General features: G+C 44.4%; 1 pseudogene; it reads right to left on the reverse strand.

Moving 5' to 3' along the window:
- Positions 1-102,131: 102,131 nt before the first annotated feature.
- LOC138525946 (tRNA pseudouridine synthase Pus10 pseudogene) lies at positions 102,132-234,954 on the reverse strand (annotated as a pseudogene).
- Positions 234,955-288,358: the final 53,404 nt, after the last annotated feature.

A 288,358-nucleotide genomic window follows, 5' to 3' on the forward strand; every position in this document is an offset into this window, starting at 1 on the left:
CAAGAAATACAGTTAGAATACGCCAACAGGTATCTAACTGCCCCAAGATTCTGTAACAAGCAAACAGATAAATAAATACCACTAAAATCAAACAAGAAATATACAGTTAGAATAAACCAACAGGTATCTAAATGCCCCACAAAATGTGCAACAACCCAACAGATAGATGAATAGCATAAATGTAGAAATAAACAATTAGAATATGCCAACAGGTATCTAACTACCCTAAAAGTTTGCAACAAGCTAACAGATAGAAGATTAGCAAGAAACAAGAAATAAACTGTAAAACAATGAAATAAATATATTGTATCACAACATAGAAGTATATAGATATTTTTTTAATCCAGCATGGATGTTTTTTTCCCACAGACCCAATGATTTACAAAACAAAAACAGAAACTGAGCAAATTGCGCAGTGCACTGATTTGAACTATAGTACTTGTATAGTACTAAATATGAGGGTAAAGAAATTACAAACATGTCTATTATGCAATGCAATAACTCATTATGAACTACCTACACTAACATATGATCTTTTCTTTTATCACAGAGATCAAAAAACAATGTCTGGTCCAATTACACATGTCATGAAAAAACTGCATACATCCACAAAAAACTCAACCAGTAAGTATGGGTATCTTATGCCGTAGTCCTTGTTTCAAACTCTACGGCCTTCGGCCGTGCACCCAAGTCTCTAGGCCCTGGCCATAACCGCCACAACATAACACACCTATGCTACCAAACATTTTGACTGTGGTATGTGGGCTGTTTATAGGGGATATTAATTAGAATCAATGCTCAACTAACAACCCATAACCAACATCATACTAAAGTAAAATAGCTAGTAGTGCATTTATTATGTCTGCGGACAGCCGCGATGACTGCGGACATGGCAAACACATCAGGGGCACCTGCCACCTAAACAAATACAATATTTGACCCATCTCTTACTCCCCAACCCTCCCCAAGCACACCTGCAGACTAATACACTCCCCAAAATTGCATTTTGCCTCTGTTCAATGCCGCGCTGTCCGCAGATGTCCGCGGATCCAAGATGGCAGGCACATCGAAACAATGTGACGCACCTCACGCCTCACTTAAGCCAATCAGGGAACACGTTGCGTGTCCACGGACATGACAAAAGCCAATTAACCAATCAGTGTCCTGTCCGCGGAGTGAACAGGGAAATGTGTCCGCGGAGTGGACATATATTACACATTTTTTTGCCTTATGTTTTGGTCATTTAAAAAAAACTACTGGATGTATTTACACCAAATTAACAAAAGCACGCTTTCGGGACTAAGCCGCCACTCCTGCTGCAAATTTGGTGGAAATCTGTCCAGCGGTTTGAGCTGTAGGCGTGAGCAAAGTTTTTTCCCATTATGTCTATGGGAAAAAATGACATTTTGGGACCCCCCCCGAAACCTTTGCCCACCCCTGGACCAAACCTCACCAAAACTTGCAAAAAATTCAGAGTGGGCCATATACTTTTTTTGCAAAGTTTGGTGAAGATTCGTCCAGGGGGAGCAAAGTTATAAACCCCCCAAAAAGTGCTCTTCCTATGGGATTGACAAACTCACCATAACCACATGGCCGCTACCACTGGCCATGTAATTTCCCTGGTGTAAATAAGATTGCGTTTGCACAGTTTTTCCCATTTCTCACAAGATGTGGTCCCAACAATGCTCCAGAGGATACTAAGGTCCTCATTAGGAGATCGGCGGTAACCCGCAGGTGAGACCACCTGTCTCTGTCACCTAGCTTCCCGGTGCCACTGGGACATTACAAGTCCTGGCGGACCTGGAAGCTATGTTCCGGAAAATGTTAGTCACCATTCCCAGGGAGTCCAATAGGACTCCCCGGGAATGGGTTGACAGAAGCAGTGGCACTGTTACTTACAGTGCCCGTGCTTCAATGATGAGTATGCCTACCGGGGCCGCTGAGCCCGGCAGGGTCATCCCCGTCGGACGCAGCTGTCCTGGCAGGCAGATTCAGAGTGTGGCGGACTGGAAACAAGAGTGCCGGTAAGCTTAACGGCACCCTTTTTTCCAAATCACCACACTTGTAATGAACCCCTAAGACTGTTATGCCATTTATAAAGGGGTTCAACTGTTAAAATAACAAGGGATATGGCAAGAGAACTAAGTAGAACCACCAGCAACAATCTGGCATTTTTGCAAATCCTAGAGAATTCTTTTTACTTTAAAAAGGTGTTCACATTTTCACAAGATACACCCAGAAGAACATGAGGAAAGGTCTGCCATTAAAATAGGGCTTTGAATTGCGAAAGCATCTGAGTGCACGACAAGAGAGATCGAGTTTAACACCAGTGTAGACCCTGTATTTTTCCAGTGCTTAGAAAAGATTTTCTTTCAAGCCATTTTCCCCATTCTTGCAAGATGCACTTGTGAGAACACAATTAATCCTGTGCATTTTCTATGGAACAGGGAGCCACACAAGGGAGCAAAAGAGGACCTACAGCAAAGATATCTTTTTTTCAAAGCCTAGAAAAGATTATTTTCCAAATATGTTATCCATTGCTTTCGAGAAACCTTTGAAGGACCGGATGAAAGTTTTGCCATTTTTAAAGGGATTTGATTCCTGTATACAGGAGGGTACATGCTACGGGAGCAAAGGAGTACCACAAGCAAAGGTCTCGTATTTTTATAGCCTAAAACATATGTTCTTTTCCTAATTGTTTCACTATCATCATGAGGTTCAAACCTTTTTTCTCAATCTGAAAAACATAACAAATGGGCCTTAAAACGAGGTTGGAGGTAGCTTTGCTGGTTTTCCCGACAAGGCTACATCCAAACTCACATCCAGGTCCGGCACCCGCGAATGGGCAATTACCGGGCTATTCCAGCCCAGCCAGACCCAGTAATTTCCCTTTCACTGGTGCCGGGCCCGGTATATCCCTATTCCCATTTGAGCCCCATAGGGCTCAATGGAATGGGGAGGGTGATAGCACTGGCACTGTTAATGACAGTACCGGTACTAACATCATGTTCTGGTCGCGGTTGCCGGTACAGCCACCAGGCCAGACCTGGTGGCTGGAAGGACACCCGTGAGCTGAACTCCTAGTATGGCGGTACGGTAGTAACAGTGCTGGTAGCAATACAGGCGCCATTGTTGCCTTACCGCCATACTTGTAATGAGGCCCAATAAATGTGTCTATACTAAACAATATTCATCCTGATCTAAAAATGAATCATTATTCAATTCAAAAGACAGAAAAACACATGTATGTACATCAGATGTCATCATATTCCCTGGACAGAAGGACTGTCAAAGGAGCAAGAGACACAGTCATTCGCTTCAATGCCAACCATCCAATTCGGGCGACATCTGAATGCAGAGAGCAGTCTAAACGACCCGTGATATTTATAGATGTGTGGGAATCTGAAAACTACGCTTCTATACAGGTTCCTTTTGCACCAACAGGGGGATATTAACCACTCCCTTGTTGTCTTCTCACCCATAAACTCGAAATGGACTCTTAATTGAATGTTGCACTTTCACCATCAGAGGATGTTGCATCATACCAAAGGGGTACAAGAAACGGAAGCATGTCATCTTAATACTTTGTTTATTACATTAGGTAGTTTACGTGTGGTTTTTCCGTCTCCTAATGTTAGGTGAATATTTTCCAAGCACTACATTCACATTCTTCTCTTGCAGTCCATTGTATTCTGCAGTGCCATAATACCAAAATAGGTAAAGTTACACACATCTTTAAAAGTCTAGTCCAGTAAACATGGATACATTACAAGTGAAATGTATAGGTCAAACTTCGGTTTTAAACCAATTCACTTTAAAATCTGAGATTGCACTAAGCATGTCCAAGGACAAAAATAAGATGCACGCCATGCTTTCTAGGTTGGACTTAACGATCATATAGGTCAGACGCATAGAGTCGTACTTTGCATGTGACTCTAGAGGCCAATGATATCCACATGTTTTGAATAGCCAGAGGTTCAATGACGATTTCAAAAAATGAGATTGACAGAGGGCAACCCTTTCTGGTGCCCCTATAGATCACACGGTCATATGAGACCACAACCCTGGGCTTTGGTTGAGAACTCAGGGGCCCAAAAAGAGAAAACGCGTTACAAAGCTAAACCTTCCCAGCACATCAATTAAATAGGATCAAATAAAATAATGATATCCAGTGCCTTCTTGTCATCAATTCCCAAAAGAGCACTTGGCGTGTCCCTCACTTTATGATCATAAATTATGCAGCCAGGTGTCAGACATCATTCGCCAATGGCTACTGGCAAGTTCACTTTTTATACCCAACTGACACTGTTTGTCAGTCACTTAACATCTGTGTTGAGCAGTGGGATCAGCAACAGCGTTCACAATCGGTGTTGTAAGTATCGGCCTTAGGGATGAAAGTAATCTGTGCCACGGATATGGAAGAATTCCAGAACTTGACCAAATACCTTGCCCAGGATTGATATTAACAACCTTTCAAATGTACAGTACAAGTCAACGGGAAGGCCTTCCAATTCAGGATATAGTTTCCCATTCATCCAAATTACAGTAAATTTGGTTCCTCTTGAAAAATCTAACAGCATGACCTGCACATGGGTATCAGCCAAATAATAAAATCCACATAATGTCACGCCAATATCACTGATGCTAAAGAACCACCATTTATCGAACCAAACAAATCATACATTATTTTCAAATATATACATGTTGCTGCTTTGTCCTTTTTTGGTGTTTGGATGATTTTACAGAAATTTCTCACGTTACTTTCAGACACCACTAAGACACATTACAACGGTTACAGAGCACATTGTACAAAGTTGATCAAACCCCTCTCTCTGTTCTCCCTCTGTTCTTGCCACACTTCCTTGTGAGAAAAAATGAGAATTTTCTTTGATTTCTGGCCTTCTTCTATCGTGGAAAAGACCACTCAACATCAGCAAATTATTTTTCTCTACTTATATCTGAACAGATTTTATGTTTTTACATTGTTTTATAATATGTTAGTTTAATGTTTTAATGTATTGATGCATTAATGTTTGTTTGTATGTTCTCTTTTAAGGAGTATCATACCTGAAATAAACGTTATAGAAACCATTCAGTATCACAGCATATTACCTGCAAAGACATGCTATTGTTAGATTTCTAAAATGTTTATTCCAGTAAGATAGATTCATGTTTTCACAGGAATTTCTCCTCTTGCCAGAATTCAAAATCATTAGAAGCATATCACACTGCAGCTTGAGCACCAATTGTGCTGTGCAAAAAAGTGCTCTCACAAACACGTCAATCATGAAAAAAGAAAAATACAAAGCCTGTGATAGTGGCCATGTAGTTATGCTTAAGTTGCTCAACCCATAGAAAGAGCACTTTTTGGGCAACTTATAACTAAAATCCTCACAAAACTTTGCAATCAGAAAATGTTTGCTCATGCCTATGGCACAAACCGCTGGACAAATTTAACCAAATGTGCCCCGATAGCAGTGGCTTGGTCCCAAATACATGCTCTTGTGTAATTTAGTGTAAATCCGTCCAGGTGTTTATTTTTAAAACTTCCCCAAAATAGGTAAAATAAAATTAGTGATATCTAGGTTAGGTCCAAAGACTCACTTCCCTATACCGTCCACCGACGGGCCTCTGATTGGTCCAGTGGGCCGGGTAATGTCCGCAGACATTGGACGTGCTTGCTGATTGGATTCCCAAATATAACGCATGAGGTGCGTAATATTTGGGAAATGCCTATCATGTTGGATTTGCGAACCGCTCCCATAGTCCGCAAATATTGCAGTAAAACATACTAAAAACCACAACATTGCCTTGGTCAAGCTAATGAAACAATTTCAGTGGAGGTCAGGGGTGATGAGGATGGGATGTGATATGGCCATTAAAAGCCAAAAGACAGGTGATTTTTCATCTCCGATGACTGCAAATAGTTCGGGGACAGCCCTGTAATGTTTGCAAACAGCTCCGATGTTCAGGGCATCCATACATATTTTTGCATTACAGGGTTAGTGAAAAGCAGTTGTTGGATGGCGTAAGACTCTACAGAGTCGAATTACGTGTCGGCTGAGTTCTAATAATACATATAACATCAACAATGGCTTTGAAGACTGCTTCATTGCAACAACAGTTACTTATTGAATAACCCAGTGTTGAAGTGAACATGGTCCACTCACTCTCCTATTCCAAACCTAACACTTGAAGAAGGAATGGCACCTTCACAAAAGAACCCCATCACCAGCAGCAGGGTAATTTGTTTAAAGCACTAGATGACATGCAGAGACCTACCCATTCTACCGCCCTCCAATTACTTGATAATTGTGCACTCTGATTTGATTGTTGGGGCATGGAGCATGGCCGAACCATAGGTTTGAATGGGAAGATATATTTTGCTTACAGCTCCAGCCTGAAGTGCTGTACTGAATGACAACAAACCTGCATGAGGAGCATCAGCAAGTACATGAAAGGATGCTTTTTCAAATCTGTCCTGTGTTTTATTTTTTTAAAATATGGAAACACAAGTACAAACATAGTGATATAACTTTTCTGCTGTGGGCAGTGGCACACAAAATAGTGATCTACATTTGGTGCTTGGACAATGGGACTGGCCCCCAGCAAGCACGAATGCCTAGTTTGAATTATTTATTTGGGCATGCAGCATGGTGATCCCGTCCAGTCCGGAGGGCTGGATGGGATTTCAGCAAAGTTGGGGGCTTACAGCAAGGCTGAAGCTGTAGGTTTAAAAGGGGGGAAAAATCTGCTTGCGGCTGCAGCCCGGAGTGCTTGTAGGGATTACAGCAAAGTTATGGGAGGAGCATCAGCAAGGACCTGAAAGGATGCTTTTGGAAATCTGTCCTGTGTTTTACTTTTTTGAAATGTTCAAAAAGTAAGTACAAAAAATAGCAAAGTAACTTGTCTGCTGTCGGCAAAGGGCCTGACCTTCGTCAAGGACAAATGTCTACTATGATTTTCCCATTGGGGTATGGTCTGCTGATAACGACTCACATAAGTATGCATTGCAAAAAATGGGTTTGTTAAAGGAGGTTTATAGTTGTTTTACATATATTAAAAAAGGAATTATTAATAACTTATATACAGTGGTGTTGCATCATGAAACCTTTTCACTTATGAAAAACACATTCAAATGACAGGAAAAACTTTGTTAAAGGGACTTTACGGTTAAGATGTACTCCACCCTTGGGACTCCTCCTCCCGAGAAGTTGGCTGGTGGCCTCTCACTTTGGGATTCTTTGGCACTTCCCTCCTGGGCTCCCATGAGCACCCGACCATCTGTACTGCCACTTTTATTTATGCACTTCTGTCACTGCACAATGCATATTTTCATTTATAGGTGCACTATGTACAATCTTGAGGTATAAGTGTGGGAAATGTAAAGAAAAAAAGATTTGTAGAACATTGTTAAGTGGTAGTTGGTGGGTGGAAGTTTAATATGTTGATAGGCTACATGTAGAGTTTTGTAAGTGATTGGTTGATAGGTGTTTGAGTGGTTTAAAGCAGGCAATGAGGGGGCGTGACACACATAACAGTAAAAGAAGTAGAAGGGCTGTTCCGTGTGATGGTGTGGATGTGCAATTCGGATTTTCTAATAAGACATGGGCTAGACCGGGGAATGCAGAGTCTTTTGATAGTTAGAAATGGAGAAATGGCAAGTATTTGTGACTGAAATTATTTCCTGTGCTTTTTTCTTTTTCTCGAATATACAATTGTCCATTATTTCGATTAGCATTGTAGAACATGATAATGCATATGTTGTAGAATCTTATTGAATCTTACTACTTTACTGAAAAATGTAAAGAAGGTGGAGTCTGTAAGCTTCTTTTAGTTATATTTTTTAACTGTGAAAGGTGGCTCCTATAAGAACCTTTTTTAAGTTGTTTCTTTTTTTTTTTTGCAAGAGTGGCCAGAAAGTACGTTTGGGAGGGACATGAGGGAAGGAGCACCAACAACAACACATATGGAGGGGGAGGTGGCCAGGGGAAGATGTTGTGCGTGTGTTAAATCTAAGATAGAGGTCAGTTTTTCTCATACAGCTTCAAAAGCACTTCTAAATTGTTCCCCCCTGCAGAGTCGTGTGTTGCAGTATATACAGAGTACTGTTGTTTTTGAAAGATATGGATCAACAGCCTCTTTTATTGCTTGCAAGGTAGTTAGTGGGATTTTGTGTCCTAGAGAAGTAGGCTGTTTGGTTACAGTATTGGTTGAGGAAGATGAGGTAGAGGAAGACAGCCTACTACTTCGTAAGAAAGTAACAGTCTTTGTGAGACAATTGCGGTGGTTGGATTTGGCGTGTATGGTGATGGTCCTATAGGAGTACTAGCGAGGTTGTCCGCGACTGAGTACGTTGTATTCAGTGCATTTCACTTTGGTAGCTTTAGCTTTTGGTACATTTCCAACAGTGGTAAAGAACTGCTTCACCCTTGATCCTATCTGGGTGTTAGAGGTAGGCACTTTTTCCACCTCATCTTCCAGGTCGTCTTGATTGTCTTTTGAAGTATACCGCTTCTTCCTCCAGTTTCTGATGGGGGCGGTGTTGGCTCTTGGGTAGGAGGGATGGCAAAGGCTGATGCCATAATTAAGATAAATAGTAGTTTTCCTAATATCCTTCCAGATGTGTGGTGTGTGCTAGATTGTTAATGTATGATGAGTAAGAATAGGTGTAGGAGCTGTGCAAGGGTGCATTTCAAGCTTCAAACTTCCTAGATCAGATGGAAATGCAGTTGTAAACTATTCATGAAGCACGGACCCAACACGTCATCATGCCACGCACGTGGTCACGTGACACTTTCCAAAAAGCCTGCGATAACGTCAGACGTTCGTGAACATCGGAGAACAGAAAAACAGTGGGAAAATTTGCAAAAACTGTTTAGAAGTGTTAAAAATGATGCTAGAAGGTTGGGAATGGCAGAGTCGTAAGGTGCAACTTTTTAAATTGGATAAAAATATTGTTATATTGGGGTATGTATGATATTACTAAGTTGCAGCAAATAAGGGTGCAATTGTAAAAACGCATAAAATTCTCTGAAAAAACATTGTTAAAGGGACGTTATGGTTGAGGTGCACTAATAGAAACTCACAAAAGTCAATGAAATACTTTGTTAAAGGGACATTATGGTTAATTTGCACTAATAAAAAAGCTCTGACATACCATGAAAAAACTGTGATAAAGGAACATTATGGTTAAAACTGAAAAACAATTCACCATTTATAGTAAGCTAAGCAATCATAACTCGTGTCACCACCATGGACTGCTAAAACGTACACCAAGTACATGAAAGATGACTTCACAAATGTAATTTCTGATATCAATGATAACATCACATATTAAAACCATTTTATGAACAGTCCCTACAAGGGGTAGTGTTCATAATGTTGGTAACAAGACGTCAATGGTGATCGGGAGATGTATCATAAATTACTTAATATATTAAAGAATGTTTACATGTACAGAAAACATTATATTTGAGTGTAGTTGTTAAAGCAGGAGTCTACTCATACATTGACATAGGCAATGGCTGCAACATGTAAAAAAGTACAATATTTTAAATAGTAAAATAATAAAGGTTACCTTATCAAAGTGTTGTGCAATGTTAAACATGGAATAAATAGCAAACAATTTAAAACTTATGACATAATTGTGTAAGTACAAAAAATACATATAAAAATCCAGAATTCATACAAATTAAAACCACATACAGGGAAGCTAAAGTAAAGAAGAAAGAAACAACAGCACCAAAAAATGAAAATAACATTAGCGTTGATTATCATGTGTTCAAATGAATTGTGTGTTTGAGGCCTATTTATTGACCCATGCAAGTGCAATATGAGGTCAAATCAAATTCTATGGAAAATACTTTGAGAATATATAAGAAGGTTCATGTATGTATAACACCTTTTCAATTTTAAAAATTCTCCTAGTTAGTAAAAATGAAAACTACCTTAGCCATGTCAGGGAAGACAAACAAGTGACCCAGATATGTCATGTTATCAGTGATCTCATCAATGACAGTTGTGATGTCATCTTTCATGTACTGGGTGTTTGTCTTAGCAGTGCACAGTGGTGGTGTGAGTTAAGGCTGCTTAGCTTACCATAACTGGTGGATTTATGGGGGTTTTCGGTTTTTCTTGTAACCATAACCTCCCTTTTTTCATTGAATATATAAATGTATAGGCGGGAAAAGGTCGGGCAGGTGCTGTAGTGGTCTGTGGACACCACGGTAGTTTGCGGACAGCGTCATGATGAATGGCTTTGGATACACATTTAGATTTATCTAGTGGGTGAAAGAGGGGTTGGAAAGGGTGGGGGAGTGAAATAAAGATTATATAAAGCTGTTTCTATAGGTGGAAAAAGGGTTTGCATATGCTGCCATGTCTGTGATGAATTTCGATGTCCACTGACATTATTTTGTTTGCAGGGGGTTCTGGGTGAGTTTTATTTGTTGACAGTGTATGGCACATACTTGTTATATGGTACATTGTATTGTGGTTGTTGTGACCAGTGGCCAGATTATTGGGAGCATGGCCACAGGACATGCCCCCAAGAATGTGGCCCTTGCCACAGCCATCACAGTAGCAATATGTGTATAGTAATTTAGGTAATTTAGTAGTAGTATTGCCAGAATCACCACAGTAGTAATATGTGTATAGTAATTATAGGTATTGTGGTGGGAGTATAAAGCGTTGGTAATATGGTAGAATGATATAAATGAACTGTATATGGTACTTATGATTGTAGTACAATTGAGAATAGTGCCAATAAAATATGTATTTGATTATACTTGGTATGGTTACTTAGTTTCATAGCATTATGAAGCTGGAATCTCTGGTTTATTTTCTGTGGATCAGGATAGGTTAAAAGCTTCAATAGTATACACTTTTATAAATACATATTCTTTTTTAGACCCACATAAACATTACATTCTAAGTACTATATTTGGTACAACATTAGTGTTTGACACACTTTTGTTGTATTGAAATTAAATAATCATTGGGTCATTTGGAAAAAGAAATCCATACTAGATTAAATATAATCGATTACAATTATGTGAGTGAAAGTGGGATCGTATGTTTGTTTAAAGTTTGTTGTGATTAAGGGAATGTTTAAAGTAGTTAGATACCTGTTGGCATATGCAAACTGCATTAGATTTTGGAATATTCATTATTGTCTTTTAGATATTGCAAAGCTTGTCTAACTTTATGTAAATCTACTAGTTGTTGCCAAATTCTTTTGTCTTTTGTAGGTACACCATTTACTAAGATAAATAAAGATTGCTCCATTGGACGTTGCACTCGAGTGTGCACTAGAGTGTGCACATTTTCTTTTAGATCTAATGGGTAATACACTACTTTTCCACAAATACCTTTCACTAATTCAGAGGAAGGTAATTTTGCTGTTTTTGGTTGAAGGCGTATTATTGTTTGAAACGGGTGCACTGTTTGAATTATGATGCTCTCATATAAATTGAGTTGTTGTAGGGGTTTTGGTAGTGGAAATAATTCCAAATTATTTGTGATAGCATGTGAAGGAGTGTGGTTATTGTCAAGTTTTGGAGTGCAGTAACTGCAAAGTATTAAGGGGTCAGTTATTTTGTATTTGTTTTCTGCTATAAGGTAGAGAGCTAATTCAAACCATTTAGAATCGTCATTGTCTTCTATTTTATATGTTAGGTCTGCAGTTGTTTTGTAACTTTCATAGAAAGTTCTACGGCAACATACAGACACATGGTTTGGTACTTCAGCAGATGTACTTTTAAATGTCAGTATTTCTTTTTTGTATGTGTGTAGTAGAAGGTTGCCATGCATAGAATTGTTGCTAATTTGCTTTAAAGCTATTTCATTCTGTAAGTGGCTTTCACTTGCAAAATATTTTTTCTGGATATAGTCGATTTCTTCAAGTAGGTCTTTTGCTGTACCATGTAGAAGAATGTTATTTAAATTGGCTAGTGCTAAAGCAGGACTTTTAGCATAGCACAGTTATAGACTACATTTCTTATGGTTGAAAGATGTGTTCATATCATTTTGATATAATGGAAGGTGGTTTTGCAAGTAGGTCCTGAAATGCAGGTCAATGAATGTCCTTGTAGTCCTGTGTACTTGCGCACTGTACAGGTATCCATATTTTGCAGTAGTTAAATTTTCATTCTGTCTTTGCCTTTCACATATTGATTGAGGAATTGGCGTAAAGACTTGAAAGATTCTTTGGGAATGTTACACATTGATGTGCATGGCCATTTGTATACTAGACATTCTGATTCAGTTGAATGGAGAGGTAATTCTAAGTTTTCTGGGGATGTTTTTGTAAGCAGTATTACTTGTTCCATTATGGTATTATTAACTTTCTCATAACGTCGTCCGCTGCTATGTATGGCAATTGTATGGCAATGTTATTTGTTTGCTTTTGTTTGTATGATTCTTCATTAAAGTATGGTTCTGTGCTCATAGTGTGACTCCATTCACCTCCACAGATACTTAAGAAGTTATTTCTGTTGACATTTCATTTATTGAGAAGTCTTTTTTGTAATTTAGTCATTAGTTTTGTTAGTGGTTTCATTTTATTTAACACTAAAATAAATAACTTTCTTTTGAGAAGGATTGCACTGTCTATCAACTCTTCTAAGATTAATTTCCTACGATAGGTTTTAAGGGTTGAGTTTGATTTCTCTCCTGTTTTTATAAGATTTTGTAGGACTCTGTGATGGAAAATTTTCGCTAAAATATTTTTTTTGGTATGCTTAGTTTGCACTATATCAAGATTTATAGGAGCAGTTTTATCTGTAGTGGTAGCTGATTTTTTAAAATTGTTTTGTGGTTTGTAGTGGTTTTTATAGAGGCGGCAATGTTTCTGTACTTGAAGCTTGTTTTAATTCGCTAAATGAAAGTATTAGCTGTTTTGTTTTAACTTTTTTTACAAATTCTGCTAGAGATAGATGCTTGTTTTGGACACTTCTATTTTCATTTGCTCTGTTTCTGCGTTGCTTTCTACAGACTTGATTTTTGGTAAGCATTCTTTAGGGTCTGTTGAAAAAATAAAGATGGTATGGGTTGGGGTGTTCTTAAAGTATGTGTGCTGTTTGCATGAGTGTGTGAGTAAGATAATAAAGATGTATCTAATGGTGTGTGATTGTGCATTGGGCAACTACAACTAGTTGGGATGGCTATTCTTGATTTTATGTGCTACTAAACTGGGGTTCAGATGATAATAGAAAGAAAGCTGGTGGTGTGGAGAAGTGGAAATAGTAAATCTAATGGTGTACAATTAAAACAGTTGTTTTCTCTATAATATAAAAATTCTAGGGGTTGAGTTGGGTTACTTGTCAAAAACTAAGGAAATGGAGATTTGTAGACAGAATGGTGCACAATTTCTATTTTTAGACACAGAAATAGCATGAATTAACCTTACAGTGTGTTTGAATAATAGTACAAATAATATGGTGGTATTCAACTTCCTTTTTTTCTGAAATGAGCAGGTTTCTTCATATTTGTTCTTTGTACTTCAAATTCGGCTGCTTCTTTTCAGGAGAATGGTCTTCACTGCAATTGTAAAGGAAACAAATAAGGAATTTTGTTTGTATATAGCATGGTTTTTAATTTAGACATTCATTTTTTTAATTGACATTGACCCTCAGCGCCTTCCTCAAAATCATGAAAACTATCTTATTCACATAAGATGCGTCGCACAAGTTGAATACATATCATATGTTCTTAATGCATAAACTGTATTGTATTGACTAACTGTACCAACCAAAATATCATTTGTATGCCTTGTGGAATTCATAATGTACCACTCAATACCACTATTTCTGTAACTGAGCACTTGTAAGTAACAGCGCCTCAATGCCATGGGCTGCTTGCGCAGTATATAAATATATGTAAATAAATGTTTATATTTTTGTACAAGTATTGTTGTTTGATTTTTGAACATACTGTGTGCATGCAATTTTGTATGAGTATGTTAACTCTTCATATTGTACTTTAAATATGTTAGTTCAACATGCTTTGAAAATGTATGTGTAAAAAGAAATTAAATAGCAGATAGGTTTGGAAGTGACAGTTGATTTTAGGAGATGGAAAAAATGACAGTAAATTCATTTTATAAATTATAAAAGCTAAAAGTCAGTTCATCTGTTTATATGAATCTATAAAAATTGTACATGTACTATATAGAAAATATTCATACCTGTAGTTTGTATTCATGCATATGGATATGTATGCAGCTGCAAGTAGAAATCTTGGAGAATTGTACAGTATTTCAGGTAGAAGGTGCTTTCCAATGATATGCACTTGTACTCAGAGAGATTAACATTACATTTAAAGTGCTTATCTATGATGATGCAGTTAGATGTAGAGGTCTTGGATGTGATTGGTGGATGTTCATGTGACTTCTTAGCTATATCCAATGAGGGAATGGCTGAGAAAGTGAAAAGGAAATGGTAGAAGGACTGTTCATGTTACGATATGTCTGCGGACATGGCGGTAGTCCGCGGACATCGAGTGTTACATCCGGGGATTTTTGGGTTGGGGAGTCATGCAAATGAGAATGACCAGAGAAAGGGATTGGTCAGGAAAGTTTAGTGGGTGTCTTGTGCCAGGAGAGAGTTTCTCAGATACTCTTTTTGCTGAGAGAAGAACAGATAGCTATGGCTGTGTGTTTCAAAAAACAGATTGTTTGGATTTTGGGAGAATCATGGACACATTAGTTGAAGGTGCATGCAGAAAGCTGTGGAGTAGCTGTAGATCTTGGATTCCCACATGTGGAAGTGCACTGGCATGGAGTACGTGGAATGAAGTGGTTGGACTTGCTACCTCTCTGTGCTACTTTGGAGACAGAGCAACATCCAGACATAATTGTAATTCATTGTGGAGGGAACAGTTTAGGACATTTGTCTGGAATTTCTTTGCAATTTGCAATGAAAGAAGGATTTGGGAAGATCATGGACATCTTTCCAAATTTTCAAGTAATTTTTTCACGATTGCGCAGAGACAAATGTGGCTTCGTTCTTCTTCATTTGGTCCACAAATGGAGAAAGCCAGGCGCAATGTCAATAAGGCTGTTTGTGCCTTACTAAGAGATTTTGGCATGTCCTCTTTTCACAATGAAAATATTATGTTTCATAGTACATACATTTTTCACAGAGATGGAGTCCATCTTACTTATGCTGGCAATCAGATTTTTTTGAGAAATGTACAAAATGCATTGCAAACTTTTTTGGAATTACAGCATCCATTTTATAGTAGGTGTTGAGCATTTTAAATTTTCCAAACAGAAATAAACACCACCAAAAGACTCTTTTCAGAGCCACCACTTCCTCCCAGATAAAACTGCAATGGTTATGATAGGGTAGCACCCCAAAATTTTAGATTTCCGTGGACTGTCCGCGGACTTCTAAAAAATACACAGGGTCCTGCTTCATTTATTTTCACTTCTATTTTTTAACTGTAAAAGGCGGCTCTGAAAAGAGCCTTTTTTTATTTTTATTGTTTTAAATTTATTTTGTTTTTTATACAAGACACAAAAAGAGAGGAGGGGAAAGTAGGGTAAGGTGGGGACACCAACAACGGGGATAAGAAAGGGCGAGATGACAGAGGAAGATGTAGAGTGGGTTTCACTTGGGTAGTAAGCAGACCTTCTCATGCTCTGAAACGATAGCCTCAAAAGCATGGGCGTAATTTTAGGGGGGGGGCAGGGGTGTTTGTCCCCCCAACTTTCATGGCACACCATTTTGTCCCCATTCATTTGGCTGAGGCACCTTTTCTTCAGATGTCATGTCCCCCCCGACTTTTTCAGCAAAGTTACTCAACTGCTCAAAAGCACTACGAAGTCTCTCCCCCCTGCACAGTACTACGTCACAGTGCATAGACACACCTGTGACCCTTGAAAGGTAAGGGTCATCAGCATTGCTTATGGCCTTTGATGCAGCTTGAGGAAACGCTCTCCCACAGGAGTGTTCCTTGTGGTGACAGGATCGGAAACAGAGGATGAAGTAGAGGAAGTTAACCTGCTATGCTCCTCGCAAGGTACAACTTTGCAAACGGCCCCCGAGTGGAATGACTTTAGGTGTCGCTTCATGGTAGTTGTCCCAAAGCTGTATGAACCATGCCTCCCACAACTGAGAACAATTTTGCACTCATTGCAGGTGACTTGGTTCGCACGCGCCTTAGGACCATTACCACAAATGGTAAATAACCGCCACACCCAAGACTCACGCCGAGTGCTGGTAGTAGGGACTTCCACTACCTCATTCTCATCATCCTCTTCTTCCTCCTGTGCATCCTCACTCCTGTTCCCCTCTTCAGGCCCTTGGGGAGGTGGTGGTGGTAGAGGGTGAGGGGGTGGTGCCGAGGCAGATGCAGCACCAGGTGGTGGTAGTGGAGCCACGGATGCCATCAAGTTGGCAGCAAAATTCGCTGTGCTCTGTAGGATAGCCAGAAACACAATAAGAATGAGCTCTAGGGCGTGGTCTTTTATAGGGGTGCTTGTGCACAGTTTGCGGACTTGCGCGCTGTCCGCGGACAGATCAAAGAGAAAAAAGGGTTCAAAAAGTCACAAAAAGTATGTAGAAACTCAGGATTACTATGGGGGACTTGTTCTATGGTGAGTTTATGTTGGAAAATATTGTAGATCACTTGAAAATGTAGTTTTAAATTGTTCGCGGACACGAACAGTGTTCGCAATCAGAACATACGCTGATCGTGGGTGCGGTCACATGATAGCTTTGCGAACATGTCCGCGAAGGGAGCGGGTGTGCGCAGGACACCAAATGCGCTGAAACTATTTTGCGCATACACGTTGGTGTTCTACGGACACTGTTCGGGTCCTGAAGTGATTAAAAGTGTGTCAAAGTGAAACGAACAGGTACGGACAAGCGTTTGTTCTTAGAACATTTTCAACTTGTCTGCGAACAATACGGACAGGCATAGCGTCCTCAGGACACCCCCATTTTGTTTATTTACGAACATCCCAGGACACATAATAAGTTCTAAGAACACTTTCATCTTGTCAGCGAACAATACTGACAGCGTCCTCAGGCCACCCATATTTCGTCCATTGACAAACATTTCAGGACACTGCGTGTGTTCTCAGAACAGTTTCAACTTGCCTGCGAACATTACAGACAGGCATAGCATCTTAAGGACACTCCCATTTTGTTTCTTTACGAACATTTTAGGACACAGCCTGTGTTCTTAGAACAGTTTCAACTTGCCTGCGAACAATACGGAAAGGCGGAGCGTCCTAAGGACACTCCCATTTTGTTTCTTTACGAACATTTTAGGACACAGCCTGTGTTCTTAGAACAGTTTCAACTTGCCTGCGAACAATACGGACAGGCATAGCGTCCTTAGGACACCCTCATTTCGTCCATTGACGAACATTTCAGGACACCGCGTGTGTTCTTAGAACAGTTTCAACTTGCTAGTGAACAGTACGGACAAGTATAGTGTTCTTAGGACACCTCCATTTTCGTTTCTTTACGGACATTCCGGACACCAGCGCTGTCCGTGGACACCTGAATTGCTTTAAAAAAAAGAAAACAAGAAATGAATTAGGACACAATATAATAATGTTACTTTATTTTACTAGTATGTTAAATTTATGACAGAGAAGGTGAGGCAGAAACTGAAACAAAAACAGGAGAATTAGGGGTTTCAATAGGATTTATATGAGGTGAAGAAAGGATGGCAGTCTCATCAAAATGTTTTTGGTTCAAGGAGAGGGTTTGTGGATAATTGGCTGGGATATGGTGAGGGGGACAGGTACATGTGGGACAATGGTATGTAGTTGTTTGTTTGAAGTGATCCTCCACAAAGATTTTTAAATTATTAAAATTTGCCAAGTAGGTCCATTTTTTCTTCTATGTGCTGAAGAGTCTTATCTAATACAGCTTTTTCATTAGTATTTAGAATTTTTGTATGGTCTGTACAAAAAAAATAAAAAAAATATATATATATATATATATAAGGAAAACACACAGGCCCCTGAACGGTTGTAGCACTTCAAAAAACCGCTCTGGTAGGCATATGTAAAAAATAATATTCCAGCACACAAGACTTTAGCTATTCTAAAATGACAATTTATTTAGGCATAAAACAGCACAAATACAAAAACAGGGAGTAAGTAGTACATCCCTGTGACAGACACAAGGTGCTGCAAAGCACTCACCCCATGGGTGGATGTAAAGTCACGCGTTCCGCCTGAATGCTCAGGCTTCCTCAGACCTTCTAAAATCCAAATTCGGCTAACACATCTTAAAATAAAAAACCACTAGGCCATTCCAGAGCAACTCCGTGCGTCAAGCATCACGTGCCATTTGAGTCATATGACTACTAATCGAATAGAAGGGGTAGTCTCTTTGACACAATGACCTCCATGTTGGAATGGTCAAGCGTCTATACGGTCAATGTATAAAGGCATAATTACCATAGCATATCTAAATAGACATACTAGGACCAATGATAGGCTACTGCAGTGCAAGTCGCATAGAGGAGGTGCCCGGAACCGCCACTGGTCAAAACATTGTCAATGTAATCAGATGTGTAAAATCTACGCACAAGTGTGCTATGTATCATTCAGATGACTAACAGTGGCTCAAAAATGGCCACTCCCAGACATCCGCCCCCCCAATGGGGTGAGTGTTCCTCAGCCTAGAGACTGCGAACCAAGCATCAAAAATATCCTAAATATTAGAGTAAATACCCTATTGCGTTATGTATATACATCAAATTGTAGTTATCATCGTGTATCAGGCAAGTGCCTGTAGTCTAAATAAAGACCAGCTACAACTGAATAAGACATATATTCATATCTAACAAAGTGCAAGTGAACAATCGACCTTTCCTATGTCAGTGCCTCAATATAAACAGCAACAATTCTATTTAGACTGCTATGAAGCCGATATTTTGGATGTTCCTGTTTCGAAAAAACTTCTAGCAAAGAATAAAGCATGTAAACATTTGTTACAAATTAGCAAACAACATTAATTGTTTCGGAACCCCTATATAAAACTCTAACTGCGCAATTTAGACACTTCTTACATAGTTCGAAGACATGAATCCTGAATTGATTAAGGAATGGACTGACCATACTAACACTTGCTCTTTTAAAATGATAGAGAGCTTGGTGAAATATGCAAAAATAGACAGAATCTCTCTTCTTAAAGATATCGAAATAATGGAACAACAACTATTTTCTTCAGAAGATGGTGACGAATGTAAGCGGCGAATGTCGCGCTTGGAAGAAAATCTGGAAAGATATGAGGGAGAGATCAGAACAAGGAAACAACACAAATTCAAACGAGACCGTATTGATTATGAACAAGGGAGGATCTATACTTTTGCCAAGAAATTTGATAACCCCATCAAAATCAGGCTGCAACAAATGGAAACCAACAATGTGCCAGTATTAGCTGCATTAAGTGAAGAACCTAGCAGTTCTGAATTGAGTTCATCGGAAACAGAAGGGATATATTCAAAAAAATTAAACTTTTTAGAGGAGTTCAAACTAATGCATTTGGACAGCAAGTCGGAGAAAAGAGGACGTGGCCAATACAAAGGACCAGGAAGAGGGGCAGCAATAAGAGGCGGCAGAGGAAGACGAGGCGGGGGATTCAACACAGACAATCAATCGCCGATGGCAACGAGATCTGGAGTGAAACAGAAGGGGAAAAGCAGAGGCAACAAGACCTCCAACTAAAAATCTTCAATATCTCTAAAAGAAGCCTAACATATCATGAAACCTCAGTTCTCTCCCTTGGTCTCTCTTTCAGTCCCTCGCATGCATTTGACTATACCACCACTAGGGTAGACTTATATAAATTTACCCGCAAGTTGAAGTTAACTAAATTTCATGCAACCAAAATTGAGGCCAATCCAGGTTCTAAAAAGAAAGAGGCAACCAAAGAGGTTTCTATACTATCGGAAAGAGACTTGGCTAGCCTCTTATGTTTAATTGACATGGAAGAATTGGGCGAAACAAATATGGAGGACGATATTAGGTTAGAGAATTCAGTGTTTGAAACCACATTTGGGATCCCTACTGATCTAAACTGTCCGACTAAATTTCGACCTCAGTCCATTTTCTGCCCTAACATCACTTGTGGACCCATAGATATCTTTGAAGAGTTGGTGATTAAAGATCTAAAGAAGTTATCTAGCAATCTCTCCCCTAAAAATAGGAACTTGAACTATATGCAATTTCAGGCTCTTCAGACACTAAAAGAAGATTCTTCCATAGTCATACGACCCTCAGATAAAGGAGGAGGGATAGTTGTGATGGACAGTGCCAACTATGAGCTAGAAGCGAAGAGACAATTGAGTAATAACATGAACTACACACCTATAAGTATGGATACACTATTGGATACCAAATTAGAATATCTTGGCAAACTAAAGGAATGGAGCGATTTAGAGCTCATCAATCGAGATGAATACTTTTTTCTAAAAAATGCTAATCCGGTGACCCCCTTGATATATTTCAATCCTAAGATCCATAAAACATTAATAAACCCTCCAAGTCGTCCCATTGTTTCTTCCATTGGTAGTTTGTTAGAGAATACATCCAAATATTTGGACTTTTTTCTTCAGCCATTTGTTTTGAGCTTGAGCTCCTATATACGAGATACAGCAGATCTGCTTGGCAAGGTAGAAAATATCTATTGGGAGCCCAACTATTTTTTAGTATCCATTGATGTAGTTTCTTTATATACATCGATTCAACATGCAGCAGGCATGAAGGCTTGCCAATCATTTTTGGAAAGGAGATCTATCAGCTATCGACAACATAATCAGATGTTATTAGATATGCTACTTTTTTGTCTGGAACATAACTATTTCCTCTATGAAGACCAGTTGTATCAACAAATAAGGGGAACGGCAATGGGGTCTTGTATGGCTCCAACGTACGCCAACCTTTATATGGGTTGGTGGGAGATGCGCAAGGCGTGGGCAGAGGAATTGGAACATTGGACTAAACATGTCATTGTCTGGTACCGTTTTATAGATGATTTGTTTATCATATGGGATGGGACAGAATCGGAACTTTCTGAATATGTCGAGATACTCAATACTAATATGTTAAACTTAGAATTAACGGTAGTTAGCAGCCAACAGAAATTGGTATTTCTGGACGTAGAATTCCAGGTAGTTAACGACAAGTTGACATCTAAATTATACAGAAAACCCACTAGTTCTAATTCCACTCTCCACGCCAAGAGTCATCACCCGAAAGCTCTAATTGACTCCATCCCTTATGGAGAATTTTTGCGAGCTAAAAGAGCCTGTAGTAATCACCATGATTATATGAGTGAGGCTAGAAATATTGGTCACAGATTTGTTAAACGAGGCTATGACAAGAATGCCGTCTCTAGAAGTTTTACTCAAGCAGCCTCAGTTACGAGAGAATCCCTGTTAAATAGAAAAATCAAAGCTAAAGATAGTAAGATTAGACTTATTACAGGGTTTAATAATCATGCTAAAGAAATAAAAATGATTATGAAGAAACACTGGAAGGTGCTGCTCATGGATCCTCACCTTAGGTTGGTGTTGGACGATTTCCCGCAGGTTACTTATCGAAAGGCTCCTACTCTCAAAACTATGTTATCTCCTAGTATGGTTAAAACCAAGCCAGCACCTATCATACATACAAGTCATGGAAATAGTTTTGGCTTTTTCAAATGTGCCCATTGTAAATTGTGTAAACATGTATCGATGGTCCCTTTTAGGAGTGCCAACGGTGAATGTTGGAAATACAAACATAGAATTTCCTGTATCACCAAATATGTTGTATATGCCATCACTTGTGCCTGTGGTCTTCACTATATAGGCTCTACAATTGGTCCCCTGAAGATGAGGATCTTACAACATTACAGAGCCATAAAAAATGGTGATCTAACATACCCCTTGACAAGCCATTTTCAAGAAAAGCACAATGGAGATGTTCAATTTTTATCTTTCACGGGGTTGGCACATGTACCTCCAAATAAAAGATTTGGTAACCGTGAATTGAAATTGAGACGGTTGGAAGCCACACTCATATGCAAATTTGACACCTTGAAACCTAAAGGATTGAATGTGGATGCTGAACTTTATGTGTTTTTGCAATCTTGAATGGGTTAACAAGAAGTAGATACTTTATATTGTCTCATACTCTCATCTGTTTTACAACATCATTATACTCCTTGTATGAGTTATGAAATTTCTACAGAAGACTTTTTGTGTCTATATCAGGAACAGTAGTGGTTTCACTCATTGCACTGCACTTTATTCTACTGTGATTATATGGAATAATTGTTATTCACTTGTTGATAGGGATATGAATGGGTACATTTATATTCGCCACTTTATAGTTTCTCATCTATTTTGAGCTGCTATCGATTTGCACTGAGGTACTGATATAGGAAATACTGTTGGCTTTTTTGCACTATGTAAGAAGTGTCTAAATTGCGCAGTTAGAGTTTTATATAGGGGTTCCGAAACAATTAATGTTGTTTGCTAATTTGCGCTTTATAACAAATGTTTACATGCTTTATTCTTTGCTAGAAGTTTTTTCGAAACAGGAACATCCAAAATATCGGCTTCATAGCAGTCTAAATAGAATTGTTGCTGTTTATATTGAGGCACTGACATAGGAAAGGTTGATTGTTCACTTGCACTTTGTTAGATATGAATATATGTCTTATTCAGTTGTAGCTGGTCTTTATTTAGACTACAGGCACTTGCCTGATACACGATGATAACTACAATTTGATGTATATACATAACGCAATAGGGTATTTACTCTAATATTTAGGATATTTTTGATGCTTGGTTCGCAGTCTCTAGGCTGAGGAACACTCACCCCATTGGGGGGGCGGATGTCTGGGAGTGGCCATTTTTGAGCCACTGTTAGTCATCTGAATGATACATAGCACACTTGTGCGTAGATTTTACACATCTGATTACATTGACAATGTTTTGACCAGTGGCGGTTCCGGGCACCTCCTCTATGCGACTTGCACTGCAGTAGCCTATCATTGGTCCTAGTATGTCTATTTAGATATGCTATGGTAATTATGCCTTTATACATTGACCGTATAGACGCTTGACCATTCCAACATGGAGGTCATTGTGTCAAAGAGACTACCCCTTCTATTCGATTAGTAGTCATATGACTCAAATGGCACGTGATGCTTGACGCACGGAGTTGCTCTGGAATGGCCTAGTGGTTTTTTATTTTAAGATGTGTTAGCCGAATTTGGATTTTAGAAGGTCTGAGGAAGCCTGAGCATTCAGGCGGAACGCGTGACTTTACATCCACCCATGGGGTGAGTGCTTTGCAGCACCTTGTGTCTGTCACAGGGATGTACTACTTACTCCCTGTTTTTGTATTTGTGCTGTTTTATGCCTAAATAAATTGTCATTTTAGAATAGCTAAAGTCTTGTGTGCTGGAATATTATTTTTTACATATGCCTACCAGAGCGGTTTTTTGAAGTGCTACAACCGTTCAGGGGCCTGTGTGTTTTCCTTACATATACGGATTTGGCTAAATTCGTTTTTCTAGCACCAGCCACCGAATGAGGGAGAGCGCCATCTTTTAGCCAAATTGGTTTCTCAATATATATATATATATATATATATATATATATATATATATATATATATATATATATATATATATATATATATATATGTTAGATGTATATAAAATAATATTAATTAATTGGTTTATATAGTAAAGTGTCTACCATTAGATTCACTATCTTCTGACATTTCCTCACATGGGATATGCTCCTCTAGCCACTCCAAAGTACTATACATTTCTGTGAAAAAAAATAAAAATAATATCATTCTTTTTTGTATCTAATACAGAAAGCTTACAAATATATCAGTAAAATGCAGTACACTTGCTATTTCAGGTAAGGTGTGTTCTGAGTGGTCTGTAGATCTGCTGTTGCTCTTAGTTGTGGAGTTTCTGTGAGGTAATCATGTTGGAAGCCTATCTTTCTTCTTTTGGTATATTCCATTTTAGAAAATTTTGTATTTAAATAAATGGTTAGTGTGTTATATATATAGGTTACACTTCTTATGTATTAGTACATATAATGTGTATGTGCGCTGGTTTGTGAATTTGTAAAATGTTTATATGGTATAATATAACAATTAAACATACCCCCCCAGACTTTTTGGGTAGTGGTGCTGTTGTCCGAACATGTCCGCGGACATTAAAAGATTTTGCGGACATCAAATTCAGAAGAGGGGGTTCAGTATGTTCCATATTACATGTACATAAAGTCAGAGTTATTATTGTTAAGTAGCGCTACTAAAAACCTATGAAAGTCAGTGAAAAAACTTTGTTAAAGGGACGTTATGGTTAAGTTGCGCTACTAAAAACCTATGAAATTCAGTGAAAAAACATTGTTAAAGGGACGTTATGGTTCCAAGTAAAACTGAAAAAACCCTGAAATTCGCCAGTTATGGTAAGCTAAGCAACCATAACTCGCGCCACCACTATGCACTGCTAAGACTAACACCGACGACATCAAAGATAAACAGGGTAATTCATAGATTTTTGCACAAAAGTGGCGCATGTGGCTGGCGCACAGCGTGCCCGTGCGAATAACTGCGCCAGCCGCGTGCGATAAAATCAATTTTCGCGCACAGCGTATTCATGGATTCCCACCTCCAAAAGCAGACGTGGCGCAGAGTGGCGCAGCGACCCTGCAGCAGCGCCAGTTACGCCCCCAAGAACGCCCTTGCGCAAGGAAAAGCCATCAAGATCGCAAAACCATCGCAAAGGGCTGCGCCTGCGAGAAGTATTACACGCGAATGGCCTGGGTGCGTGTATTTCAGGGGTGCGCGAGAAGTCCCACACGGGAATGGCCTGTGCGTGTGTATTTCAGGGGCTCGCGGGTGGTTCCACACGCGATCGGGCCTGGGGGAGCGTGTGCGTGTATTTCAGGGGCTCGCGGGTGGTTTCACACGCGATCGGGCCTGGGGGAGCGTGTGTGTGTATTCCAGGGGTGCGCGAGAAGTTCCACACGCGATTGGCCTGTGCGCGTGTATTTCAGGGGCTCGCGGGTGGTTTGACACGCGATCGGGCCTGGGGGAGCATATGCGTGTATTCCAGGGGTGCGCGAGAAGTTCCACACGCGATTGGCCTGTGCGCGTGTATTTCAGGGGTTCGCGGGTGGTTTCACACGCGATCGGGCCTCGGGGAGCGTGTGCGTGTATTTCAGGGGCTTGCGGGTGGTTTCACACGCGATCGGGCCTGGGGGAGCGTGTGCGTGTATTTCAGGGGCTCGCGGGTGGTTTCACACGCGATCGGGCCTGGGGGAGCGTGTGCGTGTATTCCAGGGGTGCGCGAGAAGTTCCACACGCGATTGGCTTGTGTGCGTGTATTTCAGGGGTTCGCGGGTGGTTTCACACGGGATCGGGCCTGGGGGAGCGTGTGCGTGTATTTCAGGGGTGCGCGAGAAGTTCCACACGCGATTGGCCTGTGCGCGTGTATTTCAGGGGTTCGCGGGTGGTTTCACACGCGATCAGGCCTGGGGGAGCGTGTGCGTGTATTTCAGGGGCTCGCGGGTGGTTTCACATGCGATCGGGCCTGGGGGAGCGTGTGCGTGTATTTCCGGGGCTCGCGGGTGGTTTCACACGCGATCGGGCCTGGGGGAGCATGTGCGTGTATTCCAGGGGTGCGCGAGAAGTTCCACACGCGATTGGCTTGTGCGCGTGTATTTCAGGGGTTCGCGGGTGGTTTCACACGCGATCGGGCCTGGGGGAGCGTGTGCGTGTATTTCAGGGATGCGCAAGAAGTTCCACACGCGATTGGCCTGTGCGCGTGTATTTCAGGGGCTCGCGGGTGGTTCCACACGCGATCCGGCCTGGGGGAGCGTGTGCGTGTATTTCAGGGGCTCGCGGGTGGTTTCACACGCGATCGGGCCTGGGGGAGCGTGTGCGTGTATTCCAGGGGTGCGCGAGAAGTTCCACATGCGATTGGCCTGTGCGCGTGTATTTCAGGGGCTCGCGGGTGGTTTCACACGCGATCGGGCCTGGGGGAGCGTGTGCGTGTATTCCAGAGGTGCGCGAGAAGTTCCACACGCGATTGGCGTGTGCGTGTGTATTTCAGGGGTTCGCGGGTGGTTTCACACGCGATCGGGCCTGGGGGAGCGTGTGCGTGTATTCCAGGGGTGCGCGAGAAGTTCCACACGCGATTGGCCTGTGCGCGTGTATTTCAGGGGTTCGCGGGTGGTTTCACACGCGATCGGGCATGGGGGAGCGTGTGCGTGTATTTCAGGGGCTCGCGGGTGGTTTCACACGCGATCGGGCCTGGGGGAGCGTGTGCGTGTATTTCAGGGGCTCGCGGGTGGTTTCACACGCGATCGGGCCTGGGGGAGCGTGTGCGTGTATTTCAGGGGTGCGCGAGAAGTTCCACACGCGATTGGCCTGTGCGCGTGTATTTCAGGGGCTCGCGGGTGGTTCCACACGCGATCGGGCCTGAGGGAGCGTGTGCGTGTATTTCAGGGGCTCGTGGGTGGTTTCACACGCGATCGGGCCTGGGGGAGCGTGTGCGTGTATTCCAGGGGTGCGCGAGAAGTTCCACCCGCGATTGGCTTGTGCGTGTGTATTTCAGGGGCTCGCGGGTGGTTTCACACGCGATCGGGCCTGGGGGAGTGTGTGCGTGTATTTCAGGGGCTCGCGGGTGGTTTCACACGCGATCGGGCCTGGGGGAGCATGTGCGTGTATTTCAGGGGTGCGCGAGAAGTTCCACACGCGATTGGCCTGTGCGCGTGTATTTCAGGGGCTCGCGGGTGGTGCCACACGCGATCGGGCCTGGGGGAGCGTGTGCGTGTATTTCAGGGGCTCGCAGGTGGTCTGAAATACACCTACCCCGCTCCCCCAGGCCCGATCGCGTGTGGAAACACCCACGAGCCCCTGTAATACACGCGCCCAGGCCAATCGCGTGTGGAACTTCACACGCACCCCTGAAATACACGCACACGCTCCCCCAGGCCCGATCGCGTGTGGGCCTTCTCGCGCGTGTAGGACTTTGGCGCACATTTTTTTCCTGCGCAGGGACGCTACCGCCTGCTTTCGTGTGACGGACATGTATGGGCCTGTGCGCGTCTTTGGCCGTGCGCTGTTTTTCCCTATTCGATTCCATGAATACGTGTTGTAGGCGAGCGTGTGGGCGTTCTGCGCACTTGCCTCCTGTACTTCCCCCGTGACGCCCACATTTTCACAAGTTGTTCCCCATTCTGCGTGTGACGCCCCGTGTTACGTCTACTTTTGTTATGTGCGCCGCGCTATGTGCGAATTCGCTGTGGCCTTATCGCACGGCGTTCGATGACCTGTGCGCCAGCGTGCGCTGCGCACTTTTTCAGCGCACATCCCACATTTCGCACGTGCACAGACTTCCATGAATAGATGTGCGATGTTTTCTGTGCGATAATCGCACTTGCACTGCGATAATCGCACTTGCACTGCGATTTTCGCTATTTCACTGCGAATCGCACGTTTTCGCACGCGTGCGCCGTTTTTCCGGCACACGTTGATTCCATGAATCGGCCTGAAAATCACAAATTGTCATCGGAGGGTGGAGGAGCTTTCAACCGCTCAGGTGAGTCCCATGTTGGCAGCAGAGGACTGTGCTTTGCATTTTATCAGCTTCACATTTACTGGCCATCCGTTAAGGATAGTTTCCTAAGCATTCAGCTACAAGAAACATTTGCATGAAAAATGGAAAACATTTTCCAAGAGAGTGCAAGACCAACACCCAAACATCAGTTATAATACAATGTCTACACAAATGGACAGAGAAAGTGCGCGTAATTAACAAGCAGGTTTGTTATTTTGTGAGAAACAAACTGGAGGTGCTACAAACAAAACTAGTAAAAAAGTGCCAGAAATACAGCCCAACAATGAAGTGAGGCTATTGAGAGAATTAGAAAAATTGCAAAGACGGGAAATAAGTGAATGGTGGGAAGAATATTCCTTGCAAAATAACATCGATGTGGGACGCATCCCAAGAGGTCTGCGCATATTAACCACACCCACCTACGAAGATCAGGATCCTGCAATGCTGGAAGAATGGGGGCAATCAAGTAATACTTGCTCAGTGACTTTTCTTCGAATCCTCATTAAATATGCCAAAGACGATCGAGAAAAACTCCTGACTAAAATACAGGAAACAGAAGAAGCTTTACAGGCCATTAGTCCTAGTGAAGAAGGAAAAGCCATCCGTCTTAGTATGGAAAAAGGATATAAGTCATTTGAGGAAGAAATTAAGCTGAGAAAACAGCGGAAATTCTTGCGGGATAAAGATGACTATGAGAAGGGAAGAGTTTTGACATTTGCCAAAAGGTTTGATACTTTAAGACAGAAACTCCCAATGGTCACACCCAACGCAGAAACTGATATGCTCAGCGAACCATCATCCTCAGATATTGACACCACAGAAAGTGAAAGCGAACGCCACAGAGAAAGTTGAATTTTCTAGAGGAAATTAGACTTTTAGGAATGGATGGCAGAAACAAAAACAATGGCAAAACAACCAGAGGAAGAGGGCAAGGAAAACCAACCAAGATGCGAGGATCAAAAAAACAAGGAGGAGCTACTGCCACAGAAATCGCAGCAGCAGAAAAGACAGACAGAAAAACACGCTCTGGGACAAAAAACTAATGCAAGAACAAAGCAAAATACCAGACATGTCTATCATTAACCTCACATCACGAGAATTTACCCGCAAAGAACAAACTGTACTAAGGTTGGGTCATAATTTTTGCCCTACGTCCCCATACAATTATGCAGAAACTAGAATTGACTTTGACAAGTATATGCGTAAAATTCGGTTAAAAAAGTTCTTTGCCATAAATCCACCCACACCTAAAAAAGATGAGCCTCTGGGTGGCCACACCCCTGTGACAATTGAGGATTCACATATATTACGTGACCTCTTCCATCTCGAAACGGAATGGCAAGACAATGAAGACATCAGCGACCCACATTGGGAACTAATGAATATGCAAACTGATTGGCCTAGTAAAAGCAAACTTAAATTACAATCACACTTCAATCCTATGTTTAACCCAGGAGGGCATGTTGAGGCATTTCAACACCTGGTTATAAGTGATCTGAAAAAATTCAGAAAAAAGAAAATGAATATGAAAGGTAATCTAACTCGTCGTGAGCAGGAGATCTTGTCCAATTTACGCAGAATGGACGACTGTGTTATTAAACCCTCAGATAAGGGGACTAACATAGTAATTATGAATCGGCAAGATTATATCGATGAGGCCAATAGACAACTTAAGGATACTGACTGTTACAAGCTACTGGCCACAGATCCAACAGCAGAGATGAACAATACACTCTTTGACCTGCTCACGAAATGGGAAGAGAAAGGCCTGCTTGATGAGGACATCTGTAAATACTTACATCCGCAATTTCCGGTGATGCCTACTATTTATTTCCTACCCAAGGTGCATAAGAACAAAACTAAACCACCAGGAAGGCCGATAGTTACGCTATGTGGTGCACTACTTGAAAATATATCAAAACTAGTGGACGAAACCCTTATTCAATTCGTCACCACCTTACCGTCATATTTACGCGATACTAAAGACTTCCTCAATAAAATTGATGGGATACCTTGGGAGAAGACATACATACTAGCTACACTGCATGTGGTCTCTTTATATACATCCATCAAGCACACAGATGGCCTCAAATCATGTGATTACTTTCTAAAAACCAGATCCCTCAACTTCTTAGAACATGGCAAGATGATTCTGGAAATGATTAACCTATGTTTGCCAAATAACAGCTTTTTATTTAACAAGAACTTCTATACCCAGTTGCAAGGTACAGCTATGGGAACAACATTTGCTCCTTCGTACGCTAATCTCACTATGGGCTGGTGGGAGAAGTTTGAAGTTTGGACATCTACCAATGCTGCAAATACTGATAAGGTTGTACTTTGGTTACGTTACATAGATGACCTATTCATTATCTGGGATGGGTCTATCACTGAATGGTTGGAGTTTGTTAAATTACTTAACATCAATGCATTTGATTTACAATTCACCGAATCCCATAGCAAGACTGCTATCGTCTACTTAGATATTCTTGTTATTTTGGCAGAAGGTGAACTAGTGACAGAATTGTATCGCAAACCTACCAGTTCAAACGTACCACTGCATGCTATAAGCAACCATCCCACAGCCCTGAAGTGGAGCATACCTTATGGCAAATTCATTCGCATAAGACGTAACTGTTCCAAAATTGAAACCTTTGACAAAGAATGTGGTAGTATGGCCCTTAAGTTCTTACAAAGAGGTTATCCCAAAAAAGTGTTGGAAAGAGCGTATAATAAGGCACGAGAGAAAGATCGCTCTATTTTGTTGATGTCCAAAGTTCCAATGGTAACTAGTTTGGAAACAGGAGATACCAGACTAATTCTAACATATAGCAAAGCTTCCAACAATATACGTCACATAATGCATAAACATTGGCATATATTGAAACAAGATGAACATTTGCGAAGCATTCTGGGTAATAACATCAACATCACCTTTAGACGCTCTGCCTCACTCAGGGATCACCTTGTATCCAGTTATATGTGTCCTAAAATCGTCTCAATAGGCCCAAGTTGGCTTGGAGCAATACCAGACGGTTTCCAGAAATGTACAAAATGTAAAGCGTGCAAATTTGCCAAGAATACAAAAAACTTCCTTCATCCAATACTACACAAAAACATGATTATCAAATCTCATATCACCTGTGAAACTGAGTATGTTGTGTACGTACTCACTTGCACTTGCCCTTGTGACAAGTGGTACCTTGTACAACTGCTATGAGAAACACCAGATTGAACTCAAGAACCAGCCCACCCTCCTCTCCTGTCTCTCGCCAGCCCTTCAGCCATACCTGCCATGATATCATCAACACCTACCCCTGCACAATTCTCAGTAGAAACTTGAGGCTTGGTTCTCGCTTGCGCCTCGTATCACAGTACCCACTCGCTGCAACAATTAATACAGCCACTGGCACCAGCTACCACGATTCGCGCCCCACCACACCTCTAGCCTACAATCCCTCTAACGACAGCATACAGGCTCACCACGCTACCTCAGTTGCTACTACCCAACCTAGCCTACCTTGTGCCTTATCAATCAGGAACCACAAATTAGCATCTAGATGCACACATTGGTCTTACCACACTACCAGCCCTGCATCAGGCAACACTTGCAGTTCCAGCCCTCACAAACCACAACACCTTTTTACTCCTACCTCGAATACTCAACAAGACAACGTTACCATGGTCCCTAAGCTCAAAGGTGCTCTTATAAACGCACGTTCTATCCAAGCTCACGCCCTTGATATTGCTGATCTCATTGTCTCAGACAACCTGGACCTACTTGCAGTCACGGAAACTTGGCTGCACGCAGCCTCTGGACCCTCTCTGACACTCGCTATCCCTGACAACTACACCATAATCAGGTGCGACAGAGATACCAACCAAACTAAGGGCGGCGGCTTAGCCGTCATATTCAAGAATACGCTTAACATCAGAATTGCGGACAGCCTTCAGTTACACTCAGCTGAATCGCTTTCTCTCAAACTATCTATCTCGCCCAATCACACAGCCACTGTTCACCTAATTTACAGGCCTCCTGGACCCACATCTACCTTCGTTGAAGACATCTCCTCTATTCTAGCATCCAGTGCGAAGCCTAGTTCCCAAATCATCATCCTGGGTGACTTCAACCTGGGTTACTTGGACAAGAATGACACCAAAGCCTCAGATCTTGCAAATGTCCTGACTGATTTCGGCTTCACACAACATGTCACAGAGCCCACCCACATCAAAGGTCGTACTCTTGACTGGATTGCCGACATGAACTGTGCCCTTAATGATATTACTGTTTCCCCCTGCGCTTGGTCTGACCACCATCTTATTTCGTTCTCTATTAACACTAGCCCTCCTGAGGACACACAAAACCTCGCACCGCCCTCGCGCACACGGAATAAAAAAGACATCACTGTTGAGAAACTCTTACCACTCATCCTCCCATTATTGCACGCAGCTTCAGAGTCCTGCACTGACCCCACAGCATTAGTAGACACTTATAATCGTGTTATGCTAAAAGCCCTTAATACTATCGCCCCTATCAAACTGCGTAAACAAAAACCACGGACCCACTTGAACTCTTGGTTCACTCCGCAACTACGTGACCTACGCAAAGAAAAAAGAAAAGCAGAGGCCTCATGGAAAAGTATCCCCTCCCTGGCCAACAAAAATAATCTTACGCTAGCCACCCTGGCCTATAAAGAAGCCATCCTTGCTGCCAAAAAGGAAGCTTATAATAAAAGAATCACCCAAGCCCGCTCTAACACTAAGGAACTGTTTAAGATACTTAAGGAACTGGAGTCCCCTATCGCTCCTCTCAATAAGTGTACCCCTGACACTGATTGGTGTACAAACATCCAAAATGCTTTACTAGACAAAATCACCACTCTCCAAACTAAAATCAAAGCAAAAAAAAACTACCTCTCAAGTTCAACGAGCACCACCCTGAATTATAAAATACAAGCACTCAATCACAACTTCAAACCATTCAGCTTCTCTCCCCTCTCCATCAAGGAAGTAGAAATCATCATATCTAAACTAAAACCTTCCAATTGCCAAGGTGATGCATGCCCCGCTGTCATCATTAAGGAAGCCGCACCCAAGCTCGCCCCATTTATTACCTCCTTCATAAATGCCTCCTTTGAATCAAGCACCGTACCTGACAACCTTAAGGATGCCTGGGTCATACCATTAATTAAAAAAGCCAATCTTGACCCCAGCAACCCTTCAAACTACAGGCCCATCACTACTGTGCCTTTCCTGCTTAAAATCCTTGACCGCGCAGCCTATCTCCAAATCCAGGAGTATCTCGAACGCAACAATCTACTAGGGCTGAGACAATCTGGTTTCCGTCCCAGGCATGGCACTGAGACAGCTTTACTGGACCTGAAAACCCAAATCGAGGACCTGAAAGACAAGGGCAAATTGGCACTCCTGCTCCTCCTTGATCTCTCAGCTGCCTTCGACCTGGTTGACCACCAAATTCTCTGTCATCATCTCAAAATCGCCGCCCACTTCTTGGAAGCAGCCACTTCTTGGATCAGTTCATTCCTTGCCAACAGAACCATGAGGGTCTTCTCTCCACTAGCAGCGGCTGACCCCTCCCACGTCCCCTGTGGAGTCCCACAAGGATCCTGTGTATCTCCCACCCTTTACAATGTGTTCACTAAACCACTCTTTGATATCCTTGATTATCTGGGTGTCTCCTACACTAATTATGCGGATGACACCCAGATACTCATCCCTATCACTGGTGATTTTGTAACCGATTCAAAATCTCTTAATACGGTCTACTCCGTCATCCAGGCCTGGATGGCCAATCATGGGCTCTGCCTTAACGACGAAAAAACAGAGTTAATCATCCTGGGCTCCCAAACTAAACTCGCGAAACTTGACGCCAACTACAATTCCTTCACTATTGACGGGATTGACATCAAAGTGGCCAATGTCACCAAAACTCTAGGAATCTACCTTGATTCTACCCTGTCCCTCACACGACAAACCAATGCAGTTGTCTCTGCATCGTCCTACACCTGCAAATTGATTACAGCCTGCAGGCCATTCCTGACTCCAGACAATTGTCTGACCCTCGCGAGAACCCTCATCTTATCCAAAATAGACTATTGCAATGCCCTATACCTTGGGACGAGCCAAAGAAATCTGGACAAACTACAGGTCACACAAAACAACGCCATTAGGGCAGCATTCAACATACCTAGACGGAATCATATAGCCACTATCAGACGCAACATCCAGTGGTCACCTATCTTGCACCGCATATCACTCAAATCACTTGTGCTCACACACAAGGCACAGAACAATGCAGCTCCAGCCTACTTAATATCACGTTTCTCGCATCACACAGCCACCAGACCCTTGAGAGCTGCCCAGGCGCACACTTTGGACATCCCCAGCTTCAAATTACGCTCGGCAGGAGGGTCAAGTTTTCCGGTCCTTGCTGCCAAGCTCTGGAACTCACTCCCCAATGCACTAAGGAACATTCCGCTTTGCCACGTATTCAAAACCAAAGCTAAACTTTGGTTACGGGAACAAGACATCCTGTAAATTTGTAACTGCTCACAGCGCGTACCCTTCTACTGTAACCTTGGGTACTGCTACTTTGTTGTTATTATCTATGTCATTTTCACCCGTTATGTTATACTGTATCATTGTCATTTTCACCGTTCATGTTATACTGTATCACTACCTATGTAACTGTTAACCTCTTCTCCTGGAACCAGTAACTTCTCCTCTGCAACTTGTAACTGCCTACTAAACATGCGCCCGCAAGCCTCCGGGCAAGGTGCGCAATACAAATAAATAAATACAAATACAAATACGTTGGTAGTACCATTGGCAAACTGAAATTGAGAATACTGCAACACATAAGAGCCATCAAGAATATCGATTCTACGTATCCGATGGCTCTTCATTTTCAGGAAAAACATGGAGGCAACCTACAAGGTTTTGCCTACTTTCGGATACATGCTATTCCAAAGGCACCTAGAGGCGGAAACCGTGAATTTCTCCTTAGACAAACTGAGACGAAATATATACTGGATCTAGAAACTAAGAAACCTAAGGGACACAATCTGGATGAGAAACTTTATACTTTTCTTGGGACTTAAATTTACTATCTGTATTTGTCTCATACATCTTGAATTGTATCTGTTCTGAGTTTTTACTTTGAGACCCCCCCTTTGTCAACTCTTTGCATTTTTCTGTAACTCTCTGGGACACGCTTGACATAATTTGCAGTTCCATCAGCTGGACTGACATATATGGGATCATGGTGTTATTTATCATAATTGCACACTGATCTTTATGCTACACGGTTTGTTGACACCACTGTCATTTCTCACTTTAGCCTGTAGGTTTTAGAGTCTATCAATTCAATATTCCAAAGACAGTAATTGAATGAATTTTAGATCTCCTCTTACTTTCAGCTATCTAATTTTAATGTTTTCTTTCTTAGTTTTATATGTAGGGTGAGCAATTTTATTGCTATGTTATCTAGGAACTTCATTTTAAACCCGCAGTTATATTCTATCTTAGTGATTTTTAAAGTGTTCCTCCTTTTATAATGCACATTAGACTAGTTACGATTATTGCTCAGGTATGATTTATTTTCTAATTAGGGTTTTATCCTTTGTCGCAGTCTTGTATTTCAATTGTATTATCATTTGTATAGTTGTGTGTATATAATTTGTTGTTCCTACATCAAGGCTATGAATGCACTAAGCACTTTATATATCCTTTTGTAGGATTTCTATGCTGCTATATTGCTATTTGCACATTACCCGTTGGGGTTAGTTATTGCGATTTTGCACATGCACTTGCACTTTATGCATCTCTATATGCGGTTTATGCAAAAAGCAGCCCGTGATGCATTATGGCACTTGCACTTTCATCACATAGCCTATCAACAATATGATGTATGATAATTTCAAATATATGTCACTAGCTACATTGACACATAGCTTTTCGCAATTCATTTATGAATTGCAGGAATAATATTTTGCAAATTATCCAGGATTGCGACTAGTGATCAGTATGGAATACATTGGTATTTTGTCAGCGTGTTTTTTGACATTAGACAAACGTGTTTTAGACTAATAAATAAACACGACACACGCAGCACTACACACACATATAGACCTGACTTAATACACACTTTAAATCACACATTCGTTTTATAAACAAAATTAATAATACATTTATAAACGTAACATGTGCAATAGGAGGACACTTACTGAAGTTTAAAATGTGTGGAGAAAAGCGATATATCGCCAGCCAATTGGATCTGACAAATTTATTGCATGCAATTCAATGTTTTTTAAGGTAACCCACTGTGGGTTTAAACACTTTCAAACATGGCGGATTTTGTGGGAAAAAATGGCTACCATTGTTCTGGACAATCTATCCATGTATTCCATGGAGAATATACGGGTTTAAATGGACTTCTTTTGTTTCTGCACCCTCATCGTGATCAAGCGGCTAGCTTTGCCGCGAACCGCGTCGTTGTCCGCATTTTTCTCATGTCCATGGCATTTCATTAAAGAACATTTTGGACGTTTGGATGACTGCTGGTCTCTTTGCTACTCTGGGTCCAGTGTGGAATCACCACGTGGGTTCGTTTTCTGGAGTGCACTCAGACAGCCTTATACTGTGGTACAAGGCTATTCTACATATATATACTCAAAGTTTTTTCACTGAATTACATGGCCACGGTAGTGACCATGTAGTTATGGTTAAGTTGGTGTTTCCATAGGAAGAGCACTTTTTGGGCGGCTTATAACTTTGCTCCCCCTGGACGAATCCTCACCAAACTTTGCAAAAAAGTATATGGCCCACTCTGATTTTTTTTGTAAAGTTTGGTGAGGATTCGTCCAGGGGGGGCAAAGTTACAGGGGGGGTCCCAAAACTTCTTTTTTCTCGCACCTACAGCCCAAACCGCTGGACGAATTTTCACCAAATTTTGACCAGGAACAGCGGCTTGGTCCCGAAAGCGTGCTTTTCCAAATTTGGTGAAAATCATCCGTCCAGTAGTTTTTTTTTAAATGACCAAAAAGTAGGTAAAAAAAATGTGTGATATCTGTGTTCGGTCCGCGGACACACTTCCCTGTTCGCTCCGCGGACAGTGTCCTGATTGGCCGAGTGGCTTACGTCATGTCCGCGGACATGCGGCGTGTTCGTTGATTGGATGGTGTGAAGCGTAAAGCGCATCAGATTTTCGGTACCGCCCGCCATCTTGGATTCGCGGACGTCCGCATACAGCGCAGTGAATGTTTGTTCAAAATGTGTATTTAGTAGAGTGTGTTGGTGTGTAGGAGTGTTTGGGGAGGATGGGAGGGTATGAGATAGGTTAAATGTTGTGCTTTTTTATGTGGTAGACGTTCTTTTTGTGTTCGATTTGTCTGCGGACATCACGGGTGTTCTGACTCAATATGTGTCTGTTTTGTTCGGAAGCAATCTGAAACTGTTCTAAGAACACTTGCGGTGTCCTGAAATGTTTGCAAATAAACAAAATGGGGGTCTTCTGAGGACGCTGTCCGTATTTTTCTGTGGCAAGCTGAATGTGTTCGAAGAACACTCGCGGTGTCCTGAAATGTTCGCAAATAAACAAAAGGGGGGTGTTCTGACGACGCTGTCTGTATTGTTCGTTGTCAAGTTGAAAGTGTTCTAAGAACTCTCGCGTTGTCCTGAAATGTTCATAGGGGGTGTCCTGAAGACACTGTCCGTATTGTTCTTTGTCAAGTTGATTGTGTTCTAAGAGCACTCGTGGTGTCCTAAAATGTTCGTAGGGGGTGTCCTGAAGACGCTGTCCGTATTGTTCGTTGTCAAGTTGAAAATGTTCTAAGAACTCTCGCATTGTCATGAAATGTTTGTAGGGAGTGTCCTGAAGACGCTGTTCGTATTGTTCGCTGGCAAGTTAAATATGTTCTCAGAACACTTGCGGTGTCCTGAAATGTTCGCAAACAAACAAGATGGGGGTGTTCTGAGGAGGCTGTCCGTATTGTTCGTTGTCAAGATGAAAGTGTTCTAAGAACACACGCGGTGTCCGTATTGTTCTTTGTCAAGTTGAATGTGTTCTAAGAACACCCGCGGTGTCCTAAAATGTTTGTAAATAAACAAAATGGGGGTGTTCTGAGGACGCTGTCCGTATTGTTCTTTGTCAAGTTGAATGTGTTCTAAGAACACTCATGGTGTCCTGAAATGTTTGCAAATTAACAAAATGGGGGTGTTCTGAGGACGCTGTCCGTATTGTTCGATGGTAAGTTGAATGTGTTCTAAAAACACTGGTGGTGTCCTGAAATGTTCGTAGGGGGTGTCCTGAAGATGCTGTCCGTTTTGTCGTTGACAAGTTGAAAATGTTTTAAGAACTCTCGCGGTGTCCTGCAATGTTCGCAAATGAACAAAATGGGGGTGTGTTCTAAGAACTCACGCGTTGTCCTGAAATGTTCGTAGGGGGTGTCCTGAAGACGCTCTCCGTATTGTTCAATGGCAAGTTAAATGTGTTCTAAGAACACTCGTGGTGTCCTGAAATGTTCGTAGGGAGTGTCCTGAAGATGCTGTCCGTATTGTTCGCTGGCAAATTGAAAGTGTTCTAAGAACACACGCTGTGTCCGTATTGTTCTTTTTCAAGTTGAATGTGTTCTAAGAACAATCGCGGTGTCATAAAATGTTCGTAAAAAAACAAAATGAGGGTGTTCTCAGGACGCCATCCGTATTGTTCTTTGTCAAGTTGAATGTGTTCTAAGAACACTCGTGGTGTCCTGAAATGTTCGCAAATAAACAAAATGGGGGTGTTCTGAGGACGCTGTCCGTATTGTTCGTTGTCAAGTTGAATGTGTCCTAAGAACACTCGTGGTGTCCTGAAATGTTTGTAGGGGGTGTCCTGAGGACGCTGTCCGTATTGTTCGTTGTCAAGTTGAAAGTGTTCTAAGAACTCTGGTAATGTCCGCGGACATTAAAAGCTTCCATAGGCCATAGTTGAAATGTTTGACTCTATGGGTGTAATATGCTGCGGTGGTAGTGACCATGTAGTTATGGTTAAGTTGGTGTTTCCATAGGAAGAGCACTTTTTGGGCGGCTTATAACTTTGCTCCCCCTGGACGAATCCTCACCAAACTTTGCAAAAAAGTATATGGCCCACTCTGATTTTTTTTGTAAAGTTTGGTGAGGATTCGTCCAGGGGGGGCAAAGTTACAGGGGGGGTCCCAAAATTTCTTTTTTCTCGCACCTACAGCCCAAACCGCTGGACGAATTTTCACCAAATTTTGACCAGGAACAGCGGCTTGGTCCCGAAAGCGTGCTTTTCCAAATTTGATGAAAATCATCCGTCCAGTAGTTTTTTTTTAAATGACCAAAAACTAGGTAAAAAAATGTGTGATATCTGTGTTCGGTCCGCGGACACACTTCCCTGTTCGCTCCGCGGACAGTGTCCTGATTGGCCGAGTGGCTTACGTCATGTCCGCGGACATGCGGCGTGTTCGTTGATTGGATGGTGTGAAGTGTGAAGCGTAAAGCGCATCAGATTTTCGGTACCGCCCGCCATCTTGGATTCGCGGACGTCCGCATACAGCGCAGTGAATGTTTGTTCAAAATGTGTATTTAGTAGAGTGTGTTGGTGTGTAGGAGTGTTTGGGGAGGATGGGAGGGTATGAGATAGGTTAAATGTTGTGCTTTTTTATGTGGTAGACGTTCTTTTTGTGTTCGATTTGTCTGCGGACATCACGGGTGTTCTGACTCAATATGTGTCTGTTTTGTTCGGAAGCAATCTGAAACTGTTCTAAGAACACTTGCGGTGTCCTGAAATGTTTGCAAATAAACAAAATGGGGGTCTTCTGAGGACGCTGTCCGTATTTTTCTGTGGCAAGCTGAATGTGTTCGAAGAACACTCGCGGTGTCCTGAAATGTTCGCAAATAAACAAAACGGGGGTGTTCTGACGACGCTGTCCGTATTGTTCGATGTCAAGTTGAACGTGTTCTAAGAACTCTCGCGTTGTCCTGAAATGTTCGTAAGGGGTGTCCTGAAGACACTGTCCGTATTGTTCTTTGTCAAGTTGATTGTGTTCTAAGAGCACTCGTGGTGTCCTAAAATGTTCGTAGGGGGTGTCCTGAAGACGCTGTCCGTATTGTTCGTTGTCAAGTTAAAAATGTTCTAAGAACTCTCGCATTGTCATGAAATGTTTGTAGGGAGTGTCCTGAAGACGCTGTTCGTATTGTTCGCTGGCAAGTTAAATCTGTTCTCAGAACACTTGCGGTGTCCTGAAATGTTCGCAAACAAACAAGATGGGGGTGTTCTGAGGAGGCTGTCCGTATTGTTCGTTGTCAAGATGAAAGTGTTCTAAGAACACACGCGGTGTCCGTATTGTTCTTTGTCAAGTTGAATGTGTTCTAAGAACACCCGCGGTGTCCTAAAATGTTTGTAAATAAACAAAATGGGGGTGTTCTGAGGATGCTGTCCGTATTGTTCTTTGTCAAGTTGAATGTGTTCTAAGAACACTCATGGTGTCCTGAAATGTTTGCAAATTAACAAAATGGGGGTGTTCTGAGGACGCTGTCCGTATTGTTCGATGGTAAGTTGAATGTGTTCTAAAAACACTGGTGGTGTCCTGAAATGTTCGTACGGGGTGTCCTGAAGATGCTGTCCGTTTTGTTCGTTGACAAGTTGAAAATGTTCTAAGAACTCTCGCGGTGTCCTGCAATGTTCGCAAATAAACAAAATGGGGGTGTGTTCTAAGAACTCACGCGTTGTCCTGAAATGTTCATAGGGGGTGTCCTGAAGACGCTCTCCGTATTGTTCAATGGCAAGTTAAATGTGTTCTAAGAACACTCGTGGTGTCCTGAAATGTTCGTAGGGGGTGTCCTGAAGATGCTGTCCGTATTGTTCGCTGGCAAATTGAAAGTGTTCTAAGAACACACGCTGTGTCCGTATTGTTCTTTGTCAAGTTGAATGTGTTCTAAGAACAATCGCGGTGTCATAAAATGTTCGTAAATAAACAAAATGAGGGTGTTCTCAGGACGCTATCCGTATTGTTCTTTGTCAAGTTGAATGTGTTCTAAGAACACTCGTGGTGTCCTGAAATGTTCGCAAATAAACAAAATGGGGGTGTTCTGAGGACGCTGTCCGTATTGTTCGTTGTCAAGTTGAATGTGTCCTAAGAACACTCGTGGTGTCCTGAAATGTTTGTAGGGGGTGTCCTGAGGACGCTGTCCGTATTGTTCGTTGTCAAGTTGAAAGTGTTCTAAGAACTCTGGTAATGTCCGCGGACATTAAAAGCTTCCATAGGCCATAGTTGAAATGTTTGACTCTATGGGTGTAATATGCTGCGGTGGTTGTGGCCAGGGCATAGAGTGTTGGGTGCATATTTGGTCATGCCCCCAACACTCTATGCCCTGGCCACAACCACCGCAGCATATCACACTTATAGTTGCTTATAACTTTGGGTCAAAAACAAATTTATAAGGAACAAAGTTATAAGATATTATGGGTGTGATATGCTGCGATGGTTGTGGCCATGGCATAGAGTGTATAATATACTTACTTTTTGGTTTAGTAACTGGAGTACATGTATTTCTTGTTAATTTCAGTGATAAAAGAAAATAGCATGTTAGTATTAGTATTTTGTAATGACTTATTACATTGTACAATCAACATTTTTTTTTTTTACCCTCATATTTAGTAGATTACAAACCAGTGTACTGTGCAATTTGCTCAGTTTCTGTGTTCGTTGCTAAAATCATTGGGTCTGTGGGAGAAAAAAAAATCCATGTTGGATTAAAAAAAAAACCTTTTTCTGTTATGCTACTGTTTATTTGTTTGTTTGTTTTCAGTGTTCACTTGTTGCTTCTGGCTGATGCTTCATACATTGGGTTGTTGCATTTTTTTGGAGCAGTAACATATTATTTATTTGTTTGGATATTATGAAATTTTGGAGCAGTTAGATACCAGTAGGTGTATTCTAACTGTCTATTTATTGATATAGTTTAGTGGTATTCATTTATCTGTTTGGGTATTGTTACATTTTTGGACCGTTAGATACCAATTGGCGTATTCTAACTGTCTATTTTTTGATATATTTTAGTGGTATTGATTTATCTGTTTCAATATTGTCAAATTTTGGGACAGTTAAATACCAATTGGCGTTTTGTAACTGTCTATTTTTTGCTCTAATTTAGTGGTATTCATTTATCTGATTAGTTGTTGTAGAATCTTTGGGCAGTTAGATAGCTTTTGGAATATTCTAACAGTTTATATTTTTTTACTACAAGTTTGCTTAAGGTTTAAGTACAGTTTAGTTATCAAATTTTGGTTTTAAGAACATTAAATAAGCATTTGTAAGATTTGCTGGTAATCTCTGCTTTAGAGTAATGGTAGTATCATTACATTCAAAGCATCCACATTTCTTTTTTATATATGCAGTGTAGTGCCCTGAATTGGTTGTGGCTCCTGCGTGGTAGAAGCATTAGTTTTACATATTTACTATGTGTTTGTGTTACTAACGTGGAGCGATTAACTGAATTGCAGGTAGAACATAATCTACCATGGTTTGCATTTTGTACAAGTTGCTGAAATGGAATGGATTCACAATTAGGTATTGAAATATATATGAAGCATTCATTGGGGATTTCTTCTTGTGTCACATTGTTGCAGAGAGTGCATGTATGTTTCCACATGTATGAAATCTAGAAGATTTCATTTATAGGTATTTTTTTGTTTTCCAGTGCTTGTAGTAAGCACATTAGAAATTCTTGTGGATCTTCCTGTGAGTTTATAGTGAATTTCACCATTCCAGCACAGTAGTCCAATTGTTGTCTTATTCCATAAATACTATAAGTGTTGTCAGGATTATTTGCTGCATTTCTGTGAAGTACATTTGCATACACAATGGGTCTGTACTGTGTAAGTAAATGTTGTCAACAATTGGTGGTAATTGAAATAAAATATTCATTGCTACATTTGCGTAGCAACTTACACCAACTATATTTGAGAGTTTAAATAGACCAGGTAGTTCTGTATCTGACTGCTTTTTTTGGAGTTTGTCTTCCGTCTTTGAAGAAGTACCTGGTTTACTTTCCCTAATTGATTCTTTTTTGCTTGTGGTACTTGATGAAGTATTACTTTCTTTTACCCTCTTTGAGGAATTTGCAGTGACATCCTGTTGCATTTCTGTTTGATTTATTTTTCTTTTATAACGTTTTACTTTTTGTGGAACAGAATATGTGTTTAGATGGTGGGTGTATAGTGAGCGAAGTCTATTGTATTCTAAAATGCAAGGAATATCAGCGTTTATTTTACTTGCATCAAAGTTGATTAGAAATAAACTGTCAAGTGTACGGAAGCGTGATAGTGCTACGTAGCTCATGCCTTCTTTAAAGACTGTGTTACCAATATCTATCATTGCTTTGTCTAGGGTAAGACCTTGTGATTTATGAATCGTGGCTCCGTATGCAAGAGTTAGAGAAAATTGTTCTCTGCGTACATACATGTCTTTGAAGAGAAGGAATTGAGCTGTTGAGCGTCCTATCCTTTTTACTTCTGAAAGTTTGTCAAAGAGTATATTGACAAACTGAATTTTCTTGTCACGTGGGTATGTTTGAAAGCCAACAACTTTACCCAGTGCTCCATTAACATAGTCCTTGGTCCACGTCAAGGTTACGTTTAAGCATTACTCTGCAATTTAAGGATAATTTTAATATCTTTTCTAAGCCTGCTGTGTTTGAGATTGATTTTTCTAAACTATTTAGTCTTGTTGTGGCTTGGTCACACATGGGTAGTGTCATACCATGTACATCTAGTTTGTCTGTGGCGCTAATTTCCATTATTGGTTGCATTTCTTTACTTAACATTATTTCATTGAATTTGAAACAGCTTGCAAGAGTTGGCATTAAGGCCATACAATTGACATTTTTGTGGGCTAATTGTTCCATAACATCTGTAGCACATGCATTATTGCCATAAAGTGCATTAATTTGCCGGGTTTTCAATATTGCTTCTGCTTCTTTAGAAAGTATACCAACTCTGATACTTTTTAAGATGTTGGCATAAGTGAGATCTGCAGATTGCTGCATGTTTTATGTTAATTTTCTGTATTGGAAATGTTGACAAAGGTTGACATTTCCAATGCTGCCAACAGTTTTACGCAGAGTTTGTGTCCTAATGTTTTAAAAATAGGCTCCCCTTTTACTGGTGTCAATTGAAGAAGATCTCTGAAAACAATAATGTGTTTTCTCCAAAGAGCTCTTCGTAGTTTGTTTTGAGTACTTCTTGTAATCTGAGGTGAATCAAGGCCAACAATAGGTTTGAGAACATGCTCACTTCATCTATTAGAAGCATTTTCATTTGTTTTAATACTCTGCGTAGTTCCATTGCAGCTACTGTAGAAAGTTTGTAATAGTCTAATCTGTTTTGGTGTTCTACTGCAGGAGTAGTAATCGGTGTAAAGTGACACCACCTATATTGTAGGCAGCTAAACATGTGGAGGCAGTGACAACAGCTGACAGTTTGTTGTTTGTCAGTTGTTGAAGGAATTTACTAATGATTTTGATTAAGAATATTTTGCCAGAACTAGCTTCACCACTGACGTAAAGTAGTATAGGTTTGTAATTTTGGCAGGTGCATTCTATGTTTTCATGCTGTACACCATGTGCAATTTCTTTTGTTGCTTCTTCAAAAATGCTACGTTGTTCATTGTTTAGATTTGATTGTAGTATAGTTAGAAAATCCCAGCGCAAGCAGGGGCAAGGCTGCGCGTGTTTCCCGCTGTCCGTGCGCCAAATCCTGCCATGGCGCATGCGGGCACACACGGCGTGCACTACGCGCACAGCAAAAGCGCACATAGCGCGCCGCACACAACCAAAGTGGGCGGAACAGTGGGCGTAACACGCGGAATGGGGAATAACGCGTGAAAAAGAAGGCGTAACTGGGGAAGTACTGCAGGGAACTATACGGAACGCCCACACACACGCGAACAACCCATATTCATGGATTCTAATACAGGAAACCCGTGCACGGCAAAAGACGCACACAGGCGTCAACGCGTCCGCAACACGAAGGCAGGCGGAAGCGTCCCCGCGCACAGTATAAAAGTGCGCGCAAACAACAAACACGTATATACAGCTACGATGAATGCCCCATTTGTCGCAGAACTGATCGTGGGACACCGCAGGAGGAGGAGAATAGCCAGGGCACGCATTTTCGCACCACGGACAAGCCTTTTTGGGATGCCTGACGACCAGGTCTACGGCAGGTATAGGTTTCCACCCCATATCATCCTAGACCTGGTCAGGGAGTGGGAAGATGACCTTACATCCCCCACCCTTTGCTCCCAAGCATTGAGCCCCTTGGAGAAGGTGCTCAATGTCCTGCATTTCTTGGCCACTGGGTCATTTCAGCGGACTACTGCCATAGTGGGGGGGTCTCACAGGCCACGTAGTCATGCTGCCTACACCAGGTACTGGCAATCATGACAGCGCGCCCCTCAGGCACATATACATTCCTAGAACACCCGCAGAAAGGCTGGCCATTGTCCTAGATTTTTATAGGGTGGCACACTTCCCCAAAGTACTCGGTGCCATAGATTGCACCCATGTGGCCCTACGTCCACCTAGGGCCACTGAGCACATCTACCGAAACCGCAAGCACTGGCATTCCATCAATGTACAGGTGGTAAGCGATGCAAAGGGAATCATCACCTCTGTCTAGGCAAACTACCCTGGCTCCACCCATGACAGTTTCATATACAGAATGTCCGCCCTGAGCCGGGACCTGGAAGCTGGGCAGCATGGCAACACCTGGCTCCTAGGTGAGTACAAATGCCCTTGCACATGCATGCATGTCACACACACACACACAAATACACAAACCCCAATAATCACAACCATTTACACCTCCCCAAGGGACAGTGCTTACCATCTCAGCAACCACAGGATGACGCCAATCCAGAACCCCACCACACCACGCCAGGTAAGATACAACGCCGCCCATATTGCAACCAGGGCCATAGTGGAGTGCACATTCGGAGTGCTAAAGTCACGTTTCCGCTCCCTTGACCGCTCTGGCGGGCAGCTACTCTATGCACCCCCAATAGTGTGCAGGATCATTGTGGCAGCATGTGTCCTGCACAATGTTGCAACACGGTAGGGCGTACCGGTGGACATGGTGGTGCCCCCACATCCCCAACCACAGGCACAGGCGCTGCCCATGGGAGGGGACAGGGCACGTGGCGAGGAAGCCCGGACCCAGCTTGTGGCCACATTTTTCACCTAAACTCCCACCCCTGCGTAGTGCACACAGGCCTGGCACATACCAGGTGACAATCGATGATGACAAAGAGACAGTCAACTGTCACAACCCTACCACCCTGAGATAGTTGCCATGGAAGTGCCACATTGTCTGCATCCCTAGCTACTTAAACACAAGCTATCCTGTGTGACCAAAAGGCACACATATGACATATGACATGACATGATATGGCATTTGTAACGTGCCTATACACAAGTGTATCAAGGTGCAGGGGTAGGGGGATGGGAAAAGTGCAAGGGGAAGGGGAGGGGGGAGTGCAGTACAGGGTAAGTAGAATCAAAAACAAATAAATCGGCCAGCTGGTGGCAACAGCAAAGGTAAGTTCAGACAAGTGCTGGGAAGGGGGGGCTCTAGGGATAGAGAGACAGTCCCGCAGTGCAGGGGTTGCCAGGGAGGCAGTGCAAGTGGAGAGTGGATGGGCCAGGGACCGAGGTCAGTGAGAGTGGCCCAGTTGCAGATCCAGTGCAGTTCCAGTGAAGAATTTAGCAAGGGAGAGGGAGAGAGAGAGCAGAAGCAAAGAGGAAGGTCTTGAGGTGCTTCCGGAACCGGAGATGGTTCTCCTCAAGTCCCAGTGAGGCAGGAAGGCTGTTCCAGAGGGAGGCCCCTGCCGCGGAGAGAGATCTACCCCCAGCTAGTTGCTTTGAGAAGCGGATGACCCTGACATGCAAGGTGTGAATCACACACACCTGTAAAACAGGCCATGACCATCACTGTTATGTCACTCAAACCCTCCCAAACCACAACATGACATGGCAAGCAATACCCATACACCAACACAGTACCAATATGGTACACATTGCCATGTCAAAAATGTACAGTGGCATCAGACAATGATGCCTGACATGGAATCAGATGAAATGACTGACCAACAACCTCCCACCCAAAATAAGTCATTCCCAAATGCAATACAAAAGTTGTAGACGTAACACAACAATGAATGCCTGTCTACATGCGCATTGTGCATTGCAAAATCAACACTGCAGCTTCTGTGTGCTGTGTCCAACTCCTGCAACACACTGCTCAGCGCACAGCACAGTGAACAGCTATTGTGTGTGATGCACACCCTGAGCATCACATCTAAGTGACAAACCACATCAAAAAGCAAATTAGGCATGTACAGGATCCATAATTGGTCACAGAACATGTGCTGCAGGGCCACAGTGGGCACGAGAAGGCAAATAGAGTGTACACATGGATATCCAAGGGTGGTTGTCCATGTAGTGCATCATAGTGCAAGTGTGTGGGTCAGTAAGGACATGCACTCAACATATGCATGTGCAATCAAGTGACCATCAGTGTCCTCTACACATCACATGTGAACATTCACCATGTGTACACCCCAGCATGTCAAACCACAACTATCCCCTCACACCTGAAAGGTAAACACAACACATGAACAGACATTGATCAGCAGAACACAACATGTACATAGGATACCACAATTACAATGTCAGGGTTCCCATCACACTGCAGGGCAAGGCAACTATCAACAACAAAACACCCCCCCTCCCTCACAAATGACCATGACCCACTGAACAACTGACCTGGGTCATGGAGCCTTCAACCCTCAATTTCAACTGGCCACAGGATCACCCTTCCCCTTCGTCACCATCTCCCACCTTGTGTGTAAAAAGGTGCCTGCACCCTCAGAGTCCACCCTCATTTGCAAAATCACAAAATCCAAGCCAGAAAAATGAACCAGAACACCCTCCAGTAGATGACTTGACGTAGCAGTACCTCACAAAGGCCAAGTACTACCACAATGATGTAACAACCAAGGTAGCACAGTAAAACAATGTCACAACAGGATGTGAACCATGTGTGGTACATAACATAGAATGATGCACCATGAACGGATGTGTATTGTCACAGGTCCCGTGTACAGGCGCAGGAGTGGCACCAAACAACCACCCCCACCGTGGCCCGGGTGCCTGCAAGGTCAAACTCACACAGGCCTCTGAGACCCTGGTGGGGAAGGAGGGTCAGGGATATGCAGTCGGGACAGGTGTTGGCACACTGGATAACTGGAATGAGTGGCAGGAGAGGGGAGGAGGAATGACACATGAAAGTAGGGAATGCACGAAAATGTACTACCTGCATGAACACATACACAATCCGAACAAACTTGGAAATCATTGTCATGGCCTTCTGTAGTACAGGCTTAGGAGTGGCACAAACCAACCACCCCCTCTAGGGTTTTGGTGCCTGCAAGTTCGGGGCTTACACAGGCATCCGCAACCCCAGCGGGGAAAGAGGGTTAGGGAACGTTGCTTGGATAGGTACGGGAAGCAGGAACACTGGGTAGAGGGTACAGGGTTTAAAATTGGATAGGACTCCGGGTGATTATGGGAAAACAAACATACCAAATTGAATTACACATTCATCCATGCATTAGTGCACCCCCCAGCAAGCCTATGCAGAGCAGTTTGAAAGAAAAACAACAAGACACTTAGCTCTGGTTTTGAGTGCTGGCCTCCTGCCTGCACACTCTCAGGTCAGGTTACAGGAGCACTTCAATGCTGCAAAGAGAGCCACAGTTAATAATCTGTCCGTGCCCATAACACAAAAACACACCACCAAATATGCCCCATAGCAACAAACTACTCTACAAATAGACAATCTGGTGTAGATGCTTCGTACCCATATGTAACATTACCCCTGTGATGGGTCATACACAGTCAATGCAGTAAGTCAGCCGCCGGTGGGTGCGTGGCAAATGGAACACCAATGTGTCACAATTCACACAACATGCAATGTTCCCTGGGTAAGCAGACAGACCCATATAGCAAGGCATGACTTCAGAACAAGACGTGTTCCACCATGACCAAAACAAAGTAGGCAGTGCATGTTTCAAAATGTACATGGAAATGAAATGCACTGCACCCAAGTATGTCCCTTGCCGTATGTCCCTGTGAGCTGCCCCTTTCCATGTCTCGGAAGGCTACATGGTTGATAAAAGTGCCTCAATGGACCTTGGTGTACCGGAGGGTATGTGCCACTGCCCCTGCAGGTGCCCCAGACAACCTTACAATCAACAGCCATCAGTCCACCAACACATCTGAACTGTATTGTGTGCTTCAACACCAATATTCGTCCAAGCTCACCCTCAGTGCTGTTACTAAGCCTGCATGTGCAACTCGCCTGGTGCAAGCTTTTATGTGTTGTGGCCCCCCTGTGCTGCTCACCTTGCCTGGAGTTCCTTGGAACACGTCAGCAGTTCTAGGATGTAGGTCTGCAATCCCTGTGCCTCTGCTTGTGCACACATGTGCATGTGGGCACCAACAAACGTGTCCAGAATTCAGACGTCCAATGGGCCATGTCTGCTGGCAAAGGTGGCCTGGAGGCTCATCCCCCTGCAGAAAGGGCATGAAAGACATGATTAATGCTTTAAAGTCATCTGTGTGTGTCTCTTCAGGCATCTCATTATTGGACCATGTCAGAGACTTACATCAGAAATCACACCATCAGTCCGTCTTTCACATCCAAAGTGTGGAACACACTATCTACGGCATGAATTGCAACAAGCATGTGTACAGTAAAGATAAGAAACATACTACACAATGCATAGCAATGAATGTACACATTAATCATGAAACACCCCATCTAGCAAAAGCTGAACAGTGGACAATAACACCGCAATCATCCCCATTAGGGGTGTCAACACAAGTTACACAGCACCAGACATGCCACAGATATGACAGTCCAAAGCCCTTGTGTAATAGGCTGTCACACCGAACCATCCTTGCGAGCCCATGGATAAGGGAGGCAGGAGTGGCATATGTGAGTAAAGGACCCCAAGCAGCAAACACATACACAAGACAAGCCTGAAGGGCCCAGCTGGAACAGACAGTGGATGCCTTCAAAAGCCACAAAGCACTGCACCGTCACATGAAAGCACAATAGACAAGCAATTTTAAACTATATTAACTAATTACACTAACTATGACAAAACTAACTATCAAACAGAAACTTAACTAACTAAACTAAAAGAAAAATCAAAAATGGCTACATATGACCCGGGGGGAGGGGAGGAACCCAGGAGGGGGGAGGTACAGGGTGCTGCTCAACACCCAAATGCGATGATGCTGAGCCAAGAAAAACCCCTCCATGGGCTCAACGCCTGCACAGCCCGACCTATGTGGGAGATAGATGGTCGTCCGACTCTGGCTCATCCTGGAAAGGAGGACGTGGCACAGTAGCCTGGCCACGCCTAGCTGCAGCTTGCCCCTCGTCGGCAGCAAGTCTGCCGGACGGGTGATCCTGGTTCTGTGTGGCGATGTGATGTAGGTCTGCATGCAGAACCTCACGTGACACACGTGCTTCCTCTTGCAAGGTAGCATGTGTAACACGGAGTTCCTCCTGCAAGGCCTGGCTGGACAACCGCTGCACCTCCCGGCAAGCCTGTAGCTCAGCCGAGATGGTACGCTCAAGCTGTGCAAACCTCTCCTCTGCCCGCTGCCTCTGGGGCATCATAAGGACACCCAGAGTGGATTTGAGGGAAGCATACTCCTCCCTCAGGGCATCCATGTGCATCTCTGCGTGAGCAGCAATTGCTTTACGCAGAGACGACATTTCAGCCTGGCGTGCCCTGTCTGAGGCCACCATGCCCAGCCTGAGCGAGCGGGCCGTGGACCGTGCCGCCTGCTGCTGGAGAAGCTCCTGCCTAGCAGGGGGGAGCACAGATCGGGCCACACGCTCCATGCTCTCAGCGATGTTCTCCATTGCTGCCCCCTGCCGTTCTGAATTGGCAGTCATGTCTTGCTTCTACTCAGTATACTGTGGTTGCGCGCGGCGACCGCGTTGCTGGGCTTGACCCCTGCGGGATCCAAGGACCGGGTGTCCTCGCTGTGTCCTCGCTGTGTTGGCACCGCCCGCGGCTGCACGACTACATGCCCCCGTCAACGTGATGTCCCAGGCACATCAGTGACTGGTGTGGAGGGTGACCCTGCGTCCCGATCCACCACGGGCAGAGGAACCAAGACTGTCTGATCCCTCAGTGCAGGTGTCGCGGACAGAGGAGTGTCCACATCAGAATCACTCACCCCTGACACATGGACTTGATGCTCATCCAACTCGACATGGACGTCAGAGTCGTCATCAAGGCTGGACTCATAGGCAGCCAGAGACAAGATGGACTGTAGCACTTGGGGGTTTTCGTGGCCTACTACCCCACGACCCCCACTTGTGCCCGGTTGATGTAGTGGTAACAAACCTGTGTCTGGCATGAAACACCATCCTCTGCCTCCATTGCGTCATCACCTGAAAAGTAGAGAGAAAAAAGGTCACTACACATGTCAGAAGCACACCACACACACACCGACAACAAACACATCAGGCAGACATGTGACACACAACATATAACCTGGCATGCATGCTGGGTCAACATTGAATTGCTTCTGTGATCAGACCTGTTGAAAGGTGGCAGTTTCTATGGAAGTGGGTCTATGCAGTGCAGAAAATGTGTACGCCACTCACTACCTACATGTACAAGGACTCCATGGTGTGTGTCAGGAAATGTGAAGGCAGTACAAGGTCAAATTCAGGCATCACGTGCATTGTGCATTCAATGTGTAGCATATCTAGAAGCCAAGCACCCATCCACCCAAGTACAAAAGCAGGGATGCCTAGCATGGTATCAAAGGGCTGACCATAGACCTGTGTATTGACAGGCAGTGTTGACTGGCATCAACAGCTTAATGTGATTCAAGTGACAACACTGCAAATGATGATGGGACAGTAAGCAGGACACATGATGAAAACTCTGGAGGCCGCCCACGTGTGAAGAAGACACTACAAAAGTTGGACAGAGTCATTGGCCATTAAACATGCTGAGGCCTGTGAGCCACACAGATTGTCAGACCCTAAACATGTGTAGTACTGACCCACAGTTGACATGGGAAGGCTGATGAGATGCCATGCAATGTATGTCACCCAGGACTTGTATAACAGTGATCATCCAGTCAAGGACACATAGGGGCATGCGTGCAATGCACATGGAGCATGAATGGGCACTCATGTCCCTGCGGGACATCTGACCTATGCACAGTACAAGTAAGATACCATGCATCAAGTACTAAGGCTGTACCACACGGCATATGTCTGGCAGAGTGTACGCTGGAAGTTAGCATCTACACAGAACGCATGAACAGGAAAGTACACATTGGCAAGATTGAAGCAGACCAGTGCAAAGGTGGAACTGGGGTGCAGAGTGGCGGAGGAGGGGCAAGGGAGCATGCCTACATGGAGTCCCCGCTTGCAGGCAGAGGAGACATGCATGTCAGTCATGCAATGACATTGTGCCTGGGCTGAGAGGAAGGTCACCCCATGCCACATGCAGAAGGGCCAGTGAGCTGGAACATGGACCGGAGGGGCATGCTTGTAACCAGCATGTCACTAGGGTGCAATAGTGGTGATGCGGACAGTCCCCGTCTGCTCCACATGTCCACCATCCAGCAGAGCAGACAGTGCATCACGGAAGCATTGCATTACTTACACATCAGAACCATGTACATGTCACATGTAGTGGCAATCATGCACAACACATCCCACAAGTGAAACACACACGTCCTCAACAAACACGCATCAACACTCACTGGACTGGGCATCAAAGTCCAGCATCTCTCCCACTCCTTCGACCAATTCAGGTGGTATGAAATCCGCAACGAGTGCCTCATGCGGAGTGAGCTCTTCCTCCTCTGGTGCAGGCCCACCGCCCGCCAGTCACCAGAGTCAAGTTGTAATTAGAGGCACGCTTAGCCTTAGTGCTGCGTTTGAGGTCATTCCAACGCTTTTTGCACTCTTGCGCCGTGCGCACCTCATGGCCGAATGAACTGACATGTTCCGCAACATCCTTCCAGTGGGTGTCACGGTGGGCAGCCGTAGTCTGACTATTGGCACCCACTAGCATGTCACGGCTGTGGCCCCGCACGTAGTCCATGAGGAAGTCCAGTTCCTGCTTGCAGAAAGGCTTCTTCCTCGATGTGCAGGAGGTCGTGGCTGTGTGTGGGGTCCCAGCCTGTGCTGCAGGTGCAACCTTCCTCCTCTTGGACTGTGGCGCAGACCCTGGCTGGCTAATGCTGCCCTGACCAGTATGGCCAGTGGGTTCGGTGGATTGAGCCAAGGGAGTGGCAGGTGGAGGGACGACCAAAGGCCTGACTTGTGTCAGTGGCATCTGGGTGCCCTCTAATGGACCCTGCGCAGCAACATCCTCTGTGGCAGGGTCATTGACCGAAACGGTCCTGGTTGGCAGACTCACAACCGGGGTGTTGTTGGGTGCATCTGCCCCTGCACTTGCCAACACCCAGCTGTTCGGGGCAGCAGATGACATAACTGCCCCAGGGACACGTGTCTTGGTCTGAGCAGCCCTGCCTGCCCCTATGGTTTCCCTGCTGGCCTGTTGAAAATCTACCAAGGGCTCCTCAAGTGCCAACGCAGCCTGCGCTGGCAGACCCTGAGCCTGGGTGGCGGTGTCCACAGCTGCACCTGCAGCTACCACTACCCTTGGGACCGTGGCAGTCGATGGAACGGACTGCTGGGTCACACGGGCGCCAGTGCCAGATGCAGAAGCTGCATCCCCCGGAACCACAGGGGGTGGTGGCATGACTGCAGTGACACATGGCACAACATTGTGCTCAAGTGGCGCACCGCTGCCTCTTCCCCCTCTGTGGCTGCCCTGGACACCCTGGAGTCCCCCTACTCCCTGGTCACCACGGCCACGTCCCCGACCACACCCGCCATGAGGAGTACGCCCAGCTGAGGCGCTCCTCACCTTTGGTGTCCTCCCAACCATGGCACAGATGTAGTAGTGCCGGCACAGATGGAGTAGTGCCAATGGGAGGTGTACACCACAATTGGCCTGGGCAATTGGGGTGAAGGGGGTGGGAAGCAAGATGTTAACAGCCCCCCTGCACCTGCAAGGCTGTATGTGACCCCGGTGATGTAGTGACGGGTCACGCAACGCTCAGGCACCCAAAACTGCAGTAAAACCGTGCACGCAATCCTGCAGCCTACGTGCGTGATATCAACCTCCCGCAGTACGCGGTGGCACCCAGTAACACGAATAAGGCGTACGCGTGGGACACGCAGGCTACTATGACCTCGAAAATGGGTGCGATACACAGGGGCACCCGCAGTGGGAAAAATAGCATGTGCGACTCACCGTCTGACTAGCGCGATGCAGAAAAACATGCATAGCCAATACCCCCGCCAAAAGAAGAGATACGTCCTTGATAGCTGTGAAGTTGTGATGGCGCGTGAAACAACAGGAAGCAGAAACACACGTCGGTCTCCACGAAAGGCACGTACAGTGAACTGCTGCCCCTGCTCACCTTTAACCCGTGCTGAGGGAAACGCCCGCGCGCGTCACGTCACTTACGCGCACAGGCCCTTTCCTCGGATTACACGCATTCCCATGCGGACGTGCAGTTTTTCACGTGCGCTAAAACGCCCATGCACGCCTGCGCATGTCACGTCATAGAGGCGCTTGCGCTTGAAGGGCCTTCTGTCGAATGAAATCGCATATGCGTGCAGACACGCTTACGCGCTAAGGGCCTTTCCTCGAATTACACGCTGACGTGCAGAATTTTCACGTGGCAAATCACTCTGTATCAAGCTGGCCACGCGTAAGCACATGGAAGACCACGCTCCTGCCCAAAAGGCCGAATTACTGCCCCCCAGAGCCCCGAGCAGCCTCCCACGAGCCATCTGCTGCTGCCTGCCTGCCTGCCTGCTGCCACCGTGTCCTGCCATTTGGTGCCTGCACATCAGCCATCTGCAGGGGTCCAGTTGCTGTGTCCACCCCTGCTGGAACAGAAGACTCCCGACTGGGATACCATCGCTCCACAGCCCAGCCCCAGGACCCAGTTGCCCACCCACGCCTGCCTCGGGGGTCGCCGTGTCAGGGCAAACACCATCCGAGACCACTGGCGACCCCCAGCCAGAGGGGCAGAGGGCCACCAGCTTCAGTCAGAAGGAAGTTGGTGTCCTGCTGGAGCATGTCCTGGGGCATTATGATGCCCTCTTCGGATCATCACGCGCCGACAAGGATGGACGGGACAGGATCTGGACAGACATCGTGACTGCCATCAACGTGGAGGGGGTGGCAGTCCGACTATTACATCATGTCAAGAAGTGCTGGGAGGACTTCAGGTCCAGGACCCTCAACAAGGCCCGGCACCTCTTGAAGGCAGCGGATGCTAAGGGGGGCCGGGGCCACTTGTCGGAAGATCAGATGAGGGTCCTGGAACGCATATCCCCTGCGCTCCACGTCCAGGTCCTTGAGAGGCAGACCCGTCTGGAGTCGAGCGGTAAGTGGTCAGGCATTGCTGTGTGAGACAGGGCATGTTGCAGTGTGCTGGTTGTCTGATACTTGCCTGTATGTGTGACATAGGCCATGTACGCGTGTGTGTGTGCAGGGACATCATGGTCATGCATGTGAGACCAGTAATGTGTGAAGCACACGGTTGGTGTATGTGTTTAAATGCTACATGGGGAGCCCTATGCGGAATGGACACATGAGAGCATGCCAGTCTCTGTTCCTGGACATGGGTGGGGGTGAGGGATGCGTGATGATGCCATGTACATGTATGGTTTCCTAGTCTGTGTGTCTGACCTGCGTGTCTGTGACTTGTGAATGCCATGGATGCATGCCACATGTCTGTGTCAATGTTCAGATCCACTGATGCAGCCTAGCTATCCTTGCATCCACTGTGTCTGGGGTGTACGAGTCCAGATGGATGAAAGTACGGTGAAGTGTGTGAATGTGATAGGCATGACCCACGATGCATGTGAGTTCAAAAACAACATTGTATGTTTCAAGAGTCCCTTGGACATGCTTGCTTATGTCCATAGCATGTGCCATGCCTGTTACTGCATGTGTTTTGCCTGCACTGACCCATGTGTTGTGGAGGGACATGATGGAAGTGATCTTTGACAGTGCCACTCATCTGCTATTGCTTCCTGTCTAGGGGACCATTGTACAGTACCCTGATGCTTGTGTTCTATGTCTCCCTCTACACAGCGCAAAGTGAAGAAGAGGGCGGAGACGGCGCTGTGGAGCAAAGCGGCAGGGATGCCCCCACGGCTGCAGCGGAAGGGGTGGGTGAGCCCCCACAGGGGCTTGCAATGGCGGAAGATGGTGTGGAGCCATCCAGGTTGGTGGTTTCCACAGAGGAGGAGGAGGCCGCTACTGAGCCGCACATGAGGCCTGGTGGGGGCATCCCTGCTGGTGCAAGTGGTGCAGTCCAGGGGCAGGGGCAGGAGGCAGCACAGGTCGCCGTGGAGGTGCCTGTGCATGTCACTGTCCCTGACACTGTGACTGCACCACCATGCACCAGCAGGGATGCCCCATCCCAGGCCCGTCCGCAGGTAGGGGGGATGTCCATGTCATCTGACTCCCCTCCACCTGCGGACGAGGGGACCCCTGGCCGTATGGAGAAGGTCCTGATTGGTGTCGCGTTGCGCACGGGTGTCATTCGTGATGAGGTGCGTGCTTCCCGGGGGGAGCACGCACGTCATCACGAAGAGCACCGTGCCAACGTGGCCCAGTTGGGAGCGGTCGTGGTCGAGGGTCTCGTACATGTGTCAGGCACTTTGGCGACCCTCTCCTCCTCTGTGGAGGCTATGCGCCAGTCGTTCTCCATGCCGTCTTCCAGCCCAGATGCCACCAGGGCCCCCTGTGGACCTGCCCCGACCAATGCAGCCAACTCGGTGGGGATCCCATCCCTGCCACAGTCGGGAGTCCGAGGTCCAGCAGGGGTGGACACACCAGCAACTGGACCCCAGCAGATGGAGGATGTGACGGCATCATCGGGCAAGGCACGTGCACGATGGCGTCGGTGGATTCCATCAGCCTGGATGACGTCGTGCTGGCACAGGCAGTTGTGTCGGAGGCAGCGGCAGGCTCAACGTGGGAGGCATCATGGCTCGGGGCCATCAACATCAGGGGTGCAGGCATCGGCCGGAGGGCAGGAGAACCCTGGAATGGGAGTGGCTTCCGTTTGGGAGCGGTTGGGCCAGCAGATAGGTGCGGAGCGGCAGCTGGCAGAGGAGGAACGGCTCACAATGGTCAGGACGGAGAACTCCATGCGGAGGGCGCTGAGGCGGGCTGAGTGCCTCGAGGTTCTTCGCAGGGAGTTGGAGCTGGACACTGCTTTATTCCTGCGAGACCTCGGGGCCAGGGAACATGCCCGCCTCCAAGCCATTGAACAGGAGTTCTATGATGCCCTGGCCCATGACAACATCGAGTGAGCCGTTGGACTAGCCCGCTGCCCTTGTAAATAGTTATGTAGTTACTGTTAGGTTTCCTTTGCCTTTTTCTTGATTATGGACCTTTTGGACAATGGCCAACATTTTTGTATATAGTTTTTTTATTACGTAGTATTTTTAGATAGGTTTCATTTCTTCAGTTGGGATCATGGACCCTGGATTGTTTATCTGTATATAGTTGACTTTTGGATTATGTTTTTTTTTTGATTTACCCATGGAGCAATGGTTTTTGGTTTGTTTTTCCCTTGGATGTACTTTTTTGAACTGTGACTTTGGACACCTTTCCTTTGGATTATGATTTGTGGTTTTTCATTATTTTACGGACATGCTGCTTTTTGTTTTTAATTCCCATTGTCGTTTGTTTATTTTTAATCCCATTTATGTTGCTTTTAATACATTTTTTTCATCAAACTTCAATGTGTAGTATCATATCATTGGTTTCATGCATGTCATGATATGGGTTTTGACATTCACTTACACCCATTGTGTGTATGTGAGGGACATGTGTTCATTTACATAATTGCCATTGGGGTTGTATCATGTAATTGGCAATTCTGAGTGGGTGGATGCAATACTTGGGTGGGTGTTTGGCATGTGGAGGCTGCCCATAAGGGCCAGGGATCTAGATTGTGATGACGTGTTGGCTGGGGGACATGTGTCAGGGCCTGCTGGCAGGTGCCTCGCAATGCTGGGGGTGGGGGTGCAGGGGGACATGAGTGGGACATGAGTGGGGGCCTGCTGGCAGGTGCCTCGCAATGCTGGGGGGTGCGGGTGCAGGGGGACATGAGTGGGACATGAGTGGGGGCCTGCTGGCAGGTGCCTCGCAATGCTGGGGGTGGGGGTGCAGGGGGACATGAGTGGGACATGAGTGGGGGCCTGCTGTCACGTGCCTCGCAATGCTGGGGGGTGGGAGTGCAGGGGGACATGATTGGGACATGAGTGGGGGCCTGCTGGCAGGTGCCTCGCAATGCTGGGGGGTGGGAGTGCAAGGGGACATGAGTTGGTGTTCAGTAGTGCAAGGAGACATGTGCCTTTGCTGGGGGGCATGGCCATGTTGGGTTGGCTGCCTGCGGGACATGACCAGGGATGCAGGGTAGTCCCCTGTGGTGTGGGCTGCCTGCAGGGGGCGTGGAGGGTGTACAGGGAACACCTGGGAGGACCCACACTGCCAAATCACATGTGGGACTCCCCGGCACCCCAGTAACACACGTACCCAGCTGAAATCGCATGTGAAACCTCCCGCGCACCCCAGTAACACACGTACCCAGCTGAAATTGTGTGTGAAACTTCCCACGCACCCCAGTAATACACGTACCCCGCTCGCACAGGGCCAATCACGTGTGGAACTTCCCGCGCACCCCAGTAATACACGTACCCGGCTCGCCAGTAATACACATACCCAGCTGAAATCGCGTGTGAAACTTCCTGCGCACACCAGTAATACACATACCCAGCTGAAATTGCGCGTGAAACTTCCCGCGCACCCCAGTAATACATGTACCCCACTCGCACAGGGCCAATTGCGTGTGGAACTTCCCGCGCACCCCAGTAATACACGTACCCCGCTCGCACAGGGCCAATCGTGTGTGAAACTTCCCGCGCACCCCAGTAATACACGTACCCAGCTGAAATTGCGTGTGAAACTTCCCGCGCACCCCAGTAATACACGTACCCAGCTGAAATCGCGTGTGAAACTTCCTGCGTACCCAGTAATACAAGTACCCAGCTGAAATCGCGTGTGAAACTTACCGCGCACCCCAGTAATACATGTACCCCGCTCGCACAGGGCCAATCGTGTGTGAAACTTCCCGCGCACCCCAGTAATACACGTACCCCGCTTGCACAGGGCCAATCGCGTGTGAAACTTCCCGCGCACCCCAGTAATACACGTACCCAGCTGAAATTGCATGTGAAACTTCCCGCGCACCCCAGTGATACACGGAACCCCCGCTCGCACAGGGCCAATCGCGTGTGGAACTTCCCGCTCACCCCAGTAATACACGTACCCCGCTTGCACAGGGCCAATCGCGTGTGAAACTTCCCGCGCACCCCAGTAATACACATACCCAGCTGAAATTGCGTGTGAAACTTCCCGCGCACCCTAGTAATACACGTACCCCACTCGCACAGGGCCAATCGCGTGTGAAACTTCAAGTGCACCCCAGTAATACACGTACCCAGCTGAAATTGCGTGTGAAACTTCCTGCGCACCCCAGTAATACACATACCCAGCTGAAATTGCGTGTGAAACTTCCCGCGCACCCCAGTAATACATGTACCCCGCTCGCACAGGGCCAATTGCGTGTGGAACTTCCCGCGCACCCCAGTAATACACGTACCCCGCTCGCACAGGGCCAATCGCCTGTGAAACTTCCCGCGCACCCCAGTAATACACGTACCCAGCTGAAATCGCGTGTGAAACTTCCTGCGTACCCAGTAATACACGTACCCAGCTGAAATCGCGTGTGAAACTTACCGCGCACCCCAGTAATACATGTACCCCGCTCGCACAGGGCCAATCGTGTGTGAAACTTCCCGCGCACCCCAGTAATACACGTACCCCGCTCGCACAGGGCCAATCGCGTGTGAAACTTTCCGCACACCCCAGTAATACACGTACCCAGCTGAAATCGCGTGTGAAACTTCCCGCGCACCCCAGTGATACACGGAACCCCCTCTCGCACAGGGCCAATCGCGTGTGGAACTTCCCGCTCACCCCAGTAATACACGTACCCCGCTTGCACAGGGACAATCGCGTGTGAAACTTCCCGCGCACCCCAGTAATACACATACCCAGCTGAAATCGCGTGTGAAACTTCCCGCGCACCCCAGTAATACACGTACCCCGCTCGCGCAGGGCCAATTGCGTGTGAAACTTCCCGTGCACCCCAGTAATACACGTACCCAGCTGAAATCGCGTGTGAAACTTCCTGCGCACCCCAGTAATACACGTACCCCACTCGCACAGGGCCAATAGCGTGTGAAACTTCCCATGCACCCCAATAATACACGTACACAGCTGAAATCACGTGAGAAACTTCCTTGCCACCCCAGTGATACACGTACCCCGCTTGCCGTGCTGGTACAGGGCTAGCGCAGCCCTTTGCGCTGGATTGGGGATTTTGATGGCTTTTCCCTGCGCAAGGGCGTTCTTGGGGGCGTAACTGGCGCTGCTGCAGGGTCGCTGCGCCACTGTGCGCCACGGCTGGTTTTGGTGGCTGGAATCCATGAATATGCTGTGCGCGGAAATGTATTTTAGCGCACGTGGCTGGCGCAGGGATTCGCACGATCACACTGTGCGCCAGCCGCGTGCGCCACTTGTGCGCTGAATTCTATGAATTACCCCCATGGTGTTTTCTACTTCTGTCATAGCTAATTCTGCCTCATTTGGTATTATTGGCTCTCCCAGTGGTTCTTGGCTTCCTGTTACAGAAGGTTGACTACTGTCAGGAGTGTCCTTATCTAGTTGGGTCTGCAGTTCTTCTTCGTGTTGCTGTCCATTGTGCAACATTGTTTTTTACTGTGTAAAGTTTACATCAGTTATAGTGCTTTCATTTGCTTTGAAAGTGCCTTCATCGGAGTCATAGTTATCTAGTATTTCTTCTTCTTTTCTCCATGGTTTAAAGAGTTGTGGCAGGGACATGTAATATAGTTCTTTATGTTGAGGAGTCTTTAATGACAATTTGATATGATTAATTAAATTTGGTTTGGTGAGTTTTACTAAGCTGCCTTCACAATTTGTCACTCTGTATCTACCTTTTTTTTCATCAGGTTTTGTATTATTTTTGTATGTGAGTTTTGGGGTATGTGGTATAGACACATTGTTTCCAAAGTGGTACTTCTGTTTGGGTAGTATGTGTCCAGCAAATTGTTTTTTAAAAGGTTTGGCTGTTGGGATCATGTTTGGCTATTGTTTCTATATCTTCATATTATTTTAGAACTCTTTTTCTAGATTTAGCAGGACCAAGACTTAGCCATACTATATTTTCAGATTTTCCATACAAAGCAGTACCAATTAAACAATCTGCTGCTTCATAGGAGCTACATTCTCTATGGGAGAGCATTTTTTTGCTGAAGCTGTATAATTTTTGAGACAGTGTTTTGTCTGATGACAGGTCATTCCAGAGGTCTTAAAGCTCTGTTTTTTCTGTTTTGGTTAAGTATGTTGTAACATATCGTGCAACTGCAGTGGAATTGTCTGCAATGTACTGCACATCTATGTTTGCATTCCATTAGTGGGCAATGATTGCATTGTAATCATTGATATATTTTTCTTCTTCTGTTCTTTTTATGTAATATGTATTTTTAGGTTATTTGCCTTTAACACTATGTCTAACTGAAGACATGAAGCTGTTCACTTGACCTTTTTTTGTAACCGGTCTAGGGAAACCAAAGCGACATTTGGTGTAGTATTTCCCTTTGGTTTTGTATTTGTGACGACAATATTTACCACATTTGTGTCTTTGAAATTGTAAAATTTGTGCTTGGAGATCACTATTTGTTGCTTCTGATGGAATTTGACAAGTGACATATTTTTCAATATACTGTAAAACAGTGGCGTCCCTGTCTTGACCAAATTTAGGAGCATCTTTAATCCATAAAAGCATGTGGATATGTGGTGCTCCTCTGGCTTGGTATTCTTTTCTCCAAAAGAAGTGTTGCACTTCTCCAAGGGGAGGAGCAGTTTTATTACAAATAAAGTGAACATAGCAATGAAGCGATGGTGAAAATATTAACAGGATCTAGAGAACAAAGTTCTCCAGGTGTTTTTATATCTATGTTTGTTTTGTTTTTGTTTCATATGCGTAGGAAATCATGTAAATCTTCCCATGCATATTCTGCACAACTTAATGTAACAAACCAAGTGGGTGGGCCAGGGTTTCTTATCATACAACGTACATCTCTGTGACGTCGAAACCAGTATTCTTTATTACCACACATATTTGCTAATAGATTTGTAATATTTGATTGTAAAACCTCATCCTTTTGTTGCTTTTTTTGTAATAATTGTGTAGCTGACATATTTTGAAAGTGGGATCCTGATTTTAATGTGTGTGCAACTCTGTAACATAAAGTTGCTAGTTCACTTTCAAAGAGTAGGTGGAATGTATTCCACATTTTGTCTAAATCTGGGATCTTCAGAATACATCCGTAATGAGTGATATTCTGATGCTGTTATTTGAATAGGTCTATCATCGTACCTTCCTCCTTTGCCAGTAGGGAAAAGTAGAGGAAAGCACGTGCTTCTATACTTTTTTCCCATAAACTGATTGGTGATCCTTTTATTTGACACATTCAGTACATTTCTAGTGCCTCTTCTACGGTGTCATTAGAATTAAATGGGTGAATTGTATAATGGTCTAAAGTATTGGATATTGTAGCAGGATCTAGGAGCTCAAATTGACCAGCTTCTTGTGTCTCTTGAATTATTTCAGTGGTATCCTTCAAGTTTTCTTCAATATTAATTTCTTTGTAGTATTTATTATTGTCTTTTAGATATTGCAAAGCTTGTCTAACCTTATGTAAATCTACCAGTGTTGCCACATTTTTTGTCTTTTGTAGGTACACCATTTACTAAGATAATTAAAGTTTGCTCCATTGGACATTGAACTCCTAGAGTGTGCACATTTTTTTTTAGATCTAATGGTAAATACACTACTTTTCCAAGAATACCTTTCACTAATTCAGAGGGAGGAAATTTTGCTGTTTTTGGTTGAAGGCGTATTATTGCTTGAAAGGGGTGCACTGTTTGAATTATGATGCTCTCATATAAATTGAGTTGTTGTAGGGGTTTTGGTAGTCGAAATAATTCCAAATTGTTTGTGATAGCACGTGAAGGAGTTTGGTTGTTGTCAAGTTTTGTAGTGCAGTAACTGCTAAGTATTAAGGGGTCAGTTATTTCGTATTTGTTTTCTGCTATAAGGTAGAGAGCTAATTCAAACCATTTAGAATCTTCATTGTTATATGTTAGGTCTACAGTTTTTGTGTTACTTTTATAGAAAGTTCTACGTCAACATACACACACATGGTTTGGTATTTCAGCAGATGTACTTTCAAATTTCAGTATTTCTTTTTTGTATGTGTGTAGTAGAAGGTTGCCATGCATAGAATTGTTGCTAATTTGATTTAAAGCTATTTCATTCTGTAAGTGGCTTTCACGTGCAAAATAGTTTTTCTGGATATAATCGATTTCTTCAAGTAGGTCTTTTGCTGTACCATGTAGAAGAATGTTATTTAATTTGGCTAGTGCTAAAGCAGGACTTTTAGCATAGTACAGTTTATAGACTAGATATCTTACAGTCAAATGATGTGTTGATATCATTTTGATTAATGGAAGGTGGTTTTGCAAGTAGGTCCTGAAATGCAGGCCAATGAATGTCCTTGTAGTCCTGTGTACTTGCGCACTGGACAGGTATCCATATTTTGCAGTAGTTTAATTTTCATTTTGTCTTTGCCTTTCACATTTTGATTGAGGAATTGGAGTAAAGCTTCTTTGGGAATGTTACACATTGATGTGCATGGCCATTTGTATACTAGATGTTCTGATTCAGTTGAATAGAGAGGTAATTCTAGGTTTTCTGGGGATATTTTTGTAAGTAGTATTTCTTGTTCCATTATGGTATTATTAACTTTTTCATAACCTCGTCCACTGCTATGTATGGCAATTGTATTTGTTTGCTTTTGTTTGTATGTTTCTTCATTAAAGTGTGGTTCTGTGCTCGTAGTGTGACTCCATTCACCTCCACAGATACTTAAGAAGATATTTCTGTTGACATTTCGTTTATTGAGAAGTCTTTTTTGTAATTTAGTCATTAGTTTTGTTAGTGGTTTCATTTTGTTTAACTCTAAAATAAATAATTTTCTTTTGAGAAGGATTGCACTGTCTATCAAGGCTTCTAAGATTAATTTCCTATGATAGGTTTTAAGGGTTGAGTTTGATTTGTCTCCTGTTTTTATCAGATTTTGCAGGACTCTGTGACAGAACATTTTTGCTAAAATACTTTTTTGGTATGCTTAGTTTGCACTATATCAAGATTTATAGGAGCAGTTTCATCTGTAGTGGTAGCTGATTTTTTGTTAATTGCTGCGTGGTTTGTTTTACATTTTGATAGAGGAGGCAAAGTTTCTGTACTTGAAGCTTGTTTTGTTTCGCTCAATTACTGTATTAGCTGTTTTGTTTTAACTCTTTTTTACAAATTCTGCTAGGGATGGATGCTTGTTTTGGCCACTTCTATTTTCAGTTGCTCTGTTTCTGCGTTGCTTTCTACGGACTTAATTTTTGTTAGGCATTCTTTAGGGTCTGTTGAAAAAAATAAAGAAGGTATGGGTTGGGGTGTTCTGATGTATGTGTGCTGTTTGCATGAGTGTGTGAGTGAAATAATTAAGATGTATGTAATGGTGTGTGATTGTGCATTGGGCAACTACAACTAGTTGGGATGGCTATTCTTGAAATTATGTGCTACTAAACTGGGGTTCATATGATAGTAGAAAGTAAGCTGGTGGTGTGGAGAAGTAGAAATAGTAAATCTAATGGTATACAATTAAAACAGTTGTTTGTTCTATAATATGAAAATTCTAGGGGTTGAGTTGGGTTATTTGTGTGTCGAAAACTAAGAAATTGTGTGTCATTCTTCCTGTAAATCTCTGTTTAAGAAATGGGGATTTGTAGACAGAATGGTGCACAATCTCTATTTTTAGACACAGAAATAGCATGAATGAACCTTAATGTGTTTGAATAATAGTACAAATAATATGGTGGTATTCAACTTACTTTTTTTTAATGAGCAGGTTTCTTCTTAGTTGTTCTTTGCACTTCAAATTTGGCTGCTTCTTTTCAGGAGAATGGTCTTCACTGCAATTGTAAAGGAATCAAATAAGGAATTTGGTTTGTATATAGCATTGTTTTTAATTTAGACATTGATGTTTTAATTGACATTGACCCTCAGCGCCTTCCTCAAAATCATGAAAACTATCTTATTCACTTAAGATGCGTCGCACCGGTTGAATACATATCATATATTCTTAATGCATAAACTGTATTGTAATGACTAACTTACCAACCAAAATATCATTTGTATGGCTTGTGGAATTCATAATGTACCACTGAATACCACTATTTCTGTAACTAAGCTCTTGAAAGTAACAGCGCCTCAATGCCATGGGCTGCTTGCGCAGTATGTAAATATAAGTAAATAAATGTTTACATTTTTGTACAAGTATTGTTGTTTGTTTTTTGAACATACAGTGTGCATGAAATTTTGTTTGAGTATGTTAACTCTTCATATTGTACTTTAAATATGTTAGTTCAACATGCTTTGAAAATATGTGTGTAAAAAGAAATTAAATAGCAGATAGGTTTGGAAGTGACAGTTGATTTTAGGAGACAGTAAATTCATTTTATAGATTACACAAACTAAAAGTCAGTTAATCTGTTTATATGAATCTATAAAAATTGTACATGTACAATATAGAAAATATGCATACCTGTAGTTTGTGCTCATGCATATGGATATGCATGCAGCTGCAAGTAGAAATCTTGGAGACTTGTATAGTATTTCTGGTAGAAGGTGCTTTCCAATGATATGACACTTGTACTCAGAGAGATTAACAGTACATTTAAAGTGCTGATCTATGATGATGCAGTTAGATGTAGAGGTCTTGGATGTGATTGGTGGACGTTCATGTAACTTCTTAGCTATATCCAATTAGGGAATGGCACAGAAAGTGAAAAGGAAATGGTAGAAGGACTGTCCATGTTACGATATGTCAGCAGACATGGCGGAAGTCCGCTAACATCGGATGTTACATCCGGGGATTTTTGGGTTGGGGAGCCATGCAAATGAGAATGAGCCGAGAAAGGGATTGGTCAGGAAAGTTTAGTGGGTGTGTTGTGCCAGGAGAGAGTTTCTCAGATACTCTTTTTGCCGATAGAAGAACAGATAGCTATGGCTGTGTGTTTCAAAAAACATACTGTTTGGATTTTAGGAGACTCGTGGATACATTGGTTGAAGGTACATGCAGAAAGCTGTGGAGTAGCTTTAGATCTTGGATTCCCACATGTGGAAGTGCACTGGCATGGTGTCCGTGGAATGAAGTGGTTGGACTTGCTACCTCTCTGTGCTACTTTGGAGACAGAGCATCATCCAGACATAATTGTAATTCATTGTGGAGGGAACAGTTTAGGACATGTGTCTGGAATTTCTTTGCAATTTGCAATGAAAGAAGGACTTGGAAAGGTCATGGACATGTTTCCAAATTCTCAAGTAATGTTTTCACGGATTGCGCAGAGACAAATGTGGCTTTGTTCTTCTTCATTTGGTCCACAAATGGAGAAAGCAAGGCGCAGTATCGATAAGGCTGTTTGTGCCTTTCTAAGAGAAGAACAGATAGCTATTGCTGTGTGTTTAAAAAAACAGATTGTTTGGATTTTGGGAGACTCGTGGATACATTGGTTGAAGGTGCATGCAGAAAGCTGTGGAGTAGCTGTAGATCTTGGATTCCCACATGTGGAAGTGCACTGGCATGGCGTATGTGGAATGAAGTGGTTGGACTTGCTACTTCTCTGTGCTACTTTGGAGACAGAGCATCATCCAGACATAATTGTAATTCCTTGTGGAGGGAACAGTTTAGGACATGTGTCTGGAATTTCTTTGCAATTTGCAATGAAAGAAGGACTTGGAAAGGTCATGGACATGTTTCCAAATTTTCAAGTAATTTTTTCACGGATTGCGTGAAAATGTGGCTTTGTTCTTCTTCATTTGGTCCACAAATGGAGAAAGCAAGGCGCAATATCAATAAGGCTGTTTGTGCCTTTCTCAGAGATTTTGGCATGTCCTCTTTTCACAATGAAAATATTATGTTTCGTAGTACATACATTTTTCAAAGAGATGGAGTCCATCTTACTTATGCTGGCAATCAGATTTTTTTGTGAAATGTACAAAATGCATTGCGGCCTTTTTTCAAATTACAGCATCCATTTTGTAGTAAGTGTTGAGCATTTCAAATGTTTCAAACACAAATAAACACCACCAAAAGGCTCTTTTCAGAGCAACCACTTCCTCCCAGATAAAACTGCAATGGTTATGATAGGGTAGCACCCCAAAATTTTAGATGTCCGCTGACTTCTAAAAAATACACAGAGTCCTGCTTCATTTATTTTCACTTCTATTTTTTAACTGTAAAAGGCGGCTCTGAAAAGAGCCTTATTTTTTTTTATTTTTGTTGTTTTACATTTTTTATGTTTTTTTATACAAGACACACTAGTAGAGGAGGGGAATGGAGGGTAAGGGGGTATATTCCATTATATTGGATGTCCTGGGTGTTAGTCTTATCATTACTCGGTGGTGGCACGAGTTATGGTTGCTTAGTTTACCATAACTGGCAAATTTCTGGGGTTTTTCGGTTTTACTTCAAACCATACATCCCTTTAACAAAGTTTTTCAACTTAATTTCATAGGTTTTTAGTAGCGCAACTTAACCATAACATCCCTTTAACTAAGTTTTTTTCACTGAATATAAATATAGATAATGGAAATGTGATAAATGTTTACTAAAACTCCCTTACCTTACATTTATATAACATAGAATATACTAAACCCTCTGTCCTGCTAGTGATTTTGATGTCCTCGGATCGTGCGCATGTCCGCGGGCGCACGCGGTCACCATCAGCACTTTCCAAAAACTCAGGGGTTATCTTACATTATTGTATCATACAATAAAAACACCAAACATATTCAAAAAGCACCACATAAATACATTACATTTAATAATGAATAAGAAGTGCAAACTTTATATGTAAGACATCAACCATGATATGATATGATATGGTATTTGTAACGCGCCTATACACGAGTGTTTCAACCATCCTTGAAGTAGCCTTTCCAATATAATGGAATATACCAAAACAAAACAATTATGCCTCCAACTGAATTACCTCACAGAAACTGTACAGCAAGAAGCAAGAGCATACTTACACAGCAGTAACAGCAAAAGTGTATAAAAAAGTAGTAAGTACACTACATTTATTTCATATACTTATACATTCTCTGTATTATGTACACTAAAACTAACCTTTATTTTTTTAACACAGAAATGTCCAGTACTTTGGAATGGCTGGAAGAAAATTCACCACGAGAGGATTTGAATGAAGAAAGTGATAATAATGGTAGACACAACATGTCTCTATATAAGCCAATTAATAACCATTACTTTATGTGTACTTAACACATTTATTTTTAACATACCAGACAACCAATACAAATAATGTACCAAAAGAGATATTAAAAGATCCTCTGAAATGAATGGAACTAAAAATGGATTTGTTAATGCAACACTTCAATCAACTAAAAGAGTGTGTTGTGGACCACATTACAGAAAACATTGAATACCACTGTGCCACATGTACTTATTCCCCCTCTACATGTCCCAGCCAACTATACCCAAACCCTCCCACTGTGTGGGAGTGAGGGGCCAGTAGGCCCCCCCGTCCCTCCTTTCCTTAGTACAAACTTGGACCATGTGCCTCTAGTGGTGGGGGTGCCCCTGTTGCCCTTATGCAATGTCAGCATTGGTTGGCACTTGCGTAGATGGGACCATTGCGCAGGATACAGGGCATCTATATGTGTGCCCCCTTGATGTGATCTTGGCAACTAGACCTCACTGCGATAATACGAAAAGGCTTCTCTCCCCTTTGCAGCGCCGCGCACACAGCACACATGGCCCCCACATTTTCTCTCACCTTGTCTGCAAAACTCTGCAGCCCCATTCTCACGCTAAAGCCATAGGTACTTGCAACAAAGAACAAATGTAACAACTCACTCTTCATCTGAGATCACTGCCCTGCGTGTGAACCAGCTTGAGCCAAGTATCCATCTCCACAAATCTGTCCATGCCCCCTCACCCTCGCCATTGGAAAATTACTGCCAGTGTATCCCTGTGTCCCTGCAAGATATTCTCTTGATGTACCAAATATGTGACTCCACCATGATGCCCGCCAAGCAGACCCCCGACTACATTAGACCCCGGTCACAGTATATCATCTCCCACTACTAACAAATTGCAACATGCCTCAGATTCCTTTCGATTCCAGACCCTAGCTTCAATCAATGCTATCATGATGGTCAAAGCCCTTTAACCTGATGATGTATATAAGCCACTGTTATTGACAATGTAAATACATGTAAGACGTTTTGGGGTTTACAATGATTTTTTCAAACGGATTGCAAAGTAATTATTTAGTGCATTCTTCACAAAGATGTATTATGTTAGCTTAGTTAGTGATCACCCCACCTCACAGCAACCTGACCTTCAGCCCTCCTGGACACTGACAACGGGATCATGTGAAGTCCACCCTCCCGGCAAAGGAGCGACCAATCCAGATGGAACCGTGACGTCATCGCCATATGGCCCTATACTGACTAACCAATCCTGCACCACCTCGACACCCTATACTAATTGCCTCATCTATGACAAGTTGTGCCTTTATAATGTGATGTAATTGTGATATTTGTCAGAGTGCTCTCGGGCAGCAGAGTTATTTGGATGGCAATTAAATAAACTATTTTTTGAACTCTTTTAACCTGTCCTCTTAGCCTCTTTCCCTGTCTGGGGAGTGTCACATTCATTCTTTTGCAAGTCTAAAGATGGGGAGGGCACCTACATTTTTGGTGACCCCCGCGACATGATTTGGGATAGGTGCCTAGAGGGCCGTGCAGTGCGGCGAGATCCAGGATGCCCCCCAGTAAAATCATCGCCTCTGTGGCCGACCAGCCTGTGCGCACAACGAGAAGGGGTCAAGGGTTCCTGGTTAACGAATACCCAACTGTAAAAGCTGCTCGCCGAGGCGGGCCACGGCTTGGTTGGGGTGCCGACCAGACTGTGGATAGATCATGAACGGTGACTCTCGGACCACCAGACTGAACACGTGAGTACCGGTTGCGAAGGTTCCCAAGAGGTATGGGAAGGGTTAAGGACAAAGGGGAACAGGTAACAATAGACTAAAAGAAAGTTAGAGTATGTGTGAATGATACTGAGGCTTTTTTTGATCTATCCTTTATATGGCCATTAGGTTTTGTGGCGATAAAGACGTAAGATAAGAGTGAGGAAACCTATCCCGAACGGGGTAGAAGGCGGCACCGCCGCGTAGCATTGTCTCGTCCAGTGCAGATAAATAAGTGAAGATGAAGAGAAAATAGTAGGAGTCTCATATATTTAGTAGACTCAGAGTAGTAATTTAGAATATTCTTTTTCCATGTGAACAGGATTCTTGGTAAGGTAGTAAGAGGGAGTAAGAAGTGGGGAGTGCGTGAGAAAGCTAGAACAGGGGGTAACAAACTAGAATAATCAAAAAAGGGGAGTAAAAAGCGCGCAGGTAGTACATGTTATATGTTATATGTCTTCATGTTGTTTGTTCCCGAGTATGTCAAGGTGTTCCATGTTGATTTGTTAGTAACTGTATATGTGCATACAAGGTGAAAAAGATCATTACGGTTTATCAAGAGAATTGAAAATGCAATGCATGTGAAAATGTTTTTAAGTAATGGTGAATAACAGATAGTGATAGCAAAATACTTTATGGTATCAGTAAGCAGTGAAGGTGGAATGGTTGTTAAAAAGGTATTAATAAAACAAGGTAGGAAGTAGGCTGTGTAAGAAATAGAGGTGAACATAAAAGGGGTTGACCAAGTGTCTGTGCGTCTACACGCAGGAAATTGTATAACTATGGGGGGGAGTAACACCATTAGCGCACATCTGCCGACATCTCCCTTTGTATAGTGAAAGGATACAGAAATACCATGACCAGTGGGTGACAGAGATAAAAGGAGACAGCGTAACCCCCATATGGCCAGAGGGAGGATCCTTTGATAAGAGGGTATTGGATCGAGTATCGACGCATTTGTAGGCAAGATATAAGGGAAAGCAGTTGCAGAACAGAAGAAAAGTGTTAGATTTGTGGCAGATGTTTGAGGAAATAACACCTGCAGGTGAGGTAGGTATAGACAAAGAGGCCGACAAGGAGAAAGCGACAGAAGAGGTAAGTGGGTCAGTGAGAGGAGAGTGTATGACAAGCACACGACAAGCACAACTGAGAGTGATACCACCAAAATATACCCGTTGTTGACAAGGCCCGCGGTAGGATACAGCGAGCCCCGATATGTGCCACATGCCCTGCCCCGACTACCTCAGCGGAGGCAGCAGCCACCACACCACCCCCATATGACAGAGGGGGGCTGTATGGCCCAACTAGTGCCCCACCAGTAAACTTAGCACGGATAACTGGGGATTTCGATAGACAGCTCGCACACGCACAGATAGAAATAACACGATTAAGAGCGTTATGCGATAGGGGCCAGATGTTGCTGGGGGGAGGAGAGGTGCCACCATTAGCAACAGCCGATCTCACGCACCCACCAAGCATCGCAGGAAAACCAGTGCAAGCAACGCCAGCACCATCACAATCAGCGCCATCACAGTCGGTACGCATACCAAGAGGGCAAGAGCAAGATTGGCAATCAGGAGAGTTCCTGTTCCATCTAAATGGCAGGCCAGTAAGAATAATATGCCCAACAACCCCAGATAGACAGAGTGGGGAAGGACAAGAAGAAGACAGGGAGCAAGAAGAAGAAGTAGAATAGGTATGGAGCGATCTCGATGAATATGAAGAAGGGGTAGCGGCGGTGGGATTCCCACTGCCATTCCATTTCGATGACTTGGAAGAAAGATCGCTGCCAAGATGGCAGAGCTGGTTAAGACAACGAGTAGGGAACATGCTGGTGAGCAAGACAAAGAAGGGGACGGTAAGTAAGACAGGAAGAAAGCACAAACTATGATGCCACTGATCCACAAAGGGGTAGGAAGGCCACACTACATTCCGTGGGCTCAAATGGACAAAAACAATTTGCTGAAACCTCTCCCCCCACTTTCGGGCGGGGAAATGGATACGTGCGCTCGAAAAGAACACGGCAGGAGTCCTATTAGCAATAGGGGACGTGAAAAGTTTGTTGTTGTCCGCTGTTGGTGATCAAGCAGACGCTGTATGGGTGAAGGCGGGGTTCCCGGGAGTAACAATGAGTTATGACCGCCATGATGGATCGCCATTCAACAACGTTAGAGCACAAGTATGGGATGCATTGCGGCGCACATTTCCAGATATTCCAGATTTACACTTAGTGATGCAGTGCACAATGGGAGAGGAGGAGGAGCCTACGCAATTCATCCTCCAGGTGCAAGACCTGTGGAGAAGCAAAACGGGTATGGCGTGGGATCAATCCACCGCCCTGTTCTATTTCATGATCAAAAAGGGGCTTTCAAAGGAGGTACAGAAGGCCTTGGATAAAATAGCTGGGATAGAAGCCAAGGGCTGGCCTGAGATCCAAAGCATAATTGTACACCACTGCAGGAGGATCAAAGAAAGAGAAAAAGAGATAGCGCAGAAAAGGTTGGCAGATGAAGCAAAATGAGTACAGAATAAGCTAGTGAAGGTCGCAGCGCTGAACGCAACCACATCAACTGATAGAAGTAGCGAAGGAGATGATGGAGCAGGAAGTGCACCAGTCAGGATGGCTGCAGCATGGGCTACAGGAGGGCAAGAACAATGGGACGGAGAAGAGCAGTACGGAGGGTCCCAGTGGCAAGGAAGACCAGCAAGAGGATGAGGTGGGTAGAGGGGGCCACTAGGGGGATTTGGAGGAATGGGAAACAGAGGTTTTAGAGGGCCTGGGATGAGAGGAGGACCACGAGGATCATGTTGGAATTGTGGAAGATGGGGGCACTATTCAAGAGATTGAACAATGCGACCTATGGGGTATTTCCAAGGGCAGCCCCTAATGGGAAATGAACAGCAATACAGACATCTACATCCAGGCAGCACCTATGGATACCTATGGGGGAGACGGGCAAGGTGATCAATATTATAGTGAGCCCCAAATGCAGCAAAGACAGCAACCCCCACAACAACAGCCACAGCAGATGGGAGCACAACAGCCCATGGCCAGCCAAGATACAGTAGGAAATGCAAACAACAACATTTTTGCAACATCCGCTAACGGTGCGCCTGCACCCTTTCGCGGCACAACAGTGGTAGGAGATAATGTTTTCTCAGTGCCAGGAACTGAGATGTATGCAGACTAGGACAGCCCACAGAGAGCGCTTGTGTGTCCAGTTCTATCCACTACCCTACGTGCAGAAAGGATCCGCTAGTGGGAGCAGAGATAGGAAACAAACAGTTTATCTTTATGGTAGACTCAGGAGCAGAAAAATCATGTCTCATGGATGGGTGGTTTCCGCTCTCGGGAAGAAATTTGGAAATGCAGGGGTTTTCTGGGGCTATTTTAAAAGTTCCTTAAACAAAAGATATTTATATAACAGTGCTGGGAAAACTGTGTGCGCACCCTTAATGTATCATGAAGACGCGCCAATCAATTTACTGGGAAGAGATTTGTTGAGTAAGTTAAATATGACCATCTCCTTTACTGAGCTGGGAATAGTGTGTTCAACTCCAGGAGTGTGCCCCGTACGAGCAATGCTAATGATCAGTACGATGACAAATGAAGTTGTAGTAAGAGGGGTGCCCATTGACATGGACATGTTCATTTACAGCATCAGAGTGTTGGCCCGGGTAATGCCAGAAATAACGAGAACGGAGAGGAGGGTGCCCACAGATTTTATTTTCCGCCCAATTGTGAATAAAGTTGTTGTACCAGGAACAATCTTGTCCATTGATTTAGAGGGGGTTCAGGTCTTAAACAAACGTATTGCGGTGATAGGACTGGATACACATGGCTGCGAATGGAGAACAGTACTATGCATAGACCCAAACATAATGTTGCGCAATTTAACTGATGAAGAACTGTTTACTGATAACGAGAGTGATGGGGAAATAATAATGGGAATAAGTATACCATGTGACATCATGATTCAATACAGGGAAATACACAACCCACTCATGGCCAGCGTTAACATACCGCCTACAATTTCTGAAGAAGAAATGGAAAGGGTACTGCCAGCGGTCTGGACCACAGGTCCCCATGATGTAGGGTTATTGCATGATGTAACAATTAAGATAAAATTGAAGCCAGGTAATATACCCCCAAGAGTTAAGCAGTACCCACTATCGAAAGAAGCGGAGGAAGGAATAAAATAAACAATAAGCGTTCTGTTGAAACAAGGGATAATAGTACCATCCAACTCCCCATGTAATGCAGCAATTTCTCCAATCAAGAAAGCAAAAGGAGGGGCATGGAGAATGATACAAGATCTCCACCCACTCAATGACGTCATTCAGAAAGAGTTCCCATTGGTCCCCAACCCGGCATGAATACAGTGGAGTATTCCTGAGGAAGCTACATGCTTCACCGTTGTGGATTTGAAAAATGCTTTATTTTCTATACCACTCGATCCAAGCTCCCGTTACCTCACGGTGTTCACGCTAGGGGGAAAAAGGTACGAACACTGCAGACTACCACAGGGATATTGTGAAAGCCCGAGCATTTTCAATAGGATCTTATACGAAGATCTTGGAAATGTTGATGCAGAGAGCGTGATAATACAATACGTGGATGATCTACTCATCTGCAGTAAAACTGAAGACAAGTGCAGAGAAGACTTTGTAACATTATTGAATCTACTAGCTATGAAAGGATATAAGGTAGATAAAGGAAAATTGCAATACTGCCTAGCTGAGGTCCTATACCTAGGACAACTAATGTCCAAAGATGGCCAAAGAATACTTCCCGACAGCGCAGCGGCCATACACCACAAGATAATACCACAAAATGTAAAAGATATGCAGAAATTTCTTGGTATCTGCAATTATTGCCGTGTCTGGATACCTGATTATGCAGCCTATACACGCCCATTGCTCCAGGCACTGAAAGAGTCCCAAAAGAATAATTGTCCCGATAAAATGGACAAATGAAATGATGACACAGTACTTCAAGCTACAAGACCTGATTGCACACGCACCAGTTCTCGCGAACAAAGATTATGACAGGGAGTTTTACCTATTCTCAGACTGCAATGGCACACTGATGACTGCAGTACTAACACAGAAAACGTCCTTAGGGCACAAGCTATTGGCCGACTATAGTGGAACGCTGGACGCGGTTATGCAAGGTCAATTCACGTGCGAACAAGCTCTCGCTGTAGTGGCCTTCGCCATTGAAAAGAGCGCACCAATTGTAATGGGCTGCTCAGTAACGTTGTACGCGGAGCATTCACTCTTTGCAATCTTAGAGCGATCCAAATCGACGCTGACAACACAAAGAGCAACAGCTTATGAGATAATAATCTCCAGCCCGAATGTGCACGTAGTGAGATCTAAAACAGTAAATCCTGCCGAATTCATTACAGAGCCATGTACTGTAGAAGACATGCAGGAGCACAACTGTGCAACATACTAGGGAGAGGAAGATGATATCCCAAAAGCAAGTGAGAACGCATTGCAGGAAGGAGAAATATACTTCATAGATGGGTCAGCATCCATAGATACTGAAACGGGGGAAAACATGTAGGGATGGCTGTGGTGAGAATGAAAGAAGACAATTATGAAACGATTGGTCAAAAACGCCTCCCTTCTCATTTTTCTGCACAAGCAGCTGAACTGGTGGCATTAATTGAAGCACTGCATGCAGCAAAAGGATGTACAGTACCATATATTCAGATTCAACCTATGCTACAACAACAGTACATTCAGGATTATCAAGATGGCGACAGAGAGGGTTCCGATGGTCAGATGGTCGCCAGTTCAACATGCTACATTATTAAATGACAATGGAACACTTTCCCATGCCATATCAGCGGTACACAGCCTGGGAGAAAGAATGTCGAAAGAAGGATTCATCTGGATACCGTCCTGGTTCAAAACCATGATGGAATTCTTTGTTCCTATCATCGTCTTTATAATGCTATTTTTCTGTGTGTGCCAATTAGGTATCCGATGCTGTGCACAATCTATGCCTAATTCAACCATAATGATGGTAATGATGGGCCAACAGGCAACGTTAACAACCATGATAGATGTCCAAATGCAAACTGGGGAACTTAACCCACCAAAATATCTCATGACAGCAGTATACCACCAGAATGGGGACAGCGTTCACAATCTATATCATACCACCATAAAAGAACCCAGAGAGCTGCAGTGGTACAATGAAGTATGGAATGGACCTGGATGGGGATGGAGGGACATATATGACATCTACCCCTGATGAATATGCAAGGAAAGGGCACAGCCTGAAAAGCGTATGTAGAGCATGGATGCCTATAAAAGGTACAACAGCAGGGATGAAGCAATAGCTGAAGCTGAGTATTATCGGAGGGAGAATAAAAAGAACTAATAGTATGTTGCTTTAGATGTAACGAAAGGGGGGAATGTGTGGGAGTGAGGGGCCAGTAGTCTCCCCGTCCCTCCTTTCCTTAGTACAAACTTGGACCATGTGCCTCCAATGGCGGGGGTGCCCCCGTTGCCCTTATGCAATGTCAGCATTGGTTGACATTTGCATAGATGGGACCGTCGCGCAGGACAAAAGTCATCCATGTTTGTGCCCTCTTGATACCATCCTGATAACTAGGCCTAACTTCAATAATACGAAAAGGCTTCTCTCCACCCCCACCTTTTCTCTCACTGTGTCTGGAAAACTCTACAGCCTCATTCTCATGCTGAAGCCGGAGGTAATTGCAACAAAGAACAAATGTAACAACTCATTCTTCCTCTGAGATCACTGCCCTGCATGTGAACCGACTTGAACTAAGCATCCATCTCCACAAATCTTTCCATGCCCCCTCACCCTTGCCATTGAAAAATTACTGCCAGTGTAACCCTGTGTCCCTGCAAGATATTCTCTTGATGTACCAAATATGTGACCCCACCATGATGCCCGCCAAGCAGACCCCCAACTACATTAGACCCCGGTCACAGTATATCATCTCCCACTACTAACAAATGGCAACGTGCCTTAGATTCCTTACGAGTCCAGACCCTAGCTTCAATCAATGCTATCATGATGGTCAAAGCCCTTTAACCTGATGCACTATATAAGCCACTGTTATTGACAATGTAAATACATTTAAGACGTTTTTGGGTTTACAATGATTTGTTCAAACAAATTGCAAAGTAATTATTTAGTGCATGCTTCACAAAGATGTATTATGTTAGCTTAGTTAGTGATCACCCCACCTCACAGCAACCTGACCTTCACCCCTCCTGGACACTCACAACGGGACCACGTGAAGTCCACCCTTCCGCAAAGGAGCGACCAATCCAGATGGAACCGTGACGTTGTCGCCATATTGCCCTATACTGACTGACCAATCCTGCACCACCTCGACGCCCTATACTAATTGCGTCATCTATGACAAGTTGTGCCTTTATAATGTGATGTAATTGTGATATTTATCAGAGCACTCTCGGGCAGCAGAGTTCTTTGGATGGCAATTATATAAACAATTTTTTGAACTCTCGCAACCTGTCCTCTTAGGCTTATTCCTCATATGGGGAGTGTCACATTTATTCTTTTGCACGTCTAAAGACGGGGAGGGCGCCTACACCACCAAGAAAAACAGTACGATGAGACTTCCATCCCTTCCTCCCCTCCCATACATCATATCCAACCCCGTAATCCCCCTGTATTTGTTTTAATTTCTGCTTCCCCCTCTCTTTCCTAATTGTTCTACTTTTAACAATAATAACATTTTAAGTGTGTTCTTAGTATATGCCTGTGTCGTCTTTTTGTTTTTTAAAAAGGCAGTCAGGGTGTCCGCGGACAGCGCGGCTGTCTAGGGTGCCCTCAATTAACCAACACGGGGGTGTCCCAAGGATACTATACCTGTTCGTACTGTGCATAATTAAAATGGAGTTGTCCTAAAAACACACAAGATGTCCGCCTGTCTGTAAATAACCAAAATGGGGGTGACCTAAGGACAATATACCTGTTCATACTGTCCATAATTAAAATGGAGGTGTCCTTAGAACACACAAGATGTCCACCTCTCCGCAATCACCCAAAATGGGGGTGTCCTAATAACACCCCTGCTGTTCGTAATGTCCGCAACCAGAATGAATATATCCATAGAACACATATCCCGGCCGCCTGTCTGCAAAGTTTTGACACACATTTATTTTATTCGGGGACTTCAACATTGTTCGTAGAACACCCACGTACATGCGCATCACACACTTGGGTCCTATTGTAAAAGCAAGAGTAAATATCGAGGCTGAGTACCACAAAAGGAAATACACCAAACACGGGCATATAAAGATTCACAGATCTTTATTCGACTGCACAGTTTGCAGAGTAACACATCTGGCCCTCAGTACATCACAGTGAATACAAGCCCTTCAGTGTGAGAAGTGAGAGGTACTGGAAATCTGGACATTCACGCATTTATACAATTTTAGTAACAATGTCCAGCCCCTCTGCAAGTTAATAATCCATGGTCTAGAGTTTGTGGCGAGTTCACTCTGGCTTATACAACAATATGCACACGGTATATCTTCAGTTTACATACAAACAAGTTACAATGGCAACAGTGTATTCCCAGGTTTAGCAGTAAACCTTAGCACATGTCCCTTCACAATGCAGTGCAGCCAGTGTCCACGTTCGATATTTTCTTTACATTGTTTCAGTGTATGTTCGCAGATGAGGGTTATTGGTGCAGACAATCCTAAAACCACAAGTCAGGCATGGGACAATGTCTCTGTACCCAGTCTAAACATTCGGCCTGCGGACAGCCTAAAGATTAACTTAAGGTGCAAGGGTCAGGAAGGCTCGGTTACAAGTTGAAAACACAATCCACCATTTTAGAACACCGAGTTACATTTGAACAGAAATCAAAATGGCGGATGATCCCAAAATGGCAGCAAAGTCAATCTAAAATCGGAACATTTTAAACGTGGTTTTCTTCGCAGAGCGACAGGGCTTAGGCCAATATATATTCAAAAGGAGGTACAATATGATTTCCCGTTTAACACTATGAACATTGCATCTCTCTGCAACTGTCCGCCGCACGTGTGTTGTACTTTTAATTCGTTTGGGGACCCGAACACTGTACGTAGAACACCCTTGCGAATGTGCAGAACGTCACTGCGCATTTGGTGTCCTACGGACAGCCGTCCTATTTGAGAATGTGTCAACGACGTCATCATGTGACCGCACCCACGCTGAGCTTGTGTCCTTATTTGTGGACACTGTCCGGGCCCCCAAACATTAAAAAGTGTTTTTTGAGCAATCCAAGGTATTTTACAGTAAAACGTCACCAATGTCCCTGCCGTTCTACACCCTTTTTCGAACTTTTTGAGCCCGTTCTTGGTGTTCGAAGTGTTCGGGGACGGCGCAGATGTCCGCAAAGCACGCGGCAGCACCCCTATAAAAGACCACACCCCAGAGCTGATCCTCATTCTGCTTTTGGATTTCCAAGATTTACAACAGGACAATTGTGCAGATTGCTGTTCGTGGTTCCTGGTTCCTAGTTCCTGGTTATTAACCTTCCAGATGGCATCCCAAATTGCTTCTGCTGCTACTGCCTCTGCATCAGCACCCCCACCAACTCCACCACCACCACGTCCCCAAGGGCCTGCAGAGGGGAACATGTGTGAGGATGCAGAGGAGGTGGATGAAGAGGATGAAGAAGATGAGGTAGTGAAAGTCCCTACTACTAGCAGTCATCATGAGTCTTGGGTGTGGTGGTTATTTACCACCATTGATGGAAAGTCAAAAGCTCAAGCGAACAAGGTGATCTGCACTCAGTGCCACATGATGCTGAGTCATGGCAAGGCTGGTTCGTATAGCTTTGGTACTACATCAATGAAGCGACACCTAAAGACATTCCACGGTGGAGATATTCGTAAGGTTGTACCTTGCGATTAACATAGTAGGTTGAGTTCCTCTGCAGCATCCTCTGTTTCCACTCCTGTCACCACAAAATAAACTCCTGTGGGACAGTGCATCCTTCCAGCTGCCTCACAGGCATTCATGATGCTGTTGACCCTTACCTTTCAAGGGTCACAATATTGTGCATGTACCGCGACGCAGTACTCTGCAGGTGGGAGAACCTTCGGACTGCTTTCGAGACTGCGGTCAAGGAGCATCAGAAGGTCTGCGACCTACCTGAATAAGGCCCCCCAACATCTTCCTCTCTCCACCTGCCTTTTCTTATCCCTGTGGTTGGTAGCCCTTCCTTACCATCCTTTCCCCTCCTTTCCATGTGTGTCGTGTTTAAAAAACAAAAAAATATATTAAACAACAAAAAGAAAAAGAAAAACAAAGGCTCTTTCCAGAGCCACCTTTTATAGTTTAAAAACAGAAGTGACAAATAAATAGTGCAGAGCCCTGTGCTTTTTTAGAAGTCCGAGGACAGTCCGCAGACATATAAAATCTGTGCAGTGCAGCCCTGTCACAACTATTGCACTTTTCTCTGGGAGGAAGTGGTGGCTCTGAAAAGAGCCTTTTTGTGGGTTTTTTTGTAACTTCAAATGGTCAGCACATACTGCAAAATGGATTGCTGTAATTCCAAAAAAGGTTGCAATGCATTTTGTATATTTTGTGGAAAAATCTGGTTGCCAGCATAATTGAGATGTACTCCATCTCTGCGAAAAATGTATGTGCTACAAAACATAATATTTTCATTCTGAAAAGAGGACATACCAACATCTCTCAAAAAGGCACAAACAGCCTTGTTAACATTGCGCCATGATTTCTCCATTTGTGGACCATTTGTGGACCAAATGAAAAAGAACACAGCCACATTTTTCTCTTTTCAATACGGGAAAAAATTACTCTGGAGTTTGGATACATGTCCATGACTTTCCCAAGTCCTTCTTTCATTGCAAATTGCAAAGAGATTCCAGACATATGTCCTAAACTGTTCCCTCCACAATGAATAATAATAATGTCTGGATGATGCGGTGTCACCAAATAAGCACAGAGAGGTACCAAATACACCCACTTCATTCTACACACTCCATGCCAGTGCACTTCCACATGAGAGAATCCAAGATGTGCAGCCACTCCACAGCGATCTGCATGCACCTCCATCCAATTTATCCATGAATCTCCCAAAATCCAATCTGCGTTCTGAAACACACAGCCATAGCTATCTGCTCTTCTCTCAAAAGATACCTACTGACAAACTCTCTCCATACACAACTGTTAGGAAAGATTTCGTAATTGTAGGGAATTTTCCCTCCATGTGGCAACCCCTAAACTTTTTGCTATTGTTTTTAACCTTGTTGTTGACTTTGCCAGAGAAGTACAGCCTTCTGCCGCACTTCTCTGGGCTTTCGCTCCTTTCTTACGGGGAAACTGACATGCCCTTAAGACAGTCAGTACCGGGGAACGTGGTTTCCCGTAGTTTCTTTTATCGTGTCGCAGCTTTAGTGCAACACGACACAAGAGGACACTGTAAGCTAAGTTACAGCTCTCTTGGGTCTCTAGCCTTCTACAGGCCCTAGATACTCTTATAGGATGGTATTTGATCGGTGCAAGTCATTCAGGGACTGGACTGGTGGCAGCGATCGTTTTGTTTATTTTGAGCTCCTTTTGGCGTTCTGAGCACGTTTTTGCACTGAACCCAAAATGGTGGCCTGGCTCCCAATATGGCCAGGCCGCGAGGCTCCTTTGTCCTGTCCACTGTCCGTCTTGCTCCCTTCACCTTCCCCAGGTCCGGCGACCCGGGGCCTTCCTTATTTGGGCATGTACTTTCCCGCGAAACGTGGTTGCTTTCGCGGGCTTCTACATGTCGTTTGTGTGCCTCCAGGGTGTGGGCTGGGATGTCTGGTCCCAATACACATCCTGGGTGCCAGAGAGTCTAGGGTGGTGTGAATGCCTGGGACCACCGTGGTCCGTGATTGGTCCACGTATGGTATGTGTTTTGATGAGCAGATCTCCCATTGGCTCCCCTCCGTTTTGGCGCGAAGGGAACCGTGGATAAGAGGGGGCTGGAAACACCACTACCATGTCGATCTCCTGAGTTCTCACGAACGAAGGAATACAGGAGCCAAGTATCCTGCAACTACGAGGCTGGACCGAGGAATCGCTGGTGACCCGCTGAAGGAATCCTCCTTTGCACTGCTGTCGTCCGGAGAGCCCCTGTCCTCCTTTGATCGAACCAGAAGGCCTGTACTGGTGCTTCGACCTTTGGAATAGCAGGAACAGCTATTCCCGGCATCTTCAACCATCTCCTGCCAAGTAAGCCTTCGGAAGCGTCTCTGGGCCATCCAGTTGACTGACCAGCTTACCAAGGAGTTTGGCTCTGCAACCGCCGCCAGGTTGTGTTGTATTGCGAGTCCTTGTCCCTCTCCCACGCTTCGTACGCTTGGCGTCCCCAGGTCTGAAGGGAGGAGGGTTCATTTGGCTCGAATACACACGGCCGCTCCGTTGTCCTGTGCGGCAACAAAACTGTGCCGGTTTCGTCGATTGGGACGTCTTTTTGCTCTACACGACTACAAAGCGTTCCCTGCTCTTCTGAACCTGCCAGCTGCTGAAACTATCGTGGAGAAGCCTGGGTCTGCTTGCTTCGGGGACCGGTGAGTAGTATATCTAGGATCTGGTCGCCCTCCTGCAGTATCCCATTGCTTTTCCCTGCTGTGTAAAAACAGCACCCTTTTGCCGCGCTCGCGCTCTGCTTCTGCCCGCTGTGGAGGCTGCGCTTGAGTTGCGGAACCTGTTCTTCTTCTGCTGTGCACTAACGTGAACTGCCTGACTTCCTCCGAAGAGCTTCCCCTTGTGCCCGTCGGCACCGGCGTGGCAGGTACTTTGAGCACAAGGCTCCACTCTTCGCAGGGCTCGGACTTCCATCTAGTTAGGTGCCTATGAAGGCGAACTGAGTCGAAAGCATTATCGCACTGCCTGTTTTCCTTCCCTGGCAGGTGGACTACATATTTCTTGCTTTAAACGCTTGCGACTGTGTATTTGTATATATATTGTGTTGATATGGTATGTGTTGGTTTAATATTGTGATATTGTGATTTTCTCGCTACGGTCATTATTTTAAAGGCCTTAAAATAAATGTGTATCTATTTTTGATATAACAACTGTTTGGAGTAGTTTGTCAGCGCTCTTGCTTTGTGTGCTCACTGCGGGCTTTCAGTCACCCTCACCCCTCTTGAGACCTAGTCTTGACCGCCGCGATCGCTACCTTGATTGGTCTGGCTTGTCCAGAGGTTACCCTGTTCCAAGTAATTAGGTTGGCCTTCTGAACTTCTGCGCCACCAGGACAGAGTTCAGAAATCCGTCTTAACAAATTGGTGTACAGCGGTGGGATACGACTGAAGGTATCCAGTGTTGCGCTCGAACTAAGGCATTTCAGGTTATTCCAAACAGTACACGTAGTGAATTGTTATAGTATAACTTTAAAAAGGCCATAGTCCTATCAAACAGTATGGAAACAAGTACGTTGTTAACTTTAAATGCTTCCAAGTCAAAAACATTGAAAAAGATGTGTGCGGAGAGAGGTGTTTCCTCTCAAGGCACTAAATTGGAAATGATCCAGAGAATCGTGGCGTGGCAGGAAGCGCAGCTTGACGCTATAACTTCCGAGGACAGTGCAGAAGGTGGTGGGGCTGCTCTCACTGGCAGAACTGACGGTTCTGCCGCTGCACTGATCCATCGCGACCACGAGGACAGGGAGGATGTAATGTCTAATGTTTCCTCTGCCAGTGCTGATGGGGAGGCTATGCTTGAATTCAAGAAGCAAGAGCTGCGGTTTAGGCAGCAGGAGCTTGAATTCAGCATAGCCAAACTAAAAATCGAACAGGCAGAAAAACAAAAAGACAGGGATCACCAGTTGGAACTGGCCAAGCTTCAAGTTGCAAATGGATCCAAGGGTCCTGGACATGGGTCTGGGGCCTCCTCTCATCCACGGTTTCCAAAAGATCTGCTCAGTGTGTATGAAGAGAGGAATGACATTATGGACTGGCTGAATGCGTTTGAGTATGCATGCGAGGTCCAGGAAGTTGACAATGCTGATAAGATTGCGTGGTTGCTCAGTAGACTGCCCCATTCTGGCTGTAGTGCCATTATGGAAATGTCGAAGGCTGAGCGGGCTGATTTCGCAATGTTAAAGCAGACTCTCATTTTAAAGTTTGGGAAGACTCCGGCCCAATATTTAAAGCGTTTTCGAGAGTATAAGAAAAAGGAAGGTGGTACTTGGGTATCTTATGTCGCCGAATCTTTGAAAAACTTAACTGGCTGGGTCGAAGGCTATAAGGTTTCTACCTTCGACGGCATGATAAATCTTGTCATGCTGGAACACATTTTTGCTTCTTCTTCCCCGGAGCTTAAGCAGCATTTGGCCGATTCGAAGGAGATAGATCCTAAGAAGCTGGACATTGCAGCAGACTTATGGGTGTCACATCGAGTGTCCCATAAGGACAAAACTCATCCTGGTAAGCAGGAGGAGGGGAAAAAGTCCAAAGATATGGAGGGTGGGGAATCTGCTAAATCTTCTTCCCAAAAGGGCCACAAAAAGAAAAACAAGGGTAAGACACAAGAGAACTCACAGGGTAGTGGAGGTGCGCCTCCGAAACAGAACTCTGGTTACAATAAGCCTCCCTACGTAAACAGACCCACTGGGGCTTGTTTTTCTTGTGGAGCAACTGACCATGTGAAGGGGGATCCCCGTTGTAAGGTTAGACCTTTGGGGGTCCACTCCGCTAATCTGGCCTTCTCCTCCTACGAGGAAGAAGAGATTACAGGAGCATCCTTCTCCTCGGACTCATTTCCCAGCGGAATAGAGGCCGAGGTAGTTTTAGTGTCCCTGGGTTCCTGGGAGCCTAAAGTCGCAGAGGCGTATGCTAGGATTCCGGATAATACCAAGCACTACTTTAAAGACAGTGTGCTGATCAATGGAGTGGATACTCCAGCTCTTAGGGATAGTGGGTGCAGTCGAACTGTAGTGGATTCTACCTTGGTAGACTCAGAGGAAGTTGCCAGAGCTACTCTGATGCCCACTAAGTTGGCTGACGGCCCCCTCCGTATGTTTCCCGTGATCCCTGTTAATCTAACTTTAAATGGTACAGCTGTCAGGATTCCAGTGAGCATTCAGAGAAACGTCCCGGGAAAGGTCTTATTAGGTAATGATCTCAGAGCTTTAGGGCTCGTAGGAGACACTGCCGAACGACCCTACACACGGTCTCAAGCACGGGCGGCATTGGCCAAGTCCAATACGCCGCCCCAGCCGAAGGGGCAACCCAAGGCGAAAGGAGTCTACAAGTCAAGACGGGGGAAAGAGAATATTCCCCCGAGCTCGCCTACCACTGCGGTGGAGGAAGTTGGTCAATCGCCCGAGCCTGACGAGGAGGTGGCGATGCCTGAAGTATTCGACCCCAACGATCATCCTGAACTAAAAGACTTGTTAGTTGAAGGAGGTCCTGATAGGGACGAATTCAGTAAAGGCCAACGTGAGTGCCCATCTCTGGAAGGCCTAAGGAGACAGGCCTGCTCCCAGCTTGAGGGTGAACCTCCTGGGAAGCATAGGATTTATTGGGAAGGTGGATTCCTGTATAGTGAGCCCACAGAGTCTACAGAAGGAGACCATAGGAGGTTGGTGGTTCCCCTTGCTGTTAGACCCTTCCTCCTGCAGTTGGCGCATGAAGTTCCCCTTGCTGGTCACCTTGGTATGAAGAGGACCAAGCAAAGGTTATCCATGCACTTCTACTGGCCCAAGATGGGGGTGCAAGTAGAAAGTCACTGCAGGAGTTGTGCCTCCTGCCAGTTGTCTGGTAAGGTTGGCGCGACAATCCAAGCTCCGTTGGTACCACTCCCAGTTGTGGGGGTACCATTTGAAAGGGTAGGGTTCGACATCGTTGGTCCCCTTGACCCGCAAACATCCTCGGGCAATAGGTTTATCCTGGTGCTGGTCGACCATGCAACCAGGTATCCTGAGGCCATCCCATTGAAAACTGTAACTGCCAAGTCAGTTGCAAAAGCTTTACTCGGCATATTTACTAGGGTTGGCTTCCCTAAAGAAGTTGTGTCCGATCGTGGCAGCAACTTTATGTCGAAGTATATGCAGGCTATGTGGAAAGAATGTGGGGTCACCTACAAGTTCTCTTCTGCATACCACCCCCAGACCAATGGTCTGGTGGAACGTTTCAACAGAACGTTAAAGAGCATGATTGGGGCTCTGGAGGAGCCCCAGAGAAGAAAATGGGATCTTCTTTTACCATGCTTGCTGTTTGCCTACCGAGAGGTACCACAGGAGGGTGTTGGCTTCAGCCCCTTCGAACTTCTGTTCGGTCATCCCGTACGGGGACCCTTAGCCATTGTCAAGGAGGGATGGGAGATGCCCACTCCCCCTGTTACTACCAATGTAGTTGACTATGTGCTAGGGCTCAGAAAACGGATGGTACTTCTGATGGGCTTGGCTAGTGATAAATTGAAGGCAGGGCAAGCGCTGGTGAAACATTGGTACGACCAGAAAGCTTCCCTCATCAACTTTACACCTGGTCAGCAAGTCCTGATCATGAATCCAATAAGGCCTCGCGCTTTACAGGACAAATGGTCAGGCCCTTACACAGTGGTGGAGCCCCTGGGTGAGGTGAACTATTTAGTGGACCTTGGAAGGCCTGGACAGGCTCCAAAAGTGTTCCACGTGAATAGGCTGAAGGCTTTCGTCCCAAGAGTCGAAATCGCAGCACTGCTACTGGCGTCAGACGTTGAGGAAGAGGAGTCTGAACCTCTCCCCGACCTGTTCCAGAGCGGTCCTTCAGATAGCTCCGTTGAGGGTGTCCGAGTGGCCCCTCACCTGACTTCTGATCAGCAGGCGGAGGTGAAAAGTTTGCTTAGGCAGTTTTCCCCCCTGTTTTCACAGTCCCCTGGTTTGACACCTTGGTGCAAACATAACATTGACACAGGAGACAGTGTACCTACCAAAAGTAGGGGATACAGGATGTCAGATAAAGTACGGTCTTATATTAAGACCGAGGTCAACAAAATGTTAGACCTTGGGGTGATTGAACCCTCTAGTAGTCCTTGGTCCAGTCCTGTGGTTCTGGTTCCAAAGGCAGGCACTTCTGAATTGAGGTTCTGCGTGGATTACAGGGCTCTGAATGCTGTCACCAAGACAGATGCCCACCCCTGGCCTCGAACAGATGAGCTGGTGGATACTTTGGGTGCCTCCAAGTACCTCAGCACGTTTGACCTCACTGCTGGCTATTGGCAAATAGCGTTAGCAGAACATGCCAGGGAGAAGACAGCATTTTCTACTCCAGACGGCCTTTACCAATTCCGGGTAATGCCGTTCGGGTTGAAGAATGCACCTGCCACTTTCCAGAGGCTTGTGAATCATGTGTTGAATGGGTTGGACGAATTCTGTCTTGCATATCTGGACGATATAGCAGTTTTCAGTGCCACCTGGGAAGACCATGTGAAACACCTCGGGATTGTGCTCCAGGCTCTTCAGAAAGCCCACTTGACCATAAAGGCGAGTAAATGCCAGATTGGACAAGGCTCAGTGGTTTACCTTGGACATGAAGTAGGTGGAGGGAGGATACAGCCTCTACCCAGTAAAGTACAAGCAGTACAAGACTGGCCTACCCCCACTACGCAAACCCAAGTGAGAGCCTTTTTAGGACTCACGGGGTATTATCGCAATTTTGTGGCAGACTATGGCACCATAGCTGCTCCTCTGACTGCCCTCACAACTCCGAAGAAACCCAAGAAGGTAACTTGGACCGACGAGTGTGAGACGGCCTTCAATGGCTTAAAAGACTCCTTGTGCCAGGCCCCTGTCCTAAGGGCCCCTGATTATCAAAGACCTTTTATCGTGCAGACGGATGCCTCTGACACTGGGATAGGAGCTGTACTATCACAAGTAGATGAGAAGGGTAAGGAACACCCTATCGGTTTTATTAGTCGCCAGCTTAAGGACAGAGAGCTCAGGTGGTCCACGGTAGAGAAAGAATGTTTCTCTGTTGTGTGGGCCCTAAGGAAGCTGAGGCCCTACCTCTATGGGACCCACTTCACTGTGCAGACTGACCATAAGCCGTTAAAGTGGCTAATGAACATGAAGGGGGAGAATCCAAAGTTGCTTAGGTGGTCCATAAGTCTTCAAGGCTTCGACTTCACTATTGAGCATAGACCAGGTGTCCAACATAGCAATGCTGATGGGTTGTCCAGAATGTTTAACCGACCTGAACAAGAGACTCATCCAGGGGTGGATTAGTTCCCCCTGTCCATAGTCTGGGAGGGGCGAGTGTTAGGAAAGATTTCGTAATTGTAGGGAATTTTCCCTCCATGTGGCAACCCCTAAACTTTTTGCTATTGTTTTTAACCTTGTTGTTGACTTTGCCAGAGAAGTACAGCCTTCTGCCGCACTTCTCTGGGCTTTCGCTCCTTTCTTACGGGGAAACTGACATGCCCTTAAGACAGTCAGTACCGGGGAACGTGGTTTCCCGTAGTTTCTTTTATCGTGTCGCAGCTTTAGTGCAACACGACACAAGAGGGCACTGTAAGCTAAGTTACAGCTCTCTTGGGTCTCTAGCCTTCTACAGGCCCTAGATACTCTTATAGGATGGTATTTGATCGGTGCAAGTCATTCAGGGACTGGACTGGTGGCAGCGATCGTTTTGTTTATTTTGAGCTCCTTTTGGCGTTCTGAGCACGTTTTTGCACTGAACCCAAAATGGTGGCCTGGCTCCCAACATGGCCAGGCCGCGAGGCTCCTTTGTCCTGTCCACTGTCCGTCTTGCTCCCTTCACCTTCCCCAGGTCCGGCGACCCGGGGCCTTCCTTATTTGGGCATGTACTTTCCCGCGAAACGTGGTTGCTTTCGCGGGCTTCTACATGTCGTTTGTGTGCCTCCAGGGTGTGGGCTGGGATGTCTGGTCCCAACACACATCCTGGGTGCCAGAGAGTCTAGGGTGGTGTGAATGCCTGGGACCACCGTGGTCCGTGATTGGTCCACGTATGGTATGTGTTTTGATGAGCGGATCTCCCATTGGCTCCCCTCCGTTTTGGCGCGAAGGGAACCGTGAATAAGAGGGGGCTGGAAACACCACTACCATGTCGATCTCCTGAGTTCTCACGAACGAAGGAATACAGGAGCCAAGTATCCTGCAACTACGAGGCTGGACCGAGGAATCGCTGGTGACCCGCTGAAGGAATCCTCCTTTGCACTGCTGTCGTCCGGAGAGCCCCTGTCCTCCTTTGATCGAACCAGAAGGCCTGTACTGGTGCTTCGACCTTTGGAATAGCAGGAACAGCTATTCCCGGCATCTTCAACCATCTCCTGCCAAGTAAGCCTTCGGAAGCGTCTCTGGGCCATCCAGTTGACTGACCAGCTTACCAAGGAGTTTGGCTCTGCAACCGCCGCCAGGTTGTGTTGTATTGCGAGTCCTTGTCCCTCTCCCACGCTTCGTACGCTTGGCGTCCCCAGGTCTGAAGGGAGGAGGGTTCATTTGGCTCGAATACACACGGCCGCTCCGTTGTCCTGTGCGGCAACAAAACTGTGCCGGTTTCGTCGATTGGGACGTCTTTTTGCTCTACACGACTACAAAGCGTTCCCTGCTCTTCTGAACCTGCCAGCTGCTGAAACTATCGTGGAGAAGCCTGGGTCTGCTTGCTTCGGGGACCGGTGAGTAGTATATCTAGGATCTGGTCGCCCTCCTGCAGTATCCCATTGCTTTTCCCTGCTGTGTAAAAACAGCACCCTTTTGCCGCGCTCGCGCTCTGCTTCTGCCCGCTGTGGAGGCTGCGCTTGAGTTGCGGAACCTGTTCTTCTTCTGCTGTGCACTAACGTGAACTGCCTGACTTCCTCCGAAGAGCTTCCCCTTGTGCCCGTCGGCACCGGCGTGGCAGGTACTTTGAGCACAAGGCTCCACTCTTCGCAGGGCTCGGACTTCCATCTAGTTAGGTGCCTATGAAGGCGAACTGAGTCGAAAGCATTATCGCACTGCCTGTTTTCCTTCCCTGGCAGGTGGACTACATATTTCGTGCTTTAAACGCTTGCGACTGTGTATTTGTATATATATTGTGTTGATATGGTATGTGTTGGTTTAATATTGTGATATTGTGATTTTCTCGCTACGGTCATTATTTTAAAGGCCTTAAAATAAATGTGTATCTATTTTTGATATAACAACTGTTTGGAGTAGTTTGTCAGCGCTCTTGCTTTGTGTGCTCACTGCGGGCTTTCAGTCACCCTCACCCCTCTTGAGACCTAGTCTTGACCGCCGCGATCGCTACCTTGATTGGTCTGGCTTGTCCAGAGGTTACCCTGTTCCAAGTAATTAGGTTGGCCTTCTGAACTTCTGCGCCACCAGGACAGAGTTCAGAAATCCGTCTTAACAACAACACACCCAGTAAATCTTATTGACCAATCCCGTCTCTGCTCAGTCTCATTTGGATGCCTCTCAACCCCAACATCCCTGTATGTAATATGCCTTGTCCGCAAACAACCGCGCTGTCCGTGGACAAATCGAAAAATCTGATCATGGCATGAAATTTAATAGTGTGCCCATTTCCCCATTGAGGTTGGCTCTGAGAAGAGCCTTTTTTGGGGTTTTTTTCAGATGCTTCAGAAACACCTTTTATTTTGTATTTTGTTTTCTTATTTTCCTCCAAAAAACTTCACATTAGCTTCTCCAAAGCAACCCTTAGGTTCCAAACCAGCATGGCATTTCTCATAAAAGATAAAGACATGCCATCTTCTTTAAAATAAACAACATTATCAGAATCAATGGTCTCATTATTACAAAAGAACATACCAGCTCTAAGCATGAAAGCAAACATGCCTCGGTTGATTGCACACCTAGCAATATTTTGCTGAGGACAAAAAACACAACTACTGTCCCATACTGCTCTAGTAACAAAGCAGAAAAAATAACCTTGGCATTTGGAAGGACGTTCATGATTGCCTGAACCAAGTTTTGCAGATCTTGCAATAAAGTAGGGGCACTGACATAGCCCAAAAGCACAGCACCACAGTGTACGACAACTACATGTGGACTATGAAACCTAGCCATATCCTGAAAAACTACTAGAATTGCCTGCAAATTCAAATCAAGCACAGTGCTCCACACCACATTCACTCCTTTTGTGTCAAAATGGTTAGCCACATTCCTAGATTTAGCATACTGCTCCAAACCACCAACACCCTGACTTTTTGCACCTCCGCCATCTTCACTACACACAGCCCCTCTGAATACGAAGCCGAACCTCAACAACTGATTGCATAATCCTCAAAATACACTCCCACTTCATGCTTGGTCCGCGGAGAGCTTAAGTAACACTAGGGCCGCCCTTCTACCCTTTCCACTGTACTCTCTGCAGCACTTCCTCATTTGCTACTGTTAAGCAGTCACACAATTATCCACCTATCACATCCAAAAACTCTACATCTAACTCTGTCATCACAGATCAGCACTTTAGATGTCCTATTGATCACTCTCAGTACAATTCGGCTGTGACTGCAAAGGACCGACAGCAACAACTACGAAAAAATTCCCCAAGATTTATACTTGAAGATTCATGAACATCTACATGCATGAACACAGACTACAGGTATGAATATTTTCTACACAGTACATGTACACCTCTTCTAGTAATACAATACATCCGGGAGCATAGCTCAGCAGCAACGTGTACGCTTTGAAAGCAAAACGACACAAAGCAACACATATTCGATCCCCGGGTCCGCGCTTAGAAACCTCTGAGTGTTTAAGCGCGTTATAAATACGCAACTAAGACAAAATAATTATGCAACTAAAATACAAACAATTCCTGTATCAGTGCCTCAATGCCCTGGGCTGTGTAAGTGCTGTAAAATGAAATTACTGTCATTTCTCCTATCTTCTATGATGAAGTGTCAATTGCAAACCTTTCAGCTCTCCAAATTTTTGTTTACACACACACACCTATCTAAAAAAATATTGTTTCATGTTATAAAATGGGAAAAATAGCAGTATAATTATGAAAAAGACCGTCCAGTATATTATAAAAGTACACGCAGCCAGGATGAGTACATGCATCTTCATTCAAGCACACACACAGAACATTTCATTAGAAAGGCTCCCAGATCAAACAACACCGCTGCCTCTATATGAAATCCTTCTGCTTTATTTCCCACACCTTCACAAAGCCATACATTGAATGCTTTATGTACAATTTCTGATATTTACCCTGTAAAAATAGCAAAAAATGCCTATGATTATTTGTTCTCTCTCTTAACATCCTTTGACATAAGATTAACAAAAATAAGTGTGCACTATACGTTTACTATTATACTCATTTGAAAAATGTATTCAACTAACAGATTCTAAATAAAATATACAGGATGCACATAGGCAAAGAATAGTGCAAAACAATGTTTACATTAACAAAATTGCTATAAACACATATATTCACTACTTTCTTTTACAATTTCAGTGAAGACCACTCTCCTGCAAAGCAACAGCGTCTGAAGTACGAACAAGAAAAGTACTCTTTCCATACAAAAAAGTAAGTACAAAACTAACATAATGTTCTAACTGTTATTCAAACACAAAAGCATTTTAGTGTTGTAGAAGAAACAAATATATTAACCCTTTACCATTTACCATTCAATGTGGTATTAGTGCTTTCCCTTACCAGTTGCATACTTTATATTGTCAACTGAAGCCCAATATAGTAACACACATATACAAGAATAGCAATCCAAATTGATGTAGATGCACATTGCACAATCACACACCTCCACAATCATACATTCCATCATACTCAGACACTCATGCACAAAGCACACATACACTGCACAACAGCCCAACCCACACTTTCTTTTATTTCTCCAACAGACCCCAAAGAATGCCTACCAAAAAGCAACTCCACAGAAAGCAACGCAGAAGTAGAGCAAATCAAAATAAAAATGTACAAAATAAGCATCCATCTCTAGCAGATTTTGTATAAAAAGCTCAAACAAAACAGCTAATATAGTCATTAAGCGAAACAAAACAAGCCTTCAGTACAGAAACTTTCCCTCCTCTATCAAAATGTTAAATCAAACATAAAGTGATTAACAAGACTTCAGATACCACTACTGCTAACGCTGCACCTATAAATCTTGATGTAGTGGCAAGTAAGCATACCAAAAATGTTCCTCCACAGAGTCCTTCAGAACCTTTTAAAAACAGGAGACAAATCATGCACAATCCTAGAAGCTCTCTCAGACAGTGCAATCCTTCTCAAAATGAAGTTATTTATTTTAGTTTTAAACAGGATGAAACCACTAACAAAACTAACTACCAAACTACAAAAAAGACTTCTCAATAAATGGAATATCAACAATAATAGCTTCTTAAACATCTGTGGAGGTGAATGGAGTCACACCATGACCACATAACCATATTTTAATGAAGAAGCATATAAGCAAAAGCAAACAAACCCACTAGCCATACATAGCAGTGGATGAGGGTATGAAACACTTAATAACACCATTATGGAACAAGAAACTCTGCTCACAAAACTATCCCCAGAAAACTCAATATCACCTCCCCACTCTTCCCAACCAAAACATCCAGTTTACAAATGGCCATGCACATCAATGTGAAACATTGCCCAAACATCTTTCAAATCTTTACGACTGTTCCTCATCAGTATGTAAAAAGCAAAGGCAAAATGGAAATGAAACTACTACAAAATATGGATGCCTGTCCAGTGCGCATATACACAGGACTACAAGGACATTCATTAGCCTGCATTTAGGACCTATTTGCAAAAGACCCTTCCATCATATCAAAATGATATCAACACATCATTCAACTATAAGAAATCAAGTCCAAAAACTCTAGTATGCTAAAAGTCCAGCCAATTTAAATAACAATCTTCTACATGGTACAGCTAAGCAACTACTCGAAGAAATAGAGCATATACAGAGAAAATATTTTGGAATTGAAAGCCACTTACAAAATGAGTATAGATGTGCAACAAACTAGCAACTACTGTACAAATAGCAACCTTCTATTAAGCACATACAAAAAAGAAATAGTAAAGTTTAAAAGTACCTCCGCTCAAGTACCAAACCATGTGTGTGTGGGTTGCTGCAGGACTTCTTATAAAAGTACCACAAAAACTATAGGCATAACGTACAAAATAGAAGACAATGAAGATTCAAAATGGTTCCAATAAGCTCTCTACCTTATAACAGAAAACAAATACAACATTACTGACCCCTTAATATTTTGCAAATACTGCACTGCAAAACTTTATAACAACCAAACACCTTCATGTGCTAATACAAATAACTTGGAATTATTCCCACTACCAAAACCCCTGCAACAAATACATTTATTTGAGAGCATCTTATTCAAACAGTGCACCCATTTCAAGCAATAATAGGCCTCCAACCAAAAACAGCAAAATTACCTCCCTCTGAATTAGTCAAAGGCATTTGTGGCAAAGTAGTTTATTTACCATTAGATCTCAAAGAAAATGTATACACTCTAGGAGTGCAATGGCCAATAGATCAATCTTTAGTTGTCTTAGCAAATGGCATACCAACAAGAGGCAAAAGAAATTGGCAACAACTCGTGGACTTACATGAAGTTAAACAAGCCCTTCGATATCTAAAAAACAACAATGAATACTACAAAGAAGTAAATATTGAAGAAAACCTGAGAGAAACCATTGAAATAATTCAAGAGTCACCAGAAACTGGTCAATTTGAACTTCCAAATCCTGCTACAGAATCCAATATTTTAGACCATTATACAATTCATGCTTTACACTCTAAAGACACTATAGATGATGCACTGGAAACGTACCAAATGCAACAAGCCAAATGAGGTCCAATCAGCATATGGGAAATAAGTATAGAAGCACAGGCCTTTCCTCTACTCTTTCCTACTGGAAAAGGAGGAAGGTACGATGATAGACCCACACAGATAACAGGATCAGAATATCGCTCTCTACGAATGTATTCTGATGACCCTAGATTCAGACAAAACGTGGAATACATATTCCACCTTCTCTTTGAAAGTGAACTAGCAACTCTATGATATGGAGTTGCACACACATTAAAATCAGGATCCCATTTTCAAAATATGTCAGTTACACAATTATTACTAAAAGTGCAAGAAAAAGACGAGGTTTTACAGTCAAATATTACAAATCTTTTAGCAAACATGCGTGGTACAAAAGAATACTGGTTCTGACATCACTGAGATGTACGCTGTATGATAAGAAACCTTGGCCCACCCACTTGGTTTGTTATATTAAGTTGTGCAGAATATGCATGGGAGGAGTTACACGATTTCCTACGCATAGCAAAAAAAAAAAGAAAACAAACATAGATATAAAAACACCATGAGAACTCTGCTCTCTAGATCCTGCAAATGTATCAAGCTATTTCCATCATCACTTCATTGCAATGGTACACTTTATTTGTAATAAGAATGTTCCTCCCCTCGGAGAAGTTCAACACTTCTTTTGGAGAAAAGAATACCAAGCCAGAGGAGCACCAGACATCCACATGCTATTATGGATTAAAGATTCTTCCAAATTTGGTCAGGACAATGATGCCACTGTTTTACAGTTCATCCAAAAATATGTCACTTGTGAAATCCCTTCACAAACAACACATAGTGACCTTCATTCACAAATTTTAGAATTTCAAAGACACAAATGTGGGAAATATTGTCGTTGCAAATATAAAAAAAAGGAAATACTACACCAAATGCTGCTTTGCTTTCCCTAGACCAGTTTTAGCAACAGGTCAAGTAAATAACTTCATGTCATCAGTCAGACATAGGGGTTCATTACTACCGGGTACCATATCCGGGTTCCTTGAATGAGGAATTACTGGGCCATTCCGACCTTGGAGGACCCAGTAATTCCTCATTAAAGGAACCCATTCCCATTCTAGCCTCTATAGGGCTCAATGGGAATGGGGAGGGTGCTAACAACGGGCCGTTAATAACGGGCCCGTTGTTAGCACCCTGGTCTGTTTGCAGGACCCGCTAAGGGTGCCTGGTAAAACCAGGCGTCCTTTGCGGGTTACTGCAAGCAGACTCGTAATGAGGCGGTAAGGGGTTGACGGCTCCGGCACCTTTACCAGCACCGTTAATCCCTTACCGCCTCACTCGTAATGACCCCCATAGTGTCAAAGGTAAATCACATAAGAACACATATTACATAAAAAGAACAGAAGAATCAAAATACATCAATGATTACAATGCAATCATTGCCCTCCTATAGAATGCAAACATTGCAAACAATTCCACTGCAGTTGCACGATATGTCACAGCCTACTTAACCAAAGCAGAGAAAACAGAGCTTCAGGACCTCTGGGATGACATTTCATCTGACAAAACACTATCACAGAAATTGTACAGCTTAGGCATAAAAATGTTCTCTCATAGAGGATGTGGCTGCTCTGAAGCTGCAGACTGTTTAACCGGTACTGCCTTGTATGTAAAATCTGACAATAGAGTATGGCTCAGTCTTGGTCCTGCTAAATCAAGAAACAGAGTTCACAAATAATATGAGGACACAATAGCCTAAAATGATCCCAACAGCCACAACATTTTGAAAAACAATTTACCAGACACATACTACCAGACACATACTACCCAAACAGGAGCACCACTTTGGAAACCATGTGTCTCTACCACACAGCCCAAAACTTCACATACAAAAATAATGTTAAACCAGATTTAAAGAAAGGTAGATACAGAGTGGTAAATTGTGAAGGTAGCTTAGTGAAACTTACCAAATGCAGCTTAATTAATCACATCAAATTATCATTAAAAACTCCTCAACATAAAGAACCGTATTACATCTCCCTGCTACAACTTTTTAAACCATAGAGAAAAGAAGAAGAGTTACTGGATACATATGACTCCTATGAAGACGCTTTCAAAGCAAATGAAAGAACTATAACAGACTGAAACTTTAAACAGTACCAAACAATGTTGCACAATGAACAGCAACACAAAGAAGAACTCCAGGCCCAACTAGATAAGGACACTCTCGACAGTAGTCAATCTTCTGTAACAGGAAGCAAAGAACCACTTGGACAGCCACTAATAGCAAATGAGGCAGAATTAGCCATGATAGTAGTAGAAAACACCATGGGGGTCATTACAACCCAGGCGCTAATTGCGCCAACTTTACCACCATGGTGTAAACTACGTTTACACCATGGTGGATGGCGGATTTACCGCCCCATTCCAAGGTGAGTGGGGCGGTAAATCCCCATTTCCCATTTTCCCTTCCCCATTCCCATTTTTTCCCCATAGGGCATAATGGGAGTGGGGAAGGCGCTAATTACGCCACCGTAAATTACGGTGGCGTAATTAGCATCATGGCAGGTTAGCGCCATGGATTTTAACCGCTGCTAAAAGCAGCTGTTAAAATCAGAATAGGCGTTAAGGGTTAACAACGGCGTTAACCCTTAACGCCTGGGTCGTAATGAGGCCCCATGTGTCAGTATGAACATGCTACAGAAGACTTTGCTGTACTAAAATCACAACTGAACAATGAGCAGCATAGCATTTTCCAAGAAATAACAAAACAAATTGAACATGGTGTGGAACATGAAAATAAAAACTGTACCTGCCAAGACTACAAACCTATACTGCTATATGTGAGTGGTGAAGCTGGTTCAGGCAAAACATTCTTAATCAAAATCATCAGCAAGTTCCTTCAACGCATGACAAACAACAAACTGTCAGCTGTTGTAAATGCCCCCACAGGTTTAGCTGCCTAAAACATAGGCAGTGTCACTTTACACTGATTACTACTCCTTCCAGTAGAACTCCAAAACAAATGAGACTATTACAAACTTTCCACAGAAGCTGCAATGGAACTATGAAGAGTTTTCAAACAAATGAAAATGCTGCTAATAGATGAGGTGAGCATGATCTCCAACCTAATGTTGGCTTTGATTCACCTCAGATTACAAGAGGTCCTCAAAACAGACTGTGAACAGCTCTTTGGAGGAAAACACATTATTGTTTCTGGAGATCTTCTTCAATTGACACCAGTGAAAGCTGAACCTATTTTTAAAACCTTAGGGCACAAACTGTGCCATAAATCTCTGAACAGCATAGAAAATGTCAACCTTTGGCAACATTTCCAATGCAGAGAATTAACATAAAACATGTGCCAGTCTGCAGACCTCACATTTTAAAAAGTATTAGAGTTGGTGTAGTATCTCAAGAAGCACAAGCAATATTGAAAACCAGGCAAATCAATGCACTCTATGGCTATAACTCATGTGCTACTGATGTCATGGAACAATTAGCACACAAAAATGTCAATTTTATGTCCTTGATGCCAACTCTTGCAAGCTGTTCAAAATTCAATGAAACAATGTTGAAAAAAGAAATGCAACCAACAATAAAAATGTGCTCAACAGATAAACTGACGTACATGGTTTGATACTTCCCACGTGTCAACAAGCCACAATGAGACTAAATACCCTAGAAAACTCTATCTCCAACACAGCTGGTTTGGAGAAAATATCAAAATTATCTTTAAACTCTAGAGTAATGCTTAAACGTAACCTTGAGTGGAACAAGGACTAGTTAATGGAGAACTTGGTACAGATGTTGGCTTTCAAACATACCCACGTGACAACAACATTGTCAGAAGTTCAAAGGATAGGATGCTTTACAGCCCGCTTCATTCTTTTCAATGACATGTATGTACGCAGAGAACAATTTTCACTAACTCTAGCATACGCAGTTACCATTCACAAATCACAAGGTCTTACCCTAGATAAAGCATTAATAGAAATTGGTAGCACAGTATTTTAAGAAGGCATGAGCTATGTAGCACTATAAAGCTTATGTACAAATGACGGGCTATTTATAATCGACTTTGATGCAAGTAAAGTAAATGCAGATATTTCTTGCATTCTAGAATGCAATAGGCTGCGTTCACGCCACACCCCCATCTAAAAACCTATCCTGTTCCACAAAAAGCAAAACGTTGTAAAAGAAAACTATTTCAAACTGAAATGATACAGGATATCACTACAATTCCTCCAAAGAAAAAATGAAACTAATACTTCATCAAGTACCACAACCAAAGAAGAATCTGCTGGTCAAAGTAACTCAACTACTTCTTCAAAGAAGCAATACACACTTGGAACAAATGACAGAACTGTCAGGTCCATTCACATTTTCAAATATAACTGCTGTAAATTGCTACGCAAATGTAGCAATAAATATTCTATTCCAATTCCCACCAATTATTGCGAACATTTACTTACACAGTACAGACCAATTGTTTTTGCAAATGTTAGTCCTTCATAGAAATGCAACCAACAATCCTTTCAACACTTACAGTGTTCATGGAACAAGACAAGAATTGGACTACTGTGCTGGAATTGCCAAATTCACTATAACTCACAAGAAGATCTACAGGAATTTCTAATGTACTTACTAAAAGTACTGGAAAACAAAAACATACCTATAAATGAAATATTTCAGATTTCATAAATGTGGAAACATGCATGCACTCTCTGCAGCCATGTGGCAAAGGAACAAGTCCCTAATGAACGCTTTGTGTATGTATCCATACCTAACTGTGAATCCATTCCATTTCAGCAACTTGTACAAAATGCAAACCATGGCAGATTATGCACTACCTGCAATTCAGATAATCGCTCACATGGTCAAGTATCACTGGGTAAGAAAACCTTCATAACAATAGGTATAATCTACCACGCAGGAGCCACAACCAATGCAGGTCACTACACTGCATATATAAAAAAGAATTGTGGATGGTTCGAATGTAATGATAGTACCATTACTCTAAAGCAGAGATTGCCAGCACATCTTGTAAACGCTTACTTCAAAACTGTGCATAGTTAAAGTACGCCAACATGTATCTAACTGCCCTAAAATTCTGCAAAAAGCAAACGGATAAATAAATACTACTAAAATGTAACAAGAAATACACAGTTAGAATATGCCAATAGGTATCTAACTGCCCCAAGATTCTGCAACAAGCAAACACATAAATAAATACCACTAACTCAAACAAGGAATATACAGTTAGAATACACCAACAGGTATCTAACTGTCTCAAAAAATCTACAACAAGCAAACAGATAAACAAATACTACTAAAATCAAACGAGAAATATACAGTTAGAATACACCAACAGGTACCTAACTGCCCCAAAAAATCTGCAACAACCCAACAGATATATGAATAGCATAAAAGTAGAAATAAACAATTAGAATACATCAACAGGTATCTAATTGCCGCAAAAATCTGCAACAAGCCAAAGATAGAAGATTAGCAAGAAACAAGAAATAAACAATGAAAGAAATATAGAGTACCACAACATAGAAGTTTTTTTTAATCCAGCACAGATTTTTTTTTCCCACAGACCCTATGATTTAGAAAACAAACACAGAAATTGAGCACATTACACAGTACACTGGTTTGAACTATAGTACGGGTAAAGTACTCAATATGAGGGTCAAACAAATACAGAAATGTCTATTATGCAATGCAATAACTCATTATAAACTACCTGCTCTAAGACATGATCTTTTCTTTTATCACAGAGATCGAAAAAGTATGTCTGGTCCAGTTACCCATGTCATGAAAAAAACTGCATACAACCACAAAAAAACTCAACCAGTATGTACACAATAAATACACTCAGAAACACTGCACTCCTTGTTACAAACTCCACAATCTTAACTGTATAACCTAGCCAAATCTTCACATACAAACTCTACAAACGAAACAGTACACATACTTTTGGGTTCTGGATATTTGATGGGTGTTTGATTCGATGGGTGTGTTTTACTGCAGTGGTTGTGGCCAGGGCCTCCGGCATGCATCGAAGAATCTAGGCCCTGGCCACAACCACCGCTGCATAACACACCTATAATCCCAAACATTTTGACTGTGGTATGTGAGCTGCTTATAGGGGATATTAATTACAATCAATCCTCTACTAACAACCCAAAACCAACATCAGACTAAAGTAAAACAGCTAGTAGTGCATTTATTATGTCCGCGGAGAGCCGCGAAGACCGCAGACATTGCGAACACATCAGGGGTAGCTGACACCTAAACAAATAAAGTATTTGACCTATCTCCTACTCCCCAACCCTCCCCAAGCACTTCTGCACACCAACACACTCCCCAAAATTGCATTTTGCCTCTGTTTGCCGCTGCGCTGTCGGTGGATCCAAGATGGTGGGCGCAACAAAACAATGTGAAGCACCTCACGCCTCATCCCAGCCAATCACAGAACACATTGTGTGTCTGTGGCATGACGTAAACCGATTAGCCAATCGGTGTCCTGTCCGCAGAGAAAACAGGGAAATGTGTCCGCGGAGCGGATATAGCTATCACTAATTGTTTTGCATTACGTGTTGGCCAATTTAAAAAAAACAACTACTGGACAGATTTATACCAAATTAACAAAAGCAAGCTTTCGGGACTAAGGCACCACTCCTGCTGCAAATTTGGTGGAAATCCATCCAGCGGTTTGAGTTGTAGGCCTGCACAAAGTTTTTTTCTCATTATGTCTATGGGAAAAAATACATTTTGGGACCATACCTATAACTTTGCTCCCCCTGGACCAAACCTCACCTTGTTTTGCAAAGTTTGGTGAGGATTCATCCAGGGGGAGCGAAGATACAAGCCGCCCAAAAAGTGCTCTTCCTATGGGATTAGCAATTTAGCCATAACTACACAGCCAATACCTTGGGCTTTGTAATAGGAAAATGTATCACTCCAGAGTCTTTACAAATCTTTGGAGAAGTGTGAAACCAAAAACAATACTTTTTTTTTGTTTTTCCTATAATACTCAACATCCTTGGGGTTGGTATTTCATTTAGGATATTTGACATATGATTTGTGTCAATAAAATTTTAGGGAAACATACGCTTGTACAAATCAACATGATCAAAAAATTAATCTTGCAAGGGGTAGGCAAGATACATTACTGAATACATTTCATCTGCATTCCAAGTTCTCCTGTTATCTATCCTCATGTAACACTCTTAATCATCCAGCTGTGGAGGCCAGTCAACATCAAAAAACTCCATATCTAGCAGTAGACTGGCAGCAGTGTTCTTCATTAAAGATCCCATATTTGTCTCTGTCCTTCCAAAGTCTCCATGCACAAATTCCTTATTGTATGTCCCTGCTTGAGTTTTTATTTACATATTCTGTACTCATTGTATGTATAATCCATGCACGGACAGCTAGTGGTCTTCTGTGACTTCAATTCCTTCATAGCATCTAGAGATGCAATATATTCTCTCTGGATGAATTTCTTTGTCCATATTAAGACACTGGAACATTTCCCCTTTTCTTCCTCCACCTCTATCATATGGCCCAATGCATCCCTTTTTACAACCCGTAAATCTCGAACCTTTATTTTTTCTGATGAGTGGTTTATCTTCTGCTGAATTTCATTAATCTCTTGGGTTGTAAATGTTACCTTGTGAGGATTCACAAGCTCAATGGAAAATGGCATTCCTTTTCCTAATGTTCTGGCATTGACATCGTCCTCTTCCAGACGATGAAAACTTAAAGCGGTCTGCTTTAAAAACTTCCATTAGTGGCTCTAAAATGAACTCCTCCACAGAATATTCCATTTTTTGCTCCCCATCTATAATCCATGGGGTTCATGGCAAGTTCCTGCAGTACTTGTTGTATCTTCGGGCAACAAATATTGCAGCATGACTTCATTGAATTTCCAGACCATCACATCTGGTTTCTTGTGGTCTTGGAAGGCATGGAAGCTGTTTAAGGAAATCTTCCTCTTTTATTTTCTCCAGTGCTTTGACAACCGCCTTCCTGGTGAAAACAGGCAGTTTATTCTTCTGATGTCTTTTTGACTCTTAAGGAAATAAACATTTCATGTGTTGCTTTGATGTGCACACTTGCAGCAAAGTGTAACAAGTTTAACTCCACAATGCTACTGCCAGAGAAGCAAAATATTGTAAACATACAATTGTGTGATGTTTCAGATGGTCATGTTTGTCCTTTAGATTTGGATAAGAGAGCACAAGCTCGCTTAGGTCAACTAGAGAATTCCATTTCTAAAAGAGAAGGGCTGGAAGGAGTTGTGAAACTGTGCATCAATGGAAGAGTAATGTTAACCTCTTAAGTGCCAAGGATGACCCATCTCATCCTTGACATTACATTCGTGTTGCCAAGGACGAGATAGCTCATCCTTTTTGACACTTTCTTTTGTGTGATCCCTGCAAAGTGGATCGGGGGGACACCTCATGTAGCCCTCCCTGTGGGCAGATTTCTGCCCTATCTACCCCCATGGAGGGCTACATGAGATGCCCCCCATCCATTTGGGGTGGGGGAGAGGGCCACCAGAAATCTTGGTGCAGCGCCCCCAAGCATGGAGCAGTACGTTTTGCCTACCCTGGGGGCAGATGGGCACAATTATGTGCCCATCTGCCTAAAGGGAAGGGGCAAAACAAAAACAAAACAATTGAAAATACAATGGGTTTTTGATGGGGTGGGGGGCACTCTAGACCACCAGTGAGTTATGTATTGAAAAGGGGAGTGGCCCTCTGGCCCTCGTCCAAAATGGAGGGGGGTATCTCATGCATGCGCAGTACATTTTGCCCACCCTAAGGGGCAGATGGGCACAGTTATGTGCCCATCTGCCTCAAGGGAAGTGGACAACAAAATGAAAATAAAACGGGGTTTTGATGGGGGTTCGGGGGCACCCTAGACCACCAATGTGTTATGTAATGAAAAAGGGGGTGGCCTTCTCCCCCTCGCCCAAAATAGAGGGGGCATCTCATGCAGTTCTCGCTGTGGGCAGATTACTGTCTCTACCTGCCCCAAGGGAGGGCTACATGAGATGCCACCATCCAGAAATGTTGGTGCAGCCCCCTCCAAGGATGGGGCAGTACATTTTGACCACCATGGGGGCAGATGGACACAGTAATGTGCCCATCTGCCTCAAGGGAAGGGGCAAAACAAAACAAAAATAATTGAAAATAAAATGAGATTTTGATGAGGGATGGGGGACCCCTAGAACACCAGTCATTTATGAATTGAAAAGGGGGGTGCCCCCGCACCAAAATAGAGGGTGGGCATCTCATGCATCCCTCCCTGGGGGCATATTCTGGCCCTATGTGGCACCAGGGAGGGCTACATGAGATGCCCCCCAACCATTTGGGGTGGGGGGAGAGGGCCAGTAGAAAACTTGACACAGGGCCCCCAAAGCAAAAAAATAAAATTTAGAAATACAGGGAGGTATTGGGGGGTTTGCGGGCCACCCTACACTGCCAGTCATTTATGTAATGAAAAGGGGGGTATCCCTCTCCCCCCACCCAAAATGCATGGGATGCTCTCATGCAGCCCTCCCTATGGACAGATAGGGGCAGAGATCTGCCCCCAGGGAGGGGAAAATGTGTTTTTATTCAGGGGTGAGGGTCAGTATACTACCAGGGATGGCTTGAAAGGGGGGCTGTGATCCAAGAGTAGCAATTATGATTTGTTTTTGCTGCAGTGACCATAGTTAACACGTGTTTTTGTTTTGTTTACAGCTTTTTCTACGCGAGCAGCTGCAACGTTATGTGAGTACTGTTTTTTAATCTTCTATGGTTCGGGCCCATTGTCAGTGGGGTGAGTGGGACTGGGTCTGGATTGTTGGTAGTATGGGTGGGAGTGGGCTGTCTGGGGAGGTAATTTGATGGGCTAGGACACAATTGCAGGATCAGGCCACAAAATTCCCCCCATACCATCATAACATTGGTGTTTCCCTGGGAGCGGCTGTCTCCCATGTGGGATGACCGTCCGCAAGGCCAGCCTGTACCTCTGGCTGTGCTTCATTACAGATGTCACCTCCCTGCAGGAATCGGGATCTTGCCAGGGCTCCCCGGAACTGCCGCTGGACTTGTGGATGGTCAACCCTTATGGGAAACATCCGCCCAAGGCCAGGGACATCACCCCCCAACTCTCCTGAAGCGCTGGCTGGGCTGCGTTACTGATTTTCCATTGTGAGAGGGAAGGGGACCCTGCCAGTGCTCCCCGCAACTACCACCGAATGTGGGGATGGTCGACCCACATGGGAGACAAGGCACCCAAGGCCAGAGGCATCACCTCCAACCTTCCTGGATTTCTCGCTAGCCTGCGATACAGCTTTTCCCTCTGGGAAAGGAAGGGACCCTGCCGGGCCTCCCTGGAACTGTCGCTGAGCCTGGGGATGGTCAACCCACATGGGAGACATTTTGCCCATGGCCGGAGGCATCACCTCTGAGCATCCTGGAGTTCTGGCTGGCCTGCGTTACAGCTTTTCCCTCTGGGAAAGGACAGGGACCCTGCCGGGGCTCCCTGGAACTTTCTCTGGGCTTGTGGATGGTCAACCCACATGGGAGACAGCCGTCTAAATCTGGGGACATAACCCCCCAACTATCCTAGAGATCTGGTGGGCCTGCTGTGCAGCTTCTCCCACCAGGAAAAGAAGGGGACCCTTCTGGGGCTCCCTGGAACTATCGCTGTGATTGGGAACGGTACACAAGCTTAATGCCAGCTCCAGGGACCACCGGCAAGATCCCCTTCCCTCACCCAAGGGAAATTCTGTAATGCAGCCCAACCAGCAGTCCAGAATGGTCAGGGTTATGCCTCGGCCTTGGGTGGCTGTCTCTCATGTGGTTTTATCATATCATCCCCAAGCCCAGCAGCAGTTCCAGGGAGCCACGCAGGGTTCCGGGACTTTCCCAGAGGGAAATTCTGCAACACAGCCGAGCCAGAGTTCTAGGATTTGTCGGGGGTAATGTGTCTGGCCTTGGGCCGCCATCTCCCATGTGGGTCTACCATCCCAATCACAGTGCTAGTTGCAGGGAGCCCCGGCTTATTGCCCATCTTTTCTTGGAGGGAGAAGCTGTACTGCAGGCCCGCCAGATCTCCAGGATAGTTGGGGGGGTTATGTCTCTGGCCTTTGGCACCCGTCTCCCATGTGGGTCTTTACTGGGGATTGTGGGTAATACATTATGGGGCGAATCACGCAAGTCAGACCTCCGTGGATTACAACAGGTATCTTCTTTTTGGAAATGCATGGGGTTCCCTGTTTACCTTGGTGGCTGCGACACCGCAGGCCCAAATCTGTAGGTTGGCTCCCCAAACACATTGGGGGATAGCATATGGTTTTGGTGGTGTGTTTTGGTGGGTGGGCAGAGGCACAATGTCTGAAATTGTGTTTTTTCACCACATTTCAGAATTTTCCGGGGATTGTGGGTAATACATTCTCGGTCAATTCGCACAAGTCAGACGTCTGTGGATTTCCACGGGTGCCTTCTTTTCGGAAATGCATGGGGTTTCCTGTTTTCCTTGGTGGATGCAACAACCCAGACCCAAATCTGTATTTTTGCTCCCCAAACCCTTTGGGGGATAGCAGTGTTTAGCCTTTTCTCTTTGCACCCAGGTAGGTCCACCCACACATGTGATGTACCTTTTTCATTGGGACACCTGTAGGAATGCGGGAAGTTAGGACATGTGTTGTTGACAGTGTGTTTCGGTGGGTGGGCAGAGTGAAATGTCTGAAAAGTGTGTTTTGTTTGGCAAATTTTGGATTTTGACGGGGATTGTGGGTAATAAATTCTGGGGCAATTTGCGCAAGTCACACCATTGTGGATACCCACAGGTGTCCTCTTTTGGGAAATGCACGGGGTTCCCTGTTTCCCTTTATGACTGCGACACCCCAGGCCCAAATCAGTGGGTTGTCCACAAGATCAAAATTCCTCAAAATCTGCTCTGCCGAAAGACTTGGGGTGATTTGCGCAAGTCACACCTCTTTGGCTAGACATAATTGTCCCTTTTCGGAAATGCATGGGGTTCCCTGTTTTCCTTGGTTGCTGCGACACCCCAAGCCCAAATCGGTAGTTTGTCGACAAGAGCAAAATTCCTCAAAAGCTGCTCTGCAGAAAGACTTGGGGTTACCAGTGGTTTAGCCTTTTCCCTTTACACACAGGTAGGTTCACCCACACATGTGACCCACACATGTGAGGTACCATTTTCATCAGGACATCAGTGGGAACGTGGGAAGGCAGGCCAAGTGGTGGTGGTGGCATGTCTTGGTGGGTGGGCAGAGTTAAATGTCTGAAAATTGAGGGTTTTTTGCCAAACTTTGGACTTTGCAGGGGATTGTGGTAATACATTCTGGGCCGTTTTGCACAAATCAGACCTCTGTTGATTCCCACTGGTGTCTTCATTTCAGAAATGCATGGGGTTCTCTGTTTTCCTTAGTGGCTTTGACACCCTAGGCCCAAATTTGTAGGTTGTCCACATGAGCAAACTCCGACAAAATCTACACTGCCAAAAGACTTGCGGTACCAGTGGTTTAGCCTTTTCCCTTTCTGACCAGGTAGGGGAACCCACACATGTGAGGTACCGTTTTCATCGGGATTGCTTTGGGAATGCTGGAAGGTAGAACATGTGTCGTTGGCAGAGTGTTTTGATGGGTGGGCAGAGTGAAATGTCAGAAAATTGTGTTTTTTTCACAACATTTTGGATTCCCACAGGTGTCCTCTTTTCAGAAATACATGGGGTTCTCTGTTTTCCTTGATAGCTGCCACTCTCCAGGCCCAAATCGGTAGATTGTCTACAAGAGCAAAATTCCTCAAAATCTGCTGTGCCGAAAGACTTGGGGTTACCAGAGGTTTAGCCTTTTCCCTTTGCACCCAGGTAGTTGAACCCACACTTGTGAGGTACTGTTTTCATCGGGACACGTGTGGGAATGTGGGAAGGGAGTACATGCATTTTTGGCAAGGTGTTTCGGTGAGTGGGCAGCGTGAAATGTCAGAAAACTGTCTTTTTAACCAAATGTTGGAGTTCGCTGGGGATTGTGGTTAATACATTCTGGGGCGATTTGTGCAAGCCAGACCACTGTGGTTTCCCACGGGTGTCCTCTTTTCCAAAATGCATGGGGTTCCCTGTTTTCCTTGGTGGCTGCGACACCCCAGGCCCAAATCTGTAGGTTGTCCACAAGAGCAAAATTCCTCAAAATATGCTCTGCCAAAAGTCTTATGGTTACCAGTGGTTTAGCCTTTTCCCTTTGTGACAGGTATGTGCACCCACACATGTGAGGTACCGTTTTTGTTGGCACACCTGTGGGAATGTGGAAAGGTATGACATCTGTTGTGTTTACATTGTTTTCAAAATGTTTCAACCCATTTGCTGCTGCACTTTTTCTCACACCCCTTTCATTTCCTAAATGTGACCTACATTTACTTGCTGCTTTAGGCATTATACACTTTTGTAACCTGCACAAGGCATCTACCATTCAAAAGGTCTGCCTGTGCCCTTTCAATAAATGTATGCTTGCCCTTCCTCACTTCATTTGTCTGTTTAGGCCATAAGCATAACAATCCTGTGTACCATGGCTCCATTTTTGGCTTTTGGTATTGCTTGTTTTGTGAAACATTAAGAAAATGTGTGATTTCCTAACTGGAAGAGTTGGTTAATGTAGCGTGGCATTGTTTTTCTCAAAATTCACAGAAGCCATTCCCTTACCGGGTCAACCATGTTCTCCACAAACCTTTTTTTCTGTCATTTTTCCAATTTTTCCTCGAACTATGGAATTGTTCCTTACATAGTTGTTGCCTGAGCTGTGCAAATCACCCCATCCTAAACTTGGAATTTTGTCTACTTTTCAGAAATGTATAACTTTCTGTCTTCAAATGTAGCTTCCCTAACCTTCTCTTCCATTCCGTCCACGTTCTGGCTCGTTAACATATCAAAATATCTTTTCTTGGTTTGCACTCAACCTGTTCTTGAAATCTTGGAACATGGGGAAATCATCAAAGCAAACCATTTGTTCCTAGCACTTACAAGGAAAAAAACACAGGCTTCTTTGTACATCATTTTATTGTCATTTTCTGAAAAAAAACAAAGCTTCTCACTTTTTTGTTATTTTCTCTCACCCCCTACAGCAAACTCAGATTCCTTGATGGCGTTATGATCGCCTACATGTGGGAAAAAAGGGGCCACATTTGGCCCAGATATCCCATTTAACAAAAAATGTACATAGGATTGAATGGCGACATATCGAAATCACCAAAAAAGACCTTGCCACTGGCAGAGGTACCCATGGCAGTTAAGGGGTTAAAGAGGAACATGAATGTAGAAATTGGTCTAGTCAATGGAGGGATGGGAAGAGTGATCGCATTTGAAACTTTTCCTCACAGTACACATAATGAACATGTTGAAGTTAACTTTGATCATGTAGAAGGAACTCAGTTAATTTATTGGACCTCTACACATTTCATGCTTTTTACTGATACCATTGTGAAAAGAGCACAGTTTCCATTGTGCTCTGCTTATATAATAACTATTAATAAATTACAAGGGTTGACTTTAGAAGCATCACTTATTGACATTGGACATACAGTGTTTAATTCCTTAAGTGTCAGGCTATTATGCACGTCTATGCAAACAGGATGAGCATACTCATCCTTGGCACTTTAAGGTGTCAAAGAAGAATGACATATGTAGGTGTATAACATTTGAAGAATATAGAAGGTTCATTTTTAATAACCTTTGATGAAAGAAAAGTGACTGCTGACATTGCGTTGCACTGAAGCATATAATAGGTTGCATCTACTGTATGCTCCTCACCTGAACCTTGTACCTGTACTTGTGAAGCAAACATCCAGGAAATCAGTGAAAGCACATTCAAATGAAATCAGTCCTTGTAACACTAATAAACAACATCATTTAACAGAGTTGGACAGTCATTCAACCATCACATGCAGATTTAGTAATGACACAGTAGTTGAATGCTATTGTAATGCAGCTTCAAATGAAACCATTGATACAGGTTGCTTCCCACAGCAGAGAAGTACCTTTAATTTCTTAAAATATCTGTAGATGTAGATGAAAATCCACAGTTTACAATCTGCAATATCAATCCGAAATGTAGCAGCTGTTGCAAGTGCAAATCAACAATTTTCTCAAAATACACAGAAAGATAGTCAATAAGTGTTAATGATTGTTTTTGATTTATTAGTGACAGAAACTGTTAATGTAGATAGGTTTTAAGAAATTAGTTATGAGTGGAATCATATATGTCCGAAATGTAAGAAACGTTATTCAACTCCAGATCTCTGAGAAAGATTTGTGTATCTGCATGTGCCTGATCAGAAACATTACACTTTTCTGATCTTGTAATTAATGTATTCCATGATATGCAATGCAGTGACTGTGGTTGTAATTTAGAAATAACACTGCAAAATCTAGTTTTTAATATGTATGTATCGATTATGTTTTAAAAAAGTATTCCAATTAAAATTAATATCTAACTCAAACGGCTTGTTTGTTAAATGTATAACTATATTCTATGGGCAGTGTGAAGTTTTCAGAAAAGTCAGAGGTTTTCAAAAAAGTTGGATAATCTATTCAGTCAATAAACCATGCATGTTTTTTTTTATTTTGTATGGCAGTTTTAAGAAAATTGAGTTCAGCTTCTTAGGTGTGTAGGTGGTGAGAAAAAGGATGCACACCAAATCATGAAAGAAGTTATGAAATGGCAATGTAGGTATCATTTTTATAATTTATAATTAATGTTGATATAGTAAAAAAAGTTATCCACCACTACGTAGTGCTAACAGAAGTTTATACACTATTTTGTAGTTTTACATTTTTTAAATATGATGTGCACGATATGAAATGTCATTATGAACTTCTCTTGTGTGTAGGTGGCCAAAGGGCAAACACAGATTTTTATAAGAAGTATGGAAATTATATGTGTTCTGTTATTAGTGTTTTTTTTGCTAAGTGTTAATATATTTAGACAGAAATGTTTGTATTGTCTAGCTATTATTTGAAATATAGGTATGACTATACTATAAAAAGATTAATACTCAAAATAATGTTGCAGAGTTGGCATACCTTCATTTATTCATTTGTAAAACTGGAGACATAGTTATGTTACATGTCTTGGTTTCATGGAGAAGGTTGCACAAAGTAATCTGTACATTTCTCATCATGTAGTATAAAGTAATGTTTTTATAGTATTGTAACATCTGGGCATGGTAGTGAAAAGTGTTTTTTCGAATTTGATGATGCAAAAACTAGTTTGTAATGACCTAAATGTTAAATATTTAAAATAACAAAAGAGAGCAGTTTTTTTCTCCCACGAGAATTTTTTTCCCATTATAACATTATTAATGAAAACAACCTGTTAATGGTTGTCAACTTGGAATACAATCAGTATTCTTTTAGTATCATCATCAGAAATAAAACATAAATAATGTTGTATTCATTTTGTTATGATGTACACCAGAGGACCACTCTGTTTGTGATAGTGCGTGGGATAAATGGCTTTTAACATTAATGTGAAGTACATTTTATTGTCTTTACTCGTTTTTTATTTGGAAGAAAGAGGCGAATATGTATTATGGTATTTGGTAACACTTTTGAGAAATATATATGTGTAATGCATTCATGTGCATACAAACAGTAGAATATGTTTTATTAATATTATTTCTAGCCATGGCTACAGCATCAGCCAATGAATCGCAGGTTTTTTCTTGAGGACTGACTGGAGTAAGTTTATTCGTGGCTAAACAGTTTCCCCTGTTAACCACAGCTACAGACAACAATTGGGAATTTTGAGTACTGAAACTGCATAAAATAATTTACAACAGATATTGTAATATATTTTTGCAGTCTGTGTTCAACTGTATCTATTCTTGTAAGGATTAAGCATATAACAAAGGGAATTAAAATGAAAAGAAACATATTTTTAAGTTTTTTTTTTTTTAATGGTGGAACAATAACAGCCACTTAAAAAATAAAAATGACGACGGCAGGTAATCTGGTGTCGTGCGATTGACTTCTGCCATTCTTTATATGTGGTATCTTCCTTGACTACCCATTTGCAGCATTTTGTACACATGACTTTCATCATGGTTAGATTGGGTGTTGGTAAGAGTTTGTGTAGTGGATACAACTGCTGATGTAGAGGCCTCATTTCCAGTTGAAGTTGTTGATGCACTGGTGAATGAGGGATGGATGTTCTATGGGGTGTGCAGTTCTGAGGGGGGTGCTGATCGCCTTCTATGCAAGGAATCGGCCTCATGCATTTTCCTTTCTTGATGTTTATGTGCTTTTCAGTATTCGTCATCCACCTCATCCCAATGGTCTCTCATTAGATGATGTTACTGATGTTCCTAGGCTTTGAGATGGAACATCAGAAGGCCCACGGCATTGTCTTATTACAGAAGGAGCAGAGTACCTCCTCTGCCTCTTTTCTGGAGCAGTGTTCCTTCACTTTGAAGAAGTGCCAACTGTCAGCTGTTTTTTTCATTCTTGTGTGCTTCTACCTTGATGATGATGGATTGTGACCCAAATGATGATGTCTTCACTACTCGTACTCTCATATTAGGACATGTTTGAATAACTTAGTAGTAAGGAAAAAGTAACATTTTCAAAAAGACAAGACGATAATGACAATGCTGCAAAAAGAAAATGCTTTAAAACAAAGAAAAAATACTAACACAAAAAATACACAAACTGAACAAATCAGAGTACAAAGGGAAATAGGATTAAGGTAATTTAACAGGTAAAGTGCCAAACGTGCTTGCAGTTACAAGGCAACCCTTTCACTAGCAAGTACTAAAATAATGATAATTGTGAAGTTGTTTTTTGTGGGTGTGGTGATTATTCGTGGTTACAGACGACTGCGCCGTCTGATTGGACAGTCTCATATGTGCAGATGTCATCAAACGGCGTGGGCGTAGCCATGTCAATATATTGCATCGTTTGATTGGCTCATTCTATGATGCGCATACAAGTCATGTCTTGGCTCGGAGCCGCAGTGCATGATTTCATTGGTTGGTGGATCATGTGTGAAGATTGGTAGGCACGTTAAATGAGATTGACATCCTCTTGGCTCATTTTTGCATGTGTGGGTTACGTCATACGGCATTAAAGTCATGGGTAGGTGCGTAGCCGCAGCGCATGATATGATTGCCTGGCATATTAGGCACAAAGATACGTAGCCACGTTGAAGGATGTCAACGTCTATTGGCTCATTTCGAACACACAGGTAACTCCCCAATCATTGCTGCATGTAGCCGCGTATGCATACTTAGTAGGGGTTGCTATAAAACCTTTTTTTAAATATATAAATCTACATATGTATGGGCAGTAGTCTTGTACATATTCATTTTAAATTGAGTGTAGTCTTTCTACACAGTTATTGTAACACTTTAATAACATCATGAACAATACATATACATGTAAATCATTAAAAAAGTTAAGTACATTTGCAAATACATTTTTTGTAACAACAGTTTTTTTTTTGGGGAGAATGTAGTTGCACAATTGCTTTGTTAATTATGTATGGAATAATACAGTCTTGACATTCAAGGAAAACACTTTATTTGCACTGACATTAAGGTGAACAATTTATTGTAACAAAAACCCTTGAAATTCTAGAAAAAAACTTTAGTTGCAAGGACGTTAAAGTGAGAAACTAATGCAACAAAACCCTGGAAATTCAGCTAAAGCCACCTTAACTTCGCACCCCCTGTTGTGCAAACTATGACCACAATGATGACATCACAGATCACATCACTGATGACATCACTAATTAAATGGTGCATGAAAACAATGATGACATTACAAATCACATCACTTATGCCATCATTGGTGACAACACTAATGTCATTGTATATAACTGATTACATCAATAATGGCATTAGACAAAACATCATTTATAAGTTAGCTCATGAAAACTTTGGTTACTTAATAACAATTTAGGCCATGGACCAAATGCAATAGCTAGTGGTTGGTTAGTGTTCAGAAACACCAATGTTCATGGTGAAAAGCCATGTCTAGTAGCCCATCACTGTTTTAAAATATACAGTGGGCAACGGCCACGTTCTAGTATTGTGTTGAAGACCATGACTAGTGGTTGGTTGGTGTTAATAGTATAAAGTGGGCACGGTTGAAAGCCATAGCTAGCGACTGGTTAGTGTTGTGTAATACACAGTGGGCACGGCCGAAGATCATCACTTATTGCATTTTTTTTTTATTTTTAAATATACAGTGGACATGGCCAAAATATGCACAAACTGTTCAAGATCTAAGGCCATGACTAGTGGCCTATTTATATGTTACCATATATAGTGGGCACAGCCAAAGATTGTGGCCACTGTCCGTAGCTGAAGGCCATGACTAGTACCCATTCATGTGTGAAAATATATTTGGCCATTCACACTAACCATGGCTGAGGGCCATGTTTAATGCTAGTCACTGTTGTAATGTAATTTGTGATGTCATCATTGTGGTCATAGTCTGCACGACAGGGAGCACAAAGTTAATGTGGCATTGGCTGAATTTCCAGAGTTTTGTTGCATTAAGTTCTCACCTTAAAGTCCTTGCAACTAAAGTTTTCTCATTGAATAGATAGATAGATAGATAGATAGATAGATAGATAGATAGATAGATAGATAGATAGATAGATAGATAGATAGATAGATAACAAGTAGTGCCCCTTTGCCCTATTTCATCAGGAGAATTTAAGGAAGTTGATGATGCCAATGGGACTGATGAGTAAAGATGATAAAACTATCTCGGACTGATATTTTGGTTATAATCAAAGTGAATTACTACCTGTTTCTTTCATCCTAAGGAGAAGCCATCTATTTAGTTGTTTGACTGTTTTTCATCGCACAAGGAAGACATCCTATTAGCTGCCTGTTTCTAGTCCTTTGTTTGTGGTGGTTGTAAATACAGTCCTATAATTCATCATACAAGTCTCAGTTTCTTATTTATCCCCCTGGCTTTATGACACAAATTCATTGTAAAGCACATGTTCCGGATCTGAGCCGAGGAGCAGGAGCTCCACACACGCGGCCCTTCACTGCAGGAGCAGCGGGCCTGCCGAGGTATGCACCATGGCCCAGCTGATGCCCGCGGGTAAGCGCTGCCCTATCGCGCTAGGCCCCGCATTTCGTCGCTGCATCTTCGTTCCTTTCCCATCAGTGATATTTGCCTGATCACACGAGCCCCATCCAGGAATCCGTGTCCCATGCAGCCCTGCACCCGCCTGGCACTGAAAGAGCATGATTTGTGCTCAATAATAGCTTGAAGATACACGCGGTACCCCTTTCCAAGAGAGCCGCCCCTTTGATGCCTTTAGCCATCTGTGCCTTACCAGGCCCCAGTAGCAGTCCCAGCACCAGCTGATTGGCTACAGGAGCTACTACTCCCTCCATTGGGCGCCGGCAGGCGAAGTCGGCCCTCTCTCGTCAAGGCCCTCGAGGACAAGGCTGGTGCCTGTTCTCAGCCTGTTTACTGCCGACTCTGCCGTCTGCCAGACCCCTTGGACCGCTAGCGCTGTATACTAAGGTAACACTCTATGCCACGCTGTTATTGATCGGCTGAGACTATTATGGATCAGCCTCCAGCCTTGATCGTTGCCTGAACTCGGAACCGCTCCGTCCTGTTACTGCCTGCTAGCGCATTATGACGACTCGTGTAATATTTCATGCTTATTGCTGACATCCCGTCTCTCTAAGCATGTTACCAGCGCACGCTGCCCAACTGTGTTAACAAATCACGTTCAAAGCCCATACCAGTGATATATTCGCAAAGCATCCTCCTCTTGTCTGATTATCCTCATAATGGTCCTCTGAGTACCCCTATAACTGTACTTAGACTGTGATCACCTGCTCGCCCTTTGCCCACACTATTAACTATAACAGCAACCTGCCTGCCTAATCTAAATGTATGTTGTTGAATGCCCTGATTGCTAGTCCTGCCAAATCCAGATGCCTTTTCACTGTGTGCATTTTAGTCACTGCTAGGCCTGCCAAAGCTAGATGCCTTTCTTTTTGCTGTGTGCTTTTTAGTCACTGCTAGGCCTGCCAAAGCTAGATGCCTTTCTTTTTGCTGTGTGCACTTTAGTCACTGTCAGGTCTGCCAAAGCTAGATGCCTTTCTTTTTGCTGTGTGCATTTTAGTCACTGCTAGGCCTGCCAAAGCTAGATGCCTTTCTTTTTGCTGTGTGCTTTTTAGTCACTGCTAGGCCTGCCAAAGCTAGATGCCTTTCTTTTTGCTGTGTGTACTTTAGTCACTGTCAGGTCTGCCAAAGCTAGATGCCTTTCTTTTTGCTGTGTGCATTTTAGTCACTACTAGGAATGCCAAAACTAGATATCCCGTGCTGTGTGCACTTTAGTCACTGTCAGGTCTGCCAAAGCTAGATGCTTCTTATCGTGTGCATTTTAGTCACCGCTAGGTCTGCCAAACTTAGATGACTCGTATTGTGTGCATTTTAGGCACTGTTAGGACTGCCAAATATAGATGTCCCTTGCTGTGTGCATTTTAGTCAATGTTAGGATTGCCAAATTCTGATGCCTTTTGATGCGCACACCCTAGGCACTACTGTACTGTGAAACCCAGAGGCCCCTTTGCTCTCTGCCACCGTCCATTATGTGCACCCTTAAGACTTGCCTCATATACTCACTCTGCTCCCTCCTCTGGACCATACTAACTATTACCACAACAATGGCCCAGACCAACACCACTCTATGCAACCTGCAAGAGAGAAATATGCAGCTTAGAGCTAGACTGCCACGTCTCTATGACATTAAAAATAAAATAACTATTCCTCCAGGTTCCAGTCTAATTCTGACTGCTCCCAACTGCAACCTGTCTGCCCTAACTGTAGATAGACGACCCAAAATACAAACAGACCGCCCGCAGGTCCAGAAGAAGCCTAAGCTTCCCTCTCCTAGAATCATACAAGGAAAAACTACATCCTCTACCTTGTCAGGAGCCCTCATCAACGCAAGATCCCTCGTAGCACACAACACGGAAATTGCTGACATACTTGCCTCAGACAATCTAGATCTTTTTGTGATCACTGAGACATGGCTCCATGATGCCGCAGGTCCCGCACTCATGATTGCCATACCTGACAACTACAACATACTGAGAGCCGATCGACCCAACTCTAGAGGAGGTGGACTGGCCATTATTGCCAAAACTAAATTAGCTGCTAGACTTTCCCCACACCCTGAAATTACATCCTGTGAACTTCTCTCGGCTAAAATTCCTATACAGCACTCTAGCAGTCCTCTTGATATACAGACCACCAGGCCCCCTAGGCAGCTTCGAAGAAGACCTATCCAGCCTCCTCAGTAATATCATCAAAGACTCCACCAGCTCCTTCTATTAGGTGACTTTAATCTGGGCTTCAATGATGCCGAGTATAAACAGGCCCACTCCATCCAATCTATCTTAACTGATTATGGCCTTACCCAAAAAGTCTTAGCCCCCACACACATGAAAGGTCGCACATTAGACTGGATAGCTAACAGAAACTGCACTACTACCATCTCTAATATACTACCACAAACTTGGACTGACCACCACCTTATCTGCTTCTCATCTACTATAGAGCCCCCTAAACCAGCCAATTTGGAAACAGCACCACCTATGCCTACTAGAAACAAAAAAGATATCACGGTTGAAAAATTGCTTCCGCTTCTCCTACCAGATCTTATAGCGAGTACTACCAACACGGACCCAAATACATTAGTAGAGACATTTAACAATACTATGTCCAAAGCCTTGGATGCTATTGCCCCTATCAAAGAACGCAAAAGTAAACAAAAAGCCCACCTTAACTCATGGTTTACCCCCCACCTCAAAGAATTACGAACCCAAAAACGCAAACTGCAAGCTATTTGGAGGCACACACCTTCAGTTGAGAATAAAACACTTCTCGACAACCTTGCTAAACAATACAAGAAGGAAATAATCCAAAATAAAAAAGACACATTCAACGAGAGAATCAGCAAAGCGAATTCCAACTCGAAAGAACTCTTCTCCATCCTTCGGGAAATGGAAAATCTGATCGCTCCCATAGACAATGCTCCCAAGGACAAACAATGGTGTACTAGTATCCAAAATGCCTTATATAACAAAATTATAACTCTTCAATCTAAAATTGCTAAGAAAAAAGCTTCCTTGAGCACCACTGCAACCCAGACCACCCAACTGCCTGATACACCTAGAACAGTTACCCAAATCAATTGCGATCCATTCAGATTCACCAACATATCCATATTGGAAACTGAAAAGGTGATATCCTCTCTGAAACCCTCCAATTGTCAACGTGACAGCTGCCCTGCACAAGTCATCAAGGACGCAGCCAGAGACTTAGCACCTTTCATAGCTAAGCTAATTAACGCATCCTTTAGAACTAGCACTGTACCCACCAACCTTAAAGAATCTTGGGTACTGCCCCTCCTTAAAAAACAGACCCTTGACCCAGCCATCCCCACCAATTACAGGCCCATCACCACGGTACCATTTCTCCTCAAAATTATCGACAGAGTAGCCTACCTCCAGATACAAAACTATCTAGAGACGAACCAACTACTAGGATCACGCCAATCTGGATTCAGACCACTACACGGCACTGAAACGGCCCTAATTGACCTTAAGACTAAAATCGACAAGTTGAAGGATAAAGGTAAAACAGCTATGCTCCTCCTCCTTGATTTATTGGCGGCCTTTGACTTGGTGGACCAAAGCAGTGTTATGCAACCACCTAGCGTCTGCCGCCTACTTCTCAAGTGAAGCTATAGCCTGGGTACAATCCTTCCTTGCTAACCGGACAACGAGAGTGTTCTCCCCTTCAGCTTCCGCGGACCCAGTACATATCACCTGTGGCGTCCCAAAAGGTTCTTGTGTCTCCCCCACAATGTACAATATCTTCACTATATCACCCCCCAGAGTCCCCAGAGACAAGTACTGAAATAGACACTGGGCATTTGCACACCGCCCATCCCATGATCACAAGATCAAAGAGTAAACAGACTTCCGTCAGTTGAGCCTCAAACCCCCTGCCCACTACAGCCACCACCCAATTGAAGGACATTGTTTTGCGCACATACACATGTAAACACTTGTATGTTTTCTTTTTTCTTTCTCGCACATGCAGGTACCGTGTGTAATTGTATTGTTAAGAAAATAGGTAACTAACAGCGTACATTGCCCAGGAGTAGATGCTACCCACAGACGATAACTACCCTGAAGCCCTATCACACCAATTTGTATATCACATAAAAAGGCCAAAGTACCTAAAAAGAAGGAGGGTATGTGTTTACTACACTGCATTTATCTTGGCCATAGAACAATCAATGCCCCATCTTCACCAGCACTTACCTGCTCTAAGAGATAGATCGTTTAGATTGGCGTGGGAGCAGCTCTTCGCCTGGGCACTGAACGACTACCTGATAGGGAGGGCTTGATAACGACAACTAACCATAATAACAAGAGTATTGAGAATTTTCAGGCGGGCAACTTTAACGTCGCAAGAATAAGATGCCGGACTGCAGCAAGGTAAGAGCAAATGCCGGTGAGACTAGCTTTTGTAATAAAAATGATAGGGGTTTTGGTCATCACTGGTCTATTGGCTGCCTCTGTATGGCAGAAAAGTTATGCTATCAATATTATGGCTGCACCCAAACCTAACGTACCCCCACCCACGGCTTCAACAGGTGTTACGTCAGGTGGTACTAGCAACCCTCCCCATAAGGGAAGTAGAGTTAAACGCAGCACATACTCAGATAATAAGGGTATTGATAATTACTTAACAGATTCAGCACACGTCTCGAACAACATGTGGTACCAGCACATGACCCAAATAGGTAAGCAGACAACAGAAGACAGCTGTTATGTCTGCTCATTGATCCCATACGCTATGAGCGCTTCTCGAACATTCGTCGCCACAGAAATAGAAGAGAAGACGGCACGATGTATAATATATCTGGCACTATTCCAAACGAGAGGGCGATTTCAAGGAACGGTGGTGAGAGTGGTGTGGAAAACGCGAGACACATATCCATACGAAAACAACTTCCTCAAGTCATATTTGAGTTACCACAAAAGCAGTTTGCATGCTGAAGGGTTCAGATACATGACAAGTGGTCCTGAAAAGGGAGAAAGGAAGAAAGTGACACTACAATACCTACCATGTGACTGGTACCCCACTGAAGTTCCTGGTACACAAGGGTGTTGGGAAATACCACTGGTAACAATAACAGGGAAGGTATAGATGAACAATAAATGGGACATAGGAGTGGTTGGCAGCAACATCGTAACAAGAGAAAATATTACCACCATAGATGAACACAATAACAGATGTTGGACGATATGGGGCAAGTACGTACCCATGCTGACATGGATGGAGAAGGATGAAGACCCAATGAGCATACTGCCGCTGACTGCACCCAAGCTATGCTACCAACACAGAGGAGATGTGGAAGTGGGATACAACACCAACTGTGCAAGCGTGTTAGAGTTACCAGAGGGGGGAGCAGGAACAGCAGTGTTAATGGACCACTACTGGGCCTGCGGAAATAAGGCATATCACACCCTGCCCCCGCTGTGGAATGGTATATGCACAATGGTACACATTAATGTACCATCACTAGTGGTGCCCCAAAAACATGTGAACATGGCGAACTTCCCCAAAATGGATGAAGGTAACAAGAGGAAGAAGAGATCGGTACAATCTCAGAGGGGGTCGGACAACGACAACAACAACAACAATGTCCTGAACAGGAAAAAGAGACAAGGAGAACCTCTGACAGGAAATTACCCGTGGGGAAGGTCGGAAACAGCACTCACTTCAATCCCACCAGAACACAGATTATTCAGCAGAGCCGCAATGTTCTTTTCATCAATAATACACCCTGGACTACAAGCTTATGCAAACGCTAAATGGCTCCAGATAACCCGATGGGAGCTGATGATGACAATTAATTCAACAGTAAACGGATTCAACGGAATAAAAGAGGAACTACGAGCGGTGAGGATGGTGGCACTATAGAACAGATATGTATTGGATCTCCTTACAGCGATGGAGGGAGGAGTTTGCGCAAAGATAGGACAATCATGCTGCACGTTCATTCCTGTTAACGATGCCGACAATGGTACACTCACCGAAGCAGTATCACAACTGGCCCAGATGCACTCAAAATGATGGAAGAAAGTAAAGGAGTGAAGAAGGATGACAGCTGGTTTTCATTGTTATGGTCATGGATGCCATCATGGCTGTCGGACGGGCTGAAGATTATAGTTGGATGTATAATACTGGCTGGAGCTGCACTGATTATAATAAGGTTCTGGAAGCCCCGGAAGGCACGTACTACAGACAAAATGATCGAAATGGTTGGTATGCACCCCTTGATGCCAACTGATGATGACCAGCACACAGACACCATAATAAAGGAAAGAGAGAGACTGCGCAAACAGATCATCACCAACCACCTGGACTCACCATCGGTAAAGCTCCAAAATACAAGAAATCCGAGAAGCTACATCGGGAGATGGGTATACTGCACACCGGGAGGAAGTTGTGTTTATATGTATTGGTCATTTGAGGACCATGTCAACCCCTGTGGACACCTGGGAGGAGTAACCAAAATATGGAGAGTAAGAGGAGATAAAGAAAAGAATATGTTTGTGGTCGACAAGTCGACCAGAGGGGGGACTGAAGTGGGAGAATGGGAGAAAAGACTCCCCCCAATCTCCTCGCGCCCCTGGCCTAGAGGATCACGACCCAGACACCCACCACGAGATGAATTTGCCTATCTACCAGACGACCAAATACCTTGGTATAGAAACATACGGATGTGCCCACCAGCCTGCCCAACAGCCTGCCCTGCTCAAGCCGACACCTGTGGCATGGATGAACTCGACTAAGCCCTTCAACAGTAAGGAAATACATCATTAGAGATGCCATGACGACCTAGCCAACTGTCAAGACCACCCGTGCAACCATGCACACTGGACACCCCCACACCAATCCACACGAAGAACATACTCAGTGCTATGATGTAGGTGATGGACACACCCACTGACGCGCATCTTTATTATTTTTCACATAGGTTTTTCGAAATGCAGAAATGCAAGACGCACAAAGCACTCATCTAAATGCTTGCTGACGCTTCTCCTGACCCTTGCATTGTGATGAAAATACAACAAAGACATGATACCGCCCATGAAGCAATGTGATACCACAACTTAAGTGCTGTGCATTAAACATCCCCACCTATGCATCAGGCCCAAGTAGGCCGCAAGCAAGAGCCTCCACGAACATTGGACGAGCAAGAGTACAATTGCTGACCCTGCAGAACGAGCCCAGCGAGAACTGACAGCCAAGGGAGCGATGTTGCAACTCGCATGCTACCAGCCGACGCCAAGGTCACACCTGCAAGCAAAGCCAGACACGCAGTGGAAAATACAACTTTAAATGTGCAGAATTCTGCCTCAACCATGGTCTCTCCTCACGTGACCAAGCCAAACCTGACAGGGTGCCAGACCCAGGAAGGAGAAGTCGCCTGGGTCCCACGTTTGAGACACAGGCTGCAACAATGAAATGACCCAATGGACACCTACAGCGATGGGAATGGTCTGCTCTCAGGCATATGAGCAAACCCACGCATTGTCTGCACGAACACATAGTTGCATATTGTTGCAAATGACAGGTACACCGCGAGCTGGGAACAACGATGGTCCCAGGCTGGGGGGCTCGCGAGTGGACCAATCAGAACATGGGGCACTCATCACTGATGCCACTAACATTAGCCAATCATTAGGGGTCTTTGTGTAACAATTTTCAAGTATCTAATAGAAGGGACAACCTAAGCATACCACCTGACTGACCCTTAACCACTAACAGCGTTCTCTATACGTATGCTATACTAACCCTACCACTCGAAGAACCAATCCAGAGTGGCGATAGGTTTTTTACTAACTTTCCCAGGTGGCGCAAGTAGCGCGTCATACTAAGGCAAAAAGGGGCCTGCGAGCCCCACGAATTTCGAGAGTCTGGACGGACGCGTACGATCCTAGACCCATCCCTGCCGTTGTTCAATAAACAGCAGAACCACCTTGCTTCTTGTGTGTGTCTCATACTCATTTTTGGGATACGCGGGAGGAGTTGGGGCCTCCCAGCCCGGAGGTCCGCGGAAGGCCCAGCCGACCACAGGAGAAACCCCCCGACACACTCTTCGACAAACTTGACAGACTGGGGATAACATACACTAACTATGCGGACGATACGCAGATCCTCATACCACTTTCTGGCAACTTTGTCGAAGACACAGCTCTAGTAAATAAGATTTATCTCCTCATTCAGGCATGAATGGCTTCCCACGGCCTCCGCCTGAATGACGACAAAACTGAGATACTGATCCTGGGTTCCGACTCCAACCTTAAAAAACCTAGCCCCAATTACCGTGCCTTCAATATAGATGGCAATATAATCAAAGTGGGAACTGAGGTAAAAACTCTAGGTTTCTACCTTAATGCCACACTATCTCTCAAAAAACAAACTAACGCCCTTGCATCCTTCACGGCTTACACTTGCAAATTAATCAGGGCTTGCAGACCTTACCTCTCCAAAACTAACTGCATCACGCTAGCCAACGCCCAAGTAATGTCTAAATTAGACTACTGTAACGCCCTCTGTTCGGGCGCTAGCAAATCTATCATAAACAAAATACAAACACTACAAAATAATGCCTTTAGAGCAGCTTTGGACATACCCCGCAGAGCACACATTTCCAACACTAGGAAAGATCATCACTGGTTAAAGATCAGCGATAGAGTCCTCCTCAAAACACTATCCCTCACCCATAAAGGACTGAACAACACCGCACCTCCATACATTTCGGCTAGACTAACCAGAAAATCTTTTACATACCACACTAGAGCATCTAACCACCTCTTACTTGAAATTCCCAAATTTAAACTAAAAAAAACGGGTGGAGCCAGTTACCCTGTGAAAGCTGTCTGTGCATGGAACGCCCTTCCCTCTGCATTGAGAGCTAATCTACCATACTCGAGCTTTAGACGCCACGTGAAAAACTGGCTCTGGTCTAATGACAACTAACCACTAATTCGCTTGGCCTGGATGTACCACTGACTAACCACTGTGAATAACTACTATGATATTTATGATCCCTAATCCGACTCTCTCGTTGCATAGGAGCCTCTCTCAGCCTGTACCTTCTTACCTGTTTGTTAAATTGTTAACAACACTTGTACTGTATCTTCTTCATGCATTATTGTATGTAACTAAGCTCAAGTATTCATGTAACTGCTGCGCCCGGCTACCCCTGGGTTTGGAGCGCATTATCAAATAATAAACTAAACATGTGTAGGATGAAGTTGCCACCAATAAATGTCAGTATTGCCCATCTAGCACTCATCTTCATGCTTTCTCGGCCCAATATATATCACAGTATTGTGAAATCTAATCATGTCCATGTTGGTGGTGCTCTATATATGACAAAACGTTACTGTAAAATGCATTCATGTTGTTTTTATTTATAGTATCATCTCTGTCTCTGTTCTGGAATTTGGTGCGACAGTCCCCTTTGTGACATGGCCATAGAAAGGAGCTATTTAGTTATTAATGTCACCATTAGTGCCCCCCCCCCCTTGGAGGTGACAAACCAAAAACAAAGAGGTGATGGCTGGAAGGTTTAGAATTAATCGTAACCCCTGGTGTTGCTCTGGGCAACCCTCCAGACCATTGTTCTTCACCTGCCAAGCCATTACAGAAATGAAAATACCATATGCAAATCAGGCTTGGCCACACTGCAAAAGGGGCAGCCCAGCCCTTTGTTGGACACTCATGTGATATGTCGATCTCTTGAGACAGTAGTGCAAAGTATTGTTGTAACTTGAGACCAAGTGCTTGATAAATAAAGTTTTAAAAAAAGTTTTTTTAAAAAAAGAACCTTTACTGGCTCAACCCTGGCTTCGCTCCTTGCCCTGTTAGATGATGCAGCCTACTTTGGCTGGGATCCAAGCTGGGCAAGTCACAGTCATATTGTGCAGCACCCTTAAGGTAAACATAATTGGTTAGCATTGCAGTTTTCAAATACGCGCTGGAAATGGACCTTCTTTTTTGAGGTCAGGAGCCTGCACGTATTCACAAATTGCATTTCAACCTATCGTGTTTTTTTATTTTTTTATTTAGTGCGTCACAGTTATAAATCTTTCACACAAAAGTAAAACAAAACTGACGAAATAATTAAGAACAAAAATGACAATACATATACAGGTCAAAACAGCATATAAATATCAAATATGAATTGCAGTACGAGGAGTACTGCTTCCTTATGCATTCTAAAATTAATTATGTTCCCCTACCAAAAATATCCTATAAGCTCATAGAAAGATCAATAAACCAAATAGTCAGGTCAATCAATGAATAAATGGGTAGGTGAACAGTATTTTCCCCTATCCCACTAATAACTAGATCTACTATATATAAATCTTTATCTAAGAGTGCCTTATTATAGCCTGTATTCACTGCAAGTATGGCCATAATATTGGCACATGAATCCCTCAATGCAGTTGATAATTTCATCAACAAACTTGAGATGAAATATGCCCAGAAGGCATCACCTCCAGTGTTGTCTGTTGAGAGGATGTATTTATTAAAGGTTTACAACATTGCAAGTTATCACTAAGTTGTTGTAGACACGTTGTAGAATCAGCTCTGCTCGAACATGTGGAGGGGGAGGTGTATAGGATGACAGTGGAAGGTCCAGGTGAGGTGACAGTCCACCCTGTCCTTGTAACTCATCTACTCACAAACATGCTTTGTATGGTGGTATGACTTTATTATTATTATTATTATTATTATTATTATTATTATTATTATTGTTTTTATTATTATTATATTAACTTCCAGAGCTTGACAACAGTTCGCAGTTCAAAGGATACAGATGTGGAACATTTTGCTGTTGGAAATACAGGTAAAAAGCTCTGCGACAGAACGTATGAGTTTACTCTTCTGCTCGGTTGGTTGTTTAATGGTACCCAGAGACGGTATTGGAGTATTGTTAAATGTCACAAGTCAATACAATCAATTAATTAATGTTAAAGTGCCGTCAAATTATTAGAAACACACTTTAAATTCCATAGAAAGGGAAAGCATGCTGATAATATAGACCTAAAGCATTCTGTTTGCAGATCAGAAAAAGAAGGCAGCTCTTGCATCATGAGGGTAATGAGAGCTGGAGGGGTCAGCAGAGGACATGGTTCTATGCTTTAAACTTGACAAACCTGAGTTGGATTTGTCATGATAGTATTATGCATAATTTGATCTGCTAGAAACACAATTGGCACTTGAACACCACTGTGAAGAATGGAAAGCATGACACTGTGTAGTACCTTACCAAACCTGTCCTCTCCCTCCATTTGATAATTCCATTGCACTATATGTCAAGTCATAGGATTCCTATAATCATCCTAAAATCATCATTGAGTCTTGCCATAGTGCAGAATTTGATACGTGCTCACACATAGTATGATTCATAGACTTTGAACTAATATCAGCATTTGCAAAACTTACATGAAATACATGTTATCTCACAAATGCAGTATGCCATGGAGCTGTTGGGTTAGTTCAGTGACACACAGGATGTGTTCATCAAGGGAAAAAGAACACATCTATGAAACTTGGTTATAAGTAGATTACCATTTTGAACTAATGTTCCCTGTATGTATTGCCTGTGTTAAATCAATGCATTTCGACGGTTTGCCTGACTTACATTTTCATTTACAACAGCACAATGACATAGTATAATATTACTCGAGCAACAAGCCTGTTTAACACACTACATGCAGTAGCAGAAATAGGAAACACACCACCGTTTCTATCTATGTACTCGTATGTTAGCTGCTGAAATACCATCAGACAACACTAATGGGACTGATATTTTTTCCATGATACACCAAATCGCAGTGAGCTCAGGGAAATTGTCGAAAATGTGCTTCCAAATTGGTGAGCACATTTGGATTGAATCCTAAATCCTGAACAATAAAATATGTGACTTAACTTTATCATGAGCTTTATCTTGGCAACCGTCGGTTACCATGGCAACATACAGGGACTTCTACAGCAAGCAGAAGTAGACTAGCAGAAACAGAAGTGATTGCACACTGTAACCTCTGCCTAATAATCAGATGTTCAGGCAGCCTATGTTTTTTTTTCCTGTCTGTGATATAATTTCAGCAACTTTAAACGCTTTTGGAAAAGAAGTTCTTCTTTAGGGGCTACCAACAATAAAGAAAAGCTTGACAAATTAACACAAAAAATATTGATGAACGACTAGATGACGGAGATCCACATATAAATGTTTGTTGGTTTGTCATGTCTCAACCCATTCTTTTATTGGGTTATTGGTGTACATTGAATAAAAAATGTGAGGAAATAGAAGCAAAACAGTAAAGTTAGTATAAGGAATGATTTATCCAACAATGGACTATAGTAACTTTCATTCAATGTATTTGCAGCTTGTTCAGATGTTTTCCATTTCACATCCAATACAACATAGAGTTTCTGAGTTTCTGTGATGACTATTGTCTGTTATATGCAGTTTTCAAGCATTCATTTCTAAAAAAGGTCGCCAGTCCAGGAACTCATTCCGTGCTCAGAAATACATTGCTATGCATGTCCGGTTTGTTCAAGACTTGCAAAAACTGGCAACTGTACTGTCGCATTACTCCTCCTGCTCTATTCCGTCACTGTCTCAGGGTGCAACCGAAAAGAAAAAAAATAGATTTACATTGCCGAAGTATCCCGATTGAGAAGAATTTCTGCAACACATACTATTACGGTTTTACAAGAATGAAATATATTGCATTAATTATGAAAATTCAGACAATTCCCCAGCTTATAACTGTTTCCATCTATTTTATTTTCACATGTTTCAATCAGTCTTGTCTCCTTTAGGCTGCCCTCTATGCATAAACTGACCTTTGAGATAGGAAGTTACATTGAAGGAGCAAGGTGGTCCAGTTTGTAGAACCAATACAGCTCGAAGGAGGAAATCTGCCAAGTAGAGGTTGTTGGAGTAGGTCACAAGAAGGACACATACTCTGATTATACATTCCACTCATTATGTTATTAAAGAGCATGGTAAAGCTTGTCTTTTCCTATTTTACGAGGCTTCCCTATCTAATAAAATTAGATAAGGTGCTTGTCAGTCATCAGTGACAGTCTATAAATGAAGAACCTTTTACTGGCCAACTCTAACCTATCTGACCCTACCACTAGTTCTAACAACTGTTAAGAGGGATTTCTGAACTCTGACCTGGAGTTACATTGGAACAGGGTAACCTCTGGACAAGCCAGACCAATCAGGGTAGCTATGGCAGGTGGTCAAGACTAAGTCTCAAGAGGGGTGAAGGTGACCGAAAGACCTCAATGAGCACACAAAGCAAGGACACTTACAAATTACTCCAGACAGGTGTTATATTAAAAATATAGACACATTTATTACAAGGCCTTTGTAATATAGACCATAGCAAAGAATCATAATAATACTGAAGTAAACCAACACATCACAATCAACACGATATATATATACAAGACCAGAGGAGTCTAACGGATTAAGAAGCACGAAATATGTAGACCACCTAGATGGGGAGAAAAACAGGCAGTGCAAGTAAACTTTAGACCCAGTTCCACATCAAGCATACACCTAACTAAGAGGCAGTCCAAGCCCTACGAAGAGAGGAGCCCTATGCTCAATCGTACATGCACGCGCTTGTGCCACTGGACAAAACAGGATCTCTTCAAGGGTCACTAGCAGCTCAGGAAGGTGAATGAGGTTGATGAAGAAGAAGTCCCCACTATTCAAGCAGGATCTCCACTTGCGGGCAGAGGCAGGTTGAGAGTGCGGGAGAGAGTTGCTATTTCGCAATGGCAGTTGAGAGGAATGGGGCCCTTGGGGGCCACTTTGTGTGAAAAGAAATGGGCTCCTGCGCTAGGGGCCACCGGTTGGGGTATGGACTATTCACCGGTCCCCGACGCAGGCAGGCCCAGACTTCGCCAGTTCAGTCCACTTCGCTGGCAGGTTTGAATGCGATAATCAGGATGTCCCGACACCGTGTAGTTTCTGTGGTGGCAGGCTTCAGGGTCAAGGGGGTCACAAGTGCAGTGAACTTGCACAGGTCGTTGCCACAGCAGGGCAACACAGTAACCGCGTTTACTCTGGTCTGGGCGCACTCGTCTCACTTCAGCCCTGGGAATGCCAAGTGTACGAAATTCGGTGTGAGGGTGCCGTGGGCACAGAGCAAGCAGTATACCAAGTTTCGAGGGCTTCCTCAAAACCGCGGTGGTGACAGAGAAAACGTCTTGTGTAAGCTGGTCAGCCCACTGGTTGGCCCAGGGACACTTCCGAAGAGGCTTACTTGCAGGGTTTGATGAAGGTGCCGAGAATAGTTGGTCCAATGGGTCGAAGTGCCTTCGCAGACCTTCTAGGACAATCAGATGAAGAGGGGTCTCGCAGGATGACAGAGGGTTCAGGGTGCCAAACCTTCCAGCGGGTCACCAGTGGTTCCTCGACTCGGCTTCTTGTTGCAGGATACTTCGCTCCTTATCCTTTGTTTGTGTGAACTCAGGAGATTGACATGGTAGTGGTGTTTTCGGCCTCCTCTTATCCAAAGTCCCTTTGTGCCAAAATGGAGAGGACCCAATGGGAGATCTGCTCACAAACACTCACTCCATACGTGGACCAATCAAAGACCACAGTGGTCCCAGGCATTCAGGACACTCCAGACTCTATGGCACCCAGGATGTGTATTGGGAACAGACATCCCAGCCCACATCCTGGAGGCACATACACAAGGCATGCAGAAGCCCGCAAAAGCTTTGGGTTTTGCGGGAAAGTGCATGACCAAATAAGGACTGACCCGGGTCGGCTCGACCTGGGGAAGGTGAAGGGGCAAGATGGCCAAAGGACAGGACAAAGAACCTCGTGGCATTGCCATTTTGGAGCCAGGCAACCTATTCGTGCCAAACACGGTAAACGTGGATAACATGGCAAGAAAGGGTTCAAAACATAAGAAAAACGATAGCTGCCACCCGTCCTGTTCGTGACACATCTGCACAGTTCATAAAATGTCCAGCGAGAGTTTCTAGGGCCTTTGGAATGACTAGAGACCCAAGGGTGCGGTAAAGTAAGTTACATTGCACTCTTGTTACATGTTGCACAAAAGCTGCAACATGAGGAAAGGACTAAGGGAAACAAAGTCTCCCAGTACTGACTGTTTTAAGGGCATGTCAGTTTCTCCATAAGAAGTGAGCGAAAGCCCAGAGGAGTGTGGCTGAAGTCTGTGCTTCTCTGGCAAAGGTTAGATCAGGGTGTAGAACAGCAGCAAAACGTTTGGGGGTTGACACATGGAGGGAAAATTACATTCAAATATGAAATCCTTCCTAACACTCGCCCTTCCCAGACTAAGGACAGGGGGGACTAATCCACCCTGGATGAGTTTCTTGTTCAGGTCGGTTAAACATTCTGGACAACCCATCAGCATTGCTATGTTGGAAACCTGGCCAATGCTCAATAGTGAAGTCAAAGCCTTGCAACTTATGGACCACCTAAGCTACTTTGGATTCTCTCCCTTCATGTTCATTAGCCACTTTAAGGGCTTATGGTCAGTTTGCACAGTGAAGTGGGTCCCATAGAGGTAGGGCCTCAGCTTCCGTAGGGCCCACACAACAGAGAAACATTATTTCTCTACTTTGAACCATCTGAGCTCTCTGTCATTAAGCTGGCAACTAATGAAGCCAATATGGTGTTCCTTACCCTTCTCATCTACTTGTGATAGTCCAGCTCCTATCCCAGTGTCAGAGGCATCTGTCTGCACAATAAAAGGTCTTTGGTAATCAGGGGCCCTGAGCACAGGGACCTGGCACAAGGAGTCTTTTAAGCCATTGAAGGCCTTCTCACACTCTTCAGTCCAAGTTATCTTCTTGGGTTTCTTTGGAGTGCTGAGAGCACTCAGAGGGGCAGCTATGGTGCCATAGTCTGCCATGAAATTTCTGTAATACCCAGTGAGTCCTAGGTAGTGGGGTAGGGACAGTCTTGTACTGCTTTTACTTTACCTGCTAGAGGCTGTATCCTCCCTCCACCTACTTCATGTCCAAGGTAAACCCCTGGGCCTTGTCCAATCTGGCATTTACCGGTCTTTATGGTCAAGTGGGCCTTCTGAAGAGCCTGTAACACAATCCCAAGGTGTTTCACATGGTCTTCCCAGGTAGCACTGAAAACTGCTATATCATCCAGATATGCAATACAGAATTCGTCCAACCCATTCAACACATGATTCACAAGCCTCTGGAATGTGGCAGGTGCATTCTTCAACCCAAAAGGCATTACCCTGAACTGGCAAAGGCCCTCTGGAGTTGAGAAAGCTGTCTTCTCCTTGGCATGTTCTGCAAGGGCTATTTGCCAATAGCCTGCAGTGAGGTCAAACCTGCTGAGGTACTTGGAGGCGTCCAAGGTATCCACCAGCTCAGCTGTTTTAGGCAAGGGGTGTGCATCTGTCTTGGTGACAGCATTCAGAGCCCTGTAATCCACAAAGAACCTCAATTCAGAAGTACCTGCTTTTGGAACCAAAACCACAGGGCTGGACCAAGGACTACTAGAGGGTTCAATCACCCCAAGATCCAATATTTTGTTGACCTCTGTCTTAATGTAACACCGTACTTTGTCTGACATTCTGTATCCCCTACTTTTGGTAGGTTCACTGTCTCCTGTGTCTATGTTATGTTTGCACCAAGGTGTCAAACCAGGGGACTGTGAAAACAGGGGGGGGGATTGCCTAAGCAAACTTTGCACCTCAGCCTGCTGATCAGAAGTCAGGTGAGGGACCACTCAGACACCCTCAATTGAGTTATCTGAAGGACTGCTTTGGAATAGGTCAGGAAGAGGTTCAGACTCCTCTTCCTCAACATCTGAAGCCAATAGCAGTGCTGTGATTACAACTCTTGGGATGAAAGCCTTCAGCCTATTTACATGGAACACTTTTGGAGCCTGTCCAGGCCTTCCAAGCTCCACTAAATAGTTGACCTCACCCAGTGACTCCACCACTGTGTAAGGGCCTGACCATTCATCCTGTAAAGACCTAGGCGTTATGGGATTCATGATCAGGACTTTCTGACCAGGTGTAAAGTTAATGAGGGAAGCTATCTGGTCATACCAATATTTCACCAGAGCTTGTCCTGCCTTCAACTTGTCACTAGCCAGACCCATCAGGAGTACCATCCTTTGTCTGAGCCCTAACATATAGTCCACTACGTTGGTAGTAATGGGGGGAGTGGACATCTCCCATCCCTCCTTGACTATGGCTAAGGGTCCCCGCACAGGGTGACCAAACAGAAGTTCAAAGGGGCTGAAGCCAACAACCTCTTGTGGTACCTCTCTGTAGGCAAACAGTAAGCATGGTAAAAGAAGATCCCATTTTCTTCTTTGAGGTTCTTCCAGAGCCCCAATCATACTTTTCAAAGTCCTGTTCAACCGTTCCACCAGACCATTGGTCTGGGTGGTATGTGGAAGAAAACATATAGGTGACCCCGCATTCCTTCCACATAGCCTGCATATACTTTGACATAAAGTTGCTGCCTCTGTCAGACACAACTTCTTTAGGGAAGCCAACCCTCATGAAGATGCCAAGTAATGCTTTTGCAGCTGACTTTGTCAATCCCTACCCTCTCAAATGGTACCCCCACAACTGGGAGTGGTACCAATGGAGCTTGGATTGCTGAACCACTCTTACCAGATAACTGGCAGGAGGCACAACTCTTGCAGTGACTTTCTACTTGGACCCCCATCTTGGGCCGTAGAAGTGCATGGATAACTTTTGCTTGGTCCTCTTAATACCAAGGTGACCAGCAAGGGGCACTTCATGCACCAGCAGCAGGAGGAAGGGTAGTACAGCAACGGGAGCCACCAAACCCCCAATGGTCTCCTTCTGTAGACTCTGTAGGCTCACTATACTGGAGCCCACCTTCCCAATAAATCCGATGCTTCCCAGGAGGTTCAACCTCAAGCTGGGAGCAGGCCTGTCTCCTTAAGCCTTCCAGAGATGGGCACTCACGTTGGCCTTTACTGAATTCTTCCCTGTAAGGACCACCTTCTACTAACAAATTGTTTAGTTCAGGATGGTCATTGGGGTGTCATGATCTCTGCTTCCAAAAGGTCAGGGTTTTCCCAACTCCCTTGGAAGCAGATCCATAACCCAGGTTCCGAGTGCCAACCAGTCCCAATTGGGACCTTTTGGACCCAGTCCTGGCGCCAGTGGCACCAGGCTCATGAATATGCCCAGTCCCAGCGCTGGAAGCGCCGGGCTCATAATGCTTGGGTGGACTTACCTGCAGCAGACCATGCTGCTTACTTGCCTGCCAGTTGAGCCTCTGATCCTCTTCTGTTTGGAACTACTTTTCCTGTCGGGTGGGGCAGGAGCCACTCCCTAGGTTCAGAACACTGGAACTCTTCTGGAAAGCAGGAACTCTTTTCTTACCTAGGCGTGGCTGTGGAAGGAGACACCTAAGCACTACAGGAGGCTATTTAAACCACACCCGATGGATGAATCTTGCTTTGCGTTATTCTGCATCCTCTGCAGCAGAACGCTCATCGTGTCTTCTGCATCTGATGCTGGGCCTAAGGAAAAAGGCTTACCATCCTGAATCCAGTCTTCAGCAACACCTATAAAGACAAGAAAGAACAGGTTAGCATTACGGTCTTCAGTGACAGCGCTTCACTTACCTGGTCCATCGGCTGTCACCAACGCCTCGCGCTGCATTCCGGCATCTGAAAGACAAAGGCTTACCTACTCTTCGTGCGCTCCGGAGGTCTTCGCACTGCATTCCGGCATCTGAAAGACAAAAGCTTACCAGCTCTTCGCACGCTCCGGAGGCCTTCGGCGCTGCATCCCGCATCTGAAAGGCAAAACAAAGGTGCGTTTAAAGACATTGGAGAACTTTAATACTCACGTGCCATTACTCCTTTCCACATTTAACCCAGTGGGTATTCCGGCACCCTGCAGCCGCTCCGAACTTGTACCTGCAAAATAAAAAGACAGTTAGAGCGCATCGTGAAGCAGGCAACAAGCGCTTACTTACGTGCTTCCAGGCGCTTCCATTCATCACACGGGCTCCATCTTCAACTCCCTTCAGCCCGTCATCCGCCATCGCCGGAACCCTGCAAAAACAAGAGACATCATTACTAAAGACTTTTAAAGACATTAGAATTACTCGAAACTTACCGTTCGTGCAGTAAACGACGGAAGGCAGTCCTCTGAAGTCAAGAGGCCTGCTCCCCTTATCCAGTGAAGAAACTGGTTACAGCACCCTGCCCCGAGGCAGATGGAGAGCACGGCGTTCACTTACCTAAGACATCTTACCCTTCGAGTCAGACATACAGTGCACAGAGGTCCAGCCCAAAGAGCCAGCCGTGTGTTACACATCACCTTTGAAGATACGGTATATGCCTAGTCAAGACCGGCGCCTCTACGGGAATCAGGTGAGCGTTACAGAACGCAAAGCCTACCGCAAAACTCCCGTCCAGGTGCTATGGAAGCCTCGGATACCGACCAGCTAGCCCAGTTACTTGGGGAACTAAGGGCAGAAGTGCATGCAGACCGTCAGGAAACGAACGCTCTAAGAAGGGAACTGATTATTTCCAAGGAGCGAACAGATGATCTCGCTAGACAATTGCTACAGTCACAAGCCGGACAGACCCCGTTACCCGCATCTGGGGGAAATCTTCCTTCTACATCCTCTATGAATCCAGTGTAGATCAACCTACCTGGGAATGTACCTCTGGCTCCGCCCGAACGATTTTCTGGTGACCCAAAGAGGTTTGCAGTATTTATCAATCAGTGCCGGTTGCATTTCTTATGCCGGCCAGCAGCCTTACCAACTGATCAAGCTAAAGTAGCTTTCGTGCTTTCGTACCTTAGTGGCAATGCGGCAGACTGGTCGATCCCTCTAGTAAATCAAGATGATCCGGTCCTCCATGATTTTCAAGCTTTTCAGCTCAGTATGGAAAAACTGTTTGCAAGACATTCACAGGGGCAGGCCTTGGACAATGAGCTTCTTTCGTTGCGACAAGGTAATCAAGACCTTTTGGCTTATATTGCGTCTTTCAACAGACTGATAGTGGAAACTCAATGGCCTGAGGACAAAAGGATTACGCTGTTTTATAGAGGTCTACGTGGAGAGCTCAAAGATGTGTTAGCCCAAGTACTGAATCCCCCACAAGATTGTTCGGACTATATAGACTTAGTCATTCAAATAGATCACAGACTGCAGAACAGGAAGGCCGATCGTTCCAAGTTTGATGCTCGAGTATTTTCCAAACCGCCAACTCCGTAGACTCCGGGGAACCCATGCAAATAGGGGGCCTGAAAGGTCCTCTAACACAAAAGGAGCGGGAAAGGAGAAAACAGTTGCAATTATGCCTCTATTGCGGAAACTCAGAGCACTTTCTTCGAGACTGTCCGGTGAAACCTGCCAAGAAGGCAGTAGGAGCTGCAGTTACCAAAGTTACAAACTCTGAGCAGGGAAACGACCTCGCCCGACAAGAATAGAGGTCCTCTTGCCGAGCGTGAAAACCAGTTCCGTGACCTCGCATTTCGTGATACCTATGGTCCTCATTAGCCCTGATAATCCGGATCGATTACATGCAATTGAAGCTTACGTCGACAGCGGTGCCATCGGCAATTATGTGGATCATGAAATGGTTTTGAGGATGAATCTAACTCTTTGTCCCAAGGCTGTAAAGGACGTCATTACTACGGTGGATGCAACGGAGATATCCTCCGGACCAGTAACGCATACCACTCAAGAAGTGACGCTAGTAAGTCAAGATGGACACCATGAGAAGATCGTGTTCGATGTGATCAAGGCTCCTCAGTTTCAGATTATTCTAGGAATACCTTGGTTAGAGAAACACAATCCTCTGATCGATTGGCGCGCAAGAACGGTCCAGTTTCCAGAATGTGTCTCTACTTGTCACCCTCCACCAGGTGTTGCACTGGCAGCAATTTCTTCAGAGACTCCCCAGTTACCTCCCGAATACCTACAATACCAAGATGTTTTCCGGAAGGACCAGGCTAACTCTCTACCTCCTCATAGGTCTTATGACTGCCAGATAGACCTGATACCTGGATCTACTCCTCCTTGTAGTAGAATTTATGCCCTCACCGAGCCTGAGAACCTTCACCTTCGACAATACCTGGATCAATACCTGGCAAATGGGTTTATTCGTCCTTCCAAGTCCCCTGCTTCTTCAGCTTTGTTCTTCGTTCCAAAAAAGGAAGGAGACCTTAGAACTTGTATAGATTATCGCTCCCTGAACCAGATCACCGTCAAGAATAGATATCCGTTACCTTTGATCCCTGAACTCCTGGACCAAGTCAGAAAAGCATGCATATATACAAAGCTGGATCTTAGAGGAGCCTACCACTTGGTACGAGTAAAAGAGGGCGATGAATGGAAGACGGCCTTCCGCACCAAATATGGGCTATTTGAATATCAGGTCATGCCCTTCGGACTTTGCAATGCCCCGGCCGCCTTTCAATATTTTATGAACGATGTCCTCAGAGAGCTCATAGATGTGTGTGTTGTTGTTTACATTGACGACATCCTCGTTTATTCTTCATCGGAATCTGAACATCGGAAACACGTGAAAATGGTCCTCGAAAGATTGCGTCAACACAAACTTTTCGCTAAGTTGGAAAAATGTGTTTTCAACGTGTCTGAAGTTGAATTCTTGGGATTCATATTATCACCTGGAGGAGTGCGTATGGATTCAAAGAAGGTCGACGCAGTTCTCAAATGGCCATCACCATCCTCCGTAAAAGGTGTGCAAAGCATGTTAGGCTTCGCTAACTTTTACCGCAGGTTTATCCCCGAATTTTCTCGAATAGTCCAGCCCATCACTGCCTTGTTAAAGAAAAACAAACGTTTTGAATGGTCTACCGAGGCGGAACAAGCTTTCCAGGATTTGAAGACTAAATTTATCTCTGCACCAATCTTAAAACACCCTCGCCCCTAACTCCCCTACATCGTGGAAACTGATGCTTCAAGCCTTGCCATGGGGGCAGTTCTATCACAAAAGGACCCAGTAACCAATCAGTTGCATCCCGTGGCATTTTGGTCCCGCAAATTCTTGCCTCCTGAAATCAATTACACGATTACTGACAAGGAACTTCTGGCTATCAAGTCAGCCTTTAAGGCTTGGCGGCATTATCTGCTGGGGGCCCGACACACCGTTACTGTGATTACGGATCACCGAAACCTGCAATATTTGAAAACCGCAAAAGCCCAATCCTCTAGACAACTCCGTTGGGCATTATTCTTTGCCGAGTTTGACTTCATAATTACCTATCGACCTGGTACAAAAAACGGTAAAGCTGATGCCCTTTCTCGGATGGGAGTGGAAGAACACTTGATCAACCCTAAACCTGTACCAATCATTCCCGAACAAAGAATTCTGGGTGTAATCGCCACACAATCCATAGAGGAAGTTAAGGATAAAGCCAGGCAACTTGTAACTCCAGCAGACATACAGAATTGGCATCTGCAGGGAAAGGACTTTGCAGTAAAGGACAACTTATTGTATTTCCAAGAACGATTATACCTGCCCAGCACAGATTTACAGAAAAAAGTAATCTCTTGTTATCACGATTCTTTAATGGAAGGACATCCCGGTATGGCCAAGACCTCAGAAAAGATCAAGCGCTACTTCTGGTGGCCGTCTTGGAAAAAAGATATCAGAGACTTTATAATGTCCTGTGGAGTATGCGCCCAAAACAAGAGTCAAAAGGAAAGACCAGGAGGCCTCTTACGCCCTATTGACATCCCACCTCGCCCTTGGCATACGCTTTCTATGGACTTCATCACCGATCTACCTCCATGCTCCGGATATAATACGATTCTAGTAATCGTGGACTTATTCTCCAAGATGGCGCATTTCATTCCGCTCAAAAGCTTGCCAACAGCAGCAACTCTGGCCCGAGAATTTCTCGAAAACATCGTCCGACTGCACGTTTTTCCTTCGGTTCTAATTTCGGATCGAGGTAGTCAATTTATTTCTCATTTTTGGCGAAGTTGCTGTCGGTCGGCTCAAATTGATGTGAGACTATCGACCAGTCACCACCCTCAAACCGACGGACAAACCGAGAGGAGCAATCAAACTCTGGAACAGTATTTACGCTGCATGCTGCAACAAACTGAAAAAACTTGGAAAGACATCCTTTGGATAGTCGAATATGCCTACAATAACTCTGTCCATTCGGGAACTGGGAAAACCCCGTTTTTTCTTTTATACGGCAGTCACCCTCGAACCTCGGAGTTGGATCCCCTCCAAGATCTTGAAACACCAGCAGTAGACTACCTGCATTCTACAATCACCCAAGCCTTTAAGGACGCTGTTTCTCACCTTCAAAGAGCTAAAGAACAATACAAGAAAGGAGCAGATCAACATCGGAAGGAAGCCCCTCAATATCAAGTAGGGGATCAAGTCTGGTTATCCACCAAATATCTACCTCTAAAAGGGCCACGCACATTCAACCCAAGATACCTTGGTCCCTATTCCATCACTACCATAGTAAACCCAGTAGCGGTCAAGTTGGACTTGCCCCCGCACATGAAGATACATCCGGTCTTCCACGTCTCTCTATTAAAACCCGTGCAACCTCAAACCCGACTAACTAAATCTCCAAAACCCATCCTAGTTGATGGAGAACTCGAGTTTGAAGTCAAAAGCATTCTGGACTCCAAGATCTCCAAATCTAAACTATTTTACCTTATTGACTGGAAAGGCTACGGCCCCCAAGAGAGATCCTGGGAACCTGCTGAATATGTCCACGCTCCTCGCCTAATCAAAAGATTTCACCGAACATTTCCTGACAAGCAAAAACCCCCGGAGAAGCCCGGTTTGGGAGGGGCCTTGAGGGGGGGTACTGTCATGATCTCTGCTTCCAAAAGGTCAGGGTTTTCCCAACTCCCTTGGAAGCAGATCCATAACCCAGGTTCCGAGTGCCAACCAGTCCCAATTGGGACCTTTTGGACCCAGTCCTGGCGCCAGTGGCACCAGGCTCATAAATATGCCCAGTCCCAGCGCTGGAAGCGCCGGGCTCATAATGCTTGGGTGGACCTACCTGCAGCAGACCATGCTGCTTACTTGCCTGCCAGTTGAGCCTCTGATCCTCTTCTGTTTGGAACTACTTTTCCTGTTGGGTGGGGCAGGAGCCACTCCCTAGGTTCAGAACACTGGAACTCTTCTGGAAAGCAGGAACTCTTTTCTTACCTAGGCGTGGCTGTGCAAGGAGACACCTAAGCACTACAGGAGGCTATTTAAACCACAACCGATGGATGAATCTTGCTTTGCGTTATTCTGCATCCTCTGCAGCAGAATGCTCATCGTGTCTTCTGCATCTGATGCTGGGCCTAAGGAAAAAGGCTTACCATCCTGAATCCAGTCTTCAGCAACACCTATAAAGACAAGAAAGAACAGGTTAGCATTACGGTCTTCAGTGACAGCGCTTCACTTACCTGGTCCATCGGCTGTCACCAACGCCTCGCGCTGCATTCTGGCATCTGAAAGACAAAAGCTTACCAGCTCTTTGCACGCTCCGGAGGCCTTCGGCGCTGCATCGCGCATCTGAAAGACAAAACAAAGGTGCTTTTAAAGACATTGGATAACTTTAATACTCACGTGCCATTACTCCTTTCCACATCTAACCCAGTGGGTATTCCGGCACCCTGCAGCCGCTCCGAACTTGTACCTGCAAAATAAAAAGACAGTTAGAGCGCATCGTGAAGCAGGCAACAAGCGCTTACTTACGTGCTTCCAGGCGCTTCCATTCATCACACGGGCTCCATCTTCAACTCCCTTCAGCCCGTCATCCGCCATCGCCGGAACCCTGCAAAAACAAGAGACATCATTACTAAAGACATTAGAATTACTCGAAACTTACCGTTCGTGCAGTAAACGACGGACAGCAGTCCTCTGAAGTCAAGAGGCCTGCTCCCCTTATCCAGTGAAGAAACTGGTTACAGCACCCTGCCCCGAGGCAGATGGAGAGCACTGCGTTCACTTACCTAAGACATCTTACCCTTCGAGTCAGACATACAGTGCACAGAGGTCCAGCCCAAAGAGCCAGCCGTGTGTTACACATCACCTTTGAAGATACGGTATACGCCCAGTCAAGACCGGCGCCTCTACGGGAATCAGGTGAGCGTTACATGGGGTCAAATACTTCAGGCATCACCACCTCCTTGTCAGTTCCTGGGGATTGACCAACTACCTCCACCTCAGTGGTAGGTGACTTAGGGGGAATATTTTTGTTCCCTCTTTTTACTTTTTTGACTCCTTTGGCCTTGGGTTTCCCCTTTGGCTGGGGCAGGGAATTTGTCTTGGCCAGTGCTGCCCTCATTTGAGACCTTGTGCAGGGTCTGTCAGCAGTGTCTCCCACAAGCCCTAAAGCTCGGAGATCATTGCCCAAAAAGACCTTTCCTGGGACTCTCCTCTGAATGCTCATTGGAATCCTGACTGCTGAAACCATTGATAGTAAGATTTAGATATTACTGGGAACATGAGAGGTGGGCCGTCAGCCAACTTAGTGGGCATCAGAGTAGCTCTGGCAACTTCCTCTGGGTCTTCCAAGGTAGAATCCACTACAGTCTGACTGCACCCACTATCCCTAAGAGCTGGAGTATCTACTCCATTGATCTGCACACTGTCCTTAAAGTAGTGCTTGGTGTTATCTGGAATCCTAGCATAAGCCTCTGAGACTTTAGGCACCCAGGAACCCAGGGAAACTAAAACTACCTCAGCTTCTATCCCACTGGGGAAGGAGTCTGAGGAGAAGTATGCTCCGGTAATCTCTTGTTCCTTGTAGGAGGAGAAGGCCAGATTAGCAGAGTGGACCCCCAAGGTTTTGACCTTACATCTGGGATCCCCCTTCACGTGGTCAGTTGCTCCACAAGCAAAACAAGATCCATTGGGTCTGTTCACATAGGGAGGCTTACTATGAACAGAGTTCTGTATCGGAGGCTGACCTCCACCACCCTGTGAGTTCTCTTGTGTCTTACCCTTATTGTTCTTTTTGTGGCCCTTTTGGGAAGAAGATTTATCACAGTTTCCCCACCCTGCTTATCTTTGGACTTTTTCCCTTCCTCCTGCTTACCAGGATGAGTCTTGTCTTTATGGGACACTCGATGTGACACCCACAAATCTGCTGCAATGGCTAGCTTCTTAGGATCTATCTCCTTTGAATCTGCCAAATGCTGCTTAAGCTCAGGGGAAGAAGATGCAAAAATATGTTCCAGCATGACACGACTTATCATACCTTCAAAGGTAAAAACCTTGTAACTTTCGACCCAGTCAGTCAAGTTTTTTAAGGATTCAGTTACGTAAGATACCCAAGTACCACCTTCCTTTTTCTTATACTCTCTGAATCTTTTTAAGTATTGGGCAGGAGTCTTTCCAAACTTTAAGATGAGAGTTTGCTTCAAAATTGCAAAATCTGCTCTCTCATCTTTTGACATTTCCATAATGGCACTGCAGCCAGAATGGGGCAGTCTGCTAAGTAACCAGGCAATTTTATCAGCATTGTCAACTTGTTGAACTTTACATGCATACTCAAATGTATTCAGCCAGTCCATAATTTCATGCTTTTCCTCAGATCTTTTGGAAACCTTGGATGAGAAGGGGCCCCAGACCCATGTCCAGGACCCTTGGATTCATTGGCAACTTGAAGCTTAGCCAGTTCCAACTGGTGATCCCTGTCTTTTTGTTTTTCTGCCTGCTATATCTTTAGTTTGGCCATGTTGAACTCAAGCTCCTTCTGCCTAAACAGCAGTTCTTGCTTCTTGAATTCAAGTATGGCCTCCCCATCAGCACTGGCAGAGGAAACATTCAACATTACATCCTAAAAGTCCTCATGTTAGCTGTGGATCAGTGGAGGGGTAGAAACATTAGTTCTACCAGTGAGAGCAGCCCCACCTCCTTCTGCACTGTCCTCGGAAGCTATAGCTCTAAGCTGAGCTTCTTGCCAGTCCATGACTCTCTGCATCATTTCTACTTTTGTGCCTTGAGAGGAAACACCTCTCTCAGCACACATCTTTCTTTTTTTTTTATAACTCTGTTTATTGAGTTTAAAAGCATAACATAATAACAAGAAACATGAATCATCGGCATACAACAAATGAGAGAGGCATAGCAGTATCAAAGGCAATATCAAAAGCAAGAGGGGCTCCGCAGGGTCGAAGGCCCAGGACAGTTGCAGGGCAAGGCAGGCAAATAATGTTATTCAAGATGCTGAACTATATCCATCGGCGGGGTTCAATGCGCGTCAAGCCATTTGCCCCATATTTTTTCGAATTTGCGGGGGCAACCCTGTGCGTTATAGATCCGATGTTCTGAAGCCGCGCAACTGTCCAGGTCATTCCTCCAGCGGTTCAGGCACACTGGGTCTGCAGAACCCCATTTAGCCGCGATAAGTCTCTTGCCGGCACCTAACGCTATTGACAGGAACAATTTGTCATGTTTTGTCAGGTCTACTTCTCCCCAGATGCCTAAGAGTACCATTTTAGGGTCCCCAGGGATTGGTGTTTCCATGGCGGCAGAGATCATATTAATACCGTCCCCCCCGAAGACCTGTAGCACTCGGCAATCCCATATCATATGGTAGAAGGTGGCTGGCTCAGTTTTGCATCTGATGCATGTCCCATCTTCTACCACCCCCCCATCTGGCCATTGCAGTACGTGAGTGATAAGAGCCGTGAAGGATTCTCAGTTGTATTAGTCTGAGTTTGTTTTCTATCCCAATTTCCCTGGGGGACATTAATGCATCAACCCAATCTTCCGGCTCCAGTTGGCCCACATCCCTTTCCCACTTTTCTTTGAGCCCGTCAAGCTGTGTAGCCCCAAAAGAATTGAGGGCCTGATAGAGAGTGGAGGTGACCTTTGAGGGGATGCCTTGCGGGAGGATATTGGTCTCAATGGGAGAGCATGGGGGTATGTTTGTCATGTCTGGGAATTGGATGTGGATGGTGTGGGCCAACTGCGCATGCGAAACCGGTCCATGGGCGCCAGATCAAACTGCACTTGCATGGTCCCGAAGTCTAGGAGGCGACCCCCCTGTATCACATGTGCCAGTGTGTGTATCCCTTTTGCGTGCCAGTGCGCGAAAGAGCCCATTTTCACTACTTCTGGGAGGAGTGCGTTGTGCCATATAGGTTGGGACAGTGTTGGGATTCCTTTCCAGCCGATCAGTTTGTGTGCTTCCCGCCAAGCTCGGCGGACATGATGAGTCGTCTTGGGTAACTTCGGGAGATGGTTGTAGGTGGCATACAGTGTCTGCAAAGGGGTTAACGGGGTCATGGTTTCTAGCTCGATACGGATGTCCGGTAGTGTGGGGTCTGCATGCATCCAATCGTTTACCACTCCGATCTGTGTCGCAAGGTAATACGTACGTATGCAGGGTAAACCGTTACCCCTCTCCCAGATCGATCTCTGGAGTGTATCAAGGGCAATTCTGGATCGCTTCCCTCCCCATAGTAGCGTGCGGAGATTCCTATCAATAAGTGCGAAGGTTTCTCTGGGGATGGTGAATGGGGCATTTTGGAGAACGTAGAGGAGTCTGGGGAGGGTCATCATTTTGAATAGTGCGGCTCTGCCTATTAGCGACAGAGGGAGTGATTGCCAGTGGGAAGTGTCTCTGTTGAACCACTCTATTAATGGTTGTAGGTTCAGCTGGGGGAACCTTTCAAGTGTCGGATCGAGTCGGATGCCTAGATATGTAAATTCCCTGATGGAGATATGGTATGGGCAGGACTCAGGATTGGGAAGTAGATGCTTTTGGTTTCATTATGGTTACTATGTGACATAGAGACTACATGTAGCCATTGACAATATTGAAACAAGTCATTGCAAAGAATTATGTAGTCTATTGTAGAGAAACTTGTATTGTTCGACCAGGTCCAGGCAGGAGGGTGGTCATATGGAATGTTACCATTGACAATGGTTAAATTCCATTCCTGTCACAGATGATCCCACATTTCTCCATGGTGATTGTTGAACTTGGATTTGGAAGCATGCCTGACAGAGGAAGTACAACAGGCATTCAAATCTCCTCCCATGACTAGTAAGTGCTCACGTAATTGAATTTTCAATTCAGTCAAAATAACTGAAAAGAGGAAAGATGGCAGGATGCCAGATTCCAGTACATATTAAATATCAATAGGCCTTGAGTTATTGGGCCCCATGCAACCATGCATCTGAGGACTAAAATGCCATGAATATCATTTCTGAGGCACAAACCTTTGATCCCAACAGAATTGCAGACAGCAATCATGAGGCCGCCTGATGGACGGCCACCATTCGGACAAGTTGTCATTTGAGAGATAATGGTAAATCCATGAAAAAATATCTAATTTTTGACTCAAGTCTGCTGCAAAATCTCTGAGATTATGTCCTGTATGTTTGGGAGAATTCTCCATAATGGCTAATTCCCCTTGCCACTGACTTTACTAGTCTCTTTAAACTTAGAGACCCAGTACAAACTATCCTCCCATAGAGTACTGGAAGGGTTAATAGTTATCCCTTTTTGTCTGTTTCTCATGGAACAAAGTTTGTTCCCCTTTCTCTAAGATTTGGCTGGTGGCAGTGGTATCTACCATTTTTATTCTACGGCGAGCTATGAAAATAGCCTCAGTAACATTAGAGGCTATGGTGGTAGCCTCAAACTCTAATCCGCTGGACCCCTTTTAATTTTATTTGGTTCCAGTCGGGTTTATTCACCATTTCTTTTTGTAAAGGGCTTTCTCATGTTTTACTCTGTGCGCCAAACCAGGTTTAGTTCCTTTGGTTGCCGTCCTTTGGCAGGCTTCTGCACAGAAGCACTCCTTAGGTGCCTGAATGTCTGGGTGGACAGGATGTGAGGGAGGGGTTTGAGGCCCCCTGCACAGGGTCTCCTTGGAGACCCAAGTTGCACTCTAGTTTGATTGGCTAGGTGGCTGTCCTGTCAGGAAAGCCACCCTGCTGTGTGATTGACAGCCAGACTGTGTGAATTGGGGAAAACTGCTTAAAAGCAGGTCTCTGGGACTTGGAAGGCAGAGTCACCACTGGAATGAAAGAACCAACGAGGAGCTGAAGGAAGATGACTGCTGCAACTACTGGACATTCCGGTGAAGCCCTGCTGCAGGTCTGAATCGCCCGAAACTCTGGCGACAGAGAAAATCTGCAAGGAATCCTCTTCCCTTGAGCTTGGTGGGACCAACCAGCTCACCAAACACCAAACGCTGGCCTTCCTCTCCTGGTCGAATTTGCTGTGCCTCACTGCAGTGAACCATATAGCCAGGAGGAACGGATCCTGTTTGGGTTTTATGGAGCACACCTTTTATTCATCACTTTGCTCTGCTGCTGGTTTCTTCCCAGGGCAGTGCAGGACCCTCCAGTCTTCCTCCTTCTTGTCACCACAACAGTCGCTTCAAGAACCGTGAGCCTGCAGGAACTGCCAGGAACAACTGCCTCAGCTACAGCATTCTTCTTCTTTTAAGGTACAGTGCCAATCCGGTCGTTCTTTCCATCTGACCATGGTGAAAGAGTTTGAAATCTTTCTGCTCTCCGAAGGCTTGTCCTTTTCTACTCCTTTGAATAACTTTTCTTCCAACCAGTTTCGTTTTGAACTCTTGCCAAAGACTTAACCACAAACTACTCTGAACTGTTTGATCCTCTGCAAAGACTCTGAACCATTAACATTGGCCCAGGCCTATTGACTTGAATCCTAGTTGTAGTATACCTTTTCTAGATTGCCCTGCCTATCACTTGTGGGTGTTGTTGATTTGGGATAACCATCTTTTCCTCCCTTTTAAAATGTGCTCATACTTCATTTTGAGCTTAACTTGTCCAGAATTGATCGAGGGTTATTGTAGTGTATCAAGATTGTGATTTTATGCTGCTTTATATTAGTGAACTGTTTTATAACTGATGGTGTAAATAAATGTAAATTCTTTACTCAGAAACTCAGTGTTTGTTTGAACCATAGTAATTACTGTCCTTTGTGTAACTTCTGATACTGCTCACTTTACTCTTGAGATAAGTCTGGCTGCTCAGACATCGCTACCACTTTACTGTGAAGTACATGCTTGTACCAAAGGTGAATTTGTACTTACAATTGTAGTCTTAATTGTGTGTGGTGTTCCCAAAGGGTACTGCATATGATTCTGCCTAACACAGTAGTAGAGATAGCAACTTAAACTTGTCATTTTGTTCAATGACCATGGCCTTTACTTAAGAGTTATTTATGCACGTGGCAGAGATCAGAGCACATGATGAGACAATGAGTCTAGTTTCTGTAGCCAACGTTGATGGACCATTGAGATTTCTAGTCTGTGGCAAAGGAGAAAGAGTAAGGGAGACCTCAACACCTACTTTTTCAAGTCCATTGCTGCAGAGACAAGGGCTTATACACCAGCATTAGATTTTAGAATTCATTCTACAATATGTGTTTTGTTCTCATAAGGAAATTACAATCGCTCAATGTCTTTCAAAGAGAGCAAAGTCAGATCTGAAATGTGCTTAGTATAAGAAAGGATGGCTCTATGATTTAGTGCAAGTTGGCCCCTTTTTTGATTGAGTTGTTTCAGCCATAATTTTGGAGCAAATGGCTTATCAAATGACAATGGATCTAGAGATTTTGTCATTTGTGTTGGAGATGATGGTGTAACGTTTATAGATGCCTCAGGCAAAGACGAGATAGATGGCATTGGAATAGAAACTGATGTTAGATCAACTTTTGTGGATGTAACCATACCCTTCAATTGTTTTCATCGACAGAACATGGGAGATAATTTGAGAGGTTTTACAAAAGAAGAGCTTGAGATGATGGTATATCAGTCTGGGAAGCTGTTGTAGTTTTAGATCTAACATTTCTTCTGTCTGACACTTTGGCAAGACTGGAGCTCGGGACTGGGAGCGCGAGACTCAGAACCTCTTCCATTGCCTGCAGACCGGCTTTATTTGTATTCAATTTCAGACCTTGTAGTTTTTTAGCATTTTTTACAGACTCTTGTGAGATATTATCAAGAGCTTTGAAAACATTCTTTTTCAAGCTTTTTTTTTGTTTGCTGTTTTTTTTAACGTACGATGGAATTTTGTATATGATTTGATTCTTCAATTGTAAGTGATACTTGATTAGAATGTGTTTTCTTCTTTTTTTTAAATGTTGGTATTGAGAGAAGGCTGGTCCTCAGCAGAAACTAAGGTAGGTTGAAGTGTGGAAGGAGATTTTACAAATCAGTGCAGGTTTGCCCTATATTTTCTTTTGGCTCAAGAGCAGCATTTAAGCTGTGCAATGACTTGGATGGAAAATCAATTTGAGCCCCATCAGAAAGAGCTTGTTCATCGACTGTCTGAGGCAGACAAATGAATTCCTCCATCACAGATGTAGATAATGGTGTATCATTATCAAAAAAGGCAGCTGTAGAGAAGATGCCGGATCAACTGGAAGGATGGTGTCACAATTATTTTTGGCCAATAATGCAGTTTTAATTTCGGACCATGTGATGTCATTGTTTTGTTTATAGGAATTAAGATAATTTGTCATGTTGTTCATGCATTCTACATGTGCCTTTTCATGTGCAGATACTTGCGATCGTTATTTATTATGAAGAGTAGACATTCGTAAATCACAAGAATGAATAAAGACGTCTATGTGGCATGTTCGAACCAGATTCCAGCAGTAATTTGGGCTAAATGGGACTCACTGTCCATGACATATTTTCTACTTCATTCCAGCTACACAATCTTTGTTTTTTTCCGTACAATTTGGTTGATGTGTCTCTTCATAGAGGAGGTAGAAATAGTGTAATCTAAAGACAAATGTAACATATCCTTCACATGATGGTAAGTTACTTGAGACCTGTGAGGGAATGACTCTGCTACAGAGACAGAAGGCATATTTGTACAGGAATCATGCATATCTATTTGTTTGTGTGCTGTGTCATCCGGAATGAAGGAAAAAGTAACTAGAGGTAAGCCACTACTCATGTGCCTAATCAAACTGTCATCCATTTCGGGAGCCTGCAAATCCTCTTTATGAATGGTGCTCCACAAGTTATACATGCGAGATGGCGATCGCTGAAACGTAGCTCTAGATGTCTTTAATTGGTAATTGTGACTCAAAGTGAGGCTCACAGGCACATAATGCTTTCACAGTCGCCACACAAGATCTCCGATGTGCGCTCCAGCAAAAGAAAATTCAAAAGAGAAATAAACAATGCTGGACTACTAAAAAAAGATCCAACAAAATAATGTTCGTAAATGCCATACCTAGTTTCTCGCAATGAGAACAATCGAGGCTCAAAGGCAGAATGAGCCTGCAGTTGCCTTGTCTGATTTGTTCTGTCACTGCCGTACATTGATCCAGGCTATGAAAAAGGTCAAGGCTTAAAGGCAAAGGCAAAATTATCCCGCAGTTACCTCAACTGTAAGTGTACAGAAGAAGAGCTGTTCTAAAGCAGCTGCGAGGACGGACAGTTCGATCAGCAAACCTTTTCTTTTTTTTAAAGCTCAGAATAAAACAATGTCATTTCATTTTCTGCCTACTTGGAACTCATGTCTTTTTCTGACCTCCTCAGTTGACGGCTCCTCTGGCTCTTACTCTCTGTTTAAAGTATTTTGCTAAACAGAGGACAGGTGGAGGTTCACTTTCCTCAGCTGGCTCCCTCTTATGGAACAGCCATCTCCTACCGCTTTGCCTTGAGCAGGACCTTCTTAAATTTTGGAAGCTCCTTAAGACTCTCCTCTTTACCTCCCCCTTCCCTTCTCTCCCCTGCCAAACCCACAGTTGCTGTGATTGGTGTCCTGAGCACTTATGCATTCTCGGGGCCCTGACCTCCCGCACCCAATTGGCCCAGCTCCTGTCTATCTGCACGTGCACTTACACCCTTCACCCTGCTGGCTCGTACTTACGCCCCTCAAGGCTCCAGGATGTGTATCACTCAACAATGCTAGCACTTCATCCGTGGCTCACCCATGAGCTCAAACTCCACAGCACTGATCCATGCCTTCTTCCTTGCTGCACTAGCACGTTCTGAATACTCACAAGGTATAGTAGGTACGTTCTGTTTTCCTCTTCCCCCCAATGCGTTTATGTATTGTGTTTGAAAGTAATTTAATGAATTTTCGACTCCTGTTCCTTCTCTTGCGCTGTGGGCTCTTTGAAACAGTATTTCTTATTGTATAAGAGCCTAACAAGCAAACAATGAATACATAAATACTGTGTTTGGCCATAGAAGTTTGGGGAGAGGTTTTTAGTGGCATCTGCCCACTACAAATCTCTTGTGGCATCTCACTACATTTTGGCTATGCTGTACTACAGTAAGTCAATGTGCAAACACTGGGTAGTTGGTACCAGCATTTGTTTAAAGCAGGTTTCTGAAACACATGGCTCTTCAGAAATGTCTTACAGATTCCAATGATCTCACAATATTGACCACATTGGCTAGTGCTGATGGGTCTTGAAATCCAAAACAACTGGAGAACCATTGGATGTGGACCCTGATGTAGCGTATCATACAAAATACAAGTTCTGCCTTCCCAAAGTCTCTCTTTCATTATGGGAGAGATTCTGGGTGTGGTGTGGTGCTACAGGGACACCACACGAGGCTAAATGGCCAACAGGAAAATTTAAGGTGGCACATTGCTCACAATGTTCAGTCAATACCAGCTTCTCAGTTGCAGTGACTGATCTGTTTAGTGAAGTGACTGATTACTCTCCAATCCTACACACAGTTCTTGAGGAAGTGGTAGAGGTTGCTATGCCACACAGTATTTGCTAATGCGTTTGCTCAATTTGTTAATATACAATTTTAAACTGCAACATTTATTTTGTAGGGTTTTTGATCAAGATGAGACAAAACAAAACAAAAATTATACTGTTTTTGCTGTTTTGAGTCTTTAGTCTTTAAGTTTTGAAAGTACATTTCCAAAAGCTATGGTAGAATTTTTAGGAATACATGAAAAAGCAAGCACTGGCAATCCAGATAGCAAAATACATTGTAAAATGATGTCATAATCGGCTGTGAACAGACTTGTGTAAGGAAGAAGGGGGTTGGTTTGCACCCCTCCCCATACATTGAACACGAAAAGGGACCACCTGCTCTTGCAATGGTGGGTGACGGCCTCCTTGCCCTTCCCTGGTCCCAGTGGACGAATCCCTGGCACCTACAGAAACCGGGCTACTGCAAGATGCATTTGGACACCTTATTGTGCACCCCAGACTCCATTGTTGGACTATGCCGTATTCTGATATTTGTGAAGTCTCTCCCTCCCTTTTGCAGCGCTGTGCAGGGTGAACACTGACAGCCCCCACCTCCTCCTGCACCTGTGCCACCCAAACCCAGTTCTCACGGATGCTCTGGCGTGAATTGTTGCAAGCAAACAGTGTATTCTTTTCATCCTTCCTCTGAGATCACTGCCCTGTGTGTGACCGCTCTGAGTCATGACTTGTAGCCCATCCATCTCCACAAACCTCCTCCAACTCCTCTCACCCCCACCTTTGTAGAGTTCAAACCTGTGCCCCTCTTTGATGTAGCTTAAGAGTGACCCTTTCTCATTGATCACCCTAGAGTGCCCCCATTATAACTGATCTCATGTTGTCATATATCCTGCCTTAAACCAACAGAAATCAATTGATCCCCTCCCATTCTGAAGTGCCAGAACAGACAACTGTTAAACCCCACACCCTAGTAAGCCACCTGGGGGGCATGACCCCACACCCTTCACCTCTACAAAGGTCTGAGGTGGGATAATATAAATAAGTTTGTACAATGTATAGGCCTCTCTCCATTCCAAGGTATAGTTTATGAGTTATTATGTACTGCATGTCATAAGATAACGTGTAGATTAGTTAGACAGAACCCGTCACCTCTCCTGGACCCGAACTGACCTTCACCTCGCACGGACTGGCCCAGCTGACCCACGTGATGCCTACCAGACCACAAAGCTGCCAGCCAATCTCTTGGAGCCTGCCCCTACACTGCCATACTGTGTCCCAATCCCTCGCCAATCCAAATGTAACTTGTAGACTGTATGGAAAGCATCATCCATGACGCTGTAACACTTTAAAATGTAATGTTTTTGTAGTGTTTGCCAGAGCGCTCTCAAGGCAGCAGAGTTTTCTGGATGCTGAATCTTATATAAAAAACCTTCATCTCTCTCACAACCAATCTCCTGGTCTAGTTCCCTACTGGGATGCGTCCTTTATTCTGAGTTATAATTGTATTGTGGGGAGCGACCACCTTTACTTAGTGACCCCGAGACGCGATTGCGGGTGCACACAGAGACACCCCGTGTCGTGCGGCAAGATCCGGGACACCCCCAGCAAAACCATTGCCACTTGCGGCTGAACAGTAAGCGTATGCATCAGAGAGGTTCCAAGGGTCTCAGCCATTGCAAATACCGGACTGCTCACCGGAGCGGGCCACGGCTTGGTTGTGGGGGAGCCCCGATTGTGGACAGATTGTGAACGGAGGCTCTCGGATCACCCCGGTCACATGAGTATTGGTTGCGAGAACCTTAAAAGGAAGGGGATTTGAAAAAGGGGGTTATGAGTAAACGTGTAACGGTGAGGGAATAGGGTGGGAGTCAGATCTTGGATATAAGGCTTGTATGAATGCTGACTAGTAGGCTTTTTCTCCTATTTCTTTATATTGCCATTAGATTCTGAACATAGAGGTAATGGAAAACGGGAAGAGTACAGGAGCCTTGCTCCGAAATGGGGTGGAAGGCGACGCGGCATAGCATTACCTCGACCAGCACAAGGAAATAAGTGGAGATAAAATAGAAAAACGTAGGAGTCTTGTGTAATCAAAAGACTCGGGAGATATTAGCAAATATTTTTTCTTGTGTGAACATCTCTTTTAGAGGTCGGCCCAAAAGCGGCCCAGGGAAGATGGAATGAGAAGAGTGAGTGTGGGGAGAGAATATAACAGTGTAGACAAGGGAAGGGGGGTGTTAATTGTCATCCAAGTCAAGTGTGTCAGTACGTCTATGAGTATTTAGAAAAGTGTTTTGTATTGAATTTGTTAAGATTATCTTTTTGAAAAATGCGGGAGCCGAAAAGAAGTAAGTGAAGGGTTATTTGAATTGTGATGTTATAACTTGTGATATCAGGTGAAAAGAAGTGTTTCTTGATCACACCGCTGCACATAAACATACAAAAGCGCACAAGAGGGAGGCACAGAACCATGGGGGGATTAGCCCATATTTGCCAGCACCTCCCTCTGTACAGCGAGAAAATTAAAAAGTACCATGACCAATGGTGCACTGAGATCAAGGGGGAGGGAGCGCCCCAAGTATGGCCAGAAGGGGGATCATTTGATAGAAGGATATCAGATCTTGTGACAACATACTTGTTGGCTAAATACCGGGGAAAGCAACTTCAAAACAGATGGGAAATGTTGCATCTTTGGAAGATGTTTGAGGAAACGCCCCCTATAAGCAGCAGAGAAAAAGAAGCACCACCAGAGACACTGCTAACTAGGCCTGCTGAGGGGTACAGTGATCCATCATACGTGCCGCCGCTAAGTTCGCCCTCATCACCCGCAGCGGAGAATTCTTTTTCCACCTCAACAATAGCCCAATAAAAGTAGTACAAGTGGGACAAGAAGGTAGCCAAGCAAATGATGAACAGGGAAGTGTAGCCTCTGACAGGGATATAGAGGAGTGTTGGAGTGATCTAGATGAATATGAGGAAGGAGTGGCTGTGGCAGGCATGCCACTGCGAGAAGAGCCAGAGGATGGGGTAGTGAGAGAAAGTTGGCAGGGGAGGCTCCTAAGCAGGTTGGGAAACATGTCATTAAGTAAAAAGAAAGGAGTAAAGGTAAGTAAGACAGGAAACAGGACAAAGATGCAAATGCCCCTCATACGCAAGAGAACAGGGAGGCCTCATTACGTACCATGGGAACAGATGGATAAAAACAATTTGTTGAATGTGTTGCCCCCACTTTCAGGAGGGGCGAGAAAGTGTATATACGCTTTTCAGAAGCATACCGCAAGGGTCCGGCTGGCTATAGGGGATGTCAAAAGCTTGATAGTTTCTGCCGTAGGAAACCAAGCAGATGGAGTGTGGGTGAAGGCAGGGTTACTGGGAGTGACACTCGATTGTGATCGTCATGATGGGTCATCCGTTAATATTGTAAGGGCTCAAGTATGGGATGCACTGCGACAGACCTTCCCTGACACCCCGGATTTACACTCGGTGATGCAATGCACCATGGGGGACAAGGAAGAGGCTGTGCAGTACATTCTTTTGGTGCAGGACCTGTGGAGGTCAGAGACGGGCACGGTTTGGGACCAATCCACCTCTCTTTTTTACTTCATTATCAAGAGAGGCCTGCCAAAGGAGGTGCAGAAGGCCCTAGATAAAATTTCTGGGATTGAAGCCAAGGGTTGGCCTGAGATACAGAGCATCATAGTGCACCATTGTAGGAGGATCAAAGAAAGAGAAAAATAAATAGTGCAGAGGAGGTTGGCAGACAATGCAAAACTGGTACAGAATAAGCTAGTGAAGGTCACAGTGGTAACAGCTGCCCTACCCCCTAAGAGACAGGGGGATGGAGAGGAGGGGTCAGTGGATCCACAGGGAAGGATGGTAGCAGTATGGCCCGCAAATGGACAGAAACAATGGGTCAGAGAGGAGCAGTAAGAGGGACCCCAGTGGCAAGGAAGGACTGGAAGAGGCTGCCGTGGGTACCGGGGGCAGAGAGGAGGGTATGGAGGCCCAGGACCACAGGGATAGGGGACAAGGACCCATGGGGTACAGTCAGAATGCACAACAATTTGGTAATGAACAACAATTTGGTCACTCTCACCCAGACAACCAGTATGGATTGCCAATTGGGTGTTTTGGACCGCAGGAACAGCTTGGCTACAGTTACAAGCAAGGGCCCAAGCAGTACAGCAAGGGCCACAAGCACCAGAGCAGGGCACGCAAAAGCGATTAACACATCAAAATGCAATGGGAAACACACATACAAATCTGTTTGTCACCACTGCAAATGGTGTCCCAGCACCGTTCCACAAAACAGCCATGATCGGGGAAAATGTTTTCACTTTCCAAGGTACAAACACCCACCCATATTAGGACAGCCCACAGAGAGCACTTGCGTATCCAGTCCTATCGACTACCCTGCCTCCGGACGAGGAACCACTGGTGGGGGCGGAGATAGGAAACAAGCAGTTCATCTTCATGGTGGACTCAGGGGCAGAAAAATAGTGCTCATGGAAGGTCGGTTTCTACTTTCGGGCCAGAAATTGGAAATGCAGGGATTCTCTGGGGCAATTTTAAAGGTTCCCTAAACAAAAGATTTGGACATAACAGTGGGAGGGAAGACGGTATGAGCACCCTTGTTTTACCATGAAGATTCACCCATAAACTTGTTAGGGAGGTATCTCCTCAGTAAGCTCAACATGACCATCTCCTTTACAGAATGAGTGATAGTGTGCTCCACTCCAGGGTTATGCCCACTAAGAGCCATGCTAATGATCAGTACCATGACAAATGAAGTAGCAGTGAGGGGGTGCTCACGAACACTGACATGTTCATTTATGGGATACAGGTACTAGCGAGAGTTGGGCCCAAAATAACACAAAAATAATGACGAGTACCCTCTGATTTAATTTTTTGCCCAGTGGTGACCCCAGAGATTGTGCCAGGCACCATCCTCTCACTGGACCTACAGGGGGTGCAAGTGCCAGCTAAACGTATTGTGGCAATAGGACTGGACACACATGGGTGTGTGGGTGTGAGCGGAGAACAGTGTTGTGCATAGACCCGAACATAACACTATGCGATCTTACTGACAAAGAGCTGATCACTGACAATGACAATGATGGGGAGATAATAATGGACATTTGTTTGTCATGTGACATAATGGTTCAAAAGAGACGATAAATAACCCCCTCATGGCCAGTGTCAGTGCACTGCCCTCAATTTGTGACGAAGATAATGCAACAGGTGCCCTTAAGCTTATGGACTACAGGCCCCCATGATGTAGGGCTACTACAGGAAGTGACGTCAGTAAAGATAAAATTGAAACTAGGGGCAGTATTGCCCAGGGTTAAAAAATAACCCCTGTCTAGAAAAGCAGAAGTAGGCATAAAAGAGACAATACACACACTACTACAACAAGTTATCATTGTAGCATCAATTTCACCTTGTAATATGGCCATTTACCCTATCAAAAAGGCAAGGGGTGGGGCTTGGAGAATGATACAGGACCTACGCCCTCTTAATGACGTCATATAAAAGGAATTCCCTCTGGTCCCAAATCCGGCATCCATTTTATGCAGTGTTCCGTAGGAAGCCACATGCTTCACAGTAGTGGACTTGAAAAATGCTTTTTTCTCAGTACCACTTGACCCCAGTTCCCAATATTTGATGGTATTTACCCTAGGGGGGAAAAGGTATGAGCATTGCAGATTGCCCCATGGATATTGTTTGAGCCCCAGCATTTTCAACAGAACTTTACATGAAGACCTCGGTAACATTGATGTAAAAAGCACAATTATTCAATACGTAGATGATCTTTTAGTTTGTAGTGTAAGCGAAGAGCAGTGTAGAACGGACTCAATAACCCTGTTGAATTTACTAGCCCAAAATGGATACAAAGTAGACAAAGGAAAGTTGCAATACTGCCTAGCAGAAGTATTGTATCTAGGACAGTTAATATCAATGAATGGTAAGCAAATAATACCAGACAGAGCAGCAGCCATATGTGCCACACTGATGCCCAAAACTGTAAGGATATGCAGAAATTCCTCGGCATATGCAATTACTACCATGCATTGAGACTTGATTACGCAGCATACACATGTCCCCTACTTCAGGCCCTGAAAAGAAGGCCAAAAAGAAAGTACAACAATTAAATGGACACAAGAGATGATCACAGGGTTCTATAAATTAAAAGACGTTATCTCAGCAGCACCCAATATGGTGACCACAGACTATGATCGGGACAGAATTCCAACAGATCCATTTCCCGGCACACACAGCCAAACAACATATAGCAGCAGACATCCAAGAAGAGTCGTTTGTTCCAAACCTTTAGCAGCACCTGACAAAACTCACAATAGAGTTTATTACATGCCAAACATATAACTCTGGAATGACCCTCAGAACGTTGCAGGGAACACTTCCTCACCCCATAGGACCTTTTAGAGAGGTACCACATAGATTATACCGACATGGGCAAAAGGTGCAATGAAGCAAGGTGCCTCATAGTTGTGGTGTGCCTCGCTGGGTGGAGGCAGGACCTTGTGCATACCCAGACGCGAAATGCGCAGCAACATTTCTGGTAAGGGAGGTATTTCCAAGGTGGGGAATTTGTGATGTCATACGATCAGATAATGGGACTCATTTTGTAAATTACCTTTTCAAAGAAGTGACATCTCTGTTAGGGTTAAGCATAAACTATGTTCGATCTACCACCTGCAAGCAAACAGGGTGGTCGAGAAGATAAATGGCCTCCTTAAAAGCAGATTCTCCAAACTGTGTCACACCCTAAAAAATAATTGGGTGTATTGCCTGCCCTTGGCACTGTTCCAACTCAGAACACAGCCATGCAAGGACCAGCATTTATCCCTGCATGAAATAGTGATGGGAAGACACATTCAAACTACATTATCTCCATTGAGATGAGCCTCAGATGCTCATAGAGCTGCCACAGTGCTGAGGCAGGAATTTAGGAAATACCTAACCCAATTCACGAGAGCAGTAAGGAGCAATGCCAAACAGATAGCACCCCCATTTACACAGGAAGTAGAAACAGATACAAATACCCCAGCAACAAACAGGCTAATGTCCCAGTTAATGCCCAGAGAGTTTATATATATGCACAGCTTAGTGCAGAGATGGAATTCTCCAAGATTTCACGGCCCCTATGAGGTAGTGTATTGCACCCCTTCTGCGGTGAAGGTTAAGGGCCTGAAATATTGGATACACCTCTCTGATGTGAGAAAAGCACAAAGCAGCACAGCACCCCATGGGGAACAGCCACAAGAGCAGGAAACTGCAGTGCCATGAACAAAGAGTGCAAATAAAATATGAGAAGTGAAAAGTGAATGCAAATTTCACCACAGTCTACAGTATTATGAAGAACATAAGAAATGTGAAATATGATTTAGTAGATGTGCTCTCTCTCGCTCTCTCTCTTTCTCTCTCTCTCCCTTTCCACCTTAAGCCCTATCTTTGTTCCTCATCTTTCTCTTCCTCATTGGACTCTTCGTGACTATATTGCCTGACAGGGAAATAAAATGACATTTTATTTTTATGTGTGTGTGCTTAACCCATTCATACTGCCCCTCCAGGTTCAAACATAGCAGAAAGAAGGCCCCTCACTAGCAACACTACAAATGTAGCAAGCCATTGGGGAAGTGTTAGTGCCACTAGAGCATATAATTATGATTGTGGGTTGTATTTTGTTGCCATAGTTTTCTCAGTCATGTTGGTCTGTTTGGGAATGTATTTGAGTATTTCTTTCATTTTGGGTGACATAAAAGAAGGGGGGACGGGGTAAAATTGATACAAGAAGGAACAAGTCTTATTTGGAGCAGCGTTAAAGTAATCTGGGCCCATAATACCTCCACAAATCTTAACCTTACCACTCTGCATAAGAGCTGCACTGTCAAAGCTCCAACTTTTACATATGCTGCAATGAATTATGATGATGAAGTATCGAATGATTACAATGTTCACAATCCAACTTTTGATGTATCAGTGTCGCCATATGTACATATACACACAACCAGAGAACCTACCTCAGATGGCGAGTCTATGCACTTTACGCCCCTGACTTCAACCCCACAAATGTATTCAACCTCACAGTTTTAGCAGAGTAATATTGAACACAATGATGAAACATGGACAGATATTTTTCCTATACGATATCAAAGGGTGAAAAAGCTATAAAATAATCTAGGGCGGGACAGAATATGGAAAAGGGGGGAGGAATGCAAAAGGTACGATGCATAGCATGGCCTGGGATTAGATGCAGTAAAAGACCCCGATACCCTGATCAGTCTAATAAATGGTATTCAGATATGAGTGTCATGGCTAAACAGGCGACCAATGAAAGTTGGTATGCCTGTTCTTTGATACCCCATGCAACTGGAACTCCCAAAGTGCTCATAACCCAAGAAACGCCTTTGTCAGATGCCCAGTGTCTTGTTCATCTAACACTTTGTAGAATTCGGAGTACCTTTCAGGCACACACCGTAACAGTACAATTGCTGTAAAACGAGAACACCTATAACAGCAAGCCTCAAGAGTAATTTGTGTGAAGGAACCATGTTTTATCATCAAGGGGACAATGTTTTCAGAGAACAAGTAGCAAGAAGAGACAATAACGTGCAAAGCAGAAGCACTGCAAGGAATGTCAGAGGAAACATTTCAATTTGGTCAAAAAAACATGCACTCCAACGTCGTCTCACCACATCGCCAAACTGAACTGGGTAACAGCTCTCGAAAAGACCATCAAAATACAACGAGAACTACATTATGAACTTTGCTGTCACAGAGAAGGAAAGGTCTCTATGGGATCAAACAAACACTGCAACAAAACACTCGTTCTCCCAGACATGAAGAGAGGCACAGCAGCCTTAAAGGACACTTACTGGGTATGCAGCAAGCAAGCGTACCTGCACCTCCCACTGTCATGGAGAGGTACCTGCGCCATGGCCACACAGCATTTGCCCTGATGTTGATCCCGGAAAGCCATGTCCAGGGGGAGAGGGTGCCCAACATAACATGCTCGCCACCCCAGTCGACAACTGAAGAACCCCCCACATATGACATTCTGTCGGAAGATAAATTGCAGGAAAGAGTGTCCCGCAAAAGACGATCATCAAACTATATTTCCAGCAGATACTCAGAACTTCTGGCAGAAATACCTGACCAATATATACTTTTCAAGAGAGCAGAATCATTTATTGCCTCACGCGGGCCAAGCATGCAGGCAAGAGCAAACGCCAAGTGGCTCCAAATAATAAGGTGGGAGCTGATCCGGCTGGCCAATGACACTGAAGAAGGGTTCAACATTATCACTTAGAGACCTGCAGTTAATGACCATGCAAAACCAGTACATCCTGGACCTCCTCACAGCAATGGATGGCAGTATTTGCCGAAAAATCGGGAGTTCATGCTACACATTTGTACCTTCTGCCGGTGATGACAATGGAACCCTATGTAATATCTGCAGTCCACAACCTCGGAGAAAGAATGAAGAAAGAAGGTGGGATCCAATCAAGTAATTGGGTCGACGCCATTTTTGACTGGATCCCTTCCGGGTTCGGAACTATCATGAAAATACGCATCCCAATTATAGTTTTCATGTTACTGATTTTTTGTGTGTGCCAGGTAGGAGTCTGATATTGTGCAACAACAATGCCTAGTTCTGCGATGATGATGGTGACAATGAGCAAAACGAAAAAAGGTGCAAACAATGAAAGATGTGCAAATACAAACTGGGGAAAGTAACAATCCCAAATTTCCTATGGCAGTAGTGTGTTGCAACCTAGGGGACAGGTTGGATAGTTTGTATCACACAACAACCAAAGAACCCCCGGGAACTGGAATGGTATAAGGAGGATTGGGTGGACCTTGGTGGGGATGGGGGAATATGCATGACATGAACCCCTGATGAATATGCTAGACAATGTCCAAGTTTATGAGGTGTTTGTAGAGTTTGGGTGCCCATAAAAGGAACACCTGCTTGGGACGAGGTGGTACTGGAGATGGAGCACTACAAGAATGCTAGTAATATTAAGAATGCAACTTTTAATGTAACGAGAGGGGGAATGTAAGGAAGAAAGGGGTCGGTTTGACCCCCCTGTCGTACATTCAACACAAAAGGGACCATCTGCTCTTGCAATGGTGGGGGGATGCCCTCCTTGCCCTTCCCTGGTCCCAGTGGATGAATCCCTGGCATCTACAGAAAGCGGGGCTACTGCAAGATACATTTGGACTCCATTTAGTGCACCCCAGACTCCATCTTTGGAATAGGCCGCATTGTGGTATTTGTGAAGTCTCTCTCTCCCCTCTGCAGTGCCGTGCACAGTGAACACTGACAGCCACCACCTCCTCCTCCTCCCCCTCCCGCACCTCCCAAACCCAGTTCTCACGGATTCTCTGGTGTGGATGGTTGCAAGCAAACTGTATTCTTTTCATCCCTCCTCTGAGATCACTGCCCTTTGTGTGACCGGGCCGAGTCATGACTTGTAGCCCATCCGTCTCCACAATCCTGCTCCAACTTCTCTCACCCCCACCTTTGGAGAGTTCAACCCTGTGCCAGTCTACCCTTTCTTTGATGTAGCAGAAGAGTGACCCTTTCTCACTGACCGCCCTAGAGTGCCCCCAATATAACTGATGTCATGTTTTCATATATCCTGCCTTAAACCAACAGAAATCAATCAATCCCCTTCCGCTCTGAAGTGCCAGAACAGACAACTGTTAAACCCCACACCCCAGTAAGCCACCTGGAGGGCAAGACCACCACACCCATCACCTCTACAAAGGTCTGAGGCAGGATAATGTAAATAAATGTGTACAATATATAGGCCTCTCTCCATACCAAGGTATAGTTTATGGGTTATAATTTACTGCATGTCATAAGATAGCGTGTCGATTAGTTAGACAGAACCAGTTGCCTCTCCCGGACCTGAACTGACCTTCACCTTGCATGGAACGGATTTGACCCAGGTGATGCCTACCACACAGCCAAGCTGCCAGCCAATCTCATGGAGCCTGCCCCTATACTGCCATACTGTGTCCCAATCTCTCATCAATCCAAATGTAACTTGTAGGCTGTATGGAAAACGTCATCCATGACGCTGTAACACTTTAAAATGTAATGTTTTTGTATTGTTTGCCAGAGCACTCTCGAGGCAGCAGAGTTCTCTCGATGCTGAATCTTATATAAAAACCTTTATCTCTCTCACAACCAATCTCCTGGTCTCATTCCCTACTGGGATGCACCCTTTATTCTGAGTTCTAATTGTACTGTGGGGAGTGACCACCTTGACTTGTTATGACTGTTTCTTTTACTAATGGTGTTGTATTTTTTTAAACAATAATTTGCACACATTACTGAAACTTTTAAAGTTATTACTGGGCAAATGGTGCCTGAGCATTTACTTAATTGATGTCTAGATGTACCCATGTATATATTCAGTAAAAAAACTTTGTTAAAGGGACGTTATGGTTAAGTTGCGCTACGAAAAACCTATGAAATTCAGTGAAAACACTTTGTTAAAGGGACGTTATGGTTCAAAGTAAAACCGAAAACCCCCTGAAATTCGGCAGTTATGGTAACATAAGCAACCATAATTCGCGCCACCGTGCACTGCTAACACTAACACCCAGGACATCAAAGATGACATCACAAATGTTGATGACACCAACTTAACCATAATACATGGACGCTACCGCGTCCATGTAATGAATGTATACATGAATGGGATTTATAAATTGTATAGCTAGCTGGGAATTGTAAATGTAGAATTCAGTTAACAACTGCAAATACCAAAACTATTGGCTTTGACAACGCTTGGTTTTACGTTCCCCACATTCAGAGCATATACCTAGAATTCTGACAACCATTCCCAATGCCACAACATACTTATGCAAATATGCAAATATAGAAATAACAGAACTGATATCATGGTGTGGGGAAACTTTTTTGTTTGTTTATGTGTAAGTGTGTTTTGTACAGTTACCTGGACTTTACCATCCAGCCCACCGTGGAACTGAATGGGATGTGAAAAGGAAGAAAAAGCAAAAGAACATTGGAGTGAACCTACACTGCCCAGAAGTGACAACACTTTTATGAAAGGCCATTTAAGAAGAAAAAAAGAAAGTTAACGGAAGGAGAGACAAGAGAATGGAGTCAGTGTAACCGAGCTCCATCGGGGTGGGTGGTTCAGAGCAGCCTCCCCAGTGCCTAAGCACTTAATTGAACCAGCCGGCACATGGCAGGGTGGCCCAGCGTCTTCCGTGGGCCTGTGCTCTGAAGCCAGAGCAGACCGCGTGTTGGGAAGTGGGCAGCCCTCCTTACTCCCTAGGTGCTTTAGAGTGAGAAGAGATGGATTGGAAGCACCATGATGGGCCAGGAGCAAGGGGGGATGGTGAGAGGACCACCTCCCAATACAAAAGGACTCTACTCCATGTTATTTTTGCATAGATATTAGTATCTACATCTAGAAGTGACGGCATGCATGCTAATTGCGGTATTGAATACACTAGGCCCAAATTGTGAGACAAGAGAAATCCCCAGCCATGCCCAAGCTCCAATGAGGACAGGCACACCCCCAACAGCCACAGCATCAATGCATTGTTCTAACAGTGTTGCAAAGACGATTAAGAGGAATGTGCCCTACAAGGGCGCAATTACAGACTGGCGCCTGGTGTGTATGTTATCTCACACTGGCCAATGCATGACCCGACCCATCTCTGAGCGACCATGAGTTTTAGCCCATATAAATGACTAAAACGTAAGACCTCTGAATTCCATGCCACCAGGTAGTCTTTGACCACCAAGCCTAAAATAACAAGTCCTGAGATGTTCAAAGAGGACAGACAGGGCACATTGTTGAAGTGACAATCACGTGGTTTGCATTGCAAGGTGCTTGGAGGGATACATTACAGTTAAAACCAAGGGTGGAGAACTTGGAGCCAGATGGCACAGAAGTGTGAAAAAACTAGGGGTGTTCTCCCAAGTAGAGCCCAGGAATCCCTTATCCAGGTGGCCAGAACATGGCCAATACTATTGGATCTTGTTCCTGGGGGTGGATGAGCAAGGGAGGATCACCTGGGTCAGGGAGACCGAGGTTCTACTTGGGAGGATATCCAAGCTGAGACACGGTACTGTACAGAGGACGAAGAAGAGTATGAAATCCCTGAGCCCTCTGTAGGTTGCATACATCTGACTCTGCTCCCCCCTTAAATCTCTCCCACCCAGATCCAATACATCCTCTCTACAAAACCCATTCTCTAAGATCTCTAACCCACTTGCATCTCATCAAAACAACCCCAGACATTCCCCTCCACATTAATCTAGTTATTATGTCCCGAACACCCAATCTACTAGGTCGGATCACTACTATTCCGACAATTCCATGGGTTCTGTTCTTAATCCCGGTCATTCTCACCCATTTCACAAACCTTCCCTATCCCATCTCGTCAGATACTTTGACACTCCGATCCCTCCATTTTCCAATACGAAGACTATAATTCCTGATAACACCACCTACCACGCGAACATGTAGAAACTCAACACTTTTCCCTGATGTAGAAAACAACAGACTTGTAATAAGACTGTTTACCTGGCATGTCCCGACATGAGGGTCAGACAATTGACTTAAATCATAATACACACCTGATGGCCCTTCCTTTTCCCCACAGGGAGAAAAGGTGGAGCAAGAGAGCACAATATGAGCAAGGCAGACCGCACAATGAGTCAGCTATCCAGGTCCGTCAGATCAAGAGGAGGAGAGAGTCAGCGAATATCCAGAGGCTGACAAGGAGAGACATGACATGCCCTTTCTGGCACAGACCCACAAAACCTCAACAGAGGGTATCGTAAGACCAAAGACAAAAGCCCAAGTGTGCTGCAACAGATGTCAATGATACACGCAGCGTGTCGATTATTATAAGTGGGAGTGAGGGAAACTCCTGCTACCGTTGTACCAGCCTTGACTCTAGCTACAGAGAAAGCCAAGTAGTTCATCACAGCCAGTGAGTTGAGGGGAGAGCTGATATTAACGGGGCTGTGTTGAATGAGAATCTCAAAGTGGCAAATTTGAAATATGTTCAATGAACTGTGAAAAGTGTTAAAAGGAGAACAGCTACAGAGGGAAATTGGAACTATGTGGGTGCTAACTCAGGAGACTCTGGTCAATCCCCATGTGAATGAAACTACATAAACCAGAAGGCTGTAGGAGAGCCACCTAGATAGGTCAAATTGGTCATAGAGTAGGTCAAGCAAAATCCCTCTGCAGTCAAAAGCCTTTGATCTATGAACTATAAATTGAGCGAGGAAATTGAATACTGCATTGAGAAAGCAAGGGAAGTGAAACAGGCATTGAGAAAGCAAGGTAAGTGAATCCCACCAGCATTGAAAGGATCAAGAAGGAAAGCACCCAGAAGGAGGGGACCCAAAATGGGGGCAAAATTCTAAACATCCCAAGAAATACAAAGTGTTGACAAGAGGAAACCGACCGAGGGATGTCCAAAAGTGGTGTGTAAAAAAGACATTGGCCATCATTACGACCCTGGCGGAATTCGGAAAACGATGGCGGAAATGCAATACCGCCATCGAATAGCGCTCGGTGCGACTATGACCCGTCACCGCAAAGTACGAAGCCATTAGCGACACCGTAGTGAACGCCAACGCTAACTGCACCGAGCACGCGCGCGCGCGCCATGCCAAACCGTAAACACCACCATGGCGCAAGGGTACGCCAATTCCGACCCTAGCGGACATGTACCTAACGCCATCAAGCATGGCGGAATGTACCATTCCGCCATGGTGAGAAGTACGGCATCGCGAATCAACCGTAAACGGCCCCACTGAGTGCCTGTACACCGCTCCCTGCCCACAAAGTACAACTCCCCGTAGGTACAATGAAGTCACAATGCAACCAGTGAAATGTACAAGTCACCCATGCATGCCAACGAACAAAAGAAACACAAGAGGGGCCAATGGGAGCTGCAGGGCACAGATGGCACGAATACAGAAGCCAATCCAATGGACATGACCACAGTCCCCCCCCCCCGAAACGCACGCAAACACAGGCACCTGTGACCAGCAACATACCGAAAATCACATCATTCCACCAGTCCACCTGGCTGACCGGCATCTGTTACACAAAACCCAATCCCCCGCCCCTGAGCATGACAACATTCAAACAGTCATATTGGCAGCCCCCATCCCTGACCTCACTGGGCTTCGTAGGCAAACGCGCCCAGTACAGTACCACGCAACTAAACTCCGAAGCTGGAACCCAATGCAGATCTCCTCACAATACATCGCTCCCCAAATAGGAATATGCCACATCACTTGCAAAGAAGAACGCTACACGGGCCAAATCAGAATAGAAATTTAATGCACAACAAAATCACCAAGCCCATACAGCCATTAGGCCATGAACTCCAAAACACATTTCACCATCGTGGGCTGCATCCGCAAGAAATGACCAGCCACTACTTGTGTGACGCCCTGTTCCATCATGGTACACAGAGCCACATTCACGTACGAAAAGGCAACATGGAAGCGCACAGAACCGCAGGGCCGTCCCAATGGGGAGGCACTAGTCCAGCTGAAAGGCCGAAATGTTGCTCCGAGCCACTAGTACTGCGTAAGGGCATGTGGCCCATTGGCGATCGTCCCATAAGATCGTAATGCTGCTCCACTGATTAACACGAAGCAGCAGGTGTCGGGAGTAAAAGCCATCTGCAGGAGTGGCATACAGATGGCAGTGGCAAAAGGGGAGGAGATACCTGTCAACCAAAAGAAAAGAAAAAGAATAGAATGCCCATCAGAACTACATTCGAACAACTCACTTCAATGATCACACTAAATCCACAGCCATATGCATGCTAGCCCACTCCAAAGGATCATCACCACCCCAAAACCACTTGCGACTCATAACCATCTATATCGAGGTGTAAACACCATCACAAACGAGTGTACCTGTGCATGCGTCTGTCAAAACAGAATCCATCAGATGGGATTGGTAACGTGCATGGACACAAGTGTCTGAGGGCGCGTCGAGACAGGGAGGGCTCAACAAGGCCAGATAGACGATGGTCCGACTATGGCAGCCCTGCATCACATAGCGCAGGGGAGGCGGATAGATTCCAAGAAGCCCTGTACATGGCAAACTCTGTATCAAATCACCTGCCCATGCATCCATTCATCATTCCCTCATCCCGGGATTAAAACGCCTGAATATTTACTCACATAACATTAGAAATATCCATTGAGTCTGTGCGTTATGCAGCCTGCAAAATCCACAGTGCCCCAGCCCGTAATTCCAGTGTAGTGAAGTAGCATGTATTTGGGAACGTCCGGCCTCATCGCCCACGTCGCTATTGCGCATCCCAAACCATTCATATCAATCATTGCATCCTCGCCATGGCCCCTGTCTCAAGGACATTGAACAATAGAACGTTATATTTGCAGTCAGACCTGTGGGCATTTCCTCGCCGCTAGCTGAAAACCGAAAGCGCCGCCCTTCGAATTCCTCATTTGCAACATCACGCCGAAGAGGCATCTGTGGCCGTTTGAAATCACTAATTAATCCATCTAGTGCGGCTGTGTGTGAAAATGGCAACTGCCTTCACCCACAAATGGGACGCCCCGCCCGTCGTTGCAACTCGGTACAGTGATGCATGAGGGCCCACCGTTACTCGAGTACTACGTACCACTGACCCTTCACAAGTCTGTGCGCGACTGCACAGATAGTACGTGAAACAATGGGACCACAGCAGAATGAACATATCAACCAATGTTACACGGCCATCGGGTACAAATACATGATTGCAATAGCAAGATGCCATTCCTCGAATTGCAGCGTTGTGTGTGGGACGTGCTCGGCCAAAGGGGAGAGCAGTTTGCACAGGTGGAATGAATCACCACAGGTGGAGGCCATACAGCCTGAAAACACATAAATTGCACACCCAGTCTCCTCCCACAACCACACCGAAATGCTACCGGCAGGACTCGCGATGTTGGCCCTGGGGGACCTGATAGCACTGCAAGTACTCCAACTCCAAGAAGAAGACGAACACCAACTACAACCGGCCGCACGGAGGAGACGCAGGAGGAGGAGGAGGCCAAGGCAGGGCCAGCAAGGGCCGCCAGCACAGCCACCACCACCACGCAGGCAGCCCGCAATCCCACGCCTCCGAGCACATCCGTTCAACCTCACTGATGAGCAGATCCACACCCTCTACCGTCTGGACCGGGACACCATAGCCGCCATTGTGGACATGACACAGGCTGACCTTGTCAGCATGATAGATAGCCCAACCGCCATCCCACCCCTACTGAAGGTGGTGTCTGTACTACACTTCCTGGCCACAGGCACCTACCAGCACACAGTCGGACAGTTGCATGGCATTTCTCAGCCACTGTTCTCACGGACACTATTGCAAGTGCTCGATGCCCTCCTGCAGCACGCAGACGACTACATCTCTCTACCACGCTCGGAGCAGGATATTACCAACACAAAAGTGGGATTCCATGCACTTGCCGGCATACCGGGTTGCATTGGTGCCATCGACTGCACCCATGTGGAATTGGTCGTCCCACATGCCATGGAGGCCCAGTACCGCAACCGAAAACAATTTCATTCCCTGAATGTACAAATGGTGTGTGACTCCAACAGGATCATTACACATTGTTGTGCCCGATTCCCTGGATCAACCCATGATTCTATGGTCTTGAGGAACTCTACAATACCACGCTACATGGAGCGACACGCAGGGAACAGATCCTGGCTACTCGGTGAGTCTCATTACATGCATGATAATGTGGGGTATGTGATTCGGCAATGACCTGGCAGGAAGGGGGGGGGTGTGCGTACGTAGCAATGGCATTCCACATCATACGTTTCTCGTCCACATACAGGTGATGCTGGATATCCACAGAAGAGATGGCTCCTCACACCAGTCCGGAACCCACGGGACCAGCATGAGGAGGACTACAACCATGCCCACTCACGTACCCGTGTAGTCATTGAACAGGCATTCGGCCTACTGAAGGGTCGTTTCCGCTGCCTCAGCAGGTCTGGCGGGGCACTCCTGTACCGCCATGAGAAGGTTGCAAAGATGGTCATGGCATGTGTCATGCTCCACAACATGTGCGTACGTAGAAATGTGCCCATGCCCCCTGACGCAGAACTGCAAGCACCTGATGATGGTCATGATGAGGGTGGGGATGTGGCAGCACCTCAAGGAGTCTGCGAGGCACCGGAGGGCCGTGACATTCGTCAGCATCTCATTGATGTATGCTTCTATCACTCACGCCTGGTGGCTGATACATGGACACGGGACTCGTGGCACTGTGTGTGTCTGGGACATGCACAATATGGACTGTACGCCTATGATGGCCTAGTACACAAAGATCAATGTCCACACATCTCATTGGTTGATCGTGCACTGTTTATGGCATATGTGATATCATGTTAAACACCCTATCGACCCGCCACCCAAGTGAGCCCAACACACCCCCTCCACCCTCCTACCTCCCCCCCGAACACCAGTGTCCAAAGATGCTCATTGTCAGTGGGCAGTCGCTATTGCAAGCCCCCTCTGCGGGTATCAGGGGCACCCCTGCCTGTGGAGCGCAGGTTCCTCCCAGATCTACGTTGGGGGCTGCCCTGGACGGAACTTGCAACGGATGATGTCTCTGCCTGCTCACGTCCATGCATGTCCCTAAGGGTCTGCGAGAGCTCAGTGAGCACACGGCGCACTGCGGCAAGTTCGGCACATACGTCCTTGGACGTCGCATGCAGTTCCCCCCTCAGGCTCTCGGTGCTACTCTCCATTTGTGCCCTTAGTGTCTCTGTACCTCTCTCCATTTCTGCCCTAAGTGTCTCAGTTGATGTTTCTATGTCTGCCTTAGTGCCCCCACATTCATCGGCATGGTCCTTGAGGAGCGTGGCCAGTTGCTGCTGTTGCACGATTAACTGGTCGAGGGACTGTTGCCTCTGCTGGGCCATGGCCATTTGCGGGGGTGTCACAGAGGGGCTGTGGACCTCATGTTGCCTTGCCACAGGGCTTGTGGGGGATGGCCAGTCGTCGTCTTGTGGGTGCCCCTGCGTGGCATCCTCATGTTGTACGGGATGGGACAGACAGGGGGATTGGGACAGGTCATGGATGGATCTGACTTCGACATCCCCGTCTTCTGTGTCGGAGCATGCTGCCATCAATGGGGTGTCACCTATGGTGCTGCTGCCACCAGAGGCAGTGCCTTCTGTGGCATCCGTTGGGGGGACCTGTGGTGGTGGTGTTGTGGGCATGCTGGCTGCTGGGGTGCCTGTTGATGTTCCCTCCTCTGTGCTGCCACATGATTTGTGCTGCTGCCGTGTCTTGATGCGTGCAGCTGAGGTGGAGGGTCTTTGGCCGTTGGTCTTGGCCCTCTTTGCAGGTGTGCTGGTAGGGGTGTCCTGATGCTCGTCGTTTGGATCGGACCCTGTGGTGGAGTAAAGGAGGGCAAGGGTTATTGATGGGTCTGTGGGAATTGGAATGGCATTGTATCACATGCATTGGGGTGGTACCTGAGGGTGATTTGGGTCGGGGCCTTGGAGGTGCTTTCATTTGTGTGTGGAGTGAGGGTGCAGTTGTTTGGCAGCCTGCAGTTAGGGTGTGCCTGCTGCACGTGTAGTGCGTGTTTTAGGGGTTTTTAATTATTTATGTATTTATTGTGGGTTTTAACGTGCGCTATCAGGCCGATGTGTGTGGACGTTCTCCTGGACATGTGTTTCTGTTGCACTATGTGGACACATGGTACTTCACATGGATGGACTTTGTGGATTTGGCATTGTTTTATCTGGCCCACCTACCTGAATCTTCGGATGTCTGCACTCCTTTCTCCATCCCTCCGACTCCCTCTATGCTCTCCATTCCGATGGTGGAGGCACAGATTTCTTCCCAGGGGGTCAACTTGATGGGTGATTCAGGACCTCCCCCGGTGGCTGTGGCAATGTTGCGGTTGGCAGAGAGTATGCTGCGGACGCGTATCCGCAGGTCGTCCCATCGCTTTCGGCATTGCTGTGGGGTGCGGGGTGCGGTCCCCACCGCACTTACCCGCTGTGCCACCAGAGCCCATATGGCCTTCTTGTTTGCAAGTGCCGTCCTGGTCATTTGCGTGGAGAAGACGACGGCAGCATTCTCCTGGAGGGTCTCTGTTAGCACGGTGAGTTCCTCACGGGAGTAGTGGACCTGCCGCTTGCGGTCGCACGCTTTCTTCGCTACTTTTCCCATTTTTCTTGGTTTCGCTAGGGTGGATGACGGGTTGGGGTGTGTCTCAGGGTAGTGTTTTTGGTGGTTGTGTGGTTTTAGTGGTTTTATAGGTGTACGGCGGGATGTTTCCCGTTCCGGGCCCATGTTTTTACTTCCGTTTCCGTATATTTACGGTCACCGTACTTTCCGGTAGGCGCACACTGCGGTGTCCGCTGTGATGGGTGGCGGTATTGCACCTAGGGCGCCGTACGGCGGCGGTGTGGGCCGTTTTGGGGTCATTTCCGCCATCGCGGACTTTGCACTTCCGCCATGCCGTGGTGCTCGTGCCCGATGGGTCGGAATGGGCCGCACTTTGCTCCTTCGTGCAATGGCGGAAACGCTATTTACGCTGTGGCGGTCCGGTCAGTCACTTTCCGCCAGGGTCGTAATGAGGGCCATTGTAAGAAAAGGAGAAGTACACTGTTCCACTTGTCCTTTGGGGTCTGAGCCCGACCGAGGTATAAACCAAGAGATGTTATAAAACAAAGAGAAGTGAATTATCCTGCTTGCCATTTTGGGAATCCAAGCACGGGAGAGCCAAAGGTGAAAATGTACCACTCAAGTTCTTTGAAAAGAACTTGTCTTATTAATGCACCCAATGTGCTTGAGAGGTCAGCACCTAGAAGAGGGGGACCCAGGGGTGAAGCGTTAATCCAATGTGTTTAAGGGGTCAGGGTCCAGAAGATCGGGACTCAGGGGTGAATCATTATCACCCTAAAGATCTTTTATTTTTGTTGAAAGAACTTTAGTTTTTTGTCGAATATGTCAGGCCCTCGAAGGCAAGAGACTTTCTATGGAAAAGAGACTTGGACATCGAGGATCCTGATAAATTGGAACAGAACTGTCGTCTCGTGCCAAGGAAGCTTGAGTGTGTGCTGTGCTACAAGATCCCACCTTACACCGTACTCAATATGTAGGGAAGGGCGGCCCAAGCTGCCGCATCTTGACATACTATTTGAGAGCACGTCTTTCTTTTCTTGAAAACTATCCTGCACCCATTTTTGTATTAGCTTTTAGGTTTGGCAATAGGTTTCTTAGTTTAGGCCCTTTTATTTTTACACAACGCCACTAGGACTGTCTTATTTTTCATTTGATGGTCGACTCTTGCTCCCATCTTAGATATAGGTTTAGTTTAGATGTTTTTCCACCATGCAACCTTGTTCAATAAACACCCTTGAACTGTGATCACTTGTGTCTGTCTTTACTGTTGCCACCATGAATTCCTCACAGAAGGGAGTGAGTGAAATGTGTGTGTGAAGGTTAGAGGGCCCCAGAACCTCCTCTATGCCCATCTTAAGTCCTGCCAAGTGTACAGTATGAGTGACAAAATAGTTGTATGGTAGGTGTATAATCTGTTTTCTGACCTTCAACGTGAGAAGAAGATGATCACTGCAGCACCCACGTGATGGAAGACAAACAGACTGGGATGGAACTAATTGCCTGTCATCCCTTGTGGGGCAAGCAGATCCTTTATAGGTGCACACCAACCAGCCGTGCAGGATTTTACCCAATTTATTGTGTCCTGTATGGCAATGTTTTGCTTTATAAGATTCTGCTTGTACTACTTTTTGGCAGAACGTTCTTGGCAGACTTTTTGCCAGAACGTTCTTAGCAGCAGAGCTCTTTGCTGTTGCTCTCATCTGCGTGTGAGATTAAAAACGTGTTATCCTTACAAGATCAATTTGGGCTTTTCTTTCCTAGCGTGTTTGTGTGAGTGTTCAGGGGCTTGCCTTCACATACAGGGACAGGCCCAAAGGTGCTGGGAACCCACAAGCAGGACAGACGGGACATGCCCTACCAGTAAAATCCCTAGACCTCAAGTGTGGAGAAGGGTAGATAGAAATAGAGCAACCCAGCCTTGGCCACATTTGTGGGGCACCCCAAACAAGTTGGCCCTTTCAAAAAGTCCTCCTAGGCCACATATGCCAGTGGCGGCCCGGGAGATGAAGAGCAGCCGAGAGAAGGACAGAGTAGTGGAAGTCTGACCCACCACTTTGGGTAGGGAGGTGAAAGAAAGAATACAAGTCCCGGGCCTCCCTGTCCTTGTGTGGCACTGGGAAGAGAGGGAGAAGTGCCTGCCAGCCATAAATGGGCCACGGGCACAGCGGTGAATGACAACTGCATTCCCATGATATCAGACATCATTGCCTAAAGAGACAAGTAAGGGAGCAGAGATTGATAAGGAAGTGTTGTTCTGTACCCTGTCATGGATGGGAATGCCAAAGGCTGCCTAGGGGATGGAACTACCCACCAGAGTCATCTCCTGGCTGCTCCTCACAGTGAGTGGTGCTAGGCAGGAAAAAGAGGTCTGCACATCAGTTCCACCCTATACATATACCTTTGACCCTCTTAGCAAGGGTGGGCTGATGGGGCACATTCCTCAGAGTGAAATAACACCAGGGGAACAGAGAATACGATTATCTGTACGGTGAGACATTTTTACTGAGTTTTCTAGTGTTGTGTTTTTATACATAAACAGGACTCCCCATTGGCATCCATAAAAAAAAAAAAATCCACTTTGGTGTTTTTGTCACATTTGAATGCAGAAGGTAATAACCTTAGAGCCCATTCCTTGCTGAAACATCAATTTTATTTGCAGGTTGATCAGTGCCACTTCCTATCCAAATGGTCTGCAGTTAGGGTTGGTTGGTTCCCATGAGACCTCTCCCTGGCCTGGGATTAGGGAGGAGTACATCCTTGTCCCAGACCAGCGTTAGAAAAGCATGGGCTACACACCCACTTTCAATCCTGTGATCATAGATACACATTCATGCAATCCTTTAACCCTGCTGCCATTACTATGACTGTTGAACTACAACTGCTAAAATTCCAAACTTCCTACTGACATTGCAATTACAAGTAATACTACTACTACTACTAATAATAATAATACTATTACTACTATCACAAGTGTTGCTAGTATCATTATTACAACTGATTGAATTAGTAATGTTACTAATGCTAACATTCTTTATGATACAGCTAGACAGAATACTCCTTGACTGATAGTAGAATCACACATATGCCTGGCATTATCACTACTGCTATTGCTACTAGTGTGGTAACATGATCTGCTGTTATTGCTAGAATAAGAGTGGTACTGGGAGTAGCAGTACTACTATTACTCTTGGCAGTAGGTGTAATACGGTTACATTGTATAGTGTAGACTCTACTGCTAATAATACCTGTAGTGGTAGTAGTAATTCTACAGAAAGCAATATAATTATTACTTGTTGTAGTAGTGGAACTAGTAGTAGCAGCGGCTGTTGTAATAGTGATAGGACTAATACTACTGCCACTGCTACAGATGATGCTTGCAGTAGTAGTATTAATAGTAGTCCCGATCTATAGCCTGAAATATTATCACTGGTACAACTACTCTACCAACTACCACTATTACCACTACCGCTACTGCTTCATCATTTGTTGTTGCAGGATTTCTAAGTATGTAATCCTGTTAGAAAGTAGGAGACACATTGCTCTTTCTCACTTTGCTACAATTTTAAAAGGAGAAAGAGCAAGTTCATTACTCAGTGCCTTCCAAAACAGATCAGTGAAATATGGATGAATATATATCGAGAATTTGAGGTGGACATACAGAATATGAAAAGATGACAATACAAATGAATAATTCAGACTGATACTGACATTTACAGTAGTTTACTATTTAGAGCACTTTACAATAATGTATGGGTGGAAACAGGGTAGTGGACCATGGGGGTGGGGATCGTGATTCCTCTGTATGCCTTGGGTGTTCCTACCCAATAAAACAGTTGTTTTGTCACGATATTGAAATAAAGTATCACGCTGTAATTTGCAATGTACGGGAGTGTGAAGTTCCAGTTCGAAGGTGCAAGGAGTGCAAAGGTTATGTGATAGGAGGCAGTGCATTGTGGTTAAAGAACAGTTTAGGATTGGAAGGGATTTTTATATCACAGTTCAATGGAGGGCATATTGGGATATAGTGGTAGCTATTTAGTAGAGATAGGTTTGGCTCAGTTTTGGTTTTTAGTGAATTAAGCTTAGGCCTGTTGAATATTACTGAATGGAATGTGTCTGCCATTGTATTGAATTGGGTTTTTTGTCTGCCACATACTAGAGAGTCTCTGGACTGCCAAGTATGTGGCAGGGTGGCTGGGCAGCACAAATGTGAGTTATTTTCCAAAGAATTAGGCCTCAATCATACTTTCTCATGAAGCCTTCCCAGGGAGTTGCGCACATCATGAAATGGCTGTTTGTGTCCTTGGCATATGCAGACAAGCATGAGGTAGTGGACAAGATATCTGGTCACACAGAAGGGAAGATAACTGTATCTAGTTGTTGCTAGGGGTTGAGGAGGAAGGTCTTGGTTTCCTTACTGGCTGCACATTAGGTCATCTGCATTGAGATGCACCATAAAACATTACATGTTGTTTCAAAAGCCAATCAGAATAGGGCAATGTCTGTTTTAATTAGGCTGTATAGACAGGACCCAATAGAATGCTTTGAATGTGCTTACAGCTATGTCTAGAAAGTATACAAGTGTATTCTTATTTCACGGTTTTAGCTTTTAAATATTGTGCCCAATGTGGCCTTTCGAGAGTTTTCAGACTTTGTAGTCTCATGAGACCCCCTGACCTCCTGGCTGTCATTGCATTTGCATTAAACCTGTGCTTTTTGCAATTCGTGCATCTCTTTATTGTTTCCTGAAAATTGCTAAGGGTCTACACAAGCACATGTTGAGTTGGGGTCGAACTAATCATTGCTGTGATTGAACAGATGCTCAAGCAATGTAGATCATGGAGAAGTTTGGTTTGACAGTTGAGCTGTGAAGGCAGATGGGCCTTCAAGATGCACAAGGGGAGTTGATTCGATTCAGTGCTGAACACAGGAGTCAGTTCACTTGTTGACTCATTCAGTGATGAAGAAGCTGGAGGGTCGAGCAGCAAGTCAACAGTGTAGGTTCTGCAATGCTTTTTTGTTCCAACCGAGGCAATGACACACTTAACCCGGCGTCATGTGTGAACTAGTTTGATTGTGTGAACTTGTTTTGCATCCCTTTAGAGCCACATTAACATATGCCTTTCAGATCCAAGGCATCCTGACCTGCAGACGCTTGCCATCTCTCTTCATGATTTTAGGCCAAGCGTCTGACAAGGGCTACATGTGCATGGATATGGATGTACAGTAAGAGGACGTGTTTCTACCTCTTACTGTAAACAGCATAGCACATTAGATTAGAAGAGTTCCAAAGTGCGGCCAGGATTGTGTTTTACATCGAATGCTTGATGGAAATGTATAGCCTAAAAAGTCATGTACATTGACTAAAACGCACTATAAATAAATACATATTGCCAGTATATCTGGAGCCTGAAAATGCAGTCAGTTAATAGTTAAACGTTCTAAATCCAGAATAGGCTGAGTTAATATGTTGGCCACTATAAATTCACTTTTGAAATCTGTCAACAAAACATACACTCCCGTTTTCACTCGATGAGGAGAGGTAGGCTACACAAAAGATCTTTCAGGAAGGGATTCTGTTGCATGTTAATATAGCTCTGGAGACAATAGTTTATGCTACTCAACAGCTGGACATCTGAACCAGCAGAAGAGCGATTTTGCAGTTGCCTGACATTGGAAACCGTCTGCAATGGTGATAGTACGGTGCAGAAGTCTCCCACGTTCAATTAGTTAAACAAGATACTCCGATTCATTATTTGGAGCATAGCTAGTGATGACAATATATTGTTGTGTTGGCAGTGAAAATAGTACTGACATGTATCTAAATAGGGAATATTTTCTCATAAAATACTTGAAATTCGGAAATGCCAATCAGAACTTTGATAGCCCCTCTATTAATCAATGGTAACGGCAAATACACATATGTTGCTTCTGTGAATTTATCTTCAAATCCAAACATTTCAAAATTATGCATCGCTATTACTTACAAATAAAGAAAGCAATAGTGCAAAAGGAGATCAAGAAGGATGTCGCATGAGTTCAAGCCAGACCAATGACATTGTACAACAAGGTAATGCTGCAGCAAATGAGGTCACGCCAGACAGAGGAGCAGAATTAAGCTAGACAGGACCTCAAATGTGGACCAGCAACATTTAGCACAGTGTAAAATAAGGCCACAGAAACGCACAATTACCACGCCACTACTGTATCCTATGTCATTTGTGCAACCATGCAACGTCTGTAACCTCTGTATCTGTGTAACACTATATACTTGAACAGATCGTGTAACACTACTTTTGTTTATGCCAAGTACAGCGCCTAGATGCCCTCACGTTTGGTGTGCTATATACATTGCAAAATAAATAAATACATGGTGTTGTGTATTCATTATTGTAGGGCACTTGCAGTGCAACGTTAAAAAATGTACATACATGTGAAAATATGAGTCATGGGGCCCAACTCTGAACACTGTGTTGCTGCAAGTGATGGAAGGTGCTACACCCATCTCTTTCTATTTGCCAAAAGAATTTCAGAAATCACAAAGGGCATCTGAATGTGCATTATCATGGATTTACACATGCAGATGCCCTTCTTAACGCTCTTCTGTGATTGGACACATCTGTGGATATTTCTGCTGTCAAACAACATCCTATAAGCAAGCATTCCCCTGTGCTTATTTGAACAGGTGCGGAGGTGTTTCTTAGAGAATAATTTCTGACATGTCCATGCATTTTTTTTAATGTATGTTTAAAGTTGTACAACAGTGATCTGGACATCTGCTGTTCCACTTGCATTTCTTTCACAAAACAAGGCTAGAAATGATTGTTTTTCTTTTTTACACATTTCAGAATGATGGACAATTTAAAGGCCTGTTGCTGTGTAATGTACTCCCAGCACCTATGCTGGAACTGGCAGCCTGCCATATATTAAAGTTAAAGGGCCCGATTCATGGAATATTTGCCTGGTTCAAAGTGAATTTGCACTGCTGAAAAGTGACTTTGCGCTTCCGACACAAACCCTGATTCATGAATTTCTGCAAAGTGTATTTTTGCACTGCAAAGGTCGGGCAAAATCGGCGCACAGTTATTTTTTCAGTAAAAAATGACTTAGCTTGGACTTTGCACATCACAAATACACTTTGCACGGTTCCATGAATCAGGGTTTGTGTCAGCAGTGCAAAGTCACTTTTCATCAGTGCAAATTCACTTTAAATCGGGCAAATATTCTAGTGGAGTTGATGTACAAGTCCGTGTCATACTCTGGGACAACAAACAGGCTGGTTTGGAAGAACTCATTATTGTGTTTCAAACATTTCAGTCGATTAAATATTAAGACAGATGACTCCCCACTTAGTATGTGGGAGTGCAACAGAGTAGCAAACGATGTATTGCTAAATACAAAATAACTCAATAGTTGATAATCCGCTATAAAAGCAAGCATAGCAATGTATTTTGTTCATTTTAATCACTCATCCACACAATTTTGAAGAGGATGCATGATCAGAACAAGACTTCTTTAAAAAGATAAATTAGCCCTAAAAATGGTTTCATTGTCTAATATCTTTGCTGGCTTCCTTTATTCTGGGGAGCCACCCACCATTTATCAATAGGTGAGTCGGTGTTCCTAAGAAGGCTTCAATAAAATGCAATTTTCAAAATGTTTTATACACAGTTCTGGCATTTAATTTAATGGAAACTCAACAATAACTGCTTTGCATTCAAATTCGCTAACGTAATGGTGCTTCCACCTGTATTCTAAGCATTGGGCTAATTATCAATGTTTGTCTTAGTTGTTTTCTCAAAGAACCTAACTCATTCAGGGGTTCATTCATAGATTTCAGTGCAGAGGCAGCGCACGCGAGCAGCACAGAGAGGGAGCGTGCGCCAGCCGTGTGCGCTAATCAGCATTCGGGCGCACCGCGTATTCATGGAGTTTCCAAGCCATTTTGAGCCCTGGCGCAGCAAACCGCGCAGCACCAGTTATGCGCCCAAGAAAGCCCCTTGCGCAAGGAGAAGCCATTGAAATCCCCAATACGGCGCAAAGGACCGCGCTAACCCTGGACCAGCTCACAGGGCCACTACACTGTAATCGAGTGAAAATACTACGCGTAACCTGCTCACCGCAGCCAAAACGTGTGAAAATGTACTTGCGCACCCCCTCGGAATATGGGTACCCCACTCGTGCAGCGAAATCGCGTGTAAAACTCCCCTTGCACCCCCGGAATACAAGCATCCTGTTTGCGCTAGCGTAATCACATGTAAAACGCCAGGCGCACCCCCGGAATCCGCGTAACCCACTCGCGCCAGGTAAATTGCGTGGAAAAAGTCCCCCTGTGGTGTGGGCTGCCTGTGGGGTATGCCCAGGGTGGATGGGCTGCCTATGGGGCATGGGGAGGGTGAATGGGCTGCCTGTGGGCATGCCCAGGGTGGATGGGCTGCCTGCGCATATTCCGGGGGTTCGCGGAGGTGTTTCACACGCGGTAGGCCTACGCGAGTGGGTTATGTGTATTTCGGGGGGGTGCGTGGAGTTTCACATGCGATAGGGCTAGCGCGAGCGGGGTATGTGTATTTCGAGGGTACGCGGGAAGTTTTACACACGATAGGCCTGTCGCGAGTGGGGTACGTGTATTTCGGGTGAGTGTGTGGAGTTTCACATGCGATAGGCCTGGCGTGAGCAGGGTACGTGTATTGCGGGGGTGCGCGTGTAGTTTCACACGCGATAGGCCTGGTGCGAGTGGGATACATGTATTCCGGTGGTGCACGTGGAGTTTTACATGTGATAGGCCTGGTACGAGCGGGGTATGTGTATTTCGGGGTGCACTGGGAGTTTCACATGCGATAGGCCTGGCGCGAGCGGGGTACTTGTATTCCGGGGGTGCGGATGGAGTTTTACATGTGATAGGGCTGGCACGAGCGGGGTACGTGTATTTCGGGGTGCATGGAGAGTTTCACATGCAATAGGGCTAGCACGAGTGGGGTACGTTTGTTTCGAGGGTACGCGTGGAGTTTCACACACGATAGGGCTAGCGCGAGCAGGGTACGTGTATTTCGAGGGTACGCGGGGAGTTTTACACGTGATAGGCCTGTAGCGAGTGGGGTACGTGCATCTCGGGGGTGTGTGTGGAGATTCACACGCGATAGGCCTGGCGCGAGCAGGGTACGTGTATTCCGGGGGTGCACGTGGAGTTTCACATGCGATAGGCCTAGTGTGAGCGGGGTAGGTGTATTTCGGGGGTGTGCATGGAGTTTCACACGTGATAGGGCTGGCGCGAGGGGGGACTATGCTTTTCGGGGTGCATGGCGAGTTTCACTCGCAATAGGCCTGGCGCGAGCGGGGTGCATGTATTCCGCGGTACGCAGGGAGTTTTACACTCGATAGGCCTGGCGGGAATGGGGTACGTGTATTTCGGGGGTGTGCGTGGAGTTTCACATTTGATAGGGCTGGCGCGTGCGGGGTACGTGTATTTTGGGGTACACAGGGAGTTTCACATGCGATAGGCATGGTGCAAGCAGGGTATGTGTATTTCGGGGTGCGCCGGGATTGCCACACGTGATCTGGCAGTGTGTGCCCTCCCGGGTGTCCCCCCCTCCCCATGCCCTGCTGGCATCCCACACCACAGGGGACCAGCCCACACCCAAGTCCATGCCCTACAGGCAGCTCATCACCCCTGAGCATGCTCCACAGGCAGCCCATCACCCCTGCCCCTGCCCATGCCCTGCAGGCAGCCCACATGGGAGCCCCAACTCCTTGACCCCACCCACCCCACCCACCCCCATTGATGGGCACCTGCCAGCAGGCCCTGACTCATGTCGCCCCACTCCCACCCACCCCCATTGACGGGCACCTGCCAGCAGGCCCCAACTCATTTCCCCCGACCCCCCACAAACCCCCATTGATGGGCACCTGCCAGCAGACCTGACTCATGTCCCCCAACCCCCACCCACACCCATTGATGGGCACCTGCCAGCAAGCCCCGACTCATGTCCCCCCATTGACGGGCACCTGCCAACAGGCCCCGACATATGGCCCACCAAACAACATGTCCTAACAAAGTAGACCCATGGCCCTAATGACAACCCAAATCTCCCTTGCCCCCAGTACAAGCATGCAACCATCCACAGCACCCACTCCCAAATGACCCATGGCATGACACTCTTAAAAGAACCACCATGCCCATGCATACATGCACAACAGAGCCACACAATGGCAACACATGACTGAGGCAATGTTCATTGAGACATGCACAAAACCAATGATAGTACAACACCAATCATGAACTCAGAATGAATGTATTAAAAAGCCAATGAAATTACATAAAGATAATCAATCTTGAAAATCAATAAACAATGACAGATATGAACAAAAAGTAATGAAAATCCAATGAAACACAAAAATCCACTGCATGAAGAAAGAAAAGTGGTCCATCGCCAATGTCAAAATTGAAAAAAAATCCCCAAAAAATAAAACCATTGAACCATGGGAATTGTCCATAAAGAAAGTATGTACACGTCTTCAACTATATACAAAAAAAGAAAAAACAAAGGAAACCTAACACTAAAGAACTATGTACCAAGGCGGCGGGCAAGTCCTATGGCTCACTCTTTGATGTTTCGGGCCAGGGCATCATCAAACTCCTTTTCCACGTCCCAGAGGCGGGCCTCTTCCCTGGCCTCGAGGTCTCGCAGGGATGCAGTCATGGCAGCCTCCAACTCCCTGCGAGTTGCCTCGAGGCACTCAGCCCGCCTCAATGCCCTGCGCATGGAGTTCTCTGCCCTGACCATAGTGATCCATGCCTCCGCCGCCCGCCGCCGCTCTGCATTTATCTGCTGGCCCAACCGCTGCCACACAGAAGACACTCCCAATCCAGGGTAGGACCCCCCTGTGATGTTGATGGCCCCGAGCCATCATCACTCCCACCTTGAGCCTGCTGCTACCGTGCATGTGCCCTGCCTCTCGATGCCTGCATGTCCTCCTCCTGCTGGGGTCCAGTTGTTGGGGTGTCCACCCCTGCTGGATCTCCGACTCCCGACTGTGGCAGGGATGTGTCCTCCACCAGCCTGGCCGCTTGGTCAGGGGCAGCTCCACAGGGTGCCCAGATGATTCTTGACCAGGTAGGTGGCACAGAGGACGACTGGCGCATAGGGGGTGCAGTTCTAGTAGGTTGACGCCGTCAATGAGGTATTCGAAATGACGTGCATTCTCCTTACGAGAAGTCTGTATGTCATCCCGAATACCACGGTGATGCAACGCCACCCCAGGTAGGACAGGCTCAACCCAGTCACGGATTGCCACGTCCTGAGGGAGAGGAAGGCCAGTTGTTGTTTGCGCATCCCCTTCCTAAGAACGGGTCTGGACGAAGGCATACCTGCTGGTGTAGGATGATGCAGTCACAGGATCGGGAACAGGATTACACACAGGCACCTCCATGGCAGCCTGTCCTGAACTGCCTCCTGTCCCTGCCCCTGGACTGCACCACTAGCACCAGTGGAATCCCCCCTCCAGGCCCCGTGCATAGGCCTTTCACAGCCTCCTCCTCAACCGAACCCCCCACCAACCTGGATGACTCCGTGCCATCTACCTCCAAATCCGCCCCTGTGGGTGTTCAGCTGCCCTTTCTGCTGCCGAGGAGTCCACCTCCGACCTCTGCCTCTTGGACCTTCCCACGGCAGCTGCGGCCGTGGACGCGGCACCAGACTCCTCAATCCCCGAATAGATGACAACCTGGGAGGGGAGCTGGGCCTTGCATCTCCGGCTGGTGGTGGGATCCGTGCCACTGTGCTCCACAGCACTGTCTCCGCCCTCTTCATCAGTTGCTGTTGCAGACAGGGAGAGACAGAACACAGCCATCATGGCACTGTACAATGGTCTGATACACACATGACATTTGCACATGAGTGGCAGTGTCAAACTTCACAGATGGCATCACACTCCCCAACACACAAATCATTTGAACCCACACACATGCGCAAATTAACAGGAGTGTTGCAGCAGGCAGCAGCATCCATACACATACAACATCATGAACATCCGAAGGTTATCCTGACGTCACATGCGACACGGGGAGTGCCGAACACATGCACACACACCAGCAGACATACATGCATCTGTACATCTCCACCACCTGTCACAGTGCAATCATTGGCAACTATGTCACAACTGCCAGTCAGCCTCCTACATGTCGATGTCACATGCATCCATGGTGTATCACAGTTGCACACATGTCAAATACACACACATGCACATGTACACCATGCACGTACATGAAGGTGGAACCAGTGTCCATGTGTCACACCCCAACCATGCCATAGTATATACACAGAAATGCAAACATCCCCGCATCCATTTGGCCATCATGCATTTGAACACATACACCATTGATGTGCCTCACACATGAGTGAACTCACATGCGGCAGGCTCATGTCCCTGTACATACACATCCATACATGGGCCTTTCTAGACATATGTCCAAGCTGCACACTCCTGGCACACCTCAACATGCACTGCGTCCAATCAGTACACATGGACACTTATCGCTCGACTCCAGATGGGTCTGCCTATGAAGGACTTGGAGGTGGAGCGCTGGGTGTATACGTTCCAGGACCCTCATCTGGTTGTCAGTAAGGCGGACCCGTTACCCCTCTGCATGCGCTGCCTCCAAGAGGCGCGGGGCCTTCCTGAGGGTCCTGGACCTGAAGTCCTCCCAGCGCTCCGGACATGTGCTATGTCGTGGGCTGCCACCCCCTCCACATTGATGGCAGCCACGATGTCCTTCCAGATCCTCTTCCGTCCTTCATTGTCGGCGCGTGGTCTTCCGAAGAGGGCATCATAATGCACCAGGACTTGCTCCACCAGGATACCAACTTCTGTGGCACTGAAGCTGGTAGCCCTCTGCCTCTCTGGCTGGGGGTTGCCAGTGGTCTCTGATGGTGTTTCCCCTAACATGGCAACCCCCGAGGCAGGTGTGGGTGGGCAACTGGGTCCTGATGCTGGGCTGTGGAGCGATGGAACCTCAGTCGGGATTCTTCTGTTCCAGCAGGGGTGGTCACAGCAACTGGACCCCTGCAGATGGCTGACGTGCAGGCACCAAATAGCAGGGCACATGGTCAGCAGGTGGGCAGGCAGCAGCAGATGGCTAGTGGGAAGTGGCTCGGGATTCTGGGGGGGCAGGAAAATGGCCTTCTGGGCAGGAGCGTGGTCTTCCGTGTGTTGTCGCGTGGCCAGTTTGATATGGACTGATTTGGCACATGAAAAAACAGCATTTCAGCGTGTAATTGGAGGAAAGGCCCTTAGCGCGTAAGCGCGTCTGTGATGTAACGCGCACGGGTGTTTCCCTCCACACAGGTGCATAGTGATTCCACACGTGCAAAAACTGCACATCTGGGTTTCACTGCATGTAATTGGAGGAAAGGCCCTTAGCGCGTAAGCACGTAAGTGACGTGACATGTGTGGGCAGGGTTAAAAGGTACGTGTAGGATGCCATTTTCTTGTACGTGCTTTTTGTGGAGAGCGAGCTGGTGATTCTTGTACTTCTTGTTGGTTCACACGCGATTAATTCACAACGGTTGCAGTTCGTACTCCTTGTTTACTCAGACAGCGTTCAATTCTTCTTTTGGCAGGGGTGTTGCCAACGCGCCCACATGCATCTTTTTCACATTCTTCTTCCAGGCAGACGGTGAGTCGCACACATATTTTTCAATGGTGGTTTCCCCTGTGTGTCGCGTACCCCTTCAGAGGTCATTGTAGCCTGCGTGTACCATGCGTATGCTTATTTTTGTGTTCCTGGGTGCCACAGTGTAGTACGGGTCCTTTATTCCACGCACGTGGGCTACCAGGGTTCACGTGCATGTAAAATTTTGTTTTCTGGGTGCCTGAGCGTTGCGTGACCTGTCATCTTCCCCCACGGGTCACAGACAGCCTTGCTAGAGCACAGGGGTACGTATTCCATCAGGTACCCTGCCCCCTTCACCCCAATTGCCCAGAACAATTGTTTACTTCACCTCCTATTTGCACAAGAACATCAGTGCCATGGTTGGGAGGTAACCAAGTGGTAAGGGAGGCAAAGGTGGCTTACCTCCAAGAGGTGTCTGCGGTAGGGGACGCGGCCTGGATGTGCAGGGTGGCCCAAGAGGCCAGTGTGTGGAGGACCAATCAGGGACACATATGCCCCCATCAATGGGTGGGGGAGATGCAGCTGTCACCATCCCAGCTCAGGCCCTGTTAACCCAGCCCATATTGTTCACCGAACTGGCACGGGATGACTCACAGGCCAACTTCCGTGTCACGAAGTCAAAGACACGTGTGGCGGTGAAAGTTGCTGTCACCAGGCCAGGTGGATCTGGGGCAGCAATGTCATCTGCTGCCCCAAGTAGCCAGAGTGAGCAGGCTGCAGGGGCAGCTGCAGCTCAATCCACCCCAGCTCTGTGTCACCCAGCCGGGACAGTGTTGGTCCCAGACCATCACACCAAGGTTGGTCCTGGCAACAGCACCCAGCACCCAATGCCTGCAGTGAGACCTTTGATCATTGTGCCTTTGCCTACTTCCAGTACCCAGTCCACCTGCACTTCAGCCCCTACTGACTAGAGTGGTGTAAGCCTCTCAGGGTCTGCACCACCTCTCAAGAGGAAGAAGCGTGCTCTTGCGGAACAGGCTGGGACCCCAGACACGGCTCACCCCTCCGGCACGTCAAGGAAGCAGAGTTTCAATGATGTGGAACTAGACTCACTTGTGGGCTATGTGTCGGACCATGGCCGCAAAATGCTGTTGAGTGCAGGGTGCAAGACTGCGACTGCTCAACGTAGGGCCCACTGGCAGTGCATCGCAGACCAGAATAGTTCCCTTGGATTTGTGAGGCGCACAGCTGATGATTTCTCAAAGCGGTGGAAAAACCTCAAACGCAGAGCAAAAAATAAGCTGGCTTCCAATCATGCCTTTACTCTGGTGACTGGCAGTGGGTCTCCACCAGAGGAGTAAGTACTCACAGAACATGAGTCTATCGCTGGAGGCTTCATCACAGAGGATCAGATCCAAGGCGTGGGAGCCCTACCAGATCTTGAAGCAATGTCCGGTGAGTGGCCATGCATGTGTGTGCAAACCATGTGTATGTTGCTTGGGTGATGTGTTCTGATTGAGTGCCAGGTGAGGCTGTATAGTCATGACTTCTATAGGTCACCCATGTGGTGCCTCCAAACCATCCCCTGTCCTTGGGTTTGGGTTTCACAGTATCCCTTCTGACCGCAGTTTACACTTTGCACCTGATTACTTCACTTGCCCTTCAACTGCCATCATGCCACAACATTGTTGATACTGTTTTCCTGTTCATTCTGCCTGATTGATGGAATCATTTGCATGATAAACACACATTTCTGTGCCGTTCTGCGCCAAATTCAACATACTTCAGACATATATTTCACCCCACAATGCCCCACATTTGTTTACTTATTATGGAAATGATTTCATCAATCAGGCTAATTGACTTTTGTGCACCTACACATGCTCGGCACACTTCGGGGCCATATTTGAAATTTCAACATGACAATTGACTTCTGTCATGTCCAAGTGACCAACCATTTATGTGTCCATGTGCCTGCCATCACTGTATTAGTAAACAATGGCTTTGTTGCAGCATGTTACACATGTGTGTTTTGTCACACTCTTTTGCATGCTCTATTTCATGATGTCCATCTCACATGGATGCCGGCAGTACTGATTTCCTACCATATGGGTGTCCTTGTCAAATCTGCCATGGCTATGCTATGTGCCATCTGTGTGCTGGCATGTGTCATGTATGTGGATTGTCCATGCCACTCACTGGCTAATGCGTGATGCAGGTGCTATACAACATGCATCACATGTGTTGCTTTTCCATCTTGGAGTCCTCAGTGTCTGATTTTAGGGTCCCCTTCCACTTCATTGCCAGTGCATGCATGCCAGAGTTAGTGTCATGTGTGACATGTGTCATTTATGTATTTGATGTGTAGATTGTGATGCCTATGTGTGTCGGCTATGCTGTTCATGCCTGTCTTCATTACCTTTCTTTTATGTTTGGGTAGGTGATGAGACACTAGATGCTGTTGAGGAGGAGGAGATGGCGCAGAGGCAGGAGTACTCAGGCAACAGTGGAGGACGTGGGGTGGTGGTGGGTGAAAATCCATTAGTCCTAAAGACCATCCTGTCCACGGGTGTCTCTGGGTACACCTCCGAAGACCTCTATGCCTCAGGTGCTGAATCTGACATTGAGACAAATGTCCCGTCGCAGGTGAGTGTTTCTGGCAGGGATGTTGTTCTGTCCAACCCACCTGCACTGGGGGTAGAGCTCTCTATGGGGCATTTAGTGCAGGAATGTCCACCTGTGGCGGTTACGGATGCAGGGTCGCACTTCACTATATTTGCTCCTGTTCCTGGGCCAGCAGATCAAAGGAGGATTGCAGTCCTGCAGCCTCAGGCAGTGCCAGCACAGTAAGGTGCACATCACCTTGCCCCAAACAGGTGTGGTGCCCGCCAATGCGGTGGATGTGCGCCACCAGGCAATACTGTGTGGGAGAACTCCATGTATACTATTGCAGCACAAAAGGGGGCATCTTGTGAGATGATGGCTCAGTCCGTGGATGGGGTGGCCACTTCCATTCTCCCTCCTGAAAGGCAGGTGGTGCTCCAGTAGCAGGCAACAGAGTCCATGTGCCGCTCACACAGGGAGGACATGTTGGCATCCAACAGGGACCAACAGGCTGGACTGGAGACTCCGTGCACAGCCATATCTGCAGTGTCACAGGCCCACAGGGATGCCCTGAGGTTAGAACACAGGTGCCTCAGAGATACTCTGGGTGCACTTGAGATGTCCCAGAGTACAAGGTCAGAACAGCAGCTGGATCAGCTAACACGCACAATCTCAGCTGAGCTCCAGGCAACCCGTGAGGCGATCCGGGCATCATGCAAGGCCTTGCAAGCAGAAGTCCATGCTATGGTGCTGCATGGGGATCTCCGGACCATCATCCTGCAGAACCAAACCTTTCAGGCCTGCATGCTTGCTGCCACGGAGGAGCACGCCAGGGCTTTGTGTGGTCTGCCTCCCATACCACGCGCACCTTCTAATGTACCACCAGAGGGTGATGACAGCAACGGCAGTTCTCCCACTATAGCGTAGCCGTGCAGGCCATAAGCCCATAGAGGGTATATATTATTTTTTCTCACGCATGTGGGTGTTGGGGTGCACCCTGTACCTCCTCCTTCCGGGGTGCCCCCCCACTGGTCGACACATGGCCATTTTTGATTTTTCTTTTTAATTTTTCTTTTTGACAAAATATATATTTTTTTAATTTTTATATTTCTTATTTGTAGTTCATATTTGATTCTGATTTGAAAAATTTCTTTAGAATTTCATTTTTTCATTTTCATTTTTTCTTTTGATTTTTTCAGTTTTCTATTTTCATTTTCATTTCATGTTTCCTTTGATTTTTTTTGTTGATTTTATTTGTTTTTATATTTACCATTTCGATTTTTCTATTTTCATTTGATTAATTTAGTTTACTTTTCATTTTCTATTTTTTTCTTATTTTTCATTTAATTATTTTAAGTTACATTTACTTTTCTGTTGATAACTATTTTCTTTCAGATTGTACATTCATGTTACAGTATGTTGCATTGTGTGGCTCCCGTAGGCATCCACTGTGTGTTCCAGCGGGGCACATGCAGGCTTGTCCTGTGTTTGGGTTTGAAACTTGGGTTCCTGACACATATGTCACTCGTGCTTCCCCTTTCCATGGGCTCGCAAGATTGTGACCAAGTGACAGTAACTTACACAGATGCATTGGGCTCCCATAAGTTGTGTGAGCAGTCTGTAGTCCAAACTGTGTATACACCCCTAGTGGGGATTGGTGATTATTTGTCCACTGCATGGTTGATTTGTATATTGTATTGCATACAGGACATTTTGCATATTTGCATGTACCTTCTTCATGCCTTAACAAGCCGGTCTCCATTGCAGATGCAGTTCATGTTGTATGCAGTACACTGCCACATTTACCTACCAGCAACACACTGTAGATGGAAGGGGTCGATGTGCTGCCTTTGTCAGGTTGTGACAATTGCACCACTTTCTTTTTTTACTGTCATACTTTGCCACTGTTGGGTCCTGTACTGAAGTTTTGTCTTGCTGGTAAGTATTTGTTAATGTGTGCTATTTCTTTTTCATTAGTGAGAGGGAATTGTCTCTGGCCTGTTTCCATTTGGGACGGTGCACTTTGGGACACTTGTGTCATGTGTCGTGGATTCATTTGATTGCTTTCACATTGCATGCCATGCCATGGTGTGTTGGGTAGCTGAGATGGGGTTAGGGAGGGGTTGGGTGACATGGCACTATTTGGGTGTACTATTTTGCAAGTGGGTAGTCCTTCATGTTGCATGAATGTGTGCCTTTTACTGACACAGCATTGGGTGTGTTTAAGTAGCTAGGGATGCACACAATATAGCACTTCCAGGTAAACAATCTCAGGGTGGTATGGTTGTGACAGTTGACTGTCCCTTTTGTCATCATCATCAACTGTCAGCTGGTATGTACCAGGCCTGTGTGCACTCTGCAGGGGTGGGATTTTAGGTGAACAAATGTGTCACAAGCTGGGTACGGGCTGCCTCACCACGTGCCCTTTCCCCTCCCCTGTGCAGCAGCCGTGCATGTGGTTGGGGATTTGGGGGCACCACCATGTCCACCGGCACCACCCGCCGGGTTGCAACATTGTGCAGGACACATGCTGCCACTATGATCCTGCACACTACTTGGGGCGCATATAGCAGCTGCCCACCAGAGCAGTCAAGGGAGCGAAAACGTGACTTGAACACTCCGAATGTGCGATCCACTATGCTCCGGGTTGCAATATGAGCTGTGTTGTATCTTACCTCGGGTGGTGTGGTGGGGTTCCGCATTGGCGTCATTATGTAGGTGCTCAGAGGGTAGGCACTGTCCCCTGGGGAGGTGATAATGGTTGTCATTAGTTGGGTTTCCCCATTTCTCAGTGTCACACATGCATGCATGTGCAGAAGCATTTGCACTCACCAATGAGCCATGTGTCACCATGCCTCCCAGCTTCCAGGTCCCAGTTTAGGGGTTACATTCTGAATATGAAAATATCATGGCTGGACCCCGAATAGTTGGCATATACTGAGGTGATGATTCCCTTGGCATCACATACAACCTGCATGTTGATGGAATGCCAGTGCTTGCGGTTACGATAGATGTGCTTAGTGGCTCTGGGAGGATGTAGAGCCACATGGGTGCAATCAATGGCACCTAGCACTTTGGGGAAGTGTGCCACCCCATAAAAGTCCTGGACCACGGCCTGCCTTTCTGCAGGTGTTCTGGGCATGTATATGTGCCTGCGGACTGAGGGGCATGCACTCATGATCGGCAACACCTGGTGTAGGCAGCGTGACTGCGTGACTTGTGAGACACCCCCAACTATGGCACTTGTCTGCTGAAATGACCCAGTAGCCAAGAAATGCAGTACATTGAGTACCTTTTCCAAGGGGCTCACTGCTTGGGAGCACAAGGTGGGTGATGTGAGGTCATCCTCCCTCTCCCTGACCAGTTCTAGGATTATTAGTGGTGGAAACCTCTACCTCCCATACACCTGGTCATCAGGCATCCAAAAAAGGCTGGTCCTGGGTAAAAATGCGGGGCCTGGCTATCCTCCTCCTCCTTCGGTGTCCCACGTCCACTGCTGCAAGGAATGGTATATTCATCGTAGCGTATGAGCTTGTTTGTTGTTTGTGTGCACTTTTATGCTACACGGGGCCACTTACACCGTCTTCCTGCTGGCTTACGTGCTTCCGGATTAGTGCATCTTTTTTGGCGCATTGGATTCCCCTGTTCGATTCCATGAATACGTGTTTTTAGCACGCGTGTGGGCGTTGCGAGCATTTAGCTGCGGTTCTTCCCCCATAATGCCCACATTTTCACGTGTTGTTCCCCATTCTGCGTGTTCCGTGTCGTGTTCCGCCCCCTTTTGTTGTGTGCGCTACACGTTCTGTGCTTTCGCTGTGCATGTCACGCATAGCGTTTAGTGACGTGTGAGCCCGTGTGCGCCACCCACGGATTTGGCACACATCCCGGGGTAAACACGCGCAGCACATTCCATGAATCGACAATTGGCTGCATGCGCAGCTTTAGCACACGTGCGCTGCGATTTTCACGCTTGTGCTCCCCTTTTCAGCACACATTAATTCCATGAATTAGCCTGTCAGTGTTTTCTATGAATCAGGCCCCCTGAACATCATCAACCCCCAAGTTCTTTGGTTCAGGAAAGGACGATTAACTTCCTTTTATGAAATACGAACTTTTGAAGGTATTAGATCTTTAATTTCCATGTGACTGTATCGGGGTCGCCATATAGAACTCACCAACAAATTACAAAAGTAGTCATAAAGGAGTGTACGCCAGTGCAAGAAGTAACACTGTTTTTTCAGGGCCCCAGATGCAACTAGGACAGCAAATTGAAACAGATTGCAGAACATAACTGCATGAAAAGGCGTTGTCAAAGAAACGCCCCTAAGTTTAGAACTATTATACAATTCAAGTAATTAATTATTAATAATATTGTGACATGAACAAATCTCCCCACACACATTGTATTGGACCCCACACTTTGAACCCATATTTATTTACAACTAATCTCAAGCAAATCAAGTTTCTTAGAATCTGTCGCTTTCAATTCGGATAATTTCAAAAACTAAAATATGATAAATCATAAGAAACGAGTTTATAGTATTCTTATCTTATTTTTATTGGTCTATATAAACCTTTAAAATAATTCATACATTATTGAACAGCATTTAAGTACAGTTCATACGTCATTTACGCTTTTTCTTAATAACTATCTCCATTACAATTACTTCAGGGAGAGTTCAATGAGTTATATGTATCAATGATTTTGCTCATTTTACAGTCATCTTTATGCACCATTTGTCTCCATGAGTCTTTCATTGATGTGTTCTAAAAGGAATGTTAGTGCAAATGTCAATTTGTTATCTGTTTCGTTGAAGCAGTTTTGCCACCATGTTTTAGCGTCTAGCGACCCTTTATTCGCTATTAGTGGCCCACAGATCTTCGTTTTTAAATCTGTGAAAGACCTACAAAATAGCACTAGATGTTTGAGGGTTTCCCCCTGCTTATCGCAAAATCTGCAATTAGTCTTTTTCCTTCCACCATCTTAGCACTTCCTTGGTTTTAAACTGGTTTATTCTGAATTTCATAAGCAGTGTTCTTTTATGATTGTCAGGAAATTTTTCTAGGTATTTACATAGCTTGTTATATGCTTTCCCCTCTGCTGGTATGTTTCTCATCAACGTATATTCAGATCTTTGGGTTCCAGTGTCTTTTTGACTGCATCCGGGTTGTTTATGAGCATGAGTTTATCTGTGCTCAGATGGTCGAGGATTTTCTCACAGCGCATTACCCATTCTAGCAATACGCTGTTTGTTTCTCCTTCAGCAGGATTACATAAGATCTCAAATTGCGGTGGACCTTTTGTTGTGATTAGTTTGCGATACATTGCCAAAGTATTCCATGTGACTCTAGCATTAATAGAGAGCAAGCTAAGTTCATAACGAATTACAGAGGCAGGAATTCCTCTGTTTAAACCTAGAATTCTGGACCAGAAGATAATCTCGAGAGGACATATGAACAGCCCAGAGTGTTTTTTGCTCCAAAAATTAACGCTGGTACCGCCTTCTGGTTGTAGAAATTAATAGTTGGCCTTAATGAAAATTTTCCATATTTTTTGGTAATCACTGCAGCTTGAACTGCAAGAAACCAGCATTTTAATGTTGTCTTTTGTACCCATATTTGATCATTTCTGTTCAGACTAATCCACATGCCGAGATATTTTGTGTGCTTCAAGTTTCTCAGTGGTTGATTTTTGAGAACCCAATTGAATTTTTTTCCTGTGTGCTCACGAATTTTCATAACATTTTGTAGAGTTAATATATCAGATTTATTTGAGTTAATGTATAACCCATTTTTTGCCACATATTGTTCTAAGCATGTAGCTTGCGTTGTAATTCAATGGGTGTAAGATCTAGCAACACAAGGTCATCCACATAGAGAATCCAACTCAAGCCGATGCAACGAGGACAGTCTGCTCTCGGCAGACGCGGAGAGAACTGCTCCGCTCCATTCTCTACAAGCGGTAAGCTACTCTCCACGCTTGCTTTTACTTGAGGCGATTAGCCACACTTTGGATAGGCCCTTTATACATACCTTCTTATCCACAGCAACTGCTCGCCGAGCGCGGTGTAGTAGTTCGGTTTCTGAAACACAGAATTTGCCATTATTCACCAACACCATGTAATGGACCCAATTCCCTCCTTTTTAATTATATGACATCCTAACTCACCTTTATACTGATCTGATTTGTTTCTTTTATTTCCGACCTGCCTTATGATTCTGCACACTACTATGCCGGGTATGTGTTTTCTTTCACATTTTACTCAACTATTTGGATGATGACTGTTCATGTTTACATATTGATGCCCATTCGAATATGGGATTGATTATATATGGATATTAAACATGATATGACTGGCATAATTACATGTAAATGGTATGTTTAAATAGATCAGACTTGCCCTGATGAAGGAATTGTTGTATTCCGAAATGCATTGGTACAATATAAGTCTACGGATATAGTGACTTGTGGCAACTCTTCCTCACTAAGAACATTATTAGTGATTACTTGTTACTTTTTTCACAAAAAAACTTTGGTTTGATGGATAAAATCAACATTGAAAAACCACTACAACTTTGAATTTTAAATTTTTCCATGAATGGTTCACAGGAATTGCACACAGCAAATTGCAACTAACACAAAACCCGGTTTGGGATTCCAGAGAGCGGCTGTATGATTGGGTATTTTACCTAATCTTTTGCTCTTGCTGGATGTGTGTTACCCCCAACCTCTGAAAGGCAAATCTGGAGAGCCATCCCATTTTGCAAGGTGCCCACCCCCTTCTAAATGCTGTCTGGAGCAGATGGAGGCAGTTGGTTCTCTCTGCCCAAGAACTTCCCTAAGAAAAATAGAAGCAATGATCTTAGAAGTTGTGTCGATTAGGGAGATAGGTTGATAACTTCCTAGGGAAGACTTGTCTCACATTTTAAAAATGGATATCAAGATAGGTCTCTGCCAAGAGTCGGGACAATTGCCCATTTGGGGCACCTGTCTGAATAAGGTCTCTAAGATATCTGCCCACAGGTGGGGATTATATTTCATGACAGCATTCGTAACCCCATCCAGGCCAGTCACTCTCGAGTAATTGAGATTTGTAAGGAGCAATAATAGGTTTTCTTTCTCAAAGCTGACGTCCGACCACTTCCTTTGGACGCCTACCAATTTCTCACTACTCTGATGACCTGATGGATCATTAAATATATTCTTATAGAATTGTATCCAATCTTCCTTGGCCACGGCATAGGATTGCATAGCAGATTGCAGTCTGCTTTTTTAATTTAAGATCTGCCAAATACCCCAGGTGTCTTTTCAGATCAATTTCCATATTATGGCCTGATTGTTGTGTATATGATTTTGAGTCCTATCTCATTCATGATCTATATCTATATCTCTGCTTGGTGAGTATCGTGATCTTTTGCTCCTGAGCCTTATTCTTCCACACCAATCTTTTTATCTTTCTAATGTCTCTGGCTAGCTGAGGCTTCCTAACACTCACCTCTTCATTGTATTTGTGGGCATGGCCTTCTATGAAAGGGATAATGTAATTCCCTGAGGAGGTTCCCTCACAGTTCCCAGCTCTGTCCAACAGGTTTTTGAACGCCTGTGGAGTGCAAGCCCTTAATCTGTCATCAGGAGTTAAAGCCTCCGATCACTGTGTCAGCTTTTCAATAATCAGTGCCACTTCAGACCTTCTCTGGGTCAATCTTCCACCTTCTCCCCCCATGGGAAGATCTCTAGCACCCATGGATTCAATAGGCTCCCTAGGAAGTGATGTAATTATCTTTAAGAAGAGAAGGTTGTCATTACTGCGGTTGGTTTTTATAACGTGCATGTTCTAAATAGCCTCACAAGATATATTCCTTGTAAAGACGTAATCAATGATTGCAGAGGAGTATACATTAGCCCAGGTCGGAGTATCTTTTATCTGCCCATTCCACAGAAGGTTGGATTGAATAAAGTCCTACCTTGTAAGAAAGTGAGACCATTCCTTCCATATGTTGGCTCCACTAGATACTCCAGAGGCCCCACCTTCAGTTGCCCTGGCGCCGGGCTCCCCTAGGTCACCCAGAGTGACTCTAAAGCTACAGCTAAAGTCCCCTCTTAGAATGATGAGGCCTCGTTCAAATTCTTTATCCCATTCTAATATAACATTTTCAATTTCATCTGACACTTTTTGAAAGCCACTGGTTCATGGATTAAAATAACTGTTAATCAGAAGGAAGTTAGCCGTGAAGGCCCCAGACATGGTAGTTACTTTGAAAAACATCTTGCATTCAATATCTGTATTAATTCAACAGATAGGCCTGCGCCTCTCCATTTTTATTGCTATCATAGCCCCCCGCCAGTCTGCCTTTTCAGGCCTTCTATGCATTGCTCTCAGAGGACACATAGCTGTCTATACAGTCTGCGCGTAAAAATTACTTATGACCTCTGGAGTTCCAGCTGCATATTGTCAGAACCCCAGCCTTGCTCTTGAGTAGATTGGGAGTGACCTGGATAGCTATCCCCATTCACGAATGTCATCATTCTGATCTACCTGCCTTGGCGGCCCATTTTCAAGGAAACAGTTCACAGTGAGATTCACCTTTTCTCTGACAGATTGTTCTGTGTCCTCTGCTTTCTGATAGTAAATATCAAAGCCATTAAGCAAGAGCTCCTCTTGAAAACTGCTTACTAACTCTTCTGCGAGTTTAGAGTAGAAAACAACTGCACATTTTCCTAGCTTTTGGCAGTCAAACAAATGCACAAATCATATGTTTGCCGAGGATATAGACTTTAAGCCTGGAAAAACACTGAGTAGGGTCAAAATACAATGCCTAATGAGGGGAATATTGTCTTCCTCCTCAAAGACTGATTAAAAAATAATAGGCCTAAGTCCCTGATTCAGACCTGGACGCCCATGATGCCTGTTTTTCCCCTCTTCACAGCTTGTGTGCTCCCTGGTTTCAACATACCGGTGAGGGCCTAGAACTTTCATCAATGCTTTTACCAAGTGCAGATCTTGAGGATGCTCGGTGCAAAGGGTCATAGCAGTTGTACTATTCAGATGTGACAGACCTTCCTTCACTGAACTTGCAGCTTTGTAAACTGTAACTGTAAAGCTCGGATGCCATATTGGTCAGGCTTCTTCACCTCAAATATATTAATGATGGAATCTGCTGTAGCTGACCCTTTTGACTGAGGGGGGAGATGATGTCATGCTTATTCTTGGGACCTCCCTTTGATCTGTGGCTCACCTCCTTCATTTTACTATCCAAAGTATCTTCCTTTGGCTTTGAGGTCATTGACCACACCACCCTTAGAAATTTTCTAGAGCCCATGTTGTGATCTTTACCCACTATCTTCATATTTTTGGATTTCTTCTTGCTTACTTCCGGTCTTCCTTGAGTGGGAATATATGTTGAGCCATCTATCCTTGGACCCATATAGAAAAGCAAACATTTCAATCAATGAGTGGGTTCACAGACGTTCCCATATCACCCTAATTTACACCCTGGGATATCAAAATCCAGCCCCAGTTCCCAAAGTACAAAGTGAAATCATTGAAACAATGTAATCAAACAGCAGAACTTTATTCAACTGCCTTGGTTGTCTCATCCTGATTCCCATGAGAATGGCCCTTCACCATGACACCATCAGAATCTTGAACCACGGACCTACTAAAATACAATTGTTGCATATCAGGTACACTCTAACCCATTTCCCAGGGACAATATCCTGTCGGGCAATTTAAAACTGCTGTGGTTCTTTTCATCTTTGTTAGAAAATTGCATTTCATAAATGATTTTGAATTATAAAATGGTCATGCATTACTTATTCGTTGTCAAAACCTTTGAGCTCTAATCTGTGACCTCGAAAAATAACAACCGTTGTGTTCTTTTCACAGCGCTGGTATGGTATTACCAGCCACAGCGGCCTTTGCCGTGCATAAAACACTAACACACGTTCACCCAGCAGGGGGAGTAGTTTAGTATAGATCTCAATGGGCAATTGCAATGCATTATTTGGTGACCATCTTAGTTCCTGCAGTAGTTCCAGTTAGTTAAATCTATTAAACAAAAATCCATGTTGCATGTTATGTTTCCTGATGTAAATGTTGGAGAAGCAGGTATATCCCCTTGGACCCTAAAGTGATAGCATACCCATGGCGTATCTTATTAACTGGGTTTTCAATTTTAGAATTCCCATAGATCATCTTCATCTAAAAACACAATAGAGAAGGTAAAGGGTTCAAACTGGGTGTTGAAACGTCACAGACATGGAAACTCCATTGGGTTGACTTTGTAACATATCTATACAATATTCTAAAGATTGGATGGCAGCTTCAAAAGATGTACTTTGTATGTTCTGATGTATACATAAAAGCGTATCATCAATAGATAATCAAGCAACACAAGTTTGATTATTTGGATCTCAGGGTTATTTTTCATTTATTTCATGAACTCTAGGATTTAGGCCCATTTTGACCGTTATTACAGGACCACCAGTAGGTCTTCCTCTGCCTCCCTTTATCACAGGGTTAATTAAACATGTATAACCTGGTCTAGATATGAGTGAAGTAGCCCAGGTTTCTTTCAAGGTAATAATGTTATTATTTTCCAGGAAGTGATCAAAGTTTGTATTTAATAAATTGGGCTGGTGACCAGCCACATTCCAGGATACTGTTTTCAAATACCGCACCTATACAGAAACATCCTGTGTAGTTTTCAACGCAACACTAGGTTCAGAGGAGGGAGATTGTTGTCACAACTGTGGAGAATTTAAATCCAGTTTTCTGGGCAAATTCAATGGATGCCCTATTAGGTGCAGCATTCTGGTTATGTTCTAATGGAAAAGTGTTACTTAAATTGTTGTTCTGGGCTCTACGCAACTATATCTTTGGTTTTCCTATGTGAATCGGTCAACAAATGTCATTGTCGATTTTCATGTGTTTCATTTTCAAACATTTTCCAACAGTCTTATTTGAAATGAAATGCAATTTGCACCTTTGAAATCAATTTACTTCACTAGTTTCTATTTCAACAGGTTTCTGAAGCCACACATCAACGGCATCAGAGCTTTTCTTAAGTGTGTTTGAATTTGTATTACCTCTTCCTCTCCTTCAATCCATGGGTCTTTGATTTAGCAAAATCGATGATTTTATTTTCCAAGGAACTGTTAAAATGGGCTATTCTGTTTCTGGCAAAACAGGCTTGACTTTTTGAGATTACTATACACATTGGGCATTGATTTTTAAAAGACACTAAATGGATTTTGAGTTGTCTGCTGTCAGATGTAATATGGGAATTTCATTGCCATTCTTCCCAGCCTCTTCCGGTAAATCATACTGGTAGCAGCATTGCTTTGTATATTTAGGGCCTAATTCACTGATGCGTTGTATAACAGCAAACCCCCATCGAGAAAAACTCTGTGAATCAAGGTCTTAGTGAATTACTCAGCAGAGATATTTACTGTTATGGCATTCAGCTCTAAAACAGACTGGGTGATATGCACAGTTAAAAAGAAATGTCCACTCTCGGGCACAACGAATACAATCATTACACTTCTAATGTAGTTATACAGAAGAATACACACACTTTTTATGCAAAGAAGTCTTGCTTCCTTGTGAAATACAGCAGTTTAAACAATGTATATCTTTTACTTGCAATGACCAAATTCAACATTAACTGGAGACGCAGCACATGTATTATTAGTGTGTTGCCTCATTCTGATATAACCTGGTCGGAGCTAAAGTCTAATTTGTTAATTGATTTCCCCTTTTATTCAGTTGTTAACCATTTCAGTTTCCATCTCATTGATGGGAATTGAGACCTGTGGATATGACATGCAACATTCTCACTAAGGCCCGATTTCTATGTTTTGTCTTTATCAACACAAACACATCTTGAACCTTTTTAACTAACATTTTCTGCAAAGTTACATTTCAAATAGTCAGTATATGGGCTGTGTTAGGGACAGCATTTGCCACAATATCCTGTTAATTTCCCATTTCAAAACTGTGCATTTTACAGGACAATATACAGTGTGCTTCAGTCTTGAAAGGCAATTTGCAAAACCGAGTGGAGAAATATCAAAATCAAGGTGAGGAAATAAAAGACTGCTGTAATCATGCTCTTTTTGCTTTTTATATTTCAATAATGGTTTTAATATTTGGCAGTTTGATTTGTTATAATGTGTGACATGGCCAATACATAAAGGCACCAATATTTGTGTGCAGGCCCTGCACAATCACACACACACCCATGCATAAAACATGCATAAACATTCCACAATTTTCAGACACAAACTTATTTTTGTTTCCCAACAGGCAAAACACAATGCCTACTAAAATGTAATTGCATAGAAAACAAAGAAAAAAGAGCAGATAAAAATAAATCAAGCCATATAGTCATCCTCCTCTAAAACAATTTATAGAAAACATGAAAACAAAGCGGCTGGAAACCTCACCCAATAAAAGTAAACCAGCCACCACTAAAACAACTACTGACCCTCTTGCAAAATAGAAAAGTAAAAAAAAAACATGTACAAACAAAAGCAGACCAAGTAATTAACCTAACATATATCTACCAATGTTAACATAGTCACAGTAAAGCAATCCAAAAAATGTATTCTATAAAAATATTTCCAACATAGAGTTCCTAAGAATCTTATAAAGACAGCTAAAAGTCACGATCTTCCCTTAAAAATGACTGCAGAAAACAAATCCCCGAAACTGTAATTGACAGAGCATTTCTACTAAGGAGACAGGTGCTCAAATTAATATAAAACATAATGAAACCCCTAACTAAATGTATCAATAAATTACAAAAAAGTACATACGCAATGTCAACATAGATACCTTTTCAAATTTCTGTGAGGGTGAGAGGATTCACACAAGCAAAAACAAAGAGGTGATGGCTGGAAGGTTTAGAATGAATCTTAACCACTGGCGTTGCTCTGGGCAAACCTCCAGACCACCGTTCTTCGCCTGCCAAGCCATTACAGAAGGGGAAAGACCATATGCAAATCAGGCTTGGCCCCACCCCAAAAGGAACAGTCCAGCCGAACTGCTAGGTCACATCCGTTCTGCATGAGACCACAAGCATCCCCAAACATGTTTCGCCCTTGTTGGGGCTCATCAGTGAGGAGTAGCTTGGGTCTCTAGGCCCAGCAGGCACAGGACCCAGATGTGGGCATACCCGTCCCACTCGGGGTGACAAAGCAAAAACAAAGAGGTGATGGCTGGAAGGTTTAGAATGAATCTTAACCACGGAGCCACTGATTGGTTGTTACGTCAGACCATTGGATAGGTCAACAGGGAGGTGTGAGCTTGAGTTTTTTAGAAAGGTGATTGGGTTGATGTCTGTCAGCTAAATGCATGACTGGGTTAGGATGGAGTGTAATGGGTGTGTGTAACACAGCCCCAACTGGAGGGGTATTTCCTGTGTACAACTGGGGACATCAATAACTCAGGGAGCCTTGCTTGGACAGATTCATGAAGTAAACATTCTTATGAGTTGCTCATGGTGAGAATTCCATGTGACTTGAGTGGGTACGTTAGAGCTGCGGTGTTACTAATAACCTCTCTTTAAGCATGAGCATGAGTTGGAGAGAATTAGTGGGTGGGTCCTGTAACTGTCAGGTGGTGGGCTTGGATCAAAATGCTCGGATTATGATCGCTCATGGTAGACTTTGCTGAGTGGCTTATGTATGATTGGGATAATTATGAGTCGCGTGAGAGACGCTGACTGTCACCAGTTGGTGCTGGTGGTCCTGAGGACCCATGTTGGGGCATAGGTAGGGGAGAGTAAGGAGATTGCTCATGCATGGATCTATAGATTAGCATGAATCAGTTGGGTGCTGATTGGTGGTGCTGCTGGTATGCAGCCAAGTGGCTCAGGTATGTGTGAGAGGAGTACTCTTGCATATGTCTGGAGATTTTGATAATTGGTTTGGTGTTGATTGGAAGGGCTGCTATTATACGGCCAGCTTGAGCTTGGCTGGGCGAGGTTAGTTGCTGTTGCTTTGTTTCAGATATCTATGGGGCATCATTGCTGGCTCAGTGTCCAAGGGAGTGAGGTTTTACAGAAGAGGGTGTAATCAGGGACATGGGTTAGGATTGGCTCTGAGAATGAGCAGTGGTAATATGACGGTGTTATCATGCTCGGTGCTAGAGTACCACTGTGCTGTTTATTAGGAGTCGGAGTTGGATGAGCAAATGGTACAGAGTGGTCATTGCTGTCTCATATCATGTGGCGATGGATGGTCATTGGAGATCAGGGGGTTGTGCAACCACCCAACTACATGGAAGAGCATTCATATTATTGCGGTATATGTATACATGGTGCGGTATTGTAACATGGTTTGGTTAGTCATGAAAACATTAAATTCATGTTCTGTGTTGAGGCCATGTTCAATGTTTCTTGTCCTGCATATCAGTCTTGCTTCGTTCTGACAGAGTTTGAGTGCCCTGTTGCCTCCTCTTGAATCACATCTGATCATTTCCAGCCCGACAAACTGGATCTTACTCTGATCGTCCATTTGATGTTGTACTTGCCTGTGCATGGACAGCGGATATCTGGCATCTGTTATTTTTAGCGTGTTGAGATGTTCTCTGATCCTTGTTCGCAATTCATTAATAGTGCTTCCAATATATTTGAGTCCACATACACATATAATTACATAGATGATAAATCTGGACCTACAGTTAATGTACTGATCAATGAATTTTTCATGGCAGGGCACATGGAGCAGGTCCCACATTTGTGGAATCCAGGTGTCATTTGTTGGTGGAGCCAATTGCTGGTTACAGGTTTTTGTGGTTCCATGAATGATGGACTGAGTATACTTTTCAAAGTGGGTGCTTTACAGTATGATATTTTGGGTTTGTTGGAGATTCAGCTCAATATTTTGTAAGTATTTTTTGGTAGCTTTCCGCATTGTATTCTGTTACAAATCTGATGCTGTCTCCTCTGCCAGTCACGTCTACTTTATTCTTGGGTCTGAGTAGATTACCTCTTGGAATGGCATTTGCCTAACTGACAGCTGTTTTAATGTTCGAGATTTTATATCCTTGTTCCAAGAATCTGTATTGCAGTAGGTTACATTCTTCTTTGTACACCGTAGTTGAGCTGCAGTTCCTTCTAGCTGTAATGAATTCACCTTTGGGGATGTTTTCAATCACCATCTTCTTATGGGAGCTATTAGAGAAAAGGACAGAGTTGACCTTGATGGGCTTTGTGTAGGTTCATGTTAAAATTTCATCTTTTTTTACTGGGATTCTTATATCTAGAAAATCAATTGTGTTTTTACTCTCTGTCCCAGTCAGTTCGATCCCAAAGTAATTGTTGTTCAAGTAGGCTTTGTAGTTTAGTAGTTCTTCATTGCTTCCTGTCCAGATTAGAAGGACATCATCGATAAATAGAAACCATTTGTAGATGTTTTGTTAAATTTGTCCTGGCTGAAGGCATGGATCTGTTTGTATCTATTCCCCCATCGCTATACCTTTCTTTTGTCTGTAGAAGATACCATCACAGAGAAAGATGCTATTGGATAGTGAAATCTCTAGGATCTCTTTAGTCATGGTCAGGCGTGAGTAAAATGATGCTGAGGCTTGTGCAAAAGCAAAATCAATGGCTTCAAGTGCCTGTGTGTGCTCTATAGCTGTGTAGAGCGCTTTAATGTCCAACATCACCAATATGTATCCTGGATCCCATTTCACTTCTTTCAGGACTGCCAATGCATGCATGGTATCGCGTGGGTATGTCGGCATCTTCAGAACTTCATTTTCAATTACATTGTTGACATATATGGCCATTGGTTTATTTATCCCTCCGATTGCACTCAATTGGTCTGCCTTCCAGTATTGTTGTATATGGTTTGTGTACCTTCAGGAGGAAGTAAATTGTCGGGATTCTTGGGTGGTCCACTTTGAGGTAGTTGGCCTCATCATCTGTCAATAATCCTCATAGTGCCATTTGTTGATCAAGATGGTGGCTTGTTCTTTGATGGTTGCAAGGGGGTTGGATAGTTGGGTCTCATAGCATCCTAGTGATTGAAGGTGTGTGAGGGTCATTTGTACGTATTCTTCCCTGTTCATAATAACTATGTTTCTGACTGTATCTGCTTCTTTAAGGATTGCTTCTCATTGCCTTGAGTAGTCAATTTTGTGTGTCCTTTTTTTCTCTTACTGCATGCTCGAACCTCCATTTTTTCTAGATCTCTGTTTGCAGTTTTTGTGAAAAAATCGATGGTAAGTAAATCAACAAAAATAAATCTTTAATGGTATAAAGGAAAAACTATTGGATCTCCAAAGCTTTTTACAATGAACAACAAATGACGGAATGACAATAGAATGACAACTGCAAGATGCTTTTAACCCTATGCACAAGCGCCCTTTAGTTGGGAACCTAACCAATACCCAGCTGCACCAGATGCAGGGCTTTAGAGCACAGGCCTTTTGGTTCCCACAACCGGCAGCTTGTGCAAATAAACCGATCATTCCCATGTAAGGCAGGTGCAGCAACCAATAGTTCCAAGTGCTGTAACCACCCCTTTGATTCTCTGTAATTGAAGTGTATTTGGTATTTATGATGGTAGTAGAATTGATAGTAGTGCTTATGGTATCTGTGATGCAAAAAAAGAAAGATAACACTGAATATGGATACTTGCATATGGAAATATAGCTGGATTCTCTGGTTCATTTGCTGTGGGGAAAAAACTGTATAATTTGTTAAACAAAATAGTTTGCCAGTTGCCGGTGGTGTTAATGATGGAAAATCCCCTCATGGAGTACTATGGGATTCAATGAATCGCCCCCTTAACAAAGTTTTTTCATTGAATTTCATAGGGTTTTATTAGTGCAACTTAACCATAACGTCCCTTTAAAAAAGTGTTTTCATTTAATTTCTTAGGTTTTTATTAGTGCAACTTAACCATAACATCTACAAACATCTGACTTTATTACGGACCTTCCGGACAGTGCCACATGACCATATGCTGGCACGCGGCATGATGACGTGTCCGAGAAACCGTTCGCACTTCACGATCAGATCCGTGTTTCGCAGACTGTTCGGAACTGCATTTTCTACTGATCTACAAACTTTGAACTTCAAAATTTCGTTTGCACAACTCCAAAACCTATACCTACTCATCCATTAACAATCTAGTACACAGTACATACTTTTAGCAAAACTGTTATTTATCTTAAAATGGAATCAGCTAATGCCATCCCTCCTCCCCAAGAGACACCACCACTGCTGTAATCAAGGAGCACGAGAAACACTGTCCCTACCTTAGAAATAACACATGTGCAAAATTTTCCCCCGTCCACCTGCCCCTCCATATTAGTGTTTGGTGCCTCTTCCCTTATTTCCCTCCCCACCTTTCGTTCTAAACTCTCCTGCCAAAAAAAAATAATTAAAAAACGCATCCAAAAACAATAAAAGAAATGTTCCTTTAGGAACCACTTTCACAGTTCAAAAATAGAACAGAAAAAAAATGTATCGACTCCATCTACTTTACATTTCTCACTACATATCTCAATAAGATTTTCCAACATTTCCATTTGTATTTTGTGTTATGCTAATGCCGATATTGTCGAGTTTATCCCCCGTTCCAGGGATGGAACGGTGGATACCGTCCTGGCAGCCCTATATATCAGCCCAAGCAAAGCGAGCGTAGATAAAGAGGTCTCCGGACCATTATACTCCCATTCCAGCCCCTGTAATGGGGGATGAAGGCCATTAGCACCCTAGGCTCCCAAAGTGGGAACCCGGGGTGCTAAAAAAAGGATGTTTCTTCCTACACCAGGACGCCTGTAGCGTCCCGGTGTAGGAAGGAAAAGCCTTTTCCAAGATGGCCACCATGGAAAAGGAAGGTGGGGTTCTGCACAGGGCCTTTCTTTGCTTTCCATGGCAGTCTGCAGAAGGCGAAAAGAGAACCCTATGACCATATTACAACAAGCACATTTTTCTTCCCTTTCAAACATATCCCAATTTCAAATAACTTTACCACAAAGCCAGTCCGAGGTGGACATGGCCACTTTAACCCCATGTGTTGTCCCTCGTGGTCATGGCCAGTAGCCTGATTGTCCAGATCATGACCTTATTCCATTACACGGACAATCTGGCCACTGCCCATGGCCACAGGCTACCCCTCGGTCACCAAGGTAAATCACTATTTTTGTACCTACATTATGACACATGTCAAAAAACTAAATCCATTCAGACTTTACGAAAACATTTATATCTAGATCTACAAACTTTTTGCAAACCTTTGTGTAGATTTTTCAAACGACACCACATGTATAAGCCTTTACAATATTTTGGGACCCCCCCTCTAATTTTGACCCCCTTGACAAAATCCCACCAAACTTCGCAAAAACATTAATATCTAGTTCTATTATCAGTTTGCCAAATTAAGTGTACATTCGTCAAATGGCACCTCATTTATAAGCCTTTACATTATTTTGAGACCCCCCCTATAATTTTGCCCCCTCTTGACAGGATCCCACCAAACGTTGCAAAACCATTAAAAATCAGGACGGGAATATAATTGCAAAATTTCATGCGGTTTCATTGAGTGGTGCCAAAGTTATATGCAATCCAAAAACTGCCCCCAAACATCCAAAGTGTCCCCAAACTTCACAGGACAGTTCGCAAGCATCCGAAATGTTTGCAGACTTTTGCGGCAAAAAACACCTGGCTATTTGCTTCTTGCAGCCATATTCCATCCCATCCTCATCACCCCACACCTCCCCAGAGATTATTTGATAAGTTTGACAATTGAAATGTTAGTTTTTTAATCTGTTTTTACTGCGATGTCCGCGGACACCGGCCGATGTCTGCGAATTCAAGATGGCAGGCGATTCCAAAAATCTGACGCACCTCGCGCTTCACGCAAACCAATCAGCGAACATGTTGCGTGTCCGCAGACATGACGCAAGTCTATTAGCTAATCGGTGTCCTGTCCGCGGAGCGGACATAAACATCACTAATTTATTTGCCTTACGTTTTGGTCATTTAAAAGAAAAACTACTGGGCGGATTTACACCAAATTAACAAAAGCACACTTTCGGGACCAAGCAGCTGCTCCTGCCGCAAATTTGGTGAACATCCGTCCGGCGGTTTGCACTGTATGTCTATGGGAAAAATAGACATTTTGAGAGCCCCCTCTATAACTTTGCCCACCCTGGACCAAACCTCACCAAACTTTGCAAACGAAATCCAGAGTGGGCCATATACTTTTTGTTGCAATGTTTGTTGAGGATTCATCCATGGGAGCAAAGTTATAAGCCACCCAAAAAGTGATCTTCCTACGGGATTAGTGTCTTTTCTTCATTTTAAATACCTCATAACACACTTAAGAAACACAATGCATCTGCTTTTTTTAAAAAACAGTTCTACTGTCAGTCCTTGAAAGCTTTTCACTGAGAGACTTTTTTCGGCTTTTGCTGAATTGCATTCTGGTATTTGCAGTCTGCCAGTCAACGGGTGTGGGGGTAATGGCACAATTGTATACCTTTTGCCTAAGGTTGAGGAGGGGAAATGATGAGAGGGTAAGTAAGTAATTACTATATTCTGTGAGAAATCTGAAGGTGTCCCACCTGCTAGTCCGAGGGGATCTGTCATCCAGGTGGCCAGGAAACGGCCATCACTATTGGATTCAGTTCTTGGCGGTGGACTAGTGGAAGAGGATCACCTGGATGGGGAGTCTTTGGGGAGTGGAAGTGGGACACCGAAGGGTGAGATGAGATAACCTCTTCCCAATGACCTCTCTTCATCATCCTGTCCAGTAGGATACTTAGAAACTCTGCCCCCCTTTCCCAACATGAACACTTACTCACACTGTGAGCAACAAATTACTGATACCAGAGCCGTTTACCTGACATGTCCCAACACAAGGGTCAGGCAGAGACAGGCAATTGCAGACAACTACACACACCTGATTGCCCTTTCCCTTCCCCACTGGGATAAAAGGCAGAGCATAAGAGCACACACTGAGCAAGGTTGAACACATGAGGAAGCAGCTATTCCAGGCTGCCGTTCAAACAGAGGAGAAAGGCTGTGAGACCTGAAAGGACATCAAAGAGGGAGTTGCCCTTGCCCTTTTCAGACCTGTGTGGCCTCTGATGAAAGAAGCATAAGGCAGGAAATCACAGCTGACAAGTGGTATGACGGATGTCAGCAGTACATGGAACCCTCTCCCACTGACTGCTTCGGCTAGGAGACGTGGTTGCCATCGTGATACCACCCTTGATGCCAGCAGCAAAAGAAACGCCAATGAGTTCAACACAGCCAGTGAGTTGGAAGAACCTGATAGTGGGCTGGACTTTGTTAGACTCAAGGTTGCTGTGGCAACATTAAGAAAATTAACAAAAATAGTTTTTTGTGAACAAGCTTGGTACCAGAGATAGAGTGGTCCAGCGCCACGTGGGCACACAGTCGAATGTCTCTAGCTAGCACTCCTCGTCTGAACAAGGAAAGTATTGAATGGGAAAATAGTGAAACTACAAATAGCAAGAGGCCATAGAGAAGGCCGGCGTAAGGTGTGAAGGCGGTCATACAAGGGTCCAGTCAAACTCTGTATAGAATCAAATGCCCTTGACATGTTGCAAAAGGTGTGAATTGTGAAACTCCCATTTCACCCGGCTATGGGGAACGCTGTACAAACTGTGATATTATGAAAGCACGCAATTGCCAGAGAATAACAGAGTAACCCAGTGAGATCTGATCGCCCATCGGAAGTCTCTGTTTCAATTGACAAGTGCTTTGGGAGGCTAACGCTGAAGGAAGGATTGGAGGAAGATCCTAGGGTGAAAAGTAACCACCTGACATGAAGGTTACCAGAATGAACTGTTTTTGTTTTATTGGTTTTGGAATATCAGGCCCGCTGAAGGAAGAGACTTTGGCACAGAAGGCCCTGGTATAGAGAAAAGGAACAGTAAGTTTGTGCCAGCAGCCCAGGAGTGTGCTGTGCTCAAGAGTCCCACCTTGTCCCGTGCTAAAACCATGGAGAAGGGAGACCACGGTCAAAGTCATAACACCCTGACTAATCATTTTGTGAACACTTCTTTCTTTTCTTGTGAACATTATCCCTCATTATTTTCTAGCATAGCGATAAGGATTTGTAATAGTTTTGTTTTAGTATTGGCCCTTTTTATTTGACTAGACACTACTAGGACTGTATTATTATTATTTGATGATCGTAGCGTGCTCGCATTTTAGATGTAGGTTTAGATTAGGCGTTTACTTCACCCATTTTCAGTTTAATAAACATCCTTGAAATGTGATCGCTTGTGCTTGTCTTGCTTTGATACCATGCCTTCCTTAAATTGCCCACAATTAGGCACGAGAGTTTGTAATCCTGGACACTGATGCAGTTATTCTCCCCTGATTGTGGCTGCCTTTCAGGGTACAGGTAAAGGACACATGTGGTTGAAGAGCGTAACTTTTTTTCAGAGGGCTGACGCAACACTTGTTTTTTTTTTAGGTTGGCAAGCTTGCTCAAATATTCAATACGCAGTGCTTCATAAGCCCTGGGATTAAGACAGACAGATTTCTTGTTTCTGTTTTCCTGTTGACAGCCCGTCTGCCGTCTCAGCAGTATTGATTCATTCAGATGACGGATCGGATTGAAACAATCATTTGCTCTATGAAGTTTGGGCTACTTTACATCTCTCTCACTTCCCATAAATTTGGACAGACAAGCATACTACATGCGGAAGAGTGATTGTGCGTAGCTTTCTAATTAGTATATTGTTTGAAACCTTTAATATAATTGTACATCGGGTTCTACACGATTTTGATCATTAACGTGTGTGTGAATTGACTAATAGTGTTACTACAGTCTATTGAGACAACAAGTCCTAAGCACTGGAATGCTGCATTCTATTACAGATTGTGTGTGATACCGATACTCTGAAATGAGCAATAGGTGTACCAAGACGATCTTTGGCGAATCATCCACTATCTACACCACGAGTTTCCTTCCAGACTCAACACAATATTCAAGTAAGATAAAATAGGTGTAAGCATGCCACCTTTATGCACCAGTTAGATGACTGTTGGTGAATAAATTAGAGTTTGAGAGTTGTTTAAAAATAGCGTATACAACTAGTGACCAGTGGTCACAATAACTTTTCGTTCATATTTCTATGCCTCTCTAGGTAGGAAGCTGTATGGTGGATTGAGACCCCCAGTTGCACTACCATTGAAAGTGATTGCAATAAGTAAGTGAGTGAGTGCTATGTTAAGTGAATAAGACGCGTATGCGTATAGCACTCAATTTTGTCGAGTAATTTCTATTCGACCAACAGCAAACAGTAATAAGTTGCTTTTATTTCTGTTCACATTACAGAGTATCACAAATCAAGTAAGAGCAAGATATGCCATTCATAAAGACCGGTGGCATCACAGAAACCTAGCAGAAACCCCCTGAAGAATGTCGCGCAATTGTACATACTAATGATTGTATGGGAATGAAACATGTTGGGTGATTTTGAGCCATATTGATTATGCTCTATGAGTTTGCACAATCTTTTAGCATTTTTGAGTGTGTTTTAAAAGGTTTTAATGATCAACATGCAGTTTTGTGATTAATTGTGAGTGTTGTGAAACGTATCGTTTTTTTTCTATTTTGTTAGGTAGACTCTTTAAATACCAGAACAGTGCAAACAATCAATTGGAAAATCTTATCAGTGTTTGTTCTGTATTTCCTAAAAATGTGTTTTCTTAAAATATGAATTTTTGAAATGATATTCTTCAAATAAAATGTATACATATTTATATCCAATGAAACAACTTTGTTAAGGGGACATTATGGTTAAGTTGCACTAATAAAAACCTATGAAATTCAATGCAAAAACTTTGATAAGAGGACATTATGGTTAAGTTGCACTAATAAAAACCTATGAAATTCAATGAAAAAACATTGTTAAAGGGACGTTATGGTTAAGTTGCGCTACTAAAAACCTATCAAATTCAGTGAAAAAACTTTCTTAAAGGGTCATTATGGTTACAAGAAAAACTGGAAACCCCCTGAAATTCGCCAGTTATGTTTGAATTTCATAGGTTTTTATTAGTGCAACTCAACCATAATGCCCCTTTAAAAAATTCTGTTCATTTAATTTCATAGGTTTTTATTAGTGCAACTTAACCATAACATCTACAAACATCTGACTTTATTACGGACCTTCCGGACAGTGCCACATGACCACATGCTGGCACGCGGCATGATGACGTGTCCGAGAAATCGTCCGCACTTCACGATAAGATCCATGCTTCGCAGACAGTTCGGAACTGCATTTTCTACTGATCTACGAACTTTGAACTTTAAAATTTCGCTTGCACAGCTCCAAAACCTACACCTACTCATCCAGTACCAATCTAGTACACAGTACATACTTTTAGAAAAAATGTTATTTATCTTAAAATGGAATCAGCTAATGCCATCCCTCCTCCCCAAGAGACACCACCACTGCTGTAATCAAGGAGCATGAGAAACACTGTCCCTACCTTAGGAATAACACATATGCAACATTTTCCCCTGTCCACCTTCCCCTCCATATTAGTGTTTGGTGCCTCTTCTTCCCTCATTTCCCTCGCCACCTTTCGTTCTAAACTCACCTGCCAAAAAAAAAAAAAATATGCACCCAAAAACAATAAAAGAAATGTTCCTTTAGGAACCATTTTCACAGTTCAAAAATAGAACTAAAAAAAAAAAATGTATCGACTCCATCTACTTTACATTTCTCAGTACATAAACTCAATAAGATTTTCCAACATTTCCATTTGTATTTTGTGTTATGCTAATGGCAAAATTGTCGCGTTTATCCCCCATTCCAGGGATGGAACGGTGGATACCGGCCTGGCAGCCCAAGATATCAGCCCAAGCAAAGCGAAGGTGGATAACAAGGTCTCTGGACCATTATCCTCCCATTCCAGCCCCTGTAATAGGGGATGAAGGCCATTAGCACCCTAGGCTCCCAAACTGGGAACCCGGGGTGCTAAAAAAAGGATTTTTCTTCCTACATCGGGACACCTGTAGCGCCCCGGTCTAGGACAGAAAATCTGTTTCCATGATGGCCACCATGGAAAGGGAAGGCGGGGTTCTGTACAGGGCCTTTCTTTGCTTTCCATGGCAGTCTGCAGAAGGCAAAAAGAGAACCCTATGAAAATATTACAACAAGCAAATTTTTCTATCCTTTCAAACCTATCCCAATTTTGAATAACTTTACCACAAAGCCAGTCCGAGGTGGACATGGCCACTTTAACCCCATGTGTTGTCCCTCGTGGTCATGGCCAGTAGCCTGATTGTCCAGATCATGACCTTATTCCATTACCCGGACAATCTGGCCACTGCCCATGGCCACAGGCTACCCCTCAGTCACCAAGGTAAATCATTATTTTTGTACCTACATTATGACACATGTCAAAAAACAAAATCCGTTCAGACTTTACGAAAACATTTATATCTAGATCTATAAACTTTTTGCAAATCTTTGTGTAGATTTTTGAAATGACACCACATTTATAAGCCTTTACAATATTTTCGGACCCCCTCTAATTTTGCCCCTCTTGACAAAATCCCACCAAATTTAGCAAAAACATTTATATCTAGTTCTATTACCAGTTTTCCAAATTAAGTGTACATTCGTCAAATGGCACCTCATTTATAAGCCTTTACATTATTTTGAGACCCCCCGCTATAATTTTGCCCCCTCTTGACTGAATCCCACCAAACTTTGCAAACACATTCAAAATCAGGACGGGAATATAATTGCAACATTTCATGCGGTTTCATTGAGTGGTGCCAAAGTTATATGTCATCCAAAAACTGCCCCCAAACATCCAAAGTGTCCCTGAACTTTGCAGGACAGTTCGCGAGCATCCGAAATGTTTGCAGACTTTTGTGGCAAAAAACACCTGTTTTTGCTTCTTGCAGCCATATTCCATCCCATCCTCATCACCCCTCACCTCCCCAGAGATTATTTGATAAATTTGACAATTGAAATGTTTTGTTTTTTGATCTGTTTTTACTGCGATGTCTGTGGACACCGACCGATGTCCCCGAATTCAAGATGGCGGGCGATTCCAAAAATCTGACGCACCTCACGCTTCACACCAACCAATCAGTGAACATGTTGCGTGTCCGCGGACATGACGCAAGTCTATTAGCTAATCGGTGTCCTGTCTGCGGAGTGGACATAGATATCACTAATTTCTTTGCCTTTCGTTTTGGTCATTCAAAAGAAAAACTACTGGATAGATTTACACCAAATTAACAAAAGCACACTTTCGGGACCAAGCAGCTGCTCCTGCCGCAAATTTGGTGAACATCTGTCCGGCGGTTTGCACTGTATATCCATGGGAAAAATAGAAATTTTGAGACCCCCCCTATAACTTTACCCCCCCTGGATCAAACCTCACCAAACTTTGCAAACAAAATCCAGAGTGGGCCATATACTTTTTGTGCAATGTTTGTTGAGGATTCATCCATGGGAGCAAAGTTATAAGCCGCCCAAAAAGTGATCTTCCTTAGGGATTAGCAATTTAACCATAACTACATGGCCGCTACCGCAGGCCGTGTAATGAAAAAGGATACATCTAATACATCTAATTCCTTTACCCTTTAAATGTGTTCTAGTTGTGATTCTCTGTATTTGAAAGAACCTTAGCATCCGGTCCTCTGTAAAGTCCTTTTGAAGTTATACCCAGGGTTGACTAATCTGCTTCTCTCCCTTCTCTCCTTGAAGTTCCCCTTTGGTGTATTAGTTTAAGTATTTGGCTACCAGGATTTTACTCATGTTTTCATGTTCCCAGTGCAAACACATACCAACAAGACTGCAAGCACTTGTTTCGTTTTGGAATTGTGTTTACCAGGGAATATTTCACGTCAGATTGGTAGGTTTAAAAGGTGAGCACCTTTTATACTTTATTAGCATATTTATTGGAACATTTCCTCTCTCAGGTTATTTTTTCCTCTAATGGGAAGGTCAAATGAATTGCATTTGTATATGTCACTTTAAGATATATGTTCACTTACTGTGTGTAGATTCATGGGTGCCAACTTTTGATTTTTGCTATGAGTGCAGAAAGTACCTGGGCAAATGCTATTCTTGCAACCGGTCATTTTTCCTGTTTCTGTGCTGCTTGAATGTGGTTAGCGGGAGTTGTGCAATCTATCACAATAGTCGCCAAGAAGCCATCCATAAAACAAAGGGCTTGGAGCACACTGCTGAAAATAAATGTGTGGTCCATGCCAAATAATTTAACCTCATTGCGTATTGCTTAAACACATTGTGAGTTCTCAAAGCCTGCAATCTTTTATACATAACAGCACCACTGTCAAAACAGGACAAAATCAGTTTGTGATTGATGAACATCTTTGAGCGATGGGTTGCAAGTGCTTTCAAATATGTGCAGGGCAATCTGTGAAATCACCTATACTGATAGCAAAGGGTCTGACCCCACCTTGTGCAGGGTGAATGTGTGGGGTTGGTTGAATTTCACTGTCACCAGTACACCCCAGACTTATATGCCGACCGTGGGCCAAAATGTCAGCTCACCAACTGTTATGGGGCTAGATCCAGCCTGAACATACAAAACAAGTTCACATATCTGATAGCACAGGGCAGTGTGAATGGGTAGGGTTGGTCAGATTTCACTATTGCCAGTGCACCCCAGACTGTTATGCCGACCTCGGGCCAATACTTCAGCACACCAACAATCGTAAAATTGAAAATCTACCGAAAGCACCCATACTGATAGCACAGAAAAAAAGAAAAGAATGGCGTCTGCCATTGAAATCGTAAAATGACTACCTCTCTTTTCGGATGACAGCAGCCATTTTGGAATAGCTTTGACAGCAACCATGGAAAACATGTTCCAAAATGGCCACCATGATTCGAAAAGAGACCTAGTCCCTGTTTGATTTCGATGGCAACGGCCAAGCGAGAGGAGCATCGGAGATCAGGGATTTGTGCTCCAGTCCCCGATATTCCTCCTGCAGGTAAGTTGGGGTTGGAGGAAGGGAAATTACATTTTTCAAACAGGGGTAAGCAACAGGGAGAGTCAACATGCTGCCTCCCCACATTACAAAAAAAAAAGAAAAATTGGGCCTCCCGGGGAAGGGCCTTGGGTGGCTCGGACAGGGGGCATCAATTATTTAATCTACTATATTTAGGTTTGTAATTTAATACACTTTATAGGTAAAGTAGGGTTTTCCATATTTATTTTCACTGTTTTCTAAAGAAAATCCAAGAAGTAGCACATATTATGCTATGGTTATATATAAAAAATCTAATTTCCCATATCAAATGTCCTTCGTTCTTTTTCTATACGTATAACCTGGCAATTCCCTTAGTTGCTGCATATCTTTCATTTCATGAGCAAGTCCCTTATCAAAAATTCTAACAAATTGTCACTATCATCTATACAAATATCTCAGGTTTCATGAAACGTTACCATCTTAAAAATGTACTGTTCCAACCACAAATGCAAAACAAACTGAAAAAAACTCCATCCATTCAAAGTCTACTTTCACACACTGTCTCCAATCATGTAACACTAATCTATAAGAGATATATCAGCAGATAGGCCAAAAGGCATTCCTTCACCAGAAATGTTAAGGAAGGACACATGGTCTTCTCCGTTTACATTCATGTATCACTTAAAACTAAACATTCAAAGTGTGCATCTTACTACGGAACACAATAAACATAGTATACATTACTATAACCTGTTAATTTACATACATAAAAGTGTGGAAAAATAATATATTACATATGTTGTCTTTAATGTACCAACCTGCCATTCATTAATCTCTGTTGTGTCCTCAGTTCATGAGGAAGGTGATGATATAACAGGCCTGGAAGGCAATGCACTGCTACTTAGTTAGTCCACCCAGCTCGAGTTTTCACACTTTACAAACCTCTACTTAAAGACTATAGGTCAACTCCACGCACACAGGATTGAGTAGGCTGCTGCTCTCATAACCGGAACCTGCCAATCACTTACTCCTCCCACCACCTACTTAATCAGTCCTTCTTAAGCATCCTCATCAAATAGCATGCAAACAGAAGGCCACACCTGTTTCTACCTGTTCAGGCCTAATACAGCCAATGGCTTGACCCACTATTCTGCATTTCACCTACAAACAAATTGCTACTACTGCTACTCAACACAGCACCTCACCATTTGTGTCCTCACTCCATTGCCCATCCACACTCTCACTAGCATTTGAAAGGCCAAGCACCCTGAGCAGTCCCACAATGCTACACTATCAAACCTCATCAATATTGACCTTACCCCCATCCCAATAAACATTTCCTTAGTAACACGAGGCATACTGTAACCATAAGTTAGGAGTACAATCCCCAAACCACTTCGTAAAAAGAAAAAATGTTCACTGCAAACTTACCAGTACAAATTTACCACAAATAAAAATAGACATTTCCCAACATGATAACCAAACTAGAATTCATCAGCAGCATCCCAGTATAACACTTGTCCAATTTAAAACTACATTCAAACTCTTCCACAAATGTGACATAAAGGGAGTTACTAAAATGTCATTCCTTCCTTTTCTATAGATATGCCTTGGCAAATCCAATAGTTGGTGCATATCTTTCACTTCATATATGTATCTTACTCTGCAAAACCAATGGTCACTATAATGTACACAATTCGCTCAGGTTTCATTCAAACCTAGCATCATGAAACTGTATTTTACAAAACACAAATGAATCACAAACTGAAAAACTCAATTACCACCCATTCAAGCTGCAATGTGCTCATCTTATTTACACTACATGCAATACTTCACAGACTTTCTATAATCATTTGAGGCTAATCTTCAAAAGGTGCATCAGCCTACTAAACAAAATGCATTCCTTCACCAGAAATAGGAAAGAAGAATACATGATCTTCTCTCTCTACACTAATTGATCAATACAAACCAAAGGTGCAAATAAACATGGCATACATTACCATAATTTCTCATTAAACATTCATAAAGGTGTTGCAAGATAATCTGTTACACATCTTTGCTTTTATGTACCAGCCTGCCTTTCCTACATCTCTGGTGTGTCCTCAATTAATAAATAAGGTATAATGAATAGAGCTGCAGAAAAACGCACTGCCACTTAGTTTCCCCACCCAACTCCAGTTTTCATGCCATGCAAGCCTCCACTTAACAACTGCAGGCCATCTCCAATGTGCACATCTATGAGTAAACTGCTGCTCGCATAACTGAGCCCTGCCACACCCTTGCTTCTTCCCCACCCATTTAATCAGTCTTCCTTAGCCGTCCTCATCAAACAACATGCAAAGTGAACCACCTCACCTGTTCCCACCTATTAAAGCATCATAAACCAACGGCATTACCTGCTATCCTGCCTTTCACCTACAAACTAATCACTGCTACTCAACAAAACATATCAGCATGCATCTGCTCCCTCCACTGCCCATCCCCACTCGCGCTAGGGTGTTAATGGCCAAGTGCCCTGAGCAGTCCCACAAAGCTACACTAGCAAACCTCATCAGTAATACTGTTGCCCCATCCAATGATACATTTCTTCAGTAATACCTCACATACTCTATACTTCAGAGTACAATTCCCAATCAACTTCTAAAGAAAAGAAATGTTCACTTGAAAGAACATGACATAAATGTGCATAATTACTTCATTCACATTCATAAAGATAATTTGTTACACATCTTTGCTTTGATGTACCAACCAACCATTCATGCATCTCTGGTGTGTCCTCAATTCATGAGAAAGGTAATAAGAGAAAAGTGCTGCAAGATAATGCACTGCCCCTTAGTTGCTCCACCAAGGTCCCGTTTTCACTACCTTACAAGCCTCTTCTTAAGAACTCTAGTCCAACTCCAGACAGACAACATTCAGTTTAGCTCTACTCAGATAACTGAACCCTGTCACAATGTTCCTCCTCCCACCACCCATTTAATCAATCCTTCTGAGTCGTCCTCATCAAAGAACATGTAGCTTCAAGCATCTCACCTGTTTCCACCTATTCAACCATCATAGGGCCAAAGGCCTGACCCACTATCCCGCCTTTCACCTACAAACTAATCAATACTACTACTACTACTACGACTCAAGAAAAGATATCAGCATGTATGTCTTCCCTTCACTGCCCATCCCCACTCCACTAGGGTTTGAATGGCCAAGTGCCCTGGGAAGCCCCAGAAAGCTACATTAGCAAACCTCTTCAATAATATTGTTTTCCCATCCCACTATGCACGCGGAATCATTTTACACCTCCCTCTGTCAGTGCATTGCGTAACAACATATTACATTACATAACATGAAACACAAACTTAAATCTCCCCCTCCAAAGCACACCATTTCCAAGCAAATTGTGAAACTGCCAAATATGGCTGCTGATTATTATTTCTTAATTGCCACCAACAATTACATGAACATGGAAATACAGCAGGATAAAAAAAATACCCCATCTTCACCTCTGCTCTAAGTGCTTGAGCAATCTGGGATGCTATTGAACACCTCATATAGCGTAAATAAAATGAGAAAAGTAGAGTTTCACTACGTGGTCATTAAGTTTGCTGAGTTACGATACATCTGTGGTTGGGACAGTAAATTTTTTGAATGATAGGCCTAAATGAAAAGTCAGCTAATCTTATACACCACAGTACCACCACAGAGCAGGTGAAAGTGGATCTAGGTCACCTGGCCTAAGCCCCGCCCACCTGGTGCCTTCCTGCTTGCCTCTCTTTTTCCCTACTTAAGGAGTCCTACAGCCTATTTTCCTTTGCAGATGGGGAGCAGGTGCAAGTGGATCTAGGTCACCTGGCCTAAGCCCCGCCTACCTGGTGCCTTCCTGCCTGCTGCTCTTTTTCACCACTTAGCAAGCCCCGCCCACCTGGTGCCTTCCTGCTTGCCGCTCTTTTTCCCTACTTAAGGAGCCCTCCAGCCTCTTTTCCTTTGCAGATGGGGAGCAGGTGCAAGTGGATCTAGGTCACCTGGCCTAAGCCCCGCCCACCTGGTGCCTTCCTGCTTGCTGCTCTTTTTCACCACTTAGCAAGCACTGCCCACCTGGTGGCTTTCTGCTTGTCGCTCTTTTTCCCTACTTAAGGAGCCCTCCAACCTCTTTTCCTTTGCAGATGGGGAGCAGGTGCAAGAGGATCTAGGTCATCTGGCCTAAGCCCCGCCCACCTGGTGCCTTCCTGCCTGCTGCTCTTTTTCACCACTAAGCAAGCCCTGCCCACCTGGTGCCTTCCTGCTTGCCGCTCTTTTTCCCTACTTAAGGAGCCCTCCAGCCTCTTTTCCTTTACAGATGGGGAGCAGGTGCAAGTGGATCTAGGTCACCTGGCCTAAGCCCCACCCACCTGGTTCTTTCCTGCCTGCCGCTCTTTTTCACCCCTAGCAAGCCCTGCCCACCTGGTGGCGTTCTGCTTGCCACTCTTTTTCCCTACGTAAGGAGCCCTCCAGCCTCTTTTCCTTTGCAGATGGGGAGCAGGTGCAAGTGGATCTAGGTCACCTGGCCTAAGCCCTGCCGACCTGGTGCCTTCCTGCCTGCTGCTCTTTTTCACCACTTAGTAAGCCCCGCCCACTTGGTGCCTTCTTGCTTGCCTCGCTTTTTCCATACTTAAGGAGCCTTCCAGCCTCTTTTCCTTTGCAGATGGGGAGCAAGTGCAAGTGAATATAGGTCACCTGGCCTAAGCACCACCCACCTTCTTAGTCTTGCCTCTTCCTTCTCGCTCTTAACTATTAGATCACGGGTGTCTCTTGCCCGGGTGTCTGATGCAAAGGGCAGACGAAGAAAAGGGCGATTCCTGTTTGGACCTGTTCGGGCCAGGAGGACCCAGGGCCCGACCACCTGCTCGGACAGCAGGTAAGCATGCACCAACATGTGTTACCCCCTCTGTCCCCACAGGCCATCCCCACCCCCTCTGGTCCCCCTCCGATGTTACCTTGTGGCCCCCTTCTCGCACACAGGTGTTGCCTGTTTTGCTTGATTCTTCTACCCTGCGCCCCCTCAACCTCCTCCAGCCTACTTCTGCAGAAGTCTGTCCTGATACATTCTGGTTTCACCATCACCATCTTGTAGCCAATGCTGGATTTTACTTTTATGGACTTCATCGATTCACGGTGTGTCACCCCTTCCCAACTCTCATGCTGGACTTCCTTTGCATCTTGAACTCATGGTGGCCCTGAATCATGCTGTTCCCATCTTCATCTTGTATCCTGGCTTGCAACAATATGTGTTACTACTGTCTTGTGCAATTGTATTCGCTCTCCACTCTTGCTTTTCCACTCTTTTTGACTGCTTACTCTCTGTTCGCTCCTCCTTTCCCTTCCCCCTTTTCCTATCTCCTCCCCTTACTTTCTTCTATGCACTTACTCTATCAGCATTGTCCCTGGACCTAATATGAAAGCATCCTCGTTCCTTATCTATGTCTTAGCTCTTGCACTATCTGAAATGTCGTCAGGCCGAGTATGATAGTTAATTTCACATCCTTACTGTTCATGGCCTGTAAGAATGTCATTGTATTTTCCCTTAGTCCCGCCCTTGCCTTGAAGTGCTTTGAAACACATTGTGTATAGGCGCTATATAAATAAATTATCATATATCATATATATCATACCCATTTCTTACATAACCTAACAATTCATGATAAGCATACATATATTAAAATTAATATATTCATAAACCATGTCATTTGCAAGCCCATACCTATATATATGAGTGTACTAGCTGATAGGGAACTCTGGTGATTTACAGGTAGGCCACTGCACCCTGGGTCTCTTTTGTGTGGTAACCTGTTTAATTTCCAGATGTTCTCCTAGGAAAAAGGTTGGGCTTGTTCAACATGGGAAAAATGGGTCGACTTTGAACATTATTTCCAGGGCCTCTTTTGGTTCCCAGTCGACTGCTGCCTATATACAAACAGTCTAACACATTTTATATATCACTGCACAAAAGCTGAAATGCAAACTATCAGATCCTACCCACTTAGTCACTATGAATTCACCTTCTTCACTTTGCTTCATGATTTCTCAGAAACCATTTACCTAGTGTATTTTCCCTAAAACACCTAAAGACTTTCACAATACCAGGCATACTCTAGCCATAACTGCACAGTACAATTCCCAAAACACTTCTCAAGATAAAAAAAGTTCAAATTAACATTCCCAGTAAGCTAGCAGAATTAAAAACATCACCACAAATAAGCAAAATAACATTGTGGAACATCATAAACAAGTTGCATTCACCAGGTGCACTGCCTCATAAAACCTTTCAATTTTAAAGGCACATTAAAACACTTCTAAAACAGTATAAAATAACCAATATAGGGTAACAGAAAAAACAGCTTACTATCTAACTACAAGCAAACACACAGCTGCAATATTTTTCAAGGGTAGAATTATATTGCTTGGTTCACAATAGGTTTTCTTATGCACCCACATTCTTCCAATGTCAGTGAGAAACAACTTTTATTTGGAAATATATTTGTTGTCACACACAACCATAGCATAAGATGTCATACTTCGTCATCACTCTCCTAAAAACACTGAAGTAAAATATGGAACACCCTACTCTCCAACCAATACATATACACTTGACTTAATCAGACACTTGAACATACTTAATTTATCTAGGAAATACAACAATTCATAATGTGCATGCAATATGGAAAACACACAATCATTCACCTTCAGCTGCTCCATTTAATGAATAGATCTTCCCAATAGCCAAACACAGAACATGTGCGTTATTGAATCAGAATGTCAAATGTTCACAACAAGGTCACTTTCATAGCTTTCACAAAAATCAATAGTACAAAAAGAGGACTGTAGAAAGCAAACACGTAAAATGCCACACATTTTTAGTACAACCCATAGCAATCTATAAACCTCATAGCAATCCTTACAAAGAATACTTTGTAGAACATTTACACACTATATTAAAAAAAATCTTAATTTTCCAAATTACAGAACTGCGGCTATAACCCCAGTTACACAATGAAAACCCCCACCTATAGACGAGGTTACTTGTACATTTTTCAAAAGTGCTGAAAAACAAATATCACAAAGATTTAATATTTTATTCACACATGCCTTCAGGTGAGAACATCCAAACAGAAACACATGTACAAATATGTGCTAAAGCATCCATAATATAATATGATCACTGTACCACAATACAAATAACTATAACATAACTGCGGGTACAACCAACGGGTTCATACCTGTGGCTACCAAAGTCTGCCACAAAGTACGACGTACGATTGGAGCATTCATAGTCTTGGATCAGTTCAACCGTCAGTAGCTGCGTGTACCAATAACATTTTTACAGATTCAAAAAGACATATTGACAAGGTGTAACAATTCAAACAACATAAAGGTACACATGAGGGCATATAATCAGAAAAACATGTGAAATTATGTAGTGTAATATCAATGAAACAACATGATCAATGCACATAAAGTGGATTGACCATACCCGTGGTTAAGGCGATAGTCATAGGTGCAGCTACACCCGCCCCGAAAAAAATACACAATATCCCATTGGCTTGGTGTTACCTGTGACTATAATCTGTCTGATAGGTGGTACTCATGGCTATAATTCATCTGAAAGGGTACAATGTTTCATTGGCTGCTGTTGTAACCATGGCTATTAAAAAGGCATCAAAGGTATTTTCCTTTTCCAATATACTTAAAACGTTCTCTGGGTGGCTCTTAAAAGAGCCTTTGGGTTATTTTACCAAGAATCAGAGAAATACTCTTAACCTCTATTACAAAAAAAATCTTGGAACATTTCTCTGTGTTCTTTCTTTAGATTATGAATTAATTTCTTTGTCCCTAAGAGAAAAAAAAAATGTACTCCCTGTCAAACATATTTTTCCACAATTGCAGCATAAATCTCTCATTTCAAACACTCCATCTAAAATAATATAATATAACCAAAAAACGTTGTAGGCCTATGCATTGACAACATATCACCTATGTCCTCAACATCACTATGAAGCCCATTCTCAAAATTCTCAAATTTTCCACAGTCCTGTAAACAATCAAAATCCTCTCCTTGTGAAATCACTTGCATGTTTGCACTATCCAATCAAACAATACATATACCCCAAAAATAGCACAATCTCCTAAATCTACACCTCACTCTCAAGCATTAAAAAGGTACTATGTAGAAAAACTCGTCATATAATGATACAATATAGTATACAGTTTTATTGACATACATAAACATCACTCAAGAAAATACATTCTCTTATAGGTTCTACAATTAAACAACATCTGAGGTGCTTGAAATCCTATTGGCAGCCACCCTCCACAAAAACAATGAACAACCAATCGCAAAGAAAATACAAACTTTTCACCTGCTCTGCTCATTAATCTTCCTCCATTCCTAATTCTAACTCTGAACTCACAAGCAAACTAACGTTTTACCACTACTAAAATGGACGCATACATGCAAGGGCTGGAGGACAATTATCCTGAAGAGGAAGACATTAAAAAAGAGGATGCTGAAAACAATGCACCAGAACAAAAGAAAAACACCACATTCAGGATTGTGTAAATACATTCTATGTATTCTAGTAAATTGAGACTAACAATTATATTTAAATGAACAAATATCAATCACCAAACAGATAAGATTTATCTACCTACTATCAAACTATTAAATGTTTTTACAACAAACACTAAAGTGCATTATATCTTAAATTGTTTAAAAATATTTCAAATAGTTTCAAACCTATGAAGAAGTGATTCAAGTCTCAAGAAGATTGAAACAAGAAGCACCACAACAAGTACCCACACATCTAATTATGGATTCCTTAACATATTTAAATGAACTATTAATTAATATTCAAAAAGACCTACAATTAATGAAAACGACATAGAAAATGTAAGACAAATTATTGACAGTAGAAATGCAGATAATTAGGCTGCAGAACAAGATAAATCATGTGTCCCACCTAAAATTAAACGAAAACCCCAACCCAAATAAACCTGTTTCAACAAATGTGTTTGCATATGTATTTACCTTTTTCAAATATGTACACTTACATGTATTATTATTGTATAAAAAAGTATTTAAAATGTTACAATAACTGTTTATAAACACTACACTCAATACATCTTAAATGCTTTTTCCACATTTTGTTTTCATTGTGTGTATTTCTTTTAACAAAAGAGACAGTAAAAAGAGCAGATAAAAAGAGTGTGTGTTTTGCGCATTACAGCTATAGCCATGGGTATAGTTCATCGAAACTACGGCTAGGACTCCCCAGTCATTACTGCGGTTACCATTGCCTCCAAATTCTTACAGCCCACTGGAGTACACCATAGCCATGGTTGTTCATCTATGTTTAAATAAATATATATCCTACCATAAAACATAAGTAATTGAAAGACTAACTTTTATACACACAATTTAATACACATGTTTTTATGACCCTCATATCTAGTATGCAGCACATCACATGCACTATATAAGATACAACATTTGTGCATACAACACTGTTGTTCTCATTGCCCATACTAAAATCATTGGGTCATTGGGAAAATACATCCAACTTAGATTTAAAAAGAAAACACACAATACAAATAAAAGAGTATGAGAAAATACCACTACAAGAAACAAACAGGGATATATAAACAGGGTGACAATAAACAAAATGATGTTATACTGGGTGGTTGCAGCATAGAGGATGGAGAAGGTTAAGTAAACTTGGAGAACAAGAGATAATAGGGTGGGATAATATAACTTGGAGAACAAGGGATAGAAAACAATCACACAGGTAGACACAGTAGTACTGTCATTTTTTATTTTTTTTTTAGAAATGAAAACCACTCCAGATAGTTGGAAATATTTAAAGATACAAAATTACTGTTTTTAAAAAAAGAAAGAAAATCATATCCACCCTGTGTAAAAAAAATAAAAAAAACACTAAGATGTGGACCTTCAAATGTTCCATTGCATAGCTTGGAAATATCCAGTTTTATTGGAAGGCCACCAAAATTGAATGAACCCTCATATTCTACATTGTCAATTCCACCTTCTCTAATTTTACTGCTCCCAACATTTCAGTTATGAGAGTGATGTGTTGCTTATGGCACGCCTGCTTGTCCGGGGACATGTCGTCTTCCCTCTTCACTGCAGCTGTGAACATTTGTATAAAATCAACCACCACACATAAAAGGAGCTGCCTCCAACAGCCAGCACACCTGCAGCAATGCACCGTCTCCATCTACAGTACCATCAGAAATGCTAGAAAGGTCACAAAGAAAGCTTTTCATACACGTGATGCTTCCATCTCCAGCAGTATTACTATCTTTTGAATATGGGTTGGCCTTTCACAGGAATTCACTGTACAACATCTAGAGGGATGATGATAATGATGCAGCTACAAGAAAATACAAACATAAACAAATTACAAAATGAACTTGCAGAGCAAAATCAATTGAACTTCCTCACAAAATATTTCAAACACATACAATTACTGCATTCCTCAAAGTGCATTAATAGTACAAGAAGTACAATCAAATAAACCTTCAACCTTACTAGCAAAAATACTAAAGCTAAATGTCCATATTTGTAAAACTTAAACAATACATATTAAAATACTTGCAACTGAAACACAGCAAATGAAAAAAAAAATAATGAACACCATCTGAAAGCAATGGTACATTTAACTAACACAGCACTGCAAATAAACCTTCACATGTGATTTCTTAACACTTACTTTCACATCAGCCACATTCCTCCTATGTGCACAGTGAGAGTTCAGGAATCAGAAGGATATAACTGCAGAAAATGGTGGCTTTTATACTTTCCAAAACAATTACCATAAAAAAAGGCTATCTACCAATACAGCTACTAAAATGGATGGCACATTTGCAGCACAACCTATCACTAAAACCTACACAAATACAAAAGTAACAACCAATAACAAACAATGAAACTGACAGAAATCTATTTTCGCCCCACCTAGCATCTTTCATAGCTACAGCTATTCAATGCGGCTACAGAGCTTGCTTTGTTCCGTGACTACACGTACATTTTTCTGCAAGCCCAAAATCAAACTAAATTGCCCTTCAAACCTTCAAATCAAATAAGTGAACACCTAAGTACATGAAATAACACACACAAATAACATTATGTACTGGATCATCCACATAAAAATATGATTATTGCACAGAAAATGTACGTTTATAGTTTCAGATTTAAATATACCCATAGTTGCAGACACAACAAATAAAATGATGAATAGCATTGACGTGCCTACATGCGTGCTTTTTAATAGACACGGCTACAGCCACACTATGTCCCATTTGCCATGAAATAGAAACGGCTGCACAGGGTGCCACATTTACCCATGGGTAACAATGCTGTGCACCAGATGGTTGCTTGATATCAGCGGTTAACTACAACAGTACCATCAACCAATCAGAAACGTCATCACCCTGCTCATAATACCTGCTAGAAAATTCAAACTAGGAATCATTATCCTGGAAACAGAAATACTGCAGATATCATGGCTGGTTTGAAAACTGTGTGACTAATTGGAGACAGTTGGATGTTTTGGTTATTGGCTTTTTGTGAGAAACTAAATATTAACATGGACCTAGGTTTGAGAGTTTTATAATTAAATGGTTTTGATTGTGAGGAATGCGTTGGTTCCAAGTTTTTCAAAAATAGTTAAGTCTGAGAAGTACAGGGCAGCCAGCCATCATACTAATTAATTGTGGACGCAATGATTTGGGGAATGTACAAGGTGTGTCCCTTACTTTAATATGAAACAAGACAAGGGAAAACTAATGGAGATATTTCCTCATGCCATCTTTATCTTTTCCAATTTGACTCTGAGGCAAAAATTGAGATTTAATGGTAACATTGAGAAACCCCAGAGAAATGTTAAGAAAGCAGTTTCAGCATTCATGAGAGACCACAACCAATTATGGATTTCGATCAAACGCAGACAGTTATACATGGCCAATTTCTATAGACATGACAGAGTACACCTAACCGATGAAGGAAATGCAGTGTTCCTTCATAACATCAAAACAGTACTCCAGATGTGCTAAAATACTACACTCAGGGTACCCCAAAACAATCCTTTTAAGGATTATTTGTCATATATAAATACACAAATACAATAAAATAAGCACCTCCAACATCACTATGCTTATACAAATAACTTTTAAAAATAAAAATAACACTCACAACACAAAATATATAGCTGCAGGAATGGAACTACTCATACCTGCAGTAATCTGTAGTCTTATCGTATGCTCAGATATAGCCGTGAATAATGGAGGAACGGACGTAAAAAGAATACTTTCCTGGCCACCTAAGCCCTCATCAAGCAGCCTCCTCATCTGTGCCAGCTCCCCACACTCCCCAGATTACCTCCTCACCTCCCCTACTCTCTCCCTCGCCTCCCACAAAACACGCTGTTTCTGTTATGCTATTTTCGTTCAGATGTTGGTTATTCGCGGCTATAACCAAGACTACAGAAAGCATTGTCTTGCAAACTTGGTCCCTGGACCTCCTATGTCTTCCAAATTTCACTTGCTGTCCTCAACCAACCACCCCACCTCTAGACATACGTAATTTGCAATTATTTTAACGTGCAAATAACTTGTTTAACTACTTTTCTTTTCCTGTTATCCTCTGCTATGACTGCAGTTATCACTTGCATCAACAGAAAAACACGATGGTGGCTATTTCATTTCTAAAAACACCTGTTTTTTGTTAAATTCCAGAGATATCTTTGCCTATTTTTGAGAAGGGGGCATGCCCTTCTCCGTCAAATATTTAAATAACTACTGTGTGGAATAACCACAAACCACACATGCATTGCAAGTCAACCCCTGTTCCCAAGTTGTTTTGGACCTGCTCCAAATCAGTCCAGCTAAGTAGACCCTACATTTGGAAAAAAAAACATTTTGTTTGTCTTCTAAATAACATTTTTAATGTTCAATGAATCTTTGTGAAACGTTGCAGTCTGGGGGCCCTCTAGTCCTTGAGGACTTAAAAATTGTCATTCAAATACCTTACTCAAATCAAAAGTTATATACAATAGAATTTTGATGGGTTCCTTAAATATAACTATACCTTAACTACACCTTAACTACAGGGCGGCTATTGCTGCCCTATAATATATTTTGTGAATATTGCAATGCTATACATGATGGTAACTGAGAGAAGGTTCAGAACTGCACATTATTTCTTATGCATTATTCCACTGCATCAAAATGGCTGCCACATCAATTAAGAAGTCACTATTCAGTACTTCGTATCTCTGATTTATCTTTATAAAAATGACACTCTGGGGAAATAGTCTTTTTTTTTCTTTATAGCCTCTAGACCATTCAATGTGAGAAGGAGCAGAGATGATTGATCTACTGTTGGGTTGTGTTGCTCACCTCAGAGGAGGATTCTGATGAATCAGATGATTCACCCCAAAAACCTGTCCTGGGAACTTTCTCATGTGGCCAGGGAAAGGCAGACACTATCTGATCCCGACCCTGGGGGTGGTGTTCTACGGGAGGATCACATGAGGGGGGATGCAGGTCAGGAGGAATGGGAAAACCCCTTGTTCAACTACCCCCAAAACTCCAGCCGGCTAATGGCTTACTGCAGAATAGTTGTAAGAAAAAACGATTTTTGCATTAGGGACTTCAAGTCTCATAATCTCTGAAGAGTGCAGCTTATTAATGGGAATGACCCACACCTGAGGGAGACTGAGAAGCTTAAAAGGCCCCCTCAGGTGCAGGCCATTAGAGAGAAGAACTAGAGAGGAATAAGTAGAGCAGTAGTTGTAGGTGGAGGAGTTGAGAACTCTCCACATTGCAGCAGAAGCAGAGACTGGATGAGGAAGAAGAAAGATGTCAAGACCAAAGTCGAGTCACAAGCAGTAGCCTGTCCAGAGAGGATCTTTGATGCTAGACCCCTTAATTGCAGATGTCGCAAAGAGGGAAGTGTCGTAGAGGGAATCTTGTGGCCTAGAGACCTATTTTGCAGACGCTGCGCAGAGGGATACAAACACTCGTAAAGCTTTGAAACAAAGAATGTTTTGTGTGCAAGTGGCACGGGTGGTGGCAGACTAAAAACAGCTGATTGGTGGATTGCGGGGCGTGATTGGAGTGAAGAACCCGTGAGCAGCGAGGGAAATAAACGTGCATGGCATACCAACTGAGTAATTGTGACACTGACACTCTCTGTGACCACTTGCGTGCCTGATGTAGGTACTTTAATGTTGAAAAGCAATCACATAGATGTGAAAATAATAAAGAAGGGAATTTTGAATACTGACCTGGAAGAAAACAGAGACAACTTTATTACGTGAAACCAAATCCCTGTGACTTTATGCATGCACATTTTTTTTAAACCCAGCAACAAGATGGGGCAATACTTCTAGAATTTCTTGCAAACAACCATTACCCAAGCAAAAAGAAAGTAAAGGCAAAGCTATTTAAAACCAACAAGCATTGCCATGGTCAGGAGGGGGCAAATGAAAGTCCCAATGTTTGTAATGCTTATTGCCATGTTTGAAGAAGAATATAAAAAAAAATGGTATAAACCTACATTGCCAAACCAATGAATTAGCAGGATAAAACCCTATCATTGTCAGTGTTTGGTTAATGAAGAAGTGGGGAAACAAAAGTGGCAAGAAGACTGCCCTTCTGGTAAAGGCTATTCAGAAGGAGAGGAGCATAATTTACAGAGGTTTTGGAAATCACAAATGGTACTAAAAGAGCACCAATTTGAATCTTGCCTTTCCTAAAGAATTGCTTAAAACCTGATGTTGTAAAGTAAGAAGCACTACACAGTTGTTGAAAACTGATCTTAACCACAGAGGTACTTGTGGTTTGTAAATTACTGATCTGGCAGGGAATAAAGACAATGGGCCTCATTACGGGTTGGGCGGTCTGGAATTAACAGTGGCGCTAAACTCGCCGCCACTGTTAATTCCGGACTGCTTGATCCCGACCCCTGCAGGCGGAAGGTGATCTTCCCGCCAGGTCTGACCTGGCGGGTTGAACACCTCCCGCCTGCAGGCAGAAGTGGAAACACCAGCACCATCACGAGATGGTGCCGGTGTTTCCACTTCCCCATTCCCATTGCGTCCTATAGGACTCAATGGGAAAGGGGATTAACACCATTCGGCCTCCGTGACTCCTGGGACACCGGGGCTGTAATGCCCTGGTAATTCTGGGAGTCAAGGAGGCGGAATGGTAATATGAGTCCGTTGGTAACCAGGCGGTTTTACCGCCGCGGTTACCGCCGGACTCGTAATGAGGCCCAATGTATGTTAATTCTGAAGAATCCGGCTTGAATCTAGGGAAGGGAAATTCACCCAGATTTTAAGGAGAGACTGTTTTCAAATTGTGAATTTAACATTATATGTGGTTGCCTTTGAACTGCCGTGCATTACCTTGCTGTGTTACTGTATGTGTTGCTGTATGTATAAGTGTTTCCTTTAGTTTATTTTAGACAGGGAAAACCTTGTCAGGGTAGGGATAGTGAGGCATTTTATCCAACCTTTTGAGTTAATAAAATGCAATTTTTAGAAAAACCTATGAAAAATCTTCACAAAGTTGTCCGCCTCACATTTTTGAGCCCTCACAGGATGCATAACGACAGTTATAGACCGTGGAGTATTGCCTTTGATGGGAGTTTTTTGAGGAACCCATCAGTCAGCATGTTTCACAGACAAATGCATGAAAGTCAGATAATCTGGGTGGGAGAATGGATTTCAAGTCAAGAACAGGCAGGAGTGTGCAAGTGTAGTAGTGTGATATCAGCAGAGTTGCTGGAAGCAGCTAGCAGCTGGGTGAAGTTGGAAATAGTCCTGGTGGGCTGAATCTGTACCACAGTGGCACATGTCATGTATGCTGCTGTTTTGTACAGATTAGCAATGGGTGAGTGGACCTGCCTGTGGTTGGACCTGGAGAACATTTGGAAGTTGAATGCCTATGACTGATGAGGTGCAGTTTCTTTGTTGGGTAATTTGGCATCATAGAATAATCTGTACTCCCCCTAGTACTCCACATCCTGAAGGGGGGTGCTATGCTGTGAAGAGGGATGGTCTAATCCTACCTCTGCTCCCCCTCCCATAAGATGCATTTCTCTGAAAAAGAACCGAAGATACCGTAATCACCCATATGATTTCGGACCGATTCCTAGTGCTTCTATGATAGACAAGTACGTCGAAAGGTAAACACTCAGCCAGCCCTATAGCCCAGGAGCAATGCAAACACTACCTACAGTGGACGAGGATCCTCATGGTGCTACTAAGGAGACTTCAATTGACAGCATTGATTAAAGCACCAAGACGCCATGCTTGATGTTGTAAGAGACACCATGACATAGCAGCATTAGACAGGAAGCACACTTGCCATCCGCACATCGGACACACACCACACACCCGAGTACATGAAGAACACATGTGGAACAGTTCTATGAGTTAGAGGACAGACACACATACATACTGCCTTTATTATTTTGTCATTAGCTTAACCACAGCAACGTAGAAACCGCACGAGCAAGAGATCCCGAGCGAGCTTGCAGATGCTTACATGGAATTAACCCTATGGAGCACTATGGGACCTTACAGAACCATGAATAACTAGCCTATGGAAACCATGCCATGGCTTAGGAAAATCACAGCAGGCCACAAGTTTCTCAGAAGAGTTGAGCTATGCCGAATATAGCATGAACAAAAGAGCAAACGTGTGGGGCAGGGACTGCAGCCAATGCAACCAGATACTAGTGACATTCCCTGAATTACAGTAACACCAGCTGCAGTAAATGCGAATAATTCCTCATAAATCAGAGTAACTCAGAGCTCCAGGAGCCCAAAACTTGGTCTCCGAACACGTGACTTGGCAGGCTCGAATGATTAATCGAAACCGGCACTGGGAAAGAGGAGCGATCTCATGTCACCAGACAGAAGCTTATAACAAAGTCATTACAGCAAGAAACAAGTGTTGGACGATGTGAACGGGCACTCTCATAAACTTTGGTGGTACACACAGGTTACAATGCAAACACATAGTTGTACTTATTAACTTGGACTTATTAACTTGGACAGGTACACCTCGAGCTGAGAATCACTTCAGATCCCAGGCCTGGCATCAACTCTAGCCAACCACATTTCAATATCGTAGGGGTGGGTAACAACGGGCAAGAACCAATGGTAAGTCCCTCACACTGGAACATTGTTTAGTGATGGCACTTTTGGTATGGGCCAGGCCTGATACCTGACATGGGAGAGTCAGTAAACTAAAATGTATGGGGGCTGTTAGAGGAGGACTCCTACTCAACATCGAATCCCAGATGCAGATAGGTTTTCTGGAGAGGGGTCCAGGTTGTGACATCCTCGTGACACAATGTGCTGTTAGGCAGAATTATATGCAGTAACCTTTGGAAACACCACACATAATTAAGACTACAAGTGACAGTACAAATTCACCTTTGGTACAAGCCTGTACTACACAGTAAAGTGGTAGTGATGGCTGAGCAGCCAGACTTATCTCAAGAGCAAGTGAGCAGTATCAATAGTTACACAAAGGACAGCAATTACTATGATTCAAACAAACACTGACTCAAGGTTTCTGAGTAAAAGAATATACATTTATTTACACATCAGTTATAAAACATTTCACTAAAGTAAAGCAGTTGAAAAATCACACTCTTAATACACTAGACCACACCCAATAGATTCTGCACAAGTTAGGCTCAAAATGAAGTATGAGCAAAATGGCACTCCAGCAATTTAAAAGGGAGAGAAAGGCAAAGTTAGGCAAAAATAGCGCAGCACCAACAGGCAAGTAAGCAGGGCAATCTAGGAAGGCATAGGGCCTAAGTCAATAGGACAAAAGTCTTTTGCTCAAGATCACTCAGTTCAGGGTAGTTCGCGGTTAGGTCTTTGCCAAGAGTTCCCAACAAAGTTGGTCGGCAGAAAAGTTAGTTTAAAAGAGTAGAGAAGGACAAGCCCTCGGATTGGCGAAAGGTTTCACACACCTTCACCGCGGCTGGACGAAACAAACAACCGGATTTGCACAGTACCTTTAAATGGAGAAGAAGCTGTAGCTGAGGCGGACGTTCCTGGCAGGTCCTGCAGGCTCACAGTTCCTGAAGCGACTGTCGGACTGACATGAAATAGGAAGACTGGAGGGTCCTGCACTGCCCAGGGAAGAAACCAGCAGCAGAGCGAAGCAACAAATAAAAGGTGCTCTCCTTAAAACCCAAGCAGGGTCTGACCTTCCTGGCTATCCGGTTCACTGTAGCTCTGTACAGCAAATTCGACCAGAGGAGGGAGTCCTGGCTTGTAGTTTGGAGCAAACTGGTTGGTCCCACCAGCTCAGGGGAAGAAGATTCCTGGTAGATCTTCTCTGTCATTGGAGTCTGAAGATTCGGACCTGCAGCAGGGCTTCACCGGGTGGTTCAGTCATTGTAGGGGTCCTCTTCTGTCAGCACCTCATTGGTTCTTTCATTCCAGTGGTGACTCTCCCTTTCCAGATGCAGAGACCTGCTTTTTATGCAGTTTTCCCCCATTCACACAGCCTGGCTGTCAATCACTCAGCATGGTGGCTGTCCCGCCAGGACAGTCACACCAGCCAATCAAATCAGAGTGTGACATGGGTCTCCAAGGAGACCCTGTGCAGGGAGTCCTAAACCCCTCCTTAACATCCTGTCCCCCCCAGACATACAGGTGCCTAAGGAGGGCTTCTGTGTAAAAGCCTGCAAAAGGACGGTGAACAAAGGAACCAAACCTGGTTTGGCGTACAGAGAAAAACACGAGAAAGACTTTTACAAAAAGAAATGGTGAATAAACCCAGCCGGAATGGTATAAAAACAAATATGGTCTAGCGGGTTTAAGTTCGAGGCTACCAAGATAGCCTAAAACAATACCAAGGTTATTAAAGATAACCGCGGTCAGAAAAATAGGGTAGTTGCCACTGCCACCAGCCAAGTCTTAATGAAAAGGGAGTGAAACAATGCTCCAAGAGAAACAGACAAAAAGGGATAAGTATTAACCCTTTCCAGCACTCTATGTAAGATAGTTTGTACTGGATCTGTGGATTTAAAAGACTAATAAAGTCAATGGCAACTTTACATGCTTCTGAGAGACAGTAGTCAGTCTCATAAAATGGAGTATGAGTTGAGAAGTCTAAAAGACAACCCTGTGTCACTGCACTGAATGTGCTTTGTAACACACAGTAAAAAGATGATGCCTTTGGAGTAGGTGAGGCACCACAGTCCATGAACACAAGAAAATGGTAAATACACATAGCAAAACACATGTAAGGGTGGGGAAAAAAAGGCTCACACTCTTACCAGGTGAAAAAAATTAATCGTAGAAATCCAGCAAAGCTGCTGAGGGACTCAGTAGGTAAGGGATATTAGCCATTCTGGAGAATTCTCCCTAACATATGCCAACAAAACTGGCCTGCAGGCCAGAGCTCACCTAGATCTTCCTGCATTCTTGCCTATCCTTGTACTGATCCCTGTTGGTTTTGGCTATAATAACCACAGTTTGAAATTGCTGTCTGTCTGGGACTGTGTTCTGTCGGGGTGATACTCCCAGGGCCGGCAGAGCCGTCCACGGACCTCCGGGCTGGGAGGCCCCAACTCCTCCCGTGTCCCCAAAAGGAGTATGAGACACACACAAGAAGCAAGGCGGTACTGCAGTTTATTATAATAAAGGCAGCAATGAGTCTCGGTTCGTATGAATCCGATGGGACTCTCACTCGTAGTGGGGCTCGCAGACCCTTTTTACGGCAGTATGACGCGCTACTCGCATCACCTGGGAAAGTTAGCACAAAACCTATTGCCACTCTGGATTGGTTCCCCGAGTAGTAGGGTGGTACGCTTGGGTTGTCCCTTGCAGTTGTTACTTTAGAATTGTTACAGAGGGACCCTTGGTGATTGGCTAAGAGTAATGGCGTCAGTAATAAGACCCCCTGTATTCTGATTGGCCAAGCCTGGGACCATTGCCGCTCCCAGCTCGTGGTGTACCTGTCATTAGCAACACTGTGCAACTATGTGTTTGTGCAGACAATGGACAGGTCCGCTCATGGGCTTGTGGACAGGTCTTTCCCATTGCTGTAGGTGTCCATCTTGCCGCTTCGTTGTTGCAACTTGTGTCCCAGACGTGGGACCCTGGCGGCGTCCTGTCTCGTGAGCTTGGCACCTTGTCAGTTCGGCTTGGTCACGTGCGGAGAGACCGTAGCTGGAGCAGAATTATGAGCATTAGATTTGTAGTTCGGCTCTGAGGGCTTGGCACTTACAGGTGTAACCTTGGCGCTGGGCTCGCGGCACATGAGTTGCAACATTGTGGCCTTGGCTGTGAGCTCTTGCTGGGGGCTCGTCCTGCATGGTCAACACTTGTACTCTTGTCGCTGAGCGGATTTTCATTGCGAGGCTCCTGCCTGGGGACTCTTGCTGGGGCCTAGTTGTGGCGGTACATAATCCATAGCATTTAGATCGCGGGGTCGACAGAGTATCACACGCAGTATTAGATATACATGCTGGTGTCGTCATAGGGATGGGTGGCAGAAGAAGTGTCAGCAAGCATGTACACAAGCTCTTCGGTGTCTTGCGTTTCTGCTGTGCTGTAAAAAGGCCTATGTAAAAAAAAAATAACAACGATGCACGTCAGTGGGTGTGTCAGTCACCTACGTCATAGCACTGAGTATGTTCTTCATGTAGGTTGGTGTGCGAGTGACCAGTGTGCATGGTGGCACGTGTGTTCTCGTCTGTTGGCTATGTCTTTATGGCATCTCTAACGATGTGGATACTTGTGGCTGTTGTTCTTAGTCGAGCTCATCCATGTCGCAGGCGTCGGCTTGAGCTTGGCGTGCTGGTGGGCATGCTCCTCTTATGTGTAAGTTTCTGAGCCAGGGTATTTTATCATCTGGTAAATAGACAACCTCGTCTCGTGGGGGGTGTCTGGGCCGTGATCCTCTAGGCCATGGTCTGGATGAGATTGGGGGGAGGGTCTGTTCCCATTCTCCCACTTCAGTCCCCCCTCTGGTCGACTTGTCAACCACAAACTCATCCTTTTCCTTATCTCCTTTCACTCTCCATACTTTAGTTATTCCAGCCAAGTGCCCATAGTGGTTGACATGATCTTCAAATGACCAGTACATGTAAACGCAGCCGCCGCCAGGTTTGCAGTATACCCATCTTCCAACATAGCTCTTCGGGTTCCTTGGGTTCTCCACCTTCACAGATGGCGGATCCATATGGTTGTCAAGGATCTGTTTGCGCAGCCTCTCTCTTTCCTTTATTATCATGTCGGTGTGCTTCCCATCATCGGCTCGTAGTAAGGCATGCATGCCTACCTTCTCCATTATTTCGTCTGTTGTAAGTGCTTTTCTAGCTTTCCAAAACTTTATTACGATCAACACAGCTGCAGCCAATATTATGCATCCTACTATTATCTTCAGCCCGTCTGATAGCCATGAAGGCATCCATGACCAGAGGAATGAAAACCAGCTGCCTTCTTTCCCTACTCCTTTACTTTCTTCCACCAAGTTGTGATACTGCTTCAGTAAGTGTTCCATTGTCTGCGTCATTAGCAGGGCTGAATGTGCAACATGATTGCCCTGTTTTTGCACAAACTCCTCCTTCCATTGCCGTGAGAAGGTGTAGCACATACCTGTTTTGCAGTGCTACCATTCTTACTGCTCTCAGTTCTTCTTTTATTGCGTTGAATCTGTTTACTGTCAAATGTATTGTCATCATCAGCTCCCATCTGGTGATCTGCAACCATTTTGCATTTGCATATGCCTGTAGTTCAGGGTGTATTATGGATGAGAAGAACATTGCTGCTCTGCTGAATAGTCTGTGTTCTGGTGGGATGGAGGTGAGAGCTGTTTCTGATCTTCCCCACAGTTAGTTTCCCGTCAGGTGTTCTCCTTGTTTTTTCACTCTTGGCAAAACATTATTGTTGTTGTTCTCGTCACCTTCTTCCATCTCTACTGATCTTATCCTCCTCTTGTTTCCTTCGTCGTTGGCCATGTTGACGTGTTTCTGAGGCACAACTAGGGATGGCACATTGATGTGCACCATGGTGCATATTCCATTCCATGATGAAGGCAAAGTATGGTAAGCCTTATCGCCGCAGGCCCAACAGTGGTCCATTATGACTGCAGTGCCGGCACCCCCCTCTGGTATTTCTATCGTGTTTTCACAGTTGGTGTTATATCCCACATCCACATCGCCGTTGTGTTGATAGCACAGTGGGGGTGTTGTGAGCGGTAGTATAGTTATTGGATCTTCATCCTTCTCCAGGCATGTTAACATCGATACATATTTTCCCCATGTTGTCCAACATCTGTCGTTGTGCTCTTTTATGTTGGTAATATTTTCTCTTGTTACCATGTTGCTCCCAACCACTCCTATTTCCCACCCTTAATTCTTATATATTTTCCCAGTTATAGTTATTAGAGGTCTTTCCCAAGACCCTTGTTCACCAGCAACTTCATTTGCATACCAATCGCACGGCAGGTATTTTAACGTTACTTTCTTCATTTCTCCTTTTTCTGGGCCATCTGTCATGTATCTAAAAGCTTCAGTATGGAGGCTTCTTTTGTGCTACATCAAATATGTTTTGATGAAATTATTTTCGTATGGATATCTATTCCTTGTTTTCCATTGAAGTGTCACCACTGTCCCTTGAAACCATCCTTTTGTTTGGAAGAGTGCCAAATAAATCAGGCATTCCATTGTCTTTGCTGGTACTTCAGTGGATACAAATGTTCTTGATGTGCTCATAGCGTATGGGATCAACGAGCAAACATAGCAGTTGTCCTCAGTTGTCTGCTTACCAATTTTGGTCATGTGCTGATACCACATGTTGTTCGAGACGTGTGCTAAATCTGTGAGCAATGTGTCAATTCCCTTTTCATCTCCATATGTGCTGTGTTTAACCTTATGTTCTTTACTTCTCGGGTTGCTTGTACCACTTGACACCGTACCTGTTGCAGCCGTGGGAGGGGGTAAATTAGTTTTGGGTACAGCCATCATATCATAAGCATAGTGTTTCTGCCAGACAGAGGCAGCCAATAGACCAGTGACAACCAACACACCTATGAACTTTATTACAATGGCTAATTTCACTGGCATTTTGTTCTTACATTTGCTGCTGTCCTGCAGCTTATTCTTGTGATGTTAAAGATGCCCGCCTGAAAATTCTGAAAATATGTGTTATTTGGTTTGTTTTTTGTTAGTCAAGCTCTCCCTATCAGATAGTCATTCATTGCCCAGGTGAAAAGCTGCTCCCACGCTAATCTAAGTGACCTATCTCTCAGAGCTGGTAAGTGCTTGTGGAGATGTGGGAATGATTGTTCTATGGCCAAAATGAACGTGTTGTAGTACGCACGTACCCTTCTCTTTTTTAGATAATTTGGTCTCTTTATATGGTATACAAATTGGTGTGACAGGGCCTCAGGGGTGTTATCATCTGTGGGTAGCATCTACTCCTGGGCACAACACAACTTTAGTTTACTTCACCTTTTATACAACACAGTAATATGCGGTACCTGCATGTGCGAGAAAAAGAAAGAGAGCATACTTGTGTTTATATGTGTGTGCAGTATTCAAGTTAGACAATGTCCGTTATTTGGTGATGGTATGGATGGGGTTGGGGCAGATGTTTGTTTGCTTTGAGATCGCGTGACCATGGGGTGGGCAATGAGCGATTGTCCAAAGTCTATGGCTGTGTCTATGGCTGGGGAGCGGTCAGGGGCAGTGTCACAATTGTCCTTTGTTGCTGTTGCTGTGTCTTTGTCTGTTGTTGGTATTGCTGATGCTGTCATTGGTGTGGTGGCCCTGTCATCAACGCAAGGGCGGGTCTGGCCTTTGTAGGGCTTGACGTTGTGGAGGTGGTTCCAAACTCTCTTATCAGCTAGTTTAATGGCTCTGGAAGCCACTGCTTCCACCAAGTCGGGCCCCGTGAATCTAGGGCTGTTCCACTTCCTGTTGAAATTGCGGAGGAGTACGTTGTCTCCTTCCGCCATAGTCCACTGTTTTTGCTGCTCTTTATCTTCGTTTGTTTCTTCTGGTTGGGTGATCTTCGACCCGCCCTGCGTGCGCTCGAGCTGTTGAGAGATAAAGGCAACACTAGTAATCAAGGAAGACATGTAGTCATACATTTCATCTCCAAAAACATTTGCCGAACTTTCATGATCTGTGAAGGCCCTTGATGCTGGCGTTAATGGAAAGTGCATCTGACGTCCAGTCACCACCTCGTGGGGAGAGAGGTGGTGATTGGATCCTGGCCTATTTCTTAGCTCAAACAGAGCCAAGGGGAGGCAGTACAACCAGCTTTTCTTAGTTGTCTGCTGTATTTTGGCAATTGCTTCTTTTAGCAGGCCGTTCAGGCTTCACAGATACCATTGGCCTGTGGGTGGTATGCGCATGCAAACCTATGTTTAATGCCAAGCATTGCAGTTATGTGCTCAAACATTTCATTAGCGAAGTGTGGGCCATTGTCTGACCGCAACACTTCGCAAACTCCCCACCGTGGGAAAACCTCTCTCACTAAAAATCTAGCTGCTCTAAATGCGTCCGCATAAGAGCAGGGTCCAGCCTCAATCCAACTTGAAAATGGGCACACCACTACAACCATGTATCTTTGTCCTTGACATACGTTAATCATGTCAACCTAGTCAATGTGTAAGTGCAGGAAGGGTCGTTCAGGCCGGGGTATAGTACCTTTTATCACTTACAGCGTGTGACCGGCTGTAAACTGTTGGCACGTTAAGCAATTGCTGATAAATGCTGCAACATGTGAATTTAGCTCAGGACAAAGCCAAGCTTCATTTATCCGTGCTGCAAACACCTCCTTTCTTGTGTGCGCTGGATGGTGTGGCTGAGCTAAGGCTGTTTTCAATAGTGCTAGGGGCATCACTACCTTTCCTGAATTACTCTGACGCCACAATGCATCTGTAGGTGACGTTGTGCATCCTCTTTTTACCCATAGTTCCTTCTCTGCCATAGGTGCTGCTGCCTGTAATTCTAGTATCTGCGTTTCAGGGATGTGTGTATACCCATCCTTCATCAACATTTGTCTCGCTCCCATCCTCCCCCTATCTTTTTCTTTTTCTGGGGGGGGTCCACATTTCTCCAAAATACACAGCATGCTTAGCATGTGCCTCTGCTGTTTCGTTACCCTTTGAGATAGGGTCATCCCCATTGGTGTGGGCCTGACACTTAAGCAGAGCTATCTCTTTCGGGTCATTAATTACTTCAATTAGTTCTGCTAGTAATAGAGCATGTTGTACTGGCGTACCATCTGCTCTTCTGAATCCTCTCCTCTGCCATTTTATTAATCCTGAGTGGACTGTTGACGTGACGTATGCACTGTCAGAGTATATCGTCACTCTTTTATCAAAGCTCTCCCTTAATGCCAATATTAGGGCCACTAGCTCTGCGGTTTGTGCCGAATAATGTTGGGGTAGTTGGACACATTTTACTGGCACATACATCCAGTCTTCCGTCAACCTAACCACTGCTGCTTCTGTCCTTCTAACACCATTGCGTTGGCCTATCGTCGATGACCCATCAATGTACATTATTTTTCCCCCTGCTAGGGCATTTTCCTCAACTCTTCTTGTGCTGGAGTAAAGTTCAATGGCCTGTGTGCAGTCATGAGCGTAGTCACCCTCCTCAACTACCTCAGCTGTGAATCTTGCCGGGTTCACATTGCTGCACCTTACAATTGTCAATTCTGGGCTGGAAAGAATAATTTCATAACCTGAAGCTCTCTGGGTGGTCAGTATGGATTTAGGCTTGCTCAAGATGGCAAAGAGGGCATGTTCCACGAATAGTGTGGTCGGGCACCCCATTGTTAACGATGATGATTTTTCCATCGCAAAAGCTGCGGCGGCCAGGCTTGGTTCGCAAGGGAAGTGGCCTAACATTACGGGGTCCAAGTGTCCGCTGTAGAAGGCTATGGGCTTGTGGCCCATGCTTGTTTTCTGTGTCAGTACTGCCTTCATTACTGCTGAGTCGCAATGTGAAAAAATGTAAAATTGGTGTTCATAGTTCGGAGTGGCTAGCACAGGTGCTGTAGATATAGCGTGTTTCAATTAATCAAACACCTCTTTCATTTCTCTTGTCCACCCCAACTTTTTGTCCCCTTTTTGTGCTTCTCTGAGCACCTCAAGCAAGGGTCCTATGTAAGAACTGTAGTCAAAAGCCCATGCCCTGCAATAGTTGCATAGGCCCAGAAATTGCTGTAGTTCGCTCACTGTCTGTGGTTGCGGTGTGTTGGTTATTGCTTGTGCTCTTTGTGGTGCGATGTTCCTTCCATGCTGAGAGATAAGTTGGCCAATGTACAGTGCCTGTTCCTGACAGTACTATAACTTTTCTTTGTCCACCTTGTATCCTTTCTCAGCCAACACTGTGAGCATCTTTACTGAGTCTTTCCTACATCTTTCTTCAGTGGTGCTGCAAATGATGATGTCATCAACGTATTGCAGCACCGTGCTCTCCATTTTGATATTCCCTAATTCCATCTGTATTATTCTGTTGAAGATGGATGGTGGCTCACAGTACCCTTGAGGCAGCCTTGTATGTTTCCATTTTGTGTTCCTGTATGTGAAGCTTGTGAGGTCTTGTGAATCTGGGTGTAGAGGTATCGAGAAAAAGGCATTTTTGAGGTCAATTACGGTAAACCGTGATGCCTCTGCTGGTATTCCACATAGTATTGTGACTGGGTTTGCTGCTATGGGGTACTCTGCTTCTACAATGCAATTCAAGGGCCTAAGGTCCTGGATGAAACGCCAAGACCCTCCTTTTGCTTTGCACACTGGGTACATTGCTGTGTTACATGGTGATTCTGATGGTACTAATATGCCGTTGCTTATCAATGCTGTTATTGTTTCATATATGCCCTCGTCTGCCTCCTTTGATAGTGGGTACTGCTTTACCCTAGGTAATATTGCTCCCTTTTTCAATTTTATTTTTACTCCTCCAATGCTCTTTATGCAGCCGACGTCATATGGACCGGTGGTCCACAGTGATGCTGGTACTTTTGCAATGTCTTCCTCATAAAATGGTACTGGTGTGGATGCAGGAGCCTCTAGTGCCATTGCCATTTATAGTGCCACTTGCTTGTATGTCACCCGTAACCAGATGTCAACACTCATCATAAACACCATCTCTCCTTCTTTATTGTCGGAGAAGAGCTCCTCATTGGACACCTGTGTGAGCCTGCACCCCTCAGCCAGTGTTAATACTGCTCTCCAGGCCTTCCCCTCTCTGTCTTGGGCATGTACTGCAATGTAATCTGCAGTTGCCATTATGCTCTCGATGCTCACTGAAATTATCTTCCCCTCCGGTTCACTTGCTGGTCTGAATAAGTATGCTGCTGGCCTCCTCCAAATCTTGCCCTCAATCCCAGGCATCCATGCAAATGCCATGTCTGTCCCATATTGAAATAGTTCTCCATCTATAGGTTTAGCCCGAGCCACTATTTGGCCACAGTAAGCTTGCAATATTTGTCGGGCTGTGAGCATGTTTATTCCTGGCGTGGAGCAGATTATGCTGTTCTTCGTGAAGGAAATTGTCATATTCAATCTGCTCATTAGGTCCCTCCCAAGAATGTTTACTGGTGACTGCTTCAAATACAGAAACGGGAGAGAAATATCATGATCTCCTATAGAAAAGGAGATGTTATCAGTGAAGGGAACCAACCCTCGAGCCCCAGAGAATCCTTGAGTGTGCATGGCCTCGCCCGACAGTTTAAATGTACCCTCCCTTATGCAGGACCTAGTGGCCCCGGTGTCAACAAGGAAGGAACTTTTTTTGTCACCTATTGCTACCTGTATGCGTGGTTCCACTGCAGTGTTAGGTGACACATCAAAGACATCTGTGGGCTGTCCTATTGTGGATATAGTGACTGACCACTACCTGTGTAAGGGTTATGCCCCAATATGGTCACCTTCCCCAACTGTGTTTGTTGTAGTTGTGCACCAGTTGTTGTCACCTGATTGTCTTATATCTGGGTGAGCTGCTGTGTTGGTTGTACCTGGTGCTGCTTTGTTACTACTACCTGTTGTTGTGGCAGTGTGTATGCCTGTACCTGTTGTTGCGGTGCAGTGTGTGGTTGTGCCTGTGGTTGTGGTGCAGTATGCTGTTGTATCTGTTGCTGTGGTTGTTGCGTGGACGCTTGTTGCACGGTGCACTGTTGTGTTCCTTGCTCCAGTTGGTAAACTAGCTGCTCCCCCATATGCCCTTGGTTTCCCGGCTCCCCCCAAGCTGATGGGGTGGGTCTCATTCTACATGTGCGTGACCATTCCACAAACCCAACATGTTGGTGGCTCCCTGGCCTGCCATGGAAAGTTCCCTGTGTTATTCTGATAGCCTTGCTGCCCGTTTGAGTAGTATCCCCCGGAATGTCCCACCTTGTTGAGTGCATGCTGGCTGTAGCCCCTTCCTCTCATCAGTCCGCCCCTCCCTCTGTAGTTGTTATAGTATCCATTTCCCATTTGCATGTATCCCCCTGCTGTGCGTGCCATGTAGGGTGGGGGCGGGGCATTTGTTGTGTTATTATTTTAGCTGGCTGCTGAATTTGTGCTACATGTTGTTATGTCGTTCCTTGTGCAACTATGGCCTGAGTAGGTGCTGGTGTGGCTACCACGGGTGTTGTCAATAGTGCTCCCTCCATGGCGTATTTGGATAGCTTCTTCTGTACCAGTTTTGCCTCCTCTGCCTTCCTACCTTCCTCCTTTTTTTTCATCTTTTCCTGCCACATCCTACAGTGATGCACTATAGTTAGCTGTATTTCTGGCCAAGCTTTAACTTCCATCCCCACAATTTTCTTCAGCTGTTTCTGAACTGGTTCGGGGAGACCTTGTATTAGTATGTGGTAGAAAATTGCTAATGTTTTATCCCACGGCTCCCGAGTTTCCAAGCGCCACTTCTCCTGAATCTCCTGGATGTAATCAATAGGGTCTTCATTCTCACACATTTTACATGACGTAATTGCTCCTATGTCTGATGTGTCTGGATACTGAACCCTTAATGCCTGCCACAGCGCATGCCTGTAGTTGGCAAATGGTGCCCCATCATGCGACGTATCTGTTACTGTGACTCCTGGGAGGCCTGCCCTTCTCCAGATGTCATCTGCAGCATCCCCTAATATTGATATTAGGAGCCCTTTCACGTCCCCCACCGCTAGTTTTTGTCCTGCAGTGTGTTTCTCCATTTCATATATCCATTTCCCAGCTCCCCCACTTAGGGAGGGGAGTCTGCACTTCATGTTTTCCTTGTCGGCATGCTTCCATGGGACATATTGTGGTCTGGCCCCTCCCCTTTCTAGGAGCGGCATTAAGTTCCCCCCTTTCGTTTCCCCTAATGCTTGTAGGGCTATATCAGTGTACTCATCGTCTTCCTCTGTGTCATGTGATCCTATCATTAGATCATTACAGTTATCTGTTCTGTCGTCCCCTTCATTTTCCCTCCTTCTTATGTTACCCTCGTTTTTCACCATGGGCGTGCTCATCCTTTCTTCCTGTCTACGTCCCGGGAGATCTCTGAGTCTGTCAACATATGGAGTGTGCTGTGGGCGTGGTGTTGGTGGGCGAGGTGGGCGCGCCGTTGGTGTTACTGAATGTGGCGTTCTCCCTGCTACCTCTCTTACCTGTTCTTCGCTCGTCTTTTCCTCCTCCCTTTTCCCGCATGCCCAAGGTGACTCGCAATTTACCCGTGTGATGTACAGTTTATTTAAGCTTTCCCTATTGTCATCTCCTCCATTCTTTCCCGAACCTCCTTCCTCCTCGCTGCAAAACTCATCAAGGAAAGACAATCTCCAGTCTGTCAGTTTTCCCCCCACTGTAACCGTCTTTAAATCGATCAAGTACCCTTCGGTATGTTCTCCTCTTTTGACAGTTGTTCCCTGTGTTGATGTTGTAGGTACCTCCGAGTCCTGGCGAGCGTAAGTTCTTACTTCATTCTCCATTCCCTTATCTTCCTTCCCTCGTTTCCCAATACTTCACCCCCAATTTCCTCTCTCTTCTTGCGTAATTCCTTCATTACTTCATTACGTCATTACTTACCTTCGCCAGTATCTTTTCGTCTTCTTCCCGTCTTCCCCAGTGTGTCCCTCCTCTTTTCAATATGCTCTCTATTACTTTACCTTCTTCATATTTCCGGGCGCTTTCAGACAATATTTTCTTTTTCCACATTTCCATTTCCTTTTCCTTTTACTCCTCCTTCCTTTTCATTTCCCGCTGCTCCATACGTGACACCCTCTCTGCTATCGCTTTCATCCTCTCTTCTTCCTTCTTTCTTTCCTCCAATCTCTCCCTCATCCTCTCATGTTCCTCCCTACTCTCTTTTCTTTCCTTCTTCCTTCCCCGTGTTCTTCTGGTCAGGTCACTTCGCACTTCTCTCAGCTCTGCCAACCTTTCCTCCAACATCCCTTCCTCTGCTTGTGACAGTCGCCCTTCCTCTGCGTTACTCACCTCAGTCCCTGTCTGTGTTTTGTCCATTTCTTCCTCTTTCGTTTTCCTCACTGCGTCCTCCTCTTCCCTTGTTAGTGTCCCTCGGAGCTTTAGGAGTACCTGTGCTGCTATCCACTCATCTGGTCCTATGCTTGCAACGTGTTCTCCACTTTCCTTCCCTCCCCCTGTGCCGACCTGTGTTGTGTTTAATCCTAATGTGCCCGCTGCTGCCGCCGCCCCCCTCTGGTAGCTATCATTAGGGGCGTAAGGTGGAGGGCTGTACGCAGGGTTCGAATATCCCTCAGCAGCTGTTAATTGTGGCCTGGCAGCTTCTCTTAATTCCGTCACTGGGTACAATCCTCCTTCCTTCTTCTTTACTACTTTCGCCAGAGGCGTATCATCTGTCCCTTCCTTCTCCATCTTTACTTCTGATACTCCAACCAATCCTCCTTCCTCCTTCATGCCCTCCTTCACTCGTGGTGAATTGCTGCTCACTGTGCCCACGTCCCCTTCTTCTTCCTTCACCTCTTTACCTTCCTTTATTTCTTTGCTCCCCTTCTCCTCTCTTGCCCCTTCCATAGTAAACATCCCCGTTGCTCCTGGCCTGGATCCCTGGAACATTTTCCACAAGTTAAATATCTCTACATGATGAGCTAATTTCTTCCCCTTGTACGTGTTATGTATGTATGTCAATAGCGAGTGTTGGACGTATGGGTCAAAACTGTCGTTAGGCGGCCATGGTGTTGTCATTTTGTTGTCTGTTCCTTGTTTCCAGTCTATACTATACTTGATAAGCTTCTCCTTGTACGGTGATAGTGTCTTGCAAATATGTTGGAGGGGTAGTTAGAGTGTTTCCCCACCCTCCGGACCCTGACCCGTGGGACATTGGTATGTTATACTTCAACTTTTTTCAGCAACCACCGTCTTTACCTGGCCCCGTAAATTGGGGACTTCCGACCATCAGCTGAAAGGTAATACAATTGCTGATATACAGTTCTTTTCCTCTATTGTTTTTCCTCCTCTGATATCACTCGTATGGCCCCCTGCGGCCGTGGCGCACAGAGCCCCCTGCGGCTGCGTGCCCTGTGTGACGTGCTGGTACAGCCGCCCCACCTCCCCTTTTTTTTTTTTTCAAAACTTCTCCCTCCTCTTTTCAACCACCTTGCTCAACATGACCAGCGTTCTCCGTGCGCGGCCACTTTTCCCCTTTTTGCCCTCCCCTTATCGAGGGTTGCCGGCGTTCTCTGTGCGCGGCCTCCCCACCTCTTCTATGCCACCCTTATCCCGATACTTATCCCCTGGCCACCCCTTGGTCAATACGGTGTGGCCGCGGTGTCCTATGGAAGCCCTATGGGTGACGTCACCAACTTCTTCAAACTATTACCGGTAAGAACCTCTTATAACATTAATGGAGCGCGCAATATGTTTTATACTTTTGCCCTCGTCAACCCCACAGCTGTCCTCTCGCTACGCCTGGAGAAAGGTACTCAACCAAAAACTCTTATAATCGGACTGCACACGATGCGTCACCTCGCATGTGATACGCCCCTCGCCAGGGGAGCTTAACCAGCCAATTATCCTCCGCACTTGGCAACAACCTAGCTACACCTACGGGAAAATGTCATCTACCTAACGAGTTTTACACTCAATCAGTGGGGATCCTCGTTTATTCATTGATCAAAACACCAACTCATAGGAAAGCCACACACCCCTTTAACAGGTGCCCACGATCTAGACAAATCAGTACCTTCAAACAACCGCACTTGGTGCCTTTTGGCTCCACCCATCCTGCTCTGTGACGCGATAGAAGATGGCCTTCGTGCATGTCCCGCTACTGCTCACTCGTCTGTCAACACTTATCAATCAAATCCTTGCAACACACTGTAAAAACACCTCCCGCCACCCTTATTACAATTCCTCCCCCCTCCCTCACAATGTCACATTGCTTGTTGGGTGTGTCACACTCACCAAGTTCCCTTGATGCGGGGCCTCTCAACTGCGTGCACCCCTCCAAGCGGCTCACCACCTCCCCTCGTCTGGACCACGTCTGGACACTCGCCAAACACGGACGGGATACTTCTCAATCGGCTCCCGAGGGCCAATATCCGGATTGTGCTGTCCGGTCTTCTCGCAGTTCCGCGATGGTCCTGTAGTCCTCAAAAGGGGGCGATGGCAGAGTGGGCCGCGCTGCCGGGTCACCTCGCTGCAAGGGCCTTGGACTTGTATTACCAGGCCAACGGACATCAACCGATCTCAGCAGTGCCTCCAACTTTTCCGGGTGATTCTCCCGGGGCCGGCAGAGCCTTCCGCGAACCTCCAGGCTGGGGAGGCCCCAACTCCTCCCGTGTCCCCAAAAGGAGTATGAGACACACACAAGAAGCAAGGCAGTACTGCATTTTATTATAATAATGGCAGGGATGAGTCTCGGTTCGTATGCATACGATGGGACTCTCACTCGTATTGGGGCTCGCAGGCCCTTTTTACGGCAGTATGACATGCTACTTGCGTCACCTGGGAAAGTTAGTACAAAACCTATCAGCACTCTGGATTGGTGATTGGCTAAGAGTAATGGCGTCAGTAATAAGCCCCCCTGTATTCTAATTGGTTCTCCCGTGAGCCCCCAAGCCTGGGACCATTGCCGCTCCCAGCTCGCGGTGTAACTGTCATTAGCAACAATGTGCAACTATGTGTTTGTGCAGACAATGGACAGGTCCGCTCATGGGCTTGTGGACAGGTCTTTCCCATCGCTGTAGGTGTCCATCTTGCTGCTTCGTTGTTGTAACTTGTGTCCCAGACATGGGACCCTGTCGGTTTCCTGTCTTGTGAGCTTGGCACCTTGTCAGTTTGGCTTGATCACATGCGGAGAGACCGTAGCTGGAGCAGAATTATGAGCATTAGATTTGTGGTTCGTCTATGAGGGCTTGGAACTTACAGGTGTAACCTTGGCGCTGGGCTCGCGGCACACGAGTTGCAACATTGTGGCCTTGGCTGTGAGCTCTCGCTGGGGGCTCGTCCTGCATGGTCAGCACTTGTACTCTTGTCACTTGGGGAAATTTTCATTGTGAGGCTCCTGCCTGGGGACACTTGCTTGCAGCCTACTCGGGCCTAGTTCATGGGTGGCGGTACATAATCCATAGCATGGAGATTGCGGGGCGACAAAGTGTCACACGCAGCATTAGATATACATGGTGATGTCATCATAGGGATGGGTGGCGGAAGAAGCGTCAGCAAGCATGTACAGGAGCTCTTCGGCGTCTTGCGTTTCTGTGGTGCTGTAAAAAGGCCTATGTAAAAAAAAATAACAATGATGCACGTCAGTGGGTGTTTCAGTCACCTACGTCATAGCACTGAGTATGTTCTTCGTGTAGGTTGGTGTGTGAGTGACCAGTGTGCATGGTGGCACGTGTGTTCTCGTCTGTTGGCTATGTCGTTATGGCATCTCTAACGATGTGGATACTTGTGGCTGTTGTTTTTAGTCGAGCTCATCCATGTTGCAGGCGTCGGCTTGAGCTTGGCGTGCTGGTGGGTATGCTCCTCTTATGTGTACGTTTCTGAACCAGGGTATTTTATCATCTGGTAAATAGACAAACTCATCTTGTGGGGGTGTCTGGCCCGTGATCCTCTAGGCCATGGTCTGGATGAGATTGGGGGGAGGGTCTTGTCCCATTCTCCCACTTCAGTTCCTTTTGGGGGAAGGTGTTGGACCTTCCGTGAGTTTGCAAACTCCTAGTAGCCCTCTGACCTAACTGGGAGTTCATCCCCAAGAGCTGCATGTGGCCCCCCCAAAGTATTTTCATTTTCTATTTTACTCACTGCTAGCTTAACCCTCTCCAGCTTGTCCTTCATTTTTTTAATGTTTAACTGGCTGATTGAACAAACATCAATCGGAGCATCCAGATACCAAGGCCCCCATGGAAACTCTGAAAGATATGTGGCCTCAGGGAAGGCTTTTTGTGTTGTTCAATGATCCTCCCCTTACTTAGGTCACCCCTGTGACGTTGTTGTTTCTCAACCTTCCTTTTTTCATGGGTGTTTCTTCTGCAGGGGATCTCACCATCTATTGACTGCTTCACTGGAGGCCAGGGATTTTAAAATGTGAGCCTCCCGCCTGCTTGTTATACCCGAACCAGCATGCATCATTTTACCATCTTATTTCACACTTTAAGTATGGTCTTTAATTGGTTTGGGCTATTTTATGCCTAACTATTTTACTTGTAATAGCAGAATGAATTCTCACTCATAATCAGTTTAGTGCTACTATAGCTCTTTGGATTTGGATGTGTCACTCTTTAAAATCAATTAAAACGGAGTACAATCATAGAAGATCTGAGAGGTACTCCCCATCACATATCAATCTATTTGGAGCATTTGGTATAAGTGCCCTACATCCCTGGCATCATCCTATCTTTGTTGGGAATGATGTTTCTGGCTTACCTTTAGTTAATACAACATTTAGTCATTTCATAGTGGAGGATACTCATTTACCAATAAAATCTTTGCAGCACCATAGGAACCTACATGGAAAAATGTCTGTTTGCTGCATTTTAGCAACTATCTTTGAGAGTAGTGGAATAATCAGAAGACTGGTGGATGGAAAACATGGGATAGATCACAAACACTGGGATGCCTCAGGATAACCCAAAGAACAACCAACTTTAAACTGTTGTGCCATAAAAGAAGAAGAAAGATAAGAGCCCAATCATTTCTGGATAGGCTCACAGCACAGCCGGTCATTATACTGTATTCACCTGTGACTAGTTTTAATATGTATTTGAACTTATTTTAGCTTGTGATTCTGCTTGATTTTAAATATTTGCTTGCGCCGACCTTGCTTCCTTAATATTTAATGGGAAGACTTTTTTCAATCTTCACCGCTACCGGGTCCCTTCCCCACGTGACTTCCAGCACTTATGCGCCCGGGGAGTGAGCGGCAGTGGCTTTCTGGGGAGGCTCACAGCACAGCCTGTCATTATACTAGTGTTAACATCTATTTGAACTTATTTTTACCTGTGATTCTGCATGATTTTAAATATTTGCATGTCTCAACTTGGCTTCCTTAACATTTAATGGGAAGACTTTTTTCTATCTTCACTGCTACCGCATCACTCAAAAGGGGGCCCCTTACTTGGATGAGAAGCAACACCTCTGCAGCGCTGCACGACCCGATCCCTGGACGGTGAGCACGCGGTCCGAGTCGGCATCTTGACGAGGGTCCATATATCGAGGCGGGCAGATTTTCCGAAATCACCAAACACGAGGCCCTTTGTTTGTTAGAAAATGTGTATCCGATCGGACCTTCTTAGGATTTGATCAGGTGAGTCGTGGCCTGATTCTTATGTATCCTGATAATTTGTTTTGGCGCATTGCACTCGCGAGTTTAATTATTGACCAGGTAACACCAGTATTCTGATATGCCTGGGAAATTGTCTGCCAGATTCAGGGCATTATTCCACAAGGACAGACAATCTTTGGAATTTGGCCGACCGGCACCAATGGAGGGGTCGCCGGCGTGTACTATGTACTGTAAGAACAGCATTGGTAGTATAGTATTCAATGATATTTGGCACAGACAAACTAGACATGCTTCTGAACTTCAGTGGCCAATCAATGGTAGTTTTGAAATCCCTTGTATTGAATACTTAGAATCTATATTATTGAAGAAAAAGGCTAGACCCGCAGCATTTGACGTATTACAGAATTGGAAGAAAGAAGCTTCACAGCAGCTCAAGAGTAGACAAAGGCATGCACGCCGTCATATGACAAATGCAGAAAAAGCGTTGTTATATGACCAAAATAAACAGTCTGGATAGGGCTTTCTCACTTGGTATCCAGAAAATCTATCCTGCTAAAGACTTTCATGTTTCTGACGAACTTATCGATAAATTGTTTAATAAACGAAGGCCTGGTGCCACTGCGCCACCTCTGTATGTTCCTCTTCCTGCTGGTTTGCCTCTTCCTGCTGTTATTCCTCCTCCTGCTCCTCCTGCTCTTCCTATCGACCTCCTGCTGTTCCTCCTCCTCCAGTCGTTGCTCCTCCTTTCGTTGTTGCTCTTCCACTTGCTCCCCCACCTTTGCTTGTTGTACCAGTAATGGCACCTCCGTTCCCAGATGCACAAAACTTGCCTACTCTCCCTCTTCCAAGTGGTTCTACAACGCTTGTAATAGATCGGGGAGTGGGATCGAGGATTGTCACTCGTAATACTGTATCTCCAGAAAGAAAATGTGAGTTAACTGCGTGGACTACGCATTGCATGGAGAAGGGTGATCAAGCTAATGTTTTTGCCACACTTTCTAATACAGAGAATTTTCCTGAGAAAAACGTTTTTATTGAAGGAATAGGGATTCATTTGTGTGTAATGTGGGACAGGTTAACTGATACGGATCTCCCACAAGGATTGAGGGCTCGGAATACTTTAGCGTTTTCTAGAGACACTGCCGAGAAAGTGCAAGAGCATGTTGAGAGGGTTCGTGAGTATTAAAGGGAGCTGGAAAGGTTACAGAATGAAGATGAAAATGGTGATAGCTTAGATGTTATGTTAGTACAGAAACCGTTCTTTCCTTGTCGTGAATCGATAACTGAAGAAATGCGGATTTGCTCGAAAGATGCAATTAGATGGATCTCAGACATGGCGATAACTCCCGTTGAAGTATATGACACGTATAGTCAGTATATGCCAGAAATGCAGAGGAAAGTGATACAGGTAATGGTAGAGTACCTACAGGATGAGTGTGTAAAAAGAAAGATTAGTTGTCCCGCAGAGTTATTGAGTATTTACAAGAGAGCTTTTTCGATTGACACCTCTTCGGCTGCTTTAGCGCTCGATTTGGCTCTGTTGCTTAGTAAGCGTTCAGAGTTGCCAACTTCTCAGTTGCCTATGAGAGAGGTTCCTCTGACATTTGTCCCAAAAGTAGAGATTCCTGCTAAGGCTGTAGCAGGTACGCCAGCACATTATGTGTTGCAGTTTGTTCACGTCCCGTTCTCGAGACAGGAAGTGAACAGCATCAAACAGTCTATTCCCGACTTTAGGAAGAATCCGACTCTACAAAGAGATAGCGTCTGTTTTGCAATCATCGGTATTCACTAAAAGTAATATTGATTTTTTATTTCCTGTACTCCTGCCTGTTGATTTGTGGAAACAGATTAGAACTGTGGATGACGTACCAGGGTTTGGAGATACATGGACTAACATGATTAGACTCCATGGAGAAAGGCCAGCTGGCGAAAGACCGCCTCAGGTGACACTAACTTTGCCTGACAGAATAGTCATGAAATTGAAAACTATAATTCCTGAAAAGAGAATTATTTGGGACAAGCTTATTGCCTGTGTCGAGGGGAAGTCTGAGGGTGCTACCGAGTTCTTTAATCGGTTTGAACAGGTATTTTCAGATTTCAGTGGACAAGACTTAGGCACAGAGTCTGGGAGAAGATTATTCGTAGACAAATTTGTGCGTGGATTGCTGCCTGACCTCCAGTCACAAATGATGTCCTCTGAGAGCGCTTGGCAAGCAAAATCACAATCAGACGTACTGCACATGGCTCAGTACTACGAGAATCGTGTCAATAATGAAAAAGAAAGAGTCGAAAAGATAAAAGGCGATTTGAAGACTAAAGTATTATTGCAGCAAATTGTTAGAGGCCCTAGATGGGTCAGTATGCAAATTAGAGGTCAGTATGTTCTACAGGGAAATGCACCCTTGGGTCCTGTAAACATTAACCAGTGTGCTTATTGTAGACAAGAGGGTCATTGGCGTGCACAATGCCCGATACTCCGACAGAGGTCAAATAACACATTTGGGAATATGGGTAGATGATCCAGAGGCCGCCGAGGTGTAGGGGGTCCTGGTAGAGGTCAGTTTTAACAGGATTCACAGCAACCTTTTTCACAGGAAAATCAGGCATCGAGTGCGGACAATAGAAACATTTTTGACCATCCTTCTGCCGCTTACCTCACTGAAGAACTTCCTTTCGATTATATTCTGTTTCCCTAGGATTGCCTGAAGGAGGGTTTGGAATCAACTCCTATTCCCGTTAATCAGAAAGGTCCCTACACTGAAATGTTAGTGGCAAATAGGAAACATCTATTCTTGATACATACAGGGGCACAGAAGTGTTCCATTGATCATTCACGGGTTCCAAACATTCCACTGTCAGGGCAAACCAATGTTTCTGTAGGGTTTTCTGGCACACCAGTTGGTTTCTTCACCGGTACCTATTTCTTTGGGTTCCTTTACAGACCATTGTCCATTCCTTTTGACTACGAATTGTGGAGAGAATTTGCTGGGGTTGAATCTGTTGAAGGAATTTAATGCGGTAATTCATTGTTCTTCTGATGGAGTGCGTTTGACGATTTCACCACAGCAACTTTCTGTCTCTCAATTCTTGACCAGACCTTTGCCGCCGGAATTTAGTGAGGTTCCGGAGTGTCTATGAGCTATTGATGATAATGATGTCGGTGTTTTACAGATTGAACCTTTTAAAATCGTCTTGAAACATGGAGTAAAGCTGCCACATATTTCACAGTATAAGATCTCGGTCGATGGTGAGCAAGCTTTGAAATGCATCATCTCTGATTTTGTGGATCGAGGGGTAATTGAGGAAATTGCAGGTGGTTTGTGCAATAGTCCAATTTTGCCCGTATACAAAAACAGCGATACTGCAACTCCTTTTCGTTTCATAATTGATCTATGTGCCATCAATAAGATCGTTGCTCCACAATTTCCAATTGTGCCTGATGTGACGACAATATTAACTATGATCCTGGCTTCAGCTATGTACTTCAATGTTGTGTACCTGAAGAACGCTTTCTTTAGTATTCCTATACACAAAGACAGTAGATACTTGTTCGCGTTCACCTTAGGGGGGACGTTCGTTTACCTTCACTCGTGCACCACAAGGTTACACGGAAAGTCCGAGCATTTATAGTAGGGCTTTGAAAGAGCAGCTCGATACTCTTGAGTTGCCCTCTACTTGTACACTACTTCAACATGTTGATGACTTGCTTTTAGCTGCTTACTCAGAGAGCGCTTATAAAGAGGGCACTGTGTTGTTACTTATTTAGCTGGCTAAACATGGACACAAAACTTTGCTTAAAAAATTTCAATATTGTTGTCAGGAGGTCGCCTATTTAGGCTATCTCCTGCCAAAGGAGGGAAGAAGGTTGACAACTGAACCGATAAAACTAATTTCTAGCATGTCTGTCCCAAATACGCAGAAAGAAGTTAGAGCCTTGATAGGAATGGCTTCTTACTGTAGGCAGTGGATCACAAACTTCTCCTTAGTGATCAAACCAATGTTGGCTTTGACGAAGAAAGGCATTTCTTTGCCATTGCCGTGGGACTTGGTACACCAGCAATCATTTGATTAGCTCAAGACTGCATTGTGCTCGGCACCGGTTTTGGGCACACCAAACTATGAAAAGGCCTTTGTGTTGAATGTGCATGAATGTGATGGATGTGCTTTGGCTGTATTAACGCAGGAACATGGAGGGAAGAATAGGCTGTGCGGTTACTTTTCTTCCGCCCTTGATGCTATAGCATGCGCTTTGCCAAGATGTTTACGAGCTGTTGCTGCTGCTGCTGCGTCTGTAAAATAGAGTGAGGGAATGGTCCTAGGCAATGCTTTAACCCTGATGGTACCTCACTCTGTAGATGTTCTACTGAACAGAACTCAAACGCAACACCTCACCTCCGCACGATTAACAAGATATGAATTGATATTGTTTGAGCCACACATACAAATTAAGAGGTGTTGTGTTCTTAATCTGGCTGAACATTTACCTTTCCCGCAAGGTACTGCTTGCAGTGATGAAGAGTCACATGACTGCCTTTACACTATCGAACAAGAAACAAAGGGTAGAATCGATCTGAAAGATACTCCTTTGAACAATCCACAAGGGGAGCTGTTTTGCGATGGCTCCTGCTTCAAACTCCCGGATGGTACATCCACAGCTGCTTATGCAATTACTAAAATGGGCACGATTGTGGAAACCAAGAGAATTACCCATAACTTCGCGCAGGCTGCAGAGATTATGGCATTGACCCGAGCTTGTGAAATTTCCGAAGGGCTTACAGTAAACATATATACCGACAGTCAGTACGCCTTTGGGGTGGTTCACAACTTGGGTAGACTTTGGGCAGAAAGAGGTTTCTTGACCTCACATGGCACTAAAATCCAGCATGGCTCCTTGATAGTACGACTACTCTCAGCGCTTGCACTCCCTACTCAGCTAGGTATCATAGAATACGCAGCGCATCAGAAGATTGTAGCTGATTTAGGAAAAGGGAACGCTTTTGCTGATCAGATAGCCAAACAGACTGCCACTGATCTCTCTTCAGACATGTATACTTCAAGGGAAGCCACAAATGCCTGTACTATGGATGAGGGTATTGATTCCGTAAGGGACATCCAAGCCGATACCATGTTGGAAGAGTCTAAGAAATGGGCTGAGGGCTTGAGGAAACTTGATGATGATGGGTGTTGGGTGGACAGAGTTGAAGGGAAGTTGTTATTTCCTGACGCCTATATTATGATGATGGTTGTTATGGCTCATGGTCCCACACACATATGTGCTCGTAAAAATCACTAAAATGTTGCAAAAAGTATGGGTAAATGACAAAATCTCGAAAGTAGCTGAACGTTTTGTTCAAGAATGCATGATCTGTTTGCAGCATAATGTGGGAAAGGGCACATCAACCTCTAGGGGTAGTTTTGCCCCACCTTCTGTCCCCTTTGAGGTCATCCATTTTCATTTTATTGAGATGGAGCGTTGCAATAATTTAAAATATGTGTTAGTTGTTATCTGTGCTTTTAGCAAATAGGTTGAGGCTTTTCCTGTCAGAGATGCTGCAGCCAGGACCACTGCAAAGACTTTGTTAAAAGAATACTTCCCGAGATTTGGGTTACCAAGAGTCATCTGGTCAGACAATGGTCCACATTTTATCGCTGCTGTAATTCTGCAGATATGTGCGGGATTACAGATCGATAAACGGTTCCATTCGGCCAGACACGCTCAGAGTGCTGGACTAGTGGAAAGACACAACGGCATCATCAAAAACAAGCTCGCTAAGATGTGTGCCGGCACCAAATTAAAATGGCTGGACTCCTTACCGATCATGTTGTTATCAATGAGAACAACCCCTCAAACTAAGACTGGGCTCTCTCCCTTTGAGGTGGTTATGGGGAGGCCTGCTAATATTTGGAATGTTCTGAAGTGTCGTTCTTTGCGAAATGATGAAAATGTATTTCTTTCAGATTACTGTAGCCAGTTGACTAAAAACTTGTATTTGATTTATCACCATGTGCAAGAGGCTTTACCTGTATGATACGAGGGTCCCGGTCACAGCATACGACCTGGGGACTGGATCCTCGTGAAATCCTTTGAGCGATCTTCTTTCCTCGCACCTCGTTGGCGGGGCCCCTTCCAAGTCCTGCTGGTCACACAGACTGCGGTGCGGGTAGCAGGCCGGAAGAATTGCACTCATGCATCGCACACCAAGAGGATTCCACACCCGGTGCCACACAATACAGAAGGAGCAGAACCCCTTACCAATGCTGTAACTAACAATCACGAAACAGCAACCAGCATCGAGAGTGCATCAGAGACTCTCCCTGATCCCGTGAGGTCTGGGGAAACAGCCATTTAATCTCCACACTCTCCAACCATTTTGTTTCCGGTAATAGTCCCTAATTTTGTCTCTGACCTTGCTTCCGCTCAGTCACCCCTTCCAGTGGGAAGTGACAACACGTTGTTCGTGGATCACTCAGTACCAGGGATCGCAAGGTAAGAACTGCGTCCATGGAAATAGACTTACTGCACGGTTCGGCTGTGCGATCGAGGAAAATCATCGAAGGGCTTGTCTTTTTGGCCCAATCAATTGTTCGTAAGGGGATTTTGTTGGCTAGGGTTTGTGGAAGGACTAAGAAGATGCTCGGCTTGGAGGTCGCCAGCAAACTAACATTGGTGCTTTCGTTTGAAGACTACAATGCCTGCAACCGCTTCTGCTCGTACAGGACTGATAAGAGAACGTGTGACCAGCTGTAAAAATTGACAATCTGTTACGTGGGCCCCAAAAACGTACTGCTGTCTTGTGATAATGTTAATTGGTTTTACAATAGTCATTGTCTTAGGTTTCTGGTATCTAGAAGAAGTACATCCGCTTGAGAATGTATTGCCAACTGAAAATGTACCTACTGTTTCTACTCCTTTCGTGCATCTGCACCATTATGAATGCTACACATGCCATTTTTAAAAAATCTAATTGTTGGGTCTGTTCACATTTACCACAACATGGGTATAAGGGGCTAGGTTGGTATATTCATCCTCTACCTTTGACAACTGCATGTTATGCTTCTCCCAGAGCACTATTCTTTGGCCGATGGAACGATAGCATCTTGGGGAACTTTGTTGGGACTAACTTGAACAAGTTTGAAAAACGTGTTCTGACGCCCCTGGGATGCTCGCTGTTTGCAAAAAGGAGTAAGCTTAATGTTGCTTCTATTAGGCCGTCTGATAGACTGTCCCATCCTTTTCAATCTTTGATTTCTTTTAAGATGGCTCCTATAGGCAATAAGGATGCCACGCCTCCTTCTTACACTTTTAACCATAGCCCCGATTCAGTTTCTTTCTGCATACAAAGGAATGGTACTCAGTTAATGGGTGATTTTAAAGGTTGCGCCAACATTACGAATTTGACTAGTGAGGACAGACCTTTGTATGTAGGCGAACCTGTCTACTTTGTTTGCAGTAATGTAGCATTTCCATGGTTACCCAGGGATTGGCAGGGAACCTGTTATTTAGGGATTATGTTGCCCGGAGTATTCATAGCCAGTACTGTAGAAATTTCAAAGGCTCGTCCACGGCTGGACGAGAATGGTGACACTTCAGCACAAGTTCTGGGTGATGTAGCTAAATCCTTTGTGCCATTTTGGGGGCAAATAATGAACTCTGAAGATATCAGGGGACTAGCGAGAGTACTGGAGAGGACCATCAACCGGACCACTGACATACTCTATAATATGACTCTAGAACAGAAAGCAATATGGTTAGTAGCACTTCAGAACCGGGTGGCATTAGATGTCATCCTGGCTGAGCGTGGAGGGGTATGTAAATTAGTGGGGTCGCCTTGCTGTGATTTCGTGCCAGATTCCTCCCCAACTATCTTCAAGGCAATACAGAATCTGCATGTCCTAAGTTCAGAAGTGCATGTTCCCGAGGGAAACTGGGATCTTAGTGTTTGGTTCTGGGACTTCTTGCGATCTTGAGGATGGAAGCTACTTTCAGTCTTACTGATCATTTTAGGAATTATGTTGTGTCTTTGTTGTATACAATGTCTTCCTGGTATATGTTCAATGCTATGAGGATGTTGTGCACAGGCGATGGGTACATTAGGACTCAAGGTATACGCCCCAGGGAAGAACTCAAATGAATACGTGCTGAAAGAAATCTTAGTAACTAATCTTATGGCGATTGACATCTCCGATAGTGATTCAGGGTGTATGGATTCTGAGACATGGAGTTACTCGTAAAGTGACTAGAAGTAGTTTAGCGCTTGGTTTAGGCCAAAAGGAGGTATTGTTAGACGGGAAACCATATTGTGCCTTCCTTATTGTGTATATTGGCCTAAGCCCAGTCACTCTGCGAAGAAATCCACGTTTCAAGGTTCTGACCTTAGATCGATTTAGCCGCCATTTTAGGTTCATCCGCCATTTTGATTCTCACTCCAAAGTCACCCTGTTTTCTAAAATGGTGGACAGTGTTCTTCTGCTTGTAACATGGCTGTCTTGACCTCAAACGACGAGTTAATGCTTAAACTGCCCGTAGGCCAAATGTAAGGGCCATGTAATAAGACCTTGTCCTTCACTGACCTATAGATCGAGGATTACCTGTGCCAACGTAACTGATCTGCGAGCTTATATTAAGCACAATGTTGTGTAAATACTAAACAAGAACACTTGTTGAACTGCATTGTATTATAATATGTACTAAGGTTATGTTAAATCTGAGAATATACTGTTGCTATTGTGATTCGTTGAACATATAAACTGAAGGTGATCCATATGCATATAGCTGGGCGAGTCATATGTGAACCCGGCACAAACCCTAGATTGGGAATTATTAACGTACAGAGGGGCTGAACATCATGTGACAAAACTGTATAAAAGAGCAACTATTCTGATGTACAGCCCCACTCACTTCACACACCGAACAGGGCTGGTATTCGCTGTGTTGTACTGAGGGCCTGATAGCTATGTGTTACTTTGTCCTTTGAAAACTGTTCAGTTGTAGAATAAAGATCTGTGTATCTTTGTAAGCCCGTGTTGGTGTATTTCCTTTTGGGGTACTCAGCCTCGATATTCTCCTTTTGCTTACAGCGTGACTTCCAGCACTTATGTGCCAGGGGTATCAATCGTGCAGCAGACATGTACAGCGGGCTCACCTGCCACATGCCAAAGCTGTGCTTAAGGTATGCTTGTCTGTGCTCGTCTGTGGTGAGGCAGGGCACCAGGACCAGGATCCATTGACTCATAATAGTGCAATTACCAACTAGAATCTTTCCTGGGATAAGCTATTGCAGCTTGCCCCTCTCCCCACAGTCTTCCCCATTGGTATTGTGTCAGGTGAATTGTCTCTGCCTCCTGCATCTAGCTCTACTCGCGCCAACCTTAAGTGTGAGCTAATTAATGCCTGCTCCTTGACCGCTCATTTCTTTGAGTCTTACAAGCTCCTCATTGATCATACTCCGGATATCCTGTGTTTAATGGAAAAATGGTTGGAAGTTTCTTCAGATCCATGCACGTTGGAGGAGGAGTTGCCATTATATTTGGTTCTAAGCTTACGGATACTCTTTTGGCATCGGAGCATAGTATTAGAATCTGGACCATCTTTTTCTCTCTTCTACTGTTTCTGTCCAAATTGTGCTTGTTTATCTTCCCCCGGTCTGATCCTAAATGTTCTGAGCCATTTGTTGAACTGGCCTCTGATCTTTAACTCTGTGTTTCCAATCTGTGGGTAATGGGTGATTTCAGTCTAATGATTCATTTAACCACCTGGCTAATGGTCTTATCTCTGCAATGCTTGATCTGGCCATTCCTTAATTGGTGATGGGTCCTACACATAAGCTGTGAAATACCTTAGATCTTATTTTTGCATCTGAACTATGCCTTACCATATTCGCCCTCTGCCCTGTGACCTGGTCTGTCCACTTTCTGATTTCTTTTATATGGAAACTGTCTTCATCTGCGATTGGGCTTAACATTCCCTCTGTAGCCCATCCCAGGTGGCGTACTGTTCTCCCTGCTGAAATGCTACCTCTCTGATTGCTCATTGTAATGTTAACCCTTTATTATATCTGGACTGTGTCTCTCAGGCTTTTGTGGCCTCAGCTGAGTCCTTGGCCCCTCTTAAATGCTCTAGAACTTGTCGTTCTGAACCTGGTCACACCACCTCAAAAGGAGGCCTATTTCTCCACCCAAATTGAAGGTTCTCTTAATCGGCCTAGAACGCTGAACATTATTGTACGTTCTCTCCCTTCCATCCCCTCCTAAGCTGTTGGCCCTTCTCAGGTTATGTGTTATTCTTTAGCTAATTTTTTGTCAAAATAATGTGCACTATTTGTGAACAAATCTGCCCCTCTGGTGCGAAGGTTGAGCAAATATTTTCCACTGTGCAGATCCTAGAGCTGTGTGGCCTGTGGTATTCGTTTCCGGCTTTCTCTGTTCAAAACATTATGACAGCCACAGCTAAGCTTAGATCTGCCTCGACAAGTGTTACAATTCCTCTTTATGTGGCGAAGAGTATTATGCCCTCTATTGCCTCTCATATTACCCTAGCTATTAATCATTCCTTCAACATAGGCACCATTCCGGCTAATCATAAATACATATTGGTTATTCCCCTTTTGAAAAAAAACACTTTGTAACCTTCTATTTTAGCTAACTATCACCCCACCTCTCTTCTCCCGTATTTAGCTAAACTTCTTGAATCCTTGGTGGTCCCTTTTCTTAGTTTATTTCTGGAAAGCTTTTCTTTCTTTGATGTTTCTCAATCCGGTTTTCAGCCTGGGCACAGGCCTGAGGGTGTGCTTGTTGCAGTAGTTGATGAACTCTTGCGTCTCCAGGACTAGGGTGGAATGGGAGCTCTGGTTTTACTGGACCTCTCTACGGCCTTTGATACAGTAAACCATCTTATCCTGTTGGAGCGCCTTGCGCAAGCAGGTATCACTGGCCCTCTGTTGCTGTGGTTCATCTCTTTTCTGTCGGACTGGGCCCAATCCCTTTCTCTCCCCTGGTTCTGGTCTTTCCCTGTTCCTCTCACCTCTGGTGTTCCTTGTGGGTATGTCATCTCACCCATTTTGTTTAATATCTATATTCAATGTTTGGCCAAACTCGCCTCCTCCGAAAGCTTCCTTTGTCATTCCTATGCTGATGAAACTCAAATCATTGTGCATTTGGATCTTTCATCAGAGACTGCCTCCTGTTTTAGTGGTTGTATGGAAGCTGTGGGGAGTGGATGGGTACAAATTGGCTTTTACTGAATGCTAGAAAAACTAAGGTGCTGTTGGTGGGCCCCCCTTCTGCTACTGCCCTCCGGACGCATCAGTTCTGTCCCCCTTCTCTTAGATTTCTCCATGTTCCAGTTTCCTTGGTAAACGACCTTGATGTAAATATCTCTGCCAAACTCTCTCCTGATAAGCAGATTGCCTCAATATGCCAACATGGTCACTTTCAGTTGAAAATCTTGAGGAAGGTCCTTCCGTATATACTGTTATAGTTTAGGGCTCCGGTGGTGACATCTCTGGTGCTGTCTGCCCTGGATTACTGTAACACCCTGTTCCTGAGGCAACCTGCTTATCTTGTCAGGTGACTCCAAGTCTTTCAGAACTCAGCGACTAGGGTGGTCACTTTTGCTCCTCGTTTTTCTCATGTGAACCCCATCCTCTGTAGCCTTTACTGTCTCCTGGTCCACAAGCAGATTTCTTTTAAGTCCCTCTGTCTGGTCCACCGGCGATTATGGCATGGGAGCAGGGTATCTGCAGCAGAAATGTGTTCACTATACCCCAGTTTGTGGACTGAGGTCCACTCATCTTTGCTTAGTTGTTGTGCCTTGTGCACGGTATGCTCGGATTGGCGGACAGGCCTTCTGTTTTGCTTCTGCCAGAATATGGAATTTGTTTTATTGAGGATCATCTTGCTTTCAGGAGAGCCCTGAAAACGCACCTGTTTTGATCCCCTGCTGCCCTGTCTGTCTCCCAGTGCTGCCCTCAGCGCCAAGATGCCCTTGGACATACGTCGCACTATATACATTCTGAATACATACATACATACATTTTGGTTAGATCCCTTCAGTAAAAGATCACAAACCAAACCAGACATTAATAGATTTTTCTTAAAATCTTTCATCCAGACCATGTTTAACCACAACAATCACATATCTTTAAAAAGAGAGAAACAATATATTGATTGTGCTCAAAACTGGAACACAAGTATACAACTCCTGCTCGTGTTATAATAGAAAATAAAACTATTTAATCTCATATACAATATTTAAAACAAAATCATAAATTCGTCTGAAAGCATGATTTCGATTTCTTATAAATACAACATAAAAACATAACATAGCATGACGTAGGTTCCAGAAAACAACATCTACATAAACTGTAATTTTTTATCAAATGCACAACAGGAAATCCCCTGGCATGGTGAACATGCAGTCTCTATGAATCAAACAACTCCTTAATGTGGATCCCAGCCCTCCATTGCTTTAGCTACTCATTTCAACATCATTATTTGTACAGTGAGACGTCCAAAGCCAAGTTCACTTTCAGAGTTCAATGGCTACTTAAAAAAAGGAGAAACCTTAACTAAAGAGACGGGAATCTGGAACTAAACACATAATGATTTCCATTTCTTATAAATACAACATAAAAACATAACATAGCATGACTTAGGTTCCAGAAAACAACATCTAAATAAACTGAAAATGAATTTCATAGAATATTTGTTTTTGGTTAATTGGCTTTTTTAATCTATGCTTCAACCATAATGTTGATGTATATATGAATGATTCTCTTTAATCATCACTTTGGTTTGTTGGATGATGCTTTATGACTGACAGTCCAAACAACGCAAAAATAAATGATACAATATTTTCGATTTATTTTACAACATAACATGCTAGTTCTGATCTAGTAGTTCTGCGTTTGACAGAAGCCCGCAATTCAGATTTCCGGAAACAAAACATTTCAATAGTATCCATTCCTAATTTTTGTATCTAAATATTTATTTTTACTTGTTTGCCATGTAGTAGTTATAAATTCATTATTCGAATTCCTCTTCCAAAATAAAACGTCTTTGAAACCAGAATTCTAGATAAAATCTGCAATTAACTGAATAAAATAAAGAAATATCTTCACTTTTGCATCATTCTGGTTTTTTTTCAGAAACAAAAGTAAAATCTAATCTAGATGAACAAGATATATCAGGTGAGCTCAATGCATGCCCTGGCACAGGTGGACATAGAATTTAAACACAGTCCTTCAATTTAAATGTTTTTACAGTTTCTTTTAATAACTCAGATAATGTATCAAAGGGAGCCACGTCTACCTTTTTATGCTCCCATGTACACATACTAAAATTACATATTTATGTATCAACACAATAATTTGTGATTCTGGCGAAAGAGCATATTTTTTTACAATTTTCTGGGGCATCATAATCATGGATTAAATAAATGGAGTCAGTTTCTAGAAATAATCACCTGGGTTATTAACCTTCTCCCTTCATTTAAAACATCACATTTGGAAGCAGTTATATTATTATTATTTGTCAGTATTACTGCAACACAACTATTTCTACTTTTGTTTCACCCTGACTAGAAAGAAAGCTCATTTTTTCCATACCTTTTAAAATAATCCTAACAATCAACTGCAAAACGTATATCCAGTCAAAATATATCTGCATGTTTTTAAATCAAATAGCTTAACACTATATCACATATTGTAGAGTGTGTAATAGCTCAGACATTCAAACATACAATGTGCAGGGCCATAACGTTCTTAATGTTATATTAGACTGATTAGTGAGCGGGCAACATTTTTAATGCACATTCATAACATATGGTAAATAACATGTGGCTTGGACAAGGCCACATGAAATCCAATGCCATGATCCTCTTACTGCATCTAATTGCTCTTCCACACTTGTCTCAGATTCTGACACTTTCCATGCACACAACCATCATTGTTGATTTTCTTTTGACACCAGGATGTAATATTAACGCCATAATCACCACCTCCCATCTGACAACTCCATTTCAGTCTGTTTTCTTTAAGCATGATCACCAGTTATGTTCCAAAACGACCTACATTCAGAATGAATTTCACTCTTGTTGCACTCCACACCATAAACCTCTTCATTTTATGGAGACCCAAACTCCCCTCCTCTTGTCCAACCGTTCGTCTTTTCCTGCACTCCTTTTTTTCATTCTCACTATTAATAAGATCATCATACTTACACTTGCCTCAGCCTTCTTCAATCCCATTTCCCAATGATACATTTTCAACATTTTCTGTAGTATGCATAAAAACTCATGATCACTTAAGGTTCATAATAATAACCTAGCATTTATATAACACTACGAACCCTCGTGTATCTGAGCGCTGCGTATTTTTATCCACTGTGTGTGGTACTCATTTATCGACCTCGGAAGGATGAAAGGCTGAGTTTAGCCATGCCTGGATTTAAACCTGTGTCAGCAAGCTCTGCACAGATGTAAAAGCGAGCGCTCTACTCGCTGTGCTATAAGACCAGCATTGCCAAATGACTTTCCACACTCCTTATAAACATGATCTGTCTTTCCGAAGGGATTGCATGTCTTAAAAGCTCTACTCACTTTTGCTAAATTGCCCATCTGCCTGCCATTTGAGTAGCTAATGTTTTCACAATCAGCTGCAACATGTCTAAATATATTCCAATCTTTCAGTTGACATCATAATAAAAACTAAAACGTGATTCATGCCCAACATAAATGGTGATGGCAAATGTTTCAATCCACATTGTCCATTTTGATCCATCCCCAGTTTAACATATGCTTCATGGGTTCAATTCCACACACCATTTGAATCAGTCACTTCCACATGTCTTTTTTAGAATACACAGACATTGTGACAAAAACAGTCTCATTATACAGTTTTAAAATAAAAACCTTCATGCTAATTCTAGCATAGTAGGGTCAGGACCCACATCAACGCATACCAGTCCAATTTATAGTGACGAATGTGAGACTGAATACTGATGGATGGAAGGTATTTAACACATCTCCACCAATGGAATTGCCCAGTGCAACCATCCACAACACAATTAATCAACCTTTCCTAAGATTAGAAAAGGTGAGCACTATATGTAAATCAGGCTTGGCAGAGCAGAAATGTGTCAGCCTAGCCTGAACTGCAAGGCCACATCCTCTCTGAAGGATAGCAGAAACAACCCCAGACATTTGTCTACCTCAATAATAATAATTGTTCATTTATAATGCGCTTAATACCAACAAATGGTGTCTAAGCACAGGATCGGGAATTCAAACCTGCATTGTGTTGCTTTGTCTTGCTTCCAAGACAAACGTATTGCCCCTGAACTAGCCTTCCTCCCCTTGTGCATCAGCAGTGTGATAAAGGTTGGATCTTTAGTCACATCATTCTTGGTACCCATTTCTTGGCATTCCCTTCCGACTTAGGGTGATGAGTGCAACAATGAAGACCTATAAATGAAAGTTATTGAATTAATCACAACCACTGGTAAGCCTCAGAACAACCTGCAATCGACCATTTTCCACCTGCAATTCCAAAACAGCATTAAAAAGACCATATGCAAATCAGGCATCATCCCATCTCAAAAGCGGACATTCAGTCTGAACTGCTCAACCATATTCCTTTTTCAGAAGAACACAAGCAAATCCAAACATTCTTTGCCCTCATTGTGTATCCGTTTATAAGCACAGTAGGCTTTGGATTCACATCTGGACAAGCCTATCCCAGTTAGGATGACAAATGAAATGCTACTCTCCAAAATACACAAAATATGTTAATTAGGGAAACACAGGTAAATATAAGGTTTGCTACACAAGTTGACAGTTTTACTTTGTGACCAGAAACATTGACACCTCTGAATTTGACATCTTCCTCGAAGGCAGAAAGATAAGGTATCATGGCAATTAGAAACAGCAGGCAAGTAAACTCTACATATTTCCAGGTGTACATTACATCTACGGGTATGATGCAATCTACAAATATTGAATTATTAGGATATATGTACAACTCCTACATCATTTCAGTGATGGAAACATCAAAATCTAGCGGGAGGCCGCCATCTTCCATCGCTGGAAATCAGGTAATAGCACTCCCATGCACCCCTGTGTCCTCATGCCCCCACACCCAACCCCCATTTCCACATATTTAGGCCCCCCACCAACTCCCCACTTACCTTGTGCATCCTTGTCCCTCACTGGCACGGTCAATAATGATCCAGGGCTTATTTTAAAGCACTCTCTTTGCTAGGCCATGTAACTGATGCTCGTGGGGCATTACCTTATTTTTAATGTCTCCATACTCAGGTTATATTGCTTAAATAATAGTGAGAAGTTAGCTCCTTAGGAAGTCCCATATCATAATGCTAAAAATACAACATTCGAACCATTATATTTTTCTCAAGTTTTAAAGGTAGTTATTTCAAGTGGTTCCATTAGTGCAATTGTTAGACTGTGACTAGCAGGCCTAAATGCACCCTTCGTTACTCCATTAGAGGTGTGTAGAGATATGCATGTCTCAAACAATGGTAAGAATGTTATGCCTCGTGGTGGTCACGCGCGCTCTTTTGTATTGATATGAGCGAGAGCCGCGTGACCAAGCTGGAGTTGAAAGGTGTACATTACCAACGTTGGTTGGGGCTCCGGGGGGCTCCGTTTAATAAACAAACTCCAATTTAAATATTAGTACCGTGCCACTTTCAGTGGCGAGGAGGTACGGAGCTCACCACGGAGCCGGCGGGGCGATCCTCTGAGGAGAGGCAGAGTGCCAGGACGTCAGCATCGGTAGCGGATCCCAGACGCCGCACAGAGCAGCACACGGATGTGGGGGCCGCAGGAGGACTGTCTCCGCAGCAGCCGGATGGTGAGGTGCTGCAGGGAGACAGTCTCCGCGGTGAAGCAGGAGCGTGGCGCTCTTCGTTCCCCTGCCTCGGCGGCTCACTGATAAGAGCCATAGCAGCTAATCCAGGTCGGTGCCGCCCACCCACCCCAGCCTCGTTGGACACAGAGGTGAGGAGTGGAGGGGGAGTGGGGCTGGGCTAAGCACAATCAACAAACATCAAGAGGGGGAGGCACATTAGAGATCAACAGATCAACTCTAAACTGAAAACAGGGCCACCTGTATTATAAGACAGCGCCACCCAGAGGACACAGCTGGTATAGAAAAGAGAAGTGCTGCCCAAAAGACGTTAAATAGAAATTCAAGGTTTAAAGAACTTTGGAATAGAGATTAGGATACCCAAAGAGACATTGACATTGGGGAAGGAGGAACCAGTTACTGACTGGCAAAGGTAGAGTCAACCATCTGTGAGAGTGTGCATACAATAAAAAATTGGTAGTAACAATATCAGGATAATACAAATAAAATGGCTGCAGCAAGTATGTCACCGCCACCACCGTTCCTGGCAGAACCAGGTGCCCCGCCAATTAGGTGGGACAGGTGGAAGAAGTTGTTTGACACGTATTTGATTGCCATAGGAGGTGACAAGTTCGCATCGGCGAGGAAAGAAGCGATTTTGCTACACAATTTAGGAACCGAAGGCAGGAGCGTTTATGATGGGTTGCCAGATCTTCCACAGCAAGGCCAAGGAGATGTGGATCAGTATTCAATGGCAGAAAGGAAGTTGGAAGTTCATTTTGAAGCTAAAAAGAACATAACATTTGAAATACACAAGTTCTTCCAGAGGGTACAAGATCCACAAGAACCTGTGGAAAACTTTATTGCAGCATTAAGATCCCTTAGTCACACGTTTGAATTTCGACTACTCACAGACTCTCTGATAAGAGACCAATTGGTTAGATGCACGAACAATGTAAAAATACAGGAGAGGCTACTGTCAAAAGATGCATCACTGGAGTTAGCCATAGACATAGCAAGAAGCATGGAACAGACCCATAAATATATGAATACTATGAAAGGAGATAAGTCAGAAGGAGAAGTGGCTGCAGTGAGGGGATTCCGCAAAGGGGTTCCTAACAAGGAAATAAGATGTTATAAGTGTGGGAGTAACCGCCACATATCAACGAGCATGTTCTGTCCAGCCAGAAATATATTGTGCTTCAAATGCAAGAAAAAGGGTCATTTTGCAAGAGTCTGTCTTGAATCGGGAATGGTACAGAACATCGAAGCAGGAGGAAGAGTGCATGAACAAGAAGAGGATCATGCAATGGGAGTGAGCAACCAAGCAAAGACTGTGCTAGAAATATTGGAAGTTTCAAATAAAGGTGGGGCACCAACGGATGTGTTCATGATCAACGGGAGAATAGTAACAATGAAAGTGGACAGTTGTTCACCGTGGACTTTGATGTCGAAGGCAACGTTTTTGGGTTGCATGCAGGGAGATGTAAAGCAGTTGAAAGGCTATACGATAGTTAGGCACGACCGAGTAGGAGCTAGAGGTGGCGGCATTGCGATAATCTCTAAAATAAGCCTCTCTCTTAGACTAGTACCCACCCAATCGATTCACTCTTGTGAGACGCTATCGGCTAAACTCCAACTAAATAATAACCAAACCCTTATCATCCACCTCCTATATAGACCTCCTGGTCCATTAGGCACTTTCGAAGATGACCTCCACATCTTACTTACAAATAACCTTAAACCTTGCTCTCAATCGATCCTTCTTGGGGACTTTAACTTAGGCCTCCATGATACTACAGATACTAATGCTACACTGGTAGCCAATTCTATTCACTCACTCGGCTTAACTCAAAGAGTTGATAAGCCTACGCATCTGAAGGGAAGAACCTTGGACTGGATAGCTGACTGTAACTGCACAACGTCTATCTCATCTATAATGCCCCTACCCTGGACAGACCATTCCCTGGTGTCCTTTAATTTAGTTACCGCCAGACCCAACCCCACGGCCCCCCCACCAGCACCTCCTTGCTTAACAAGAAATAAAAAATGCATCACCCTAGAGAAAGTAATCCCAGCTATATTACCAACCCTTAATGCGCTATCAGAGAACCTAAGCCCCAGTATCCTAGTGCAAGAATTTAACACCATCATGCTCACTACCTTAGACAAAGTGGCCCCTCTCAAGCTTAGACCGAGTAAGCCGAAAGCTCATCTAAACAAATGGTTTACTCCACAGTTAAAAGATCTACGTATCTTAAAAAGAAAGAGTGAAACCGCTTGGAGGCTTTGCCCATCAGCGGACAACAAAGCCAAACGTTCCACTCTCTACTCACTGTATAAAAAAGAAGTCTGCCAGGCAAAACGTAATTCATATGATGACCGCATAGCGAAATCCAACTCCAGTATGAAAGAGCTCTTCTCGATTCTAAAGGAACTTCAGTCCCCCATTGCCATTCAGGACACCTGCACCAAGGACAAACCTTGGTGTACGGATATCCAGCAAGCCCTTACCAATAAAATCATCACACTCCAAAATAAAATCAAGCAAAAAAAAAATGCACTCAAAATTCAGGATCCGCCTCATACCAAGAACTCATTGGGGCATACTAACACCTTCCACTTCTCCAAAATGACCACCCTGGAAGTAGAAAAAGTTATCCTGTCGCTTAAACCTTCAAACTGTAAAGGTGACATCTGCCCAGCACAGCTGATAAAAGACGCTGCCAGAGAATTATCCCCCTTTATTGCTAAACTAATCAACGCTTCCTTCGCTTCAGGTACGATCCCGGCCAACCTTAAACAGTCCTGGGTTCTCCCTCTCCTAAAGAAGCAGACATTAGACCCTCTCATCCCTACTAACTACCGCCCTATCACGACGGTACCGTTTCTCCTTAAGATTCTGGATAAAGCTGCCTATATCCAAATTCAAAGGCACCTGGAACTACACAACCTATTAGGAGAAAGACAATCAGGCTTCCGACCCCTACACGGAACAGAAACTGCCCTTATAGACTTGAAGTCCCAAATCGATGAGCTAAGAGACAAAGGGAGAACAGTACTCCTACTACTCCTGGACCTCTCAGCGGCCTTTGATTTGGTGGATCACAGAGTCCTCTGTAGCCACCTGGACTCCGCCGCTCATTTCTCGGCAGAAGCTATTGGATGGATCAAGTCCTTCCTGAGCGAGAGAACGATGCGAGTCTTCTCTCCCTCCGCGGAGGCAGATCCCACCCCGATCTCGTGTGGTGTCCCTCAGGGCTCCTGCGTATCCCCAACTCTATACAACATTTTCACCAAGCCATTGTTCGACGATCTGGATCATCTTGGTATCACCTATACTAACTACGCAGATGATACACAGATCCTCCTCCCGCTTTCTGGGGATCATGCTAAGGACACGGAATTGGTGAATAAGGTATACCTTATCATCCAGGCATGGATGGCCACTCACGGCCTTTGTCTAAACGATGATAAGACAGAGTTGATCATCTTAGGTACCCGAGCCAATATCAAAAAACTAGGACAGGAATTTGCCTCCTTCAACATAGACGGGAACATCATCCAAGTATCCAAGGATGTTAAAACCCTGGGATTCTATCTTGATTCTACCCTATCTTTTGACAAACAGCTAAAATCCCTTGCCTCCTCCACGGCCTACACGTGCAAACTGATTAGAGCCAGTAAACCTTTCCTCTCCAACAAGAGTTGTCTAATCCTGGCCAGAGCCTTAATTCTTTCCAGAGTAGATTATTGTAATGCCCTATACTCTGGAGCTAATAAAAAAATAACCCAGAGACTACAAACATTACAAAATAATGCCTTAAGAGCGGCACTAGGCATTAACAAACAGTCCCATATCTCGTCCACCAGACGACATCACAACTGGCTGTCTACAGAGAACAAAATAAAACTCAAGATGCTATCCTTGACCCACAAAGCCCTCAATAACTCTGCCCCTAGTTACTTGTCTGACAAACTCCATAGGAGAACATCTTCCAGACCCACCAGAGCTGGTAACTTCAACTGTTTGACAATACCGAACTTTAGACTGAACACTATCGGAGGAAACAGTTTCCCAGTAAAGGCGGCTAAAACTTGGAATTCTCTACCACAAGACCTGAGAGCAGACATGCCCTACCGTTGCTTCAGGAAAAAAGTTATTCAACTCCTCACCTCGACTGACCTTTGCTGACCGGGGGCTCCTACTTCCTACGAACATCTTGACCCCCTTGAACTTGTATACTTGCTGTAATTACTGTATGCCTGATCTGTCTAACCCAATGTAATTTTAATGTACATTTTGCCATGATGTAACCTGTAAGTTTCGTATTTCCTTGCCACTGCGCCCTGTTACCCCTGGGTCTGGCGCGCATAAAAAGTGAATAAAACAAACAAACAAACATAACATTGAACCCTATGCTTATGGAAATGTAAAAATTGAGATTTTAGCGATGTTCCAGGCATCCATCAAATACAAAGGAAGAAGCTGTGGAGCTGAGATATATGTTACTCAAGAAGGTTCGTCACTCCTGGGATGGGGTGAACAGTGGAAGTTAGGAATCAGAATCCAAGCGAATGCGGAAAGGCCTATTGATGTAGCAGAGTTGAAGGATAAATTGGAGAAGGAATATCCTAGAGTGTTTCAAGAAGAATTGGGAATGTTAAAGGGATTTGAGCATCAAATCCAGCTGAAAGCAGGAGCCAGTCCTAAAGAGCACAAGGTGAGGCCAGTGCCTCATGAATTACATGAAAAGTTAAAGGTAGAAGTGGAATCGCTACTTCAAAAGGCAATAATTGTGAAGACTGAAAGCTCCGAGTGGTTGTCGCCGGTGGTGGTAGCAGCAAAGGCAAATGGAGACATCAGACTATGTGTAGACCTGTGAGACCTGAACAGAAACATCTTAATAGATAGACATCCCTGCCGATAATTGGTGACAAATTATCTGTGTTGAACAATGCCAAGATATTCTCAGTTATTGATCTTTCTCAGGCGTATCATCAAGTCCCATTGAAGGAGGATTGTCAACATTTGACAGCATTTATTACAGTGTTTGGAACATTTAAATATTGCAGGATGCCGTTTGGACTCGCCTCGGCGGCGGCTGTATTCCAAAGGGTGATGGAGACAGTGTTGAGTGGAGTAAAGAATATAATTGTCTTTCAGGACGATGTACTGATATATGCCAGTTCCACAGTAGAACATGATGACGTGTTAAGACAGGTGTTAAACAGATTGGGTGAGGCAGGGTTAACTGTGAAAAGGAGTAAGTGTAAGATTGCAGTACACAAAGTGGAATATCTGGGACATGAGATAGACGAACAAGGGTTGAGACCTAAGAGGAATTTGGTGGAGGCAGTGAAAGTTGCGCCTGTGCCAGAGAATAAGGAACAAGTGAAATCATTTTTGGGGTTGGCCGAATATTATCATAAATTTGTGAAAGATTTTACCAAAGTGTCTATTCCTCTTAGAATGTTGCTCAAGAAGGGGGTGAAATTTGAATGGTCAGCAGAATGTGATGTGGCTTTTGAGAGTGTCAAGAAAGCAGTGTGTGAAGCGCCCTCCATCGGAAGATTCAATCCCAAAGACAGGAGTGTTTTAGTGGTTGATGCGAGTATGCTTGGACTGGGAGCAACATTAGTGCAGTATGACAAGGACAATACAGAAAGAGTGATTGCATTTGCATCTAGGACGCTAAGAGGAGCGGAGTGCAAATATTCCGTTATAGAAAGGGAAACTTTGGCCATGTTCTGGGCTGTAAATCATTTTAAGTTTTTCTTGTGGGGAAGAAGGTTCGTAGTCAGGTCAGACCACAAGCCCATGGTTTAGCTTTTTGAGAGTGGGAGATGGGCGTTGGGCTCCACAAGGATTAGCAGATGGGGTTTGGGACTCCAAAATTATAACTTTGATGTGAGCTATTTGCCGGGAAAGAGAAACGTGGTAGCGGACTGTTTGTCCAGGCTGCCGGTAAACAGTGATATTGTTGAAGAAAGGGAGACAGAGGAGGAGTCAATAGTGGCTGAAATCCAGAGTGCAATTAGTTAAGAAGAGTGGATACAGGAAGAAGATCTAGATGAAGATCTTAAACTTGTGAAGTGTTGGACTGTGAAAGGATGGCCAGCAAAAGGAGAGTTAGACAGTAAATTCAATACCTGGTGGGAGATAAGGGATGAGTTGAATTTGTGTGAAAACAGACTGAGGAGAGGAAGATGCGTTATTCCACCACAATCACTCAGATCTGTATTGATAAAACTAGCACATCAGGGACATCCAGGAGAAGCCACCATGAAAAGGAAGTTGAAGCTGAATTATTGGTGGCCAGGAATAGACAGAAGTGCAGAAAGGTATGTCAAGGATTGCATGGCTTGCCAAACTAGTGACAAATGTAGGGTGGTGAGAGAAGCACCATTAATAACTAATGTAGTGCCAGACCTGCCTTGGAGTAAGTTGGCAGTGGACATTATGGGCCCAATATCAGGTTTGGGAGATGGATTAAGATTTGTATTTGTGGTGGTAGACTACCATTCTAAATGGTTTGAGTGGGAGGGGGTGAAGGAAGTCACGGCTAAGGAATTGATTGTATTTTTGGAGAGAGTTTTTCTTAAAGAAGGAGTGCCTGTTGAGATTGTATCGGACAACGGGGTACAATTCGTGTCAGTAGCAATGAAGAAATTTCTTGCAGAATATGGCATAAAACACACGAGAACAGCATTGTATAACCCCAAAGCTAATGTGCTTGTTCAAAGAATTAACAGGTACATAAGGTTGGGCTTACAAATGGCCATGAAATCAAGACAACCATGGAGAGAGTATTAAGGATGTTAACATGGAATTATGTCACTACACCACACTCGGTAACGGGTATATCTCCATTTGTGTCTATGAAGAGTAGGGAACCTGGAACAAAGCTATGTCCAGGTTGGTTAGGCATGGCCAAGGTGGTGAATGTGGATCGAAGTCACATAATGAAACTCATTGCTTTGAATCAAGAGAGGAACAAGGAATTGTTTGATGACAGGATGAGACTGAAGGAACAAGAATGGAAGATTGGGGAGATGGTGTATGTTAAAAATCCGAGACTAGTGAACAAATGTGTAGAAAGTAAGTTCCTGGGACCGAAGAGAATTTGTGCAGTAAAAAGTAATATTGTCATCTTGGAAGGAGGAGAAGTTTGGTCTAAAGGAAGGTTGGCAAAAGTAGGGGACGTGAAAGAGAGTAAATTGGGCAAACGGTTAGAAGGAAAAGAAGTAAAAGTGAACAATGAAAAGGAATTGGAGAAAGAGATGAAAGAAAGAGTGGTAGCGGTGAAAAATGATAATGCTGGTGTGAGAACCAATGAAGAAGGTCCGCATAGGTCTAGGTCAAAGCCTGTATGGATGAGAGACTATGAAACTTGAAACTTGATCTTCTAATACGAATTGCATGTGGAAAAAAAAATGTTAACAGTTCATATTTAAATTTCAGAAAGTTTTCTCTTTTATACTGTGTTCATTACATCGTTTTCTCTTTTATACTGTGTTCATTACATCGTATCAGTCATGTTTTCTTTACTGTGTTCTTATCAGATTCTCTTGTTAAATTTTCTGTAAAGGGGAAAGATGTGTAGAGATATGCATGTCTCAAACAATGGTAAGAATGTTATGCCTCGCACTGGTCACGCGCACTCTTTTGTATTGATATGAGCGAGAGGCGCGTGACCAAGCTGGAGTTGAAAGGTGTACATTACCAACGTTGGTTGGGGCTCCGGGGAGCTCCGTTTAATAAACAAACTCCAATTTAATTATGAGTACCGTGCCTCTTTCAAGGTGCCTGTTGGACGTTTTTTTTAAATCAAAAAAGCATGTAATACATTGCTCAACATGCTTTTTATTTTGAATGGAATTTTGGAATCCATTCTCCTACTTTCTATGTCTATTGCCAGACCATGTATAGAGTGCACATAAACCACAAGTAGTGTCATGCCACTATCTCCACATGGTAACTGAGCCAGGAGTGAACATAAAACTCCTAACCCGAATTAGTCATTCCACATAGTCAGGTTTTAAGCTTAGAAGGAAGGTTGAACACATTAAGGATAGATCTTAGAGTAAAACAAAGTGATTTCCAGAGGAATAAGACCAGTAAAAGAGTAAATACCCTTCTAAGAATACTTAGGAGTGCTTACATTGAGAAACAAGGAGAACATGAGGGAGCACAACATTTGCACAATGATTTAAAGAGGATTCTATGCTGCACAAGTAACTAATGAATTTTGGCAAAATAAGGTGTAATGTATCTGTAACTTGGTAGACAAAAATAATGGGGGGTGTCTGATGAATTCTGGAAACACTGTAAACATTCAACCAACCAAGAGAATCATCAAACCAACCCGGGTGTTCTCTCCAAACCACATTGTTCGAGCCCAGCAATAAATCGACTCACCTGCGCATCCAGTCATCATCCCAACCACAATCATTTTTAAAATCGTATCTAGGTGGGTGTGCTTTACATTGTGCATCTCTGTGTGCACTGCATTCATTGTGATCCATTTTTAAAATCATATCTTGCACCCCCATCTATTGCTCTGCAATTGTGCCCTCCTTAACTACTAGGAAACTTTGTAGTACGGGGCAGGACTGTGCAGTGCAGCCCCCTCCTTTTTACTTTCCTTCTTTCATCTATCATCTGCCACTGTGATGGCAGTCACCATGTCTCATATCTTCTCAAATTGCTACACTATCAGCTATGCTTCCTCTTTCATTCGGAATGAAAAAGTACAAAAAAACATCCTGCATGCAAACGCTGCCCTTCCTATCGCAGACACCTATGTCAGAGCACCTTTCAGAGAGGTCTTCACTGACATCCTTTTATCTGTCCCCTCTCCAGATCTATGGACTCCTCATCTCATCTCTAATCTCTCCCCTTTCTCCCCTCTCTCCCCTTTCACATCCTCTCCCATTAAAAGTGGCACGAAATGGAAAACCTCTTGGCTGGCTTCTTGTCATCACGTTGCATTGTTAATGTCTATCAGACAGGAATTATTCTGGTTCAGGGTCTTCAACCCAACCTCCTTCTCTTTGACTGGATCCTGCCATCCCTCATTAACTTCCTCCATTGTCCTGCCTCTCCCACTACCACTTTCTCTGCCCCTCCCCCTCTGATTAGAGTACCACGCCCCTATACTCCACCTCAGAAACCTTCAAAGACAGAGACCTCCTCCACCTGGCTACCCTTAATGCCCGATCAGCCAGCAAACACTCTGATGACATCTGCCTGCTTCTTGAATACACTGACCTCAACATTCTCCCTCTTTCCAAGACACCGTTCAATGCCAGCTCAGTCATTGCTTTTGACTCCCTTTTCTGTGACGGCTTCAAGATCATGTCCAAGCCTCATACTCACTGTGCTGGAGATGGGTTGCCTTTATCTTCCCTGAGTGGGTTCCTTCCTCCATCTTATCCACCCAGCTCTACTCTTCCTTTCAGTGTGTGGTATGCAAGTTGGTCATCTCTCCCTCCTCCACCCAGACCATTGTAACCATTTACCGGTATTAGCCTACATTTGACCTTTTACTTTTGATCAGATTGTTTTGATAGTTTTCTCGGTCGAAAGTCGATCACATTTTATTAAATATAAATATGGGGTAGAGTAAGGGAATAGGGGGGAAAGGGAGGTCTTCCCCTATATTGTTGACCCAAAAATAACCTAAAACAATGTGGTCAAATGTGAAAAGGTCAAATATTTGTGGCCAAATAGACCTAAACCCCATTTACCGGTCTCCAGGCGCTACAACCATGTCCATCTATACATTTGCTGATTTCTGTTCTTCCTTACTTTCAACCACCTCCAACCTCCTCCTCTTTCATGATTTCATGATCCAACTGGGCTCCCATGTCACAGCATCCCCACTTTTCATTGATGTCTGCACCTCTCTATCCATCTGCATTCTCCCCTTTGGTCCAACCCACTCGGCTGGACACACTCTGGATGCCCTCATCCACTCTCACCTCTCTCTCTCACCCCGCTGGGCACCCCTCTCTCTTGGTCCAACCATTCTCTCCTCTCTTCCCACCTGGTTCCCTTCGGCCCTCTGACCGCACCCGCAAAAGCCACGCCAACTTTGTTCATGAACATCTACCCGGTGAAGTGAATGCCAGCTGCTGCCTTCGCTTCTACTGTCACCCCCACTTTCCCCCAACCTCAAACTCTACAACTGAATCTGCCCTCAGCAACTTCCATTTGGCCATCACCAATACGCTTGACATTCTTGCCCCAGTAATTATGATCCGACTGAAACCTGCCTCTAAGCATAACCCCTGGAATGACTCTGAATAAGCAGCCCCGAAACGAAAGTGCAGAGTGGTGGAATGGAAGTGGCAAACCTCAGGCTCACCCTCTGACAAACTGGCCTGCTGCCTACTCCAAAGGCAATACAGACTCTCCATTTGTGCAAAGAAAAGGGCCCACATTCAGGCACAGGTATCTGGTGCTTCCAATAACACAGCTGAACTTTTCAGAATCTGCAGGGGACTAGCCAACCTGTCTGCAGTCTTCTCCTCCCCTTGTCGTTCCCAGGCCCTCTGCAATGCACTCTGCCACACACTTTGCCACCAAAACTCAAGACATCTTGAACACCCTTGTTACTCACTGGACCGACCCATCCCACACCCACTTGCCTTCCTTGGCCCCTGACCTGAAAGAACAAAGAAATATCGAGGCTGAGTATCACAAAGGAAATACACCAATCACAGACTGAAAAGATTCACAGATCTTTTATTATTGTACAGTTCACAAAGCAAAACAGATAGCTATCTTGCTCCCAACGCATCTAAATATTTGTGCTTTTATACAATTTGTGTAATATTGTCCAGCCTCTCTTCACGTTAATAATTCGTGGTCTACAGTTCGTGCCTAGTTCACATACAGTTTATACAATATTTTGCAAAGGTTTACATAGGTTTGCATTTCCACGAAGACACAATGGTGATGTATGTTCTCGGATCCCACGGTAAGCCTTGTACTAAGTTCCTTCATAATGTAGTTCAGCTCAAGCATATGTTCGAGGTTTGTTCTTCATTGTCCCAATGTTTATACAAGGATGAGGCTTGTGAACGCAGAAAACACTTGAATGACAGTTCATATGAAGCACAAGGTCTCTTTGCTTAGTCTAAATAGTCGGCTCTTGGACAACCTAAACATTAACAGAACTCAAAGGTCGGAAGGCTTGTTTGCAAGTTGAAAACATAGTCAGCCATTTTAGAACGTAACCGTAAAACACATGAGTGGAAATCAAAATGGCGGATGAATCTTAAAATGGCGGAGAAGTTAATCCAAAAATCGGAACTTTGCAACACGGTTTTCCGTGTAGCGCGAATAGGCTTAGGCCAATATAAATACTAAGGAGGCACTATATAATTACCGTTTAACAGACCCTCCTCCTACCCCCTATCCTCCTTCACCTCTGTCATACCTGAAGAAGTTAACAGAGTTGTCCACTCCATGAAGGTCTCTTCCAAACATGTTTTCCCTTGCAAAATCCTGAACCATCAAGGACAACATTGGCTTTCTTGCCCCTGCACTCATTGATTTCTGCAAACACTCTTTTACCACTACAGTTTTCCCCTCCTCCCTCAAGTACTCCCCTGTGCACCCCCTCCTGAAAAAGTCTTCGGCTCACCCTACCTGTCCAGTCAACTACCGCCCTATTTCCATCAACCCCTTCCTGGGAAACCTGCTGGAGAAGCTGGCCTTGCCCCAACTGATCTTGGGCACTGAACTTGTTGGTTTTCTCCACAGCCATCAAACTGGATTCCAAGCATCCAGATACATGGAAACTGCGCTTCGGAACACCTGTGAAGAACTCCTCGCATCTCTGGATGCCAACTGCCCAGCGTTTCTGATCCGACTGAAACTCTCCTCTGCTGTCATGATCTCTGCTTCCAAAAGGTCAGGGTTTTCCCAACTCCCTTGGAAGCAGATCCATAACCCAGGTTCCGAGTGCCAACCAGTCCCAATTGGGACATTTTGGACCCAGTCCTGGCGCCAGTGGCACCAGGCTCATAAATATGCCCAGTCCCAGCGCTGGAAGCACCGGGCTCATAATGCTTGGGTGGACTTACCTTCAGCAGACCATGCTGCTTACTTGCCTGCCAGTTGAGCCTCTGATCCTCTTCTGTTTGGAACTACTTTTCCTGTTGGGTGGGGCTGGAGCCACTCCCTAGATTCAGAACACTGGAACTCTTCTGGAAGGCAGGAACTCTTTTCTTACCAGGAACTCTTTTCTTACTTAGGCGTGGCTGTGGAAGAAGACACCTAAGCACTACAGGAGGCTATTTAAACCACACCCGGTGGATGAATCTTGCTTTGCGTTATTCTGCAACCTCTGCAGCAGAACGCTCATCGTGTCTTCTGCATCCGGTCCTGGGCCTAAGGAAAAAGGCTTACCATCCTGAATCCAGTCTTCAGCAACACCTCTAAAGACAAGAAAGAACAGGTTAGCATTCCGGCATCTGAAAGGCAAAGGCTTACCATCCTGAATCCAGTCTTCAGCAACACCTATAAAGACAAGAAAGAACAGGTTAGCATTCCGGCATCTGAAAGGCAAAGGCTTACCTACTCTTCGTGCGCTCCGGAGGTCTTCACACTGCATTCCGGCATCTGAAAGACAAAAGTTTACCAACTCTTCGCACGCTCCGGAGGCCTTCGGCGCTGCATCCCGCACCTGAAAGACAAAACAAGGTGCGTTTAAAGACATTGGGGAACTTTAATACTCACGTGCCATTACTCCTTTCCACATCTAATCCAGTGGGTATTCCGGCACCCTGCAGCCGCTCCGAACTCGTACCTGCAAAATAAAAAGACAGTTAGAGCGCATAGTGAAGCAGGCAAGAAGCGCTTACTTACGTGCTTCCAGGCGCTTCTATTCATCACACGGGCTCCATCTTCAACTCACTTCAGCCCGTCATCCGCCATCGCCGGAACCCTGCAAAACAAGAGACATCATTACTAAAGACTTTAAAGACATTTGAATGACTCGAAACTTACCGTTCGTGCAGTAAACGACGGACAGCAGTCCTCTGAAGTCAAGAGGCCTGCGCTACCTATCCAGTGAAGAAACTGGTTACAGCACCCTGCCCCGAGGCAGATGGAGAGCTCGGCATTCACTTACCTAAGGTGAGAGCGTTAACCTTTGGGGGTCTACAGGAGAGGAGAAGAGGAAAGAGATAGGGACACCCCAATAACCCCAGTTCATTAACCCCATATTTTCTATCTGCAGACATCTTACTCTACACGTCAGGCATACAGTGCACAGAGGTCCAGCCCAAAGAGCCAACCGGGTGCTACACATCACCTTTGAAGATACGGTAGTCGCCCAGTCAAGACCGGCGCCTCTGCGAGAATCAGGTGAGCGTTACAGAACGCAAAGCCTACCGCAAAACTCTCGCCCAGGCGCTATGGAAACCTCGGATACTGACCCCCTAGCCCGGTTACTTGGGGAACTAAGGGCAGAAGTGCATGCAGCTCGTCAGGAAACGAATGCTCTAAGAAGGGAACTAATTATTTCCAAGGAGAGAACAGACAATCTTGCTAGACAAGTGCTACAGTCACAAGCCGGACAGACCCCGTTACCCGCATCATGGGCAAATCTTCCTTCAACATCCTCTATGAATCCAGTGCAGATCAACCTACCTGGGAATGTACCTCTGGCTCCGCCCGAACGATTTTCTGGTGACCCAAAGAGGTTTGCAGTATTTATCAATCAGTGCCGGTTGCACTTCTTATGCCGGCCAGCAGCCTTTCCAACTGATCAAGCAAAAGTAGCTTTTGTACTTTCGTACCTTAATGGCAATGCGGCAGACTGGTCGATCCCTCTAGTTAATCAAGATGATCCGGTTCTCCATGATTTTCAAGCCTTTCAGCTTAGTATGGAAAAACTGTTCGCAAGACATTCACAGGGGCAGGCCTTGGGCAATGAGCTTCTTTCGTTGCGACAGGGTAATCAAGACCTTTTGGCTTATATTGCATCTTTCAATAGACTAATAGTGGAAACTCAATGGCCTGAGGACAAAAGGATTACGCTGTTTTATAGAGGTCTACGTGGAGAGCTCAAAGACGTTTTAGCCCAAGTAGTGAATCCCCCACAAGACTGTTCGGATTATATAGACTTGGTCGTTCAAATAGATCACAGGCTGCAGAACAGGAAGGCCGATCGTTCCAAGTTTGATGCTCGAGTATTTTCCAAACCGCCAACTCCTTCCAAAGGAGTAGACTCCGGGGAACCCATGCAAATAGGGGGTCTGAAAGGTCCTCTAACACAAAGGGAGTGGGAAAGGAGGAAACAGTTGCAATTATGCCTATATTGCGGAAACTCAGGGCACTTTCTTCGAGACTGTCCGGTGAAACCTGCCAAGAAGGCAGTAGGAGCTGCAGTTACCAAAGTTACAAACTCTGAGCAGGGAAACGACCTCGCCCAACAAGAATAGAGGTCCTCTTGCCGAGCGTGAAAACCAGTTCCGTGACCTCGCATTTCGTGATACCTATGGTCCTCATTAGCCCTGATAATCCGGATCGATTACATGCAATTGAAGCTTACGTCGACAGCGGTGCCATCGGCAATTATGTGGATCATGAAATGGTTTTGAGGATGAATCTAACTCTTTGTCCCAAGGCTGTAAAGGACGTCATTACTACGGTGGATGGTACGGAGATAGCCTCCGGGCCAGTAACGCATACCACTCAAGAGGTGACGCTAGTAAGTCAAGATGGACACCATGAGAAGATCGTGTTCGATGTGATCAAGGCCCCTCAGTTTCAGATTATTCTAGGAATACCTTGGTTAGAGAAACACAATCCTCTGATCGATTGGCGAGCAAGAACGGTCCAGTTTCCAGAATGTGTCTCTACTTGTCAACCTCCACCTGGTGTTGCACTGGCCGCAATTTCTTCAGAGACTCCCCAGTTACCTCCCGAATACCTAGAATACCAAGATGTTTTCCGGAAGGATCAGGCTAACTCTCTACCTCCTCATAGGTCTTATGACTGCCAGATAGACCTGATACCTGGATCTACTCCTCCTTGTAGTAGAATTTATGCCCTCACCGAGCCTGAGAACCTTCACCTTCGACAATACCTGGATCAATACCTGGCAAATGGGTTTATTCGTCCTTCCAAGTCCCCTGCTTTTTCAGCTTTGTTCTTCGTTCCAAAAAAGGAAGGAGACCTTAGAACTTGTATAGATTATCGCTCCCTGAACCAGATCACCGTTAAGAATAGATATCCGTTACCTTTGATCCCTGAACTCCTGGACCAAGTCAGAAAAGCATGCATATATACAAAGCTGGATCTTAGAGGAGCTTACCACTTGGTACGAGTAAAAGAGGGCGATGAATGGAAGACGGCCTTCCGCACCAAGTATGGGCTATTTGAATATCAGGTCATGCCCTTCGGACTTTGCAATGCCCCGGCCGCCTTTCAATATTTTATGAACGATGTCCTCAGAGAGCTCATAGATGTATGTGTTGTTGTTTACATTGACGACATCCTCGTTTATTCTTCATCGGAATCTGAACATCGGAAACACGTGAAAATGGTCCTCGAAAGATTGCGTCAACACAAACTTTTCGCTAAGTTGGAAAAATGTGTTTTCAACGTGACTGAAGTTGAATTCTTGGGATTCATATTATCACCTGGCGGAGTGCGTATGGATTCAAAGAAGGTCGACGCAGTTCTCAAATGGCCATCACCATCCTCCGTAAAAGGTGTGCAAAGCATGTTAGGCTTCGCTAACTTTTACCGCAGGTTTATCCCCGAATTCTCTCAAATAGTCCAGCCCATCACTGCCTTGTTAAAGAAAAACAAACGTTTTGAATGGTCTACCGAGGCGGAACAAGCTTTCCAGGATTTGAAGACTAAATTTATCTCTGCACCAATCTTAAAACACCCTCGCCACGAACTCCCCTACATCGTGGAAACTGATGCTTCAAGCCTTGCCATGGGGGCAGTTCTATCACAAAAGGACCCGGTAACCAATCAGTTGCATCCCGTGGCATTTTGGTCCCGCAAATTCTCGCCTCCTGAAATCAATTACACGATTACTGACAAGGAACTTCTGGCTATCAAGTCTGCCTTTAAGGCTTGGCGGCATTATCTGCTGGGGGCCCGACACACCGTTACTGTGATTACGGATCACCGAAACCTGCAATATTTGAAGACCGCAAAAGCCCAATCCTCTAGACAACTCCGTTGGGCATTATTCTTTGCCGAGTTTGACTTCATAATTACCTATCGACCTGGTACAAAGAACGGTAAAGCCGATGCCCTTTCTCGGATGGGTGTGGAAGAACACTTGGTCAACCCTAAACCTGTACCAATCATTCCCGAACAAAGAATTCTGGGTGTAATCGCCACAGAATCCATAGAGGAAGTTAAGGATAAAGCCAGGCAACTTGTAACTCCAGCAGACATACAGAATTGGCATCTGCAGGGAAAGGACTTTGCAGTAAAGGACAACTTATTGTATTTCCAAGAACGATTATACCTACCCAGCACAGATTTACAGAAAAAAGTAATCTCTTGTTATCACGACTCTTTAATGGAAGGTCATCCCGGTATAGCCAAGACCTCAGAAAAGATCAAGCGCTACTTCTGGTGGCCGTCTTGGAAAAAAGATATCAGAGACTTTATAATGTCCTGTGGAGTATGCACCCAAAACAAGAGTCAAAAGGAAAGACCAGCAGGCCTCTTACGCCCTATTGACATCCCACCTCGCCCTTGGCATACGCTTTCTATGGACCTCATCACCGATCTACCTCCATGCTCCGGATACAATACGATTCTAGTAATCGTGGACTTATTCTCCAAGATGGCGCATTTCATTCCGCTCAAAGGCTTGCCAACAGCAGCAACTCTGGCCCGAGAATTTCTCGAAAACATCGTCCGACTGCACGGTTTTCCTTCGGTTCTAATTTCGGATCGAGGTAGTCAATTTATTTCTCATTTTTGGCGAAGTTGCTGTCGGTCGGCTCAAATTGATGTGAGACTATCCACCAGTCACCACCCTCAGACCGACGGACAAACCGAGAGGACCAATCAAACTCTGGAACAGTATTTACGCTGCATGCTGCAACAAACTGAAAAAACTTGGAAAGATATCCTTTGGATAGCCGAGTATGCCTACAATAACTCTGTCCATTCGGGAACTGGGAAAACCCCGTTTTTTCTTTTGTACGGCAGTCACCCTTGAACCTCGGAGTTGGATCCCCTCCAAGATCTTGAAACACCAGCAGTAGACTACCTGCATTCTACAATCACCCAAGCCTTTAAGGAAGCTGTTTCTCACCTTCAAAGGGCTAAAGAACAATACAAGAAAGGAGCAGATCAACATCGGAAGGAAGCCCCTCACTATCAAGTAGGGGATCAAGTCTGGTTATCCACCAAATATCTATCTCTAAAAGGGCCACGCACATTCAACCCAAGATACCTTGGTCCCTATTCCATCACTACCATAGTAAACCCAGTAGCGGTCAAGTTGGACTTGCCCCCGCACATGAAGATACATCCGGTCTTCCACGTCTCTCTATTAAAACCCGTGCAACCTCAAACCCGTCTAACCAAATCTCCAAAACCTATCCTAGTGGATGGAGAACTCGAGTTTGAAGTCAAAAGCATTCTGGACTCCAAGATCTCCAAATCTAAACTATTCTACCTAATTGACTGGAAAGGCTACGGCCCCCAAGAGAGATCCTGGGAACCTGCTGAATATGTCCACACTCCTCGCCTAATCAAAAGATTTCACCGAACATTTCCTGACAAGCCAAAACCCCCGGAGAAGCCCGGTTTGGGAGGGGCCTTGAGGGGGGGTACTGTCATGATCTCTGCTTCCAAAAGGTCAGGGTTTTCCCAACTCCCTTGGAAGCAGATCCATAACCCAGGTTCCGAGTGCCAACCAGTCCCAATTGGGACCTTTTGGACCCAGTCCTGGCGCCAGTGGCACCAGGCTCATAAATATGCCCAGTCCCAGCGCTGGAAGCTCCGGGCTCATAATGCTTGGGTGGACTTACCTTCAGCAGACCATGCTGCTTACTTGCCCGCCAGTTGAGCCTCTGATCCTCTTCTGTTTGGAACTACTTTTCCTGTTGGGTGGGGCTGGAGCCACTCCCTAGATTCAGAACACTGGAACTCTTCTGGAAGGCAGGAACTCTTTTCTTACCAGGAACTCTTTTCTTACTTAGGCGTGGCTGTGGAAGGAGACACCTAAGCACTACAGGAGGCTATTTAAACCACACCCGGTGGATGAATCTTGCTTTGCGTTATTCTGCAACCTCTGCAGCAGAACGCTCATCGTGTCTTCTGCATCCGGTCCTGGGCCTAAGGAAAAAGGCTTACCATCCTGAATCCAGTCTTCAGCAACACCTCTAAAGACAAGAAAGAACAGGTTAGCATTCCGGCATCTGAAAGGCAAAGGCTTACCATCCTGAATCCAGTCTTCAGCAACACCTATAAAGACAAGAAAGAACAGGTTAGCATTCCGGCATCTGAAAGGCAAAGGCTTACCTACTCTTCGTGCGCTCCGGAGGTCTTCACACTGCATTCCGGCATCTGAAAGACAAAAGTTTACCAACTCTTTGCATGCTCCGGAGGCCTTCGGCGCTGCATCCCGCATCTGAAAGACAAAACAAGGTGCGTTTAAAGACATTGGGGAACTTTAATACTCACGTGCCATTACTCCTTTCCACATCTAATCCAGTGGGTATTCCGGCACCCTGCAGCCGCTCCGAACTCGTACCTGCAAAATAAAAAGACAGTTAGAGCGCATAGTGAAGCAGGCAACAAGCGCTTACTTACGTGCTTCCAGGCGCTTCTATTCATCACACGGGCTCCATCTTCAACTCACTTCAGCCCGTCATCCGCCATCGCCGGAACCCTGCAAAACAAGAGACATTATTACTAAAGACTTTAAAGACATTTGAATGACTCGAAACTTACCGTTTGTGCAGTAAACGACGGACAGCAGTCCTCTGAAGTCAAGAGGCCTGCGCTACCTATCCAGTGAAGAAACTGGTTACAGCACCCTGCCCCGAGGCAGATGGAGAGCTCGACATTCACTTACCTAAGGTGAGAGCGTTAACCTTTGGGGGTCTACAGGAGAGGAGAAGAGGAAAGAGATAGGGACACCCCAATAACCCCAGTTCATTAACCCCATATTTTCTATCTGCAGACATCTTACTCTACACGTCAGGCATACAGTGCACAGAGGTCCAGCCCAAAGAGCCAACCGGGTGCTACACATCACCTTTGAAGATACGGTAGTCGCCCAGTCAAGACCGGCGCCTCTGCGAGAATCAGGTGAGCGTTACATCTGCCTTTGGCACAGTCAACCATTCTATCCTCAAAAAAGGCTCCACGATACCCTTGGTATCTCACAACGGGCATTGGACTGGATGACCTCTTTCCTAACTGACTGCTCTTCCCAAGTCATCCCGGGGACCTTCACGTCTCCTACCTCCTTCTCCACGGTTATAGCCTCTCCAAATGGCTCTTTAACATCTACCTTACTCAACTGGAGCTCCTTATCTCCTCCTTCTCCTCCAATTTTCATTGTTACACAGATGACTCTCAGCTCTTTTTCAAACTTTCTGCTGACCTTCTTGCACCTTTCATCATCCCTGACTTCCTATCTGCCATCCAGTCCTGGCGCACTTCCAATACCCTCTGCCTCACTGCCAGCAAAACTGAGATCCTTCACACTGGGATCCCTGCTCTGTCCTTCTTCTCTTCACTCTGGCATTCCTCCATGGGCTCTCCCCCGCTCTTTCTTATGAAGCCAGAAATCTTGGAGTCATCTTCAACTCCTCTCTCTCCTTCCTCCCGCATACTCAGGACATTGCCAAAAAGTCTCACTTTCGGCTTGTCCTTCTCAAAAATATTCTCCCTTTTCTCATTTTCCCATAGAAGCTCAATGTTACCCGAGCGCTGGTTCTCTCTAGGCTTGATTATTGCAATAGCCTCCACCTGAATCTACATTCTTCCACTCTGAAACCCTTCAGCTAATCCAGAATAGGGCAGCAAGACTTATCCTTGGCCTTTAGCTCAGGGACTGCATCTCTCATTCGCTAAAAAGTCTCCATGGGCTCCCGGTTGCTGTGCAGATTAAATTTAAAATCCTCTGCATCATCCACTAGGCTGTCTGGGTCCAGGGGCCATACTATCTGCAACTCTATCTTACTAAATACTCTCCCTCTAGACCTCTATGTTCTTCTGGCACTAACTCTTTCTTGTGTAAAAAGTTTTGCTAAACAGAGGGCAGGAGGTCGTTCGGTTTCCTCAGCTGGCTCCTTCCTATGGAGAGCCTCCCCCTCCCTCTGCGTCTAGAGCAGGACTTTCTTAAATTCAGACAGCTCCTCAATGCTTTCCTCTTTACCACCTCCTCCTTCCCTTCATCTCTCCACTGCTAATCTCACAGTTGCTGTGATTGGTAGCAAGGGCCCTTAAACATTCTCTGGGCCCTTGACCTCCTTCACCCAGTCTCCCCAACTTCTGCCTACCTCAGCACTTGCCTCGGCACACCTCGTCCCTGGAGGCTTGCACTTTTCCACCCAACGCATCGCCAGGTCGTGTAGCACTTAGCATACCTTGCGCTTCATGTGTGGCTCACCCACGAGTATGTACACCCCAACACCTACTCCCACAGCCCTCTTCCTTGTTGCACTTGCACGTTCTGAATACTCACAAGGTAAAGTAGGTCCTTTTTCTTTCCCCCCACTGTATTTAAAATGTTGTGTATATTAATGTGTTTCATTCCCATGTTCCCTCCCAGTTGCCCTGTGGGTGCTTTGAACGAAGATGTACTTACTGTATAAGTTCCTAACAAGCAAGCAATTAATACATACATACAATAAATAGAATGCAGCAATGAATAGACTGGTGCAAAACTAGCAGAATAAGGACTACCTTTTAACATAGGTGGGAGGCAAGGCTGAGGCATCTGGCCAATCTCAGTTGCAACACCCCAGGAAAAACAAGCAGAATCAGTAGTTATTACTTGCAATGGCAGGTATCTGCTCTGTATTTGTGCACATGGCAGAGATTACTCTAGATTCAGCCTATGTGTGGGTGGGGCATCCAGATGGGGGAGCCTTGATGGCTTTTGGGTAGCAATGTCCTGTATGGCACACATGCAAAATTTTATGAACAGTCCCAGCTGTGTGCAGAGATGGATAAACGTCTTGAAAAGAGTTTGAAACGATTACTGTAGTCACAGTAGGTCCCTCACATTCCACTGTTTTCATCACTATGATGCATTTGGCGTAAAGAGTGCAGGCACTTGGAATTGGAGCATTTCAGTCAGACGCAGCAGTCTATGCACACATTCAGCATACATTGCATGGCTCTCCAACGTGCTGTTACTGTCATCGAAAAGGGTGAGTAAAAATGCCTTAGTACTTATTTCTGATATTTGTTTGAAGACCGCTCCAATGTCAAGAAGATGCAAAACAAAGAGAGAACATTCATCACCTTGTGAACCCCTCTAGAAATAATCAAGGCTGTGATATTCGTGGATCAATAGAGAAAATAGGAAACAGGTTGAGACCAACAACAATGCCATGAATATAGTGAAAGACCAGCACTATGTAATTAAGTGCTGCATGTCCCTCTATTGTACTCCACACAGAGATCCGATTATCCCACTGATATCCAGGGGATGCCACTTCATGCCTGTGCTGTTGGAACTAGAAATAATTCAAATGGTAGAACATCTGCAGACTTGATAATATTGATGCGCGGCTTCCAGGGGCGCACCACAGCAATGGAAGCCAGCGAGCACTTTCCTTTCTCACTATCATTGTGTCCTTATTAAATAGTGGTCACCGCCAGCTGAAATGTACCGAGCAGGGTATTAACTGAAGGAGTGTGTGGAGCCTACAATTATTTATTTATCGATTTCAACACCGAGCGTAGACGGCCTTAGCACAAATTGATCCTAAACAGAAAACATGTTGAGATGATGCTGTGCCGTATAGACCAAAGATGAGCCGCAAATAGAAAACGCATGCCAATTATACCATGAGATTCACCAATATATATAGACATTGTAAAACTAAGCTGTGGTGAACCCTAGTCTCCTGTCAAACTGCTGAGGTTGTTAGGTTTGTTTCGAAAATGTTTGACGAATTTAATTATTAATCCAGTTTAATATTTAACAATGCTATGGTTCCGTTTTTTCAGACTATTCCTTAAAAAGCCACCTATCTTTCTAGCTTAATACACACATGAAGAAGGACCCAGTGAAGCTTATCGTATGTTATACATGACATGCTACACACGTTACCATGTTGCAGATATTTGTTAACCTTTCTGGTCAATTTAGGTTTAATCCAGTGAACAGTGTAACATGTAAAACTCCAAAAGCCTTAGACATTGAAGCAATCGTTCGAATGACAGAGTTTATAGTATGTCAGGCGTGAATCTACCTCTGCGGCGGACTTTGGAAATTTTCCAGTTAACCTCCTATGAAAAAAACATATTCGGAGCTTCAATGCATGAAATGAAGTTTGTGATTGTAATCGGATAAAATATGATGGCAGTGACAA

Source organism: Ambystoma mexicanum, chromosome 7p (genome assembly GCF_040938575.1).
Source record: "Ambystoma mexicanum isolate Mex_15411 chromosome 7p, UKY_AmexF1_1, whole genome shotgun sequence".
Lineage (NCBI taxonomy): Eukaryota > Metazoa > Chordata > Amphibia > Caudata > Ambystomatidae > Ambystoma > Ambystoma mexicanum.